This window comes from Neopelma chrysocephalum, unplaced genomic scaffold, assembly GCF_003984885.1.
Source record: "Neopelma chrysocephalum unplaced genomic scaffold, ASM398488v2 Primary Assembly neopelma1_97027, whole genome shotgun sequence".
Taxonomy (NCBI): Eukaryota; Metazoa; Chordata; class Aves; order Passeriformes; family Pipridae; genus Neopelma; species Neopelma chrysocephalum.
The window spans coordinates 2,967,944-3,215,897 of record NW_020925669.1 but is presented as its reverse complement, the minus strand read 5'-3'; the positions used below and the strand labels follow the sequence as shown (position 1 = coordinate 3,215,897).

General features: G+C 41.3%; 4 protein-coding genes across 10 annotated transcripts; 3 read left to right on the top strand and 1 right to left on the bottom strand.

Moving 5' to 3' along the window:
* Nucleotides 1-4,865: 4,865 nt before the first annotated feature.
* PINLYP (phospholipase A2 inhibitor and LY6/PLAUR domain containing) lies at nt 4,866-12,960 on the top strand. The gene is made up of 6 exons (XM_027671078.1): nt 4,866-5,151; nt 7,695-7,792; nt 8,885-9,001; nt 10,241-10,390; nt 10,530-10,670; nt 12,586-12,960. Exons 2-6 carry the CDS (start codon nt 7,744-7,746, stop codon nt 12,807-12,809), a joined length of 681 nt encoding a protein of 226 aa, XP_027526879.1. The 5' UTR covers nt 4,866-5,151; nt 7,695-7,743; the 3' UTR covers nt 12,810-12,960.
* Nucleotides 12,961-34,093: 21,133 nt separating this feature from the next.
* LOC113961049 (aquaporin-7-like) lies at nt 34,094-47,451 on the top strand. 3 transcript variants are annotated; one of them, XM_027671055.1, is made up of 7 exons: nt 34,094-34,330; nt 38,104-38,226; nt 41,387-41,513; nt 43,933-44,070; nt 44,764-44,882; nt 46,145-46,362; nt 47,191-47,451. In XM_027671055.1, the coding sequence occupies exons 1-7, from the start codon at nt 34,313-34,315 to the stop codon at nt 47,348-47,350; spliced, it is 903 nt and encodes a 300-aa protein (XP_027526856.1). In that variant the 5' UTR covers nt 34,094-34,312; the 3' UTR covers nt 47,351-47,451. The 3 variants fall into 3 exon arrangements, with proteins under 3 accessions (XP_027526856.1, XP_027526855.1, XP_027526857.1); XM_027671054.1 differs by having other exon boundaries at nt 38,101-38,226; XM_027671056.1 differs by lacking the exon at nt 34,094-34,330 and adding an exon at nt 37,176-37,296 and having other exon boundaries at nt 38,101-38,226.
* Nucleotides 47,452-50,444: 2,993 nt separating this feature from the next.
* Nucleotides 50,445-75,882, bottom strand: TPGS2 (tubulin polyglutamylase complex subunit 2). Of its 2 annotated transcripts, XR_003532178.1 has the most exons (8): nt 75,755-75,882; nt 70,917-70,996; nt 62,378-62,465; nt 61,207-61,338; nt 59,068-59,181; nt 57,268-57,428; nt 54,139-55,291; nt 50,445-50,493 (listed from the first exon to the last, which is right to left on the bottom strand). XR_003532178.1 is itself a non-coding variant. In XM_027671058.1 (7 exons), the coding sequence occupies exons 1-7, from the start codon at nt 75,825-75,827 to the stop codon at nt 55,064-55,066; spliced, it is 876 nt and encodes a 291-aa protein (XP_027526859.1). In that variant the 5' UTR covers nt 75,828-75,882; the 3' UTR covers nt 53,768-55,063. The 2 variants fall into 2 exon arrangements, 1 of the variants encoding a protein (XP_027526859.1); XM_027671058.1 differs by lacking the exon at nt 50,445-50,493 and having other exon boundaries at nt 53,768-55,291.
* A 150-nt stretch (nt 75,883-76,032) lies between these two features.
* KIAA1328 (KIAA1328 ortholog) lies at nt 76,033-247,176 on the top strand. 4 transcript variants are annotated; one of them, XM_027671050.1, is made up of 11 exons: nt 76,033-76,119; nt 80,639-80,674; nt 82,312-82,451; nt 86,238-86,332; nt 95,098-95,213; nt 146,209-146,336; nt 191,156-191,844; nt 194,628-194,723; nt 212,086-212,270; nt 217,904-218,012; nt 243,843-247,176. In XM_027671050.1, the coding sequence occupies exons 1-11, from the start codon at nt 76,062-76,064 to the stop codon at nt 244,057-244,059; spliced, it is 1,869 nt and encodes a 622-aa protein (XP_027526851.1). In that variant the 5' UTR covers nt 76,033-76,061; the 3' UTR covers nt 244,060-247,176. The 4 variants fall into 4 exon arrangements, with proteins under 4 accessions (XP_027526851.1, XP_027526852.1, XP_027526853.1 ...); XM_027671051.1 differs by lacking the exons at nt 76,033-76,119; nt 80,639-80,674 and adding an exon at nt 76,199-76,261; XM_027671052.1 differs by lacking the exons at nt 76,033-76,119; nt 80,639-80,674; nt 82,312-82,451 and adding an exon at nt 85,682-85,743.
* Nucleotides 247,177-247,954: the final 778 nt, after the last annotated feature.

Genomic DNA, 247,954 nt, shown 5'->3' with positions numbered 1-247,954 from the left:
GTGGCAGTGCTCCTCCACCAGGCACTGCCCTGGGGGCTGCCCGCAGCCGCAGGAAGCGCCCAGCCCCATTCCCACCAGTGCAGGACACGCAGCATGGCCCCACCAGCTCAGCCAACCCCTCAGGGACGCCCCTGGGCAGTGGCAGTCCTCCAGACACCAGCGTCCCCATGGATTTGGACACCACGCCAGCTCTTGACATCAGTCTGGCCAGTGATGTCCCCATGGACGAGGACAGCCCGTCAGGCTGCGACCTCTCGCTGGCCAGTGACGTGATCATGGATGAGGACAGCCCATCAGGCTGTGACCTCTCGCTGGCCAGCGACGTCACCATGGATGAGGACAGCCCGTCAGGCTGTGACCTCTCGCTGGCCAGCGACGTCACCATGGAGTGAGGACACCTTCCGGAGGGGTGACACCACTGCCAGCCACTCGGGCCCACTCCGCGTCCAAGCCATTGGGGCCCCTGAGGTGACTCCAGCCAGCGACATTGTGCTGCGTGGGAAGATCCTGCTGAAAGGGACTGGGAGCCACTTGGATTGCTCCCAGGGAGCCGTGGGCACCAGGCGGGATGGTCACAGCAGCGTCCCCATGCCCACGGACCATTGTGGCACCAGTGGCACCAGCCCCCAGCCCAAGAACACCTGGCTCTGCCCGGCCAAGAAGATGCCGCCAACTGACTGCGGTGTCCCCAAGCCTTGCCAAGCCATCCTGAGCACGGGACACTGCAACGCAGGCGGCACCAAGCCTCAAGACCCTGAGCAGGGTGCGGGCACAGAGCTGCCACCGCCTCAGAGCAGCGTGTCAGCAAGCAACATCGCTCTGGAAAGGCGGGGCATGAAGAGGAAGAGGGGCTCTGGGCCAAGCACTGGGAGCAAGAGCAAGGCTTCCGCAGCCAGGGCTGGGGCAGGAAGCCATTGAGGGACAGATAGTTTGGGGATCTGTCCCAGTGGGAGGGAGGGATAGATCGTTTGGGGATCTATCCCAGCGGGAGGGAGGGACAGATCGTTTGGGGATCTGTCCCAGTGGGAGGGAGGGACAGATCGTTTGGGGATCTGTCCCAGTGGGAGGGATAGATCGTTTGGGCATCTCTCCCAATCTGAGGGAGGGAGGGAGGGTGTTTGTGTAGATAGGGGTGTAGATAGAGATGGAAATAGAGATGTAATGTAGATGTAGATATTGATGACCATTTTCTTCTGGTTATCAATTAAAAGATTTTATTCCATAACCTGTCTGTGTGTGTGTGGAATGGGGAGGGAGTGCAGGGCAGCAGCGGGAAATGATACCAAGGAGATCCACCAAGGCTCCAAGGGCAGCCAAAGGGCACTCCAGGCCTGAGTCGGTGCCGGAGGTGCAGGCACTCATGGAGGGCCCCCTTCCCCCGGGGAAGCAGCCCTTTGGCATGGGAGCCAGGCCAGAGAGGTCCATGCAGGACTCACGCACACGGCCCCACGGCGAAAGCAGCCCTCAGCACAGCCTGGGCGCTGTCCTCCCGCTCTGGGGCTTTAGAAGGCTGTTCCCACTGCTCCCAGTGAGCCCACCATGTCCCCAGTCATGTCACTGCAGCCCCAGACAGAGCTCCTCCAGGCTGCCTTGCCTAAACCAAGCCTTTCAATGACCCTCTGTACAGGGGTTCATTCTGATTTCCAGTTTATCTGCCATTGCTTTGCTGGCTCTCCAGATGCTGGGAGGGGAGCCCTGGTCACAATGCTGCCATCCCTTGGAGCCCACTGACTGTGAGGGAAGAGGGCTGGCACCTGCACTGCTCCTGTCTGGTTCCAGTGCTCTGCTGGATTCATCCTCAACCCAGGCATGCCCTGTTCTCCTGGTTCCTTCTCAAGGGTTTCATCACAGGAACAGGGTGCTCCTCTCAGCCTCAGCTGATCCCACCATCAAGGGGTGTATCCTTAGCTCCAACCTCACATCTTCTTCCTTAAAGCCACCATTGTCATTCTCCATTAGGAACCTTCCATTTCAACCCCAGCAGGGCCTGCACAAGGCTTCTCCCCAATGTCTCCTACACAAGCTGTGCACACCCAATCCTTTCTACCTTTTACTGTCTTTGCCACAACTTCACCACTTTCTCTTTCAGAGCTTTCTGACCTGGGTTTTTCAGCTCTGTTGTAAATCTGATATATTAATTTTGTGCTTCGAGAACGTATCTCTATGTTTGGGCTCTTAGGATGAGAGGAAACAGCTTTAAGTTGTGCCATGGGAGATTTATACTGGATATTAAGAAAATATCTTCACAAAAAGGGTTGTCAAGCACTAGAAGAGGCTGCCCAGGGAATTTGTGGTGTCAGCATCCCTGGAAGAAGTTGTGGTGTCACAATCCTTGGAAGTATCTAAAAGACGTGTAGATGTTCCAGTTGGGGACGTGGTTTAGTGGTGGGCTCGGCAGTGCTGGGTTAATGGCTGGACTCAATAATCTTAAGGATCTTTTACAACCCAAAAAATTCTCTGATTTTATGAAATCCACTGGGATTTTCTGCTACAACCCTGCAGGGCAAATTCGTATATATTTTTTTACATGCTCTGGCCTAGATGGGCATCTTTCTTCTGCTGAACATAGAATAATCTTCATTTTGAACTTACCCCCTTCTTCTCTTCCTACTAGTGCTATTTTCAGGATTGGATTTCTAACTTTTCTTGTCTGACATATTCCTCCGACCTCTCCAGCCTCTGCCTCACCTCCCTGTAGAGTGTGACTTGTATTATCATTCTCCTCTGCTTCTGGAAACATGGACATGCTGCAGAAACATGGACATGCACACCATGAAATTAAAATATAAGAACGAATTTAGAAAGAATCCTGAGAGACAACAACTAATCCATCTCTCAGCCCTGGAGCAGGATCCTATCAACTTAAATAATTCCCTAATAGTTATTGTCTCGCCTGTTTTTCCAAGCCACCCAGGATGGAGGATCCACACCTTCCCACATTTCAGTATTGTCACTGTTTGAAAATTCCCCAGTGCCTAATGTAAGCCCTCTGTGATATTTTTTCCTATCCAGCCCTTGTTTTTGTAGACATATGTGATATGACTGGGTGTCCACTGAGCACCTTAATAGTTTTCACCTTCTCTCATAGATCTTATTTTCCAGGTCTCTTATTGCTGCAGATTGTGTCTTCTCCTTGCTATGCTTGGTTTCCTCTCTGAAAAGGCATATGAAAAGGCTGCAGCTTCACACCCTCCCTCCATGAGAGGTGGAAAACAGGTGAGTTCTTTGTAATTCAGTGAGACTAGTGTAGTCATGTTGTTCAGGGAAAATCCCCCAGGGACTTCAGTAATCATCTTAAATGAAAGGGCATGAAATTAAAATCACCAGAGACAGTCACAGCCTCCCATCTTCATAACTGTATATGCAGTCCCACATGTAGTTAAGTAGCAGGATCACCCCAATCTGAGTACCCCAGCCTGCCTGGGGACAGGGTTTTATTCAGTTTGAGTTTTAAGACCACTGAGGAGTGAATTTTAGTCCTGAACAGGGTGCAGTCAGAAGTCTGATTTCATTTCAATGTGTCTATGACCATTTCTGAGCTGAAAAAGAATTTCAAGGTGAAGATATAATTTTCCCTTGTCTCCTTGAGATATCAGCTTAATGGACAATGGAGGTCCAAGGCTCTTGTACAGTGTGGTTGCACTGATTTCCATTATCACGGCACTGTGGACTTATCTAAGAAGAGGTCCTGCTGGACTACTCAGTGTATAGCAAAATGTAACAAGGCCACTGTCCTTTGAAGAGGTTAGTCTGAAATGGGAAAAGCATATAGTAAGGTGGGAGAGAGAGAGGCAGAGAAGAGCTCTGCTGCTGGCAGAAAATCAAAGCAAAAGAATGAGTGGAAACATCAGTGAGATCTGTGATTTTTCTCTATGGATTTACAGGAAGACTTTGGCAGATCTGGGAACAACACTTAGCTCATTTACACATCAGTAGAAATCTTCAGTAGCGAAGCTCTCTCTGCTTTTCACCAAACACCTATCCCTGCCATGTTCAGGGTGAGACTCCCTTCCTATCAGTCTGGATTTCCCTGTTACCTCCCCAGAGGCAACCCTTGTGCTGGCCTACAGCTGTCCTGGGCAGCCGGATGGACTGGGTAGCCTTGGAATGTCCTTGCACCTTGTATTTGTGATTCCTCTCTGTATGTCTGTGTGCCCCTGCTGTGCAGGACTTGTTGTTTGGTTTGCCCTTGTGTCTGGAGCCCAGATGAGACCAGCATCCTCCTGTGCAACACAGCAAAAAGTCCCTCTGGAGCAACATCTCACCCAAAGACTGACACTGCAGTTGCGAACGGGCGCACAGACACTTCAGTTTTTCTGCGATGTCAATGCAAAAAGTCCTGGAGGACCATAAACTGGTTCAGCCTGCTGCAGGACAAGAGGATATCTTCAAGGTGGGAAATGGTTTCAGTGAGGCAGAACATAAAACCTGTGCATGTGAGCCAATCACAAGTTGGTCACTGCTGCTTGTCATGAGATGTCAGGGCATGGAAAACCTGCTATAACATCACCTAAGTTGCGACCAGGTTGTCTCACAGACAACCTGTGCTTTCTCCCTGCTGACTTGGTTTAATTCAAAGCCCTGAAATACAACAGAAGACTTTCTTATCAACTTCTAAGTGTTTTATATCAAACCCCAAATGCTGGAGGACCAGCTTTCAACACCAGAAACCCTTCCCTGAGCCTGCTCCAAGGTGTGCATGGGCAGTCAGTTTGCAAACTGAAGCTGTACACTGCCTCAGAGAGGAAGCTTACTGCTTTGACACTGCCTGCTTTGCCTCTGTAATCATCTGGCTGGTCCTTGCTATACTTTGCCTCTTTGGGCCTAACAGGGCTGTCCAAGTGATTTCTTCTCCATCATTCATATGGATGGCAGAGACTGAATGGTGTTCAAAGCCTGTACCAGAGACTGCACCTGATATCACCAAGAAAGCCAGTCTTTCCTCATAGGCTGCATACTCTAAACAGAGGAAAGGCAAACAGCATTACTCATCTGAAGAAGGAGGCAAAACTTGTGCTTTAAAAGAAAAAGAAACAAATGCTGATGTTAGCGCTCAGAAATATCTATATTCTTCAGAACACTTCCCCAGTCTCCACTTCCCCAAAAACACACCCTTTCCCTGCAGTTTATAAAGCCCTTGTGGCACACGGTGCTGTGATAGTCAATAAAAGCAAAGATAAATAATTTGCTGATCAAATAAAGTTTGTAATGTTGTAGTAAATGGTTTACTTAAGTTGCAGAGTATTAAACCACGATGTTATGTTATTGTGGCGAACTATATCCTATTGTATTGGGCGGGCTTCATCCTGTTATGCTGATTGTAAACTTTAAATGTACTTGTAAGGAGGAAATGCATAAAGCTATATAAGAAGGATGAGGATGCGCAGGCGCAAGTGAATGGGTTAGCCGGAGGAGCCTGGGGGAGGACCTGCTGCCTTCATCCTAGGATCACCTGAATGGAAGAAATTGCAGCATGTATAAGAGGCAGACTGGGACTTTCTTAACTTGCAGACTGTCAGCTAACCCCCTACCAACAAGATAGAGTCCGTGCAGTAGGAGCCAATGACGTGGCGAGAAGAAGCTGGGAGGGGAGGAGATTGCACCGTGTATAAAAAGGTGGGCTCTGGTTTCTTGAACTTGCAGACCATTGGTAGAGCAGGAGACTCCTCGGCCACCCAGCGCTGTTTTGCTCATTTGACTTTAATAAATTTTGGTATTTTAAATTTTAAAATTATTTGTGATCTCTTTGACTATAACAATTTGGTGCTGTGATTTGGATCCAGACCTTCTGTGCTGTCCTCGTTTGGATGGTCCTGGGGAGGGTCTTCTGCGGTACAGATTCTGGATATCTGACCGAAATCTAAGACAAATGAGCAAAAGAATATACTGCAGTTCCCCGTAATTTTTGTGCACGAAGATCCGAACGAAGAGTCAGGAGTGAGTATTTGCGATTCCGTTCGGGATCCGAACGAAGACTCAGGAGTGAGTAAGTATTTGCGGTTCTGTTCGGTCGGGGATAAGGGTTCCTGGAGTGTAAACGATTGAGACGTCCTTTAGGATGAATGGAGTGCAAACCTCCAAGTAGTGTGGTTCTTATAGCCCACGAGGGCGTAAGCCACGAAAGGAAGGAAGCGAGTGTGAGTGTGTGAGAAGGCACTTTTGGAAGATGGGACAGAAGAAAAGTAAATCTTCTGCTCCCATGGGTGACTTTGAGGTAAAGTTACCAGAGGTACCTCAAGATAGTCCTCTGGGGATGATGATAAAATATTGGAATGATTACCCCTCTAGAGAAGGGAAGACAAGAGAAAAGATGGTACACTATTGTATGGAAGTTTGGGGAGGAAAACAGATAAGGCAGGACCATCTGTATTGGCCAGTTTATGGCTCATTTGAGGATTGGATTTGTCAAGCTTTAAACATTTATGTGCATATTAAGGAACCATTTTGTTTAGAAGAAAGTGAATACGCTAGTTTATGGATAAGATCAGATACCAGAACCTATTTGTTCCCCTTAAAGGAGAAGAAAGGGCAAGGGAATAATTGGGATTTGGGAGATTCCCAGAAGTCACCTCCACCGTACATCCCACCTCTGCCCATGCCTGCTCCATGACCTCCGTGCTGCGCTTCAGCCCAAAATGGCCACTGGAGTGTACCTGTCCCCACTGCTCCTGCAGAACCGGCCCCCACTCCCCCTGCCACAGCGCGGGAACCCTCTTCCTCAGAGGCCACTTCCCCTTCCACAGCGCGGGAACCCTCGTCCCCGGAGACCACTCCCCCATCTTCACCCCCGTTTACCGAAAACGGGAGAATGACAAGAAGTGGGACCAAAGGAAAAGGAAGGAGGGAAAATCAGTTATACCCTTTGAGAGAAATTGCAGTGGGAGGACAACAACCGGGGATAGGATTTGTGTCGGTTCCCTTAAGTTCAGGGGATGTGAGAAAGTTTAAAAAGGAAATGGGAAACCTATTGGAAGACCCTCTCGGTGTAGCTGAGAGGTTTGACCAGTTTTTGGGTCCTAATACATATACTTGGGAGGAAACGCAAGCAATTTTGGGAATATTATTTACTGCCGAAGAGCGGGAAATTATTAGAAGAGCAGGGATGAGAAATTGGGACCAAAGGCATCAGCAAGGTCCAGCCGCTGATGTTAAGTGGCCCCCTCAGAGGCCCAATTGGAACAATCAAGATGAGGCTCATCGAAATCATATGTCTGACTTACGAGACATCATAATTCAGGGCATTAGAGAAGCTGTCCCTAGAGGACAGAAATAAAGCATTTAAGGAACACCAGAAAAAAGAGGAAACCCCCACAGAATGACTGGAAAGATTGAGAAAAAGTTTACAGCTTTATTCCAGCCTTGATCCAGATACTGAAGTGGGGCAAGTTTTGCTTAAAACACAGTTTGTAGTAAAATCATGGGAAGACATTAGGAAAAAGCTAGAAAAGATTGAAGATTGGCAAGGAAAGGTTTTGGATGAGCTACTGAGAGAAGTTCAGAAAGTGTATGTATGGAGGGATGAAGAAAGTCAGAGAAGGCAGGCAAGGATCTTAGTGGTGGGTGTAAGGGAAGGACAAAGGGGAAATAGGGATCAGAGACGAAGGACTCCTCGTGGATCTGGCAGACGTTTGCCTTTAATAAATTTCGGTATTTTAAATTTTAAAATTATTTGTGATCTCTTTGACTATAACAGCGCTGTGTTCACAAAGATTTGGCAGCTCCTTGTGCTTACATCCCATCAGCATGAAAGTATCCCTTGGACTCAGCTTCCTCCTGGCTTTCATGGACCCAGGTGAGTTTTTTGCTAGGACCTGCTGAGTTGTGGGACACAGAAGAGATCTGAGAATGGGTGCTTCGTGTGGGAGGCTGTTCCTGCCATCTGAGCCATAGAAACACCTCATATGGGGGGATTTGTGCTGCAGAGGGGCGACCAGTCTCAGGGGATCTTTGGGTGCTATGAGCCAAAGTGCAGATGAGGGTGTTGGCATTTACAACATGACACTGCAGTCTGAGTTCACGTGGTGCTCACTGCTGGTCTGGCCAGGAAAGCTGTTGGAGTGACCCAGGTTACTCTGAGGCAGACAGACCTTTGGTCAGCTGAGTGGGTCTCTGGACAAGTTTACCACAAGCTTAGTGGCCCATTTATTTTACTTGTGTCCAGAGTTGTGTGACATTTTAGACATTATATGTCATCTCGGCTGTCCTTCAGCTCTGCTACAGAGAAGCACACATGTCTTGGGCCATACCTGACACTCCATGAAGATGTTACAGTCACTGCAAGGTGCCTCAGTTGGCACCTGGGTTTCAGGAGCTGATACATGCCTGGGACCTATTAATCTATGCTCTGGACCCTTGCAGGTGTGTGCCATGGAAGACATCGTATTTGTCCTCTGTTGATAAACACTTTATTCCTTTCTAAGTGTTTCCTGCTGACAGTCTGATATTCTGGTCTGCTTAAGGTGTTCCAGCAGGTAGTTGGTAAAGTGGTTTCCCCTAATGCCTACAAAGAGATACACAAAGAGATAATGCCTACAAAGAGATAATGTCTACAAAGGAATTCTCCAATTTTTACAGAGCACAGTCAATACCCACTGGCAGCTCTTGTTCTCCAGCCACTCAGGTGCCCCTGCTTACTGCAAAGAGAGAATTTGGGAGTTGTGGATCAAGGGACACTTGAATGCCTGCCAGGACTGAGGGGTTTGTAGGATTGCTTTCATCAGCAGCTCCAGGAAAACCCCACCACAAATTGCACAATGCAACAGGAAAAATAAGAGAAGAGGAATGTGAAAAGTGCTGATCAAACACTGAAGTCAAATGGTAATGAAAGGGGAAGTGAGATCCCTTATGACTCTTACACAGGAATATGTCCTCCTTCTTTCCCCAGGGACATGCCTTCAGTGTGAGGTTTGTCACAGCATAGGAAGAAGCTGCTCTGGCCCCATGAAAACCTGCACTGGTGGTGAAGATACCTGTGGCATCATTCTGCACGAGGTCCTAATAGGTAGGTGAGACATCTGCTATATCTGTGTGCCATTGTAGCTTTCGGAGTAGGGCTGGGGCAGGTGTCTCTCTCCCCACTTCTGTCACTGGTATTATGGTCCACCCTTGGTTAAACTGTTCATTTTCCTTTTACTGGCAGAGGAGCCAGAGATCAGGATAGTCCAGGATTGAGAAAGCTCTCTATTCCTCTGTCTTGAGAAGCAGCTTCTTACTAGAAGGTTTTGGTTCTTAGTTGCGGAGGGGAGAACCATGAGCTACACTAGGCTGCTGACATCTGGCTCTGAGGGTGCAGTGGTGACGTGTGGAGAGGGAAGGTGGCCTGCATCTGACCCCCTTCCTTGAGCAGGGAAGGGGACACCAGACAACCAGGCAGTACCACCAGGGCTGACCTATCACTGTATCACTGTAATCGACATCACAGAATAGTTTGGGTAGGAAGAGACCTTGAAGATCATCTCATTCCAATGCCCTGCCCTGGCCAGGGACACCTTTCACTAGAACAGGTTGCTCAGAGGCAACGTCCAGCTTGGCCTTGAACACTTCCAGGGATGGGCCATCCACAGCTTCTCTGCAACCTGTACAGTGCCTAATGACCCTCAGAGCAAAGAATTTCTTCTTAATACCTAATCTAAATCTACCCTCTTTCAGTCTGAAGCCATTCCCTCTTGTCCTGTCATTCCATGCGCTTGTCAAAAGTCCCTCTCCAGCTCTCTTTTAGCCCCTTTAGGTACTGGAATGTTGCTATAAGGTCACCCAGGAGATTTCTCTTCTCCAGGCTGAACAACTTCAAGTGTCTGAGCCTGTCCTCACTGGAGAAGTGAGTCTAGTGTAGCTCATGGTTCTCCCCTCTGCAATTAAGAACCAAAACCTCCCAGTAAGAAACTGCTTCTCAAGATAGAGGAATAGAGAGCTTTTCCCATCCTGCACTATCCTCTAACCTGCAGGCCTCTAATGCCCAGCTCATGCTTCTTTATGCACATTCTGCTGAGCACATGGTCCATCGCAGCCACAAGCATCCTGACATGGGCAAGTCTGGTCTACACCATCAACCAAGCCCAAAAGGTGTAACGGGGAGCAGAACAGTTAAATTGAGCCTTGAGGTGCTTCAAGGATGAAAGGTGACTTTGTTCAAGCAGAAGGAAGATGTGCAGCTACTTAGGAGTTGGTGCAGGAGCTATTGGAATGGGAAGGGAGTTACCTTGTGTTTAACAACTTGGCACTGCCTTCTGCTTTGTTACAGGGGGAATGGCAATCCCTACATCCATCAAGTCCTGCATGCAATCCAACATGTGCAACCATGGCCCTGTCACCATGAACTATGGGAAGGTAAAAGCAAAGAGCCACATAGCTTGCTGCACGGGTGATGACTGTCGAACCATCTCTGTCTCATGTAAGCTCCTTTTTTATCCTTATAGCCCATCCCCTCTCTGGCCCATCCCAAGGTGAGGCCTTCCAGGCTAAACCATGACCTTGGTCATTCCTCTCATACCCTCATTAACACCAGTTACAGCCCATCTCTTTCATTCCAGTGCCACCAGATGACAACGTGCCCAACGGGTACCAGTGTCCTGCCTGCTACAGCATGGACTCCTTTCAGTGCAGTCACGAAATCGTAAACTGCACTGGATCTGAAACCCAATGTGTTGACCTTGCTGGGTTAATGAATTCTGGTAACTGCCTTTTATTTGGGCTGTCTTTCATGTTTTTGGTAAAATGGGTGAAACTAGTCTAAGAGGAAGCATCACTGAGAAATAAAAACAGGTAAAAAGTGTGGGGAAAAAAAAAGAGGAAGAGCAAGAAACTGAAAGGGGAAAGCTGAAAGTTTAAAGCTGATCAAAGGGCAGGGGTGTTTTTTTCTTCTTTCTTCCCCATTATGCATGAATAACTGCTGGACTTCCTCATAGCGCAGCATAACTGAGGTCAAGAGGAGAACTGGCTTCCTGAGGCAGTCTGATACATGGGCATGTAACAAATCTGACCAAGGCCCTGGACCTGCTGGCCCTAGCTAAGATGTATGAGGATGAATCTGGATCTAAGCTAGTTGCCAGCTCAGTGGAGGTTTAGGCGGAACTACACAGAGCCATTGGCTTTTCCATGAGGTGATGCTGGGAACAAGATACTGTTATAGTGGTGCTTCTGTGTGTACAGAGCCAGGGACATAAACACTGCAGCTGAGCCTTTGGGGTACCCAAAGATCTTCCTTGAGAAGGAACTCCAGTCTTATAATGACTCCTTCAGGACTCTTTTTTCCACCCTTAATTACACCTGTGATTAGAGAGAGGAATGCCTGTTTCCTGGTCACTCTCCTTTCCTCCCATGCTGCAGGTAAAGGACTTCCACCTTTCGTGGCAATCCCACCTGTGCTCCAGTAGACAGGAAAACTAAGATGGAAATTAAAGGCAGCAACACCTGCTGTAGAAACAGACTGAAAAAAGTTATCTTGTGTATGATTATAGATGAAGTTCCTCTGAGTTGATAATATCGCTGGGAGATGATGTGATGCCTGAAGGTCTTTGCTATAGACTTTTGAAAATGTGTTGTCCAAACCCTGAATTAGATCATGTTTCACAGAGACAACATGAAGGAAAACGAGAATTTTCTGAGTCACAGCAATGGAAATAGAGTGGTGGAATTATTTCAGTGTATCACTGAAATAAAAATGCTCCTAATTTGTCTTAACTTGATTGATCAGCCACTGTAGATAGAGAAGACCTGTGTGGTGTGATTAGCTATGCAGAGGAAGCAGAGGTGTAGGGGAACACAGGAAGGTGAGGAACTAGTGAGGCGCCTTTACAGGTTATTTGTATCTAAGATAAAAATGCCCAACAGAGTATTCCAGCCCTCCATAACCTGCACAGCAGAGAAATGTGAGCAGTGTTAGCAAAAGCAAGCAACAGGAACAAAAGTATCTGTTTGGAGAGTTAGGCACCCAGCACCTGCTCAGCTCTCCTTCTCAGGTAGGTGCTCCAGCGGTGATAAAGGACAGGTTCAGGTTTCAGTGGGCATGGCACCATGTTTCGCTCTTGGTTTGGCTAAAATCTTGTAAAGCCTTCAAGGATGGATTAATCTTAATAAATGGCTCAGGCTATATTGTCTTTGAGACTTCTCAACCCCATGTAAAATATGGCTGAGAGATTGTCATACAGTTTGAATGCCATGAGAGGTCGCGAGAGAGAAGGAGGCAATGAATTCCTGGAATAGTGTCACACAGCCCTGGTTTCTTTAGGAAGCCAGACAAAGTTTGAACAGAAGAATCTTTAAATGTAAGAAAGATAACTATTTAAGACCTTTTCAATTTTTAAATTTAAATTACTAGAAGTTTTAAAAATCATCTTTATTCAGCAGAAAGAAAGAAGACAAACCCTAAACCCTTTGTATTTCAAGTCAACCAAGGTGACCTTGCTGTTTCTTCAAATTTGTTCAGAGGATGAGAACAGACAGGAATGGGTTGGTGGGTTTAGAGCCAACTGGATGTAAGGAATGGGTAGTTCTTGGGTTGAAAATGGGGACTGCAGTGGCCAGGGAGGGAATGACTGTGGGGTCTGGGTCCACTGACACATGGCATGTACTTCTCCTCCTGTGTAGCTGGACTGACTGTGAAAGCTGCCATGAAGGGTTGTACCACCGTTTCCGAATGCACTATGGCAGGAGATGGAAAAAACAGTGTGGGGATGATGGACATAAAGCTGAAGCGGCTCCAATGCAGACCAGCTACTTCTATGGACAGAGTGGTTTTTGCTCTTGCCCCTCAACACACCGTCTTCCTCCCTCTCCTATCAGGATTCATCCTGGAGAAGGTACTTTTCTGACTCTCGCTAGTGCTGTGTTGAGCAAAACCCATGACAAACTCCATCAGTGGTTTCTATCTCAGTCCTGTTCGCTGTAGCTTCTCCGTGTGGCGAGTTTGTTTTCAGATTAGCTCTGCTTTCATGTTTTCACAGAATAAAGACAGTACTTGCACTTCTTCTGTTTCCTCATTGATTTAATCTAATTTAAAGCTTCTTCATAGGTTCAATTGTGGTCAGTTTTGTGTTGCATTCTCTCAGTGCTTTGTCTACCCTTGGGACTGTGGGAGACTGCATGAGGTGCTCAAACACTGCACAAGCAATGGGAACTCTCAAGGCAGCCCCAGAGTTTACACCCACTATCTCAGGATAAGTGGCAACTTTCAAAGCCACTTTTCCAGGCTCTGTAAAGGACTGGAGGTGAGTTCCTGAGAGGTTCACTCTGGTTAGAGAGGTCACTTGCACCTTTTTCCTTCCCTTGTACCCTGTTTGTCTGTGGTAGGAGGAGTCCCTCAGCACAGAGGGCTGTTTGTGGCCCTGGGCAGCCCTGGAATGGTCTTTGCTTCAGACATGAGTCAGTGACCCTTTGCTACAAGCAAACTGCTCCTGGCAAGAGTTTTCTCCTCATGGTTTTTCTTGCCTTACCAGACACTCTCCCATTCAATCTTAAGTTCCATGATTATCTGGAATAAATGCTTACCTCGGGAACATTTAGTTTCATAAAATCTATGTAAGTACATTATCCCTGAACATATCTCCTGTACATTCATGCAGAACATTACATTACTGTCCATGGCACCCCCACAGCAGATCTTGATCCGCTTCAATGGCTCAACCCTTTGCTTTCTGTTCATTCCACTCCAACCTGTGATGTTATCGGGATGGAAAAACTGAGTGGGGCTGTTCAGCCTGCTCAAGACTTGGGTGAGACACGTTCAGGGAGCCGTGGTGCTGGTGGGGTGTTTAGGGGAGGACAAGGAGGAGAGCAGACATCAATATTTGTGACAAGGGTTTGTGGTGCAGAGAGGAGAACCAGCTCAGTTTTGACCTCTGACTCAATGTTGTGGCAAACAAAGCTGTTGCCATCTGTGGCTGCATAAATGATGGAATGACAAGTGGAAACAACCCTGCATCTTTGTGATGGATACACTAGTGCTTGGTCCTGTTCCAGTATCCACATTTTTAAATGCTGTTACAAATGGAAAACATGAAATAAAATGCTTTACAGTGAAAGGAGCATAAGCCTGTGATTTTACTGAAGACAGAGATGTGACTTGTTTACAGGCTATAAACACACTTGTATAGAAATGATAAAATCTTAAAAGGTTCTTTTATACATGGGAGTACAGCAGTAACCTGACAAAACTAAAGGAAAAAAACCACACCATCAATGTGCACAGACCGCAACCATTAGAGCAAAGGAGTGACCAGTTTTTGATGTCTGAAATCCAGCATGAAGCCCTTTCTGAAATGCTTTAGTTGCAGGCAGGTTAAAGGCAGCTCAGGCAGAGCTGGTAGAAATGTGATAGACTTGAGTATGGAGGAAGGTGATGAAATGGTGAGGCCTTCTAATCTCAAATCTGGCGTCTGAGGAAGGAGATGATGCTGAAGTGTGTTCTGATAAAAGCAACACAAAAGGCAGAAAAAACCCCTGGTGGCACCAATTTACAAAACCAAATCAAACAGTGGGATCTCTTTATCTTGAGCAAGGACTGATGAACAAGCAACACTTGCCTCTGAGTATCTGCAGGGTGTGACACCAGAGGAGGGAGCATGTCCATAGATTCCCTGCAAACAGCCATTCTGGGGAACAGAGTTTAATTGAGGATATGCAGCAAGGAGCAGCCCCTGAAGTCATAGGCATGTTGGGCAGGGCCAAGGAGAGATGAGGCCAAAACTCATCACAGTAAGTGGAATGACTCCTGCTGATTTGAATGGGCTTTGAACCAGGCCCTAGACACCAAACTGGGTTGTTTCCATCTGCAGTTTCTCCTTGTAATATATACAAACCCTACTCCCACACAGAGGCACACATGGCAGACATGTAAATACCAGATCCTCCCTTAGATCTTGCAGATACTTCAGCTACCAGGCATGTGAGACACAGACACTTGCAGCTCTGAATGGCTGGATGCTGCCCTCCCCACCCACAACACCCACCGTGGCAACAACAGCCTTGATCTCCCCCTTTGTAACGTGAAGAGGGCTCAGACCTCTTCCCAGCCAGTGGAAAACTGACCCTGTCCTGCCATTTCCCTCTCTCTCCTCTGAGGTTTTGGTTCTGTCCCAAAATGCTGAGCTGGCCAGAAAGCCTGGTGGCAGAGAGAAAACCTGTTGGTGATCTGAAACAGGGAGATGGACGTGCAGGAATTTTGCTCAGCAGGCTGGTGATTTTGAAGGGTGGAGGGAAGGTGAGGATTTGATCTGTCATTTGGTGGACACAGCTCTGAGCTCTGTGGGTGTACTGGGGAGCAGCGGGGCAGGAGAGGTTAGGGAGAAGGGGTTGTGTGCAGCCATGTGTCGTGCAAGGCAGTTCTTAACAGATACTAAAACCCCTCAGCTCCTTCTTTCCAGCACATGTGGCTGGAATGGTTTTTCTTCCACTTCTTGAGAAGCATTCCTGTCCCTAGCAGTTTCATACCAGGAGCTCAGGACACCAGGACACAGTTTATCTGACCAGAGCTTGGCCTGGGGTTGTATTTGCAGAGGAATGTGAAGTTGTTTCTTTTATGTCATGACTATGTTTCCTATGAGGAAGCTTTTCCAGCACCCTGGGCTAGCAGGTTCAGTGGGTATTTTGGGGATTACACTTCTTCAAAGGCAAAGTGAAGATAATCAGTGAGTGAACAAGCAGTCTTTATTGCAGACAGTGTGTTCTGCTTCATACCAGAAAGATAACAATTTTTCCCGCATCTTTCAGAAGAGGACAGTGGGTCTTGGCCCATCTGACCAAATCAGGGCTACTGCAAAGGGTAGGTGTCTCCACCCAGCATGTCTTCAAATGCCTGGAGTGGCCGAGTCAATACTGTTCTTGGAGACCAGGTTTGTACTGACGGACCCACCACTGACAGAGACACCTCCGCTCTAGAACATAAAATGTTGGGTGGGAAGGATCCCAACCCCAGGGTGCTGTCCTTTCCTCAGAGAACATGTTTTACCTTATAGCTGTGCTCCACGGGTCACTGCACTCAGGAATAGGCTGATGTTGTGTCAAAACCTGCATGGTCTCGTCTCCTAACTCCTTGGACACTCCTACTGGATGAAAACCTGCTGTTCCCAAATTTTCACACATATATTCCCTTCTCTGGATTGCATTTGTGAAGAACAGCATTTGGTACCCATCTCTCTTGCTGACAACATGGAAGAAGTACATCTCTCTTCCTATACATATCCGAATTATGGCAGAACATCTCAGGATCATAGAATCATTTAGGTTGGAAAAGACCTTTGGGATCATGGAGTCCTCTCATGTACATGAGTGAATAAAAATAAAATTCACCACTGCACCTAACTTGGAACTACCTAATAAATCACTCCAAATGACCATACTTCTAAGACTTACCAGTTATTAGAACAGGAGCTTACGTGCAGGTCAGTATACAAGGGCTGGATACTTGGTTGCTGCCACTGCAGACACACTTGTTTGGTTTTTGGATGTCACAGATCACAGGAAGGGAAAGTTTCTTTCTGCAGTTCACTGCCTCCCATGGTCACACCCCATGTCTAATTTCATGTCCAGGGAATAAACTCCTGAGCCTCCTGCTCAGAAAACTCTGTTGTGCAATGACAGATTCAGGCTTTATGCTCCAGAAGAATCTCGTAGGGAATATCAAATCCTAGTAAAAGCTTTCCAAGCACGTTTCTGCTGGAAACCTCCTGGGATGGTGTGCCCTGCTAGAGAAAACATGAAAACTATTGGCAGATGATATCCAAAGGAAAAGCTGGTTGTGGGCAATGGGCCCTGTGCAGGCTAAAGGGCCCTGTGAGGTTACTGCTCTAGGAAACTGCAAAGCCCCTTGTGGACCTCAGATGGGGGCCCATCTCATAGGGCTTGTTGGATTCAAAGAAGTTGGTGCAATTTGGGAAGTAGCTTGTCGCAGCCTAGGCAAAAAGTCTGGTTGGAAGGTTAGATTCAGTGGATGAGCTTGTTCAAGTTGATTCCCTTCTGGAGAACTGTGTTGAGAACTATTGCAGGATGATGATCTATCACTGCAAGGCTCAGGGTATGCTCAGGGTATGCCTTAAGAAGTCAGGCTTTTAATATGTGATTAAGTTCCCATACAATGTATCTGTAAAAGGATGAGTTAAAATGTTTTAATTGGTTAAATTCCCCCCTCCTTTTTTCTTTATTGTGTTGCTGAGTCCATGACTGAGTACCCATGTACAGTGACAGCAGGCTGAAACACAGTTTTGCTGGCCAGAAGTTTTTGAGAAATATGACTCAGTCTCCTTGGTCTAAGACTGTAGCTGTAACTTTATTTATCTGCGTCATGGTCTCAAACCTCTGCTGTTCACTCAAGAAATTTGCAGACACAAGCATGGGAAAGTCTTTTTCCCTAGAAAGGGGACTGAAATCATCAATATCTGCATGGTGGAAAGAGGGATGCTGTAAGAAATTCATTATGATGTTACGAGATTCATCAGATTACAGGAACTGATGATCATAATGCTGTAAGCTGCCAAAGCTGCTAACAAGTACCATCAGCCACGAATGTCCCCAGACAGAGTGTACGTGGTGCTTAGGACACTAACGACCTGTGGGAAACAGAAAAGCCATAGAATCACAGAATCACAGATTTGTTAAGGTTGGAAATGACCTTCAGGACCATAAGGTTCAACCTTTGACTGAGTACCTCCATGCCCACTAAACCATATCACAGGGTGCCACATCTACTTCTACTGTACGTGGCAAGTAGACCTGGTCATCAACCAACATCATTCAGGTGTTAGTAAGTAATTAACCAATAACATTAGCCATTTCCAGCTTCTCTTCCCTCCAGTTCTGAGTAGAAATTCCTGCCTGTGGGCTCTGTTCCCATTGGCTGTTGGGGAAGGTTAGGGGGTGAGCAGTGACAGACAGATGTGGAAATTCCTGTTTTGCATCTAGATGGCTGAAACTCAGTCCCTGTAGAAAACCCAAACAGCTCGGACCAGACCCGAACTGTGCATCTTCCATATGTCTTTCTCACTCATTTTTCATGAAGAATTATTTTGGTGTTTCATGGCTGGTTAAACAACAAATATTTTGACTCAGACTGTGCCAGAGGGAGACTCTCATCCTGTTTAGGATAGTCCTGAGCAGGAGAAGGGGACGAACTGATGGGGGATCAGAAGTTACTGGACTCTGTGAGGTTCATTCCCAACACATATCCGCCCCCTCCCATGCCTCCACCCATGCTGGCACCCTGGTTGTGGCAGTTCCTCTCTCTGCAGCCCATCTGCAGCACGTGAAGAACTGCTTGACCCTCCCCTTTCTAAGACTTACAGGAAAGTGGTGTTTGCCTTGGTGGTCTGTGGGACTTACTGGAGCCCTGCAGCTATTTCTGGCACAGGCTCTTCCTTCCCCTGCATCTAGAGATCCTGCTGCCACAGTCCCAGCTCGGGAGCAAACCCTCCCTGGCTGAGCTGTGCTTCCACAAAACCAGCAAACCCGCACCAGCTCAGCTTTTCAGCTCTCTGATGCCTTAAAACAACCCACAGGAAGGAGCCAGAGCAAGGAGGGCTGGTTTAAAATACAGGCAGTTATGCTGGCTTAGGGTTTCTGACTGAAATGAGAGCTGGCTGGCAGCTCAACATGGGGACATACTGGGCAGGATTCCTCTGAAACTGGGAAGAGAAAAACAGAATTTTATTCTCTTTCCTGAAAAGATGCTTTTCTTTTGTTATTGTTGGCAACTGTATGGGGAAGTTCATGTCTCTGTTTTCCATCCTGTAACAAAAAGTATGTCTTTCTCAAGGAGAATTCTCTAGGAAGACATAAGCTGGCATCAGATTCACCTTTTTCCTCTGAATTTTTGGCTTTTTGGTTTCAATAATGGCTAGATTTCTTCATCAAGGCAGAAAGTCCATAACAAAATTCAAAGAAATAAATTGAGATTTGATGCCCCAAGCTCGACTATTCATCTCTTAGTTATTGTGTATGCAGGCTTCAATGACAGAAATGAAAAAGAGTAAAATAACTGGAAAAAAATCACTGGTAGGGGCCAATGAATGACAAAAAGCTGAAAAAAAAATCAAAATTTCACACAAAAAATCAGCCTGGCAGGGAGAATATTTTCTGATGTGGACTTGGCAGTTTGCAGACCTTGATACCACGTGCTAAGGGTGTAAGGTCCCTTCCCTATTCTTATTCTGCTTTTTCTGATTGTGCCCTGGATCAGCACAACAAAAGACATAGTAAAAACTCATAGCTGCAGCAGATGCAGAGGGTGGATCTTTCTAACATAATTTTTGCTCACTCCTCTTCCAGCATTTTCAGATTTGCTTGTCGAAGACAAGATGTTCAACAGTTTCAGGAAAAAACATAATATTCCAGAAAAACAGAGATGGAGAAACATCAGGAATCATCAGAAATTGTACCCTTTTGCAGCGCTGAAAGAAGTTGCAACGCCTTTGGTTTCACTGTTTTTCTGTGGAGCTTCTCCAGAAAATCATCAACCAGGGAAACCAGAATTCCTAGAGAACCATGTGGGCTCTTGGTGGGGTCACACAACAAGGTGTGAGGATGCAATCTCTTGGTCCTTCATGCAGATAAATTCCCCAACCCAATTTCCGCTCAGTCACTGAGTGGGGATGTCAGTCAATGAGGAAAGGGATTCCATTTCTCTTGACCATGTCCTTTTCCTGCTTAGGAGCAACACACAATTTAATAGCCAGTTAGAGGCTGTCTTTCATCCCAGGTTTTATTACTGCATTTCTACTTTCTTTCTCCCTTTCCCTCTTTGATCTTTCTCATAATTACTCACACTTTCTCAAAATTAGCTTGAAAGTGACTTTAATGAGCTCAGAAGAATCTTTTACACATTGCAGCAAGCATGACCTCACACGTCCACTGTATTCCTAATTGATATTGCAGGTTATCCCATAATAAATTGGTGTGTAAAGTTCACAGTAGTGTCATTTGTCAGTATTTTTAAACCTACTTGCCTAGGGAAATGAGGCATTGCATTTACTTTTCCCCCTCTCTTTGTTTCCTCTTTCCCCACTATGTCCCCAAAAGTATGATTTCTACCATACTTTTCATCTAGTAAAATATGTCCAAGATTTGAATTTGCTCACAGTTTTGTGAAAACTGGCAACTGGATAGAGCAGAGAGATCCACATTATTGCTGCTCCCTGCTCCTTCCCCACTTGCCAAAGGCAGAGTTCTGCACCATATACACCTTATTGGCCAAGGAGCACTTATATCCTGGGTAATGAAGCAATTCAGATACAGCTCTAAGCCACCCACAGCACAGGACCTAAATCTCCAGCCAAACTAGTAGCAGACCCTGTAAGGAGCTATGAGTATCAGTGTGGAGGCGGTTGGAAGGGGAACTTAGGAAAGAACACCTCCTCAGTGCCATTGGTCAGAGAACAACTTATTTTTAATAGTGGCTTTTCCCCACAAAAATAGTTTTCTTGTCTTCATCCTGTCTCGACATAATTCTCGTGCCTTTGGCATCTACAACAGCACTGGGTTCTTGGACGCTGCATTTGGTGCAGGCAGCATGGTGTCAAAAGGGATCACAGGCCACAGAGAAAAGCCATGAAAGTGGGGAAGCTGCTGCTTGGCAGGAGCTGTAATGAATTTGTAAGGGGAGTGAAGGCAGGGGAGGAAGCTGGCTTCCACAGAGGTGCTGTAAATGTCCCCTCCACCACTGGAGCTGATCCCCCACTTCTTTTTGCTGTTGTTTCTGACTCCCACTGGAATCACTACTTACTCACATGCTCTGCAAACTGGGAGATAAGCAGAAAACCAGAGCACTAGCAAGAGGACCGTGGACATGTTTTGTAAGACACTTCTTGGCATTGAATACTGAGCTACTTTGAATATCTGACTGCTTCTTTTGTGCCTGAAAGGTACTTGATGAATTTGAGAAATGTACTCCAACTCTGAAAACTGGGCAGCTGCAAAACTGTTTTCCTTTATTTGCTTCATCTGGGTCTGCCCAGACATTGCTGTACACCCTTGGGGGACCCCACTTACTTCCTACAGAGGTGCAGAGTGCCAGCATAAGGCATGTGGCTGCACTCCCTGCACAGCAGGTGAATTTTCTTCATAATCCTCAGGTCTGTTGGTCGCTGTGGATCAGACTGGGGGGACTCAAGAGCAGGATGTAAAGAGGACAATACTAGGAGTACATCCAGTGTGTGGGGGGGTCATACAGTTCTCTCTCTTGTAGCCAGTAGAGCATGAGGTCAGTCATCTCTTCCTGTAGAAAGTCTTGCTGTGCTGCTTGATGCTTTGCACAACCATCAGCTTAAGCAAATAACATGAGTTTGGATGCAGCTGCTAACCAAAAGAATCTCTTCCTTTGGGACTGCTTGCTGGGATATGTGGTAAGAATGAGGGGATATTTCCAGAAAACCTGCACAGGGTTTCTGGAAATGCTCAGACATCTGAAGTCTCAATGTTACTACTGTGACTGGGAGAGACCTTGAAACTGTCAAAGCCAGACTCATCTGTTGAGGGCAGGGTATTTTTTGACTAAATCTTACAATTTTATTACAACTTCAGTTTTTAAAAATCTTACGTTTTACATCTGCTGTGTGGAATGGGTCTTTACATCTTTCTTGATTGAAAATGGTGGCTACATGGAAAATGAATCTGACACCAGCAGGATGCCTCCATTTCCTTCCAGACTGTCAGTGGTTGGCCTCCTGTTAGAAGGTGACTCTCCCACTTTTCCTTCCCCATATTTCCATTCCTCCCAGCCCATTTTAGAAAGGAAAGGCTGGAATTGTTTTCTCTTTGTCCCTGGGAAATCAGTACTAGTCTTTGAAAGTTGTTACACATGGTAAAGATGACTGTAAGTCATGGAAGGAAAAGCCCCCCAAAATCTGAAATAATAAACTACAACGCAAACTCCAACCCAAATGACACTTTCCATTCTAGAATAATGTCTTATGAATAAACACTCCTTTGGTTGCTGTGAGCTCATCTCAGTGAAGAACACTGTGCTCTGCAGTGAGGAACCACCTCCTGAAAAGTGGAGGAGAAGGCTGACAATTCTGTTTTTAGAGCCAGAGAGCTTGAAAAGCTTTGAATTCCCACACTACACTTTGCTATCGGAAAGTGAAATGCTCTCAGAAGGAACATTTTTCTTGGGTAAAAAATTATTTCAGCTGAAGTTTGGCATAGGAAAATTTAAACAAAGTAACTTTGCTGGGTCAACTTGATAGTGAGATCCACATCCATTCAATCCTCCACAGCTGCTAACAAACATCATTTCAGGCTATTCTTGTCCCTGTTGCTACATATTAGCTGGGCCTCTTGCACAGGTGATATGTCACTGTGGTGTTTGCCTCTGCCTGCATCATGGCAGTGACTTTTGGGAGGTGAAGTGGCTTCTGTGACAGTTTTTGAGCTTTTCATCTGCTTTCAATGATGTTCACTCTGTCCCTTGCACAGGCAGGGAGGTTGCAGAGTTAGAGCAGAGACTGGTCAGGAAACATCTGAGGATAGTATGATGAGCATAGCAGTGAGAAGCATGTTTGTCTCTTTCTTTCCATGCTGTGGCTCTTGTTGGAAAGATGTTTCCAGCTGCAGCTGGAGTTCTTTGGTCGGAGTTAACCTTCTCAGAGAAGGACTCTAAACCTGAATCAGTTATAGGTGGGTCAAAGACAGCGAGTCTGTGCACTGCCCTGGGTGTAAGTGATCCCTCCCTCACTGGTTATTTCAGCTCACAGCAATTTGAGAGGTATAAGAGTTTGTGAGAAAGATCAATTTGGATAAATGAAGGGCTGAACTGACAGTCAAAAAGTGGTGGTGGTAGGATAATGTATGGGCACAAACTGGGCGTAGGTGAAATATTTGTTTAAGGTGATGCCTGGAAAAGTCCCAGCAGGAGCACCTTGAATAGCTGCAACTATTGTGAGAGTAACAGCTGTCCTGTGTATCCTAAAACAGTTAAACCAGGCAGGACAAATTTTTGTGGGATTCACTCATGACTTTGAAGTCTTTGTCTGGATAGGCTTTCTCAGCTGTGCTAGTGCCTGGCAATGACTCTTGAGTTTCTGACAGCTTCCCTCGTGTTATACTTAAAATGCTGTTAGATGCCAAGATGAACACATTGTATTCACACAGAGCCAAAATTTTTATTAAAATCTTAACCTAATCAAGATCCTCCTATCCAATGATATCCTCACCTTCTGATGTCCCTGAGTCTTGTGGTTGGTGGCACCAGCCTCCTCTAGCAGAGAGGTGACAGGCTGTCTCTGTGAGTCATCAGTGCCCTGAGTTGTCACTGGGAGGAGTTCTCCCAAACAAAGTTCCTCCTCAGGCCTGCGGTTTTTTGGGGCTGTTTTTGTGGTTTTTTTTTTCCTTGTCACATTGTCTTTCCCTCTCAGCAGTTTCCAGGTAAAGTTGCACAACATCTTTCCCCAATCTCAGTTGAGGTCAAGGGCTATTTCTTGTTATGCAGTGACGACCTGTGCTTGTCATTTTACCATATATACAGAGATAAAGCTGGAACAGGTTATACAGAAGTTATTTGACCACTAGCAATTGTTAAGGTAAACTAACACCAGTGCAGGTCAAGATAAGCCTGGAGACATACTGAGATGCCAAAGCTTGTGTCTTTCACCTACAGTTTCAAGAATTACACTTACTGGACTACATCAGTGCTTTGACAGATACAGACCTCCAAACATTTTTGTATCCTGTGGCTGCAAGAGGAGGGCCTTAAACTACAAGAAGCCATCATGTGCAGGGACCACAGGACCCTGTTTTGTGAATCTGCGAGATCTATGCTCATAAATGGTCGTGTTAGTATTGCTCCTGCTCACCCACCCCAGCAGCGTAATGGAACCATCAGCGATGTCACTCATGACGTGCACATCATTGCTGATGTGCTCAGATGAAAGTCTCACCACTGCAGGGCCATACTGAGAGCTGGTGGGATACTTTTTTGTCCCAGGATGCAAGGAGCTTCTGGCTATTCCTAGCTCTCTTCATTCTTTTTCCCATTGCATGTTTGTTCTGTTGAGGTTGTACTGTCTCTGAGACAAGGACCATATTTGTTTCTCTTTTCTTTCTTCTTTCTCTGATATTTGTCTTCAACCTTTAGTCTCTGAGGTGGCTGGAAAGAATCAGTGCAGCTGATATTCCTGCAAAGGGTTTTGTAGTGAGCAATGCTGTCAAGTTTCCCTTGGGAATGATGAGCAGACACTCAGGGTTCTTTTCAATCCCAGAAAGACCTTTTCCCTACTCCATTGACGTGAAAAAATAAGCCAGATGCAAATATTTTATTTTTTTAAATATACTTTCCTGTGCCTTGTATTATGCTTGTGAACAATGCTAGGCCTATTGCAACTGCTGGTCAGCTTAGAGATGCTGAGGGTGTCTAAATGTGTGGGTGTGCACTTGCTTTTCCCAAGGGCGTCAGTCCTTCTCCTGTCCCAAGGGCGGGGTAGGATGTCAGTCCCACACAGGGGTGGCTTCTCAAAGGCAAGAGTGCTGCTGCCACCTCTTGGAACTGGGAATAAGGGACGAGCCCAGCATGGGAGGCACTGTCATGGTGCACTGGAAGAGGTTGGCATGTGGGAAGCAAGGGGTGGTCACCTCTTCATTTCATGCCATTCACATGGTAAGCTGTGCCCTGGTGAAGGCCAAAGATCTGAAACAGGTGTGAATTTTAGTCTCATCCAGATCCTCAAACAGCACAGGATCCATACCAACATTTGATTTCCAGAGGTTGTTTTTTCAATTCAGGACTTAAAAGGCATATGATGTGGCCCTCTGCAGTTTCCAGGGGCAGCCTTGCAATGTACAGCCTCGCAATGAATGTCACCTTTCTGAAGCTTTTACTGTCTCTAAAGTGCTATTAAAATGTTTCACTGCTATATGCATTGTGGTAAATGTGATAAATGGAGGGATGGAAACCAGGCTGTTCTGAAGTCACGCTAAGATCTGACCTGCTCTCTGTGTAAATACAATCATTACTTCTGTTCTTCTCCTTTGCTATCTTGGTTCTTAAGTAGTGTTTATCAGCATAGTATCTGTGTGCTATCTAGGAATGCATTAAGCAACAGATGTTACATGTTTAGGTCCCATCCTGCTCATGGGAGAAAAATATGTGTAATTATATTGTTTTGTTTGAAATCCTCATTGCACTGAGTCAGTCCGTCCCTTGGTTTTTCACAGAAGTGCACATGCAGACACACACGTAGAGCTCTCCTTTTAAGCTGGTGGAGATACACCAGGAGGTGAGGAGGTTTATTGTGGGTTTTAGCTCTGGGGAAGTTCTGCTCCACAGCATGTGGCTGCCCCCACACAGATTCTTCCTCCTATAGAGGAGGATAGAGTTCATTACTGCTCAAAGGAGCCTCTCAAAGAAGAGACACCAAGGGCAACCTTGATCCTGAAGCCACAGGCTTTTTAAGATAGTTTGGTCTCCTGCTACCAAGACCTTTGAAAACAGGGAGTGATTTGCTGCTCTCCGGGAATGCGATGGCAGCTTGTAGCAGCCCAGCATTCAGAGGGAGCCTACTGTGATCTAACCTGCCCAGGCCTATCCAAGCATTGAGGTATTTTAGGAGTGATGGCTCAGAGCGGGAAAAGGAAAACTCCCCTCGCTACACATTGCCTGCTCCGGAGTGAATGGTAGTGGCATTTTCTAAATTGGGAAGAGCAAAAGTCAGATTTGGAGGTCCTGGGCTCAGACTCTACAAGGAGTGTGGGTTGACCTCACTGCTTGAATTAACCCTTGATTCTCTGTGATTTGTTCAGCAACAGGTGGTGACGATTCCTTACAATATGTATCAGTTGGCAACAGTCTGTCAACATCAGGACTGATGAAACCAGCAAGCCCTCCTGGAGAGCTCCTGAAGGCAGCTTGAGGATGCACGAGACTGTGTCCGATAGGAAAGAAGAATTCTCCAAAATTACTTGCTCTCCTGATCATGAAGAAATTTGTCTGAATTCAGACAAATTCAGGAATGGGTGTCCAAACCTCTCTCCAGTACCCTCTGTACTGTGGTTCCTCCCTGTCCGGCCAGGGGAGGCTGCTGATCTCTCCTGTTCAGGTCACCCCCATCTGTGAAAGTCAGGGGTCATGAGTCTTCTGGTCCATCTTCTAATGAGTTATTTCACCCCATCCCCAGCAGATTAATCTGATGAACTCAGGAACATCTCATGATACTCAGAATGGCCTGAAAATATGCATGGCTGTGATGTTCATTTAGGGGAAATGCTGGGGAACAGGGAGTAGAGGACCTGTCTTTCACTGTGGCAAAACAGGACTGAAGCTGGGCAACACGGGGTCTGCTTCAGCTTGTGAGTCATATCTCTATGTCACTCAACTGGGCTGGACAGATAGAGAAGGTCCTGGCACATCCAAGTCTCTGAGTACTCCAAGGTTTAAAGCATGGGGACTTGGTAGCAAGGCAGAGAGTGCTGCAGGACCCTAGCATGGAATAATTTCCTGGACAATCCCACATGACAGGATCTGCCTTTCCTAATCACAAGCAGAAGCTAGTGCAAATTTAAAGCAAGGTGAAAGGCACTGCTCACCCTCTCTGCAAGGCTGGGAGCTGGAAATGGACATGGCATCCTTGCACTCACAAATGACAGAACCACTGAATATTCTGGGTTGAAAGGGACCCACAAGGATCATTGAGTCCAGCTCTTCAGTGAATGGCCCATATAGGATATTGAATCTGTGACCTTGGCATTATCAGCACCAACTTTTAACCAGCTGAGCTGCCCAAAGCTGACCTGAGCAGGGGTCACTGAGCGCTGAGCTGGCACTTACCCGGACCCTGGAGATCACTTTTGGTGGGAATCACCCTATGGAATCACACAACAGCACTTTGAGGGGACATAACATGCCAGTAGGGTGAGACACACAGGGGGTCTTCCTCCAGCATCCAAAGCCAGAGCAGTAAAACATGTTTGCTGTGGTATGTGTATGTCTCTTCCAGAGTGCTAACACACAGAACTCATGGGATGTATGCTCATCCATTTGTAACAGATGCAAAAATCTCTTCACACACCTTCCTTGCTGCAGTTCAGGATGGCACAGGTGGTTATTGCAGCCATATTTCTATGCTCTGCCTGACTGTGCCAGACCTACATAAGTGTGTCAGGACAGTCAGACTTTGTTCCAGGGAGCTTATTACAGCTGATTTGAAAATGGTGATATGGAGATAGAGGACAAATCTTCTGTCCAGATACGGATTCTTCATCGACTACCTTTATAGTCTGCTGGGGTAAAGACAGTGAGTGGGGTAGAGACACCTTAACTAGCACAAGCAGTACCACAGGGAATCTGGGCACAGGGCCCCCCTGCTTCACAGTCTTTCCTCAGACAGTCCTTTGTTTCCCCCTTTTTCTTCTCCCAGATTCCTCTGATTTTACCCCTGCCCATTTGGGGGGGTTGAAATGGGAGCTAAGCCAAAAGCTGCCCTATTGTGAAGGTCCTTGCCTGTTTGAGGCCAGCCTAGGGCAGAGCTCAGGGTAGGGACCCATCCTGCAGCACAGACCCAGCCAAGACCTCTGAGCTGAGCTGTTGCACCTGTAGTGGATGACACCAGTGCTGTGGGATCTCTGCAGTCTGGCTGTTGGCTTCTAGCTGGGGCTGAAGGCATCACCTCTGATTTACAAGCCCTCTGTGCCCCAGGACATGTTGCTGGCAGCAGGACTCCGGTCTTGATTTGCAGATCTCCAGCTTTTGAGTTTTTCAAGTGCTAAATGATGGGGAGCCAAGGTACTCCACAGCAGGTCTTGGAGGAATGAAGCATATATAAATCTGCTGGATTAGTCACATTTGGTGTCCCTCCTTGGCATCAAGCTACAACACAACCATGCTGGCAGGTTGGTTGGAGAGCAGCTGTGGTAGGAATATGCAAAACATTTTTTCAAAGGGCGTTTGTTTGCTCTCCAATCTGGAAAAGATATTTCCTTAAAATACGTTTTCCTGAAAGGTAGGAGGGTTTGGACTGGAGCAGGGTAGTGGGGCAGATAACTATAATGCAACAGTGGCCCATGGCACATTTTAGTCAATCATTTATGGAAACTACGAAATGAAACTCTATGAATGCTGCCGAGGGAATACAACAGCCAATTTTGTGGCATTTTCTGCACACAACCATTGACTGATGCTCCAGTGACTCATTCACATGGCATTTTTCCAGATCTGATAATATCCTGGACTGTGAGCAACTCTCCTATCTATGCAGATTTTTTTTTCTCTTGAACATATTTCACGCACCTTTGTGCATAACATAACATCGTTATATGTGTAATTGCCTATTCTAGATCTCTATCCACTGTTTCTATCCTTTGCTTACGTTTGCCTTGGCTTATGATCCTATCATGTGCTGAAAGCTGAGCAGGACTGATCCGGCAGGACAGGACAGTGCTTGAAAGGGAAACCTCTGATTAAAGTTGAGTGCTACAGCACCTGGTGACAGCACCCACGAGGGATGCACTCTTTTCAGACAGGCAGCTAGCTGGGTGGGACACTGGGCATGGGAGCACCATTTTCCTTACATATTTGTGGTCATCAGAGTGAATCATCAGCTGATACTGTAAGGACTATTCCACAGGATTTGCAGTTTTCTTCCCGGTTGTGGGTCGTCAGCAGGCAGGAAGAAATCCACAGGCATCAGGACTGCTTTTAATAAAGGATCTGCCTTTGTTCCAAGAAGTAGATGGTATTGAGTTAGCTAATATAAAAGTGTAAACAGAATAATTAAGACTTTGACCTTGGCTTACAAATTAGGGTCAGTCTGTTGAGAACTTAAAGGTGATCATGATTTACTAATCTCAGTTTCTCTGTGTTGATCAATCTTTTTATCCCGTTAGCAAGCGTGAATCAACAAATGCAAATTATGAACATGTTTTTTTCCTCAGCGCTGACAACCTAGGACATAACATGTTTATGTCACTGCTGGATCATATCTTGCTCTTTGCAGATGCTGATCAGGGCATGATGTCTTCCATCAAGATATTGCCTCTGGGTATAAGGCATTTGTGATGGATGATTTTGGCAGTGCTTCCAAACAAGTCAGAGTCCAAAAAACATGGGGCAATTGTATGACAGAAATAACAACTAATGAGAACTTATTCCAAAGATCCTGAAGAAACACGTGCTTTGAGAGTCCAGCTGCAGCCCAAGCAGATTGTTATGAAGTGAGGCATCTCTGTTCTGCCATACCACCCTGTGACTACAAAAAATTTGCTGTGTCCCACACCATTTCTGGCTGTGAGATTTCCCCTTTGCTGCTACTAAGGTGGTTGCCAAGGTATGCTTAAAAGAGGTCTTATGCGTTCAGAGGATTTTGTCCCCATTCTAGACTTCCAGGATGGCACATGACAAACCCCATGGCACTTGCAGTGAAGGGAGACCCCACTCTGAGACTCCTTTTCCCTACTATGCTACAGGTCCCACATGGCTCCCAAACTGACCAGGAGGGAGGAAGGTGCAAGCCTCACACCAGGCACAGAGGAGGGAGTGTGGCAGGGGGGCCTCGCAATGCTCCCGTGGCTCTGGCAGTGTTTTCCTCACCCAAGCCCTTGCTGACAGTGTTGTGTGACTGCACTGTAGTGGTGTGGCATCCACAGGTGCCATCTCATGGAGCTGTGCAGGAGAGAAAGCACAGAGGGAAGATGGGTTTGCACAGGGGAGGCGAGCAGTGAGCAGCTCTGCTCCGTTAGCTCGCTTTCTCCTGTGAAGCACTGTACAAACAGCAGAGGCAATAAAACACGAGATGAACAAGACAAAGTCAGCTATTTACTGCCCTAAGCAAGGCACAATTGTTCCCCATGGTGAGTTTTCAAGTGCCTTTTGCTTCAAGTCTGCTTTTAAATGACGTATATGATGTGGCTTCCTCCAGCTCGTGGGGGAAAGGAGAAGGGAGCCTCTACCGCAGTGCAATAGATACCCCTCATCTAAAGCTTTTACTGTATCTAAAATGCCATTGAATTGCTGCTCTGCTGTAGGCATTATAGTAAGTGCTCTGGTGAGCTGAGCAGCTGAGCAGCTGTTCTGCTGGCTTTACCTGTTGTGTGTATGAAGGATGCTCCTACTTGATCCTCTGACCACTGGCCTCACCAGTAGTGAAGGGGAAGCTGAGACGTGTGTCCTTGGCTGTCCTGGGACGGGGAGAGGTCACTCTCTGTACTGCACAGAGCAATGATGAGGGGGCTGACTCAGGATGACCCAGGAGCTGATGGCACTTCCAGCACTCAGCCTGGGCAGGTATTTTAGCAAAGATCACACAACATGCTGTGTGCAGTTACAAATGTCTCCTCTGCCCACTGCAAACTGTTTCTGAACAAGGTGTCTTGGTCACCCCTGGAAATGGGGAACTGGGCAGGGAGGAGGAATGGGTGCTCAGGACTCACTCTGGTGAAGAATAGAGCTGGAATATATTTTTAGTATTCTCATCTCAGAACTGAGCAACTCAAGAAGAGCAGCTAGAAAAGGCTGTTAGCCTTCTGTTCCTGTGACTTAAGTACTAAAGTGGTGGACATCCTATTCCACTGGACAGCACAGTCAGCCAGGCAGTGGTCACTGAGACAGGTTGGACTCACAAAGGAGATTCATGAGTGTGTGATATGAGAAGAGTGGGGGAACAGAACAAATTTATTTCCCCAGAATCATTTAACAACCCCCAACGATTCACAGCTCAGGTTCCCCTTGTAATAGAGGTGTGTTGATGTTTAACAGCTGTTGGTGGATTTTTACCTTCATGAATTTGTCTAATCTTGTTTAGATGCCTTTTTAGCACCCCCAGCATCCTGTGTCAAGGACTTCTGGAGGTGCAATACACACAGTGGTACATGAAAAGCAGTTTGAGCTTATTCTGAGCAAAGTTATTGCAGCAAAGCCAAGTATTTCTCAGTAGATTCTATGCTGAGTAAGTGAGAGGTCCATCCAGGTACTTGCTGTGCCTAATGTCGCAGTTTGGAACATGCATGAAGATCTGAGGTGCAAAAATCACTCTCCATATGTTCACAGACCTGTTGTGATTTATGTCTCGTGGCAGAACCTGGGGGCTGTGTTGTGGTCAGAGGCCCATTGCATCAGGTCCTGAGCAAATACACCCTGAAGTGCTTCCAAAGAGCTCTAACTGGTTCATGCTGGAAGTGAGGGACAGACCCTCTGCCATTCTTATAAGATTATAAATTGATAATTTGACCCCAAGGGGGATCATACGAAGTCAAAATTCAGAATGTGGTGTGCTATGGTTACTTCTTCACTAGGAAGTGGCTGATATGGATGCATAATTTGAGTGTCTGCGTAAAAAGAAACATACAGACAATAAAGACAGTGACAATGTTTAATAATTGCTATGGGTTAGGGACACCTGCACTGTCAGTAATGACTGATATGTGGTGCCCTGTGCTTAGGGAAATAGACTGCATGTCAGTGCTCTGCTTAATTTGGAACAATTTGTGAAGCTGCCACTTGTGCCATGCAGGACTTGTGCTAGAAAACTACAGGGGCTAGGAAAACTGACTCTTGCTCAGGATACATCAATGCTTGGATTTTCAGCTTCTGTGAGTTCCTCTGGGTCAATGGCTTTACACACAAGAACTGATAGGATGAGAATGACCATGGAGCCACCTAGATCCACCCTTGGTCCCTCTTTCCTGTGTCTCTAAAGAGCACAAGAGGCAAAAATGGCTGGGGGATCATGAGGGTGACAGGGTCTGGCTGATGCTGGAGGAAACCTCCACCCCCACTGAAATGCCTGTGGGGCTCCTTGGAGCTCCAGGAGATGCTGGGCAGTGTCCAAGGGGATTTGTGTGCACGCCTGCAAGGAATCTGTGGCATCTCCTCCGAGCTGCGATAGTGGGAGCTTATTGGGGGTTTCCTTTGGATGCCTTCACGTCCAGACCAGGAGCAGTCCTCTGGGCTGGGGTGGGCTGGTGCTGAGAAAACCAACCCAGCTGCCTCCATCCTGGCCTTTCCCTTCCCTGTGGAGAGGCAAATCCCATGGCAGGCACTGGTGGTGCAAGTCATGCCAGCAGCTGTACTGTCTTTGGACACCCCATGGCAGGTGTGATACGTGAGAACACGGCTGTGTGGCTGAGACCTGGGGGGTGGGTAATTCACTGATTATACATATGGGCAACAATTAGTGTCACCAGCTGGTTCCTCACCCCACAAAACATCTGCATCACAGGTGGGCTTTTTACAAGGGCCTATAGGGCCTGATAGGACAAGAGGAATGGCTTTAAACTGAAGGAAGGTAGGTTTAGATTAGATAATAGAAGAAATTCTGTGAGGATGGTGAGCACTGGCACAGGTTGCCCAGAGAAGCTGTGGATACCCCATCTCTGGAAGTGTTCAAGGCCAGGTTGGATGGGGCCTTGAGCAACCTGGTCTAGTGGAAGGTGTCCCTGCCCATGGCAGAGGGGTTGAAACGGGATGATCATTAAGGTCTCTTCAACCCCCAAAATTCTACGATTCTGTGATTCTATGGTGTCCCTATGGGTTTGACATCATCTCTTGAAGGGTTTACAAGTGTAGCTTATATGAGTGGAATGTATGGATGCAGTATAGCTTTAAACACCTGGTGGCTGTGAAGGACTGTGTGAAGTACGACTGGTTCAGCCTTGCTCTGCTTGCTCAGCAGCAGAGGGAGCAGGCAGGGCTGTGAGCCTGCTGTGAGCCTGTCATCAGGCCCTGCTCTGGTTTTACTCTTTGTGACTGTCAACACGAGCTCGTGCCTTTCTGGTGCTGCAGACCATCCTGGACTGGAGTGCCTGGGAAGGGATGAGGCAGAGGAGACTGTGTGAGATGAAGTACAAGGGGTTTGTCTGTAAGGCTGAAGTCCTTGCATCCTGAGGGTGGGACACAGCCATGCTGTGCTGTCTCTGTTGTACAGTCAGAGGCAGGGAAATGTTCAGATCAGTGTGCTGGCTCCACCAGCTTCAAGATCTCATTCACCTGATCTGGTGTCTCCTCCCCCAGCCTGCAGCCTTTTCCCTTTAATCTCTCCTTTCAGAGTGTGTTTGTGCTCCTTTAGGAGAAAGCCTGGCTCCTCTTATCTCCTGGGTGGTGATGTCCTGTGAGCCCTGTGGTTTCCCCAGCTTTCACTTTATCTGTGGATTGAAAGCAGGCCTGAGCAGGCGGCTCACAGCTGGGTGAGAGCATTTGCACCCACAGGGCCTGCTGCTCTCTATCGGGGTCTGGAGACCCCCATGTTGGGGTCCCAGGACAGGAAGGAAGACGTTTCCACACACAGGAGTATGGTGGGAGCATGGCCCTGAGCAGGCCAGGAGAACAAGATGCTCATGGAAATGAGGGGTGATAGCAAATGAGGAGCTGGCAGGACCCCGTTGGAAATCCCATGGGTACCTTGTTGGAAATCTCATGGGTACCTTCTTGGACCTTTACTGCATACAGTTCTGGTGCACTAAACATAAAAAGGACATGGAACTGTTGGAGCAAGTCCAGAGGAGGGCCAAGAAGTTGATAAGAGGAGTGGAGCACCTCCCCTATGAAGAAAGGCTGAGAAAGTTGGGGCTGTTCAGCCTGGAGAAGGTTCTATGTGGAGACCTCATAGAAACCTTCCAGTATCTGAAGGGGCCTACAGGGAAGCTGGTGGGGGAGTCTTTTGTCAGGAACTGTAGTGATAGGACAAGGAGTAATGGGCACAAACTAAAAGAGGGGAAATTTAGTTTAGAAGAAATACTTTACTATAATGGTGGTAATATACTGGAATAGGTTGCCCAGCGAGGTTCTGGATGCCCCAACCCTGGCAGTGTTCAAGGCCAGGTTGGATAAGGCCTTGAGGAACCTGGTCTAGTGGGGGGTGTCTCTGCCTGTAGCTGGGGGTATTGGGACTAGATGATCTTTAAGGTCCCTTCCAATCCTTGACATTTTATGATTCTATGACATGAACTACCCCTGCGCCTCCATTTCAGTCCCTGTTAAATATTTGTGGGCAGGTGACATTTTTCAGAGCTTTTCACAGATCAAAGCTGGTGGGGTGCCTCAAAAACCATCATGCTTTGCTGCCTACAAAAATGACCTGATTCTGTCTGATAAGTCAAACAAGGGCAGAAGGAGAGTGTGGCCCAACGTGGGGTGAGTGGGTCCCTGGTGGCCAGGAGGGTTCCGCTCTTGTTGCTCAACAATGGAGCCAGCGCCACCCCTGGCAACCCCTTCGTGTAGAGCCCTGCTCTCCCTGGCTAACTCTGCTCCTGCTGACACTATCCCCTTGGGGATTACCTCGGCTTGAGTAAGCTGTAGCAGCCTGGGGAAGGGCAGCACTGTGCTTGAAGCAGGATCTCACCGGTGAACCTCCTTCTGTTTGTGCCTCCACCTCCCACTTCTGCCCAGCACGATAAGAGCCAGCCTGGTATCATGGACGAGTATGTGCAGGTGACGAACCTTTGGTCAGCTTCAGGGCAAGGGACAATGGTGTGTGGGGTGAGCTGAAACACTGTGGAGGGTGGTATCCTGGGAATGGAGAGCGGGGTAACAGTACAGAGAGCAAAGCCATCTGCTGGGAGACAAACATCAGGGGTGTCTGCAACTTGCTCGGTGCCTGCCACCTGTAAAAAATGACCATGAGTATTAAATATGAGACCATAGGGAGCAGGTGTTCCAGGGTATGTCAGCTGGGGTCTGTACTGGACAGCTAAGGTCATACCAGTGCTGTAATGATCTCTCTGACTGGGCCTTGCTTCCTAAAGGGCACTGGAGATATCTTGGTGCAATGTTCATTTGGTCTGATTGAGGAGCAAGTTGTTCTCGTCCTCTGTTGTGCTCCCTGCTCATGCTCCTCTAGGCCTCTGGGGAAAAAAAGTTCCACCAGCAGGGCTGCAGCAACTGGAGTGGCAATGTTCCACCTGCTGATTAGCCCAATTAAGAGATAAATGAGCTCCTAGGTGCAGAGGAGCATGTGCACTGTCAAACTGAGTCAGAGAAGTTATTCCTTGAAGAATGCCCTGGAGTTCCTGGGTTGTCATCCTTCCTGGGCCTGCTCTAGCAGGATCCAGGGGTGTTGTTCCTCCTGTTCTTCAGGACCATGGGTATCAACACCAGCACACTTAGTGGGCCTTGACTGTGCCAAAACCTTCCTCTCCAAACTGAGACCTTTATTACTACTGCTGAAAGCACACCTGCCTTATGGAAGAAAACGGGTTTGGTTTAGCAGGTGGCTGCTTAATGTGCAGGGGAAAGTGTGGTAAAATCATTATAAGGTCAATGCTGAGTGAAGTTTCAACCTGTGAGGAAATCAAGGTAAACATCAGGAGGCACTGTGGAGCTAAGCACAAACAGCTAATGCTCTTCTAACAAACCTTATAGGAACACTCTAAGGGATAGCACCTGTAATAAACAAATTAACTCATGACTGTGATGGGGCAATGCTGGCACATGGACAAACAGCTTTGAGAATTTGGCTGAAAATTAGAGGAAAGCGTCTAATCTCCAGAGCAGCTAGTTCTGGTAACAGGGTCCAACAGGAGGAGTTGGGCAAAAAGCACCTACCCCTAAAATGGAGACTGGCCTGGTCACCAAAGGGTCAATGTGATGTGGCTGCCTATGTCAGGAGGGATGTATTTAGTGACCCCAGAGATCCCCATCAGCCCTGCGGGTAAGTGAAACTGAGCAAGTATGGGCAGGTACCGTTGGGCAACCAGCAGATATTCGCAATTCAGCCCTTGTCTGACTCACGTGGTTTGCACTTGCTCAAGATCACCACATCTGGATGCAGGGAGAGGGGCAGTCCAGCTCACCTGGGGGTAGGTATCTCCACGTGGGTGTGCGCATTGGAGCCCATCACTCCTTGTCCCTGTGCAGACACTGGAGGGAAAGTGCCAGTATCTAGTGTGACTCATAGGCCTGGCCTCAGAAGCTTATTTTAGGTGGGGAATAACTGCCCATAGGAGCTGCCTGTTTTTCTCTGCTGATTGTAAAGTGGAAGGTGTCAGGTGCAGGCTCACACGCTTTGGGTTTGTGTGCTGTCAGAACAGAGGTGCTCTGACCTACCTACATGACCTATGGAAAGGTGTTGGGTTTGTTATTGTTACTCTCCTTGAACATGTCTATCACTTCAATGTCTAAAAATACCTAGAGAAACCCTAAAATTAAACAGTTCTCACATTTTCAGTAGCCAACAGAGGAACCCTTCTGAACACTTTTAAGGGAGAAATTAATGTCTCGGTGCCATCTTGTGGAATGACTTGAACAAAAGGACAAGCAGTGGCAAGAGACATATCTAGTGATTCATGATGCTATCCTAGAAGCATGCTGAAATTTTAGGGAATTCAGTGGTAATGTTGGGAATTACGCTGCAAATATTATCACCAAACCAAAGATTTTTATTGCGAACTGAGATTGCCTTTTTCCCTGAGAAGACTGCAAGTCCATGGGAACCTGGTGTTCCCAGGAAGTACCTGTCCATTTTTCAGCCCAAATCAGAATATGGAGATGCCTATAGTTAAAGCCTAAATGCAGGAGACAAAGCCTATTAGCGACACAGTAGATTCCTAGCCCACAGGGAAAGAATCCACTTGGAAGGCTCCCTGAGATCTAGGAGTGAAAAACAAAGTTGTAGGTCCAGTTGTGGGTGATACTGACCCACTCGCACCTTGTCCATCCAAGAAAGGCTGTGAGGTCTCCAATACATGCAGATCTCAGGTGACATGTAAAGTCAGCTGGAAACCACCATGTGCAAAACAAACTTGACACTCTTGTCACTACCCCAACCTGGTGCTCCAGGGCCCACGTTTGTGCTCCACCAATAAACAGTTGCATGGCAGAGAATGAAGTGACCTAGAAAGATTTATCTGGTGCTTGTTCTGTGCCACAGCATAGCTCACAGACTCTTAGGAGAAAACTTTCCCACCTAGAAATATGCAGTAGGAACACCCTTGCAAGCAGCATGATCACCATCTGTCATAATTAGATTATCCTTAGTGTCAGAGACAGACTAGTAATTTACTGCATATTTATCCCGACATTCGCTGGGGTCAATAGCTAATCTGTTCCTGGAGGAGGGATTACCCCATTGCATAAAACTCTCCCTGCCAGAAGATAGACAATCATCTATGGAGCAGAAAAGAATCAGCTTCACAGGTTCTTCCATACAGCTGCTGAGGGTCCTGTGGGTGAAAGAAAGCTCATGAACTTTTGCCCATGCAGTAGAGCAGAGGGAAGCAACACCATGGGCAGCACGAGCAGAGCACCATGTCCCCATTGGGGCAGCTGCTGGTAACCTCTGCAGAGCTGTCCTCTGCAGAGCCACGCGGAGAAGCTGCAGCAGGCTGAGAGGAAGGTGAAGAAAACCAGCAAAGAACCAGAAAAGGCTCACATGGAAAGGTCTTGAGTGTTCAGTGAATGTAAGTTTTTCCATGATTAAACAAAGGTTTTCACCGTGGAGAGGTAAGAGCACCTGGTGAGGAGGGAGATGAGCAGAGGGAATCGGTAGATGGAGGAGGAATCAGGACAGCAATGATTCTGCTCTGGCAGCTAGATGAGATTGAAGGTCTCTGGAGACCATTTCTGAGCTGGGTTTCTCCTTGCCCCACACGAGAGGACAGACAGGGTGACTGGTGGCACAGCTCTCCGCTAGTGTGATGGCAGCTGCAGACACAGGTGCATTCAACAAGAGCAACTATTCAGCCTGAAGCAGTGCATTGTGCTCTTCCCAGCTGAGGACAGCAGTGCACACTGGCTCCAGGCAGAGCACCCTCGCTGCAGAATGGGCATCCAAATAGTCCTGCACAGGCAAATGGCCCTAATCCCATCTGTTTTAAAACAATGACACCAAACCACCAGTGAGTGGGTTACAATGCAGAGCGGAGCCAAAATTCCTGTTCAGTCCCAGTGGAAAAGTTTACTGAGAAAGACAGCCTTAAGAGCACAACAAGGCTACTTACAGCTCCACTGTTCTGAGGATAGGCTGCTCCTGGGCAGACACACAGGGTCTGTAATGCCCCAGTAATAGAAATATTGCATCTGTATGATATAGCTTTTAAAGGATGGTATCTGTGTTTGTGTGGGGGCAGACTTTAAAGCTGGCTGCTGCTTTATTGGCTTGTTCATCGTTAACCAAATGAATGAAGGTGTCTGGGGCTGAAGAGGGGGTGCCAAGTTTCAAAGGGTAACTTGGCTCAGTGCAATGAAGTGTGTTTTCACAACAGCAGCACCGTGTCTACCTTCCGAGGTCGGAGAGGACAATGTCTGAGAAGATCAAGAAGGCGCTCACAACTCACTGCAGCACCGTGAGGCAGCTGCTGGCAGAAGCACTGGGAACGTACATCCTCATGGTAAGGAGGAGATGGGTCCAGACATGCGTGTGTGTGTGCGTGCAACCATTTAAAACAGCAATTTGTAAGGTCAGCGGTTTCCTACCACATCCACAGGGTTGCTTGATGGCTGGTTGTTATTGCTCACCCCTCTGCTGTGGTAGGGTGGCAGTTTCCCATCAGGAAGACTGTCTGCCAAAAACCTTCTGGAGCTAAAAATTAATGCAGGGAGTGGGAGGTGGGTGCTGGGAGACAGTGAAGCAGGTGGGATAGAATGATAATATCACAGAACCATTTAGGTTGGGAAAGACCTTTAAGTGTTCAACCATTAACCCAGCACTGCCAATCCCACCACTAAACCATGTCCCTAAGTGCCACATCTACATGCCTTTTAAATACGTCCAGGGTATTATATATATTATAATATCCATATATAATACTGATATATTATAATATGTATTTAATATCTATATCTCCACCACTTCCCTGGCCAGCCTGTTACAATGTTTAGCAACCCAGCTGGTGAAGAAATTTTTCCTAATATCCAATCTAAATCTCCCCTGGTGCAATTTGAGGCTGTTTCCTCTTCTGTCACTTATTATCTGGGAGAAAGAGACTGACCCCCACCTGGCTACACCATCCTTTCAGGTAGTTGTAAAGAGTAATAAGGTCATCATTGAGCCTCCTTTTCTCCCAGCTGAACACTCCCACCTCCCTCAGCCATCCCTCATCAGACTTGTGCTCCAGACTCTTCCCCAGCTCCACTGCCCTTCTCCGGACATGTCATTGTTTCAGTTCTCTTCTAGGAGAAAACTGAGGAAGAGTTTGGGAATGAAATCAAAGAGCAATGTCTAGTCAGACAGAGTAACACAACACTCGTGGCAAACACCCTGAAAGATCCCATACAGTGAATTGAGACTTTTCTTCCTGCTATGAGAGGCAATGGTGTGGTTGGTGGGGCCTGAACAGGTCTGGGGGGCAGACCCTGACTCCCCTATCACAGACAGCTGCTGTGAAATGAAAACAGCGTTCATCCATCTTCCTCTCTCGGTGTTGCCAGGGTAATGAACCTTCCAGAGAAACTCTCCTGAGCCACAGCCCACCATTAGGAACTGTAATTACCGGGTGTGAAGCACGACAGGATTTCACTTTTGTTTTTCTTGCTGCCAATTGAATAGTGCTTATGCAAATCATGCATAAACTGCCCCCTTGCCTAAGGGATCTGTTTCACAAAGAAAAAGCTAAGTGGGCTTGAGCTCCTGGGCTGCTTCCGAATGTTTGGGGAGAGAGTAAGGAAGGTTTTACAATCAGAACTGATCCCTGGTGGGGATGAAGTACCCAGAGGGATCAGAGACTGTGAGTTTTGAACCAACACAGCATAATGAGATCCTCCCTCTGAAAAGTCCAGTGTCTGTCTGTGCCAACTTACTACACGTGGACTTAGCCTGGGCTGAGATGCTTTGGACTGGACAGAGGCTGGCATGCAAAGGCTGAGCATAACCCCAACAACTTGCACTTGGAGATTTGCACAGGAGGAAGATAAGATTTGTGTAAGCAAATGTGTAAGCAAATTTGTGACAGAGCTGACTGTACAAACAAAGGTGCTCATTTTCAGGGGCAACAACTGCCTTTGCAGAGGATGGTTGCTTCTTATCACATCATATTGCACGTCCACCTCCTTGAAGTTCACTCCTAGGCAGTTTTGTACCCATAGTAAGTCAGAGTACAGGCATCTGTGAAGCCTCAGAAACAGCTTAGTAAACCATTTTACAAAAGCAAATTGCTTACCATTCCCTTCGTTATTTGGTAGTTGAAGTTCCCAGGTGACAAAGAACAATTCAGGGTTGTCCTGCCATGGCTGTCTCCGGGAAGCAGCATGGAGTAGAGACTTTTCTCTGCACTCTGACAGTCCAAGGCACATTTTGTGGCCTGCACCTCACATTGGCTCTTCTCTCGCTGATGCATGTGAGGGAATAGAATAAAAGAAGGGCAGTGCAGGTGGACTCCCATGAAGGGCTGATGACAAGCACCATCCAGCACCCAACTCTTCAGCAGCACCTTGGCCCTCAGTGCAAACGGGAAGGTGCTGGATGCATCTCCAGGATGCCTGGATGGCTGTTATTTGGACAACAGCGCTCACCTCCAGGGCCTCTCACTTTAATAGACAGGCAATATTGATAAAGGAGGAACCAGGCAGCAGGACTAAACAGCACAAGGACTAGGGAAGAAGGAAAGAGAAAAAAGAAAGTATTTTGGGACTGTGACTATACAGGAAGAGAAGGGAGGTTTGGAACTGTGCTGAAAAATAGATTCTGTGGCCTGTCTTATGTTTTTTTTCAGGATAATGCTGTTCATGCACAGTTATATCTCTTGCTTTGTACCCTTCTCTCTGCACCTGTGTGCTCTGCTGCAAAACCTGTGCCTTATGCATTTGCCTTCTCTTGGATCTGGCTTTGGAAAATTCAGAGATGAATATGCAGATGCTTTGCAGATGCTGGGGGACATCATAAACTACTTTTGGGGGCTTTTGCTAAGGCAATCTGAGAAGAGCTTACACTGTGCAGGCTGCAGCTCTGTGCAGAGCACAGAGCGCGGTCTGTGTATATGAGAGAGATAAAACAGCATCCCTGGGGAACAGGGGATTTGACTGATGTGTGAAAGCATCGGGGGGAAGCAGACGCATGAGATAAAATTTGGATCCAGGCAGAGTAGCCAGAAAAGATCACAGTTAAAACAGTACAGGCCAGAGCAGAAGTTTAGATGCTGGAGAACATATTGACTTTCTTGTTTTTGAAAGACATGTCATCCTGCTTAAACATCAGTGCAGTCCTCGGAACAGGATATACCTTCCAAACCGTAAGTGGTTTGTGAGGCCGAAACCTCACAAGAAGCCTCGTCCTTCTCCAGATTTCAGTGTAAGAGTGTTCAAAGAACTATCTCTCCACACCCAACCATAATGAGAGTGCCTGGTTTGGTTTGATGGGCACCAATGAGAAATTTCCCAGGCATCACTTCAATTTTTGCAGGGGAGGCTTGTTATTTGTCTTCTGACCATAGGCACCTTAGAGACTTCCTGTCTTTGGGAGTTTATTAGTATTGCAGAAAAAGTAGCAAAGAAGCTCAGTCCACCACAGCAACAACAACACTTTTAACACTCCTTTCTCTCTTTCTTTTTACACAGGTTTTTGGCTTGTCCTCTGTGGCACAAGTGGTATTAGGAAAAGGAAACACTGGTCAGTATCTGAGCATCAATATGGCATTTGGCATTGGTGTTACTCTGGGAATCCATGCAGCTGGAGGAGTATCTGGTGAGCAGGACACTTGAGCACGAGACATATCCATGTCCCCTAAAGGCCACATGCATTGGGAACAGCACCAGTGGGCTGTGGAGGGGCTCATGACAGCATGGCAAGGTGGAGCAGCGCCCTCACCCCAAAAAGGGCAGTCCTAGGGTACCCAAGCAAGAAGAATAGCGCAGGTCTGGTTGGTGACCATGACCAGGGCCAGCTTTGTGACCTGGAGAACACAGCCAAATCTGGGAGGAGGGGCAGGTCAGAGGTCAAGCCAAGGCATTGCGGTGGCGTGGCATTGTCAGGGGAAGCAAGGGACAAAGCAGGCACAGCACTTATACAGCATGCTGTCCCCAAACTTGTGCTCTGAGCTGTGATGGGGCAAGTGGGACAGGGAGGGTGGCAGAGGTTCTACCTTCCCCTCCTGCTGCAAAGCCAGGTTTCAGCAGTTCCCCCGTTAGGCAGTTGGGATATGCCGTCATGGCCTAAGGAGACAGGGAGCTCCCAAAACAAGCTGCTGATATGACCCATGGGGAAGTAAATAATTCATTGCAAAGGAGAGCTTACTGCTGATGTCGCAACAAGGAATGGTATGCAAATTTCCTCCTTACCATCCACATCCATGCGCACATAACCCGCACGAGGTGGTGGTTCAGGGCCTTGCGGTGCCATCCCTCACATGGCAGAGCATTACCTGTGCCTTGTGCTATTTCTGCATTCATTTGCACCAAGAGATGAGATTAATGGCTCTAATGGGCAGAAAATTAAAGCAACTCTTTGCTCTTGAACTGTTGGAGCAGAGAGAGAGGTCCAAGCTTGGGGCTGGCTTGGAAAAATTTTCCATGCGAGCAGTCAGCGCTTGGTTTCCTTGACTTCTGGAGCTGGTGGAAAAATCCTGGGAAAAGTGGGCTGAGGAAAGTAGGTCCCGGCAGTCCCAAGTGACTTTTGAGAAGGAGCTGCTCTGCTGAGGGCAGAGGGCAGAGGGAAGGGATCTCAGCTCAGTCTGGTTAAGCCAGCAACGGTCTGGTTATGGAGCAAACTTCAGGGCTTCCTGTCATAGTAATTTGGTTTCAATGTGTCACAAGATGCTTCTTGTGATCTCTGAAATGGCTGGTCATACCCGCAAAGGAGCAGAGGATCAAAGAAAAAGGGATCTACCCCCATTCCATTTGTGATTGTTGGACTGTAGCAAGGCGATACATGCACTTTTACTTCACTCTGCCCTACCCTTTGATGAGACAATGGGTGTCTGCATCTTACCCCTTCTAGAGTCTGGAGTAGGAGATGGCCATGAAGGTTGGAACATTTATTGGCCCCTAAAGTTTATACCTACCGGTCAGGAAAAACAAATATTTCCTTTAAACTCATGGGGACATGGGGCCTGGAGAACACACCAAGGTCACCAAACCTGGATTCATGTAGTCCTTCTCCAAAAGTACCATTGTGATACCAAGCTCCTCCACAGAAAGTGTCCCATCAAAACAGGGAAAATGGTCTTGCACTGTATGGAAGCCACATACTAAAAGATATCAGGAAATGCAGTCCAAGATTACAAACTCTGCAAGGGAAGGACAGGGTCTGCTTCAAACTAGTAGAAGCAACCATGGTCTGGGTATGGTTGAACATCTTGGCAAGCCCTTCTCAATGCAGTGATGTCCATGAGCTCACCTGAGTCCCTGCTGACAGCCCTGTGTAGGATTTGCTATGCAGTCACAGAGATGTGGGTCATCAGTGGCTGATTCTGCAGTTTCCCTAGCACTTCATGCCTTGCCTGCCAGGTACGCTAAGGGCCCACAGCTCCCATCAGCTGGGGTACTCAGCTTTGCCTGGATGTGGCCCTTCTTGTCTATCTGATGTTTCCAGAAGGCCTTGTGATTGTTTGGGCTAAGATTTGCCTCGTCTACCTGCAGCCGTTTAAAAAGTGGCTAAGTCCGGGCTCTTTTTAAGCTCAATAAAGAGCAGCCCACTGAGAAACTCACAGAGAAACTCATGCCATGCCAAGAAAGGTATCTCTGACTGGCAAAATGATCCACTCTCTGGAGGCAGCCTGTGGTCTACAGAAGTTTTAGAAGACTAAAGCTAGTAGCTCTTTGACCTGTATGATTCAGCTGAGCAGGGAGAATGGGTCAGTTTTGTGTCTGTGCAGGAGTAAGACCCTGCCCTGAGAGAGTCTTGGTGTTCTGGAACAAGGTCTGTGTAACCACTGCGTGGCACGGGGCATAGAACCATGGAAGGGTTTAGGTTGGAAGAGACCTTTAAAGGTTGTGTTGTCCAACCGCCCAGCAGTGAGCAGGGACATCTTCAACCAGAGCAGGTTGCTCCAGGCCCTATCCAACCTGGCCTTGAATGTTTCCAGGAATGGGGCATCTGCCCAGTCACATGCTCTAAACCACCTACATCAGGGCTGAGGCCACTTTCTTTTTCTTTGATTTTGCAGGAGGTCATCTGAATGCTGCTATCACCATTATGGAGTTCATTTTAGGAAACCTCAACTGGAAGAAGCTCATAGCTTATCTGATCGGCCAGTTCCTGGGCTCCTTTATGGCAGCAGCCACCGTCTTTGGCATCTACTATGGTATTGTTGTGTCTTTTATCACAGAGGTTGCTGTAGGCATCATTTCATTCAACTCACATTATTAAAAATATGTCCTTTTAGAGTTCACAGCATGATTTCCGGGTGAGGAGGGCAAGGCTTGTGAGACATACTTCATATCTCATGGCCAGAGCAGGTCCCAGATACCTCTGGGAAGAATACACAGTTCCTGGATAACATAGCTCCTTTCGCTCAGGGCATTCCCACTTTCAAAACCTGTCCTCAACTGAAGTGCAGTAGCTGCATTTTGTCAGCATTGTTTCCAGGTCTGCAGGGGCTCGAGTTACATGAACTACTGTGTATTAGGTACAGCTGGAGCTCTGGGGGACTCTGCTGGTCTGTGAAAAACAGGATCACAGACACCAGGGGTTTTGAATTGTGAGCAGAGGACCTGCCAGCTGTTGTTTCCAGCATGTCTCAGTCTCAGGGTGGAGGCCTCCAGCACATCCAGGCTGCTGGAGCAGGAATAGGGGGCATAAGGAAGAAATTGCAGACCAAAGTCTGTGGGCAACAGGTATCGGTGAGATCACGCCCTGCGAGGAGTGTGTCACCTCCATCATATCTTCCATTGCCTCTCTCCTCCTTTGTGTCTGTCCTGGCTGCAATGGGTGAACATGTGTATGTGACTTGTGGGGTGAACTCTGTGCTAAGTTCTGTATCTCCCACTCCTCCTAGATGCTCTGTACGACTACACCAAAGGGAACTTCACAGTGACAGGACCAATTGCCACTGCAGGGATCTTCGCCACGTACCCTGCTCCCAATGTATCCTTGCTGGGAGCCTTCTTTACAGAGGTCAGTAGGAATGGCTGTTGTGTGCCAGTAGAAGGTGGGAGGTAACAGGTCTGCTACAAGGTATCCTCAGGGTAATGCCTGCAGGAAGCTCCGCAGCTTGGTCCAAGTGCCCTCCAGTCACTTTCCCTTCATCCAGCACAAGCAATGGGAAATGAGAAGGTGACCTGTATCAGCAACCATCTCCTTTGGGTTCTGGGCAGTTCCCTGAACTGTTCTTGCCCTTTTTGGATTCTACACCCACTCCATGACCATAGTCAGCTGTGCTGGCTGCTCCTGCCCAGCGAAGAGAGCCTGGGACTGTCTTCACATGAGCACAGCCTGGACTGAAACTCTACAGTTTGAATAGTCCAACTGAGGCTGTGTACAGTTGATTCTCAGCACATAGCACAATGTCCAGATGCCCAGAAATAGGAAAGGGATGTGTGAAGCACTGAGATACCGGAGAGTGAAGATTCACTTCCAGTGAATATCTTAGGAAGCCAATGATTTTTTTCTGAGCTGACAAAACTCCTGACTAGGCATGATGAGGAAGGTAGTGAGGAAGAGCCTACAGGTGGGGAGCTGATCACTCAGCCTCCTGTGCATCAGGCCGTGTCTTTGCTGCACAAGAAAGCAAATGACACTGACAGTACATTGCTAAGAGCTGCAGAGTTTCTGCTTTTGTTGGCATCTCCGCAAGCAGACCAAGGCTCTCCAGCTGCATTTGCTGAAGCAGAAAGAAACAGGAGTCATCACCTCTATACAAACTGTGGTTCTTGATGTCCTTGGCACTGCAGATCTACAAATGCCAGCTGTGTACTGTCATTGATGGGACATTCAACTTCTCAGATGAGAATCTGGTATCCGCATTTAGTTCCAGGAAGGGCTAAAGCAACAGGCCGTAGTAAAAACATCACTAGAGAGGATCAGATTTGTCTTGTTAGCTGTTTGCTAGGGCTCTGCTTCTGTTAGACAAAATGTACTTAAAATAACCCATTTCCCTGACTTAAGAGGTGGAGGGGGAGAGTTTGTTGCTGAGAAGTTTGTATCAGTCTTAGAGCACTTTTGGCAGAGGTGAACACATTTTTGTTGAGAAATGAGTCTAGAATTTTCTTCAGTCCACCTGTGAGGCAGGAGTAACATTTGGGTCCTCCCTGTCTTGATCAGACCGTGAATCTTATCTCTTCTTTGATTCTGGGAAGCCTCTTCCCCTCTGCTGAGCAGAATTCTTCCACCTTTTCCATTCTCTCCTGTGACCTGTTCTCCCTCTTCTGCTCCTGCAGTTCACAGCGACAGTTATGCTGGTCCTGGGCGTTCAGGTCATCCACGATGAGAAAAACAATGCAGCCCTGAAAGGCACTCAGGCCCTGATCACCGGTATCCTGGTCCTGGGCATCGGCCTGGGAATGGGGATGAACACAGGATATGCCATAAACCCTTCCCGGGACCTGCCCCCCAGGATCTTCACAGCAATTGCTGGCTGGGGAACAGAGGTCTTCACGTGAGTAACCTGTTCTGCTTTTACACTGCCCAGCTTGCAAGAAGAGGAGATAAGCCCAAGACAAAATGGTCCCAAGGCCTTTTTCTTTGGGCCAAGTGATGGTGTCACTGCAGAGTGTGTTCTCCATTCTCAGAGAGCAAGTGTTGTGCCTAGAGGAGCCCTGGGCACTCTACTCTGCACACCAAATTCGGGGTACACTAATTCTCCTGCATGGGATTCACCTTGACACTCTGATACCTCAGTTTGGGCACCAAACTGCTGACCTGTTCACTGGAGATCTAGCTGGTTATTGCAGTGACCAGAGAGCCATAATGCATTCAGCTCACCTGAAAGCACGTACTTACAGCTGGATTGCTGAATAGCTCTCCTACATTTAGATGTCTGAATCTGGAGATGAAATCCTACCTTCCTCTATCTAGAAGGATGGTGCCATGCTATGGCTTTTCCTATGGTTCAGTCATTACTGCAGTCTCCTGTCCCAGATGTTACTGGAAAAGGGGAGGGAAAACGTGGGTGCCTGTGTCTGAGAGTCACACTCATCAAGATCACGTGGACTATTTCTTTTGGATAACAAGAAATCTGCAGACAGTGTGGAGCCATGTTTTCATGCTGATGGGGAAAATGACCTTCCCTCCAGCAATCGGGTGGTGGAGAGCGAATTTGTCTAAGATAGTTGTAGAGCCCAGTACACAAAGTGGGACAGGCACCTCTGCTCACACAGCTCACCCCTGCCCCAGCAGACTCAGCTCACTCCTGCTGCACAATGACATGGCAGGGTAGGATGTTCCAGCCTGGCTCACCAGCTGCCTTTTCTGTGTTTCTTTTTAGGGCTGGACGTAACTGGTGGTGGGTCCCAGTCACAGCTCCAGTTCTGGGAAGTCTTATTGGTGTTTTAATCTACAAACTCTTCATTGACTTTCACAACCAACCTGATGAGGATATTGAAAATAAGAAAGAACAGAGAGGTGTGGAGACTTCCAAGCTGTGACGGCCACGTGCTTCGATGACACATAGGAGGAGCGCACGGTTTGTCCAACATGCAGATGAGGGACTAGTCTTCAGTAAACTCACTCTGCTTAACAAGACAAACTTGGTCTCTGAGATATTGGGCAGACCTGGGTAGGGTTAGACCTGACTGTGACCTGAAGAAATTATTCAATCTCCCTGTTTAAAAATCTACCAAAAAACCCCAAACACAATCATCACATTCTGAAGAAAAGCAAAGTAGAGCTGCAAGACTCCAGATACCTATATATTCATATAGATCAAAATACAGGAATCAACAATGCCAGAAAAAATGTGATTAAGTTTATTAACATAGAACTTTGGTCTGGAATATTCTTTGGTAAGAGGTAGATCCCACCCTACCAAAGGATAGTTTGGCAGAGCACAGAAAAGAGAAGAGCAAGGACAGTCTAAAATAGAAACATGAACTTCCCCCCCCCCCGCTTGGTTTTTTGGTTTTTTTTGATCTGAACATTCAGGAAGCATCAAAAAATTAGTAAACTAAACTACAGGGTCTCCTGAATCCTGCCACAGCTCTGCTGGAACATGCTGGCATCACAGAACCATGTGTGTTACTGACAGGCTAGACTTGAACTATCACCAACTACCACCATATGAAAGAATTCAGATATCTTCTGTGACAGCACCACCAAAACCTCAACACCCCCTCCCCCCAACACATTCTTTTTCCACTCTGAATTCATGAGAAATATGAGGAGAGGTTGCCCTGCTGTTGCAGGAATTCAGCCTTACACATTTGAGATATCACTGGATTAAAAGTAAAACACCACCAGGAGCTCTTTGTTCCTGGGGGGCGGTGACAACAGTCTTAACTTTTCTAGAAAGTGCTTAAGCACGTATGGTATATATGTCAAACACATAACTGTAGTCCCAGGGCTGAGTGCCATGAATAAACAACACAGAAATCTCCAATAGTAGGATGTGATAGAACATCACTACTGCATAGAATTCCAGAAAATGACATTTACTGGCTTTAATGATTATTCCCATCTCCCTACTAAAAGGATAACTAATGGATAACCAACCCAGTGGCATGGGGTGGGTTTGGGTGGTAGGTGCTTCCTCATTAGAGCTGACTTCATAGTAATACAGCAGCTACAGCAGATCTTCACCTGTCTCAAGACACACATCAGCTTGAAAGGATGCATCAGAGGGTTTTTTTGTCATTTGGGGGTGGCAGAGGGTGGCTGGCAGGCAATGCAGCAACTGCATTTGAGAGTGGGCCCCAGGCAGCGCTGGAAGCCAGCAAAATGTGCTTGAGCTGGGGCAGAGACTTTGTACAGTGACCACGGGACAGAAGTAGAACAGCTGTCAAAAAGCTCAGTCTTTTGGTCTACGGGAACTAAACTGGGAACTTCGGAGTAGCTCAAGATGGATTAGCTAAAAGCACTGCAACCCATCACTTCCCAGAGAGAGATTCCCCACTGCATTAAAAAACCCCAAATAATCCAGCCTGCGCCTTGCTCTTGCCATACATCCTTGTGCACATGCTCCCCAAAGCATCTTCAAATATCGAATCACTCTGGAAAAAAATATTTAGGTATTTATTAAAATATTATTAAGCACTTACAGGGTGGCTTCATTTTTCTGAAGGCCATACAAACACTCATGAAAGCCTCACAACATCCCTGTGAGGTAGGTTTGACTTGTGTAATTATGTAATGGTTTCATAAATTAAAGATGATGCTCTTTAAATAATCAATGCTCATTTGAAGACAGTGACTTTGATTTCCCTGTTTAGGCACAAAATGTGTTGGGTGCTACCATGCATTTCCAGCACATCTAGGAAGACAGAATAGCATAGAAAAGTAGTGGAAACATCAGGTGTAACTGAAAACCAGCAGTAAATGGATTAAAGTGCAGTTCTAACCTGAAAACTTACAGTACAGAAGACAGCATCAGGGGCTTCTAAGGCTATAGAATCTCTTACCAGTGGCCCCTGGTAAGATCCTGCCCAACTGAAAAGGCAAAGGCTGTTTCAATGGTCAGCTTTGCAAATCAGTGTGTGACAAAACATGGGGTCCTCCTTGCTGATGGGACTCAACGCCATTGACTCACCCTTGCTCAGGGGTTCCCACAACAGGGAGGCAATGAGGGATCTTGTAGCTTCTGGCTGCCTTCAGGCTTATTTGGAATCATGCATCCGGTTGGTGGCCGGTCACTAGTGGTGTCCCCCAGGGATCAGTGTTGGGCCCAGTTCTGTTTAATATCCTTACTGATGATCTGGATGAGGGGATTGAGTGTATTATTAGCAAATTTGCAGATGACACCAAGTTGGGGGGAGTGTTGATTTGCTGGAAGGCAGAAGGGCTCTTCAGAGGGACCTGGACAAGCTGGAGAGTTGGGCTGATTCCAGTGGGATGAGGTTCAACAAGGCCAAGTGCCGGGTCCTGCACTTTGGCCACAACAACCCCTGTAGCACTACAGGCTGGGGACAGAGTGGCTGGAGAGCAGCCAGGCAGGAAGGGACCTGGGAGTTTGGATTGACAGGAAGCTGATTGTGAGCCAGAATGTGCCCAGGTGGTCAAGAAGGCCAATGGCATCCAGGCCTGGATCAGGAACAGTGGGGCCAGCAGGTCCAGGGAAGTGATTCTTCCCCTGGACTCAGCACTGGTGAGGCCACCCCTGGAGTGCTGTGTCCAGTTCTGGGCCCCTCAGTTCAGGAAGGATATTGAGGTGCTGGAGCAGGTCCAGGGAAGAGCAACAAGGCTGATGAAGGGACTGGAGCACAAGTCCTATGAGAGGTTGAGGGAGCTGGGGTTGTTTAGCCTGGAGAAGAGGAGGCTCAGGGGAGACCTCATCACTCTCTGCAACTCCCTGAAAGGATGTTGTAGCCAGGTAGACGTTGGTCTCTTTTCCCAGGCAGCTATCAGTAAGACAAGAGGGCATGGTCTTAAGCTGTGCCAGGGGAGGTTTAGGTTGGATATTAGGAAGACATTTTTTAAAGAGAGAGTAATCAGACATTGGAATGGGCTACCCAGGGAAGTGGTGGATTCTCCATTCTGGAGGTTTTTAAGATGAGACTGGATGTGGCATCAGTGCCATGGTCTCGTAACCACGGCAGTAGTGGATCAAGGGTTGGACTTTGTGGGAAAGGGCTAACACCTTACAGGAAGATTATTGCAAGGAAGGATGGGAAATGTAGTCTCCGCAGCAGGCTCCCCGAAGAGAGTGCTCAACTGCACATGCCCACTGGAAGGATTCGAGAATGATCCTTGGGGAAATAGCACATGCCCTATGGTTATGTAACCTCTTATGTAATCGAGGAGTATAAAAACGTGTTAATAAACTGTTAATAAATGATTTGCCAGCTTGCACTCAATCTGGTGGGTCCGTGCCTAACTGCCACAAATGGCACCCAAACAAAGAATTTTAAGAGAGACATCAGAAACCAGAGCATTAGGCTGCTGGGATGTCTACCAGTGGCAGCCCCTGGCTGAACTCAAAGGAAAGGAGGAGCTCCTTGAGGACCCTGCACACGCCAATCACCTCTGAAGTTATAGGACTATAGGAAAAAAGAAGAAAATTCAGCATTCGATCCAGAGGTGAGCAGCCAGGGAAGGGGGGAGGTAATTCCTGAGAGATGAAACAGAATGCTGAAGCCTTACGCCAGTTTAAAAAAAAAAAAAAGACAGAAAAAAAGAAATTACGAAAGCTAAATTGCTGGCACTTTTAATATGGATTGCCGTGACTGTACTCCTGATTCCTTTCTGATTCTGGCAAACTACTTTCTTTTTCATCCTTTTGTAACTTCTGCAGGGTGCTCTCTTTCTCTTCCCTTCCTGATTCCAGCAGGCTGCTTTCTTTACTTTGTTGGCCTCCCATTATTATCATAGGGGTTTAATTATGCAGTTATCTGGGATTTCTCAATTTGTCTCACCGTGTCATGCACAGGATATCTATCTATAAAGTACTGGTCACCGCTGACAGGTATTAATCTAGTAACCAGTACTTGACAGACCAACATCCACCAGTTGATCCAGGGGTTGGATTCTTAAACCAGTTTCCAGTTGCAAACATTTAAATCACTAGGGGGTTGTACTCTAGTTCGTCTTCTCCTTAAACCAACTATCCCACAAAAAAACTTTCATAACACGCTCCTACCTTTCTTAACCTATTTCACCACCTTAAAATACCCTCTACTCCGTCCCAACACCCCACACGTGCTGGACGCTGGACGCATGAAGTGCCGTGACTATGTGGAAGACAGCACTGCAGAAGAAAGGAATTGATCTTGAAGGAGAAATTATACATATAAGTGATTTGCAAAGACAGTTAATAAGTGCTTGTCACACTCATGGTTGCTCATGTCGCCCTTGGATTTGTGTAAAGTGTCAAAATTGTAACAAGAAAACTTGGAGAGTAGTTAGAGAAAGAGAAGGGACTTTTAACATACTATGTTTAGCTTGTAACTCTCAAGCTCATCAATCATGGTCAGGAGAGCATTGGGCCTCTGACTTTCTGGACACCCCTATTCTCAATGGGCAAGTACATCAAGTTGTACAACGTATTGAAAACTTAGAAATCAGAGCCGAAGTATTCTTTCTTTATGTAATTATAAGCCGAGCCATAAGAGCTCAATTGTGCCAACAAAACATTATCATTGCATCCGAATGTGGACAACATATTGCAATCCCACATTCCTACACTGTTGCTGAGGAACAATGGGAACAAACCAAGTCGTATTGGGCATGACGCTGGCAAGTGTCAAAAAGACACAGACAATATAAATAATGATACATACCTATCAAGATCTTTCGTATTGAGAAATAACTCTACCAGTCAGTTTGAAAAAGATCACCAAGCTTGTTGGCAATTATTGAATTTCACTAACAATCCACAACACGAACCTATTGAAGCTTATGTTCTCACTATTAGTGCTGCAGAGGAAAAAGTTATCTTCCCTGTCTTGACCAATGTTTGGGATAGTTATGACAATACTAAGAATAAATAGCAATGAGTTAACACAAAAGCATGCATCCCTAGAGGACAATTAGGCTATATCTGCAAAAATACTATAGTAGAAGCAGAAGACTTATGCTTAGATGCTGAGAACAGTGTATGTATCTTTAAAATGCTTCCTCACAGTAAAGCTCAATCACAAGTATTTTATGTAGGTAATGGATGTGGATGTGTAAGAACTGTCTGCAGTGACATTACCATAGGTAACTGTCACGAAATAACTAATAGTACTAACCTTTTGCATATGTAACTTTACTAAGATTGTAGACTGTGACTTTAACTACATTACTCCTGTAACTACTTAACAACTAATTGAAGACATACCAAGACTACAGATAGGTATGGATACTAACCTTCTCAAAACCATACTCACACATCCTGACACAGATAAACTAGTGCAAGAAGTAAACAAAACCACACAATGCATGCTGTGGCAAGTAGAACATGACGCAGCAGGAATAAATAAAAAAAAAAATATCTTAACCAAAATTGAACAAGTAGGGAAACACCACTGGTGGGATATCTTTACAAGGTATTCCCCAACAGCAACCCAAGTTTTTAATTACTTGATACACCCAATCTTGATCATATCAATAGCAATACTCTTACTAACTCTTTTGAACGTGTGTCTGTGGTATCAGCTAAAGTCTATAAATACGAAGCCACAAGTAATCTGGGCAATGATACAAGCCTATCAATACCCTCAAAACTAAAACTTGACGAAAGAATTCGTAAGTTTTAGAAAAGGGGGAATGAAGCCGGACAAGGCCCAGAAAGCAAATATTACTATATGAAAAGTAGAGAGTTAAATTCAGAATATAGGTATAAGCAAGAACAGAAAAGCTTAGTCTTAGAAACAGTAGAGGCAATAATTCATTAAGGTATGCAGAACATACTGACACAGGAGAACAAGAACTCATGTACTCAGGAGAACAACCTGATAAAGAAGGAAGATGAGCCAAAATCTAGGTATCCTTGCAAAATCATCAGAAACCTCTGCCAGATGCACCAAGATGTCAGCCAAAGTAGGAAAGTTCACAAAGTTCATGATGAGTATGAAAAGTGGGCAGGGGGATTCCTGAAGTTGAAGGCCAGAACTACCCTCCCAGATTCTCCCCAAATTGAAGACTGCACCTCTAACTCCGCCTAAACTCCACCTGTTATGAATATTGAAAATGTATGTTGCAATTCTATGAATATACATGTAGAAATGTTGTAATCACTTGTAGAAATTGTATAAAATCCTGTTATTTCACCGAGAAGGGGGAGCAGTTTTTCCAGGATGACCTGACTGTTCCCGGGCGCTCCGGAGGCCCGTGAAATAAAGTTCCTCCTGCTTAAAGGCTACAAACTTTGTCTCTAAGCAGTTTCTTTTTGTTTGTGCCTTTTTGGGGGCAAAATCTTGGCATCATAGGAAATGTGGGTAGAGCCCTTCCCAAATCTTCGTTCATGAAGCATGCCCATGATGATGATGACAATATCCATACCCTAACACATTTCCCCTTAAAATAAAGTTGATGCTTTTCACCCAGTTACATGCATACCCTCAGATAAAAGTCACCTGTCAAAAACCCTTAAAACCCCCCGGATTAATGAAGGTTACATGATTAAAGAAGTTACTTAGTGTATAGAGTAATTAGTTCTAATAAAGGCCTTTTAGATTTAGGCCCTGAGTTATATAGCTAGTTAAGATAAGGTTGTTTTATGTTAAGAAAGGTTTTAGAGTTATAGTGTTCTGTAACTTGTTATTATAACAAAGAAGGGGGATTTGTGGGAAGGGGTTAACACCTTACAGGAAGATTATTGCAAGGAAGGATGGGAAATGTAGTCTCTGCAGCAGGCCCCCGAAGAGAGTGCTCGACTGCACATGCCCGCTGGAAGGACTCGAGAATGATCCTTGGGGAAATAGCAGGTGCTCTATGGTTATGTAACCTCTTATGCAATCGAGGAGTATAAAAACATGTGCTTGACTGTTAATAAACGATTTTCCAACTTGCACTCAATCTGGTGGGTCCGTGCCTACTTGCCACAGGAGTTGATGATCTCAGAGGTGTTTTCCAATCTGGCTGATTCTATGATTCTATGTCACTATGTGAAAAGATACAGCGTGAAGGCAAAAAGGTGGTCTGGGCTGTAGAGCAAGCAGCTAGGACAGTGCAGAGACACCAACGTCCCAGGTCCCCTTGTACCATGAATCTCAGAGCAGAAGTTGGAAGGAGTACAGGGAAGTGCAGAGTTTGATTCTATCTGAAGTGGAAGTTATTTCTTTGTTCAGCAGGTTCCAGCCTGCTCCCACAGCATGCAAGGTCAGGACAGGTTTCTTTCAGAGGAGATGGCAGAAACATCTTCACACCCTCTATTTCAGCATGGTCTGTTAAAGTAATGGTGACATATCTGCCTTCATTTCACTGCTGTAGTTGCACAGGAACAAAAGCTTCCCTACAGAGCAGTGACATCAAGGGTTTCTTCATGCCCTCTGAAAAATACATGCTGCAAGTAGCACAAGGGAATAAAATCAACGTCTCAAGTTTTTTTCTTAAGAGTCTCCAGGAACTACATCCACATCGTGGCTATATTTCATGCAAATGCTGCAATGTGTTTTCCGTGGGCACATCTATTCATGCACAAGGAACTTGGTCTGAACCTCTGAGACTCTGCAGCAGAGAACACCAGAGCTTATTGCAAACGTTGTCCAGAGTCAGATCTGGGGGTCTCACTTCCTTGAAGAATTCCCAGCTACTGAGGATGTCTTCGCAGAGGTCATGCTCGTGTGACTCTTTTGGGAGCCTGCTGGCTGAGAAGGTGGTTTCTTTTTGAGCACTGGAGTTTTGTTCTTGCTTTTAAATACCTTGTTGGGGTCCAGCTTGTTCACAAAGGAATCAGCTTCTTCAGACAGGAGCGCTGTGTTGATGGTTATGGGTTTGTACATGTTAAACCATTGCTGAAAGGCAGGATTGTGTGGAAGGAAGAGGTTAAATTCAAACTGCAAATAGACAATTTCACCTTGTTCCCCCTCTTCCCTGGGACATGATTTTAATCCCACACCACTTATCAGTTTGCAGTTTACAGGACTTCGAAGAGTGTTTGTGATAAAGACACACAAGGCATGGCTACAGCTACAGTCCTGAAACTGCATTCCAGACAGGGAAGAAGAGAACCAGACACAAACCTAACACTACCTTTCCTGCAGTGTAACTCCTATAGGGAGCAACTCCTGATTTAAATCACAGGAGGAAAACCAAAGGGAGGAGATAAAACTAAACCACATTTATCTAGATTCAGATAAGCAGAAAAGATTAAAAAACCTTGGAATTTAAATGGGCTTATAAATTGGAAACCAACTAGTTGAACTTCTCAAAATGTAGCTTTCCCCCCTCTCTTCACATATAAAATAACACAGTTTTTTTAACTGTTTACACCAAGGATTTTGTGTTGGTTTCTCTTATTGTCTTTCTACTTCTGATTTTCTGTCTAGAAATAACTACAATGATTTAGTTTCTTGGTTCCCAGAGGTCACCACAATGTTACGACCTACAGTTCTCAACTCTTAAATGTTTTTCCCATTGCTTTTTCATTGACAAAGTCAGGAAATAAAACTGTAAGAGCTATAGTATTACAAATCACACTGAAATCATCAAGACAGTGTTGAACAAGATAAACAGAAGATCAATACCAAAATGTAGATAGCAGCCTATTCATGTACTGCTTAGTGGAAATCAGCTTTAAATATTCCCTTGAAAACTTTGAAAATTATAATGGTTAATGCACCAGGAGGATTTTAACTAACAGGGGCTGGAAATGATTAGGGAATATACGAATGATTTCACTTAAGGTTTGCGAATATACTGAACATAATAAAATATTTATAGCAGGAAAGCTACAGAAAGGCAGATCACAGGCATACACTACAGTACCACGTACACAGCCTGGGCTGACGAAGTACAGCACAGTGTAACAGGGAAGACACCAGAAAAAAAAAGAACAAGTTTCTATAGCCACTGATTGATGGGAAGTTGGCAGTGATTTACATGAGTAATTCCGATGTGCACACAGGACCAAGGAGTGCCATGCTGGCAGGACAGCTGTCACGTCTGGGGGAAGTGCAGGACACTCACTGAGACTTTGACAATGTGCACAGACACTGCACTGGCTTGTGTTCAGTAGGATTGTCAGCTCCATTCCCTGACCTCTCACACGATGGAAGCAGGGTTAGGGCTGAAGGCCCAGTCAAACACAGAGGAATAGCAGAAGCCTCTAATAGCAGGATTTTAGCATAGCAGAACAGCAATTTTAATAATAATAAGGGGCTGGAATGGTCACAAGGCTTTACCTAGAGCTCTTCTATAACTACTTCTAGGACTGCTGGCTTTTAAATTGCACCTTTTTGAGCATAATTTTTATGAAGGCATCCCTTCATAAAAGGATGAAAAGGAATTAATATTATTGGCAAGGCTCAAGGTCACAGTCTTCATCTGTCTAATGGGTACCTGGACTTCCCTCTCCACCCAGAGAGCATTAGGCTCTTGTTCAGTGGTATGCCCAGAAAACTGATCTAGACAAATCTTACATAGCCATAGGGATGAACAGCTCCCCTCAGTTGCCAGCAGCCATGGAAGTGGAGGTTTGCTTCAGGATCAAGAAGGCAAAGAAATAATCAGGGTTCTACCACATGCTATTAGAGGTCGAGGGTAGGGCCTGACTTAGGTGAGAAAAGCAGGGTTAACACAATATTAGTGAATTCAAATTACTGTGAAACAAGTGACCATTAACAAGCTATTGGGAAAAGACTTGTGGTCCCTTCCATGGCTCACCAGGGAGGGCCCTGTTGGGGCTACAGACTGCTTGTCAAAAGGTGGGAAGATGTTTCTCCACTCTGTGCTTAGCAAAAAACTGAGATGCTGGACCCTGCTGTCATACCTTAGCCTGGGGGCTGACCCCGTAGCTGGTGAAGGCGTACTGCCACTGTGGGAGACCCAGGTGGGTGATGAGCAGGCGGTAGTAGGCTGTGAAGGTTTTGGTGAGGAAATGCCAATACAGAGCTCTGTCCAGGAACCATATCTCTGTGTCTGGGGAGACAACTAGAATAAAACAAGCACAAGTTACACTGTTGCTTTGCAGCCATAAGCTTAACATCTGGCCACTGTCAGGTGGGAGACACAACAAACTCATCAGAAAGGTGGTCTTATGTACATCCAGGCACAGAATTCAGCACTTGCCCTTGTTAAACTTCATATGGTTGGCGATTGACCAGTCCTCTACTTTGTCAAGGTCTCTCTGCAAAGCCTCCCTGCCTTCGGGGGAGACACCAGCTCCTCCCAATTTAGCATCATGGGCAAACTTACTTCATGTACCTTCCAGTCCTGTGTCCAAGCTGTTTATGAAAACAGTGAAGAGAACTGGGCCTAAGATGGAGCCCTGCAGAACCCCACTAATGACCAGTCACCAGCTTGAGTGACCCCATTCACTACAACCTTTTGTGCCCCACCCGTGAGCCAGTTGCTCACCCGCTGCATGATGTATTTGTCTGGCTGCATCCTGGACAATGAATGCAATGCTACCCCTTCCCAGCCTGGGACTGATACGCTACATGGAACATCAGCAGCTTTTGTAGTATATGTTCAAAGTACAATTATGGCAAACATTTATCTGCCCCACAAAGTAAAAAGCAGCTAACTCAATTGTCAGTCATCTGGATTACTGAATAGAGTCCAGAGTCTGGAAGTCATGGGAGTGTGTGCTGCCAACAAAAACACATTTTGCAAAATCCTTCCACAGTGATCAAGTATTTCTCTAGCGGCAACATCCCTTGTAGCATAAAAAGAAGTTATTTTCTTTCTTGGGAAACTGAGATGCTGAACACTGCCAGTTAACCAGACTGTCCCCTGCGCTGCCATCGACCCCTGTAACCAATGCTCCCTCCCCTTGCACAGGTCATCCACTGCATGTGCTGAAATCACTGACACTGGAAGGCAAGGGGATAAGTAAGAACTTACTGCCTTGGGAGCTGTAGTCACACCCAATGAAAGACACAAGATAATAACTGAGGATTTTTCTTAAGAAGATATATATTGCAATTGCACAGCCCCACACTGTAAACACACATACACCAAGTGACCTGTGCACTGTCTTATGCCACCTACTTCACAAGTGCCTTGGGCGTTTCTCTACTCACTCACTGATAACAGTTATCTGTGTATCTGTCAGAAGAAACAGCTCAGCTCCCATCTCTTACCCTCCTGTTCCACCCTTCCTGCCCCATTTTGACCTAGTTAGCACCTGGAGGCTCTGCATCCATGCACAAGGTGGAAGAACCAGTCTAAGCCTGTCTCAGTCAGCTAAGGCCTTTTTTTACCATCTACTCCTTGTTTCTAAGCGGAGTTATACCCGTTCTCATCAAAATGTAAGGGTTTTGTTCTAAGACATGCAGGTAACCAGAGACAGATTAGTGGAGCTCTGTATTAGTTCAACACTGTATGTAGGCCACATGTACATGCAGAAATTATAACTCAGACTCCAACATTAAAAGGAGCGAAAACGTTAGCTCTAGTTAAGTCTCTGTAAGGTTTAGTCCCTGACTTCAGTGGACACAGGACACCCCAGTAAAAGTTTCATCTATGAATTGTAAAGAAGATCAGATATCTAACATAATTCTTTAAGTGTGGCCTCCAGATACAATCCACGACCAGAGACAGATAACTTTTCTCTCTTCAGTCTTACCTGGTTCAGCATGCTTATAAACAAGACAGACTTTCCCATTCCCATTGCATGGGTCTAATTCAAAGATAAGACTACGAGAATCAAAGTGTGGCTTCTCTGGTTTGTCTCCATTACCTGAAACAAACAAAAAAAATTTCATGAAACATGTTTGGGAAACTGACTGTGACTCAGTTGCAAAGAGTCAAACTATTTGATACTTGTGAATAAATCAGCTGAGGAAGAACTAAAGCAAACTATTATATTTATGTTTCTTGGAAATGATTAAGTTCCCTATGTTTAAAATAAAACTAAAAAAAAAAAAGTGAGAAAAATTTTAATCTGGTAGGAAAACAAACCAGAGTCAAATTCAGATGGCTGAAAACAGACAACAACCTGACTTCTAGTCCTTCCCTGGCATAAAGCAAGACCAGCTTTACAGATGTCACTCCTGAGGTTTATCTAATCTTTTCTTAAAGTTCTCCAGTGTTGGAGATGGCACAGTCTCCAGGCAGTCAATCCAAATCCATCAGTTATCACTTAGAAGTTTTCCTAATGGATCCGGAGTCTTCCTTGTTGCACTTGAAGTCCATTACCTCTGTTACCTCTACTATTCCTTTGTTGCCCTAATTACTTTTTTTTCTAAGGAGGACAGGGAGAACAACTTATTCTTTTCTCTTGACAGAAGACTTTAATGAACTTGTAGACACATATTTCTCCATACATTCCAGTGTGACATCAGTAGCCCTTTCAACAACCAAGTTTGACTCATATTCAACTTGGGACCCCCAACCACCACAGAGCATTTCTACAGCACCATTTTGGGACTGTGAAGCTGCAAGTTCTTGTGGAATGCAATTTTGAAATCTAAAGCTGATGGGGAAGAAGTGGGACATAAGAGCTGTACTCTCCAGAAGAATTTTCCACTAAAGTCAGGATGAGAACTTCTGTGGGGATGTAACTTTCTCTCAGTGTACCTTATAAGTGCATCACTGGAGGTTTGAGTCACTGAGTGGAAGTAGAAATTGGTGCATTTCATTACAATGGTTAGAAGATCAGGACTGCAGCCAAGCTGGAATGTGACAAGAAGAAATTTTCAGCCACATTTAGAAGCTAGAAGAACTATATAGATGCAGAGATAAGACTGAAATCAAATAGCACTTTTTAAAAGAAACTGGCATGACACCTGGCTCTGTTCCTATCCTCTTAATTTTTCCAGTCTTGTTAGACTGTAAGAACTCTTAAAAAAGTGAGTGGGCCTTTTTCTTCTTTCTTCTTCTCTCCAAATAGCAGTATTCCCCGCATTTTAGGCAGTCTGGAAACATACACTTTCCACTGCAACCTCACAGTTACATGTATTTACCAGTTACTTTTCCCATTCCAGCTGCACTTTCATTACCAAGACAAAACCTGTTATCTTTTGTTCATGTAACACCATAAGCACACAAAGACTTTGGAAGCTAAATCACTGGAGGAAGACTCAGATAAAAGTTTAAACAGGGAAAAGGCAGAACAAGAGGGCTGACAGGTTGCTAAAAGAGGATACAAGTAACACTAACGACTGGCAGCATCAGCAATCCCCATGATATTCACAGCATACAGATCTGCCTGTTGAGGCTGTAGGGGACTAATAAGATATATAATAGATCCAGCCCAGGAGACAAAAAATCACAGAATCACAGAATGGTTTTGGGTTGGAAGGAACCTTAAAGATCACCTCCTTCCAATTCCACTGCCACGGGGCTTAGCTGAGTTGCTAAGAGAATTGGGATTGTTCATCCTGGAAAAGAGAAGGCTTTGAGGTGACCTAATAGGAGCCTTCCAGTACCTGGAGGGAGCCTACAAGGAAGATGAAGAGAGACTTTTTACAAGAGCATGTAGAGAAAGGACAAGAGGGAATAGCTTCAAACTGATAGAGAGTAGGTTTAGATTGGATATTAGGAAAAAATTCTTTACTATGATGGCGGTAAGGCACTGCAACAGATTTCCCATGGACGCCCCATCCCTGGAAGTGCTTAAGGCTAGGTTGGATGGGGCTCTGAGCAACCTGGTCTAGTGCAAGGGGTCACTGCTCACCTATCTATGCCCTATATCCTAACATTACTCTAACAGAGGAAAAGGGATGACACAGAGCACATTTTCCAGCCTGTTAACAGGCCTTACCTTCCTCGTCCGTGTCATCTTCCAGGTCGGCGAGGGTTGGAGCATTGGGCAGGGTGTACATGGAGGAGCCCCCAAGCCGACACAGCTGTGAGATGCTGTTAATCACCATGGAGCCCAGGGGCATGGGAGTATCTGCAATGAGACTCACTGTTAACCACATCCAGGGTCAGGAAAGCATAGGAGGTATTTCTGTTCCTCCACACATCAACCCAAACCTTTCTAACAGCATCAACTCAACAAGTCACCCTGCTCAGCCATGTGTGATGGGTCTCAGAAGGCACTGTTGGATGCTTGCTCAAACAAGACAGTTATGTGAGCTGCCTTGGACTCTGTACACTTGTGAGCCCTGAAAACAAGACTCTTCAGAGGTCACAACACAGCAAATCCCATTTGAAACACGATGGAAGTCACCGCAGGTGCTAAAGCCCTGATGTGAGCTGTCTCTGAAATAAAATTTCACTTCCTGAGGAAGACCATGTCCTTTTCCACACTTCCACCTGAAGTCTCTTAATTTCTACGTTGTAATATTGTTAAACTAAGACACCCTGTATTTGATACCTCCAGAAGTAAGGAAGTGTCCACAGCCCAATCTGACAGCCTTGCTTGAGGGCAATGAGAACCTGGATAATAACTGCAGAATGAACAATAGGCCTGATTCTTGCCCAACAAGGATGGATAATGAAGCTCTAACTTTAGCATTGGAAACTGGAACCAGGCTCCAGCATATACATTTTAATGAGAAAGAGACATTATCAGAGGTGCCTCCTCCTACTGCTTTATGATGGGATAATGAGCTATAGCTGCTTCTCTCTCCATGAACTACAGAGGGAGTTAAGGTATGAGATTTAAATCACATACCTACATGTGAGTGTCAACAGATGGCCAGTGTATTACAGAACAGTATTTATGTCATGAGTAGTTGTTTGGATTCTTGCCATTTTCAGTGTCTGCACCTCTTCTGTGAGAGTCCAGAACGCTTAAGCAATAGAATTTGTCCTGTTGCATCAAGAAGGGACCTCTGATCGGCAGTTATATTTTTTTCCTTACCAGGACATCTCTAAAATAGCCTACAATCCCATGCAGAACTGCCTTTTATAACTCTTAATTCAGGGGTCAGATTTCTGGCTGCAATGAAATGAGGGTATCAGTGGAGAGGAACATGTTGACTCACCATCAGTCTTCACACTCCAGGTCATCTGGAAGCCATCGGTCATCAGATAGAAGTTCTTTAAATCCTCTGGCAATATGCAGGAGTTTTTCTGCAAATCACAATCAAAGTGTTATGGGAAAACACAGATCATGCCTCATACTGAAACATGGTACAGAAATATTTGCCACCAAATTTTTTAACTTCAAGATGACTCAAATATCTCATTCTAAAGCCTTGGAGAAAACTGTGTATTTCTTGGGTCTGTGCTATTGTATTTACAAAGGTGACTTGGGAAAATTTCACAATGAGCAGTCAGTCATCAGAAGAATATTACACCATTGTTCCCCAACTGAGACAACATATAATCTTTTGACACTAGCAGCCATTCCAAGCTCACGTACATAAGAACAACTGGCTTTTTCATATAAATGGCTTAAAATAGTAGGGTTCTGCTTTGAGTGAAATCAGACTAAACTTATCTGTTCCACTAAAGCACACACAATATTAGCATAAGGACTCTCTTCTCCTGAGGGATTTCAGTTCCAAGTTGGTGAGAGAAGTGTAGATTCAAAAGTTGCACATAATCAAGTGGATTCTACGTTTCACTTAACAAAAAGTATGTGTGCAAACACATGCAGAGCCAGACTCACAAACCTGCTGGTCTGGCTTCACCCCTCCAAACTTCAGCACTTGGCTGGGGCTCCTAAGCCTGCTTCCTTTTGAGTCAACAATGAAAGAAGCAACTCCAGAGAGCTGGAGTTCTAGGAACTACAACCCATTTCCTGTACCTGTCTCGATTATGGAAGAAGTCTTTCTTAACTTAGACTCTTTAGTTAAGCAGCAAATATGAGGAAGGAAGGATAAAGGCTTAATCCTTGGAACAAAAAGAATCCCAAAGAGCTATAGGCGATTGCAGGCCCTGCTCCTGGTGACAGGACTGGTTGCAGACCAGTGACCCTCTGCTGAAGTGTCGAGAACACAAAATGAAACAGGACAGAAGCCTGTCAGTTTTAAGAAGACAAGCAACATGTATAACTACAAGAGTTACCTGTTGTTTTATCTGTAATTGTTTTAGAGAAAAAACTGATTGAGAAAGATTCAAGAGAGTTCACATTTAAAATATTGTCACACTCAAGACTCCAAAAGAATCAGACCCCAAAACTCAAAATAGTCTCCAATGATGCAATTCCACAATCTCTGCATTGACTTGTCCAAGGGCTGCATTATTCTCCTTGTGGAAAAGTTGCATTAAATAAAGATAGAATATTCTGGTAACCAGTAGCTAAGGAAAAGAAAGATGCACATGCAGTTCATGTAGCTCTGCTTTACTTGGTAAAGAGAGAAGCTGATCAGATTCTCCCCCACATCTCCAACTTGTACATATCCAATTATCTTTCCTGATGTTGCCCCAAAGCATCTCTCCAGTAGGAGCTACCTGTCAGCTGTGCATCCAGCTGCAATGCTGGCCTCTGGTCATCAGTGACTGGCATGAACAAGGGTGTTGGTCTCCTCCTGTTCATTTCCCCTCCCTCCCCTGGGAAGAGGGCAGCCCTTCTGCCTGTTAAAGCCTTATTCACAGCCACTTTCTTCAGGTTGTTACAGTCTCTGTCCCCTAAACTGGGGGTGTACACACTGTGCAGGACCCCCTAACCTGCACACAACCTTCACTCTTGCCTGTTAACTTACTTTCTAAGCATATCCATTTATGTTGGCTGACTACTACTGACGAGTCCCAGATACTAATGGTTTTGCAGCTTGAAATAGGACAGGTCACTTTACCTGCCTCGTCAAGCAGCCTGGTCAGTAGCACAGTGCTTTCCTATCCCAGGTAGGGAAAATATTCAGGGTCTACAGGTATTAAAGCAGACAAACTGATACTGTAGAGACTTTGTTTTGAGAACAGTTTATCATCCTTTGATAAGAGCCTTCTGATGGTTGAGGCCCTGGTGGTAAGTTTAAGGAGATTACTAAACCACATGGACATATCTGAAGTTCTTCAAATGCCTTTCACAAACACACCTTCTTCTGTGGGTTCTCCTCAGTCCTAAATATTTATAATTTCACGCTGCCCTTTCATCACTTTTAATTTCAAGCTGTAGCTGTAAGCACAGTGACTAGGGCTAAAACTATGAAGAAACAGAGAGACAGACCTGCTACAAGGCCTCAGAAGTGCACAAAAGTTTACATGGCACTTTCAATCCGTTTCAAATCCCCCAATTTTAACTAATCTATCCCAGCAGTAAAAACACATATGCAAACAGCCCATCTGACTTCAGTGGGTGTTATTCTCCAAGCAGAAGAACCAGATCCATTGCGATAACAAAATCTAAGATTTTAAAACTTCCATAGTAGTATCCAGGTAAATACAACTACAGCTCAGGCACAGACCAATTTAGCAAATATAGCTGATTAAGGCAAGGTAAAAATTACATCTGAACAGGCCTTCTGCTCTGAATCCTCTTTTTCTGAATGGAAAGGTCAACATGTGCATGTTTCTCCAGGTGGTTACCCTCCCAATTTATTTCAGGATTCTCCCAACCATGTCCCTTTGCATGAGTTTCCAAACAATGGTGCAAAATATATGGGTGGGAAACGCTGTACCAGAGCAGATATGGGGTCTATAGGAAAATACCAGTAAATAGAAAGCTTCACTAATACCCATCTCTCTCATCTGATAGAAAGGACGGATTGTTCTGTCATATTATACTTAGTCACATGACCCCATGACATCAGAACAGCGATGATCTGACAGCAGAGTCAGACAAACAAGCCACTATATATTAAAAGTGGCTTATCAAACTCTATATTCCTCCTGCTCAACTGGTAGTTTTAAGGATTGTGCTCTCCAGCCCCATAAAATACACTATTCCCAATAACGTGCCAGAAGTGGCTTAACCACAGCCCTGGCAAGCAGCTGTTTTCACTCCACTCATTTGGTTACACTCATCAGCTCATAAAACAAAATATCCCAAGTGCCCAGTACAGTGTGTGAGGTCTATTCCTTTTGTTTGTTCTCCATAATGCCCCAAGTAGTCTCCCAAGAAAACACAGTCCACAGAGGACAGAGAAAAATATTAGAATCAGGCTTGTTTTGCTTCCAAGACCTGAACAGCACTGGCTCCAAAGCTAGAACCCTGACATATGGCAACTCACTTAAGGCACTGTTGAAACAATACCTCTCAAGCAAATATAGTAAAGAAATGGAAAGCAATCAAAACATAGAGCTCTGGAGAGACTTTTCTAAAAAAAAATGAATGACTGATTTTTATCCAACTTCTAGGGTGAGAAGGAAAGCATTTATGTCACTTTTTACCCAGCTTCTGGGGAGAGAAGGAAGGCATTTATGTCCCTTCTCAGGGCTTGCAAGCAGCAGAGCTCATCAGCAGCCACCCTTCTCTCTTCCTGACGTGCTGCAGTTTCATGACTGGTCTGTCTTAGCTGCTAGTGAATGTGAATGTTAACTTGTGTAACATGCTGAGACGTTCTGGTTGCACCTTTTATAAATTTGACCTAGAGGGCTCCCAGGAGATCACGATGCTTTAATTTTCTGAGGCTGGGGTAGACCTGATTCCCTGCTGCACAGAAGAGGATTTAACAATTCTCTTGAGGATGTTGTTGTGCAGCCAGGTTTTTAATTAGAATACTATAAAGCCCAACAGGAGAAGAAATACTGTGCAAGAAGCACTGTTTACCTCCCCAAACTCCTTGAACCTCTTCCCTATTACGCAGCTTGAAGAAGCACAGGTTTCCTCAGGCTGGATGCTGCTGGAACCACTTCCCTGTCTCTCCTATACTCAGGGCCACAAGACAGGCTCAAGGTGGTAGATCCTGTGCTCCTGGGGATAAAGGATGGCAGGCTTGCCTAATGCTAAGGGAGGACATTACAAGAAGGATGCCAAGAAGGACCCTTGAACATGCACATGCCTGCATGCATACTTTTGAGTCAAAAAGTATGGTAGAAGCAGTGAGGGTGTGTGGTGGTTTGGAGCTGTCTCCCTACCAACTCTCCAACAACACAGCAAAAGCTTCCCCTCCAAAAACCAAGAGAAAAGCAAAAAAAAACCAAGAGACCCAAAATAAGAGAGCTAAAGCAATATATATTTACACTTATATTACATTTATATACAATTACAAAGACTATATACACATGAGAACGAAACCCCCAACACCCCCAAAGGGAAAGGGAAAAACCAAAAAAACCCTAAAAACAGGTATACACACTCAATAAAGAACTAGCCAAAGAAAATTTTAATACTTTCCTTGGGATAGCACAATCGCGCCAAAAGCCGCCGCCACGCTACCGGACCCCGGATTGGCAGAAACAACAGGCCCCATAGAGAGCAGCCTAGGAGGTTCCTGGATTGTGTGTAAGAAGGCTTCAAATGAGGACCCAGGGAAGTACAGGTCTGACAGTCTGACCTCGGTGCTGGGGAAGGTCATGGAGAGATCATCCTGAGTGCCATCACACAGCATGTACAGGAGAACCAGGTGATCAGGCCCAGCCAGCAGGGGTTTAGGAGAGGCAAGTCCTGCTTGACTGACCTGATCTCCTTCTATGACAAGGTGATCTGCTCAGTGGATGAGGGAAAGGCTGTGGATGTTGACTTCTTGGACTTCAGTAAAGCCTTGGACACCGTTTCGCATAGAACTCTCCTGGAGAAACTGGCTGCTCCTGGCTCGGATGGATGCTCTGTTCCCTGGCTAAAAAACTGGCTGATGGTCATACCCAGAGAGTGCTGGTGCATGGAATTACATCCAGCTGGGGCCAGTCACTAGTGGAGTTCCCCAGGGCTCACTGCTGGGTCCATCCCTGTTTATTGCTTTTATTGATAATCTGGACAAGGAGATCAAGAGCACCCTCCGTTGATTTGAAGACAACACCAAGTTGGGTGAGAGAGTTGATTTGCTGGAGGGTAGGAAGGTTCTGCAGAGGGATCTGGACAGGTTGGATCAGTGGGCTGAGGCCAATCGTGTGAGGCTCAACAAGGCCAAGTGCCAGGTCCTGCCCTTGGGTCACAACAACCCCCTGCAGTGCTGCAGGCTGGGGGCAGAGGGGCTGAGAAGCTGCTTGGTGGGAAAGGACCTGAGAGTGCTGGTCGACCGTGGCTGAACATGAGCCAGAGAGAGTCCAGGTGGGCAAGAAGGCCAATGACCCCTGTCCTGTGTCAGCAATAATGGGGGCAGCAGGACCAGGCAATGACTGTCCCTCTGTACTGGGCACTGGTGAAGCTGCACCTTGAATCGTGTGTTCAGTTTTGGCCCCCTATGATAAGAAAGACATTGAGGTGCTGGAGTGTGTCCAGAGAAGGGAACAGAACTGGGGAAGGTCTGGAGAAGTCTGATGATGAGCAGCTGAGGGAGCCAGGGGCGTTTAGCCTGGAGAAAAGAAAGCTCAGGGGAGGCCTTATCCCTCTCTACTACTCCCTGAAAGGTACTGAAAGTACCAGGTGGGGGTCAGGGTCTTCTCCTAGATAACAAGTGAGAAAGACAAGAGAATATGGCCTCAGGCTGTGCCAGGAAAGGCTGGTCAGGCATTGAAAAAGGCTGCCCAGGAACTGTGGAATCACCATTCCTGGAAGTGGTCAGAGGGTGTGTAGATGTGGCACATGTGGGGATATAGTTCAGTTTTGAACACGATGGTACTACATTAATGGTTGGACCTGATGATCTTAGAGGTCTTTTCCAACTTTAATGATTCTATGAATTCTAGGATAGCGAGAAACCACCAGGGCAGTTCTCTCTGAGATTTACATGCAGAGAGAGTTTCTAAATTGTCTGACAGCCTAACATAGTCTATAATAGGAAAGCACCAGACTGCTTTTTATGGTTTTATTACAGAAAATTAAATCTTTTTAGACAAAATACATAAGGAGAAACAACAAATTTCCTAGGCAGATTTGCAGAATATCAAAACTACAGCAATGTGATGGGTGGGGATCGATTACAGCCAGCCAGGGGCAGCTCAGACACTGCTAAGAAGTCAAACAGAAGAAAAGCCAAAACTACTCTGTTCAATTTGCTTGGCCTGTTGTGGTGCTGAGCTCTGGTACCTCCGTGTACCCTATGAAAACCAGAACAATTACGTGGGTGATGCATTTTAATTCTGGTTGAGGCAAAAAAGAAATTGTGATTCAGACACTGCGCCAGAGTGCCTCCTAGCAATATTTCAGTATAATACTTACTTTTAAAAACTGCATGTGGAGGGGAGCAGAGCCATTGCCAGCCTAATTTTAGGAGTGGGAAAGGGTTCATAGGACGACAAACACTGGAGTTATTACCACTGGAGTTCTGTTAACCAGGTAACTCTGTCTCTACTCCCTCTTCTATTGCTTGTCTCCCTTTCCTGGGGAAAAGGTAACATCTTGGTAGGTCTAAGTATCAAGAAAGGTTGAAAAATTATCTGTTTTTATTAAAATACATTGAACTACTTAAAAGTTTTGGGGAAATGATGCTACCCATGTAAACACTTGACAACCATATACTTTAAGTATTTTTGTGAGTGTGCTGACTTCCAATAAATTATTCAGGATCGGTCTCAGGATTGGTTTCCTGAAGTGTAAGACTTAACAGCTCTTTCTGCTTGGGAACAGTTTGACCAGTTTTCCCTATATCACAGAAAAAAATCTGCAAATACTTTCATAAGCAAAGACATAGAGGGGAACTAAAAGATCTTGTTAAAAATCAACTACGAAGAAATTATTATGTGCATAAGTATTGCCACCTGGTGGCTCAAAAAAACTCCACAGCTATAAAAGTAAACACTGTATTCAAAATCAAGAAGGGTAAGTTTGAGGGAAAGTAAATAAAAGTTCACCCTGAAAGGGCCTCGTGAGGCGCTGAGTGCATTGCACTTAATCATCACTGAAGGACTTTTTGTCCTGCAATTGTGTGGACTAGGGTAGATATCAGACTTCATCCCCAAAGCTCAAGGAAAAAAAAAGTAAAAAAAAAAAAAAAGTTACCTTTTAATTTGAGAAGGGAAATTTTATTTATCAATGCAACTGGAACCAACACCAAAGAAATAGGCAGCCAACCCCCCACTATTAGCAGTTCAGCTCAACTGTATCCACTTAATTTTCAACATTCACTTTCACAATTGACTTAGTCCATCAGTGGGCGGGGGGGTGTTGGAAATTGAAATTTTGTTTTTACATCTCGGGAATGAAGTGCTTTGGCTACAGCATTTCAAAGTCTGGTTTTACAAGAACAGCTCAGTTTTCAAAGAAACTCGTTTTAGTTTGGAGGAGAAGCAGCACCTGAAAATGAGAGCAACACTGTGTCTGGGAGAAGCATCCTCTCTACTCAAAAGTGAGCAAATGTCACTCTGCTGCTCCCAGACCTGAGCTGGCTCAGTCATAGTGTCTAGACCTTCCCAGCCCAGGTAATCCAACACCTGAACAACAGCCACAGTAAATCAGGAATCAGTTTACACAAACCTGAAAAACCGGACATTTCTGCCTGACCAGTTGGCTACTGGACAAATTTCAGTAAGTAACACACATTTGCATCACACATATTCTGACCTGGGTATATAAATTCTTGATAAATGTCACTAATTGGGATAGGGCATTAACAAAAGTAGGGCCAGGCCTTTCCTTACTGTTTAGGAAAACCCTGTAAATGGTAAGGTGCCCAAGCAAAAGTTATTTTATGCAGTGGTAACAAAAGCAGTGGTAATAAGAGCAGATTCTCTGGGAGAATGGACTATAGGTGGGGTTGGAGTAGATGGAGGCTGATTCACTGAACTCCATCCTCTGCCATGCCGCTTTCCAAAGGCAGACAGCTTCTGCTGTCCCTTTCCTACATGTGAGTGACACCTACAAAGCAGTTATTCCACCAGGGCCGTGAGACTGAGGTTTGAATATATATACGTATATTCAAAAAGGGGGCAAAAATGCCATCTCTGCCCACAAGAGTCACACAACAGTTTTCAGAACCCTCAGATCACACAGAGTGATGCAGTGAGGTCAGATAATGCGGAGTGTCCTTCACAGCTTTCTAGAACAGGCAGTGGGACATCCCTTAGCCAAAAGACTGGGTTGGTTAGCCAAAGAGGGGGTAGAAGGAGGGGCTGTGAGAAACTGAAGCGAATGGCTGAGACTAAAAAGAGAAACAGATAACTGGAAGAAACTGGATGGCTCAGTGGTATTTGCCAGCTTGAGGCCTTTACCTTTAATGTCCATGAATAATAAAGAGCTGCTTCATTTTGTTTGAAAGGGAGTTGGAAAATGTTTTCAGATCTGAGTCAGAAAAATATTTGTTCCCCACTGAGTCACCACTGTTGCTGCCTACTACAGTTATGTGATTTCTTTTTCAAGCCATCATTCTGAATGTACACTGATGATGTTTCTCTAACAGATCAGGTGCACGTGACAGCCTAAAAGACAGAGTGAAACAGGATTAAGAAAAACTCAACAACTGTGTATGCTCCTCTGTGCATCAAACCTGGTAACAAGCTCCCTCATGACCAAACACAAGGTAGTCATTGCATTTGAGATTCTCTGTGGGCTGCTGCACATGTGGACTGACCTCACTGCAGTTGTATCACAAAAATACTCACTTGCTCCCAAGAAATGATGGTGTGGCGTTCAGCTGGCTCCTTCTCCACAAATGTCACCTCAGCAACTCCTGGAGAAGTCTCTAAAAGGAAAAGAGGAGCATGTTTGCAGCTGGCATGGGTGACATCAACACTGTGAGACAGACAATTTTGCAAGTTAATTTGAGTGACAGCCAGGGAAAAGGCATTAATGACTATAAGCACTGTGCTGGTGACTGAGCAGTCACTTTTTTTTGTCTGTAACTGTACTCAGCATGTCTTGGCATGAAGATATCTAAAGATGCACAAAATGTCATCCTTTGAACTTTTTTTATAGATACATATGCATATATAATGATATATCTGATGGGTCTAGACGTACACTAGTCTAGTGAGTGGCATCCCTACCAATGGCTGGAGGGTTGGAAACAGATGACCTTTAAGGACCCTTCCAATCCAAACTACTCTGTGTTTCTGTGACATAAACACATTTTGTATACAAGGTGTGATTTTTTGCAGAGGATTCATGGAAAAAAAAATCAATGATGGGTTCCCAGGCAAACTATAAAAGAGAGGAATCTCTCTTTGCAAGCATTCCCCGTGGTTTCTGTTGGGTAAGATATCCTCAGCTTGGGACAATATGTTGTGCAGTGCTGCTGTGAATTGCTAACAACCATATTCCACAAAGACAGGCACATTTAAATGCTGGATCCAGTGGGTTTGGACAGACACAGAATCTGATCATGAAGGGAGCTGTGTGAGCAAACATCAGCCCTCTGGAATCCCAGCTGGATAAATGCAAAGCTGTTATGAGCACTGAGCTTGTAACTTATAAAAATCATCTTAGTATTTTATGGGAAAGAACACTATAGAAATGCAAGATACTAATCTACACAGTGCTACCCCTGCAGGTGTGTGATGGCAGAACAGTCTCTCTTGCGCTTACTGTTTTATAATGTTTTACTTCACCCACAGCCAACTGAAACAATTCCCACTGAGTTAATTCACCTTGGATTAGGTCCAGAAAGACTACCAACTTGTTGTGGGAACTGCAAGCCCAGCACATGGGGCCATGGAATAGAAGTGAACACTATGCAGGGCTTTCAAGAACTGGCTCTGCTGTGAAAGTATTGGCTCCCAAAGCAGTCACAATTGCTTTCTGGTAAAACATACACAGTGCACTAGACAGGAAAGGCAGGCACTAGAGAGCTTTGGTGTGTTTTTTACCTTCAATGCCAGGCTTCTAATTCCAGCAGTAGCCTTGCCCTTGTCTGTTCTGCTGGTGGACAAGTGGCACTTGGTTTCAGGAAGTCTATACTCCAATGGGAAATACTGACTGGTAACATCCTTAGATAATTTAGAGGACAACACATGGTACCACAAAACCAAGACTCAGGTTAAAGGCAGAAAAAAAACAGCAAAAGAGTAAAATCATAGTAGGTCACCTAGGAGATTTGTCTGGCCAAGGGGAAGACCCCAAGATACAGAAGACTGATGTTTCACTTCTGGTAGGTGGGTCGAAGGTGGGGTGATCTGTCTCTTGCTGCAATACAAGCTGCCCAGCTGTATTCTTCTTCTAAAGAAGTGTGTGGAATCAATGATCTAAACAGTCCTTTCCATCTAAGCTATGCAAGCCTTATGACAAGTTAAAGAGATTATAATAACAGAGCAATTGTTATTTCTGTGATCAAAGAAAACATCAGGGATGTTTAATTCATCATGCACAACAGCTTGGCTGGGATGACAGAAGATTAAATATCATATCAGTCAAAGATGATGTCTAGGAAAGAGAGAAGTACAACTTCTAAAGAGGTCTGAACCAAATCCAACATCAAAAGAAAGAGAAATTCCATCTTAAAAGCTGGAATATTACATTTAAAATATCCTCTGGGTAATCTGAAGACCCCGTTTAACAGCTGTAAGTAGGTATGGACAGGAGCTCCTTTAAACATTAGCTGACTTTGCCATGAGTTGCTTTTTCTTCCAAACGGAAGAAACGAAGAAGCCACCTAGATTAAAGATACAAGGCTTAACTAGTTCAGGTGACTCCACCCTGCTCATTACTCTGAATCAAGATCACAGTAAACTCTATCCTACTTTTAGGACATTTCATCTGGAAGCTTCCAAAAATGCTTTGCACTGTAAATCAGAAAGAGTCAATGTAATGGAGTGACACAAAGCTGAGGCAGGAAATCATAGGATTTTTAGTCAAGAAATCATAAGATTAGCAGTCTTTACAGTACTGCTGATAGTGCCTATAAGTTGGATAAACTTTCAGCGTAATTTTAAAATGTCTGAATAGTTATGTTCTTATCTAGCAAAAACACTCAATAGTGAAGTACAGTCCTGCTCTGGAAAGTTCAGAATAGCTAACACCTCCTATTCTGATTTAGTTATGAAAAATCAACCTTTCTGGAACTTGCTATTGCTCATAGAACTTCAGCAAAGTGAATCATATGGGCAGTGGGAAAGATCTTCCTCTTTTTTCCCTTACATTATATCCTCCATAAGGCTTGTGAGAAATATTCCCTCTTGTAGGGACTTCCACAGAGACAAGTTAAAAAAAACAAAAACCAAAACCAAACAACAAAGCAATGCCCACCCCCACAACCTAATCTACACAATTTGTTCAAAGGAGGGTTTTTGAAATGGTATCATAAACAATTGTTCATAAAGGTATTGGAAAATCAGGTGCCAAGCTCCCATATACTATATGTGCACCTTGGTTAAAAGGAGTATGTTGAGCTTCATTACATGATTATTTCTACCTCCTGAAAAAAATGTTTCACAAACTCAACAGAGTTAAAAGTCTATTACTGATTTTATGTTACAGTAGGCAGAAAGTGTCTACTGGCTTCATGAGACCTTCCAAAAGATTTAAAGTAAGATAGTTTCTATCTTACTAACTACTGAGAAAGGCATCTTTCTGAATGAGATACCCTTTGCTATTTGAACAATGAACAGATTAATAAAGTTTCCCAATTAGCTCAGCAATTCTAATTAATTTGGTGGCACAGCTGACATGCTTTGGACTACTTCACTGGAAAAAATGCGAAAAATTCCCAGAAGGAGTGGAGAGACAGAGAAAAGAAGCAGAGTAAAACATCACTGTGATGGACTGGCATGCACATTGCTGTATTGCACAGTGGAAGCTGTCAGAGAGACAGGCAGAAAAACAAAAAAACACAAACCAGGAAACACCCTTCATGCCAAAGGGATGTTACAGGACTTTCAAGGGCCAAACCTGCATTGCCATGTCTTGCTGGTGTAGATAACACACCTACCCAAAACAGTTTATATGGCAACATTACTTTTGGACACAGTTAACATCTCACAGATCTCACACATCTGAGGGTGGCAAAAGTGAGGGCAGGGCCAGTAATTTTTTTAAAAAGAACTACTTCAAAGAAGCATTTGCCACGATGGATGATCACCAGCAGTTTCAGTCACAGAGCAGAATGACAGTGTTATCCTGACCTCACAACTGAGAACAAACCAAACAAATAAACAAACCAACCAAACAAATTCCAACCCCCCTGCAAATTCAATAAAAAGTCTGTATGAGAATGCTGATCAGAGACTGAGGATGAAATACTGTCCTCACTGAAGCCCAGAGCAAGTATTAAGCCCTGATCTTTTAATCTCATCTGTCTGAGCAGCTATCTAAACCCATGTGCAACCAGAGATATGCTAGGGTTACCAGATGAAACTCACTGTCCTGCAATACAGTGGCTGGGTGAGGCAACTGCAGTGCTCACGTCTGGCTTTAAAATTCACAGGAAGAAGTCTTTGGACTGCAATGTGTAATCTTGACGCACACAGGGCTTGGGATAGAAACAGGACAGTCCTGTGCCCAGGTTTCTGAGGGATGAAAGGTCTAATGCTGAAATCCTTTACACAAGCAAACATTTGCACAAATCCTTGTGATTCTACTGCCATGAGTAAAGTTTTGTCTGAGAAGCCTTCCTCTGAACGCCTTGCAGTCCTGCTGAACTTCAAAGAATGCTGAGGGGATGCAAGAAGGCTTGAGACCTGAGCAAAACTCAGAGATGGGAATCAGGGCATGTTGTGGAACAAATCCCACGGTGTGGGAATGAGCTGTAGGGTGACTATGTTTGGGGAGCTGATCCTGAGCAGATTCCCAGATCAGCCTTGTGCCAGAGCCCTGCCCCACACTGAACCCCCTCCATCGGACACAGTCCCTGCTGATCCCACATGCAACAGAGCCAGGTTTACTACAACAGACGGGTTTATGCACAATTTACGCATTAAGGTTGTGTGGCAACCTCAGAGCAACCTTCCAGTCTCTGAAGGGGTCCACAGGGAATCCAGAGAGGGACTCTGCCAGGAACTGTAGTGACAGGGCAAGGAGTAATGGGTACAAACTGAAAGAGGGGAAATTTAGGTTGGCTGTGAGGAAGAAATTCTTTACTGCGTGGGCGGTGAGACACTGGCAGAGGTTGTCCAGGAAGGCTGTGGATGCCTCAGCCCTGTTAGTGTTCAAGGCCAGGCTGGATAAGGCCTTGAACAGCCTGGTCTCGTGGGAGGAGTCCCTGCCTACAGCAGGGGGGGTTGGGACTGGATCATCTTCAAGGTCCCTTGCAATTCCTTAACATTCCATGACTCTACAATTTTGAATAAAACACTACCTTCTCCTTCTTTGATGCTTTTGAAACTCCTAAGTCGAGAGATTCGGGAATCCTGCCGCTGATTCCAGAAACAAGGATCTCTGTGTGTGTGCAGGAGCTGCTTCAGCTGCGCGATTCACAAGAGGGGCCGTGACAACCTGGTGGTCCTCCCCCCCCCAGCTCACCCCCGGCCTGCCCCCGGCCCCGGGGGGGCTGTATCTCACCGCCACTCACCCAGTATCCTTGTGACGCCCAGGGTGAGCTTGTCCAGGTAGGGCTTGATGCCGGCAGGGGGTTTGTCCTCCATCCTCCGCGGGACCCTCCTGCCTCCGCCCAGCCCGGCAGCGAACAAATCCTTTTTATCCTTCCTGCCGCCCCGTAGCCGCGGGGTGCGCTGGGAGCGGTAGTTCCGGCGGGCCGCTTCGCTGTCGGCCTGTTGCGCCGGAAGGACTACGACTCCCAGCACACCCCGCGGGCAGCCAATGGGCGGTGAGCGGCGGGGGGGCGGTGGAGGCGCGCGGGGAGTGGCGGCTGTTTCAAGATGGCGGCGGCGGCCGCCGGTGAGGGTGGAGGTGCTCGCTGGAGCCGCGGCTGTGGCCGTATCCTTCCCTGCGGCTCGGGGCGAGGAGACCGCGGCGGGGAGGGCCCTCGGGCGTGTGCGGGGAGACCTGTCGGGGGTTTTGGCGTGGAGCCGGCGTGGGGCTGTGGGACGAGTGGGGTTCTGTGGCCGCGGCACCGGAGGTGTAGGGGCACCGAGTGTTGTGGGGGCTCGGCCTGGGGAGAGGGGGTGGGCGTGTATCTGTGTTCGGGGGGTGCGCGAGATTGATAGGCAGAAGTGGCCTGCCAGAGGAGGGAGGGTTGTGTGACTTGGCTGTGGAGTCCTGGAGGAAGTAAATATATAGAAATGGGGAAACTGCGTTTAGCTCCTGGAAACTTGTAAAAGAATCAATAGAGAGAATGGGGTGGTTTAGCCTGGAGAAGGGGAGGCTCAGGGGTGGATTTACCCCTGACAGGAGGGTGGACCCAGGTCGGGGTCGGGACCAGAGGACACGGCCTTAACCTGTGCCAGGGGAGGTTTAGGCTGGACATTAGGAGGAATTTCTTCACAGAAAAGGGTAATTGGACATTGGAATGGGCTGCCCAGGGAGGTGGTGGAGTCACCGTCCCTAGAGGTGTTTAAGGAAAGACTGGACGTGGCACTCAGGCTGTGGTCTGGTTGACACGGTGGGTGATTGTTCACAGGTTGGAGTTGCTGATCTCCGAGGTCTTTTCCAACCTAATGGTTTCTGAGATTCTTTGAAACTGGGGCTGAACAGGCAGCAAGGAACAGATGTGTCTTTTGTGACTGGCACCTAAGCTTGATGACAAGCATAAAATTTAGGGTGACCCTGTGTGTGACACAGAGGGCTCTGTCTGTGAGGGACAAGTGTGAAGCTGTGGTGGGTTCGTCTGGAGAGGACTGGCAGGCTCCTGTTGTGGGAGACTATGTGGAGCTAGACTTGTAGATGGAGTGGGTGGTGGTTGTGGTGTTGGGGAGTCAGCCTGTAAAAGCCTGGCTAGAGAGAGATGCGCTTGTGTGGTTTGGAGAATCAGGAGCTGGTGTTGGTGTTTGGGCTCCTGGGGCTGAGGTAGAGGCTCAGCAACATGAAGACATTGGGGTGGAACTGACAGCCTGGCCTGGTGGAAATTTAGAACCTGACAATTTAGCTCCAGGTATGAGGGATTTGAGGGATTGCTATTACTCATACTGAAAGTAGGATTTCAGCATCAGCTGGAAGACTGGAAAGAAAAGTACGTGTGTGTGTGCTCTTGTATTTATGTTTCACTGCACACCCGCTAGACAGCACTGTTTAGGTGAAATGGGCCAACCATCCCAGGGACTGTTTGGGGAGCACATCGTTATGATTTCCCATCTGTGTAAAGTAAAATAGATGGCCTACAAATTTCTCTGTGCCGTGATGGTGTGAAGGTTGTTGGTCACATATCAGATTTGTTGCCACACTGTCACTGCTGTGCTCATTTGATGCAGTTACACTGACAGTGTATTTTTATCAACTAACTACTGATGTGACAGGTTGTTTCCTGTGACCAAATACAGTTTCTTGAGCCCATCATCAGACTCATGTGTCGTGATATTCCAGGGAATGAATTTTTTCCTGACAGTCATTTCCATTTTGTGTTTTTTGGCGAATAGGTAGTGTTGCCTCTGATCCTGGAAAAGTTGAAATACTTAGAAATGCACATGGTACAATTTAAAATAATAACAGTGGATGCTTTCAAAAAAATAGGAGGGGGTGGGGGATTCGGTACATTGGGTAGCGTTGGTTTAATAGGTTTGTAAAATTGAACTTCTGCCCATACCTGCTGAATAGATTCAGCATAGCAAGGCAGATGCACTGTTGCTTGTGTAGGTGAGCTCTGCAGCATCATAGTGTGTAGTTCCTCCAGTGCCTGTGCTGTTCCTCCAGTGTCTGTGCTGTTGCATTGAACTTTAGCTGTGGTGGTACAAGGTTTGTAGTAGTATACTTGCCTTGTCAGTCTTGAGGGGCACGTGGCAGTGGATTAATGCTAAAAGGTTGATGCTGGTACTGCCCCCAGTCTTGCACGCCGAGGCAAGGATGTTGGACCTGTTTACGAATTGGCTCCTGAGTCACCGCGATTTTTGGTCCAACTGATTGAGGTAACCTGCTCCAACTTGGGGTTATTCTAATGCACTGGGCTGCGAACCTTCACAGGAGAGTGGCCCTGGTAGCTGGGGGGAGTAACAGCAACATCTTTGACTAATTTTTGCTTCCTGCTACGAGGCATCTATCCACAACAGCTGCCAATACCAGCTCTAAAAGCGTAATGTTGTTTAGGCAAATCTTTTTATTTCCTATAGCCGTGTGTTTACACACAGATTAACCATATGTCAGTTGAGTAAGCAATTGCCTGTGCTGAAGTTTGTTGTTTCCTGTAGCAGTGTGAGCTGAAGACACGCTCCTCAGTGCCCTGCAGTTTGCTGTCCTGGGGGACACAGCTGTTTGGGCTGGGCTTTGATCCAGGCTCGGACTTTTGATCTTACCTTGGTGCGTTTTGAAAAGAGGGCACACACAGTGCTTTTCTCTCAGGGTTTGTTCAGGTTCCGCACCTGGTTTGTGCTGTGAGCTCTCAGTGTGTTCTGAGAGAGCAGGCTGCAGCTCACAGGTGAGAACAGAAGTGCTCTCAGTGTTTGTAGAGAGAGGTGGCTTTGACAGCAGTACTCAGTGAATGTATTTTCAAACTGGTGTGAAACTGATGAGTGATAATTGTTTATGAATGATAAAGGGCATCAACAAGATCATAAGGGAGCGTGTGATCAAGCCCTTCCAGTGTGTCGAGTACCAGTTCTGTGATGGACACTGAGTGTTGATTGAAGTTGCTGTCCACAGGGGGAAGCTCCTACACTGTTCCTAGTTTTCTCCACTGTGTGGTAATCTACTAAATTAAGCACCATCTCAAAATCAAATTTTAGTGAAGTCAAGAGTTAGTATATGTTGATTGAAATATTTTCATAACTTGACTTTATTGTACAAAGGCAACTGCAAAGCCTTTATCTGCATTTATCTGTAAACAGTACAGAAATTAGGTAATTGAGTTAATTGCCCAGCCACAGAAGGTTGAGGAAAGTAAAGGGGTGTAGACAAAAGATAGTGGGGCAGAACTTTGTGCCCCCTGCTTTTGTTTTTTGCTTTCGTATTGCCCATGTTTCATCTGGGATACAGTTCATTTTCTGTCTTGTACCTGGTACAGTGCTGTGTTTTGTATTTAGTACAAGAATAATGCTGACAACACACCGATGTTTTGGAGCACTTACCCTAAAACATGGACTTCAGTGTCCCGTGCTCTGCCAATGACCAGCTGCACAAGAAGCTGGGAGGGAGCGTGGCCAGGAGAGCTGACCTGAACTGGCCAAAGGGATATTCCATACCATGGAGCATCATGCTGAGTACATAAACTGGGGGAGTTGGCTGGGAGGGGCTGATCACTGCTGGGGAGCAGGCTGGGCATTGGTCAGTAGGTGGTGAGCAACTGTACTGTGCATCCCTTGTTTCTTTTGGATTTTATTCCTCTATCCTTTACATTACAAATAGTATTATTTGTATTAATATCCTATTCTGTTTTATTTTGTTTCAGTTAAACTTTTCTTATCTCCACCCACGAGCTTTACCTTTTATCTCTGCTTTTCCTCCCCTTTGGGGGGGGCAGGGAAGTGGACAGGGATTGAGGGAGCAGCTATGTGGTACTGAGTTGCTGGCTGGGGTTAAGCCCCACCAAATGTGTTAGTTACTTACATGAAAATAACAATCATTATGTTCAGCTAAATGAAACTGCTCCTTTAAAGAAGGCAGTATGGTTTACATCCTGAGTTGTATTTTTAGGGGCTTCTGGGAGGCGAGAGATTCAAGTTCAGTGACTGCTGATATAACACAAATAATATGGTGCCCTGTTTTTTCTGATTTCTAAGTGTTTTCTGCAGTCAAGTAATTTAATAGTTAAAGCTCTGGGATATTTGAAAGTTCTTAAAACTTCTTAAAGAAAATTAGTCCTCAGGCTTTATCTATTTTTTTTATCTGTTCCTGATCATGTGAAGATCTGATGAGAATGACCCACTTCCTTTGAAACCTTTTGCATTTATCCTCCTTTATGTTTCTTAGAATATCCAATGTATAAGAATGTACAAAATGTATTTCCTTGCAATATTAATATATACACTCTTCCAGAATTTGTCTCTCCTACACATAAAGAGGTTCCTTATATAACAATAACCTGTTTAAATTTAAATAAATATTATTACTTCATTATCTTAGTAATTACACTTGTGAGGCTGGCCCCTGGGATCTTTTGGAAGGTGACCTCTAAGATAATCTTTAAGGCTGAAAGTTAATGCACAGTGAAGAAGGAGTAATGACTTTTGTTCTAGCAATCTCTGTGATGGTGGTTCTTTTCTAATCAAGTTTTCCTTGCTTTTCTTGCACCCAGTGTTTGTTACCAGTTTGTTGTCTTTTAAAATTAAGAGCCCAAATACTTATTTTTACAGTTGTGTTTAAAGAGCCAAACTTGCTCTCTTTTTATTACCTTTAACAAAGCCACATGCAGTTTCTGATGAAGAAGAGCCAATGATACCTGTTTCAGGTATGACCTTCTAATAGATGTAAACAAAGTTTTTTTTCCCTGATAAAATTTGCAATGTCTTTTCAGGTACGTGGTTTGTGTATTTAAGTGTGTAAGGTAGAGAGTCATCACAGGTTGTAATGGGACATATAGGATTACAACAGAGGATTTATGCTCTGCTGCTTAGATAAGCATACTGTATAAAATGAATAGTTTCAGGGGAGCTGTTTCTGTTGCAGGTACAGCATAGTTTTATCCAATTTATAAGCTAAGCTGAATTTTTAATGTGGTCTCCAAAGAATATTGAAGCATTAGAGGTATTGAGATCTTTTGTAAATTTTGAAGATATCACTTGAAATGAAGATTCATTACGTAAAGCAAAAGTAATTTTTTGTTTTTTTATTAGTTCTTTTGACCTTGATTTACTGAGTGCAAGCGTGCATACATCGCTGGGGAAAAGATGAGTGTTCTTAGTTCCCCTTCAGAATTCTCTAATTGTTTTCAAACACAGCTCTTACAGTGACACCAGGTCCTGAAAACATATCTGGGCATGATTAACTCTGGTAAAATTGTGTATGTGTCATCCAGCAGTTATAAATTTTGAGGAATCCTGCTTTCTAGTTTGGAGTAGCATGGTTACCCTTGAAAACTACTAGCCAAATAGCTCTGTTAAAAAACTGTGTGTGTTTTGTAACTAGCATAGTTCAAGCCAGGCGATGTCAGATGGTTACACTCTGTGCCCTGGAAAGAAGGCAGTGTTCCTAAATGATGTAAATCGACTCACTCTGGGAAATACTCTTCCACTTCTGTGAAAGAGAATTACAGGAACATTGTTTTCCTTTGTGTATGAGCATGGAGATGTTAAAGCTTATAATTTAGTTCTTTCACTGGGGTTTCTGGTACACTTCTGAAATTCATTACCCAAATAAATGTATTCTATCTGCTAGTATAAAATTAATATTTTTTGTTCAAAACCTTTCTGCACTTCTGAACAGTCAAAACTCAAACCAGTACCAAGAAGCTACAGGCTTTAATCTGGCCCTGGGCAGTTTTAGTGTTAGTATCAGTGTGGGCATCAGGATTTTCAGTGCTTTCATATTCTCACCGTTGGTAGTGGTGAACTAATTCTAATTATTTACAGATGATCTGTGGAGTGTGCACTGAAGTGTTGCCTTACTCATATTCCTGGTCTTGAAAGGAACAATTAGCCTGGGCAGTCAGTAGGTTGGTTGTATAACAGAAAAGTGGTATTTTATCATATGAGTGGTACTTTTAGCAGCAGTACTGCTTGGTTCCTTTTTGTCTTTGAGTGTCAAAGGAGAAGCTCGATTTTATGCCTTTGCATCTTAAACAAACAGGGTTTTTTGCATTGAACCTCCATCAGAAGATGTGCCTTTCAGAATTTACTTTGTTGCTCTTTGTGGCTGCGTGCAATTCAGTGCCATGGACCTCTTTTTCTGCTGATACATTAATCTTAATGAAATTTTGTGCGGGGTGAGAGGCTGGGGGGAACTGCAAACACATACCCGATGTGCTCATTCTTTTCAGAAAGAGCTGCTAAGGCAAAGATGCCTTTGTGGAAGTCCTGTTGTATGAGGCAAGAGAAGGGTCTCTTCTCACTTTGTAATCTGTGTGTTCTGCTTGTCTTTCATTTACAGGAGTGTCTACAAAAGGAAATTTAAAAACAAGCTGTTTGCCAAAATATCAGACAAGTCAAACTGAACTCAAGGTGCCTGTAGCTGTTGCTTCTGTTTCCATGGATCCGGATAGAAGTGTGGGAGATCTGACAGGGCAGCAGGTCAGTAAAGGCAAATTTTTATTGCTCTTAAGACTTAGTAGAAAAATGTCAGATTTTATATTTAGATTGAAAACTCTTACACAGCGTTAGAATACTTTTATTTTTACAATCTCTTATACTTTTTGCCCACTTACATGGTGGCTTGCTGACAGAATTTGTCACCTAAAGAAAACAAAGGCTGAATGTGCTAATTTATGTAATTTGTGTGTAACTGGAGCTATGTAAAAGAGATTATATATATTTCTATGTGTGTCTTTGTAGAGAGACAGTGAATGTAGTCTTGGATAGCATCTAACCTGTATTTTACTGAGCAAACATGCCAGAAGTTGTGTTTAATCTACTCAGTTTCATTGCTGTAGTCATATCATTTAGAAACAAGACCTATAAAACTCTTTCTAGAGACCTTTTCACTGTGGCTGCTCATGTTAGTAGGGTAAAATCACCTTCTGTTTTTGATGTAGAAGTTCAAAATGCATGTGAGTAGCAGAAGTAGCTTTGTCCATTGACACTGTGTTTGGTTCTGCTTCAAATTGTGTGGTCTCCTCCTGTGAGAATAGGTGACACTTTTCCTACAGTTGCATTAGAAATTACAAAGCTATGGGGTTTTTTTGGAAGGTTATTCTGTGTTGTGGTAGATACTGTGATATTCAGAAACCTGTTGAGAGATGCCATTTTTCTAACATGGTTTGTATAGTGCAATGACTGTTTAAGTTATTTGAGTACTGTTAAGTCTTTCCTAGTATTCATCTGTAAATCACTAGGGTTTGGCGTCCTTCCACTTACAGGCAGGATCTGAAACCTTGGACTGCTCTGCATCATTGTTGTATTATCATGCAGTTAGATCTTGTTCTCCATCTGGACTAAGATGTCCTTCCCAGTCTTCTGTGCACTGAGTGGATGCTGTGCCTCACATGTATGTTCAAAACTCTGATGTGAAGACAGATCACTCAGTTCTCGTTGCTTTGACAGTGTCATTGCTTTTTGAATCCTTCAGTGTGACACCGGTATTAATTTTTAAGGCCTTCCTGGACTTATCCCTTTCCGTTTCTCTGTTTATCAGTACTTGCTTTTAGGAGGCTGGCATGTACCTCTGCTTTGCAAATGATGCTGTTAAGTGACATGCAGATAAATTCCACAAATAGCCCCCATTATGCAGAGTCTTTATGTAGAAGCATCTCTTCATAAGTATCTACAAGCCTGCTGCCTCATAGATGCCTTCAATATGTCACATTAAAATCTGTTTTGTTGAATGGTGTGTTGATTGCATTACTTGTTGTTTAGAGAGTTTTTACTCCTTTTTCTTTTTGAAAGCCGTTGCAGTATGAATGGATTTTTGTGTATTTTTTTATATAATGCCTGATACATGAAATCTTAATTGGTGACTCGTGCTTTTATGATATTGACAATTAAATGCGTTCAAAACTCTGTTTCTTTTCTGTCTTTTTTAACCTTCTTTTTTTCTCTTACCTTGCCAAATCCTCATGGAAACTTTGTACTCTAAAGATAAGCTCTAAATTACTTGAAACAAATGGAACAAATGTGTCTCACTTGTTATGGAAGAAAAAACTCCTTTTGCGTGGAGTTTTCATCACCACCACAACTCATTTTCTGCCAGATGTTGTGTGCATGTCTAGGGAGAGCTGATGGCTTTACTTTAACAAAGAATCATAAAATGGTTTTAAGTTGGAAGGGACCCTAAAGATCATCTAGTGCAACCCCTTCTGCCATGGACAGGGACACCTTCTGCTAGTCCAGGCTGCTCAGAGCCCTATCCAGCCTGGCCTGGACATAATCCTGGGCAATGTGGAGTAGGCTGGAGTAGATGAGCTGCTGTGGTCCCTTACAACCTTAAACATCCTGTGATTCCATGTGATTTTGTCAGGCAGATTGTCACCTTCCAAGGTGTGGACAGTATCTTACAAATACTGAGTTACAAAACTACCTTCTGTCCTGAACTGTGAAGAAAGGACAGAAATCTGGGTAGAGGAGACAATACAGTCTTGGCTTCTATTTCCTTTTTCGTCTTGTTTTGATGGTTGAGCTGTTGCTGTGCATGATGCCACAGCTTCTTTTTGACGTGTTATGGTACAAGTCTGCCTCTGAGAATTTGTATTGTGCTACCTCTGCATACCTGTGGGTGATATAAAAAAGTGATTTTCCTCTATATCCCACAAATGTTAGTCTGGCAGTATGCACATTGGTTTGGGTAATAGTTTGAGGTACCTTCTGTTAAAATCTCCTTCGCTAATGTGATCAAGCTCCTGTCTCTCTTTTTGAGTGAAAATTGTCCCGTAACTTTTTGTTTTTCTTAAAGAAGTTCCATCATCTGGCTGCTGAAATAAAAAAGTCAGACATTTTTTGTGTGGAAAGTGAAATTCCTTCAAAGGTACTGTAGTTGAATTCAGTTAAGTTAAAGACATTGTCTCTTCATTTGTATGACTGTAAGCAGCATATGTTTAGGAAGGAAACGGAAATTAAATGTCCCCCTGAAAGGTGTTAAAATTTGCCTTGTGAGACTCCTTCCCCTGACCTGGGGAAAGTACATTGAAGTCAAAATAAGAGTGTACTGAAGGGTCAGGTGGGTAACCATGAGTCTGTATAAAAAACATCACCTCTTTTAGTAGTGGACATTGTTCTTTAATTGTTTTAAGCTACTGTTTAAGAAGCAATTAGCTGAGAGTGAAAGGGGTCACTTCCTCTGTGGTGTGCCTAGATCAGCTGCTGTTACTGCTAATGAGAGGGGAGAAGCCCAGCGTTGGCTGTGCATGCTTTTTGTGCTCTGTTGTGTTAACTTGGCCAAACCGCGGGGCATTCGGTAGCATTCTTTTATCTCAAGTTGAGCTGGGGAGGTTTGTAATATTTGTAGATTTGTAAAAGTCTAAACCGAAATAAATCAGATTGAGCAGAGACACTGAAACTTGTCAAAATCTTGGGCAGAATAGCATAGCTCTTATTGCTGCGTTTATCCTGGGATTCGCATCTCGTGCCTTCCACGAGGACTGCAGGACCGCCTCCCCCGATCACAGAAATTTTTGATAAATAAAACCAATTTAGAACCTTTCCTGCTCGGAAGCACCCCGAGGTAGGGAATGCGGTGCCCTCAGCGGTGCGCGGGCAGCAGTGCGGGCCCTCTGGTGGGCACTGGTAGCAAGAGCAGCGGTTCTCTGCGTGTTACAGGAATGCATTAAAGGCCTGAAGTGCTGGGGTCTCTTACAGCCCTGTAACAGGCAGGTATTAACTACGGTGGTAGCAAAAAAGCCATTAGGACCAAACAGTAGCGATGTGTGAAAGGGTCTGGACTTTCCTGTTGTATTAGCAAAATGAAATAAGGACTTACTGTCTACAGCAATACTTTGCTGTTTTGTATGCTTTGGTCATAAACTCTGAGGCAGGATATATTTTTCTCATTCTCTACTCTCTATGGTAATAAAGTTTGAACTTGGATTTGGATATCACTGCACTAGATTCCCAAGTATTAGAACCTACTTCCCTTTATCTACTGTGAATCAATGAATAGTGCACGTCTTACAACTTTACCCAGCATGTTTAGTATTGAAGCTAGCAGCTTGCGTTTGAATTAAAAGACTCTTAAAATAATTCTTCACAATTTGGCAATTTGTTTTACTGAAATGTACTTACGTTTTTAAAAAATACAAATTTTATTTCTAGTTGGAATTGATCTACTTTCAGCTTGTAATTATTAGGTCTTGAAATGCTTTTAATATCTTATGAAATATTTGTTTTCTTTTAAACGGTACTTTCTAAAGTGTTATTTCAAATTTTCAGGTCACTAATGAAGGAGGAATGAAGAGTGCTTCTTTAAAGGATTTGTGTCCTGAGGACAAGAGACGCATTGCAAACTTAATTAAAGAACTTGCCAGGTAAGAAGAAGCATCACCTGAAAATGCATTATGTTTAAAAAGAGTCATTCCTCTAATTAACATCAAGCAATGTAAAACTGCATTATGATACTGAATATTTGCATAAGGTAATTTTTCTTGCTGCAAGAGATGTGAACAATGAAACAGACTGATTGGTTTTTTCTTGCTTTGTGACCCCTAAATATATATTTAAAACAAAAGCCAAAGTTTAATGACCAGCAATAGTTCATCCATATAAACCTAATCACAAGCCTAGGATTTTGTTTGTTGCATGTATCACGTGCTTTAAATAAAAACATGCTGCTTTTGGAAATGGCAAACTGTTGCTATGAAACTTTGTAGTGCTTGATATTTGTCGGGGGAAAGCTTTTATATGGGATGCCATGTTAAAGGTGGATTGCTGATCTTAATGGCTGAAACATGTTGATCAGTATTTACCTGTGTAACTTCTACTTATCTAGCCAAACTTTTCCTTTGATTAATTTCTTCAGGTTCTACCTATTCTTTGAAAGGAGAGGCTCAAGTAGTGCAAATTTCTCAGCTTTAGCAAAAGCCTTTTTTGGTTTCGTTCTAGTGCTGGTTACATTCACAAAGATAAAAGATGGGTTGAATTTGAGTGAGGACATTTTAGTCCTGCTCTCTGTCCCTAACAACTCGGAATATCTGGAAATCCACTTCTTACATGGTGGCTGTAAGAATGAGGAGGACCACGTGGGCCTTTGTCAGTCTTTGGCACGACATCAGTGGGGGAAGTATCGTTGGATGCTCTCAGGTCCTTTGGGCTAAAAGTTAGTGTCCATATGTAGAATTTTTAAAGGCAAATTTTTTTTTAACAGAATGCAGGTTCTCTGATATTAATGAAATGCTTTTTGCCATAGATTTCATATGCCTGTGCAGTAATTGGCAAGCATTACTGTCCCTTTTCTTTTTATATAGGAAAATTTGGACAGAGAAATTAAGTTACTTGCTCAAGGTCATGCAATAACTCTCTGGTGCAGCTAGGAATATTTTGTCTCTGATTATCCTCATCCAGTGGACCATTTTACCTGCTAATAATTTGTACTAATATAGGATTTCTTGCCATACAGTATTTCAGTAATTTCTGAAGTTCTTCATGCTTGCAACTCTATTTTATCATATCTCGTGTTAGAAAATGTATAGTTAAGACTGTCATAAAGAGTAGATTGCTGAGAAGCCTGGTTCCAAATTGTCAGATGTTGGAGCTATTTGGACACTGTTGCCACTGTTGATATATAGAGGTATATTCTAATATTAAAAAAAGCCTTTTATTACATTGTTCCTCATAATACAGTGCTCTCTAGTGAATAGTAGTACACTAATTCATTTGAGCATGGGATTCTTCTTAAATCTCAGATGCTGTGATTTTTCCCTTAGGACAGCTTGATATTTCTGCCTGACATTTCTTTGAAGAAAAATAGAAGGTGCAGCAACATTAATTTTGAAAAGTAAAATTAGTGGAACACTATTATTTTATACTTAGTTCTCTTTTATTTTTAAACCTAATCATATTTTTATTGGATGTAATTAAAAGTCCTTTGCAGAGTAATAGGGAAGTTGAACTTTAATTCAGCTCACCTCGTCACTTTTTTAAAACTCTCCATAATTTTCATCCTTAGTTGTACCATGATGGAGTGCTCTTACATGCATTAGAACATTCTCTGCTATTTCAGAGAAGAAAAAGGACCAGCAGAAAGCTGAAAGTTTTCCAGGAAGACTGACCTGCAGTAAATACTTGGAATAATAAAGGTCTCACTTGACCAGGGCTATACCTCACTGTTCCTTATTTTGCTACAATTTATGAATGAAAAAGAGGGTAGTTGAGACTAATTTGTGCAGGTTTGACGCAGGGAGGTGGACAGAAATAGATTGGTCAGTAAGTGGCTGCATGAAGGCTGTTGTAAAGTGGTAAAATTCTGTCTGTGTGGAAACCAGTTGCAAAATACGATGAACTCTTGGGCTCGAATTTCAACCTGGTCTTGCTTGAGCAGTTCAGGCTTAGTGGCCTTTTCCTGGCTTGTGTGACTGCTCAAGGAGAGCTCATGTACTTTTCTTTCTCTTCCCAATTTTTACTTCTCTTCCTCCAACTCTTACTCCCATTGCACTTTTGAACAGTGAGCGATGTGTGCCATTCGCTGCAGTGTCACACTTTGTCTTGGTATGAGTAAATTCTAATGCCAGATACATTAATATATCCTTTTCTTTGAAAAAAAAGTCAGTTACTGGGCTGTAATGCTCTGCTGCTGGGGATTCCAGTGTCTGACATTACGTTAGCTGTTAGGAACTTTATGAAATTGGATTTTGAGACAGGGTCAAAGGAAACGACTCAGCTGTATCCTTTCTAATCCTCCTTTCTAGGCTAAATAGTCGTAGTTTTTGATCTGTGCTGCCACCTGTAAATCTAACAATTACCTCGCCTTTCTTTGAATGTATACAGTCTGTCTTCCCTTTTAAGGTGAAATGAGAGAGACAAACTGCTTCCAAAGTTTAAAATGCTCAAATGTTGCAAATTTGAACTTTTTTATTTATTGTGTCAGCAGATTCTTTTCAAACTGTGTTTATAGAGGAGCTTCTGAGTAGAATGAGTCATGCCCATGAATGCCAAAACGCTTTGTGAGTAAATTCTTGAGTGTGATCAGCCTTTATTTTCAAAAGCAATCAGCATGGCACCTTCGTGTTTTCAGTGAGGTGTTGCTGTCATGGTGGTGAAGGTGGCACAGTGAGAACAAATTTTTATCTCTGCCTATAAGCCAAGTCCTTTTAAAAAGGAGGAAGGAAGACTTTCTCTGAGCTTTTATTACAGCAGGCTACTCCTGAAGCAGTCATCAGCTTATGTAATGAAATGAGCAGTGACGTGGTGAAGACACTGAAAGTTCCTTACACTCTTTCTCTGTGCCAGTGTCAGGACACATCAGCCTCTCTGAGAAGGAGCAGTGCAGGGTCTGCTGGGACATGGCCAGTTGACTGCTGAGCGTTAAGGATTTGCTAAACACCACACTGAGAATGATTATGAAGTATTCTAGAGCGAAATACTTCAAGTGTTATGCAGATTTTGAGAGCTCTCTCTGTTGCAGCGTTTGGCTGAATGGAGAGGATCTCAAATTTCTTTGCAGAGAGTGAATGTGTGTGTGCTTGCAAGCATTCCCTTCACTCCTAACTGATACAGGCCATACCCATAGCCATAGTTCTGTGACTTTGGGGCTCCTAGTATGACAGGTGTATCACAAATGCTTCTTCCCTGCCTGCACAGTTCACATACCTGTACAGCTCACATATGCAATTTGCTTTAGAGTGAGCAGAGGCCTGGACTTAAGTGACAGAGAATGGTTCGTGAAAGTTTAATTTTTGTCTTTAGTGGTGAAAATTGGTATTTAGCTACTTTATATTCTTTCTTTCTTCAGATAAGATAAACATGGAGAAAGCTGGCTCCCTGTTGTCTTTGCAAATAAATCTTCTAAAGCAATTTAGGTAGAAAGGAATCGTAATGCCCTTATTCACCCGTGGGAGGGAGTGATTGCCCTTTCCAAATGAGATACAAGACAGTTCTTGCTATCCTGTTAGTGTCTTTCTGGCTGAGATCACTGGGCATACCCAGGATGACCTGTAACTGGCAGCTACCAAACAGCCTTCAGACATGCATTTGACCCTTACTGAGAAGATGCTTCCTCCTTCCCAAGACCTTGGATTCCTAAACCCTTTTGTAGGATGCTAGCAGTCTGGGATGCCAGTCTTTTCCACTGCCATTGCTTTTATCAGGACTTTTTATCCTGATAAGATGAAATCGACCAACTAAAATTGAAATTTTCCAACAAAAGGTGAAAATGGGAATCAAAACAGAAGGTTAATTTGGTTACAGAACTGGAAACCATTACAAAGGAGGACAGTAAAACTATTGTAGCATATATCTGCTGTTTAAGTGTTTTTCTTCCAGGATCTTTGAAGGACAACTTGCCTGTGGAAACCCATATTACAAATCTCTAGTGTTTGGCCTCTTGGGTTGCCTTCTCTCCTCGGTTACACTACTTCATATTTAACCAAATTGTTACCTGGCTTTAACCTCAAGATCTTTTCTTTTTTGTTTTTTGTATGTTACTTTAGGAGCAATATTGTGCTTCAGTTCTCTTAATTGGTCAGGCAGTGAGACTGCAAATGAGATATCCCTAAGCTTGTCTGGCAAATGGCTTTGTGTTGATAGGAAAAGCATGCCCAGGATTATTGTATCACCAATCACACTTACCTTTTGTGCTTAAAAAGTCATTTGTAGCTATAAATTCATGCTGTGAGATCTAGTTTTGTATTTTGCAAGATGCATATCATAAAATTTATCCATTGTGCAGCAATTTCAATTAGGTTTTGGGACCATTTTTTTTTTGTTAATTTTTTTTTTTAATTTGTACAAACTGCCCATGATAGTGGAGTAAAATGTATGAGATTTGTGAACATTGTCCTTGGACAAAAAATACTGCCATTCTCTCTTCCTGGAGTGCTTGTATTAAAAGTCACTTTATTGCTCAGTTGTGCCAGAGGCACAATTCTGGCATGGGAAATTCTGTTTTTGCCTTTCTGGAGTGCGTCTTTCAGTCAGGATAGCTGGTTTCATTCCATGGTATCCATGTGCGCTGGACTTTGCATGATGCCCTTATCTTGGTCCTTGCTTGATTTTTGACTCCTGTGATGGACTTGTCTGTTTCAGATGCCACTCTTTGCTTGAAATTTAAAAACTTGTAGTTTTCAAAAATGGTCATCAAAATGTTTTCATCTTTGCTAGCTAGTTGGCAGATGAATACCAGGTTAGTGTTTCCTAAAAGATAAGTGTTCCCAAAGAGTATAGGACTGATCAGTGAAGTTTCCAGTGTTTGTATCTCTGCTTTTTGTTTGTTTTGTCTTCTGTCTTAATTTGCTGAGCCACAGTTCTTAATGCATTTCATATTTCTCTTGGTAAAAGCTCTTTTTTTTTTTTTAACATTTTTAAAACTCTTCATTTTTAAAGATTGTAAGTGCCTTCAGTCAGGAAGAGTTCTTTTGAGTTCTGTCCCTAGTGTAGTGTTGATGTGAGTATTATCGCGGCTCTTTCTTGTGCGTGTCAGTTTTTCATTAAACAAATAAAACTTGAAGTGCTGTTGACTTGTGCAGTGCTTCAGAAATTCCACCTGGAGAGCATCAATCCTGCTTACTCAGTGGAATGAGTCAGTGTCACCAGTAAACTTGTTGATCAATTCCTTCTTTAGATCAGACAGAAACACTGGTATCAGCAGTGGACTTGGTAGCACAGCACAGTAATTGGAACTGGTGAACTAGGAATTAATTTTAACCCTCAGGCTGATGTCCTAGGAGGTTTTTTTGTCAATATATCTGTGTTATGAGTTTTTCTTTTTCTACAGAGGCTCCTGTAAAATGAAATTAAAATATTGATTTAAGTGCATCTAGAATTATGTAAGCTTTGAATTTTACTATGAATTTATTATATTGAATTCATGTAAGCTGTCAAATTTAAAACAAATCTTGAAACAAGATGGTGCATATCCTATGACACAAGGTGGGTCAGTGTGAATTGTGTGCAACAAAATGCTTCAGACACTAAATGGGAAGATGAGTTCTGCTGATTTGTCATCTTTGTCATCAGGCCTCTACTTGATCCTGGAAACAAAAACAATGGAGCTGAACACCTGCATGTTGCCCAGTGGAGCAGTTGTACCCTTTGTAGTTGTGGTGCCTTCATTCTTTCATGGTTCTTTTCTGACCCAAGGGGATGAATAGTGGGTGAAAATCCTTTTGAGGAGCATATGAGCCTTGTAATGTTTTTGTATGGCATCAGTGGAGTCCTTCCTCCTTCTGCTAAAAATCATCTGTTCTTTACTGCCAGAAGGCAAAGAAATAAGTATATAAAAACATCTCACTGAGCTATTTATAGGAAGTGACATAAATCCAGCATAATCTGATGACATTCTTGTATTCCTTTTCTCTACTCCTTTTGCCACCTCCTGTGAGTGACTGTCTTCTGTATCTTGCCTGCCCTTTATGGGCTGTCTCCTGCTTTGTGATACATAAACACGTACTGCCACATTTCTTCTAAGATCACTTACTGTTCTCAGTCATTTACTGCATAAGATATGTGGCACAATATATTCATGTGTCTGGGAGTGTGACAACTTGCTGTGATCTGTGTTAAATACAAACACAGCACGTGAATGTGATGCACACTGATACAAGCAGCAAATCACAGAATCCAGAGATGAGTAAAACCTGCTAGGTTTAGTCTGATTTCTCTAGTGCTCTGTTCTTTCTCACCTTATTTTCTTATGTTTGAGTTTAGTGTTATTGGATGCTAGCATAACCCAGTGTTTCAGTTGTCCCAAACCTTTTTCTCATGTAGCATCACTCCTGCAGTTAGTAAGCAAGCTTCCTTCCTTACAGAGTGTCCTGGAGATGATACATGTCCTCTCTTTCCTTTCCAATTCCCTTCCCTGCTCCTTTACTTCTTGTCTTTCATTCACATGGTCACAGCTGTCTTCATTGTGTCTGTCTAAATGATTTTCTTTTTTTTAATTTTTGCATCTTTCACTGATAATGTGAAGGAAGGTCATATATTCTGTAGTCATCTAATGGCTCGAGAACTTGTGGTTAGTTGCTAAAGCCTGGGTCTGCAGCCTGTGGCATGTGTGCTGTAGCTGTTACTGCATCAGGGGGCAAAGAAAGATGTGTGGTAGATATTTTTCAAAAGCTTGTTGCCTGCTTAGCTAAGGATCGTGTAGGTGTTGGTATTTATCCAGAGCTAATAAAGCTGGTTCCCTTTGCTGTTTTTTTAATGCTGTGCACAACCCTCACAAGAGTGGAGGGCCAGGGGCTTAGGAATGGGTTGAACTCATCACACCTTCCCAGGCCAGGGCCAGCGTTGTAAATGAGACCATGGGCATATGAATAGTGGAATGTTTTTACACTTAATCCATGTACTTTTTTCCTGTAATTTAGAAACTTTCCCATTAATAGTTTGATCCAAGCTTTATAACCAACCCAATTTAAAGAATTTGATTGTATGTTATCTGTTGTTTGTCTTCATCTAGGTTTGTAGAGAAGAAGTGTGAGTTTCAGTACTATTGTTTCCAACTTCATGCAGTCCTCTCAAGCTGATATGGGAAGGGCTGTGGGTTAATCTTAGAGTTGGGGAATACTAGAGTTCACCCCTGGGGAGTGACCCAGTTGTGGTATTTATGGCTTTTCTTCTGGAAGATCAAAACAAATCTGTGTCCTCTTAAGGGAAACACCATAATGTCAAATGGATGTGTCCTCCTTTGTTGGAGCTCTCTATCAAGAATGGCAGTGAGTCTGATGGGATGAGTGAAAGGCTTAGTCCAGGCATAGATATAAATATATATATAATATATAATAATAATAATGGCCAGTCTTCGCGAACGAAGATTTGGGGAAAGGTCTTTTACCTTTCCAGCCTGCGCAATGGATTTTTTAGGTGAGACACAGCCTGCGCTGAACTGAGCCCACCCTTTAATCCTAAGGTTCATCTGCCGGGGCCAAGCAAGCTTGGACAATGGCAGTGAGGTCCTCAGGACGTAGGTTTGTTTAGAGTGACCTTCTCATAGATGGATGGCCTCACAGGGCTAACGAGCTACCATCTGCCCGGGGGACTTGGGATTCGAACCCGTGGTCGCAGCAGTGAGAGTCCTGCATGCTAACCACTAGGCCACCAGGGGTCCCCATATATAATATGTATATTTCATATATTTTTTTTTTTTTTTTTTTTTTTCTCCTCTTTCCTCTTCCTATGTGATTGTTCCACTTAAAGGAAGTTGAAGTTTTTTAAAAGTTATACTGCTTTGGTCTCCTGTCACCTGTGCTGTGGCAGCTGTTTCATCATCATAAAAGACTGAACTTTAAGAGCCTTCAGCAACAGAAATTGCCTAAGTGCAGAGCAATAATATTTATTAGTCTAAGCTCATTACTTAATATTTTTGTGGAGCTTTTATAGAACCGTGATTTCTAAGCCATGTTTTTTAGCATAGGATGATCTGTGCATAATGATCTTCTTGCCTACGTGATACCAGAATAATTGTTTTTACAGCCTGCTCTTGAGGTGCAGAATAAATGATCATTGTAAACCTTTCTCACATTGTCATCTTTTAATCTTGATCCAGTTATTTACACTGAGCAGCAAGATACAGGGTGCCATGCCCCAGACAGAAAGGAAAATTTACTCCTGCAGCTCGATATTTTAAAATCCCCAGAACAGGACAAACTGTTTTGTTTGGAGAAAACTAACAAGAAAAATGATTCTTTCCTGGACTTATATTTGACCAGTAAATGTGAAAGAAGGATTACTTTATAGATTAAGAAATAGAAAAGTTTTCCAATTTCCTTCCTGTCTTGTCAGTTAAGGTCTCCCATTTGAGTTTTCTGTCTTCATGCCCTGGGCTTGCAAGGATCCCAGTGAGTCTTCATTATGGCTGCAGGGAATCAGGCTGCAAAAGCTAATAGTGGGTTCAGGTCCTTACTTTGTTCTTCCGTGCTACCCATTAATGTGCATGTACTCTACTGAGATTGGTGTCTTTGAAGAAATGATGTATTGCATAAAGTCATATGCATCCTCCCTTGTAATATAATAAAATAAACATTGTGAGGAGCGAACCTGTTTAAGGGTGGAGAGGGTGTTATGCATTTACCTGCAAAGTGGTGAGGAATTGGAAGGCAGACACTGGTTATGGGCATATATTTTATTTTTCTCAAATTCTTTTCAGGGTGAGTGAAGAAAAAGAGGTGACAGAAGAACGGCTGAAAGCTGAACAGGAATCATTTGAGAAGAAGATCAGACAGCTAGAGGAACAGAATGAACTTATCGTCAAGGAAAGGGAAGATATCCTTTAAAAATATGTGCAATGGCTCACTGAAATAAAAAGTGAACTACAGAGAAATAATTGTTCTAATTTATGGCATAGAATAAATCTGCATGTGCTGCCATTCAAAAGCAATCAGAGAGATGACTTGTCAGCATGTGACACTGGTTCATTTGAGCTTAAAACTGCCATCCAGCTGTTCCTATGATGTTGTTTTGCTATGAAATAGATATTTGTCAACTAAAAATGACAATAAGGAATTTATGCATTAAAATATGATTATAGATTTATTTTTTTTACTTAATTCTGTTAGGTGGCTTTAATTTAGGTCTAAAACTTGCATGGTGTTCCATTTCTCTCTGTGTCCAGAGAAAGAAAATCTACACTGAAGGCATATAAACTACATATATGTAGTAGGGGGTTTAGCCAATTTTGACTTGTTTTGATGTAGGGTTTGTTTGTTTGTTTATGAACAGCTGATTCTTTTTTTCTTGCAGACTGTCACTTGCATTTTTTTAAGCTCCATATGCTTAGTCCCGATCTTGGAATATCACATATCACATGCAGAGTCAGTATCATTGCAGGAACTGCAGTTTTCCTTCGGTGTGGTGTTACAGACCTTTACCAAAAATCTCTTCTTTGTTTCTCTTCCAAATCTTTGCTGTCGATGCTTTGTTGTTTAATTTCTCAGAGATCTGATGGTTGACTGTAGTAGGGTGTGGAAGAGACGATGCTGCAACTACAGCAACAGCAATTAGTGTGTGGTTCATCAGGAGCTGTATTTCCAATAGGCAGGATAATAATGCTTGCTGTTTTTAGGCAGCATGATACAGCCTGTATACAGTACTGTTTTCAGTCCTGAGTCATCCCTTGTTCAAGATAAAAATGGCAGAAGTTGAGGAGAAGGGCTGCTTGAGATGATGGGGGGCCTGGAGAAGCTGTTTCCTGAGCAGAAACTGAAGTGTGTCTGTGTATGCTTTTGAATAATGACTGGAATGGTGGTGGGGTGAATAGGGGAGAGACAACGCTGAGGCAAAAAGGGGCTATTCAAGGTATGAGCCAGTGTTGAAGCAGAAATAAACGGACATAAACAATCCACAAACTTAAAGTTCGAGGAAGGTTCTGGAAAGTTCAAGCAATCCTATTTCACTGTTTATCCCTGGGAGGCTTAACAAAAAAAGCAGTTTCTTTTTGATGGAACTTGCTTGGCTTACAATAGGCACTCAGTGATGTGTGGTCTCTGCCAGCAGGGGATTGCCCTTGGTGACCCAGAAGATCCCTTGTGTCACAGTGGCACTTAAATTGTTAGAAAGAGTTTTGCCTGTTTGTACTAAATAATATACGCATCAACAAACTTAGCTGGCCATGAACAGTTACTGGAAAATATTAAATCTGATGTATTCAAGAGCCATTAGTTGTGGCTGCAACTCTTCTACATTAATTTCACTAAATCAGTATTTTGTTGTGTATTACATCTTGTGTATTCAGTCAGCTCATGAATGTGGGTGGGATGCATATTCCTGATTAATTTTTTTAAAAATTTATCCACATAAAGCTTTTACTAATTTATGTAAGGTTTATTTGGCTACTGGGAAGTAGACATTCTTACTTGTTTTTTTGTTTTGTGGGCTTTATTTCTTTCTTGTTTTTTTTTCCCTCTGCTAGAAATAGATTGCGCAGGCATGAATATTTTTCCAGAAGTCTGGTAGACATGGCAGAAGGTTAATGCATGCAATTTTACACTTCATAAAACTTTGTAAAACCTAGAAATATAAAACAAGGTTATAATTTAAAACAATATAATTTTAACTACCGCAATACTTGCCTATCATACATGAATGATTCAAGATTTTCAACGTAACTCTGATCAGTTAATTTTTTAAAGCTTGTTGCAGGGACAAGAAATAGTAGAAATGACTTGCTGAGTTTGAACACAGATTATGGCCATTTCAAGTACAGCAACTTGAAATTCTTCAAGTTCTTCTGGATTGTGGAGTTCACTTGCAAATAAGATATCAGGGATATAATACCATAAGAAAACATCTTCAAGCTATCCCAGTATTTAAAAATTATCCTGTGGTAATAAATTGGTGCTTCTGATATAACTGCAGATATCCAGTGAAGTGTAATTTCAACTTGGTAAAGGTTTAATTCATTTAGCATGGGCAATTTGTTTTTTTTTTGGCAACATGTATTTTGTTGATTTTCTTTTTTTTTTTTTTCTTATTGAGATTCTTGCAGATATTGTTTGGTGCTTGAAATTCCTACTTTGAAGCAAGTCTGTCTTTATTTTGCTGTGGTTGATTATTTTTTTCCCCCAAGAAGCTGTGAGGACCCCTCTGTTAGAACTCATTGCTGATGAACTATTACAGAAGCTTTGGGGGGTGGGGAAACGGGTGATATGCAGTGAACTCACTGCAAAACTTTGAGTAACTTAGCAGTGTTTGAAATCCAGTATCTGTCTGCAGCCTAAGCTCACATTTGCTTTGGAATTGGTCAGTATCATCTGGGTAGGGAACAGCAGCTAAAATTTCATGCAAATTTAATATTCTATCCTTCCATTGCAGTTGACACTTCGAAAATTGAGTAGTTATTACCAGGGCATTCCACTAGTGGAGGACAACCCTGATGAGCACACTATGAACCACAAATAGGCCAGCCTACTCTTAGCATTGCCAAGTACTTACTATTACAGAATTAAGGAAAATTAGGGATTTCAAGTAGTTGCCTGGTCTACAACTTTTTCCTAAAGCAGTATTGTTAGACCTGTCATATTATAATTTGGACAAAAGTAGGTGTTTTGGCTTGGTTTTTCTTAAGGCATTTAACACTTGAAACTGTCTTCTTTCAGAAGAAGCTTGATCTAAAGTGTTTCAAACAATTCCAAAACCAAAACAGGATCAAAACTTTATTTTGCTTGTAAGAAACTCCTGTAAGCCTTTTTTTCTGGAAAGTTCTAGTACTGTTGTTCTTAGGAGATGTGATGCTTAGTGATTTTAAGGTGCGCGTGCTGTGATGACATCTCTTGCTGTTATTAAAATTTGCCCAGTTAAGCTGAACTGGAAAATCCAATAACAGATGCCCCTGTTCTTTTGATGCCCTCCATAATGAAAGCATCTTACAACTGTGAAGACGAGAAAGTGGTGGGAAAAAATCATTTTCTGAAAGCAAAGATTTAAGTAAGAGGTAGAGGGAAAAATGTGAGAGTGTGTATTGAGAAAGTGAGATCTAGAACTTGGCTGGAAAGAAAGACTTCGGAAAGGAGGTTAGGCTGGACATGGCTGATGTGAAAGCAGTAAAAGCCTGTGAGTGATGAGTTCAGAAGTGTTTGGGATAAGCAGTCAGGGTTAAGGAGGAGCCAGGATGGCAGCAGTTGGCCTAGGATGAGGCAGATGATTGTGAGACAGCTGGTGGAGGCAGGGATGTGTCTGTTCTGTGTATTCCAGCACTCTCCAAACTTTGAAGCAGAATTTGAGGCAAAGCTCGTGAGAAGGGTGTTACGTCCCTCCGTGTCTTCCTCGACATCCACTCTTGATATTTGTCTTCTGGATACACACTGGGTGACTAAACTGCTTCTAGTGGCCATCTAAATTCTGGCATTGACTTTGGAGTGTGTGACTTGCAACTTCATTTTTCTAATTTGTTTCATTTGCATTTTCACAATAAGGGATGAGCAGTGTGCAGCACATTATGCACTTAGACAACTTGTGCTGCCTGTTTTTCCAGCTCTGCTAGGAGCTGTTAATAGAAAAGCTGCTGGCTTTCCTTCCCCCCCCCAGCATATTTTCATGCACCTATTATTAATTTAGGTCCTAAATATGATTTAATTTAACAATCAGGAAAATATCTTTTGTAAGATGCCCCAGTACTGTCATGATAGATGTCTTAGGAAAAAAAGTATAATAATGAGATTATTAAGAAACAAATACTACTATTATTTCAGAGCCCAAAGAAATAAGGTTGTGGTCTTTAGCTTTTCTTATTATCACTATTGGGGATTTTTTTCATGTAAATTTGGTGATGTTGCATAAATGAAGAAGAAGAAACAATCTTAACATGTCTGTAAAGATTTATTCATTGAGTAGAGGAAACTTTGAAAAAAATTTGAAAAATTGGTTGTTGACTTCTAAGCTCTGCTTAAATTATCATTATGTAGACAAAGGATAGGCAAGTAAAGAGAAGAAGAGATTGTTTATTACTAACTTCTTTCTGTAAATTTAAATTTATCAGTCCTACTAAACTGCTGTTTTTGTGTATATTTAGAACGTACCTGGGTTAGTTAAGCTTTTTGTTGGAATTATTTCTGATTGAACATAGACTTACAGAATGGTTTGGGCTGGAAGGGCCTTTAAAGACCATCTAGATCCAACGCCCCTGGCCAGGGACACCTCCCAGTAGACTAGGTTGCTGAAGACCAAGCCAAGTTCATATGGCAAATCCCATGTGATTTACTTGGTTAGTCTTAAAATTGATCACAGACTCTGTTTACATATGTCCTTAATATTATAGAACTACTTAATTAGTTGATTTTGCATGCAGTTAACGTGAATATTAATTTAACTAAAACAGTTCATTTGCTGATATTGTTAGTGAGACATAGAATATTAATTTGCTGGAAGAATAATGAGCTTTATAAGCATTATCTAGAGACTTTAAAATGCTTTTAGTTTTGCCATAGTACTGTTCATTACATTAGTCTTGCATACATAAATTAGAGTACTTACATATTTTCTCCTTTTCCTATCTTACTGTGTTAATGGGGAATTAGTAGTATTTTTCAGAAGAAAAATAGTTGCTGGCTTTACTTAATGCAAAGAACAAAGTGATAGAAAAGCAGGTATCAGAGTACAGAATTTACTTGCTTTTTCTGTCATACTTTTTCTCTGTAATGTTTAATTTGCTTTTCTGAAAATGTGGAGAGAAACATGCGCTTCTGTTTCCTTTCCTTTTTTTAATCTGACCCATCAGGTTGTCATCACAAGTGAAGAAACAAAAAGAGTCTTGCACAAGGAGGCTTTGGCAATGTATTTTGTGCGATGTGTGGTCCCTGCCTGGCAGATACCTGTGTGTGTGTCCCTCCCCATGGCAGCTGTTTGCAAGAGGACAGTTAGTCTGAACTCAAAATGACAACACAGTGTCAGAGAGAACTGGGGTATGGAAATTAACAGTATAGTTAAGCATGTATATATATAAAACTGGGTCCCTGCCTTGTTTCTCACCCTCCCCACCCCTAACAGAAAATAAAGGGCAAGAAGAAAATTTCAATGTGAAGACAAATTTTCTGTTTGCAGGAAACTTGTACATAGTGCCTTTGAAAGTCAAGCTATTTGTTTAAGACTCAGTAACAGTTTGGGAGTTCAACTTTGGCTAAGTCTGTTCCTGATGGTTTAGTTTCTGACAAGTTATGAATGGAGGGTTTGAAATGACCATCATTATTTTTCTTTTATTTCTTAACTTGGCTCCCTTGACTTATCAGTTTTAGGTTTTTTCCTTTCTATTTTTCATATGTGAATGCATACTATATATCTTCTTGTGCATCATAATTTCTTTGAAGGTGTGTGAGGAGAATGAAAAAGGTAGTATTTTGTCCCTTTCTCCCATTTTATCCAACTGCTTCACTCTTTGAAGGTGTTTTCCTTACTGTTATTTCAGGTATCTTACTAGTAAATGTTTCTAAGCAACCCTTGAGGAATATTGAAAAAAAGCTGCACTTATTAAAAAGCCCCTGAATATTTATATACTATTCTATAACTGCAGTGTTGGCTAAATAATGTATGTATTTACGAACTTAAATGTAGAAAAATCCGTCAAGGACTGTTGGGTAAATAAGATATTTTGAATTTTTCATGAACTTTTAAACTAAAACAAGGTGAAACGTTGTAATGTTGAGTGTTCAAATGGATCAATGGCTGCAGATGCATTTGAGGCTGAGCTTTCTATGTTTAATCCTAGCTTGTGCCTTAGAGCACAAGCTGGCTACCTTGTCCATGTTGTGAAAATACCCAGAATCAACAGGCAGCATTTAAACAGTCAGCAACAGCCTCTGTAGAATGTGAGCTAGACAGGCTTTTTGCCCTAAACCTTTGCACTCAAGTGGTGCAGGACTGTCTGTGAGATGGCACTGTCAATACAGAAATACAGCTGTGGGGTGAGAGAAGCAGACTTGGTCTGTGTTTTGTACCAGGTGTGGAATGGTTCAGTGTGTGGCTGACGCAGGGGAAGATGTTCCCACCCGGCAGCTCTGCTACAGAATTTTGGAGGCCTCCTGAGGTGACCTGTTGAGGGCTAGTAGCATTCTTGCATCTCCTCAGTTTCATGACATTTTTATATTGTGGTGATCTGTTCCTGGTCCTAAAGACTTGGTGTTTCTGAGCTGTCTGACTGAATAAGAGTTAGAGTTCTGCTCTGCCCGGTTGTTGATAACGACTGGTCGCTACATGCTTCACAGACAGCCTCTCTCCTAGCTCTGGGTTTCTTAAGCACAGACATGATATTATCTGTATTAACTGTCTGGTGTGGGTCTCAGAACTGGATATGATGATGGGCTGCCCTTGTCTAAACTGAACAGGAGAAACCTGTCATTAGAAATGCACCCTCAGCCGTGGTGATCTCATGTATCAACATCAGGTACCATAAGAAAAAAATGCTGAAGTAATTCAGATCAAAAAAACGTTTCTCTGTAGAAGTCAGGCTGGGCAGTTTAAGTGTCTCAGGTGAAAGACAGATCTTTTTTTTTTTTTTTCCAGACACTGACCAGGCTACTTACCTGACTGAATTTGACCTTTGGTTTTGTGGCTACTGCTGAAGCATTTGGCTTTAGGCATGTGAGTTTAAAGTGATGTTTGAGTTAAGTTTTCCTTTATGACATTTAGCTCATTTGGAAACAAAGACTGAGATCTTTTAAAAGGAGGCACAAATGCGAAAATGAGATCATTAATTGTTGAAGCTGGTACTGTAACAAATTGACTAGAAATGTGGATTCAGAGAAATTGATGTACTTTATCCTTCCAAACTAAATGAATTCTCCATCTGCTTCAGCTTCTCAACTATAATGAGGACGTTGGACTGACTCTGCTATTGGTTTCTCTGTCTTCCTGAACTATTTTGGAAAGTTTAAACATTTCTTGCATGATTAAATACACTTTCAATAAATCAATCTCATAGTAATTGTTGTTCAGGAGAGTTCATTATTCAGTTCAGTCTTTTAAATTACTGTTCTTCTTTAAAGGATTCTTCTTACGTAATGGCTTCTGCTAAATCCATTTGCCATGCTCTGGCTTGTAATTACTTTAGATTTGAAGAATAAAATGAATGGCTTTATTATTAATCAGTAGCAAATTTGTCTTACTGTTTTTAGAGTGGCCTTCGCTCATGAAATAGTTTTAATGGTCTAGATAGCAAAACACTTCATACCTCTCTTTCAACAGAGATTTAGTGAAAGCAATCAGATAGTTTTGTGGGTTTTTTTCCTTCCACCACTCCCCCATCAAGCATTTTGTCACAATGACTGTCATCATGTGTTTGCTGTTGTAAGCTGCTGGCCCTCTGAAAGCCTAGTTTTGCTACCTGGTTTTAGATTGGAAATTTTTCAGGCTGGGGTAGCCTTTATTTTTGCCTTGTGCTGTGGAGAGTACATTGCACTTAAATACAGCATTAATTTAACATTTATTTAACATTGGCTCTTACAGTGGACATTGACCTATGTGAACTTTGTCACTGTTCAAGCATGATGAAAACTTAAGCTATTTCTTACCTCCTTTCTACTGTTGTGGGATTTCATAGTTCTTGTTGGCAGTGCCTTTGTAGTCAGAGTTGCAAGTCTGTGCTGTGCCTCCCCAAAGCAAAATTCCATCTTGTTTTACAGCAGCTGAGGCTGGGCAGATAACTGTCCTATGTGAATCTTCTCCGTTTGGCATCAGTTCTTTGTCCATAGTCTCTTGCAGAGTTGTTCAAACCCATCCTTAATTTTAAGCTCCCAGTCACTGCAAAGTAATATAAATACATTTTCAGCCTTGCTAAACTTCTTAGGATCTAGTGGATGTTACATTAATATCTCAATTTCAGAGATTACTTAGAAAGTGAAAGTGGGTTAGTTGTAGAGTTATAGGCATTCAGTAAATCTCAGCTTTTAATTTCTTTAGGAATTCATTGCTATAACAGCACTCTTGGTTTTGTTTCCTCTGTCAATTGTGATGTTTAACCAGGGCTAAGAATTTTGAGTAATGCTGAGGAATTGGAGAAAACAGCCAAAGAGAAATGAATAGCATCCTTGAAGTCCTAATTCCATGGCTCTCTAGGAGGTTATTAAAAGTATAAGTGTAAAACTGGATGGAATTTATCCAAATACAGGAACTTTATTGAAGACTTCGATATATACCTTTTATCTTTAGTTGCATTGGCATCACACTCCTTGCTCTAGTTTCAGGAGTTGTAGTTTTTTCGTTCCACATTTACATTTTTCACTTCAGATCCTAGTATGTATATGTTTATTTAAGTACCTTTTTTAATTGTGGAAGTGGAAGCTTTTCCTGATGGCAGCATGGTCACTTTCATTGCTTAAGTGTCAAGAGATTTACGTAAAGGTCAGCCCCTTCTTGGGACAAAAAATACCCCAGGGTTTATAGCACAGGGAGTACAGTTGTAGTAATAAGGATTATGTTGCTGATAAGTTCCCCTCAAGGCCCCATGATGGTAATACCCCTATATTTTGTCTTTAAAGAAAACTGCTGAGAGGCAATAATTTTTTTTGTATGTGTCCCATTTTCATTAATGCATGGTAATTGATGGAGTTGCAGTGACTTGTAACAGTAATGAGTTCTAAACATAAGAATGCACTCCTTTCTAATAAGTGAGCACTGCTGGGGTTTAAAAGCGTACTAAATCAGTTGCTTTAGTATGAATTTATTAGTTTTTTTCAGCATTAGCTTTAATAGTAGTTATTTACATAAGCGTACATCCCATTAACCGCCATCAGGGCTGGAAAACATGCTGAACTGTTCATATTTTCATATAATTATTGAACATAATGGTTTCATTTGCATTTCTAAACAGTGATGTTTCTGTCAGGCTTGGAAATAGTGTCTTTACGCAGTCCCTATTTCACATCCACTTATTTGACATCGTTAAATTTTATGCTAATGTGCTTCCCTAGAATGTCATCAGTAGGACAGATGCTTGCACTTTAATATACAAATCAGTGATGCTTTTCCCTCCCCCCTCCCCTGAACTGCAAAAGAAATAAAAAAGCATATCTGCACTTTTTAGATATAGTTTGTTTCATTCTAAAGAATCTGTGAGAACTGAAACTTAGGTTTCAGCCCTACCAGTCACTTCCAAATGCTGTAGTAACAGAGACCTTTGTTATGAGCAGTGGGGGAGGAAAAGTCTTCTAAAGTTCAAGGCAATGATGTGTTAAAATAAAGATTGTAGCTTTGAGCTTGCCTCCTGTGTAAGACCTGGAGCCTCATAGAGCAAGTTGCCTGTTCAGGCAGTGGATTGGCTTTGCTGGCAGCAGAGCATCGCTGTGGAGAAGGTTCATCGAGGGAGCAGTTTCAGCTGCTACACGTTGTGCTTGTCAGAAGAAATGCATGTGGAATTTTACGTTGTCAGGTTTTTAGTTTTGCATTTAAGATTTTTTTTTTCATTTTTTAATTTTGCAGAGGTGTACAAGACCTCACTAACTAAACGGTGATGGTGGTTGTTGTATGAACGGTGTTGTCCTGTTTCTTTCTAGAGATGTCAGAGCTTTGATACTTGTACTGAAGTTAACACTGAAAGTTAACGCAAAAACTAAGCAGCATTGCCAGTAATTGTACTTCTGAACATGGAAGTGGTGGAATGAAAGTAAACAAGTATAGTCAGCACCACCACCAAAACCACACTTCTTTTCTTCCATTTAAAAATGAGATTAGTGTGTTGCATCTTGTTCCATATCAACTTTATCTTAGGACAGCTTGCTTACCATTGCAAGTTGAGTGCTCAGGGTGGAGCAGGTGAGTTGCAACCTGCAGTATGCAGTTGTGGTCACAGGAAGAAGTAACTATAGAGATGGATAATTGGTGTGTTGCTTACCAGCCAGACGTGACACATGTGAATGAGCGTGGAAAGACAGAGAATGTCCAGCTCAGTTCTTTGCTTTTCCTGACTTACCATATGTGTCATCGAGCAACTCTGCTGTCTTCTCTCCTAGTTGCCTATTTAAAAATTTGTGATGCTGCTTGCTGGCCTTTATGTGACGTGGAAGGTTAAATGTGTGCATGTTGCTCAGTTACGGCATTTCATGGACACGCTCTGAAAATCTTAAATAAAACCAAAAATGTCAGGGTCAAGCAGGAGACTGAGAGAAGTATGTCACACAGATTTGTCATTTTCATTGTTTTAAACATAAAAATAGATGTTAAAAAGCATCTCTTTTGGTTGTGTCATAGAAAAAGGTTTGAAGGAGGCACCCAAATGGAAAAGGGTACTTAGACTAAAATGAAAAGACATATTTTATGCATAAAGGGACATGTGAGCAAACTGGAGATATACTCTGATGGGTTCTGGGCTTGTGGTGTCTTTAATTATAGATGATTAACAATTTGCTGGTTGCTTTGCAGACAAGTATAGAGACAAAAATCCCTGCTGGGAAATGCTTACAGTCTAAGACCTCATTCTGGTGGTGAGTGTAGAGCTGTATTTTAAGTAACGAGAAGCAACAATATTAAAACAACAACAAAAAATTTGCTTTCATTATCTAGAAGAGAACCATTGAATTTTTGAAGGATTCAGTTCTGAGCTTGCAGTAGTGCATGTAACCACTTTATAGCAAACAATCTGGAGCAAGGTGCCTTTTGGTACACCTTTTACTCAGGATTAAAATAGGACACACCGATGTGGAGTAGCAGTTGGTGAGATGTGCTAATTTCATCTGTGAAGTACTGGGAAATTTAAAGAGAGCACCTCTGTCATGCAGAGCAGACCGTTGTACTGCAGAGATTCTGAGCTGACCTCTTGTCAATGTCTCATTTAAATCCTGAAAAGAAGACTCTAGGCAATTGGCAAGTATCCTCATTTTAATATGTGGCCATAAAAAGGTAACGTATGATGATTTTCAACATCAGAGGATTAACATTTTACCTTTAAATAAAATATGATTAACTGGTACAGAATTAAAAGTAATAGAACTGAAATATTCAAACTATGACTCTGTGGTGTCAGATTATGTGTCAAATGTGACAGTTTAAGTACTGAAGAGATTTAAAAAATGAGTCAGCTGAAGGATGTATACCCCAAGCATTGAGAATAAAATGGAATAAAACAATTGTAGCTATCAAAACTTTCTTAAACTATCCTGGCTGAAGGAACCAGGAGACCAAAATATAGTGTTGTTTACAGTGACTAGGTCTTGCCCAGGTGCCAGTGCAGGTGCAGTGAGGAGGTAGTTGGCATGATGTGATGGCATCCTAAACTATGATTTTAAGCCACCATGTGATGATTATGCTTAAATTTAATTGCCAGGCCAAGACTGTTGCTTCTGGATCCATCAGCCTGCAGAAAGGTTCAAATATGATTGATCTAGCAATGCATCTTTTTTTTCAACAGTTTGCAGTCAGCCAGGCTTTTTCTTGTCCCTGTACAATTTCGTTTCTGTTAGATTGGCACATGTTTTGATACATGGAGCCACATATTTGCCATCTGAATTACTTAGTGTTACTGTTTGGAAATGTGAAAATGCCCTTGTGAAGGTTTGTCATTTGACTTCTGTGTATTTTAAGCCTTTGTTAGGGCTTTTTTTCTCCACCTAGTAGTTCTGTAAACTCAGCTTGGAATTTGACAGTAAAGTGGCACATTGCTGTCTTCTGAAGTCCTGTAAATGAATTTTTAGAGTTCAGTTTGGGCATTTAATGATATTCTTGTAGATGTTGTTTTCAGCACGTTTGCGCACATTAAGCTGTGACACCTTGAAATTTTGTAGGAAGTGCCAAGAGGAGGAGTGGAATATGGCTCACGTTCCACAATGCAAAAATAAAAGAAATGGTAAATAAAATGTGCTGTGGTCACAAAAATTGGCACGTCTAATTTTGTTTACATCCAGAGAGTGGAACACTCAAGTAGGTGTGTTGATTTCGTGCAGTTTTTTCATAGAGTAGAATTTTAGTAATTATGTAAAAATGCAAGCAAAACATTTAACAGCCTTCATAATACATGAACTCTTCCAGTGTGGATTTCTTCATATTTCATTGTCTTCAGAGAGAACTTTTTGGTTCCTATAAATATTTTTAGGCACATTGATGAAAGATCCTTAGGTGCTTTTAAAGATGTTACTCATTGTCTCATAATGGTACAGAATAAGACTCAAGTGAGCACAGCTCTTAACATCCAGCTGTCACTTCAGGTAACTGGACAAGTCCTGTGAGGCCTTACTGCTCTGTTTCAGTGCAGATAACCATATTTAACTTGTCACTGCTCTCTGCTTTAACCTGCCAATTAATCTCCTGCATAAATTTATCCTATGAAAAGACGGAAATTAAAAATAAGAAATATGTTTCTAATTATCTGTAGAGAGAAGTTATGGGAGCAAGTGACTTACCTTCAGAAGAGAATTTCACTGTGGGAAGGATTGCATGGCATTGTCTCTGCTAGTGTGGGCCTAGATTTGGTTACCCTGAAAGGCTCTTGATTGCCTCAGAAAGCCATCTGGGCATACTGCCTTAGGTACATCTGCTGTGATGCCTGGGGATCTGTGCACACACAACCTGTGAATCCTAGTTGATTTTAATGAACTGTTTATATTGAACTTCTCTCATGTTGGCAAATTTCATGTTGTATATTACACTCCTATTTCTGGAAACAGCCACAAGACAGTCCAAAGAATTCAACAACAATATAATTGCATTGTTCTGACTGAACAGTGAAGGCATCAGAGATTCTTCTGACTCATCTTCAGGGGCCAGATGGCTATCAGGAACATTCTGGCTCTTTCAAACAATTCTCTTAAATATTTCTGTTCCTAAAGCTGTAAATATCTGCCTTGGTTCATTTGTTACTTCACTCCACTGTGCCATTTTTTAAGGATCAGCGTTTAAAAAGATCTTCCAATGTTTTTTTGACATCTTTTAATTTCCAAGCTAGACACAGTCACAGCTAGCTTAAACATGCTTGTTCTTGTGCCAGTGTTTTGCTTAATTAGATCTTCCTTCTATTTAATGTTTATGGAGAAGGAATTAGAGCTATAGACATGCCCTGTCTTAAAGGGAAAAGAGAGGACAAGGTGAGAGAAGTTTCTCTTTCACTTGGATGCATGTTGTATGAATGATGGGAACTGCTTGACTTTTGGATTAGAAAAGGTGAGAAATCTTGGTGAAATGGAACAAGGTTGAGAAGGATTTTATGACTGAAAGGTCGGGGACCTTAGCAAAGTCAGAACAGCAATGTGTACTAATTGGGGTTTGTTTGCTTTTCCTTCCATGTGAAAGTTGCCTTGATGAAGTTCATCTTTGCAAAGCTATGTAGCAAAATTTCTGGTGGGTGTTACAGAAAGTCCCCAAAGGTCAAACTTTTAAGTGCACATATATGGTACAATTAAGGGTTGGTCCTCTTAAGTAGCTGCAATGACTGAGCCAAGGAATGATGGTGAGACTTTAAATAGGCCTGTTGACTTCCACCGTGGCAAAGGTGTCTTGTCCTCCTTGTTAGGGATTCTGTTCAGTCTTGCTTTGCCAGAGAGTTTGTGGGACACCACTGTAATTGTTCTTTTGTTAGTTGTTCAAGGACATTGAGCTGTTGTGAATGGTTTAAATTGGCAGAGAAAAGGCTGGATCTGCGCATTAGCTGTGTAGCTGTTGGTGTCTCAAAACTGTGAATGGTGCTGCCCACAGTCAGGATTTACTCCCCAGCATTGTGATTTTTGCATTTTAAATACCAGTAATAAAGCAGTCAGAGGTTTGGGGTCTTCATCTGCAACAGATTTGTATTTCATTTGGTTTTCATGTTGTGAATTTTCACTGTGCGTGAGGAAATAAAAGTGGCTGAAATAATTCTGAAAAAAAATTAGAGAACAGTTGACTATTAATTAAAAGTTACTAAATCCTGTCCTTGGGTGTTTATTTGGGCTTTGTCTTTGTCTGCATCTGTCCCTCTTGGGGATGATTTGCAGCCCTTTGCTGTTGGCATGTCTGTTGCTCTTTGTAGACACTAGAATAGATTCTTATCTCATATTTCATAGAAAAGATATGAAAGTTCTGCAGTTAATATCTACTGAAGGAGCCATTATTTTCTGCTGCTCCTTGAGATTAAATAAAGTGTGGGTAACTTGCATTGCAGGAGCTTTGCACTGCAGTTCGTAGTTTTGACATAAAATTACTGTGGGCTTGCTGAATCAGTGGTATTTTGTCTCCAGTATATCTTCTGCCCCAAGAGCAACCCAGAATGTGTTTGTGAGCTGTAATAAAGACTGGTTTGTTCTCTTCTCTTTTTATAATACTGCGTTGCTTTAGGTGTTGTTCTACTTTCTTTTTCTCAATGTCAAGAATTTTATTTTAACAGGACTTGTGAAATCTGGAGACTTATGGAAGATTACTAAATCTGCCAGAAGTTTATAAGGCTCTTGAAGAGTATATGAGATTATACATAAACTCTTCTTCACTCTCTGAATCTGGTTGTTAGATGATGTGAAGCTTCATTTCTAGGAAAGAGGTTTTCTGCTCAGGAAACCGGTATGGTAGGCATATTCTTCCAATTTTCCTGGAAGATGATTAGTCTAACTGTCTTCAAAGTGTGTTGCCCAGTGGGGATCTATTCTTCAATGCTGTGTGTTTTGAAAGTATTGGGTTGTGTATTTGCTGTAGGTCGATTCAGTAAGGCAGTTGTGTAAATCCCTACATCTTGTCTCTTTGTATCATATTTTGCATATGTTTTAATTTAACATTATTTATTGAAGCCTGCTTGTCTTTGGAATGAAGAATGTTTTTGGTCAGGAAATGTATGGATGTAGGAGGGGTCAGGAAGCTTCAAGAGAATTTTTGAAAGCACATAATGGCTTTTCCTTTAACCTTTGTTAGTGAAGGCTACAGCACAAGGCTTTGCAGAGTTTCTTTGGGCAGCTGCATGGAGGACAAGCATTACTCCCCCGTGTGGACTGCAATTATGCTGTTACATCATGTGAAGAGAAAAAGAGAGTTCCTACTGCAGACATTCTGACAACATCATGCTTCTGGATATGAATTTTTGGGACTTCCTCGTATTCTTCCTAGAGAGTAAAGATAAGTCCATGACCCAGTGTGTTGTTCATCCAGTCTAAGCTGTGCTGAACTCCTTGGAGAGGTGTGCTGAAGGCCAGTTTGCTCAATCCTCCCTTTCAGCCTTGGTGCTGTTTGCTTGCCCACCTTGATTTGAGTGACATCTGTGATCTGCTGCTGTGGATGGGTCTGCAGTCAGTGTGTTCAGGTAATGCCTCCTGTGCCTGTACTGCAGACATGTCCAGAAATTAGTGCAGTAGCCAGTCACAACACAAATTGTCAGTGCAGTATGTGGAATCATTCTCTATCCAGAAGACTCACCTGTAAATTAATGTGAATACGCACAGTGTTTCTTTTTTTCCTGCTCATCTCCCATTTTTTGTCAATCATGTAGTATTGAGTATGTAAAGAATGGAGAGACTCTGAGTTAGTACTAGTTTGTTTATTAGTATTAGATATATTTCCCCTAGAATTTGTACTTTGCTTCTGGGATTTGGGTACTCTCATCTCAATTTTATCTCAAGCAGAGTGAGTCTTCTAGAGTTGTCTAGATTTATGGGTAATGGACAGTAGTTCTTCCATGATTGCAAACTTTCATACCAGAACAATCATCAAAGCAGTTTTGGTTTTTTTTTAAACATAACAGTTTCATGTTTGGAAACCCAGTTTGAGAATCAGGTGTAATATCAAGCCTAGTGCCAAGATTAAATCTATGATAACAGGAGAATAATTCACTGTAACATATTCATACATAAAGCTGCACTGAATGCACATTAATAAAACAGATACGTGGAGGGATGGTGTCACACTGCAAGATGTTTGTCAGGTTGTTTTCACTGGCCTGACAGAGCTCCAGTATGAAAGGTACAGAGTGTGGACAGACTCTGTAATGAACTTGCATACCAAATCATCTGCCAGAACTCTGGTCAGCTGGGAACAGACTTGCTGACAGACATGAGACTCCTGGTATAGCCATGTGGTGCTTTATCTTTTATTTAAAACTCAGTTGGCTCTTTGTTCTGTAAGTTTAATAGAGATGTAGTCTCTATTGCCACGATGTCAATTTTGCTGTAGTTTATCGTGCAGAATGTTGAATGCTATATGCCTTGCTCTGTGAAAAGGATGCATTAGGAGTCTTGGAAAAATGCAGCAATGCTCAAAACAGATTTTGATTGAGATTCATTTACAGAAGGAGTCTCCCACAGTTTTTATGGTCTCGAACAGACAATGGTTTGGTGAAATAAACTGTTATATGTGAAAATTACAACAGAATTTATAGTGGTTAGAGACCCTCGGTGCAGTGCTAGGAAATTGTTGTTAATTGATCCTAACATTTTGTTATGATGGATCTTGTGTAGAAAAGAAAACAACTTCTAGCATCTTACATATTTTATTCTTTCTTTTTCAGTTATTTCTTACGTTAGGAATAGAAATCTGTTCTGTCAGCCTCTTGGCTTACATAGTATTTGTTCTTAAACAGGCATTGAAAAGTAAGTGAATTAAAGACAAGCTGGAATTTTTTTCATTCAGAGTTGATCAAAATTTTAAATTTCTATTTTGCAGAGATTGTTAATACTTTGAAAAGCAATTTTGTTTCACTAAAATGTATTTCAAACGAATTCAAAGATGCCATGTTTTGGTTTTATGTTGTTTCATGACATGGTGAGAGAAGCATGTTGTGATCCTGCTATCCTGATGATTGTGCTCAGACATAATGGAAGTGATCTATTTGTTTTTTAAAAGTGTGTCAGTCTGTCATTGCAAGACACAATATATATCAATACTGAATGTCAGTCATTTTGTTAGGCTTTCAGCTACTGCCGTATCATTATGACTTTTTTTTATAATGAGCAAAACATGACAATTTGTGATAAAAGAAAATCTCAGCAAGCAACCCAACACCTGATGCAAAATGAAAATATTGTCATCTTTGAAAAAAAAGAGAGGATTTTCTTAGATTTCAGCAAGTTAGTTTTCTTCTTCTGTTTGAAAAGTGGTTTTGACAAAATGTTGATGTTGTGTTAGCAGCATGTATTAGAATTAGACCTGAAAGAGATCCTTAGGCATCCTTTTCTTTCCCAGCAGAGGATGGATCACTGTCTGGCTTTCTCTGGCTTTTAGTTCTTTGTCCACATAACCTGAATTTAAGTTCAGATTTTAATTCCAGTTTGGAAGTGTTGCCATAACTGTAGGGCTTTCTCTATAAATCTGAATTGTTTCTCATTCAACAAAGCAAGCTCTGCAGTGTCCACGGCTGATTAAGCTTTCCAAGCTGTCACAGGTTTGCTCTGTCCTCAGCTGTGCTTAGTGAAATGTGCTGCAGGTTGGGTACCCATCCCACAGATTTCTGGTAGGGTTCTCAGAAATGGTGAAGTTGGGCAGATTTCAAGGGGCTGTGATATATTATGAGGAAAGTGATGGGTAGGCTGTTTGATCAGCATTAACTACAATGCCGGTAGACCTTTAACTTAGCTGCCATTAATTCAGCCTGACTAAAATAGCATTTAGAGTTAATGAAACTAGTTTTAACAGTATCTGCAATGCTTTCTGTGTGTGAACGTGTGGCATTTTACAAGTACATTGCAAAGACTAAATTGATTCTTAGAAGAATACATTTCTCTAGTCCAGACAAGACCTAATAGATCTTTTTCCTAGATAGCAGACTTAACTTTTTCTTAATTTTCTCTCTTGATTAAAATCCTGAATGGGGTGAGGTTTCTACTAAATGTCTGCTCAAAACAAGCTTAGAGAAAATGGAATGTCAGCCTTAAAAATGTCACTTTAATATGGTTTGACATGATAAGGTCCTAGAAGTCTCCTAAGGATATATATGCAAGTATGGAGTACGTATGCTTGCTGTATTTGGAATCAGTGTGTGCAGGAATGTATATTCAAAAAATATTGATGACACTGTGCTGTGGAGAGTGCTTGGAATAAGGAGCACTGGCAAAAAAAAAAAAGGAAAACTAACTGGCAAACTCAAGATACAGAGGTGGATGAAAGGCAACTGAATATTCAATATGGAGGGTTAAAAAGAGATATCAGGCTGCTGGGGCAAAGAAGCAGATCCCCTGTTATAGGGGAAAAAACAGAGTTCTCAAAAAAAATTTGCTTATTAATACTTAGATTTAATAAGGGAAATAGTGCAATTCTATTTATGCTTCTGGTGTGAAATGGAAACAATTTCTTTTGTGTCTCTGTGCATGTGCACAAGCATTTATATTATTCTCACTTTTTTATAGTGCTGCCTATGTTTTTAGCACAGAAGGTATTCTAGTTTTGGTAAGTTGATTTTTGTCTATCCATAAAATTCTGCTGACTTCTCTTTTGTGTCTAAGTACTTGACTGATTATTGAATTCCATGCATTTATGAGTACTTCAGAAGTCTTATTTAACAATTAGTGCCTGGAAAATCGAGGAAAGGCACATGTCATGCATGTGCCACATATTTAAATCACACTTTAAAAAAGCCATCTGTTCAACACTTTGTTTTTAGGGCTGTTCTACAGAGAAGTGTACCATTAATAAGGAGAGTTCAAAACCAGCTTAGGTACCTATTAGGCATAGTGTTAATGTTAGTTTTTTATATATATATATATATGTGTATATATATATATGTTTGTGTGTATTACCAGATGCCTAAATTTCTGAAACAGTAACAATTTAACCTGAGCTCTTGAGGGTGACATTTTGCTGCTTGTAAGCAAGGTAGAGTCTGGACAAAGACAATAAAGTTTCACATCAAGCTGTTGGCAGTAGCCTCTCATAAAACTTAAAATTTTTATTTGTGATTGTTTTTCTGCTCTTATATAATTTGAAATTGGGTAACAATTCTCTGGAATAAGCTATAACCACTTATGTGTTTTAATAATACAAGGTTTTGCAATATTGTCCAACAGCTGTTGAATTTATTTTTTATTTTCTTGGTTCAGAGCAGGCACATTACAGTTATACTTTATCTGAAACTGTTATCTAAAACAAGATTATGGCAACCAATTATTCTGTGTTTAATGTTGGTGGGCAAATTCCCCAGACCATCTAAGCTTGTTTAATATCCCCTTGCAGTGTTTGGACAATGGACTGTTGTTATTAGAAACTATGAATCAAAGTTAAATTGAGGGTATGAATCATGTTTAAACTGCAGAACAAAATCATGATGATGTGAAAGTGCAAGTAAGTAAAGTAAACCATAGGATAAAATAATTGCAGATTCTTGCTTGAAGTAGGTGCAGACTAGTTAAATCCTCTCTGATGAGTGTGAGACTTGCAGAGATGATCCCTGACATGTTTCATTTGCACTGCATTGATGTGGTGAAGTGTGGGCTTGGTGACTTCATGTTCTGGATGCACCTGGTCTGCAGCTTAGCTGTTACTGAACCATCCTGTGGGTCCTCTGGCTTTGCTTCACATCTGAAAGAGAGGTAGAGGTGTTCCAAAATGTCCTTTCTAGCACAAGGTGCTGCCCTTCCTACCAGAAGACACTTGAGAGGATGATAGGGAGAGGTTGTAGGGGTTTGCAGGAGAAGCAGTCACTTCTGTTTGTTAGATCAAGGGGCAAAAAGGATTTAATGAAATTAAATTTATGCTACTAAGACTTCTGTGAATTTGGTAAGTGGAGCTTGAGTTAGAAGAACAGAAATAATGCTTCCTTGAGGCTTACAAATTTCCATGTTTGCCTTACTTCCAAGGTAGGGTAAGTGATGTGGAAGCCTTTATGTATGAGCCCAAAGTTTGCTTTTCCTGAAACATGATTTTTATGTTTTCTGCAGCTGTGCAATATTTTTCTTTTCTGTTGTCTACTAATAAGCGATGTCTTTGTTCCTGCTCCTAACTGGACTGAATATTTTGTGTCCCAGTCTCTTCTTTGAGAAAGTGTTTAGTAAGAGTTGGTTTGCATATTTGAAAATGCACAGGGACAAGTTCAAGTATGTAGCTAGCAGTCCCAGACCAGCAGGATATGTGTATCTCTGCATCTTACTGGATATGTCTATCTCTGCATCCAGTTATGGATGCACAAAGTAGATGCATATTGGTGTAATGAGGTTTTTCTGAAAAGCACAGGCCAGGTCCAAACTGAACAATTTGTTTTATCTGACTGCCTCTAAATGATTTGGGAAATGTTTACTGCAAAAGCATGTGAGTCTGTCTTGTAAAATACTAAATCCAAGAAGCGCAAGGAAGAGCAACAAGAAATTTAAAATAAGGATGTTAGTGTAATTCAAAACCACATCTCTTAAAACAATAAAACTTCCCTCACACAATCTGTGTGTTGTCGGATTTTGTGAGTTTCAGTTGAACTCTTGATTCATGTGTGCTGACTTCTGTGCAGAATCTTTTCAGTAATCCATGTTGTTATCACTGAGCTGATTTTAAAATCTTAACTCTCTACACACTCTGACCAACTGCACGGTAAACAAACCTTGTTACTTATCCTTACCTTAGTCTTTATGTGCAGACTTTAATACCTTATTCATATAAGGTCTGACCTTTTCTACAGTTGCAAACAAGCCTCTAAATAAACCTTGAATTATTAAACCAACCTTTATGTGAATGTAATGCGGTTCTCATGCTATTTTATATTTCTCTGGCTTCCATGCTGGCGTTACAGGAATGCATTCAAATGGCAAATCTGTCCTTCATAAGCAAAATAGGTTTACCTTTTCCTAGTTAGGCAAAAAATTCAGTCTAAAGCTTTTGTTTGAGCAGAACTGAGATCCTGTAATAAACATTATGGGCACAGAAGAAACTTCCATTCTCTTGTTAATTGGCATATAGGGGTCTGTTTCAAGTCAGAAGATTACCACTATGATAAATATTGGAGATTGTCTCCTAAAATAATAACATCATGTCATGTCATGTAGTAACCGTGTTGTTTCTGTTTATTGTGTTTATGCGTGAACTAAGTATTGTCAGGTTGCAGTGGTGTGTATATTTTTGTTTACATTGTATTAGCAATTCATGATAGGAAGGTGAAACCAACAGTCGTGGGCCGAGGAGCTGTTATGCCAAGAATGACTTTATCTTTCTTTAAAGACATCCATTTTCTGGGCTGGTAGTCAGCCTCATGAATTCCCAGGCTTGAATTGCTGTGTATCACAGATGGGACTTGGGGTTTTGCAGGGGGAAGGAAAGAAGCTGTAGAGATCAGTAAGTGGGAGTGAAAGCATGAGGATGGACGTGCATATTCTGTCTTAAAAAGTAAACTTGCTGGAGTTTTTTGTTGGGGAAAAAGAAAAGTCATGTTCCAACTTAGCATTTTAAGTTTCCCTTAAATGCCGGTCTGAGGCGTATTTGCAGCTGTTCCCGTTGAATAGTGCAAAGGCTTGACTTGTGTGGTTTTCAATGGCATTCAAGATTTCTGTGCCCTCTCAAAAAGTGTTACATTCATTTATGGCTGTGGCACATGCACAAGAATGGAGATATCTGGCCTTGATTTATGCTGCTTCACTGCATGCATCTCCTTGCTTAAGTCAAGGCTCCCAATTTAAGGAGTCAGCCAATCTCCTGAATATAAAGGTGCAAAGGGCAGGAGAAAACTTATGGTTAGTATTTCCCATGTTGCCATGACTACTGTTAGAGGCCCGAAGAGTTGAGATATTGGGTTCCTTTTAAGAGAACATTGGAAAGTTTGGGTCAGGATACATGAAATATGGAGATATTAACTACAGCTAATGAGAGATGTGAGAAGGAGCACGAGTAGTTGCTTGTTTACCTTATGCAGTAACATGAACCAAAATACCTTAAGTGTGGGGGAGTTGTTAGTGAAACCATTCTAGGAATTTTACAGATATTTTTAGTGAGCTTTTTTAATCTGTGGTGTTAATAAGTATTGTAGATTTTTGATGTGTTTTCTTTTTCGATTTTACATGGATTTATTTGACTGATTTTAGTGAACTGTTTTGTAAGTTATACAGAATATATGGTATGATCGGAGTAGTGTTTGTACCGAAATCTAAATTTTTGCATGGCTCACTGCTTGTTACTTTCTTGTTGTGAACCTTAATGGTGGATTAAAATATTTGCATTTATTTTACCTTGGACTTCAATGTATTTCAGTGAAGTTAAGAACCCATATACTATTGACATAGGAGCCAGAGAAAAGGTATTCAATGTATTGAAAGAGACCACTTCGGTGTTTCTCACAGAAATGCTTGAGAATATACAAGAATTTCTGTTTTAAAACTAAACTGTAATTCTAGGCTTGTCATTATTGCTTATCTAGGCAATAATTCTGGGCTTGTCATCGTAGAAAGGCACCTTCACACATCTTTAATTTCTGTAACTAGTTTTAATAATTTCCCTGGGACCATCCAGAAAATAGACCTTTTCTCAGTTACGTCCTGGTTATGCAGGTCAAATTGATTTATTTTTTGCTATCACTTTTTTTTTTTTTTTTTGTGATCTGGATAAGCATACATAAACATGAAATTATGGGTATTGAGCTATACCTAGCATTTTGTATTCTTTGCAATGCAATTTCTTCCTTTTTCAGAGGACAGACCACAAAAACAACCTGATGCATACTTTACTTTCTGGACATAGCACTGTACAATTTAGCTTGAGACCACAAAAACTTTTGCAATTCTAAGACTTGTTCAGCTTGTAATAACATTGTGTAGAACTCTACATGAACTGGGAAATTACTGTGTGTCTTCTTAATTGCAAAATTACACCTACATTTTTGAGGAAGAGGGATAGTGTTGTTGAGGAGATGGGAAATTTCAGGTGGGTTTTTTTATGCTTTGCAGTCAATTATAAAAACAGTATGAAACTGCGATTTGTATGCATCATGGTTTTTCCCTTTAGTGATTATGAAATTAGAATGGTGCTGTGTATATGTGTCTCTATATGCATGTTTCATGCTTTATGAGAACATGCAGGGCTACTGAATTAAAATAATGTAGTTGAAACTTCATGGAATCATCATCCTCTTTTGAAAAATAATTAGGAGGTGCAGTAACTTCCATTTTGTGTGTGCAAACAGAAAATGAGCATATGGAGCCAATGGGTGTGTGTCTGTACTAAACTTTGTGTACTGTCTTTACTCAAACCTTTTGACTGTATTTGAATCATCTTCTTCTAATTTCTACTTTTTTGTAACTAATTTACATAATGCTGCTGCTCACTTAAAATCAGCTCATTCTAAGGACTGATATAATGTGTTGTGCTAATCTAGGTTCTTTCATTCAAGGAGATCAGAGTGGTTTGCAAATGCTTATAATTCTGTCCTCATCCTGTGAGTTAGAATGTATTGCTGCATCTCATCTTCATAAAAATGAAAAAAATGAAATAGAAATTTGAGAATTTGTTCAACATATTAAAGGAAGGTTGTACCAGAACTATGTTTAAAACTTGGATGTCTTGTCCTGGCACTTGCATTTTCCTTTGGGTTTTTTGTCTTAATTTCTGAGCTTGCACAATAAAAACTCTGGGTGAAAACTTTTGCCTTTACTGAAGGCAAAAGAACTAAGACTTCATTTAAAAACGTGGGAACTTGGGTTCTGTTGACAATTAGGGCAACTTGCAGTAGCCTGTTAAAAAAAAAATACCCTTTTGCTCACAAGGAGTGAACTTCAGATTTCCTGTTCCATACTTTTTTTGAAGTCCCTAAGTCCTAAAAATGCTTCAATTGTATTAAACCCGCTTATGTCAGACTGTATCTTTTTGCTACTTGCAAGAATTTACCTGACAATGGTTCTTGCAAGTTACTGCTGTTTTTTGTCTTCCTATATTTTTGTTTCAGACTCAGCCTTAATTACCTTCTGGAACATCTAGGCATTTTCCATTTGTCTGCTCATGGACATTAATTCCTTAGACAGCTTTAGGGTTTCTGCAAAATCAAGTGGTGTAAATGGAAGCAGTGTCTTTTGCTATTTCCATGTTAAGTATCTGTTTGGATGTGTGGCTGCCGATATTTTATCTTGTTCTTGAACAACTTTATATTGCAAACTTAATTTATTGTCTAGCTGAGATACAGTGAGTGCAGTGTGGTATCTGTCACCTTTGGCAACATGGACTTTGAGTAGGTGAAGGGATTTACATCAGAGAAATTGTCTTTATATGTTGAAACTTTCTTTTCCTAGGAGGAGTCATTTTAAAGCAGAGGGGAAGCTGAGGGATGTCTTTCCTGGTTTCTGTCTAGACATCCTTGATAACTTTCCTTAAATTAAGTTACTTCAGAGCGTCCAAGAACATGTCTGTGAGAGTCACCCTTCTTTTTGCTTTAATCATTACATTCTTGTTTCCTCTGTAAAGAGGTGGTTTTTTTTGTTGATTGGTTGCAGACTGTATTAGGAAGGTGCATACAGGCCATGTCCAAAGAGTTTTGTTGAAAAATATACCCATCTTTGAAATATTTTGAGTATACTTTTCTGATTTTTCCTTTGTATATGCAATTTTTGTATCCTTTCAATGGCTAAGAAGCATTGCTTCCTTCCCTCCTGCCCAGGGAAGGAAAGAAAAGACTTGTGTACCTGCAGAGAGGTTTGTGACCCAGCCTGCGTGGTTGGTGGGAGGTGCACAGATTTCTGTTTGAGCTGTAATTATGTAGTGGGAGAATTGATCAAGTGGATAATGCTAGGGCACTTTTCCTTATTTACCTCTCAGAGGGGGGAACTGCCATTGACAGACAGATTTGGGTGAGATCCAGGCCTAATAGAAGACCTAAATTGTAGGGATCTGATGGAACACTTCTCAAATGTAGAAGTCCCAGTTTGGCAGATGGAGAGATGTAGTGGTTTTGGGGCATGTAGACAGTGAAAGGTATGAAAAATGGGAATTCTCTTCTAAAATTGGGAGCAAATTGTCAGCAGGATTTCTTCACAATATCAAAACTTCAGAATGGTCAAGTTGGTGTGGCCCTCACATGAGCAGGCAGCCAGTTGTGGATAAAGAGTGATCTGAGCAATAGTCCTCTTTCCTTGACATCAGGGGAAGGCTGCCTTCTGGTTGTTGACAGTTGTTTGTGTGGAGCTTGCAAATGAATTCCTCTTTGTTTTTGCTTAAACCCATTAGGATGAAATTTCTGGCAGAGAATTGGAGCTCTTGGGGATGTTTTAGAGTTCAAATGAAAATATGCCTGAATTCCTTTGTTAGTAGCTCATCAGTGCAAATACCGGGGACAATGACATCCAACAGATTCCTTTCAAGTAATGGCATCCCTCTGGTTTTTGATGCCAAAACTGTATCTTCCTGCTTAAGAGTTTAAAGTTGCTGAAGGTACAACCAATCTTGTTTTGGAAAAGGGAGTGACACCTGAATATGCATAGGATGAAAGATTGTTCTCTGAGCAGTGAGAGGTGCAGGAAGGTGGACAGTTACTGTGCCCTCATCCTTTCTGTGTAGGTTCTTCTTATACAGGTGGTAAAGCACCAGTGGTGAGGGATTACTTTGGGGGAAAAATGCTTCTGTTGCCCTGGTTAAAAATGTAATTCTTTTGGTGTCATCTACAGTGATTGAACAAGAACATTGTGTTGTGTACTGGAAGCAGGATGTTCTGTTCAAAGGAGCTGTTTTTTTTGCTTTTGTTTAAAGTAGTCAGTTATGCTGAAATATTAGTTTTGAGGTTAATAGGGGGAGATGTATACTCTCAAGTGGTAAATACTGGGAAGAAACACCATCTGAATGGTGTCTTATCCCTCTTCAAAAGGACTTTCCATACTTTCCAACCTTAACTTCCCTTTGCAGATGACTGTTAAGAAAGTAAGTAAAGGTATGACATTTAAAACTTGTTCCTCCAGTAGTTTTCAAGACAGTTCTTTAGTAAAGAATGATCTTTATTATTCTTTGTCTAATCATTAAAGATGAAGGTCATAGTTCAGGACTAGTAAACTCCAGACTGTCATACTTTAATTTGCATCCATCCTTACTTTGAGCCAAATCTCAGTTATCTACTTAAGCATAATTTCCCATATTGTGTGTCCTGGTCTCTGAATGTGGCAGATTCTTTTCGGAATCAACAGCTTCAACGTTATTGCTTTGGATGATGATACCTTTTAGAAAATCAAAAAGGAAACTGCTGTTCAACAACTGGGGTTGGGACCTGTGTGTGCCTCACTCGGTGATTCTGTCCTCAGACAGAGTTGAGCTTTGTATTGCAGTAATCTCAACAAAGATGTGTAAGGCTTTCTTTCATGGGTGTCTTGTCAGACACAGTTAAGATTATCCATGTCTTTCTACATCAGATAATACAAACATTACCCCCATGAGACACTACCTTTATGAAACAGAGTTCCTCTCTTAAGAACCGAGAGAGTAGAAGTAAATAATAATATGTTAGTATTAAATTTGGCAAAAACACAGACTAATACAGTTGGGAACAATAGTCCGAGTTGTATAGTAGGTATGTGTTATTGGTGGCAAAAGTGTTAAGCATTTCAAACTTGTAAATTCTAAGCCCTTCAGAGTTATTAAACATACTGAAGGTGAAATCTGTGGGCTGAAATGTGACAAAATATCCCAAATGATGGTCAATGATGTTAGATCTTCTTAGTCTGAGTTTGAATTCCGTTTCATGGCTCTGATGTTTGTGACATCCATCCTTAAGGGAAAGGGAGCAGCTAAGATTTGTAGATGCTCGTGGTCGAAAGGAGGGCCCATAAGTCACAGGGTCCACAAACAGTGACAAAGTTCTATCAGTAAATTACACAGCATGGATATTGGTATGTTAGTCCCTGATCTCTGCATAAGCACATAGCAGTGGGTTTTGAATAAATGGCTTGGATGAAAGGGAAGAAAGAAAGGAAGAGATTAATTAAAGAGGAGGAGAGAAAAAAGAAAGAGAGAAAAAGAGATCTCCAGTCCTGGCTCCGGTGCTGATGGGGTGTCCAGGGGCACACACACACGGGCTTGGTGGTGGTACCGTTTTATACCTAAGTTTTCTCTGCCCTGGAGGCTTTTTGTTTTCTATGTAATTTAGTTATCATGCCCAATGCATTCTTCCACACCTTTCAGGAAACGGATGGGAGGATTCAGGGGTCTTTGGGGGTCTTAATCCCCCTCCCTACAGTCCATGCCCCCTTCTTGACCTCATTCCTGTGCTTGTGCTGTGCTGTGTTGAGCTTATCTCCAGGAGCTAGAACAAGGGTCCTGGAAAAGTGCTGCCCTATGTGTCTGTATGGCTCCTTATGCAGCCTCATCTTGTTCTTTCTCATGGCATGTTAATAACTACAGTCCTTGGTTATTACCAACAATTCTTATTTGTTATTACCAGCAATCCTTGGTTGGCTCCACAGCCGTCAGTATTTGAGACATAACACATTAGCCTCTTATCTTCTGGGATTTTATAGAGTTTCTGGTTAGTTAAGAGTTGCAGAACTCTTGGGTGAAATCTGTATTTTAGGAGTAACTTGAAATGGGATAACTATGCTTTAAAAAAACCCCCCAAAAAACCAATAGAGGGATGCACTTAACAGAATGCCTGAAGATATTCAGTTGAAATGGACTGCAACTTATAAAGAAGTGATACTGGAATATGTGGGATACATTAGTCATTAATCATGTTTATTGAGTGGGAACTTACAGGAAAGATGGGACAAGACTACTTAAAAGAGCATGTAGTGACAGGACAAGGGGGAATGAGCTCAAATTGAACTGACAGGAGATTGGAGCTAGATAGTTTTAGGGTCTTCTCCTAAATCAAACCAATCTATGAATCTATGACTGAGCTGAGAATGTGCAATCTGTTACTGCAAGAAAGAGCAGATTTTTGGGGCATCCGAGGAAGGATCATGTTTGTGGAGGAGGGTGGAGGAGAGTTCATCATCTTTGTTGCTCTGTGGAAATATCTGGAAAAGGCTCTTCATTTTTATATCCCCAAAGTTCACATTTGTGGTGAACAAACAGATACAATGAAAGGCAGAGGAAAAGGGTAGAGAGGAGATGGACTCACAAAAATAATAGGATGAGTAGGCGTTTTTATCCTGTCAGGATAGCAATTACAGCTCTGTGGGCTGTTGTTGGTTTGCAATTTACTGTATGCATTCAGGGAGAAGAGAATTTCTGATCTTTATAATTTAGAATCATGATGGTGATTAGCCACAGAAGAAATCAATACGTTTCATGTTCAAATTGAGTTTACCAACTTGATTATTACACCCCCTACTTGAGATTTATTTTGAAAGCCGATTGGAATATTCTGCTGGAGCACTGCTTGCTGCTTATTGTAGTCACGTGAGCTATACTGAACATGGTGCACTGGAGATCTGAGCTACTGCTTTGTTTCATCCAAACCTTAATTCAAAGTGCTCTTGTTTTACTTCTTCAGCCTTATACTGTTTGGTTCAAATGTGACTTGCTTGGAACTGTCTTTATGCTTTTGTGTTAGTCCATGTGTATTTACAGTGCTTTATAAGTATGTTTGCCATCTGAATGTCTTGCAAATCAAGATCATTAAAAAGGGCAACTTAATAGATGAGCTTGTAGGGTAAGCATTAATGAGGAGGGTAAGCTGATGTTAATGCCTGTGCAGAAAATCTTTGAAAGCAGGTACAGGTTCTCTTTGAAGTCCAAAGAACAATGGGAGTAAAGGCTGAAAACACTGTGGGTAGCAAGGTGGAGAAGTAAAGCACTGAAGTGATAGGAAGAGGTGGAGAAGCCACGAAATGACAGCTGAGTCAGAGACATGATCAAGGCTGAGCGTTAGCTTAAACTAAAATAATGGGTTCCTATAAATGACTGAATTCAGGACAGGTTTGGGGAATCTCATTCAGAGAAGATACAAACTTCAGCAGTTGTTTTATGATCATGATGAGGAAAGAGATAAGGTGGAGAGTTTACTGCAAAGATCACATTCAAGTGTAAATTATTTGGAGCAAGTACGATCATTCCACTCTGTGTCTGAATTTCTAAGGCAGTAGGTACTTAGGCAGAGTGATACAGGCAATGAACAGTGATAAAAGTTTACTTGAGTCTGACTTTCTAGTAAAAGTGTGGATGGGATGGTAGAAATCTGAGTTTAGTGATTGTGACAAAAAAAAAAAAATGGTGAAAACAGTTGCATCAAACAGGCAAACCCTGTGGAGTAAAATGCTCAATAACAAGACCATAGTGGTACGAGGTCCCCAAGAGTTACAGAAATGGGAGAACAATTGCATGTCTTATGGTTCCAATTAAAAATTTACAAATTGAAGAGAACATTACAGATTTAAAACAATGGAAAACACAGCAAGCAGAATGTGTTACGGAGACCTGCTGAGGGAGAAGTGATTTGATTTTGATTGTCCTCCTGACTTGTGACATTTTTGGAAACAAAGAGGCACCAGAATGAGGATACAGGGATTGTGTGCTGTATTTAAGGATGCAGCAAGTTCATAAGGAAAAGTGTTCTGTTTCACCTAACCAAAGGAAGGGTTTTAGTGACCAAGGTCAGCCTGTTGGAAGAATTAGAAGAAGAAATATCTAAGTCAGCTCGATGATACTTGCTAGTTACAGGAAATATAAATCTGAATTAGAAAAGCCTGTATTGCAGCAGTGTGGCCTTTCATAGCTGCAGTATTTAAATTACTTAGAAAAATCTGCATGTGCTTGACAAAGTCATTCTCTATACAGTTAAAGAAATAAGCCTGACACAAGTCACCTTATTTGTATTTTTTGAAGCTGAAGCAAAATCACAGTCTCAATTTTATTTATTTGTTTGTTTATTTATTTATTTAAAGTACTTGATGCCTGCCAGGCCCTTTCACTTAAAATTGCAGTGCAGAATGGATGGAATTTAAAAATGGATAGTTGCTTGGAGCTGAGCTTCGAAGAGGATTTTGTGGCTTCAAAGCTTTGTCATTCCTGACGATCTTTGTGCCTGTAGAACTGACTGCATTAGTAATTTTTTTTATTTCATACTTCAGCTATCGTATAGTTCTTACCACTTCTTTGTTTTAAAATGTTATATTCTTTGTTGGCCAACAGAATTTTGAAGCAATTATCCTATAACTCTGTTGTATTTGACATGAAAAGGTGGTGTGCAGAAAGTGGGAAGTTGGAGCTATGCATCATCTGGACAATAAGCCTGGCATGCTGCTTTGCTGTCTGTCAACAAAGCCCTTGTTTCTTATCGAGCCTGTAGTACATTTTCCTAAAATGTTAACATGCTGTGGATTTTGTGGACTTTTGTTTCTCATTTCCATGGCAGTAAGCGTATGGATGCTGTGAATCCGGGAGGGCTGCGTGCCTGGGTTGTGGAATCAAGAGGAATGCTCCAACTTTCAGAAATGCCTTTGAGTGGGGTGGGGGATCCTACTGGTGCCTGAGGAGATGTGGTGAGGAGCAAGTACATTATTCAGGTTAGGAGCACGAGGGCATGTGGTGGGAAAGGACACTGATGTGGCTGTTAAATGCCTTTGGGAGGCTGGTGAAATAATGTCCAGTTGAGCATGGTGTGGCTGAATAATGTCTCTGAACCTGCTCTAAAGCTACGACTCTTCCAAAGAGGATCTGGGCTATGGGGCTTACTGGGAGATAGAATGGCAATGTCTAACCTTCCTTACAGGTAGGTTGAGAGTTGCTGTTCTTACATTTACGGATTAAAGGCTGGAATCTGGGTCCTCACTTCTCTTCAGTGTGATTTTGAAGTGGTGTTCTGATGTACACAATTCTCTGTCCTTACCGTATAATTCTTCTTGGGTTCTCTCTGTCCTGTCCCCAAAGCAGTGTCTATTTCCCCTGATTACTTTACTCAGAAGAATTTGTTTAAGATAAGAAGCTTCTGTTAATTCATAGGTCTTATCTCGTTAAGTTCCATGTGACTCTGTTGTGTGCTTGTCTATGTTCCCTTTAAATAGGTAGAAATTATACATAAATTCCTTGGTATGTATTCGGATAAGTTTCTCTTCGTCCAGCAGAATTGCCGGTGACTTTGAGCCATTTTTATTAATTGATCTTGAAGCAGCCTCAGTGGATTTAGCTTGAATTAATTTTAAAATTGCCCTTTACTCCCTAGAAATCAAATGCACAATGTTCAATTCTGTTGAATATGTCTAGGCTTGGGTTTGTGTGTGGTTTTTGTTTTAGTGTTTTGGTTTGGTTTTGTTTGTTTGTTTTTTTGTTTGGGTGGGTGTTTTGTTGTTTTTTTTTTTTTTTCTCAGTAGAAACGGTTTATTTAAAACATTCTATTTGTAAGGATTTTGTAAAGCCATAAATACGAATTGAAGAGGAACCAGAGCATTTTTTTTCTACTTTTTTGTTTTCTTTTTTTTTTCTTCTTTTTTTTTTTTTCCTTCCCCCAAAATGATGATGCACGAGATGGTAGCTGTGGAAGGAAACAGTCTGGGTGACGTTCCTGAATCCCGTTTTCCAGAGCTGGAGCTGCGTCGCCTCCCTGTGTGGCCACCAGGTGGCAGCATTGGCCAGCGAGTGCAGTGTCCAGGTACCCAGAGACCAAACGATGGCTTTGGGGTTTCTTTTGTTCTCCTCCTTCCTCTCTTTTTCTTTCATTTCTTCATTATACGCAGTAACCAGGAGCTCCGCATTTTGACAAACTGCAGGTTTCATCCGTGTCCTGTAACGTTAATTTGTGAAAGGGGCTGTGTTTGGTCGCGGTGCAACGTACTGAGAAATCTTTCTGTGGAGGGAAAACAAAATTTCCTTGCAGGAGGGTGCGTGGTGAGGGGAGACACTGCTTTTTCACTTGACTCAGGAAGGTTCGTTCTTATCCCAAACCACATATATCTCTCCTTCCTCTACCTACTTACAATACAAAATGTCATGTGGAAAAAAAAATTAGTTATAATGTAGCGGCAAAACTGTTGCCTGGAGAGTGTGCCTGCTGAGAGCCAGGCGCAATTTGGAAACAGTAATAAGTTTCCCTTGATAGGATTATTTTCACTCTGCTTTAAGGGGGAGAGAGGATGGAGAAGTGTTTGTTCCTAATGGGAATGCCCTTGAAAGAACAAGTAGACGCAATCAAGGGAAAAATATACATATTGTGCAGTTAAGATTGCAGTTCTTCTACAGACTAGAATAGATTCTAGTTAAATTAGAAAAGAGGTGGATTATGTGCCTAAGTTCAGTGCAGCAGTACCAGCCCTGCAGCAAATGTCAGCATCTCAGCTCTGATGAGCGGTGTGTGGTTTTTGTGGCATGAGATTATTTTAGGGTGATTACTCAATGGCTTTATTTATGTAGCAGGAAATGTAAGACACTTGTACCAAATGCATGCTATCCTTAATGTCCTCAATACCAAGAAGGTGTTAAGCACCCCCCTTTTTTTTTATTCTTAAGTTTTTCTGTTTTTTTCTCCAGTCTTGCCTCTTGTACGTAAGAACCCATCAGTTTTTTGGGGGATGAAAATAAAGAATCATTACCCACACTGGATATTCTGCTCTGGGTGTTAAAAGTCATCCTTTGTTTTTCCTGCCTCCTTTGACAATATCCCAACCCTCCTGCCTTAAGGAAGCAGAATAAAAAAACTATTGTCTTTGTAGTAGTCTGTAACTAAGTTGGCTGCAAAGTATGAGAAATTCTTTTGATTTCCTAAGTTGTACAGTTATAATTATGGGTGGGCGTTTTTTTGCATGTATAGGGTAGTTGGTGTAGTTGTTTTTGTCCTTTGGAAATATATCGGGACCAAAGTGATAGGCTTGGAAAATGGTTTAAAAGCACTGAAATATCAACTTTGCCCTTCAAAAAGGGCCCATGTAGACTTGAAGAGGGATAAAAAGGGCCCATGTAGACTTGAAGAGTGATAACTGCAGGTGGGAATGGTCCTTCTCAAAGCCACTGAAAAAAAACAAAAAAAGCAGAGATAAACAAAGTGATCCTTATGTGTATGTTACTTGTTCGTTTGTTCACTTGTTCAGAGTAAAGTCCCAACCCTGTAGCTTTGGCACTGTCAGCATTGCACTGGGCCTTGTGGTAATGACTGCTATAACATTTATCTTTGCTTTTTTTGTGGCTTAGTTTATACCTTCTTTACTTTAAATAATTCCTGATGAGAGAATCCTTGGTAAATCAGGACTGTGTATTCCAAGTTGCCTATTGCATTAGTGCGAGTCTGATGTATAATTCAAGAAAATCAGTAATAAAAGATTTAAGCCTTTGTCAGTGAGCTGTAACGACTTTAGCCAAATTTCTAACTAGTTCACCCAATGATGTGCTGATCTGTCTTGTACCTTCCTACAATATGTGAAAGGTTTTTCCCATGAAAAATAAAGTAAGAGGGATCTCTTCCCTGAGCTTTGAGGAAGGTGGCAGCAGTACAAGTGGAATCTGAAGGAGGTTGTACAGGTTATAGTCCAAAAGAAAGGCTAGATGTGGTTGTCAGACTACTCTGAATTTCTGACATGAGGCACTAGGTGGCCATATACGATCCATTTTAGTCTTGATTAGGTTGATGTACATAAATCTGCTTCTGCTTTGGATACTGTTACAGAAGCGCCAGCCTCTATACATTTCCTCTGCTGTGGTAGTGTGGAGTTTCCTGTACCATTCCTGCCACACACCAGACTGGGATGTGCTGTAAACACCTAATTCTGATCACTCCTCCTTTGGGAGTGGGGTTCAGCGATTTGCCCTGAAGAGCATTTATTCTGTTTCTGCAATGCATTTTCTTTTAATTGTAGTTTGCCCAACTCTTACTTGTTAGATGTGACTGTTTTTAGGGTTCTGTGACTGCCTGTCTATATTTCTGAAGGATTTTTAGCTTTTGTGCATTAAAAACAGTGTGAGAGCATATTATCTAATATCAGAGTAAGGCTGACCAACTTAGTGCGGGCTAAATTGAATATTGCTGGCATATAATGGACTTGAAGAATGGGACTTTTTTTTTTTTCCTTGGCATTTTCTTTCAATTTCAATACAAGCTACAAGAAACAAAGAATAATTTGTAAAAGCTTTTTTCAGCTAGGGTCAATTTTTGGTCAGTCAGGATGTTATTTTATGGGTTTTGTTCCGTATTTATGGGTCTGTTGTTTGTGAATCTGTTATCTTGACTCTTGCTAGGAAAGAAAATATTATTACTAGTTCTAGACTCTTGCTAGGAGAGAAAAGATTTCTAGTTTTGTGTTTGGGCTCAGAGTCTTCAACAAACATGTTCATCTTTTTTCAAGGGTGGGGGATTTATGAAGAACTGTGAGGATAATGACATAGTTTAGCTTAAAAAATGTTTGTCGTTTAAATGAGAACATATAAATCCGTTGGATTTGAATGTAATTTGATGAATTTGGCATCTGGGTTGCATGTTACATGAGAAAAGCTGCAAGGACAGACATACCATTGACATCAGACAAGCTGGGTGAACATATTAAAAAAAGCCTAAAACCCCAAATACTAACACTTTCCCAGTGCAGCAGTATACAGACTCACCAGTGTCAATGAATATTGTTCTGCTAGTATATTTCTTATTTCATGCTTCATTTTCTCTTCTCCCAGAGCTAGAAGTGTCATAAAGTGTTTTGCATTATAAGTACTAGGGATATTGTGTAGAGACAGTATTTGCCATGTTCTAAGAAACAGAAGGTGCACAGTGAAATCTAAGAAATTGAATAGACAGTTCCACCTCTACCATTTTCCAAAAGAAATTGGTAAGAAGTAAACATGTGGGCACTGGGAAGAAACTCTGTTTGTATGTTGATGACTTTTTTTTTTTGTTTCTTTTTTCCCCACAGACCAGAACTGATAGATGCATTTGCTATAGCCAGGTCTATCCATAGGCTTTGCATATTATTGTTCACAGCAGTTAATGATATTTAGGCCCAGCATAGCTATCAAGAGGCAGGGAAAGGAGAAAATGCAGTGAAATAGTGGCTCAGCTTCTCTCAAATGGGCTTTAATTGAGCTTTTTGTGATGAGAAGCTAATGCTATCTGTTTCCTAGAGATGACTAATTCTGTGTTCCAGTTGTTAACTGAAGAGATAGGACTGTAGTTAGAGACAGCTTGTACCAAAATACGGTAGCAGGCATTTGGTTGTTGATTAAAGGTTTTAAATACATGAGGTTATGCTGGAGGGGGAGGAAGAAAAACACCTATTTTTGTTACAGGTTGTACACTTAGGAGTAACAAATAGGAACACTATGGCTGGAGCTAGACAAATATTTTTAACAGGGCTGTTTCCTGCTTTAGTTCTTGGAACAGGAAGTAAACATCTGTATCAGAGAGGATTTGCTATTACCACTGATAATTGCAATGATTCTCTTCTATGAAAGCTACTTAACTCCAACAGCATATTTAACTACATATTTTAACATATTTGTATGGCGTGCATACAAATAAGGTCTATTTTCAGTAGTATTCTATACCTCATTTCTGCATTGATCAGCTGTAATATATTCCAAGTACTTCTGTATATCATTGAAATGAAAGATTTTACTGCATCTTAAGAATGAACATTTATGCTTCCAGCTTCTTACATTTTTTTGCCAAGGTTTCTTCGATCTGGATATGGTGAAGTGGAGAAAAAGGATAGTCCCAGAGACCAATGGTGGTCAAAATACCAGCATCTGAAAATGTTGTCTCAGGTTGGTAAGCTTATTCAAGCAGAACAAATGAGAACCAAAAATGCAGCTCCCATCGATAAGTCTACACTTCATGTCTCGCTGAAGCAGGGAACATAAATAGATCTCCTTTGTCTGATTAGTTTTATCTGGAAAAAGTGAGCCTTTCCTGCTGCTGAGTTAGAGGTATGTGCCTTAGCAGTGACAAAGGAAATGTGAAGAAGTTGGACATTTAAAAAGGGTCGTGATGTTTTTTTGTGAATACCTTGTGCTTAGAGCTGGAGAATTTCTCTTCTCTCAAGAGTAGGAAGTGGCATATTGTGGCAATAGTGCTCAATTTCTTCTTGAACTACAAGCTGAAAAATATTTAGCTCCTAGAACAGCATTTAAACTTTAGTGTGGGTTTCTTTACCCCTCCATTTTACAACCTTGGCAACTCTGGCAGACTGATAGGCTCAGAACAGTCACACAAGAGTGAATCTCTCTCAGTGTAGTGTAAATGGAAGTGACTCTGTTAGTGAAAAAGCAAAACACAAGAAAATCTTTGTATCACTTCCTGCATGGTTGAGTCTGTAGTGAGCTTCAAAGGTCTTGCGTTGAGGAAAGTGATGACATGAAGAAAGTGCTCTGTGTGGAAGATCACACAGAGATCAAGAGAATTGGAAACGAAGTCAGCAAAGTAATATTTCTAAAGAAAGCCTTGTATAAGAGATAAAACAGAAGATAAGTTGGAAACTATGTCTAGTATTAAAGGTCTTAGGAACAGAAGGCATGAAGGTGAGAGCTCAAGGAGGAACCAAAAAGGAATGGTTAAGACCATAAATATGTGATCATGACTGTAGCAGGATATGAAGTGGAAGAGAAGCTGGATTTCGTAGGACTGAGTGAGGAGTGTATCGTGCATTTCTGTGTAAGGTACTGGGCAGAGAAGCGTTACATCACTGACGAGATGAGACTACATCCAGCACTTACGAAATCCCAGGGCACATACTTACACTGGGGGCAGTTCTGCTATTACATTTGTCATTTCCCTTGGGAGTGTGTACACAGCCCCTTTGATTTGGTGCTGATTTCAGTAGAGGCTGCCTTTCTAAGTGGAACTTGGCATCATCAGGCCTGCTATAAGCATCAAGCCTCACTAATAGATCTATTTCCAGCTCTTCTAGTTGTGAAGAAGGTAGCTCTTCCTCTCTCAATCAGTATGCTGCTGAGTTGCATGGCCTATGGCTATGAAGACTGAAAAAATATTGAAGTCTGAACTTCAGCATTCATCTTTGAGAGGTGACTAAAACTCCTTGCCTCTGTCTGTCCATTTCAACCCCAGAACTTCCACTGAAAATAAAAACTTGTCCTAAACATAATTCAGTCTTATAATAAAACATGTCATGTGGTTAACCTTTAATACAATGTAGCATTTAAAGAATAGTTTGCATCTTTTGCTGGTAAATTACTACATAAATATTTAGATTAGGTGTGAATAGGAATGTGGCATTATTTATGGATCCATATTTCTCTGGCATTTCAGATGCATGGCTGTTTTGCTCCTTAATAAATGCAGACATTAAAAGAACAAGCACACGCACAAAGTGCTAATTTTAAAGCTTTGCAGCTCAGGGGAGAAAAATCTCCCCATGTTTTGTTAGAACTGCTTGTCGTCTTCTGTTGCACAGTAGAGAGAAGTCATTTAAAACACTTGAAGTTGCATTAAGCTCCTTTATTTCTGATACTTGTCATGGAATGACATGTCTCACCTGCTAGTGCAGATTGGTAGCAGAGCAACCTGTCAGATCTGAAGATGTTTTGGTGCTGTCTGTTCCTTCTCACTTCAGAGGCAGATGTGTTATGGTACAGTTACTGCTTTAATTTTTGTTCCTATCTTGCTTCAGTTCTTTCTCACCTTAATCCTTGGAAGAGGAAAGCAAGAATATATGAAATGTCTTACTCATGAAAACTGTCAAAGAGGAAAGTGCAGGTTCCTTTTCTTTCTGGTTTAGCTGCAGATCAGACTGTTAGGGAGGCAGACCACAAAGCTACATCACCAATACACAGAGTACAACAGTTCAGAAAATGGTCCTGACATAACAGCATTGCAGGCTGTTGTGGAAGCACTCTGAGGTCTCATACACATAGCTTTCCTCATTTCTGCTGCACAGATTCCTGTGAAGTCCTGTAAATCACTTACCTTGTCTGTATCTCACCTTCTCCTATATTAGATATGACCTTCCTTGTAGAGTGAACATACAAGGATGATGAGAGTAAGTCTGTTGATACCTGTAAGCTCTTGAGATACTGCAGTGATGAAGCTTTCTGGCTATTAGCACAGGAGTAAGTTTTCATTTGAGATAGAAAAGGTATGGGTGTTTCCTTATCTGTTTAAATTAAGGAGAGGTACTGAGCAGCTCTGTCACACTTTTGGCTTCTAAATTAATCCTACACTTCAGAAATTAATTCTTTGGGGACTGTCACTCCTCCATAGTCTCCATGATGTTTATCAATGAGAATATCTGATTGAATTTTCAGTGCTTTTCTGTCTTGGACTTGGCAGAAGTCCAGAAGAAGACTTAGGACCTGTAGGATCTTGTCATTCTGGTTCACTGAACCATTCACTTAACAGTTTCTCGCCTTTTGTTTTGTACTTCTGTGAGGAAAGTAGCTCTCTAGATTTATTTATTTATTTTTATTATTGTTCTTTTTCTGAAAGTCAGTCACTTCTAGTGGAGGGTCCTTGCAAGGTGTTCACATACACTGATTTTCTTTTCCTACTTGTCAGCAGGACATAGGCATTCCAACGTAGCTTGGTGTGCAGGATGCTGATCACCTGTTCATCTGGAAAATACCCCTGATTTCTCCGATTTTTCTAGGCCCCCATTGTCTGAAAGCTTCTAATGTTCTGTATTTCCCCCCCATTTCCTTGTATTGTCTTTGGTTTGATGGCTCAGAAATTTGTGGTGACCACGGGAATGTATTTTACAAGAAGGCCTGTTCAGTTCCTGAGTTGACTGAGCTCCTCTAAGCACCCGTGGCGATCCCTGCATTATTGGCAGTGGCTGTATGCATGGAGTCATCTCACTGTGATTCTGACTGCATTGCAATAAGTAAAGAATTTGCCAAAGAACTATTTGCTTACTCAAATATTAATCCTGTGAGAGGAGGATATCTGAAAGTATCATTTTCTTGCTGCCAGTAACTGTCTCTATGCAAACTCTTTTCAGCTATTTTTTCTTCTGATGAGCAGTTTTGAGTTTGGATTTAGGAATTCCTGTCTTCAGGAGTAACAGCCCTCCAGCACTGATATCCTCAAGGCTAACACTTAGCAGTGTTTCTCAAAGATGAATGGAGAACTATAATGGGGGAAAAAAATTCATGGCTATACAGAAGAGATTCTCTCTCCTCCCTACCAATACATTAGACCTACTTGGTTCATACACATCCAGCTGGATATCTGGGTATGCTCCATGTAGGAAGCCAAGAAGACCTCCAGAATGTCATCTATTCTTTGGTGGTAATAAATGTGAGGATGTAGGAATGAGTGTTTTGTCTTGCAGGAAGTAGCAACTTCCAGAGCCTCATGATTGTTTTTACCTGAAGGCATGTAAAATTCCAAACAGGCAAAATTAAATGAGAATGGGTCAGTGTCACTCTGACCTGCCCTGGCAAGACGCATTTTCTGATACAAAATTAATCAGCCAGAGTAAACACCTTTATTTCCAAGAACAGTAGAAAAAAATCTGAGGAGCTGTACATTTGGCTCCTAGAAATTAAGTCTTTGCTATCAGTACTTCTTCCCAGTAGAATCACCAGGTCATTAATTTTCTTTCTCTTTGATAAATATTAACCATTTGATTTGAAAACAGTTTTGTTACCATGAGGTAGCTTTAGAAAGTAAAGTGTGAGGGAAAGGAAATTTTATAAAATTGCTTTCTAACAATGTACAAGTGGTAGGAATTCTCTTCAGATGGTTGGGGAAGAGGTGTCTTCATTATACTTAGCATGTTTTAATATATTTTACTTTAATTAGGTGTAGTGTGATGAGAACATAAAACATCTGTACTGTGTCAAAGGCCAGGATTATAATACTGGCAGTGGTCACAAGAATGTGGCGAAGCTTAAGGGCAGGATGAGCAAATAGTAATATTTGCCCCACAAAGTCTCACAATGTCTAGAAACCTGTAATTAAACACTGCAGTCAGAATGTTTCTCTGTGTTTGATAACACTGGGTGGATTTTGTTGTTGTCTTTTTAGGACTTTGTTTAGGTGTGTCTGTATAAACTTTAAACATTTGCAGCCTCTGGTGGGGAGCAGTTCCTCCACTTAGGGGAGTTCAGAAGAGCTCGTAAATACCTGAATCTGTTCAGTTCCTGAATAAATGCATATTCTCTGTCCTGAAATGCTTGCAAGCTCATAACAGTTCTCCTGTGCAAGAATAATGGCCAACCTGGAGTCTACTATATGTAAATATATATTGTTTTTCTTCCCCTTCATACAGTACTAAGGTGCATTGTTCCGGTCTGTCCTGGTATACCCATGGACACAAGTGTATGTAATCTGGGAAAGTGTTGTACTGTTCATACCATACAGCTTCCTTTTCTTCACCAGTGATCCGGATCTGAAGATTTTGAAAATGCCTCAGAATTTGAGGAGCTGTGGGTCACTTGTCACTTCACCTAATTCTGTGTCTCAAATTTCCAGGGGGAAAGGATATCATTATTAATTAGGTTGGAAAGGTAGAAGTTTCCTGTCTTATAATATGTGAATGCTCTGGTTGTGAGGGAACTGAAGTCAAGAAACGATATCCAGAGTGTTGGCAAAACAGTTCCTTTTTTTTTTTTTAATTTCTCTCAGTTTTACGCTGCCCTGTTTACCTACCCGTGTCTTTAATTTTGAGCTGTGAGGTTTATTTTTGAGTACTGTTATTGCAAAAAGAGCCTACCACAGGAAGAGCAGCAGAACACACCCTGTTTCAGGCAATACTGTTTGAGACCTGAGTGCTGTAAATGATGTAGAAATGTGCATGTATTAATGAGGGGTATAATAGGTTTCAGTGAAAGTGGGAGATAAGATGTGTTAATCTTGTATATTAAATAGTCCTACAACAATGAACGTTATAATGAGGCTGTTATTAAATCTTTTCTTCACTGGCGTCAGTTCAGTGAAACCAGTGCTGCTCAGTTTGGCGTGTTTAAGATTTCACAAGAAAGGACCAACTTTCTGAGGCCTCTGTCGTTTTGAAATACTTAATTAGGCACGTGTACAGCATGTGCTGGAAAAGAAGATCTTTTCAACACCCATCATGGGATACTTTCCTTTTTTGGGGGTTTGGGAACACCTCCTTTAAAATTAATATTGATGTGCAGGTATGGAGTCTGATTTGACCTCAACTGCCTCTTAGAAAATGGAGCACTGCATTTCTCTCATCTACATTGTGCAAACAGATTGTGTTCTAACAAGGTTAGAAAGACTGTCAAAATAGCAATAGTTTTAAATGAAAAAAATAAAATTATCTAGAACAATCTGTGATTTTTACGTTCTGTGCTGTTCTAGCTATAGCTCTGAAGGAAGTTCTGTAAGAAGGGCAAGATTTCTTGGCTCAGTGGTATTCATTTTTTACTATTTTCATCCAGCAGCATTTACAGATTTTCATCTTGCCACTTGCACTCTTTGCCAGTAGTCAGATTAAGATCTGCATGCTCCTCTCTGATTATGTTCTAGTTTAAAAGGAGGAAATAAGGAAGTTTAATACTGAAGCCTGATTCTGCCTGTGGAAGATACAGAGAGGTAACCATGTTAGAAAGCAGCAGGGAAAAATTTCCCTTAGCAGCCAGGTTTCCTTTCCAGTAAGGATCCAAATGAGGATTTACTCATTCTGAGGGTGGTGGGAGCTTGGCTAAAGGAGAGACTGCTTTTTTCCATCAGCATTATTGCTGTTTGAGGGTGGTAAGGAAAAGGTTCAGAGAGACACATTGAATATATAAAATTAGGAGTGATGATTGATTGTTTCCTGCAAGGAAGCAGCAAGACAGACACCACTGTGTATTCTCAGGTGATCCCTATTCTGATAGTAACCAAGACCAGTTATAAAACAAGTTGATGTTTTGTGATCTTACATTCTCATTCCCTGCAAAGCAGACACCTTTTTGATTTACTATGCATGCTCTTTAATTGAGATGGAGATGCTGTAGCTCTGCTCTCAGTAAGTTCAGCTTTTACATTCCATTTCTCTTTTACGTCTTCGTCCCCTTTTCTCCACGCATTTGATTCCAAGTTCACATTTATCCTGTTAAATAACTTCTCTTACAGTGTCTAAACGTGAGAGGCTGAGCCTCCTTTCTCAGATACCTCAATTCCCACCTTATCTCTCCTCGGGCTTCTGCCAGGAGCTCCATTGTCAAATTAGATTAAAGAACATTTCTGTTTCAAAATGGAGTAGTTCTGAGACGACACGTGGCTTTGTGTAAAAGGTAAAAGTGTGAAAGTTGTGTTGTTTTTTTTTTTTTTTATTTCTCACAAAGGCCTGCAACTAAAACAAGCGTTTCCAGCGATGGGCATTTTAACGTAAAGCCTGTGCGGGTGGAGGGGAGTGCAATTTGAGGAAGAACAGGAACAGGGGGATTGCATGGCGGGTTTTCACGTTTCAAAGTGGTGGGTTATATCCCTTTTCTGTGACAAAATCAGCCTGGGGATGTGGCGGAGGGGCGGCAATACCCGGAGCGGGCACTGGGTGTCGGCACAGCCCCGCGTTTGCCGCCGCCGGGGACGGTCAGCGCCGCCGCCGGCTCTGCAGATGCACATATGGCACAGTATTATCGTTTTATGGTTACAATTATGAGCAATTTGATAGAAAATGAAAGCTAAATTATGCAGTGTTCCTTTTATTTGTTTAATTTTTGTGCTTCAAATATGTAAAAGGAAAAAATAGCGCTGTTTTTGTTTTTGTGTGTGTGTGTGTGTGCTAGGATGGTGAGAGGTGCAGTACCTTCCTTTTGGCTCAGTCTTCTCACGCAGCGCAGGTTGAGATTATTTTCTGTCGTACATGATGAAATGTGTGGAGTTGTTCTCAGGTACTGGGACCGTTTTGCACAGAAACTCTGTGTGGCTGAATCTCCAGGCTCCTTTCTTCCATGGAAAAAAAGCATCCTACGTTTACTGGCGGGTAGACAAATACATAAGTAACAAGTTCCTTAACAGTTTCCAGTGGAAGAGGTTGGGTAGCTGAGCCGTCTAAACAAATGCCAAGGAAGTCTTTAAATCCTGAAAGTCACTATAGTCGTTGGCAGAGCTCCCCTAAAAGGAGCATGTATATTCTGAACAAACTCTTTCTTGCCAGTGAGGAAAATCTCCTGCCATCACAGTTCTTAAGCCAAAAGTAAAAATTTTTATGGCCCATGCCAGGACCAGGATCTTGTTAAAATTGTCTGTGGGGTCTGTATTTTGTGTATTCAGGTTCCTAGCTTTTCTGTCATCAGATTTTTTGTGTTCATTATAATGAAAATGCGTGTTTTTGCCAGTATTTGTAGTGGCAAAACTTGTCTTTTGTGTGTTATGTTCTTTCTTCCTTTTCAGTAAGAGATAGTTGTTATTGCTGCCAGGCTGCAAAATAAACCTTAGTTTTATTTTTTTTTTCTTTGCTGGTAAGTATCCCTTTGTTTGTATTAATGAAGATAAGGCTGGAGATGTGCTTTCCACTTGGAATAGAAAATGCGAGCTCTGAGATGGTATTTGCATTTATTGATCTAGGCACATCGGCTGGCATATGATGGCGTGTGATATTTTTGTCCTTACCCACCTTTGAACCAGAGAACATGGCAGATAAGCTGTCCAGTTTGATTGGCATATCCTGTGGAAAGGATTTTCAATACATCAGATCAAATCTTGTACCCTAAACTGCTTTTGCATTTTGAAACTGTGATAGAGACTTCTCTTGAGTTCATATGCTACGCTGGGAATTAGTTTTAGGTTTAAAGGCTTTCCTTGCTCTCATCGAATCATACTGGCTATCTTTTTCTTAGGCCAATTTTAGATGCACTATATTTGTGCTGTGCATCTCAATATTTTTGAGAATGTTTAAAGCAAACTTGGGAATTTCATCATCTGGGTGGAACAGAGCATCTTGGTAGGTGGTGTAAAACTCAGGTCGTCTATAAAAGAAATTAAAAAATTACAAGTACTAGGAATAAATCATGCTGGTGAAGTTAACCAGTGCTGGAAATCTCGTGTCTTCTATTGCTGTTTTTCCATTTTAACAGTTGGCCTACAGGTGGTATGGGTGGAGATAGAAAGATGTTTTTTGGAAAACAACTAATTCAGCTGTTTAGGAAACAGCATTTTTGTTTCTGTTCACACTTGACATCAGTGAGTCCAGAGAATAGATTTGAATTTGATGTTTTACATGTGCTTCCTGAAACCTCCAAAGGATGGCCCTGGCTTTGTCCCTAACTTTTTCAACTCGTTAGCTTTTCTTTAGGTAGGTAACCATAACTTAACTAATTTGTATGCACCATATACAGTCTCGGCTCACTTCAAAGTGTAATCAAGTCATGAACTAATTACAATACCATATTCCCAAAGAATGTAAATTTAATTTCCCTTCAAACAGAATGGGAATGTATTAAGCAATTCTTTTATATGAGAGCTGTGGCATTCAACAACATAATGCTGATGCTTCAAACAGAAGTGAAGTTCTTAACTTTTGTGGACCTTGTGACCTTTTTCCCTATGCATCTTCCCTTTTTATTCTTGCATCTTGAGTTAATTTACTGACTGGATAACAACATTAAAATATTCAAGTGTAAATTAAAATGTAACTGTTGGGCTTCAGGTTGGAGATCACTCTGCCTTATTGTATGTGACTTGCTTCTTTATAGTGTTTTCAGAAATGTGCTTCCTAAGGCATTTGGATCAGAAGGAAATTGTGTTTTGAATTGAAGGCTCATAAGGTTCAGACCCTCATCAGATGATTTCTTTAATACATCGAAAAGTGGATGTGCAGAAAGTTCCCTACAGGTTCTTGCCATCACACTGTGCCAGAGAGTCCACATAAACTCAGTTATATAAGAATGAGCGAAGTGAAGTTGTTCATAAAACATTTTATTACCTTCAGTCTTTGCTGCAACTTCAGAGTTTAGATAATAAACCTTCATAGAAGTTACTAGTCTCTACCCTTTCACAGAACAATGATTCACACACAGAGAGTCAAACTACTTATTTTATTTCTCTTAATTTTAAAGGTAGAAGAAACATGTTAGGGTTGACTTTGATCTGTGCCTGGATAGTCTGATTTCCGAAATGCAGTCCTGTTGTTGTTCTTCTCAGATGAGATGAGATTGTCAAAGTGCAGGACTTTGTATATTAAGCAGAAGTTGTATTTTAAAATTAAATGTGGGTCAGCTTCCAGTGAAGTATGTAATTGTTAAATGCTAAAGGAAAGAGCTTAGAATATCTTAGTTTATATTTTAAAGTGTTCCTTTTAGATGTTAATTCATTAATACCAGCAGTTTATTTTTATTCATATGACTTTTCATATGTAAGTAGTTGAAGCTGCATTATTTTAATCCTTTCTTTGGTTAGGAAGAAGAAAGCCTGCAGGTGGAAATCAGAATGACATACATATTGCTTCTTTCCCAAAAGGCATGGTATCTTTCTCCTATTGATATGCAAAATATCAAGGCAGAAAATAAACCCTATTGCCTTATGTGTCAAAATACTGTGAAAAATATATGCTTGGGTGATGCGTGGAAAAAATGTGGGTCCACTTCAAACTGAGAACACTTGTAATGGAATTTGCCACGAGTCTGTCTGGGCCTTTGGGAGTCTGCAGACTCTACAAATTCTGTTCCCTTGTTCTATGAGTGTTTAGATGTAGCTTGATCCTTAGTTGTAGGTACAGGGTTGTGGGTACGCTGTTTGGAGACCCAGCTACGGGGGTCTTAGCCTTTACCTGAGTTTGGTGAAATGCTTCCTGACTCTTGCAGCATCCTTTAAAGGCATTTTTGAGCTACTGAGCAGCTGTATAGTGGAATGTTGTAATGGTACATGGTGTCAAGTTGTGGATGCAGTGGTGTGTCTGTTAAACAGATGTGAGCTTGCTGTGATGTTGTTGAAGTTGCCAGGCACGGTCCAGCTGCATTCTGGAAGCGGCGTAGTGTTGGTCTTGATGCCAAAAAGAAAAGAAAGAAAAAACAATGCCAAAACCCCACAAAAACATCAAAGCAAGGTCAGTTAGATTAGGGATGAGGTGCCTGATGCTGTGCTGCTGTGACTGTGCACAGCAGCTTGAACAGGTCTGGCTTATACCCACCTGGTTGGAGGGTAGGCAGGCAAGCTCAGGTCTGCCTGCAACTTATTCTGAGAAGAATTTTCTTTGGAGAGCAAAGACCTCTCTTTCAGTGGTCAGCCCAGCTTCACAGTCAACCCTCTGTCAGTGGCACTTCCTCAGCATCTCCTTCCCTGTCTAGTTTTTTCACAGTATTTATCTCGAAGGGACCACCTGAGGCAGTGAAGGGAGTTTGGTCTTTGCTGAAACTGCCAACATGATGATAACCAGTCTGTTTTCTGGATGCATGTTCTTAAGCAGGAATTTAAAAAAACCTGTATTTTGTGGCTACCGGGGTCGTGATTGCAGATGCAGATTCCACATGCTGAAATCATACCACTGAAAGTTTCTTGTCTCTCTACCACAAAGTCTAAGTTATTGCTGTCTTATTTAAGTTTAAATCTAACTTGTGTTTGACTTTTTCCTTTCTTTGCTTGCTTTATTCATCTTTGCATATCTCTGTAAGAGCTCTGAGTTTCTAGAGAATCTTCCTTTGGATATGGGGGCTGATGGGGCTGCAGCATCTTGTGGCTGAAGATGGAGATTCAGCTTTTGTGTTCTATTCTGACCATGGATCAGAGTATGCAGCCCTGAGTGAAAGGACAGTCCAAGCTGGAGCTAAAGTCAGGGACTACAGGAATGAGTCATCCCTGGGCATCTTCCTTGATGCGTGGGAAATCTATTAGGGCTTGTCTGCCTGGGTGAACGCAGGCAAACTTGTGCTCTAAGCTAATCAGGTGCAGGATGAATCTGGTCTGTTAGTGCTGTGCCTGAGCTGTGCTAACTTACCCTACAGCTGCAAGACACGTGTCCTGGAGCTGGCTTATGGAGTGTGGGCTGCTGGGCTGCACCCGTGTGCTCAGACGTGCCCAAAGACACCTTGTACCACACTTTGCCTATGTGTGATTAGAGCTTCTGCTTGTCCCAAAAATGCTTGTGACAAGCCACTGAGGAAAGAGTCACTAGGTGAGGAGTTCTCACGAACACTCTGATGATACAGAAGGACCTTTGTTATTAGATTGATTGCTAAAAAATCTCATTAGTTGTGTTCTTTTCCCTTGCTAATAGCTTCTAGAAAACCTTTTTCCAGCCTTAGATTCCTATGATTGGAGGATGCTTCAAATTTAATTTTATTTTTTTTAAGTAAAGGGAGATAAAACTAAACATTTCTTTGTAATGATACAGGGTAAAAAAAAAAATCTTTTTCCTAAAGAGAAGGTTCTCTACATTCTGTTTTGTTGTTTTTTTTTTCCTCTTACAAGAAGTGATTTAAGAAAAACAGACCTTCAGCAAATAGCTCTCATGAAGTAGACTGGTGTTGGCTTAATTTGGAAACCTTGACTGTAGCTGAAGAAACCACTTGTTGTTTAAAGTGCTGTAGTGTGAACACATGCTCTAAACCAAAACACTTCAGATTTTAAGCTGGCCTTCACTTGTAGTCAAAATGGCAGTGGAAACAGTGTACCAGGAACAGTGCAGGAGGTCAGTGGGCACAGTAGAGGTTGGTCCTTCCACTCCCAGTTTCTGGGAACAAGGAACTGCAGCTGCTTGCCTTACTTCAGCTTGTGAGAGGCTAAAAGTATTTCAGCAAGGAGTAAGCTGTGAGTAGTTGATGTAGCCATAGATTAGACTTAAAAGCCTTAGGCTTGAGAGGGGAACCGAAGGAAGGGTAGGGTTGAGACTTTGCAAGGTGGATAAACACTACCAGACAGGTGGCTGCTGCTGGGAGAGGTGTCCTTTGCTCCCCGCTGCCTGTTCCCCCTGCTCGCCTTGTGCAGGCTCTTGTGCCTGGTGTCCCCTTTGCCTCAGTGGGTCAGTCTGCTGAGTGCTGGAGTGAGGGGTGTGGGGGCTGCAGAGCTGGTGTGGACGGAGGGAGTGAGCAGGAGAGTGTCTTTGGCAGCAGTTGAGCATTAGGCTGGCTGTGCCTTCTTGTGAAGCTTTGCCCCTAAGAGAAAGTTCTTTGTTCCCTGCTGAACCCCCTGGACACCCATTCCTGGCATGACATCATCAGCGTGTCACTGCTGCATGCTGGCAGTCCCCCTTCTCAAAGCCAGTTCTGTCTCCACTGAGGTTATTATCTCTTAAGAGCCATAAATGAACTCTGAATTCTTTGACTTACGTTCGGTGATGAAATTAACTAATTTATTATTTAAAATGTATAGTACTTGCAGGATGATACACAAATTTGGCTGTTGAAATCTTAACCTCAGCACTTCTGATTTTTTTTTTTTTTTGTTTCTTCCCTTCCAAGTACAACCTTAATACTGTACTAACAAACTGCATAAAATGTATTACTCTGATACAATCCAATGCATATTTCTTGGACATAAAACTACCGTTCAGTGAAATGCCAAGTACCACTTCTCTCAGGTAACTAACATCTTGCAAATCCAATATTTGTGCTCCTGAACACATGAAGAAATACCTAATGTGTGCATTTAGGCATATTACTTTTTCTGTGGAATGCAAATCTGTAGGACTTGTCCTATGCAATTTTTTTAACCCTGCAACTTTTTATTTTTAAAAGCAGGTTATGAAATTATTTATCATTACGTATATGTTTGTCCAGAGACTGTATTGCCTGAGTAGATGTGTGCCCTTGTTGTATCTGAATGACTTAAATATTTTTGTGGCAGTATTGTATATTGCTTGGCTAATTTGCAGGAGAAGAAAAAGAGATCATCTTGCTGCTTTTAGCAAAAATTCAATAGAATGGAAGAGTAAGATCTAATATTAAGGCTTTTTTTTTCTTCTTCTTAAGAACATATTCTGCAGTAAATGTACCAGCACATTTTTGAGAATTACCATATTTTCAGCTATTCTGCATGTATCTTAAACAAATGAACTTCTTTTTTTCATATTTGAAGCTTCATGTTTACTTACTTAGTAAGCAAAGCAGGGCTTTAAACTCTTAGACTATGGTGGCTGTAACAATACTTTGCTTAATGTAGAGTGATTGTGTGAATGAACAAAGTTTTAATCTTCTAATACAGAGAGTTTTAACTGTTACTGTTGCTGACCGAATCTTACAAGAATTTTAGGGCCATCTTGGCTGCCATTCAAGCTTGTGTGAGCTGTTGCCCTTCCCACTCATAATCATGTAACAGACCCTTGGACAGTCAGGATTTGCTTGCATGCTTTCCTAATGTCAATTTTGCGTGTCACGTTTGAAAGTATTTTAAATAAATTTGGTTGCTGCACGCAAGAGGTGGTGGCATCATGTGCACAGTGAGTGCTCTGCAGTCTGTAAAACACAATTTGGGCATCTTTTTGATGGTGCACTTGCCTAGGAGTGGGGGGAAGCTTGCCTGGCTTTCCAGCAAGACCGATATTGACACTGTGGCAAGAGTGAAGGTAGGTGTATGGCCATCAGTTGTGTGCCCCAAGGCTGTTTAGGTGCTCGTTCCTTGTGCCAGCAGTGTGCTAGCTGGAGGGAGGAGAGGGTAAAATCTGTTTTGTGGGGAAGGGGTTGCTGGAAGCAAAGTGAATTAAGAGGGCTGTAAAAAATTGATAAAGATAGGACTGTCTGTTTTTATATTCTGCCACATAACATGGGTTTAAATGAATTTCCCTATAATTTGTCTTCAAATACCGACATTTAACTCTTAGGCTGTATAAATGAACTGGCTTTTTCTAGAGTAAAATTCATGCCCTGCGTCCAGGCTAATATGTTCACCTACTATAAACATTACTGCCTATGGTTACAACTGGAATAAAAAATTCCTTTTATATACATCATAGCTGGCAGAGACTCCTGAGACCACCACAAATCACTTCAGCCTTTTGGTGCTCTCTGACGAAATGAACTGAAATGTAAAACAGCTCAGGCTTCAGGCAGGCTGGCTCTGGGAAGCAATTAGCTTGTTAAGACCGTTGTTTGTACCCTCCCATATTTCCAGGTGCTGAGCAAAGGTGTTAGAAGAGCTCTCCTGATTGATTTCAACATTGGGGTTTATTAACCTTCCATTTCTTCCTAAAATGTTTTGCCTATTCTCTGAGTAGCCTTTTATTCAAAGGAAAGAAAACCAAATAAACAACAACAAAAAAAAAGCCCTGGCAAGGCCACCCTTCCTGCGAAAGAACAAGAAGAAGGGAAAAAACCCCCCACAAAACCAAACAAAAAAAAAGAAACCCTCGGGGTCATAACAGGGAATAACAAAGCAGTGAGTTATTTATGCAGCCATGATTGGCAAAAATGATTGCAACATGAATTTGCCCAGAAGCAATGATTAGATCATAAAAATGTTAAGGAAATCTGTAACTCAACACCGTTTTATAGATTGAAGAAGTTTTTGTTCCCTACCTTAATTGCAGTGACTTGTTATTAAAGTATTTATTCAGAGTAATCTCTTTGGACAGCGAGCCCTTATCCCATCTGCATGCATAATTAAAAGCAAGGGGGGAGAGAGGGGAGCATAAATGGTTTACCATGCTACATGAGCAAGGGAGGGAATTACACAATGACAGGTGAAGAGCAGATTTATCTCCTGTTGGAATTTCAATGCTGCAAGCAAGGCAGGACACTGTTGCTAATATCCTTGCAAACACCACAGTTGCTGCTTCTCCAGATTACTGTCCAAAAATTATTACTGGTCTCTGAAAGGCCTGTAGCGCTGCATCTGTGGCTGTGGGGTTTTGAGCCATTGGTGCTCAAGCAAAGAGATTGGATTTGGATATGTGGGCTTCTGAATCCATGTCTGTGCTTAAAAACGGACTATTTACTTACTTGGCTGGGTATTTATTTATTTATAAATAAACATTGGTAATGGCTGGCTCTGCTGAATAAGAATCAGTATTGTAGTTGTTCCAACTGAAACAATGTCATCACCTGCCTCCTGCTGCTGGTGCAATTCTTCTTTTTCCACCCTCTGAGTAGAAAGAAGGGTGTACTTGAACATTCATCTCTAGGCAGATTTATCATCATTAGGCAGTACTCAAACACACAGTATCTGTTTTTAAATTGAACTGTTATGGATCTAAATCAGATTTACACAAAGTAAGTTGGTATATATTTGACTCTAACTATTCACTAAAGAGTGTTTTTCCCTTAACTTCTGATGTCTCACCTCTGCAGCAGCAATACAGAGAATGCCAAGAACTTCTGAGCCTTTATCAGAAGTACCTAGCTGAGCAGCAGGAAAAACTATCACACTCCCTTTCTGAACTCAGTGCTGCCAAGGAAAAGGAGCAGAAGGTAAGCTCTTTTTTCCCATCTCCTTTTTTTTCAAATGACATGTTCAAAACATCTTTTCTCTTTTATTAGAACCGTAACTTTAAGTGTATTGTCTTGCATCATAAAGTGTTGAATACTATTTTGTGATTGGTTTCCCGTGAGTCCTTCCCTTAATAAAAGGATTGCAGGAAAGCAAACAAAAACCCCCCACAAGTTTTGGGTCAATAAAATGGGCGAAGTTAATTGACCATGTTGTACTGGAGTAGGAATCATAGGAACACATACCTTTGCCAAGGAAAAAGTTAAAATGCTCTTCTCTTTTCTGTTCTGTTTCTTAAACAGGAAAATAATTGCAGTCGCTCTAGATATAGCCTTTCACATTTTCACTGTGGCTTTTCATGATTGAAAAGGGCATTACAGATGATGTATTTGGTCAATAAGAGCTTTCTCAAGTCTGTAAAGCAGCTCATCTGATTTGAGCTGTTTATAGAAGACCTATAGTTACATATCCAGTTAAAACCAGAAAACGTTGACTGCAGGTACGTGTTAAATTAAGTGGTAAAGTGTTTCTCAGATGTATGTGCCCAAAGCCTTGAAAACATGGTTGCTTGAGATTTTTTTCTGATAGCTAGGTACTTGATTTGCATCCCTGCTGATAGCAGATTATACCTTGGAATTGAAGACTGCTTGTGTGAAAGTGCTGTACCTGATGTTCTTTCCTGCTGTTCCCTTTCAGTAGCTTCCATCTGCAGATCTCCAGAATCTGTCCTACCTAAGACCATGCCTTTTTGTATAGGTTATGCCCCTGATCTTTTCTTTTGCTGGAACAGTCTTAAAGGCTTATTTTTAATAGGGCTAGAAGTAAAGTCATCAGTGCAGCGTATCCAGAAGGAAGCCTGATTCTGGTGTCTTGGTGGCTCCCTGCTATGAGAATTACACAGACACATCCTGCTTCTGAGGAGCCTGTGCAGGAAGGAGTCTTCTGATTCTGTTCAGGAAGCAGGTAGCAATACTCTGACTTCATCAACATCAGGAATTGTTTTTTGTCTTGATGATGGGTTTTTATTTGTAAAATACATTGTTGGACAATGCCCGTTTGTCAGGCTTTTAACCTTTATAAACATTTCACTTCCATTCTTTTGTATTTTTGTCTGCCATCCATTTTGTGATGGCATTGAGTTCAAAACAAGAATCTTTTTCTCTGAGAAGGGGTGATGTCTGTGTTGTGGCTTGTGGTATGCAGCTTGCTGTGGATCTCCATGGAAAACAGTCCAGAGGAGCCCATGTAGTCCAACAGCACTGTGGCAGCTGTGTTAGGGGTGATACCAATAATTCTCTCAGGTTTTGTCCTGCGTAACAGTTCATCTCTGTCCTTTCACTTCAAACACACTTATCCTGTACTAGGTTAGCCCCTAGAATAGAGATGTCTGGTGTCACCACATCTACATCACTAAAGCATGGAAGCAAATAATAGGAAACATTCATCTCAGGGACTGTCAAATCAGTGCCTGGTGGTTCAGCAGTCCACGTTCATCTCCTCTTGTTTGGCTGTCTTCCTAATCACTCAATCCATGTATATACAGAGACTTCTTTAAAGTTGTTTTTTGGTTTCATGTGCAAAGTTCTATCAAGCTTATCTTTGATCCAATTATTTCTTTTCTCTATATTTACAGGTGCTTTTGTCCACAAATGCAAATTCAGATATTATATCGAGGTTGACATTTCATTTATTGTTACATACTCTACAGCTCCAGCCTAATAGGTCTGAAATTACCCTAGTCCTCTTGCCCTGTGCAAAGCTTTGTAGGCATAGATAAAAACCTGTCAAAGCATGCTTCAACTGTTTTTTTTTCTTATAGCTTGCAAAATATTTCTGATGTTCCTAGCCTTCCTCTTCAGTTTTCTCTTTCTTTGCATTTGGCTTTATAAATTGTTACCATTTTTTTTCCTCAAACAAGCCCTTTGTTGCTGTGTTTCTCCTCACAGCTCAGAAACAGTGGAGAGATTTGCAGGGCTGCCTCACCCTAACACACTTCTTCATGTGATACCTTTCCAAACCCAGGAAAGGTCATTGGGCTACTTCTTGTTGGACTTTTGTGTCATTGTCACATACCTCTTGTCTTAATACCTAAACTGTGAGTGTCGTGATAGATCTCTCTTAGTTCTGTTTGAGTATTGTCTTAACACAGTAGTTTAGTCAGGCGTTCTGCTGTCTACCTCAATGGGGACTCCACATGGGAACACAACAGAGAGGGATTTTTGAGAGGAAAGAATTAGAAGAGGACAGACCCAGAATACTTTCCTCCTGCTTCAAGTGCTGCCCACTCCAGCTCTTTCTGCCCCATAGAAGCTTTTATGCTCTTGCTTTCTCTTTTAAGCTGGACTTTGACAAAAGCCATCTTGTTTAAATATTGGGCTAAAGAAAGTGTTCCTCAGTTTTGTTTGACTCCAGATCAATTTGGAATCTTTTGCCTATTGCTTGTTTTTGGGTGACCTAAGGAAGTCCTGGATATGTCTGAATTTAAATCAGGATATACTATCTTGCCACATAGTTTTCTCTTCGTAGGACTGTCTAGGAGAGATAATCAGTGTTTCCTGTTTCAAGACACTGCTGATCTTACCAGGGTATCTGTGTTTTGATGTACAATGTTCCGATTTTCCTGTGTCTTGCAGAAGCATGGGACTGCACAGTTGTACTCTGCACTGATGCCTTTTTTTGTTCTGTCTGTTCTCAGCTGTTCTTTCTTGCTTCTGTTCGTTTTCCCTTCTTTTTCCTACTTGTTTATTTGGAGTAATTTCTCGTGCTACACGTAAATCTTAACATCTGCTTCTGCTTTTTGCCTGTCTGTCTACGTCATTCTTAAGCACCATAATGCTGACCATGAGCTGTCACTTTCCTCTGGGTATAGATTTGAAAGCATCTCCTCTCAGTGCTTACATGCAGGGCTTTCTGTTAGAGTAGGGCAATTAACAGGTCAAGAGAACCGCAGCATTACCAAACATCGATGGCATTGTTGCAAAAAGTGGTGGACTTGTATGGGAGGCAAAGGACTGCAGTAGCTGTGTGCATGTGGCTGCATGTAGCTATATTGAACTAATGCAGATACTTTGGTGTTAACTTTTATTTTTGTCTCTTTTAGTATTACCTAATGATAGCAGTAATTCTGAAGCCATGTTTTCCTCTTACCAAATACTACTTCTTTATAACGAAAGTCAGCCCTGAAAATGTAAAGAAGCATCCTGGTAGTAGTGAAATAAAATTGCTGGGAAGATGGTGGTAAGATGATTTAAGTCAGAACTCTTGTGGAGTCAATAATCAGTAACTGGAACATAGAGCTTCCTTTTTTTGTGAGATAAAGTTAATTCCATTTGAAAAGATACTTAAGGTGACATGAATTGAATTATTCAAACTGGCCTTCTCAGCATTAACTCTAGGTTAATATCTCATGATGCCTCTGGTTTCATTATAGGAGTTTTAAGTACATAACTTTTTATAATAAATTCAATACCTAGAAGCCGAACTGAAATTGGTTTACCTTCTACCAACCCATAAAAAGAAGCATTAATTGTAAAGTGAATATTAAAGTGGTCACTAAAGTTGACTCAGACAGATTCAGAGAGATAGCACTTGTATAAAGGAAGAGCTCTACTGAAAAATAGGCTTCTGCCTTGATGTTAATAGAAAATACCACTCATATTAAAATGTAGTTAAACGTTTTCTATCAAAAATTATTTTTGGATGTTCTCTCTGCAGCTCCCAAATGTTCAGTCTTTACCATTTTCAGAAGCTTTACACAGACATGTAAAGAAAATTGCCCTTGTTCTAGGTAATCAGATCTGACCTACTTTATACTTGCTGCTTCACTGCCATCTCAAACAGTGGCAAGAATCCAGTTTGCTTTGGCATATCTCTGGCAGATGAATCTGTAGATGTTTAGCAGTGTAGGGTAGGACTTGAGGCACAGAAGTTGGACAGGCAGCTGAGTTTCTGCAGAACTGGGGTTCTTGAGCTGTATCACCTTAAAGAAAGATAATACCTGTAATCTCAGCACTGCTTATTAATGTTAATCTTGGAATTACAAGTACAGCTGGCAGCTTTTGTTTCTTTTTTTGTGAAAGATTACCAACACATCTGCTAATTTCCTTGGTGCACAAAGATTCTTGTGTGTGAGTGTGAAGCTTCTGTTCTTCTTCCCCATGTAGAAAAAGTGGATGGGTATAGGGTGGGATTATGGACAGAAAGGAATATCAAGAATTTATTTTCCATGGTGTATCATCTCCCCTCTTCTTGTGTATTATGTCGTTTGCCTCCTGTTTGGGGTCTGCCAGTGGCCCTCATCAGGAAAAAGGTACTGTTCTGTGCTAAGCACCAGTGTGAACATCCTGAAGGACCTGGTCTGCTTTGGGCGTATCATAAAATCTTAAAAAAATTGACTTTTTGGGAGGCTAGGTTTTTTCACTTTTTTCCTAATTTTACTATTTCTCTTGAATCACTTCTTCATCTTAAAAATTGTTGAATGCAGTTGTGTCATTTCACAATAAAGTCCAAAGGAAGCCTTTTTTTTGCAAGAACTAGAAAGCCTTTCTTCCTTTTGTGTCAGTGACTAAGATTCTTTTCTGTATCATCTTTTTTTTTTTTTTTGCTTAATAAGGCTGATTACATATTAAATCTTCAAACATTGATTATTTGAGTATTTTTTTTTTTTTGCTTTGGAAAAGATACTGAAACATGTCAATCGTTGGAAGCCTTTCCTTTGTGTTTGTGTGATGGTTTCAGTCTAGGCCTTCCTGGAGACCAGCTAGTAACCAGGAAGGAACTAGGAAAGTGACCAAGGAAGTATTCCATGCTATTCCTTTACGTAACCTAGGGTATAAATAAGGCATTGATAAGAGAGCTCGCTCTCTTCTCTTCCGGCGAGGTTGGAGAATGGTGGTCCCTGTCTGGGTCTGGCTTATCTGAAGCTGAGGCCTACAGTAACTGCTGTTGTCGGCCACGTGTGAGGGGGAAGTGCTGGGCCGCGTCCAGACGTCCTGCTTTCTTTTCAAGGGAAGTGGTGAGCTCTTGCCAATTCTGGTTACCGGGTTTTTAGATTGTGTGGATCTGTTTTATTTTTTGTCCCTTTTCACCCTATTTTATTCTTTTCCCTTCTCCCTTCCCCCTCTTCCCTCCGGGAAGCTATTTGGGGTCATAGATTCATATATATATAATTCTCATTGTATATCTCTGTTTTATATGTAAAATATATATATATTTTTGCTAGAATTTTGGCTGCCTGTTTTTTTTTCGTTTTTTTTTCCTTCCCTCTCTGGGAAGGAGACCCTGTTGTCGAGTTTCGGAGACTTGGCAGGAAGCCAGCTCCAAACTTGCACAGTTTGTCACCAAACTTTTCAATTTTTTTTTTTTTTTCGGCACAGGTCACCTTTAAACACGTTCTTAGCTTGCTTAAAGAAAACAAAATCCCACATATGCAAAAGGTTTTGAATGCTGTAAGGTAAACCTGCATGATAGAATTGACTTTGTCTGTTTACCCAGCTGTACGGGAACAATGGATGAGCCCATCTGAAAGATACTTGAGAACTGGGATAATAAATAAAGAACTAATTTGACTAGGGACCCAAGGGTATTGGAATAATTTTGCTAGGCCAGACAGAGACAGTTTTAGCATGAGTAACTGTCGGGAATAGCCTTGCCTTACCTGTGTTACATTCTGCAAATCCTCTGATCTCTCTCTGTGCCTCTCTTATCTGTAAAAATGAGATAATGTTTTTGTCCTCATTCTTTCTGTTTTTTACTCAAAATGTCACGTTTTGGGTGCTTCTTCAAGTGTGTTCAAAGTGATTAGCAGTGATATTTCAAATACAGGGTGGTCTGGAATAGACTACCTTGTAATAGCATAAAGAAAAATAATGGTTTTTTCCTTTTACCTCTAAGTTACTAGGTTAATTTACCTGTTACATAGTTAATTTACCTGTCTTCTCTAAAAAAATGCTAACACCGAAGAGCAATGCAAATGGATAAAAAATATCTAAGTGAAAAGGAAACATCAGTAGTGAAATATCAGTGTATTGCTAGCATTCCCAATAGAGTTTCACCTGCACTCAGTCCCCTGGAATGTGTGCCACAACAGAACCATTTTTTCCCAGTCTGCTTGCTGGGTGTGAATGACACTGTATTCCTGGAGATAAGCACTTCACTCCTGAGCTCACTCACCACTTAACTGAGATCTGTGCCACTTCACCGTCTCTTTGTTCTACAGTCTTTAATCAGCCCTTGTTTCTAGTCTTTTTAAGATATTTTGATTTTCCTTTTCTTTTCTTTGAAGATGCCTCTTTCCGTTTCATGCACTTTGCTTTAGAAACTGTCCCTCCTGTGGAAATCTTTTCCTTGGGTGAACAGTCATCTGTGATGTTTGTTTTGCTGTTGGACAATAAATCTGGAAAGAAGACAGTACCTTCCCTTCCATTCTCCAAGAGCAAAACATCCTCTTGGCTTTGTAGGCTTCTGATGATACTGTTACTCCTGTGAAATGATATTTCTGGACTTATATGAGAATTTAAGAAATTTGTAGCAGGAGTGCCTGCTATAAGAGAAGCACTTTGCACACTCTTAGATCTGATGTTGCAGTTTCTCCCCTATAAACACTGGGACAGTGCATTGTGGCCATACCGACCAGCATCCACTCCCTTTGAAGTGGGAGCGAGGCTTTCTTCAGTGGAATCAGGGCTGCATAAGAATGCACTTGCTCTAAAAGGTTTTGTATTATGCTCCAGGCCTTGAGGAAGAAAACTTCTGATCTATCCTTCACTGTTTACTCCTAGTAATTAGGAGTGTAAGCGTCCCAGCTGCCTATCTATATACTGGCACTTTTGTTGTACATTTGACCTGTGCACATGCCCTTTGGTTCTGCAGTATTTGGCCTTTTCAAAAGTTGAGACACTTGAAAAGCAGTTTCTCGTGTACTTATAACCTCCTTGACTCACCAGTTCCTGGTTCCTGGAATTCTCTGGTTCCTCTAAATGTGGCATGTCCTGTATGTTACGATTAATGTTACATTCCTGAAGTTCCTGACTTGTTGAAAACCAGTGCCAGCGACTTTCAAAGCCGAATTTAACAAGGACCTTAAGTAATTTTAGAGGTGGCCTTGTTTTGGTGAGGTTTAGGCCAGACAACTAGCAGACTTCCCTTCCAACCTGAACTTTTCTGTGATTCTCCTCTGTATTTTCTCTTCACTAGCCCTTCAAAAGGGCAGTCATCCTGTGAGAACTTGTAAAATAAAAGTGAAAATACTTCTGGGCCAGTAGCAATAGTTCGTCAACTGGACTCTTATTTCTTTAAGTGGAAATGATTAGACTTGCTGTTTCTTGCTGTTGAAATGAATAAAGTCTGCAGGCTGATCTAGTACTTCATAATGTAAATACCTTTATTCATCACTAGATTACAGATAGCGTGATATAAGTGATTACTATATTGAAAGATAAATTGCTTGCCATCTCTTGCCAGCAAAGCACACATTTCTATGTGTTGATCAGGTTGTTTAATTAGGAGTGTCTTTATTTAATGAAAGCCAGGTGATTATCAGTTCAGGGGACTATAGGTTGGTCTTTGTATGGCAGAAAGATTTTTCATGAGAGCCAAGGGTGTAATTTTCTTTCAGCTAAGAAGGTGGGAATTTGTTATCTGTCTGTACCAGGATGATTGCCTGCAGAAATATCTCTTTGAGTTAGTCCTGAATACCCTAAGATTTAGCTTGAGTTTTTCATTTTGAGCTGCAGAAACTTAAAGTTCAAACTTAAAGTTTTTCTGGTGCACAGTTTGCCATTTGAAGTATGTAAGGACTCTCGTCCTGGGATTTTATCCGCCATAGGACAAATTTATTAAGTTCTTGAGACAGCTGGACTAATCTCTCTGTACAAGCAGAATATAACTGGTAGGGTGGCATCAGAAAAGACTGCATACGTGTTGCATGTGATTATGGTTTATAGCAGTCTGATAACCTGTCTCTGATCCAGTGAATGCATTCAATGTCATCGTATAAGAGTTTTTGGTTGCCATCTATTCATGGCATATGCCAGAAAATGTCTGACATGTCTGGCTTTGATTTATAGTAATATGCATTTCTCTTCATTTTGGAAATTTGCTTTTATAATTCCAGAGTTTGGAACCGGGGTAGAAACAGACCATGTAGACATTCAGGGCTGTCATGTGCCAATAATGATTCATAGTACCATCAACAGAAACAGGGATACATGAGTTTCTCTTGTTTATGCAAGAAAATGGCCAATCTGAAACCAGAATAGTCAAAGCTGACCACACAGATACATGGGTTCTCAGGCTGGCTGAGCTATTACTAAGATGTAGAGGAGGGAAAGGCAAATGATGTACTCTGACCACTCTTGAAAGTCTGGATTACCTTGAAGTTGGTCTCTGCCTTGAAATAAAGTAATATCTCGTCAGTCTTTATAGATGCATTTAGTTCCATCTTTCCCCACCCCTTCTCTTCTCTGTAAGTGACAAGAATTCTGTTGACTGGAGGTAACCAAACAAATGCTAAGGATGTCTTCTGTTTTCTGGTATGTAATTTCAAAAACTCCTTTTACTCTCTAGAGTTGATTCATGAACAACAGCACCTTGTTTGAAGAATGCAAATTTACAGTGCATCTGATGAATGTCTCTGCTCTAAAACTTCAGACAGCAGAATTTTCTCAAAGAAGATCTGCTTGGTGGATGAGGCTGGAGATGTTGTCTACCTGGAATTTAGTAAAGCCTTTGACACTTCTGGAGATTCTGGCAGCTAATGGCTTGGACAGGTGCACTGTTCACTGGGAAAAGAAACGGCTGGATGGCCAGGCCCAGAGAGTGCTGGTGAATGGAGTTACATCCATCTGGGGCTGGTCACTAATGGTGTTCTCTGGGGATCAGTACTGGGGCCATCCCTGTTTGATACCTTTATTGATGATCTGGACAAGGGAATTGAGAGCATTGTCAGTTGCTTTGACAGTGCAGATGACACCAAGCTAGGTGAGAGTGTTGATCTGCTGGAGAGTAGGAAGGTTCTCCAGAGGGATCTGGACAGGCTGGATCAATGGGCTGAGGCCAATCATGTGAGGCTCAACAAGGCTAAGTGCCAGGTCCTGCCCTTGGGTCACAACAACCCCCTGCAGTGCTGCAGGCTGGGGCAGAGGGGCTGAGAAGCTGCTTGGCGGGAAAGGACCTGCGAGTGCTGGTCAACAGTGGCTGAAAATGAGCCAGAGTGAGTCTAGGTGGGCAAGAAGGCCAATGACCCCTGTCCTGTGTCAGCAATAATGGGGGCAGCAGGACCAGGCAGTGACTGTCCCTCTGTACTGGGCACTGGTGACTGTGTTTAGTTTTGGGCCCCTCATGACAAGAAAGACATTGAGGTGCTGGAGTGTGTCCAGAGAAGGGAACAGAGCTGGGGAAGGGTCTGGAGCACAAGTCTGATGAGGAATGGCTGAGGGAGCTGGGAGAGTTTAACCTGGAGAAAAAAAAAAAAAGAGAGAATAAGAAGGGACATTCTCACTCTCTACAATGCTCTGACAGGAGGCTGTAGTGAGGTGGGGGTTAATCTCTTCTCCCAGATAACAAGTGAGAAGGACAAAAGGAAATGGCCTCAAATTGTGCCAGGACAGGTTTAGGTCATATATGAGGAAAAACTTCTTCACCGAAAAGGGGGTTGTTCATTGTAACAGGCTGCCCAGGGAGGTGGTGGAGTCACCATCCCTGGAAGCATTTAGAAGGTGTGTAGATATGGCACTTGAGGACATGGTTTAGTGGTGAGCATGGCAATTTTGGGTGGACTTTGTGATCTTAGAGGTCTTTTTCAACCTAAATTGTTCTGTGATTTTAAGTAAGAAAGAACTTTGTTCCCTTCTATGCCAAGGTGAAGGACCTGCTGTTGCAGGCTGTTGCTTTTAGATGTCAGCAGTAATGATTTTACTCACAATCATGTTGAGAACATCATTTGAGTCAGGAACCATTTTAGTTCTGGTTACAGAAAATGAGATTGAAAATTTTAATGGAGAACTTGTCTCATTAAGTGAGCTCATGAGACGCCAAAGGTAGTACAGCCTTGTGAGCAACTGAAGTCACTCATCTGGATTTCAAGTGACAGCTGTGGAGACCACTTTTTTCCTGAGATCCATACGTTCATCATATAAAGCACAACACTCTACTGTTAATGCATCTTCTTACCTGAACTCTTCATTTTGAATACTTATGCTTCAGTGCTCATTCAGTTGGGCACTCTGGGACTCCTTGTCATTTGTGGTTTTGGAGTGTTTGATAGTGTCCCTTGTAATGAGGTGTGCACAGTTAGGCATGGGGTTGAAGGAGACAGTTATTTTTATCACTTTTGCATTAAGTGTGGGTACACTTCTTTGGAGTCCCTGGAGATTTTGAGGTTGAGAGGAGTAGGGAAGCCGGTATGCACAATGTTGTTCTGGTATCAGCACACCTGTGGGAAGGACTTGCTTCTGACCAGCGCTGCCAATGCAGTAATCCTCCTGTTCTGTGTTCCTGGGTGCATGTGCAAACATCACGTGAATGTATGGACAGACTGACTTGTAAGTAACCTCTTTTTTTGCAAACTCGAGTGAAGCACATGTTGAAGATACAAACCTATGGCTGAAACACCTGCAAAAGTTCATCATTCACACTTGAATTATATGTGTAAGCAAGCTTTGAATATAATACTGTCTCTAGTTGTGAAACTACATTATTTTCTCCTTTTTGTAAATCTTGACACAGAAAAGTCCCAGTTTTATCTATCTGTCTTTATGTATTTAACTATCTATTTTTAACTTGAACCTTCTGGTTAATCAACTGATGTCAGGCTTTTGAAACATTATCTTAGGTCCTTACTATAGACTCTGAAGCTTCAGGTAAAATCAGAGCGAGGAGTATGTCTAGAGACAGTCCTTTCTTACTTGCAGAAATGAGAGTTCAGACACACATTCAAAAAGGTCTTTAAATATTTAGGCCCTTGTTTTTCATTTTTTCCATGGGAATGTCATTAAAGGGACGTGACAAGTTTTGATTAATATTTTTCATTACTTGTGCTGACTATAAGAATTCTCCCTGCAAGTGTGCTACTGGGACTGCTGCTGTGATCTACCAGGTAGGTGAGGGCTGGCAAGCAGAGGAATTGGGATCTGATTCCGTTCTGTTACTGTATTGACATCAAGTTACTTAATTTCTTTCAGGATTAGTTTGTTGCTCTTTAAATAGGAGATGATGCCAGCACGTAAGCTCAGTAAATTTGAAATGCTGTGTAAATGCAAAGTTGAATTGTAAGATACTGTAAAGAGAGCTCAGTTGGTCTGAGACTTCTCCATGTGTAACTTAATTCTTACGGAAAGCACATGGCAAGAGTGAAAGTGTGAGACACCTGCAGAAAGTTACTAAAATCCAGCACATGATTCAGTTTAGATGAATCTGGGCATCTTCTTTCTGAAGTCCTCATTTTTTTTTTTAAATATCAAGATATTCTTTTTACTTTTTCATTAATTATTAGATGGCATCATCCCTAATATGACCAACACTGAACAAGAAGTGTACAACCCTAAGTAATAAGTAGGACCATGTTTTTTTCTGCTCTGGTTCATTGTTTTTCAGAAATATCATTAAGGCTTCTTACATGTTGAACTAATCCCTTCTGTTAAAACTAGTAAATATTTTAAGTATTCCTTTTAATTTGTCTTCAACCTTCTGGACCCATAAGTCTGTGCTGTTGTGTGGGAACAAATTCCAGGTAGAAGACTGACGAACAGACCTGGCAAACAAGGGATGTTCATTATACTCTGTCAACCTTTTTTTCCCTAGTAGAAGAAAGTTAAAAGATTGAAATAAGAGATTAATACTTCTGTTATAATAAAGTAGAAGTAAAGAGCTTAAGGACATTATGGAAATAGTTTAAATGTCAGAAACACTGTAAAATGGGGGGCTAGTAATTTTTTAGGTGATCAAAAGCCCAGGAAAAATCTCTCCTTACCTTTGGTGAAATCACCACTTTTTTTCCCCTTATGTCAGTGACGGAATTTTTCCGTACCATGGTTTGATGGACAGGATGACTTGAATGAGAGCTAAAGTGGGACTTGCCAGCCATCATAGTAGAGCTCTTTCACAGTGGTAGGGGGAAGGAAGAAGAGAGTGCATCCTACATCGCCTGGGAGCAAATAAGGCACAGTTATTTGGGTGGCAGATGCTGCCCGACATAGGAAACATCTCCACTATCTGTGCTAGCAAATGTGAACCAGTGTAAGTCCAGGAAGTTGTGGGTACATGTTACAGCCCTTCTGGGGCAGGAGACCACTGTCCTCTTGGTGCCTGCATGAAACCAGGCACAGAACCGGGAGCTACTGCCACCAGCACAACCATCACCACTGTGGGTCAGGAGAATTTCTTATCTGTAATGATCATATTCAAGTAATGAAGATTTAGACACCCCTAACAGAAAGATGTTCCTCCCAGAAGCTGGTCCTCACAGTTACAGTTTTCACATGTATTTATCTCTTTTCACAAAGGGGCAATTAAACTCCCATAAGTCTGCCAAATTTATTACATTCTGTCTACCTAAATATTTCCTGTCATTTCAGTTGAATGTGGCATTTTCCAGTTCTTTTTATCTTGCAACTGCTTAACTGTCACACGTTCTCTCTGAGCTGGCTAAATGTCGAGGGTGGAATAAATTATTAGTCACATACTGTTATTTGTACAACTGTACTATTTGGATTGGGGACCAGTATCCTCTTGTATTAGGTAGGCATCTGAATTTGAATCTGAATGATGGTCACTGTTCCAAAGAAGTCACAATGTCGATGTGTTGAAGCTCTTTTTTTAAAATCAGTTGGAGATGAAAGCTGCTTTGAAGATAAATGCAGGATGATTAAATTAAGTATTACTTACTGATATATATTTCTTGCATAAATTTGATTTTCTATTTACATTGCTTCCTGAAAATGCCATTGTTAATAGAGTTCTGACATCTTATTTCCCTTATTGCTGTCTCAGTAGCATTTTATTTCTGATGCTTTAATAACTCAATGTAGACTGAAAGGATAAAACTGAGGGAATTGACTGAACTAATTAGACCCTGATTTGTCTGGCTGTCCAGCGCCTGACAAACGTGTCTTTGACATAAACAGAATAAAACATTTTTGCCATTAGCCACTTACAAATAGCTATTTTGGCAAATCTTTGAAACTATTTAATTCTTGGGGTTTATTGTGCTGGGTAAGGAACCAATTCAGGATTTTTCTTTTGCCATTGTGACTCCTCCTTCCTGTCTGTGTTGAAGTAGAGTTGTATTTAGTAGCTTCACAAAAACTCAAAAGCAGTTAGTGCAGTTATCACCCTAACAAACTGAGTATTTCTGAGAAAGTGGAAATGTTCCCATTTCAATTTCTGGTTAATGACACACTTGAGTATGGGATCTGAAATGTCAGTCTTTGTATTTTCAAACCTGTAGAAACTTGAATAAAGCTTATACATAAGAGCAATCAACTCTGATAGCAGTAGGCTAAATATCAGTTTCTGAAAATAAATTTTATATGAATCTATTCTCCAGACAATTTGACTTTTAAATGTTTAAAAAATGTGACATCTTTATATAAGTGAATATAGATTGAGGCAGGAGCTATAAAAACTTGAAGTTTCCATGCATCACCTACTTTTCACTATCACCTGTTAAACAGCACAACTAGATACAATGCGGCTTTACTACTTTCCATTGCAATAATTTACTGCCCTTCTGACCTATAAACAGATAACCATTAGCATGACTTGATACTGTTAGATGTTTGGATACATTCTCAGAGGTAATTCATGGTTTTAAATATTGTATGTGTGAAGGGTTTTATAACCCAGCATTTGGAGGACGGCAGCATTACATTTCCTTGAGCAGTGTTCTGGGAGTAATGGTTTGTCACTGCAGCCCTCTTACAGGGCTTCCTGAGCAAGTGTCTTCTCCTCTCACCTCCTCCTGGAATGCTGTGTCCTTATGTGAGGACCACTGAAAAATTCATTAAGCACCTTCCCTTTTGTCAGTGCTTTTTTAGAGGGTGACTTCACTGCAATCTGCATGCAGAAAGTTTTTGGTGACCTCAGTTATTGATTTATACTTATAACTTCATTGCAGTAAGGGGGGCTTGCTCCATTAGAGAATTTGGGAGTAAATGTAAGTAGGTTCTTGTCTTGCATCTGCTGCTGACTCATGCTGTGACCTTTGGGTAATTACTTCAGCTTTCTGTGCCTAAGTTCACTATTTGTACAGTGAGGTCAACAAGGCTTCCCACCAGCTCTTGTAAAGCTTTTCAAGTTCTGTGCTTGAAAACCACAAGAACAAAGCACTGTCATGATTCATAATGGCATTACCCCTTTGCACCAAAGCCCTCTATTGAAATAAGAACAGTTGGGCTGAGGTAGGAGTGGTGAATCAAGTCTGCTACCTTTTTTCTATTTTTTGAGCTAAAAAGCAGCCATAAGAAGCATTCATGCAAAATGGCAAGCCGTTTAAATGCCAGCGGGGTTGTTAGTCTCCTCAGATTGCTGCTTTTGAACATTGCTTTTCCTTTTGGTCAGAAATAAGCCTTAGAACCTCAGGTGAAACACAGGTTTTCACATCTCATTAAACTGAGTTCGCAGCAATGTGCCTGAACTGTGCCTGTTCATGGAAACCAAAGGATTAGCACCAGGTACTGGTACTGGCTGGGTAGTGAGCTAATGACCAGTGGCACTTGGTAAGGTCCACTTCATCATTGTTCCAGTTTTTTAGAGAGGTTAGGGGCAGGGGAAGTAATCCTGAAGATGTCCCGCTTAAAGAAGAATGCATGGAAGAATCTTGAATGACTTGCAAAAGACTGTATGTTAGTGAGACCTGAGGTGCTTAATCCTCATTTCTCTTATTAACTTAAATTTTAAAGCTTGTTTTAGGATGAAAGTGAGAAGAGGGCTCACAGCAGGACAAATAATTTACTTGGTAAGCCAATATAGATGGAGAATGATTGAAGATAAGCAGAAGACCTCTGACATTTACATGATGTTTACCTAAAGCACTCATTGTTACTTGTTTGTTACAGAAGTCATTGCCTGGAGATTAACAGTAAATGGGTGAAATTGGAATATAAGAGTAGAATGAGAATAAGACAAAGGGTAGAAACAGGGAGATGTGTTCAAGTGGAGGAACAGGCAGATGACGTAGCCATGCTCTGTTGATGATATTTGTGGACTGTGATAATGTTATCTCAGTAGATACTCTCAGAGGAAGAATTATTCATCCAGGTTATTGTTTCTTGAGAGGGCAGTCTTCTCTGATAAGCATTGTGAAGATTATCTATAAGTGTATGTAGTGTTGGTAAGAGGACTTTGTGGATATCCAGGGTTTATATTTCTTTCAAACTTGGAAGAAACTTTGTCATTTACTCTGTAAGGGTAAGCATGTGCCTTTTCTTCACAGTGGGTGTCTTGAGGTTGCCAAGTTCAGCTGCCCATCAAAGATGAGATCATTTAATTAAAAAAAGGCTTTTATGCTTTTGTGGGAAGCTGTAGAGAGAATGTGGGTAGGGAATAAAATGATTGGAGGAACGGTAGAAAGTATGCAGCACAGGTCAATGAGAGGTCCTCTGTAATGACAGTAATTGTTGGGAACATTTTAAAATACACCTAATCAGTATTGGGATTATAAAGATTTAATATCTGACAGGCAGAGATTTCCACATAGCCATAATTAGAGAGCTTGTTTAGGCAGTGGAAGATCTCTGCTGAAGTAGTGAAGGTTGGGTTAGGGTCTGACCATGGCCCAATTTTATGTCTTTAAGATTTTGGAGGCATGCTGGGATTTGAGGTTGCAGTTATGCTGGATTACTGAATTGAAATGAGTTTTTCATACATCAGACGCGAGTACTACACACTCATAGTTTTACTGAAATATTAGTAAAAAGAAGTCCTTTCATTCCTCAAATGCTCTTAAAATGTTCTTTCTAACAAGATAATAACTGTAACCTAGCAATTTTATATGCATAACCTTTTGTAGGCTGTACAGCGTGTGGAAGCAGAAATGGCAGGTTGTAAAAAATTATTGTAGTTGTTTGTATTGTGTTAGTGTTTAGAAGCTCAGCCTCCATTCTTGGAGGTATAGCATGAATATTAAAGGAAGATAGAGATTTCTGGCCCACGCTGCAATTTTGCAGAAGCACAGCTTGCTGCTTGCACCCGTGTATGAGCTCCTTACTGGGCAGTCAGGCACTTCAGCAAAGGAGCTGGTGGTGGTCTGGGCAGCAGAGTCCTGAGCCTGGAAATACATACTAACGGCTAAAGAAGCTGTTAGGGTTTGTGAAATGCTGTAATAAACTAGAAACAAAATTCAGATTTTCTAGTTTATTTGTGTCACTGCAGAGGTGCTGGAAAATGGAGGGACCACAGTCATCAATCTTGGAGTCATTTAGACAGATTGTGCACATGTAAATAAAACATAGTTCCTATCTTGTCCAGCTTACAGTTTGGGGTACAAACAGCAGAGAAATGAAAGAAAATATGTAGTGGTGATAGCAGAGATGGAAAGACAAGGGTGTCCATGGAGCATATTGCCATATGAGCTTGCTGAGTGCACAGCGGTGCTCTGTGCCTGCCTCGCTGTTATCTTCTGGTAGTAGTAACCAGCAGTTGTTCTTAGTCCTAGCAGGGCTTGCTATTCTGATTACAATCTTGCTTTTTTTCCCCCTCAGCTTGGATTCCCATGTAATTTTAGCAGTATTCTTATGGAGAACTGTTAGAGCAAGATAGGAAGCGAATGTTTTATGGCAGCTCAAATCTGTGCTGGAAAATGGCTTAAAGCGTTCTCTTTTAACCTGAGCGCTTAGTATGATATTTGTGGCAATCAAGAATGCAGGAAATGAGGATGCTTTGTTGCAGAGTTAATGAAGAAGATTTCGGTGTGTGCAAACCCTTGGTTGCAGTTATGCTAGCGATCAGAAGGTGCTTATTTTCCTGTCTTTCAAGGCACTCTTGCGAGAGCATTTTCCGTATGTGGCAGAGGAGACACGGAGGAGGGTGCCTGTGGGAGATCACATGCCGGGTCATCGGTGAAGAAAAAGGATCTTTATTTGTTGTTTGTTATCAGAAATGAATTATTTAAGGGCATGGTTGTGCCCTGCTTTGGTCAGGTAGCTGAGCCTGCTCCAAGCAGGCTGATATGTTGTACGGCATAGTGGTATTAGCTCAGCTCCCAGAAGCGGTAGAGCTGCATCAGTAATTAGTTCTTCTCAGCAAGCTTAATTAGCAGGCTCAAGCAGATACTGCACTGACATGGATACTTAACTTCTGGTTCGTGAGCCAGCTTAAGTATGTGTGCAAGAGCCAAGCGCTGTGCAATGTGGACTTAAAGTTTTGCCATCTTTGCTTTATTTCATTTACAAAACAGAACTTCAATCTCTTTTTAAACTTCTTTCCTCGAACTTTTGCTACAGCCAGTGCATTTGGAGGTGCTTTGTATCTGTCAGAATAAGTACTGCTTTAAACAAGGCCCACACATGTCTGATTAGAGAATATTCTTTTTGATTAAAATCCATTGGTTAATTATTCAAACAATTTTTTGTTGCTTTTATTACTTTTTTTAAAAAATCAAATCCCATTTCAGTCATCTTTTTAGGCAGGAGATGATTTATAGAAAATGATCTTAGTGTTTATTTGAACATCCAAATGCAATAAATCTGCTCAGTATTTCAATAGCATGCTTATTAATAGAACACATTATTCTGTTCAATATTGCGTTGTCTTTAAAATTTAGCAGAGCATTAGTAGTAATGAAACTAGCTTAAATCAATATATCCCTGTTATGAAACCATCTGTGTGAGGAAGAAAATTCAAAAATTTGCCTGTAGCACAATAGCTAGGTGATAGTTGCATAAAAAGATCTAAAAGAAAGAGTTTCATGGAACTTTTAGTTTCTAATTTAGGATGTGTGCAGATCACAATGTATTAACATTAGTTTTAATAGAAATCTTTTCAGAACTAAAAAAATTTGCCATAAAATACTTCGATTGCTGAGAATGGAATGTTGATCTCACTGTCAATAATGAAAAAGCTCCAACTCATTGGAGTAGGCTTTATAACTACACCACATGCAACAACTAAATTGAGTATTGTGAATACAGTCCAGAAAATATCACAGATATTTTTCTATTCAGTTGCAGAAATTGTGTGAAAAAAAAACAAGTGCGCAAAGAAAAACTAAAATTAGATTTAACATTCTCAGCTTGGCAATCGCACGCTTCCATTAAATGTATGGGCCAGAATTTTTATACTTAGATGTCTAAAATTAAACCCCCGAATAAAAGACCTGATTGTAGAAAGTGCTTAAGCACAGTGTTTGTGGAGAGATGCGTGCCCTAGTTCTGATAGTTTAATTTTAGTTTTCTTGGTGGTTACTGTCAGTTCGTTTAACTCAGCGTTGCCGCAGAGCGTCTCATTCTCTTGACTTGAGCTCGTAGAGTTGTCCAGCAGTGAATACAGGGATGTGCCCTGCCCAGGGTGCCCTCACAGCACAGCAGCTCAGGTGGGCGGAACTCCGTGGTACTACGAGTGTTTACAGTTTACAGGAAGCAGAGAGAAGACCAGTTAAAGCCAGACCACCAGTTCCTTCTAAAAACCTCTTAGCTTGGTATTGCTGTGAACGACTGTGGGGAAAGCTGCCTTGGTTTCCATTTTTGAGAACCAGGCTATGATTCTGCACGAGATGATTTTCCAATTTCTGGAAGGCAATTCGGGCTTGTATCTCAGTGGAGTGTTTTGCTAAGAATGCTCCCATACTGAAGACTTAATGACTTTTAATGTGTTTTTTATTGTGCATTGACCACAATTTTCTGCATCTATTTCAGCTTGGTTAAATCCTCCAAAAATACCCACTGCCCTTCCAAAATTCAAATCAAAAGCAAAATAGCCCTCATCAATAACCCCAACCAAAACCTTTGCCCAAAACTTCAGAGATACTGTGGAGGAAGCAGTTTGCTCCTCTGTTCTCTATCAGCCTCCACCCATGAAGCTGGAGGTCTTCAGCAAACATTGTCTCACAGCACTTTCATGAGGTGGGTAAGTAGTAAAGTGTTGCAGATGGGTGCCTTGCATCTTGGACACGTTGAGTGATTTACTGTTGAGATATCAGTGGAAGAGACAGATGAGTGACAGCATTCCTGCTCATGAACTTGCTAGCTCTTTCCCCTTCTTAAGATGTTGAAATGTAATGGAACTTAAACATTTTTAAACAACTTCCAGATTAAATTTTAATAGGAATGAAAAATGAACAATAATCTTACAAGTAAGAAATGGTCTTCATTATTTTTTAAAGTCCGTATCATAAGGAACAGCACCATTAATAAGAGCCCTGAGTTTTTTTTATATTATGTACACTGTTCAGATAGAAATTTAACAGGGAATTTTAATGAATTGATGGCAGAAATCACATTTTTATTACATCCCTTTGCAGAATATTTCCTGTGAGACCAAGATAGAGAGAGGCCAAAATTAATGGCTTTTCATAGGAACTGAGTGATAAGTTATGGAAAGCTTATAGAGATAATAATTTTAGGCTGCTGTTTGGATAGCTAAACAGCCTTATGGAGAATTGCTGCTTAATAGACATATCATGGGAATTAAAGACATTTGGATGTTAATTTGTATACTTATTTTTGGTATAGGACCACAAAGAGAAATTCATTCTACAGATACTTTGCTTGCTGCTCTGTAGAGAGAGGGAAAGAATTCACTTATCGGATAGTTCCTGTCACTCGACCACTTAAGAGAACATGGAGAGTTGTCTGGGGGCTGCCTCTCTTTTCCTTTTTCTCCCCTCTTGTGGTTTTTAATCTGCACCATAAGAGAGCATGATAAGATCTTGCCATGGTTTTGTTCTCATTAAAAATTAAAGAAATTGTTATTTTGGGAAATGAGAGTTATGTTTAGGGAAAATAAGCACCAAAAATATTTATGAAAATCTAAGCAATCTAGCATATTATGTTGACTTAGAGTCGAGCTTGTATTGCCCACTTGGCAAATATATTTTACCATATTGCCGTACAACTATGATAATAAATGAACATATACTAAAGCCCCCTATCTTCTATGGCAACTGGCGTTTTAAAAGCACTTCACGTGCTCAGTTTCCTGTATTTTAAATGCAGATGTTCATCCAAGTTTTAATACCAATGGGAGGCCCTGTTCAAAACCTGCATTAGAGTGAAGCACAAGGTGGCAATAAACTTAATTCGGGCTTTTATCTTTCTTGGTTCCACCTCAAAGCTTTTAAATATTGCAGTTCTGAAGTGCGAATTTCTTTTGTGTTAGTCATTTCTGCGAACACCTGCGAGCGGCTGGGTTTAATTGGCCTACAGCTGGCACTGGCTGCGTGTGCAGGGGCTGGGGGAGGCACTCCTGATCGGCTGCCTTCGCGGGGGGCATCATTATCTCCTCTCCTTCCTTTTCAGCTCCCCTTTTTTTTTCGGTCTTACATGCAGGTTAGAAAGGTTTAGGGATTAGGCACTGAAAATAGAAGGGGCTCCAGCGAGATTTGACGCCTCCTGGATGAGGTAATTTCGGCAAATATATCTGCATGCATCAACACCTTACTGAACAAGTCAAGCGTGGGTTTGCTAATCTTGTTAGCCAATTTGCAATACTTCTGTAGCTTTCGTGGAGGTGACTGTGCCAAGGGCCAGGGAGGCTGAAGTGCACAGCAGTGACAGCAGTGTAGAAGGGAGTAAGGATTTTAAAAGTCCCTTCTCCATGTCAGCTGTAAGCAGTGTAATGGACGGTGTCACCCTACGTATGGTCAAAACAAAGCAAGTACAGCTTAGTGTATGGATATTTTTGGTGGGATGGCTTTGCTTTAGTTGTCAGTGGTCCCATTTGCATCGAGACTCATTCGATCTCAGTAGCTCAGTTTAAATTAGCAGTCTTTTTGTTTCCCTGAGTGTCTTCTGCTTGTTCTACAGCTTTGAAATAACTGTTGCTCTGCTTTTATTTTTTAAGTTGATTTTCAGAATTAGGAATTGGCATAACAAACATTCTGATCTCATGCAAGAAAATACTGCAGAGTGCTTTAGAAAGAATGCATTTAAGAGGAAATAAATAGTTCTTTACCAGTTGCTGCTTTGTAATAGATTAGTACATTGTTCTGCAAAGCTTCCCTGGGCTTTGCCGATGAAGTTGAATTATATAACCTTCAATTGAAAAGGAACGAGGGAAGGGAGAAATGCAGCCAAATCACTTGAACTAAGCCAGAATGTCCTAAAGGTCGTATTTCCCAGTGCTAAGAAGGAGAAAATAGTCTCTGTATGGAATATTTTATTCACAACAGGAGCAAAACTGAAGCCTTCTAAATCTAAATTGAAAGCTGTGAACAGCCGCAAGCCTATAAATACACCTTTTGGATATAATAGGCCATGTAGTCTTTGTGTCTCCCTTACAAATGGATTGTAATTTGGAGAATTGTGTAGTTTGTGAATCCAGTGAGTTTGCTGCATCCTCTGTTGCCAGGTGTACTTCCATTAGGCATTCATTGTACGTGGCCTCTAAGGGCCTTTCGTGCCACTGTGTTGTGAATCCTCTGTGCTTTGTAGCTTAATGGTCTTCTACCAGGTGAGACTTACTCTAGAACAAAAAGTCTGTTTAAGTGGCCATGAAAACTAAGGAAATGCCCCTTCACTTCCCTATCAAAGGAGCACATATTTTAGTCTAGTTAAATTTCTCCTTTTACGTGGCCCACAATCTTGCTGGTGATGGACTTTGTTCCAACAAAAGCAGTGCAAGTCTTTATTTCTGAACAAGCGGAATTTCAAAAAATAAGTGCATACTAGGTGCAAAGTGAGTACTGGAGAAATAAGGTCAATTAATTACCTCTCCCAACTTTAATACTTGGGTATTTTTTTTTTCTTTCCTGCAGTTTTTCTGGGACCTCACTCCTTAGTGTTTATGTCAAGCTTGTTGCTTCCCTTTAAAACGTTTTTCTGTGCAGAGGGGTACTTCAGTGAAATATCATGCCCAGAGAAGTGTAGCAGCACCCTCCTAACTTCAATGCAACTTGTTCCAAGTTTTCTATTTGTGTTACCCAATTGTGTTTAATTGGAATACCTTAATGCAGCAGACACTTTGCCTTCGTCTAACCAGATTTAGGGCTGAGAATGAGTGGAAAGGTCTTATCTTAATGAAAATGAATTTTCTTCTGTCTGAACAATAATGCAATAAAATGATCAACCTTCTTTTTTTAAGCTGTTAATTGCCTGCATGTGTAATGCTACCTAGTGACATTTCTAGCAGTGCTGTGTGAGCCCTGCTGTTGGTCAGAGATTTTCGGAGAGTGCTGAAAGATAACATTATTAGTAACAATTAAGACAAATGTTTCTTTTGTGGCACGAAGAAGGCTCATTTAGCAAAATCCCTCAAAGGCAAGGCATTGAGCGTTTACAGGGTTTTATTTATTTTGCAGGAAAGTAAACTGTTTGAAGGAGGGGAGGGACTGGAGATTACATTAGACCCGGTGTAGCAACAGTCAGAGGCATTCCAGTAATGGTACCAATGCAGGCCTGAGTGTGGATTTCATATACAGTAAAGGGTGAGAAACAGCTACCTTGAATATTCTTACAGTAACCGAATTCTTTAGTTCCTGAATTAATTAATCAAAGGCTCTAGACTGCAATGTCATTATGAATAGTCAGAACATTTTCAGCTTGGTGTTTGGCTCATCAGTCTGGCAGGCACTGAACTCTGTCAATCCCTATTGAAGTTGTGCCAATCTTCTTAGATGAAGCTGATTGATGTGAGCCCTTTCCTCACCATTTATTTGGACAGCCAGACTGTGTGTGACTAAATTCTTGGCCATCACAGACATTCAGATGAATTCATTTTGATTACTTCTAGTTGAGACTTTGGGGAAACATGAAGACTGAATTGCTGTTCTTTTCCTCCCTTGCCCTGTGTCCTCCTCAATCTCTTCCCTGGTCCATCCGCAAGCACTATGCTCATGCACGCGTGCATGTGAATATACATGCACACATTTCTGTTGCTAGGCATTAATCCATGGGTCCAGGCAGAGTTCAAGAGCTTTTTTTATACTAATTGTCTTTTACCAAACTATTTCTCTTCTCTGTACAGCACGATATTGGAAAATCGTGCTGTTTTCTCAGTTGCAGCAGTTTAATGCTTGCTCTGTCTTCAGTGAGTTGCTTTGCTTTTTTTCTGCTATCTGGGACAAATTTAGTGTAAATTAAATGACCAGTTCATTTTTTGCGCTCCATAGGCTGCAGCAAGTAATAAACAGCTTATGTAATCTCCTAATCATCAACTCAGCCAAAAAATGTCATAAAACTCTGCAGTGTACAGCACCTCGCAATGATTTTTGTAGCCTGCAGAAACCGTATATTATGAATATTGTTTGCTATGGTTTTTTTTATTTGAATCGTCATCATCCTCCATTTGCAGAAAAGAGAAAGACTTTCTTTTTTTATTAGATGTTCCACTTTCAATCCATATTTATTGCCTCTGTGTGTGGTTTTTAATTCTACTTGGAGATTGTTGCTTGCTTTCATTGAATTGGAAAAATGATGTAAAAATCAAAAACATTAGGGACAAAGAGCTTCTCTATCTTTTCCTTCTCTGCCCCCCCTCCCTCACCCTCTCCCACTCTCTCTCAAAATTTCCACTTCACTTTTGGTGATTCATCTCATCTTTGCATTCTCCATCTATGAGTGTAACCAAACTTTTCATCTTCCCCTCCTTGCTCCCACTGTAGGATTTTTCTCCTTCCATATCTTCTTTTAAACATTTTTGTCCGGCCTAAATACCATGACAGTTGGCTTCCATAGCCTCCCACGGGAGGCTTCTTTTGTGGTTTGCTATCAGAAAGCATTTTTATAGCCCTTATTTCCCATTTCATCATTTCACACCCATTTTTAGTGTCCTGTATAACTATTACCTATTACTTGGTGTTAACCTGTTAGTGCATACTATGATGTTTTGCTTAAGTGTTTGTCTTTTAATCGGCTCACTGGTGTTGTAAATTGCTGTCTGTCGTTAATACATCTTAATTTTTTTTTAATGGTATGACTTTGAGAAAGCATTATAGAACAACATGCTCTGTTTCAGGCTCAGTGATATGAAATACAGTGTTGAGCGTTTTCTTCTCAAACGCTTTTAGAGGTAATTTTTCAGTTTTCATGGTGCTGTCATTGATGCCAGCCATATCTCAGTCAGTCTTCCTCAGTGCAATGCATTGAAGAGAATTGATTTGAACAGAATGATAGATGTGGTCTAAAAGTTACTTAGGGGAAACTTCTTAGGGTGATCTTACAGTATCAGAAAGATTTGAAACAGGTTCGTGTGGCTTCAATTGTAAGGGAATACTGCCTTGGGATTTTTGTGAAGGACTCTGTGTTAGCCCTTGGAAGGGTGAATTGCTACTCCCTTGCAGGTAATCCTCTGCCTTGTGAAACTGGCCCTCTTAAATCTGTTCTATGCGGTTTTATTTGTAGCTTGCTTTACATGTTTAAATATATATTCAAATAAAGTTGTTTGACATGGGCTTGAACTAATCCTGCTGATGCTGAGTGTTCTTGACTCTGAAATTGTTGAAAGGTGAGAGCACTCAGCCCCTCAGCACCTTTCAAAACTGCTACATTGTTGCTTTAATGTCAGGTGTGTATTTTGTGTGGGCAGCGGAAACTGTCTTTTGGTGAACCTTCTTCTTTCTTTATAATTTGAGCTAAACAATTGCTCAGTGCCATTTGATGAAACTGTAGTGAATTATGTATTTTCAGGCACAACAGTTTCATGAAGGAAAGCAAGCTTTTACAGAGCTTATAAGAGTCTGAGATGGAGTACAACATGGTTGGGATTCATCCAAGAGAAGTAATGTAACATGCATTGAGGAGGAAGTGTAATGGGGATAGTTTCTGAAAAGGAATTGCAAATTCCAGCCTAATGCAAGGAGGGAAGAGAAAATCCTGGCCCTTTGTTGTGGTCCTGTAGATACTAACAGAGAAATCCACATACTGGTTTATGGGTCATCATTGCCTATGGTGCTCTTGCTAAGTACGTTAATAGAACAGTGTTTGTAAAAGGATACAAGTTTAAATGTTTTAATAAACTACAGAAAAAGATTTGAAAGGGGGAAGACGTGGGTGTTCTAACTACCTACAGCTTTGGCACCCTGTCTGCTTTTTTAATTACTGTGACACATTTGACACAGTTGAAAACTTTTGAGTTAAAATCTTTGTGTGTATTTTATATAGAATGATGTCTTTTATATTTTCTCCTCTGGATTGATCAGTCATTTTTATTTAGGCTTTATTGCTGTAATGCAGCTGTTGGTTATTTTTCTTTTTAATGCTTAGCCCTTGCCCAAGGTGCTTTAAGGGGAGGAGGAATAGATCAAAATAATAATTTTTCTTCTAACATTAAGATAGGAGTTTTTAAATTACTCAAGCCAATTTATTGCAGAGTGGATTCATTGCGGATACACTCAAAATCTATCGGATTGATTGACGATGCTGTTCTATCGACATGTCTGTTCCAAAAGAGAATGTGGGATAATAGGCTGAAGATTTGATGAATACCATTTTGTTTAGAGAAAATTATATTTTGGTGCATTTAGTATATTTGTAATGTGGAAAAGACTTTGAAAGTTACCTTCAAAAGGTGACTGTAGAAAGGCTCTTCCATTGCTGATATCAAGCCTTGTGAGAATGGAGGGTTTCGGCATTGCTCCAATTCCGGGGAGATTCCACTGCTGGAAAAACACAAGCAAAATACATCACTATGGGTTTTGTAGTCTGAAGGTTTAAAAAAAAAAACCAGCAAGCAAATCACAGAACTTTAGTTTGGACTTGACTTGTATACAAGTTGTATATGCTCCTTTCAAATAATAGTGAGTTAAAGTTACCTTAATGAAAATGTTTGTAATTTTTTAGGTCTCTCTTTTTAAGCAGGAAGCCTGGCTCACCATTGCCCTTATGAAGTGGAAGATGATAGTTCTTTTCAAATTTAGGCAATTACTTTTGTAGGTTTTATGAAATAATAAATTTTAAAATTAGTGGAATTTGTGAAATCGCATGGTGTAATTCCTAATAATGCGTGTGAATTCCTAAAATTCACAAGAAAATAAGCTAATAGATTCTCTCACGATTATTTTTTTGAATTGATTCATCTTTGGAGGCAAAAAGTGTTGGATGTTCTCTTTGATTTTTCCACATTAGATTTACTTTCTGAACCATGATGTCCCCAAGTTTGAATCTGAGTTTAGAGCAGAGGCGTATTCTGAGTGCAGCAGGTAAGACACAGAGGAAGAAAAAGGTTAATTTCCAATTCTGTCTTCTTTATGTTTTATGTGTGGCAAAAATGAAAGCCATCTCACAGATTAGGTGTCTTTGAGATGTTTATTTAAAGTGTTTTTTGACACAGCTTGCTGATTCATGTTGAAGCCTTTCTGTCCCACAACTCTGTGGCCTGGCCTGTGTCCCAGCCAGACATGTGAAATTGGCTCCAGGCTCTCCCTCCTTTGTTGGGGGGGGCTGTATGTGATGCCTGAGGGGATGCGAAAGGAGTAAGGACCAATGGTTTTTGGCCTTTCCTTGGTCACTTCCACTGTAGCCTCAATTTTAAGAGTCCCTAAGCTGTGGCTTACTTCAGCATTCAGACCTTGGTAAAGGGTAAGGCTGGGGTGGGAAACAGAAAGCTGCAGGAGCTGTGAGGCTGTGTTAGCAAGCACAGAGCAGGGCTATTGCCCTGTTTCTCATGCATCTTCAATATGCATCAGTAATAGCCGCAGCTTTGTCTCTGCTCCATGTACAGGGAGAATGGAGATTTCAGGATGAAATAGAGCTCTCCAGGAGAGAACAGCTTCAAAGCATTATTTAGCCCTCCTTGTGCCCCCCTTCCAGCAATTATCTTAACCTCATTTATTTTTCTCCCAACTCTGATATGGGGACTGCAGTTTTCTGTGCGGAAAGGAATTATGACTATTACTTTGATTATTCTAGTTGGGAACTGCCATGAGTACACTACATGCAGGTGCCAATTTTTTTCGGTTGTAGAATTGAATTCAGAGGTTGATATTGATGCAGTTGAACACATACAAATTTCAGTACAAAATACGAGACTCCTAGAGTTCTAGTTACTTGCTTTTGATGAATTGAAATAATTCATATGCTCTTATTAAAAGCCCAGAGAAGAAACTGAAATGCATCTCTGTATGCATGATTCTTTTTTAAAATGAAGGCTAAGAAAATCCCAATTGATACATATAAGACATAGCTTTTTTAATTTATTGCTCAAGCATATGCAAAAAAGGCATTAATTTTCAGTAATATAAAATTCTCGATGTGTAGTGCCTGGAGCTATGGTTTTGAACCTAAATTGCATGTATTTACTTAGCCATATAGCTCTGCAATGTGGAAAATGGAAGTGCATTTCAAATGTGTGCAGGGATTGCTATTACTAAAACCAGTTGTAATTTATAAGTGAGAAAAATAAAGCTTTAGATGGCAGATGAAGAGACACCTTTATTGACTCCATATGCTTGACTGCATGAGGTGCCTTCCTGAAAATGGGAAGCAAGTGCCATATTTTAAGGAATTTCAGAAGCCAAGCATCAAGGGGTAATAGAGTTGACCCCTAATTTCAGAAATCACAGGCTAACGTTTGAGAACATTTGACTTCCAAACTTTATTGAATGATCTGCTTAGCACTCAGTTTTATGATAGTAAGGATTTTTGGCTGGGAGGCACATCAGTTATACTGTTACCTGGCAGACTTTTTCACTTTAACAGCAGACACCAATGGTCTCGAGGAATGAAATGCTGCTACTTCAGACTGTGCAGAGGTGTGGCTGGACTGGCCTTCAGTCCTTGGTTTCACAAGTATGGTTTTGCATCCTCTGTTCTATTTTACCTTGAACAAAGTGCAGTGTAGTTGGTCGCTCCGTTTCTAAGTGGAGATTTTTTTCATTCCTGAAGGTTTGCTGTCTCCTTGGTGTTGTAATATTTTAACTGGCATTTTTCTATCTGCCGCTTCCTAGAGTGTCCATTATCCATTGCTGCAGTATGTTATCTACAGGCTGTGTCTTGGAATTCTCAGTAGGCAGTTCTCAGCATGGGTGCTGCTCACCTTACAGAGGTGTTAAGGAAATACATGGTTTGGATGTATATTTAGTGCAGACTTGATTCCACCCTGTGGTCCCTCCACCTAGAAGTAAAGGTTCAATATGAACACGATGTAGCTCTTTCCAAAATGATTGAACTTTTGCTTTCAGTACAGGTGTGTAAATTTTTAGAAAAGGGAAAGTTTTCCCATTAAATAAGAAGTTTCAGCACAGGTGAGGTAAAACTGTGACTTCCACCTGCTCTTAGCTTGATCATATTCTTATATGTCTGTTGCTTTTGGTATGAATAAAAAAAAGTTTTGTGAGCAATTTTTGTGAGCATTGGTAAATCCCACCAATAAGACACAGGAGCACAGTTAATCATCCCTTTGCGAGTTCCAAGTGTTTATTAAGTAACAAACTGCCCATCATCATATAAAAAATGAAGGGAAGAATTTAAATGTATTTTCTGTAAAGCGGTTTTCTTTAGGTTATTCCTAAATAACCATATCTGCTTTCTGAATATAGAATTTGAGCCTTATTAATAAATAATACATAAATTTGTACAAGAGCAAAAGATTCTTTTAGCATCTGGACTCTTAAAGCGACAGGTTTAAAGATGCTCAGAAACATTATGGATGAATAAAGCTTCTATTTCAAAAAATACGGCATAGGTATAAAAGCAAATGAGGGACAAGATTTCTAGGTAGGCATACTATTTTTTGTTAAAGAAGACTGGCATGCCTGGGAAAATTAACAAGGTTTTGGGCAGCCAAACTTTTTTGAGGTCTGAAAAGGAAACAGCAGATTTCAAAGCTAAATGCAACAACTTGAGAGCAATTAGCAGTTTGTTTAAAATCTGGTTAGGATACTTAAAGGTTTGTCCATCAAATATAAAATCCTAGATGAGCCTCGAGATTTTCAACAACTTCTTTACTTGAAGTCATGAATAGATGTCATATATACTGGTTAGTTGTTTTTTTCAAGTGTAATTGTCTTGTACAGATATCGAGACTATTTTGTGTTGTTAGCAGTCTGCTCTCATGCCTGATAGTGCTTAAAAGCTGGAATGCTGTTTGTAGCCCTGCTGGTATTCGTTTCAGATTTGGAGGAAAGAGGGGGCTAGGTCTGCAATACAAAATGATTAGGGGCAAAGTAAAAAAGTTCTTTCTGCTGAATTAACTCTTTTGTCAAATGGCACATTTGTTTACAGGCAGGCTCTTTGGACAATTCAAATGAACTTGAAACAGTCCTGATACTTCAGCACTGCAAATTGGAGACTGGAAAATAAGAGGACAGAAGGCACAGTTTTCATGCTAAGGTTCCTACCTTGCTCTACTGCTGAGGAAATGAGCTGCCACATCTGCTGTGCTGTGACAAGATCTGGACAGGATATGTCCAGGAGACTGTGTGGGAACAGAATCCAGGCAGATGATGGAATTGTTTGAGCTGTAGGCTATCTGTGCTGTCACATTTAATGGCATACGTTCAGCATCATCACAGACAATAGTGAGGCAGAACACAAGCATGTGAAGCACTGCTGTTTTTTGCCTTTTCAAAAATGAATTTCTTGTATTTATTAATTAGACTAGTGCAGAAACACCGAATTTTGCCAATATGGATATAGCAGCAGTGCCAAGAACATGGCAATTTAACCAATTTCCAGTTTAGTGCTGGTTACCTAAAGCTAAATAAAAGAAGAAACTAGAAATGAAACCAGAAATCCTGGTAGAAGTTTTTGCAGCAACCTTACAGTGTGAGCAATATCAGTGTAGCTGATTAGATTTCTCTTTACACATAAAGATTCTGTTGTTTTGGATGTGGATTGCAGTTTTGATTTAATCTTTTTTTTTCCCCCCAGTGACTTCATATTGTCATTCGGATTGATTCTAGCTATCAATTTCAGACAAATTAATTTATGAATGATTTTTTAAATAAAAAAATTGTTCATAAGGCTCTTAACTCTTTGGAACTCGTAACCCAGAGTAACCCTTGTGTAACAGCCTCCTGTTGGACTGTAACTGGACCTATAGGTTTTCTGTTCCTCCAAAATTTGTGCCACTTCAGATTTGAATTTTTTAATATCTATCTCTTGAACAATCTCTTTGTGACTGAGATTCAGAGAGGTCCTGTGTATTCTTTGACCCTGGTGTCTTCATCTATAGAACAAGGAGAAGAGTGCTTAGTTACTGCCAGGAATATTCAGGCATAATGTATATAAATACCTCTAAAGGTTACAAGTTCTCTCAAAGTGCCTCGTATTTTTGCTGATTTAATGTTAAGTAGAAAACTGTGTGTATGTGTGGTGGTGGCAGTGGGGGGAGTTCAATCATCAGATGTCAAGTTTTGTTTTATTTTTATAATGATTTATGCAGTTGTTAATCGGCAGCTGACTCCTCAGAGGGAACTTCAGGGAGATCATGTATTTAGAAACAATCTGGCTTCTAGTATTTTCTCTCCATTGTAGTTTTCTCCCTTTGTTCTTTTGTTCTCTATTATGAAGGACATTTGCATGAAAACAAGATTTTTGTTTCTTAAGAGTTCAACTGCTCCTGCTGCTTATTCCCCACCTGGTCATAATCCTCCGTTTGTGACATCTCAATTGGTGGCTGTGCAAATGATTATGATGTCAAAGACAGGATTATGACTTCAGGTGAGAAACAAACAGCAGGAACTGGTGAACTCCGGAGAAATACACATCTAGATTTTTCTCTAACCATTTTTATGCTAAAAGCACAAGAGAAATGCAGACAATAGATTATGTATGCATATTAAAATAACTGATGTATAAGCAGATTGTATCATACCAGAGAGTAACATGACAAATCTATTCTTTAAATTGCTTCCACTACTGTTATTCTCTAGTTTCATCTACAGAAAATTACAGTAGTAGAATAATATCCAAAGACAGTGTTATCAGGACATAGTTACTTCATTTTACCATGTTATAACTCTTGTGAGAAACTTGTTCTGTTGTAGCACAAAGTCCTTATTTTGATTATAAAAAGGTTTGATGAAAAACATAGAATCAGACCCAAATTGTGGACTATCAGTGAGTTAACAAGGGTCCCTGGTGACAATGCGGTTTTGGACCAGATCAAGCTGCTTTATGATACAACGGGAGGTTCTTGAATTTGTCTGAGTTCTTCTGCTTGGGTTCTTTTTCTCTTGTGTAATATCGCACTTCCTTTTTGTTCCTGAGGAACCCCACTGCCCCCAGAAACTAATTCCCTAAAGGGTTTTTGCACAATATCTACTTTTGAGCATTCTTGTCTGTGGGTGGGAGTCCTATGACAGTAAATGGCTTGTATGGCTCTGCAATACAATAATTTGCCACTGTGCGTTGGGCAAGGGGAGGAAGGTATTTGCTATAGAAGCTTTACAGGTTTGAGAATTACAACATGAGGAAGGTGTGTGTGTATGTGTTACAACACCAGCTGATGTAACTAACACCTGAGATTATGTCTTTGGTAAATTTGTGGTGGGTTCTGAAGAGGTTGCTCCACAGAAATCCTATCCAGGGAATCAGCTTGCACACTTCTGCTGTTCAAGTTGTTACAGTCACGGCTGGTACTTTTAGTAGCTAGTGCTAAGGTCATCACAATGACAATTTTTGGTTAGGAAAAAATTTTTCCCCTTCTGCATGATTTCAAGAATGCCTACTTATAGATGCGTTATGGAGGGATTTTTTTGAGGTATTTAGCTTTTTTTTGTGTGTGTGTAGTTTGTGAAATGACATGGAAAAAACTATGTTATCTTTTAAGCATTTACTGTCCTGTGTCAGGATGACTGGGTGAAAATAAAAAGGGAAGAGAGGAGTTAATGTAACTGAAATAAAGATGTGGAAAATCATCCAATCCACAGTTTTGATATTTGAAGTACTCCCAGCTTCAGAGAAACCATGGGGAGTGTTGTTTTTTTTTTTTGTTTGTGGTTTGTTTTTTTTCAAGCAGAATTGAAGTAGTTATCTTCAGGAACCCAGTAATTAAAATTAGAAAGTTGGTAACATTTTTATTGCAGGCAATTCTAGTGGTGAGATTAACATTAGATAATCTTATCATTAAATAACCAGGCACCCTGTGATGATCTGACACATGAGAGGCTGCACAGAGCTTCTGGTCCCCCAAGGGCTGTGATTGTTTTATGGTTTTATCTTATGATAACTGTGCTTTGGTTTTGCCCTTTTCTAAGGGTTTCATACGGTACACATTCCCTCCCACCTCCCTGTAAATTTGTAATTTAACACTACTCTAGGAAATGGCAAATCAGCATGAAACTATTAATCTTATCTCGTATCATGAAACAGACACTGATCCAAGAGATCTGATTATTTTGCTTCTGGTCATTATCCAGACTGAACACTCGGCTTGGGCATTTGTATCATCAAGAGTTCTGTCATCAGAAAGGAAAAGATTTCAAAAACAAGAGCAAAATCTATGATCAATCCAGTTTAACATTTCATGCCAAAAATACAGTGTGGCACCAGAGTCCTTTTACTGGTCACTTAGCGATCCGTTGCGGTATTAAAGCCCTAATTTCTGCCCTGTGTCTACAGCTTCTTCTTCTGGGCGTTTAAAGCAGAATAAAGGACTTGAATGTCAGGCACGAAGACTTTAAATAATCTGTAGTGATTTTAACGAGTTCAGTCACAATTGCCACAGGTTTGCTGTGCTTCCTAAGTATTTCTGAGATGGAGCTTGCAGTCAGGCTCTCTGCTGCCAAGTTGCTTTTCGGTCTTTTGAGAAGGATGGAAACTGGCTCCTGTTCAGTCCTGCAGAACTGAGTCTGTTTTAGCTTGAACTGCTCTGGAAATAGCCATCTGCATCCCCTCCCCTCCAATGAGTATATTGTGAACAAGAAATTCAGTTTTAATTTGTATTACAGTTTAGCTAATTAAAGAAAACTCATTTTAAATACCCGACTGAACCAATGTGATTTGGGTTTCTTCTGTTCTTTACTCTTAGCTTTTCTTCCTTTTTTTCCCCCCACTCAGTTCTTCCAAATACTTGCAAGTTCATATCTTCTCTCCCATCAAGTTTGTGGCACTTCAGAAGATGCACTTATTTAATATGTAACTGTGAGGAAAACTCGATCTCTTTTTTTGCTTTTCCAGTAGGTTAGAACTTTATGCTCTACAACAGTATTTGGAAAATATTTTTTTTTCTTTTTTTACTATTTACAAATCCCAAGGGACTTTGTAGATATGGAAACATGTGGTGAGAATTTCTTCTCTGCTCAACTGGGTGGTTGAAACTCTGTTCCTGGAGGGAGTGAATTTTACTGTTGACCTAATTCTGCTCCCATTAAAGTTGGCACTGAGTGGTTTTAGAGATTTTCAGCCTCAAAGCGTTACTATTCTTTGTTGAATCCAAAGTTTAAGGAGGAGAGCTGAAGTGCAGCTCTTTCAGATGGAATAAGAAAGGCTTAAGCCTGGTAATCAGAATACATTTATTAACTAACTCTATCCAAAGAAGTGGCCTGGGAACCCAGATAGAGGGTTCAACTTTGCATTAGAATTTTGTCAGAACTTCAAAAATTCATACCTTTTGGCATCATGGGCTGTTTCTGCTCTCTGCATTTGTGCAGACTTACCGTACAGATTGAGTTCACAAAGTGGGGAAGGATAAACCAGAGCAAAGGTAAAATATAAAACCACAAACTTCCACAGTTTTCCCTGGGGAAAAAAAAATCCCTTAAAATTGGTTCCCTTTTTGAGAATAATTAATGTCACATTTTGGATGTCATATATCTGCTACATTAATTGCTATCAAGTGGTGAACAGACTTTTTTTTTAAATGCACAGCTGTTAGGGTACTGGTTGGAAAGGGCACAAAAGAGGTATGTAACACCTCATCACAGTACAGCTCTGGCACAACACAAGAAAATAATGGTTCTCTATTAAAAGGAAGGTCCTCATCTCCAGCTTGGAAAGACTGTACTGTAGGGGCTCATAGTTGGAAACTGTCCTTCCATGTCCCTGTCCTTCAGCATGTAAGCAGGGGACGGTGTTTTGCTAACTATTAATGTAAGACTATAAACACATATTTAGTACTTTTGCATATATTTGTGTGCTTATGATTAGGGCCCAGCTTTGTGCAAGGCTTTCCTTTCCTCAGACTCTTGTAATTGCTGAGACTTTACTAAGCTGAGCTCAATTTAATAAGCCTGTTGAGTGGGTTTTATTTGGTTTGTCTGTCCAGACTGCAGTGTCTTAGAGTGAAGGCAATTCCCTCACAAGGTCACTGCTGCCCTGGAGTAGGGAAGGGCCTTCCAATTTATGCTTGGTCATACCCTTTTAACTTAATGTTCTCCTTCACACAAGCCAGTAGTGATGGATGTCCATTCAGACAACCTAATGGCCTATGGTAGCTATAGAAGAGCCTTTACATCAATATTCTGCAGCTGAGACCCATCAGGTTGGACTGTCAAACTGCTATACAACACATCTAGGACTATTTTATGCAAATAATAGCTGTGACAACATTGCTATACTTTATGGTGTCAAGTGGGACTGTAAATGATCGTTTCCATAGGTCAAGAGTAAGTTGATCTCTGTGGCTTGATATATCAGAGGTCATTTCCTTCTGTCAGTGGTCGCTGCCTTCACCAGTACTAAACCCACTGCAGAATGCCCTCAGCTCTTTAGGAGCCTCAGCCATACATGGGATATCTGCTGGGACATCTGTTGTGGCATTTCAGGTGTGGTGAGAGTGTTGTGGAGTCAGCATCTTCATGGTGAGCTTCAGAAGGCAACAGCTGGCTTACTCTGGGAATGGGGGATTCCTATTTGCTCCATGCCTGTTCTTATCCTTTGATTCAACTCTTCCTGCAGTCTTTCATTAGTTAATTTATGTACCTATTTGGGATACTGCAAGCCTGCCAAAGAGAAAACATTTAATTTCTCACTGAAATCACAGCCTATGTGCCAAGAGGACCTTGAATTTTTTTTATGTTCAGAGGGCTGAGCCTTCCAGGCTCCAGTGAGATTGTTTGCCTGTGTTTCTCAGAGGTCTCAGGGACACCTGTCCAATGCAGAGACTGTCAGATTAGGTTACAGATTATGAGATATCATGCTGTGAGTGTGCTTAGGTAGAACTTCTTCAGGGGTTGTTGTGTTTTGCACAAAACTTCCGGTTACATGTGTTCTTATTTTAAAAAGTTCACATCCTTTGCATTTGTGGAGTGCCACTTGCATGTTCAGCTCTTCCTATGTAACTGTAAACTAAGATGTTGACTTCTTGCTAAGGCGAGAGAACCTGTCAAGAGCAGGGATATGAACTAACTATGGAAAGCAGGAACTGGAAGCATAATATGCAATATCTGCCCATGGTGGAGTTGTGCCACCATTCAGAGAAGACTCAGCATTTCTGGCACCTTGGTAGCAACTCCAGCATTACCCACGTACTGGTTCATTCATCTCTACATTGCGTTGTACCCTTACATGTATTTGGAGTATGTATGTTTTTGCACTATTACTGTGATATATAGAAATAGTCTGTGCTCCCATTTCTTTGGACTCCAGCAGGTTAATTTGTATTTTCTTCACTCCCTTATCTAAATAAGTTGTTCCTGGTAATTTAGTCACCTTGGCATGATAGCAAGTTTTGGCATGACAACAAGTTTCTGCATGTCAGCAGCTCCAGACTGGTTGTTTTCTCTCTTAGCTTCGTACCCAGTGAGAGAGACATAAGGACCCCTCTTGTGTTTACCAGGGGTTAGCATGGGGTAAAAACACACAAGCTGTGATCTCAAAGCTGATGAGGCTTTGAGCAGTCAGTTAGACAGCTGCTGTCTTATAAATGGTATACATACTTTTCTGAGATGCGTGGAAGTCAAGTACCAGGGCTCTGACTTGATTCTTGTAGAAGACATTCGTAATTTTCTGCTACCAAGGCTATTTAACACATAATTCTGTCTTGCACCAGCATTTGGCCAGTTAATGTAAAGCTCTGTATCGGTCGTGTGCTGGTGTGTTAGTCTTGTTCCAGTCTTTGTTCTGAAGAACAGCATCATTACAAAATAAAAGAGTCCTTCTAAAAAGCTTTTATTTCTTGCGTGAAACTTCTTCTTTGGCAAGATGAAGTGAGTCAGCCTGTCTTTAATGGGATTGCACTGAAATGTCTGCAACTCTTGTTGTCATTCCTTGGCATGATCGTTACTTGAGGGGCAGATTAGAGGTCAATCAGCCAGAGCCACAGGGGCGCCCACAGCTAGCCTCAGGATACTCCCTACAAATGTAAGATCAAAAGGGCAGGCATATGAAAATTACTGTTTACTTTTTATGAATTATTTCCCAGAGATGGGATCATTAGCAGAATCTAAATGCTGTCTAGCTCTTAGTGCAAGGACACTCCTGACAGAATGTGCTTGCTTGGGCACACCTTTCCACTCTTAAAATAAAAAGATTTTCTGGTTTTGCTTTTGTGGGATTTCTTTATTAGTTAACTAACTTTCTGATTGTTGTTGTTTGGGTTTTTTTTTTTGCCCCCAGTACACTGTCCCTGCTTCTGAACTGTCCTTTTAATTCCTAGATGTCATCCATTTCTTTGTGCAGCAAAGGTATTTCAAAGTCTTCATCTGGGGGCTCTGCAGGAGTCTTCTGAAGGAAGTAAAACTTTCTGGTAATCTTCCTGAGTGAAGAGTGGCTGTTACAATTCATTGCTGACCAATGGGTACCAGAATTTTCCCTACTGTAAATACAGGGGAAAGGTGATATTGGCTGTCACGGTGAGGTGCATGTTGGCAAATGCTGATGCAATGTCTACTTCTGCAGTAATCTTCACACATCAAAGTCTGCACCTTCTTATCCACATAAGTATCTGGCTTCTGTTTGATCACAGTAATCAGGGCTATTTAGAAGGGTCACAGTATATTTGCCCTTTTGTCTTGTGTCTGGAGCTATGAAAGCATGACTTTGGAGCAAATGTTGATTGAATTCTAAGGAGACTGGCAGGAGCTGGGAACATGTGTAGCCCCTGATATGCTAAACTTGTGATTCCAAGTAGAAAACTGTTTGCTTTTTAAAATAACTTTGAAAAAGTTACCTTGAAGAACCAAATACATGGTGGATATTACTCTTTAATGAAAACCAATATGAACTTTCCTCTTATTGTCCAACATGTTACTACCCTTAATGTGCAAAAATCAAATGCTGCCCAGTGTAGGAACAAAGCTAAATCTGGCTGGCAACCAAAATAAAATCCCTTACAGCTATTTTTGTATGTTCTTCAAATGTGTACTGAGAGATTAGGCAGTTGCCTTTTTTCCCCCTTCTCTGCTATTCTTCTTAAAAAGTTTAACCCCCCTTAGAATTCTCTTGCACCACCCTCCTATGATAAGGTCAGGAAGCAGAAAATCCGATGTTATGTTCTTTATCTAAATCCTTATCCTTCCTAATCTGGCTAGACATTTTGGATAGGTGCGTTTTTACTTATTTGGCGTGCTGTTTTCTCAACATTATTTTTTTGGCATTTATCTTGACAGCAGTAGCTAGAGAACTTCTTGCTAGTGTTTAAAAGCATAAACTGAGCATCTCCCTTTCCATCTTTTCCTCTTGCTGTTGGATAGAGCCCAGGAAACTTTTTAATCTTTGCAAAGCTGTGAGCATGCAAAGGAAACGTGTGTGCAGATGAGTGGGGTTGCTGGGTCCTCCAAGATAGGGCTCTGCACGTGTTCATCTACAGGAGTGCGTCCGGGACTTAGCACAACAGCCTTCCAAGAACTGAGGCACAGGTACTATGAATCTGTGGGTGCTAGGCACAGTTTATGTTTGTACTGAGCACACCCAATCTCAAAAGTTTTCCACCATATGACTTGGACTTCTTAGGCTAGGGGATAGGGGGTCTGAACACCGCTCTTCAGCTGCAAGGTCGTGCTCACAGGTTCACGAGATTCGGAGCCTGGACATCGCAGGCTTGCCCTACAATTTATTGCAGGCTTTACACTGAGGCAGAATCAAATATGTAATGGTTCTGTTCATCTTAGCTACCTTTGTTGCTGATATCTTCTTGTTCTTCTAGTCATCATGTAAAACAGTGGTTTTAAGATATCTTTTACTGCATCAATGCTTCGGAGGCTGTTACGTACGCTTTTTTTGGATTATATTGTACTGCAAGGTTTCTTAAACCTCTCTGAAGTGGTGTGTCTTGAAGCCAATACACGAATCCTGATGGGTTTCTAGAGCACTGGTCTCTCCAGTGCTGTTAGAACAGGAGAATGGTGGAGGTCTCTACCCAAATGGTGAGGCATGTGAGGTGCACCTGTCAACTGATAGCTGTTAAATTAATATTTCCATTTCCCTGTGTGTAGCCTTATCTTTACAGGCAGGTGTATATGCGTTGGGAGAGGGGCTATTTTTGGCTCTACTGTAGGAGAGCCTGAAGGTAATGAGTTGTGCATAGTAAATCTTGCTTACTCCATAATTTCCACTACATTTCAAATTAAGGGCCTAAATTAGGGTTAGTGTCAGACTTGCTCTTTTGCTATGTCCTAATTTTGTTTTAAAAGCACATAGCTAAGGACTTTAATATGTTTTAGATTCAGGGCTTGTAAGTTATACTAAAATCCCTAAGGGAGGCAAAATAACTTATTAAAACCTTGCAAATGTTTTTGACTGCTGCATTCTATTATTTTCTATTCCAGTGGTAGCATGCAGCCTCTGCTGCTGATGGGTGGAGGAACGCAAACCTCCAGGGCCCATTAGACTTAACTTGTTTACTGCATTGATATCTATATGTTAAATGACAAGAGAGTTCAGGTTATTGAATAATTTAAAATTCAGCTCTAATTGGTGTCATATGACCTGGAAAAGGCCATGGATGACGCCAGGAGCATGCTGTGAAATTCTTATAAATAATTCATAAATTAGATCATTCATTTGCCTGGATGTCTTGTTAAATGCAGAAGTTTGTAAGTAATAACTGATGATATAACACCTGTAAGTATTTAGTTCATATGCTGGAAGGTAATCTACCTTGATGATCTTCTAGCAAAACCTGCCAGAGTACGAGAGTTAATTGCACTAGGGAGAATGCACTACATTTATTTGGGATGGGCTTTGGCAAGGCGTACCGTGCAGATGTTGCATTACACATTCTCTATCAGCTAGACAACTATTCTGTGTATGCCCATGTTAAAAATGCAGCTCATCACTCTTCTGCCCTTATTTCACATGAACTCCAAATGCACTGGGAAATGGTAGTGACCTGCTCTGCTCACAAATAGTATAGTTTTTGAAATATTTATCTAGGTCTTGAACTACTGATTCTTCAGTAAAATAAAGGGCAAAAGTAAAAAATTGAAGTCAGAAGATTCTGATTTTTTTTTTTATTATTTCTATAATGCTGGCAGCACATTGAATCTTAATAGTTAGACCTGGTGCTGTCAAGATTAGTGCAGTGGCATTTTTCTATAGTGCAAACAGGAATGACACAGTTTTTTCTCGGAAAGCAAACATATTTGCTTAATTTTAGTGGTCAGGTATTGCATTGCCATATGTGGGTACTGGTTGAGTTTAATGGGCATTCTGTTCACAGTGACTTCCAGGACTCAAGGTACACGCACCTCACTTTAGTTTTCTTGGAGCACTATATTATTAACAACTGCCTCATCAGCCAGCATAAAACCAGTTTGCTGATCTGAAATGGTTGCAGTTGTTAGAGATTATCTACAATATTTGGGTAGCAGGAGAAGAAGGGTGGCATGTTTATGAATGCAAAATATACACTTAAAGCTGAGTGCCAGCAAATGCTCACATACTACTTTGAATGCAGGTTTTTGTGCACCTGGCATCCCAGCTCAAACCCTCTTAACAAAGAGGAGAAAAAATACTGAAGGCAGCACAAATATAGGAGGTGTTCCTCTGCTGTCAGCCAGCAGCTACAGATTCACTTTTTTGTGATGTGATCATATTACTTTTACTTTTTCTTTTTTTTTGCTATGCCTGTTCAGTATGTTGAGTTCAGTAGATTTTTACAGGAAAAATACAGGTTGGTGACTGTCATTCACAGTTTCTTTCATTTTGAGACCACTTGTTTTATTCAGTGGAATATGGCAATCATAGCTATACATAATTTCTACAGAAAATGGTGCTTTATTTCTTGCTTGAAAAATGGTCGGCTTACCTTAGAGTTATCTACTGTATTTATCTTAGGCAGTGACAGAGACAGTTGCTTTACTATTACATGGCCCTTTGTAATGGCTGATACTGGGTTATTTATGGTAGAGATTTTAATAAAGGATTACACGATTTAAAGAAAAAAATTTATAGACTTCAGTAGATCCTACTAATATACTTTAAAATCTTTGCCCTTTTGTGTTCTTTCTGATAAATTCTTACAGATTCTTGGAAAGAATAGCTCTTTAATCACTAGTAATGCACTTCAAATAGTCCTATCATTTGAAATAATTGTTCTTAAAAACATCATTTCTGTTGCCCCAATATCCTACCTGAGCTTACTTATAATTCATTCTCCTCATTCCACTGACAAAAGCTTATACTGTTGATAGACCTGAAACCCAAAGCCAGGCTTTGTTCAGATGAGAGCCATACATCAACAGTGCAGAGTGGTGACTGAGTTCCAGGTTTAGAATGTGTACCTTAGTGAGTGTGTCAGCTGGATCACTTGGTAGAATCGCTGAATTGTTCAGGTTGGAAAATGCCTTTGAGCCCAACCATTAACCCAGCACTACCAAGCCTACCATTAAACCTCGTCGCTAAGCACCACATCCACGTCTCTAAAATACCTCCAGGGTTGCTGACTCCACCACTGGCCTGATCTTCCTGTTCCAGTGCCTGACAACACTTCCAGTGGACAAATTTTTCCTAATAAATTTTACTGACTGTGTCCAAAGAACAGCTACGCTGGTGAAGAGTCTTTAAGTATGTGCACTTGGTGCTCTGTAAGGTGGTTCTGTGTATGGTAGCCTCTCATTTGCCCATTTAGACATTTTTCCTTCATCTTTGAAAATCTTTAAATCTCTATATTTCTCCTCTCTTCATTCTTCTTGGTCTCCTCCAGGGTTCTCACCTCAGATCATCACAATGGACTAGTTCTAAATCAATGTGTGCCTCCCACTGTTTCTACCCCACCAAAAGATACCCCTGAGCTGAAAATCCAGAGTAGAGAAATGTTCTTAAGATAAAACTGAGAATAATTTTACTTTGTTGTCCCTCTTTCTGCATTCAAACATGTTTCAGCTAAAAGCTACAAACCCAGGTGCTATGAATTAAACTCTTAACACTGTTAACATCTCTAGCAATTTTGCTCTTCACCCCAAAAGCACTGTATTTTGCTGGGAACCCAGCTTTTGCCCCTCAGAGTGAAAGACTTCTCAAGGTAATGATTTTGGGCTGTTTCTTAAGCATGTTTTGTACATGCAGTAAAATCTGTCGGGACCTTGCCTGTGTTGAGATTGTAAGTTACGAATTCATCCCTTGCAATACAAAGCCCTGTGTGCTGGAGTCAGTCTGTAAATGTGCCTCCTCTGCCAGCGCTGTGAATTAGAACTGCAAAGCACACAAGTTGCATTTAAGAACAATTTGGAGAGATCATAATGCTGCGTGCATAAAACTGGTGCACTGTTTGTCTGTTCGTAGGAAGTTTTTAAGGGCTGGATGTTTGTTTAAGCTCTGCGCTGAATCCCTGAGCAAAAATTACTGGGGTTGCAGTTAAGATTTTGTAGACCTTCACGCGTGTCTTCCTCTTTAAACCCTTCTAAAGATTATTTAAACCATTTTTAATATCTCCTTGTTTCACATCTGATCAAGTCTTCTTAACTCCTTGTGCTGCAAGGAGCATTGTGACTTTGTTTGTTTAAGCCCCAGTTAAAGGAACTTGTATCTTTAAATACTGTACAGCAAGCCTGGAAGAGCTCCATGGAGGGGAAAGCACAGCTGTTCCATCATGGTCCGTCATGGTTTCTATGTTTCCCATAGGCAATATCTTTCTTAAACTCATCTTGTAAAATTACCCAATTCCTTATGCCTGTGTGTCTTTAGACTCACAGTAGAAGGTGGGTCTTTGGATTATTTTTTTTTCCTACTTTTCCCCTTCACCTGGCCCGCATCCTACAGATCTTGACGTGCACTAGTCTCTTCTTATCCTTCGTAAGTATAAATGTCAGTCCCGTTTCCCTGCAACCTCTACCATCCAGCTGTACTTTCAATCACAGCTTTAACAGTAAAACACAAATTACTAAAGAAGTTGTTGACTAGCTTCTGACTCCCAATAGCTAATTTTTTGGGGGGGTTAGACCCTTCAAAGTACTGAGTAGCCATCAAAGGCATGTTGGAACTCACTCTTCTGCCTAACATGACCTCCTTCTCATAAAGGAATAAAAAACCCCACTAACATTCTATGACATTAATGAGAATTTTCCCCCCTGCAAACATATTGTAACTGTGAAATAACATTAAAGTTTCTCTGCCTTGTTATGAAGTCTTTAAATGTCAATGCCATTTCTGAGACCATCAGGGCAGACTTAATGGCGACCAGGGTCAACAAATGCTAACTGGTACCTCTCTTTTAGGGCCTTCAGGGACTCTTAATAGAGTCTCAACCATGAAGTTAATTTGCGATGTGGACCTTTATTCTTAGACCCGATGATTATTTTGTAACATCTTCATTCATGTGCTTAGATTTCTTAACATTCTCTTGTCTATTCAGTCAATAAACTGCTAAAATAAAGACATTCTCAGGCATTCCATCTCTGGAGTTTCCTTTTTTTTGATGTTCCTTTTAACTTCTGGTTATGGACTGCAAAAGGGTAGTGTGTGCTTTCAGTAGACCACCCCTACACTACCAGCCCTGATAGGATCCTCTGATACCGTCAGGTCTGAGATCTTCTGCTGTCCTAGGGGACTGGGAAACTGTCCACCGTGAAAGCCTCTTCCTGTAGGTGTCCTAAATTCTTTTTTGCCAGAAATAGGTGAGGTGGGAAATGAGAGACTGTGTAACTACAGGATTCTTTTACTTTCTCTTTTCAGTAATATTTCTTCCTGTTGCTGGTCATCCCTTTCTCTATTGTCTAATTTAGATTAAAAGGGCTCTTTAGCCTTTATTTGCCCAGAAAGTATTGGAGACAGTGATGGCACGCCACAAATAATAAATAACAAAACTCCATCTTTTTGGTGGCATGTTGCGTTTCTGCTCAGTTGCCCTGCCAGACCCTCTGACTTTAAAATATTTTAGTGTCCTGCACTTTTCACCCAGTCCAAGCACCAGACTCTCCTCAGACATTTAGCACTGACATTAATGCAAATGCCTCCAACTCGCTGGGCCCTTTGGGGCAAAACATGACATCCTTGGCTTTCAATCACATGGCAGAGAGGATATATTTGTATGCACAAAACTGGAAATAATAAAATATCAGTATTCAGGTGCTAATCCGCATTAATTTGCATTCTGTGAAGTCTACAAGAAACTTGTAATTGGTTGTCTTGAAGGGCAGCTGAGTATATTTGGTATTTTGTTTATTTATTAAAAAAGAATTTTAATTATACATACAAATGCTGCACAGATTTGTATTATATCTCTCTTCTAATCATTGTTGGACCCTTGCTTGCATTCCTAAATTCTAATGTTTTGGGTCTGATTGATTGTCTTGCACTCTGTGTGCACAATACATATCTATTGTAAGCATTGCCAGAGTGCAAATTATACCTTTCTTTCCATCAGTGGATTCCAAATTGCCCTGCTAAACCACTTATACTGCAGTGCTTTTGCTATCCTTAACAAACCTGGCTTCTGTAATTAAAAAAAAAAAAGCACAACAAGATCTTTGTGAGAGGTCCCAAAGGCTGGAGGAGTTTAAATTCAGTTTGTTATTGAAATTAATGCACAGGTCTAGCAAAAGAAATGTGGGTGCCTGATACACTGCTGTTCTGATGTGCATAAAACCTCAAATGCTTAGCTGCCTAGATGAACCTCAGTGCAAAGATACTCCAGGATGTAAGTAGGATTGTGATGTCTGTTACATAATATCCACGAGTATAACAAAACCACTAGAATTTGCTTGCACTGGGTTGACAAATGTGAATTACAGTTGCTTTCTTTCTTCAGAGTTTTATCAGACTATAATCACTTGCCCAGCTTAATTGAAAAATCACTTACGTTTATAGCTGTATTTAAACATGTTTTGTATTTAAATGACAGCTTTTGATGTACAACCATTTTTTACAGAAAGTAGTTGGTTTTTATCTGTGTTTCTGTAAAGATATTTCAAAAACTCTCATCAAATTTCCACTGGTAAGTAATATCCCATTCAGTGCAAGGTGAAATGTTTTACATCAAATCTCCTGCTGTGTAATGGCCAATCAAAGACTATTTATAGTGGCTGAATGGATTTTTTGGCTCGGTATTCAAAATTAAACATTTTCAAACCTTAACATTTAATGTTTTTTGCCACTCTTCAAGTTGATTTTATGTAACCCTAGATGCTCACAACTACTTGATACTCTGAAGTGACTCATTTTATGCTGAGGATCCTGCAGGCAGTAGTTTTACATTTATTACACTTGTGTAGATGGAATGAAATGTAGATTTGATAGCAGATCCGTGTCTGTCTTCTGGTAAACATTTTGTTGGGTTTGGCTCTATGTCCATCAGCGTGGAGTCTGTTTCTGAGAGAACACATTTATCAAGGGAAATTGTTGAGCAAAGATAAATTTGGGTAATTTACAGGAAATTGTTTCTCTTATTGCAGGTATCCAGTAAGAAGATCTCATGCCAGCAGCCATCTCTTGAGCTAGATGGCTCCTACCTGGGTGTTGGGGGACCTTGGACTCTTCATAAGAACTGCAGAGCACCAAAGGCTGGAAGCCCAGCCTGTGTTGCATTGTCTCAGCCTTGCAGGAATAACCCCCATTACAGGACTGAAATCCATTGCAACCATCAGGAGTGTCTGAAAGAATATCTGATGGAAAATGACTTGCACAGAAAGTGTAACAACACTGTGATTTCCCCAGCCAAGCAGAGGAGCCCGCACCGTGTAAAACAAGCTCAGGAGATGGACCAGAAAGCAAATGAATTTCAGAGCACGTGCCCTCAGCAAGTGAGTCATGGTTGTGCCTGCAGGCATGTAGGGAGCTCAGGGAGCGTGGAAGAGAGTCGCTGTGTCAGCCAGGTACTTAGAAAACACTCTGGGCCAGTACACAAAACCTGTGATCATTCCAGGCACTCTCGAGGTTTTGGGCAGAATCACAGCGTGGACTCGGGGCCTAAGGAAACGGAGCTGGCTAAAAGCTTGCATGAAGAAAGAAGGCAGAGGCTGCTTCTGCAAAAAATGGAGCTGGAAATCGAAAAGGAACGACTCCAACATTTATTGACTCAACAAGAAGCAAAACTGCTCCTAAAACAACAGCAACTACACCAATCCCGTATGGATTATAACAGGTGATTTTGAGACTTATAATTAAACTTAAAGAAAAATTCTAAAATTTCTAGTGAACGCATGGACAATAGTTGATTAAAGTGGGAGAATGGAACTGATAAAACAAGACAGGCAAGACTTGTGGCACAAATTCTAACAGTGATTTAGAGGAGAGAAGACTTTTTAGTATGTTGGTATATAGTGTTGGGAAACAGCATGACAGCTGTGGAAAGCAGCAGAGGAAAACAGTAGGTGGTAGAAAGAAAGGCACAAGACAAGAACTGCTAAAAGACTAGGTAAGAAAAGAGAAGCAGTAGAAGAAAATGAGACGTTGATCTTAGTGCAGACACTTGAAGGAATACAGACATTTGCCAAGAGAGCAGTGTGAGTGTGGATGGCATAGATTCATTCCCTCTTCTTTCCGTGGAGAGGTCAGTTTTGAAGTGTTGCACCCTCCTAGGTAGGGACTGTAAGGAATATGTTTTACAGAAAAGACAGAGATCATTATGTGCATATATATATATATTTTTCCCCCATGTATGTACAGAAAAGGAAGGGTGCTCTGTGTAGCAAGGACATTTTCTTTCCAGTGGTGGTTGTGAAAAGGAAAATGCTGAGAACAAGCCACTATACATGCTTAAAACTAGAAGAAGAAAAAGGCAGCAACCATAGAAATACATGATGTGGCTCGAAAGGCCCCTAAGCTTGTTGCAGAAGGTTAAGTAACATGTTTCTGATAGTGTAAATAGAGTCTCTGAGAAAGGAGACAATGGGAACAGGTTAAAGCAAGTTAAATTAGCCAATGTAACTGAGTTGAGTACTAGCATTTCAGCATTAGAAAGGGAAAACAACAGGGAGGAATGTAGCAGTCTTTTAGGAGAGGCAGTAGGAGTGTTTCACAAGGATGCATATACATATGGTTCTAATATGGCAACTGCTGACAGCATCCCATGAGAGTCTGCATTACATGACCCACTTCCTACATTCATATATTATAGCCACCATGGAGGAATATATCACTTTCTCTTCTTGATTCCAGCCCCTGGTTACTTTTCAAACTGTAAAAGAGAATACTGTAATCTAGATGGTCTTTTGTTTGCCTTATTGGATTGTTGTTTACATTGAAAATATTGTGTTTATATGGCTTTAGAAGTCCCTGTCTTTAAGGCAATCACAGTTGTATGTGTTGAAAATGACTGAGGTCACTAACAAAGGATTATGACTTTAGGTGAGAATTAAGTAGGAACAGATGGATTCTTAATCATCAAATACCTTAATTCTATGCATGCATCCTTCTAATGAAAAACAAGTAGATATGAAGGACACACAAACTTTTGGAGTTGGTTGTGAGCTTTTTGGTGGTTTTTTTTTTTCCCAGTGGGAATTTTTCAGCATTCAAGGCATCATAAGTCCAGAAAAAAATAGACCTTAAATATCTACAGTGATGTGCTCATTATATCTATTTTAGCTATTTTTTTCTGAAAAAAAAACCCTCATGGTTTACAGAGCTCTAGTTACGAAAAAGAATTCTATGAATTAAAACCATATATGATCAATCTGAGGACTCAGTATTTTTGTGATCTCTTTTCAGAGGTGCACTTGAAGACAGATATGCCATATTCTCTCTAAGAAAACAACTAGAATATAGTGTGCTTTCTCTTAAAAATGTTTCAGTATCTTTAGAATTAAATAGTTGATATTTACAGGTAAATCTCTTACACATCACAGTTCTGTTTCAGTTCCAGGTATATAATTCACTTTTGCACTTAGTAACAGGGCAGTTTTCTATACTACTAACAATAAAAATGAGTTTAGCTAAGCTTCATACCCTTTCCTTCATTGTCAGGAGGTTCTAACCTAGTTAGGACGTCATGACAGTTTAAAAAAAACAATACAACAAAAATCCTATTCCAAACAGTGTTTATTTTTGTCTGTCCTTCTGCCTGGGTGGAGTGCTGGTTAAAGTCCATTCCAAGCTACTGGAAGTATTGTCATTGAATGACAAATAAAAGGTCTGACCCTTTGCAATTATTGGCTATTAACTTTTCTGATCTTTTAGCTAAAGTATGAGTTGATCCTTTTTTTTTCTGCCGTGCTACATCATAACTGCAATCTAATTGTCCACGTTTCCCTATTTAACCTCAAGTGAACACAGTACTTTCAGTTTGCGGTTTCTGTCTGTGAAATAGTTGCTCAGCTGTCAAAAATGGTGTGTGTGCAGGCAAAGGGGTAGTTCAGTGACTCCTGATGCCAACCTCACTGGAGTAGACTAGTAAGGGCAAAGCCCAGAAATAGGAATTTTATTCAAGTTAAAAAGTAGTACCACTGTCTTGTCTTTTCTGTCTTCATTAGAGAGAAAGAAAAATGTGGAGTGATCTATTAAAATTGGAGCACCATCTGAGGGCCCATAGTTTGAGGACACACAACCATCTGAAACAAATTCTACATTTTATGCAGCTTAGGCATGATGCCTTTGAGCTCTGATACTGAAACTGTAATCTGAGCCCAACAGGGATGTTTGTTATTTGATGCTGTGACCCTTTCCTTAAGGGAGCTAGTCCTTGGAAATCAGTAAATGAAACTTTTTTATCTTTTTCCCAGTGGTAACCCTTGGAAGCAAAGGCACTGGACGTAAGTCAGCCTTTCGATACAAAAGTATATTTGAAAGTGTGAAAACAATTGCAAAAGCATCTGCATTTAATGTGTTTAAGCACCCTGTTTATGGACACGTAGGTCACCTTTCTGTGGCAAATTCCTGGCATGGTGATTTGACCAGCTGCAGAACCAACTCACTCATCTTTTTCAGGATTAGAGGCCACGTCCCTGGCTCAGAGGATGTGCCCATTGTTGAAGCACCCGGAGAACTTGCTCTGATGATGAACGGCAGCAGCATGGGGCTGAGGTAATTTCTCTCTTCACTTCTAAGTGCTTCACAGGGTCGGTATATCTTCTTGACAGTGTGCTGTTGCCTGCCAAGTGTATTTGTTCATGTGTTTGTTTCAGATTAAGAGCTTTTTTCTGCAGGAAAGGTAAAATTCATTGACTGCTGTGTTTTATGAGTCAACTCAATAGTTATGATGACCGGTTATTACTCAAGGTTTAGGGTCTGACTTCCTGAAGAGGTCTCAGGTTTTGTGTGTCACCTCTTAGCCCAGTGCAAAATGGAAATGTTCTCAAAATCTTAGCTTTTTTTCTTTGTTCTAGGTGCTGCTTGTAATTTTTTTAATTAAAATCGAAACATCTCTTTAGCCTGGATTTGGACCTGATATAAATAATACACTGTTCTTTAACTCTCAGATCTTTTACAGTTGGTGACAGATACTTATTTTTTAAATATTGCTGCTTTGCACCTCTGCTTTGGTGAGATCAGAGCAAACTACTACTGAAATAACTGGAGGTAGAGTTAAGCCAATATTTAGCTCATAATCTCCATCTTGCTATTTAAAACTTCAATCAATACAGTATTGTACTTTCTTTCTGTCCTACCCTGTCACATTTCCTGTTAACACTGGAAGAATATTCAGGCTTATTAGAAAAGCAACAAATAAAAGCTGTGGGTTTGGCAGGGTTTTTCTCTTTTTCTCAGAAAGTAACAGCTTCTTGTTCTATGCTATAAGTATCCTTTTGACCAAAGAATTACCTCTTTGGTGGACAAGGTGAGCTGTGGTTTGAATAGCCCCTTTTTTAAGTGAGGAGAGAATACCTTAAAATAATAAACTTCCTTTTCTGTTATGAGAATACTGGAAGAACAGATAATTTATTTATGAACTAAGGGTCCAATACTGTTTTTCTTCTTCTTTTTTTTTAACTTTGTTATACTAATTTTATTTTATGAGATCTTCTTCACTGAAAAGGGATAAGGCTTTTTTCTCCAGAACAACAGGAGTTTGTAGTTTCCTTGGAATACTTCACTGCTTACCCAGGTGTTTGGTTGCTGTGAGTTACTGTCATATCCTCCTTGTAGTCTGATGCTTTTTTCTTTCACTTTTTAGAGTATTATCACTGTAACAAAAAATCTGGAGAATCAGGACATGTTTAAGATGCAGTAGCATTAAGCCCCTTGGAGGAAAAAATGTAACCTAGAACATCTGTAGGGCTTCTGGCAACAGTTTACCAAAAATCTGCAAATATCTACATAGCCTAACAGGGAAAATTTGTGCTGTTAACAAAATGAGAGTTCCAGATTTCAAAAGGTTCCCTACCCTCTCTTCATTCCCCTGGTTTAATTTACTGTAATTTTTCAAAGTTAATGTCTGTTCGAGCAGTCTCAAGTTGCCTTGCCAGCTGGTTGCAAAGTTTGGCAGCAAAACACTTGGAAGTTTTTCTTCCTATATGCCATCCTCACTTGCGCAAAGGTTACCAGATGAATGGTCCCTAAATAATTTACTCTAATGTAAGGCTTAAAGAGGCTGCAGAAGACAAGTCCATTTGTCTCTTTTATGCATTTGAATATGTAAGTGATGTTTTCTTCAGTATAGAATCTGCAAGTGTGTGGCTAGAGCTTAGAAAGGAGGAAGAGCTGGTAGGCATAAATCTTTTTTTTAACTGTCTCTTTTTTTTTTTTTTCATTTTCTTGGTGCTGTTATTTGTTTTTTAATTGACCTGTCAAACAGTTCTTGTTACGGCAAATGCTAGCAGAACGCTAATGGAAAATCAGCCCTCTCTGACTTCCAGTTCATACATGAGAGCTCCTCTAGCAAATCTCACAGCATGAAACTTGATTTCAGTCTTCAAATAAGCAAAAAAACTTAGCTTAAAAATACCCTGGTATTTTAAAGGAAATGGTGAAATTCCTTTAAAATACTAAACTTGATGAAGTGAGATATTGGAGTTTAGAAGTAAAATAAATAATATAATCAAGAACTGAAAAACATTGGGTTTTTTTTATAATTAACAACTCATTTTGAGTTAATTATCTACAATTACAAAAATCTAATTGCAATTTATCCTGTACTATCTGTGGGAAGAATTGTAGGCAAGGGAATGTGCATCACTGCCAGGCATAAATGCTATAGGATGGGTACAAATAATAGACGAACTCTTAATGAAAAAAAAAAGCAAATAGGAGCGTGCAGCTGTGCCAGGCTATTGAAAGGTAATTGTAGCCAGAAATGAGGTATGTAGTTTAAAAGGCATCTTGTCATCTCCTGTAGGGATTAATTTTTTCCCTCATTGAAGAAAGGAAAAAAGAGTTCACCAGCAAACACAGTAGAGTTTGATTTCTGATACAGGCTTTCCTTATAGTCTGTCAGTGAAAATGAAAACTTTTGTCTCGGGGGCTACTACAGACAAATTTTCAAATGAATGCCTGTTGTCTCTTCTACTACTAAGGTCTTTTTGTTGTTGTAGTCAGGAGGCACTGTCCATCTCAGCCTATTTGGACATCTGTTCTGGTATGAATTTGCATTGTTGAATTTGTCACTTCCCTGATGGGTATGTTGAGAAGAAATGTGACTGTACCTTTGCCTGCTTGCAGCTGGACCAGCATGTGGGACCTGAAACATCTTCAGAAGCAAGATCTCCAGTTCTCTAAGGTGCAGCAGTCAGAGCAGGTTTTATTGAGGATGGTTTTCAGTAGCTCGGAGTGCTCCTGTGTGAGCCCACAGCCAATTTTCAGCTATGGAGATAGTAGCTTGTGCAATTAATGGCAAGTTGTCTGTATAATTTCTTTTCAAGTCTGCCCCAGTGTGCAAGATGCTTTAAAATATTCAAAATAAAAACATAACCTGATGCATTTGTTCAGCATAAAACAGCCTTTTACAAAGCGCTTTCAATCTCCCAGATGCAGATGCTTGGTACATGCTCAAGTACCCACTCCATGCTTATTCAGTAGGATCAATACACCCAGCACCTGCTTTTGTGTGTGCTCCTGACATCTGCATCTGGGAAAGGAATTCTAAAACTCTTCTCCCCTTTGTTTAATCTTAACTTTGGATCTGAATGGCGTGGAAATAAGACCTGTTTAATGGCACCAACTAAAGAAGACACGGTTTTCTACTTTGCAAGCACTCCTCCCCAGAGCTCTGCTGTGTGCCTGAATCTTAGCGTACAAGATACCCTGGTTTTCTGAGTCTTGGGTTCCCTATACAGCTCTGCCAGTATGGCTTTTTACTACCTTCTCTCTAACGCACATCTCTGCCTCAGATTTCACAAGATTCTGCCACTGAGCCTCTACACAGACCTGTGCAAAGTGTTATAAATAGGAATTGTTGGATACAGCAGCTATTGAATGTGTTTACAGCTATCTGCAGGCATTCTTTCAATGTGTGCTACCTGGTGAAAGGATTTCTTTCTGGTGCATTAAAGATTTGCAGGTGGAATTTGCCACCTTTAATTTCATTGAAGGCTCTTTATGTTTAAGTGCTTCATTCTATATCACCCGTGTGTATTTTTTTCCAGTTTGTATTTTTAGTTAGTTGAAAATATCAAAGACAGAATTCAGCAGTACTTCCCCTCTACTTGGATGCTCATTGCTATGGTGATAGTTCCAGGAGGGAATGCTGTCAGGGGTCTTTCAAAAGATTTTTATGTTTATGGTGTAACTATTTTTGTTATCTAGTAAGAGAAGGTGACAATTATCTGTTGCTCCTTGTTTAATGCTTTGTTACAAACTCTCTTTTTTCTGAGGCTTGTTAGACATGCAGGCATCTTTCTGTGGTGATGTGCAAGCACACTTACATGCTTTTGTTCAAATATTCAATGCAATTAAACAGACCTGCAGAGGAACACAGACTTGCAGCTCCCCCTACTGTCCCAGGCATATCCAAGTTTGTTCACACAATCCTCCCCTCCAACTAATTTAAAGATAAAATGAAAATCACATGAAATCTCATGGCACTGCCGCCTCTGACCTGACTTGTGCTGGCCCCATTACTCCCGTTTTTGAGAACAGATTTTTGAAAACAATAGTAGCACCCATTTTGTTTCCTGTTTGCAGCTTTCTTGTCAGTTCCTCATTCTGGTGTGTGTCACCTCCTGTTACTCTTGTCCTGAGCCTCTGGAGGAGGACCCATCATCAGAGCTGCATCGGGATTGTTGGCCAAGACCTCCCAGGCTCCAGGTCATCTATGAGTTGTCCTTGGTCTCTTGAGGTGCGTCTATATAGGACTTGGCCAACTTTTAGGAACGTACTGTATGCAGTTTGTTGGAATTTTTTTTCATCTATTTGCTGTTTTGGCAGACTGGCACATTAAATTGGGATGAAATCAACTGTGCTTGCAAATGGCCCATAAAATCTGTGTATCTGGAAGCTGCTTACCCACTTGTTAGTGCTCCTTTTAACACCCAAGTTACTTTCTTGTTCCAGATAATTTTACATTGAAGTTTGCATCATTTTTAGATTGGATATTTGTGGAGCGAACGCTTGTTTGGCCGGTGAAAAAAAAGTGCTTGCAGATCTGCCAATAGTGCGCATGCTGAATTAGGTGCAGATATGAGTTTTTCTTTGTCTCGTGGTGTTGTCTGGCTATATATAGGCACAGCATCCTTCCAACAGATGGCTGCCGGAGTCTGCTGTGACGTATGGGAGAGTACAGTCAGAGTCAGACACACATTTTTGCTTCATTAGTGCCACGTGCAGACTCTGAAGGTAGTACCTTTTCTTGCCCAGGGTGAAGGCTTTTGTTCTGATGTGGTTACTAAAAGCTTACTGCTGAATGGGGGGTGTGTGTGGCAATTTTTTACTTATATCTATGCATGCATTTAATTGTTTTTTTGTTAAGGTAGGCAGTGATCCTTATCAGACCAGGGAGAAAGGAGTTCATTTCTGCTGACCTGGTTCCTTCACTAATCTAATTTTCAGGTTTACTTTCAACTGCGACAGTGATTTCAAGCTGCCTGTCTAACATTTACCTGAATTATGCTGATTCTGTTCTCATGATCACGTCTGCTGCACACAGCAGTATTACATCATTTCCATTGCAGTCCAGAGTAACCTTGAGCAGGAAGCCTACTGACAGACCAGAGGTATAAGATCTAAGCAGGAGACACCATAGGTAGTTTCTGTAGCCAGATGCAGCCAACCTGTACGTGAGATCTTCCAAAAGCACAGAAGCTCAGGTGTTAGAAACACTGCTAAGCATAGGAGGGCAGTCAGTGAAAACAGGCTTGTTAACACTCAAGCGCTTTGCTGTTTTCACAAAACTTGCATTTCCTGCCAGTCGTCTGCATGGGTATAGTTCTGCAATAGCACACATCAAAACTGGAAATGCTCAGAGTTTTTTTTTTCCTTTGGGTTGAAATATTTAAAATGCATGCATCTCCTGAAGGAGTTTGTTCCTTGCCAACGCTTGCAGACAGTGAGAGACATTTTTGCAAGTCATTTGCAGATGCCTCCTTTACAGGAAAATGTAGACACTGTTAGTTTACTGCCTGAATTGAATTTTGAAAACCTGAATTCTATTTTTATAAATTGGAGTGGATTACTTTTTCAGACATATCATTTTGTTACTTTTTATTTTTATATGTAATCTTGGGTGAAGAGAAAATTATGTTTAATTTAGATATTCATATGTCTCAGAAATTTATGACTTGGAAAAGTTAGGAAAAATCTTATAAAACAAAATGTTCTGGAAGATAGTTTTAGATCAGGAAATTCTAAACCCACCCGCACAACTTTCATGCCATTTAAAAGCTTATATCAGAACTGATGGGGCAGGACTAAGAACAAAAGCTATTGGTATTGCAAAGTTAAGCGAGAAATCCTCTGTACCCTGCTGTTCTGGCCATGATCACAGCTGCACTAAGCTAAAACCCACTCCCCCGCCCCTCTTGTGACCTTGGCTGCACTTCAGCACACAGAGAATTGAAGCAAAAGGCGAACTTCAGTAAATGTTAGGTTCTGCCACTTGCAGATGTGCAGACTACATGTAAAGATAACGGCACACGTGCTCTCGCTCGCGCTCCAGCTCTCGCTGTCTCTGAAGTAGACTTGGTGTATTTGCCACTGAATTATTCTGACATAAAACTTCCCAGACCGTACTGTGTATTGAGTTGAACTCTGTGCCTTGGCATGGGTGCTGAGGCTTTGCAGAACTACCCATTATATTTATAACAGTGCTAATTTTTGAGAGCCACACAGAGAAAATTTTAGATTCAGCCCAGCTGATTTGTTCTTCACACTGCTCCTGCGGTGAAGAGGATTGATTTTTGTGTTTCTTTTGATATTTGGCTTCATTTCCTCTGGTACTCAGTGCTTCAGGCCTTAATCCTTTAACCTTGAATGCGAGCATCAAGGCTTCAGGAGGGATCAGGCCTTTTGATGGAGAGAGAACGTCTTTTGTTGTACCAAATGGTTGGGAGTGGTATAAGGCGAGACAGATCTCCAGACAGTATGTATTTCTCTATAGTGTTTGAAGACTATAAACAGAGGGTGGGTTTAGTGGGGATTATGAATAATCTGGCGGAAGGTGGGGTATTAGAAGCAGTGGAAAAGAGTTAATGACTTTTTCTTTAACATTTGACCAATAACCAGTCTATCATGACAGATGTGTACTGGGTTGCCAAATGCTATAGTCTGATTTGGGTAATGGTTCAAAGCTCAGCGTGTCATGGAAATGGCAGTGTGGTCCCTGATGGAGCAGGGGAAAAAAACCTTTTCAGCTTCTCAAAGGGCAGTATTTGTGGAAGCAGATGCTTGCTTGCCCTACCCAGCATAAAGAACAGTTCTGCGGGCAGCCGGGAGAGTTCGTACTGCTGGATTTTTATAGGATCATTAATTATATGTTATAAGGCAGCTAAGCATGGCATTCCTAACTCGATGAATTCCATTATGAATGGCCTTTTCATATTCCTCATCTCATTATATTAAATGCATGTGACCTGAAGTTTAGCTAAAGTTATTGTTCGGGTTAACTTTCATTTAGTGGTTGCCCTAGTTTTAGAAACAGTATGATCTTTAGATTTTATGGAGAGACAGGTTTTTTTATGCATGTTTTTGCAGCACTATTTTAGATAATTTCATTTGAAACTAGGTAGGAAACTCTGTGAGGTGTCAGGGAAGGGATTTAGTCACTCCTTGATTTGCCTGGAGATTTCTGTACCCACTGGATGACAACATCCTGTTACACGGATTTGGCTATCATCTCTCTGCCAATAACTCTTAAACCCTCTGCTCTAGTCTAGTCGTGCATATCTGACTGCCTCCCTGACATATAATCCCAGTTGTTTTGCCTTCAGATCATTCCTAATCTGGCCAAAACAGAACTCCTTACTTTTTCTTCCGAATCTCTCTTCACTTCTGATTTTGATAACGCCACATCCTCCCTGCCAATCAGACTCCTCACCTCGGGGTCACTCCTCTTCTCTGTATGCATCTGGGCTGCTGACAGCTATTGCAGCTTCCTTCTTCTGTGCAGCTAAAACATCGTTTCAGTGTGTCAACAGTTAACCCCTTGCTCTAGTCCTTCCTTCATCTTGCACCTTGACTGCTCTAAAGTCATCTTTCACTGCTCAATAGTCATTCACTTCCTTCAAAATAAGTTTTCCAAGTGGGTATCTTGGCTGTTTATTCAGATCTTGTCACTCTTACTTCTCTGAAACCTCTCTGACCAGTTGTCCACAGTATCAGTCTGTTAAAAGTCATAAAGGTGTTTCTTATTTTATTTTCTCTGCCACCATCTCTTCTTTAGTTCTTCAGTCATGTGTCAAAGTTTTGTTGGATGTTGGATGAACTTTCAACCATGCACTCTTACCACATTCCCTAATTCTGTCTTTTGGAACCACTGAGTCATGTCATGGCTACTTCTGCCTCCATCTGTCTGTTCTGACAATATCTTTTGTGTTTTACATTTTAACTCTTTGAGCCTTTTTCTTCCCCCCTGAACTTTTTCAGAGTTTGAGTCCTTTTTTCCCCTCCTTTCCCTCAATCCTAATTTGGTGAGTTTCAGACTAATGTGTCTCTTTGCACTGACCACAAGGATGATCTTTGCCTGGTAAATCCACCTAAAATCTAAATCGTATTGAAAAGATATCACTAGTGACCTAAAGATAAAAGTATTACAATTCAACTGCAGTGACAAATCATCAGGTCTTCTTTGTAGAAGAGTTTTCGTATGGCTTCTAGCACACACAAGAGTTTGGAATAAAACAATGTCCAAATGTCCTCAGTCTTCTGTCAATAGTACCAGGCTTCACCTCTTAGTGTAACCACATGCCCTTCAGTTTGATCAATGCGTAGTTAATCCTTTTTTTCCTTTTAACTCTGTGTTCCCTTAATCTCTGTTTACCTCTTGCATCCTTTTTGAGTAAATCATGTCTCTGAGAGATGGGCTAAATTTATATATCAGCTGTGGACTCAACAGTGCTGAGATGGTTTGACAACACAAATAATGCAAACCTCTGGACCCACGTCAGTGTCAGAGTGGCACTGGTGGCATCTGCTTTGGACAAACTTATAACAAACTTATGCAAAGGTAGACTTCCAAGTCCAAAAATCAGTAGTGGTAGCTCTAAGAATCACTTATATCTGGACCAAAAGGGTTTCCAGAGGCTGGGAACTGTCAGCCCAGAGCTCACAGTTTTCACTGCACACAGCCTCGTGCCGGGATGTCTTCCCTTTGTTCTTTCTTTTGATACTGGACATCAGAGCATGCCAATACATATCTCAGTGATATGGGCCTCTTAGTGAGGCAATACTTTCTGTCTGGTTTCAATTCTATTATATCTGAATATATTCTGAATTTGAGTGCAAAAACATGTTCAATCTGCTCTGTAAACATCCTGGTTGAGTCAATATTTGGTGGTGCTGTCAAATTCACATAAAATACATGCATTGAAAGGAAATCTTTAGTGTGTTGAGCTTTTTTTGTGGGGCCCAGGCCATGGCTTTTATAGCTATATGCCACCATTTAGGCATCCAAGTCTGTATTGGACTTGCAATAAATACCTGATTTTTCAATCACTAGCCATCAAACATGCTCTGTGAAATATGTACCTTCAGTGGATTTAAGGCAACTGAACTGGCCAGAATTGATATCTTAAATCTTTACCAAGAGCTACCCTGTCAAATCTGCATCTGTTGGGCATGGTAATCCACTAATCTGAGTTAAGTCCAAAGTCTAACTTCTCTATTTATTTCTTTTCAGGCTATAGGATTTTTTTTTTTTAAGCAGATCAATAAACAATCTCAGTGTTTTCATTTTACTAAGCAATATAATATAGATGAGTACTAGTGTAGTGGTAAATCATTAATATACTCTTTAATCATAGAGTGACCATGTCCCACAGATGTGATTTAATCATGGAAAAAAGTCTGAAGTGTGGAAGTGCATCAGGAGGGGTGTTACCAAGAGATCTATAATAGTGTATGACACCATTTTAAAAGATGGTGTAGTATGAGAGTATTTGGGATCTCATGTACATTTGTAGTTACAGACCTGGCAAAATTCTAACATTGCTATAAAAGAAAAATCAAACCTATGTCAGGTTTGTCTTTGGCTGAGGAACATGTGTGATTAATGGCTTTTTGGAATAAGAAAAGCATTGCAGCCTCCAGATTCACTAGCCCCAAGATTTGTAAGACTTTGACACTAACAGACCTATAACCCTAAAAACCTGTAGTAACCTGTGCTTAGCATGCTTGATTCAATCATCATGGGATACAGATAAAGGTGATTAGAATAAGAGGACAGAAATTTCATAGTAGAAGATGGGTCCTGTAAGGGTGCTCCCACGTTGGTTTCAGTGGTAATGGTTCCTGTTTAGAGAAATCAGATTCAAGGACAGCAGCCTCAGAAGAACAGACAATACAAAAACTCTGTTTATGTGTATTATGCACTTCAATGCATTTATGGAACACTTTCCCTGCAACATTCAGGGCCCAGAAAGTCCCCTCAGGATCCTTAGGGGTATGTGTGTTTGCCCACGTTAGTGGCTATTAATTTTCACTGCTATTAGTGAAAAAAGTTTGAAACTTTACATTTCTTCATTTGCTCACTTAGAAGCCAGGAGTGATAATTTACCCTTGCTGGTATCCTGAGTATTGAAAGTTAGCACCTATCAAGTGTTACTCTGTCCATGAACAGAAGCAACTGTCTTTAACTGTTCTGATCCTCCAAAACTGCAAATTTTACTGTGCATATATATTCTCTTCATAATACCTGCACACAAGAGTGTAATCTTAAATATCTGTTGCTCTAATTAGGAATTTCTTCAAAGTATCTTATTAGTAGGGCATACTGGAAACCCTGTGAGTATCTACTTTTCAATTCTTATTGTGTCCCTCCTGTGCTGTATTGTCACTTATCCTTAGCAAATGATTGCTCCATGATGTGTCCATGATCAGAAAAAGGGCTTTTGCAATTGCTGCTCATTTACTGAAAGCTCCTGTTATCAACACCTATCAGCCTGTCTGGAAATTTCTGCAGAGGAGAGAATGCTTCTGTACTGATAGTGTGAGCAAAGGAAAACATGAGGTGGTTAACACCTGCACATCAGACTGATCTTGGCCACAACCTGTTTTGCAGTGCAGCCCATCTCCTGTGAAGCCTTTTGTTCTGGATGAGCCAAGTGGAGAAGAGATTGTTCTTCTTCTTCTGTGCTTTTATCACAACCAAATTGCAATCCAGTCTGGTGCATGATGGGTATCTTGTGAATGGGGCTGGCTTTCATCCAAACACTAGTGACGCTGGATAAGGCACTAAGGCATTCACTTTCCTGAAGAGCATGTGATTCTCCTTCTGAAGGAGAGAGTGATGCGGCTTGATGTACTGAAGAAGTTTAGATTTAGTTCAAAAACTTTGTCCTAAACAGGCTTTTGCATCATTCCTTGTGGTCCTTTCACTGGTGACAGCCAGGAAAGCTTTTCAGATATACAGACACTGTTTGGAAGGATTGTTTTTATACCTATGACTTGACATTTACATGACTTCCTTTTGTGAAGGCTGACAGCAGCGCTTGCTGGAACGACAGCTGCTCTGCTCTGCTCTATAAGAAAGGCCAAACACACAATCACAGCATTTTGCCCAACTAAAGCTTGGCCAGTCTGTTTCCTGTGGCCATTTCTCTGTGACTGTCTGAAAACCTTTCTGCCGGAATTTTCTTTGAATTCAGAAGAGAGAAAAGCAATCACAGCTCATTTCACTGTTTATTAGGACAACTCATACATGTGGGAAATGTGCTGGTAGCAAGTTGAAATGTAGTGAACTTAAAGCCAGAGGAAGGACAGGGCTTCAAAGGGAAGGCATGAATATAATTCTAGGTTAAATTTAGCTTAGTACTTGCTGCAAATGGACCTCTAACTGTGTATATTAAGTGAAGCCCTGACTTCATTGAAGATAAAGACAGTATTCTGATTGATTCAATGGGGCCAGGGTTTCACCTATGGCTGGTATGATCTAATAGGTCATTGCTAATTAAGAGCATATGTGGCCTCAATTCTTTCTGGTGGAATTAAATATCTGAGCACTAGTCACTGAGGGAGTGGGAAAGGAACTGGTCTCTGAAAGAGTGGTCTAGAGAAGCCATGCTATGGATTGCTGTACCCTGCTACAGCTTGAGTGAAATATGGAAAAGTTTTTACCATAGTTAGCACTATAACTCCTCCAAGATGAGAGAAAAATAAACCAAATGCAGTAAGTCTAAGAGAGACTGTTCAACAGGGAAAAAAAACCCAAAACAACAGAGAAACCTGACACAGCCATGGGCATTACTGGATTCGAGGGCATTGAGCCTGAAGGGTGCTGTAAGAGATGAAATCTGCATCACTCCCCAGCAATATATTGTCTGCATAATAACATGTAGATTGTAGGCAATCACTGTCTGTTTTCTGTGATGAAAAATCCTTTTATTATAAGCAGATTTGATAATATTTATGTTTCAGTTCCAGTACTCTCTTTCACTATTGTAGTGTTTCCCTACCTGTCCCTGCCCTTTTGCCTTTAGGAGATGGATGTGGTCCTGAAGACAGTTGATGTTCTTTAGCCTGGAGGAGAGAAGGCCCTGGGGAGACCTGATTGTGGCTTTTTATGCTTAAAGGGGTCTTTTAAGAAACTTTTTAACAGGGCCTATAATTTCTCAACTAAAAGGAAATATATAAATTAGATAAGATGAAGCAATTTTTCACCGTGAGAGTGGTGAAACACCGGTACAGGTTGTCCAGAGAGGTGGTGGATGCCCCAACCATGGAAACATTGAAGGTCTCTCTGAATGGGCTCTGAGCAACCTGTTCTAGTTAAAGATGTCCCTGCTCATTGCAGGGGAGTTGGACCAGGTGACTTTTAAAAGGTCCCTTCTAACCAAAACTGTTCTATGATTCTGTGATCTCAAAGCTTTAAATGAATATGCTCTCTAGAAAGGAAAGCAGCTGTTTCTTATTAACATGCACTGGATCCCAGCAGTGCCATTAACATGCTGATGCATCTAACTTAAGCCTCAAAATGCCAGGTTTCATAATTGGCCCATGAAATCTCACTCTAGGCTTGAATATGGTCTTCAAGGTCCGTATTAGAAAAGGATTTTTTTCCTGCTTCTTAAAGGGAGGAAGAAAGTGTTAATCTTAGATTTTTTTTTTCCCTATCACTGTTTCAATTAGATAGGCTTTAGATTTTTAAGAATGTGTTTTTAAGGTTGTTGATCATCTGACGAGAGCAGATTGGTTTTGTGGCGAGGAACGGAAGGGTGATGACATTCAGAGATGAGAGATTGTCCTGAAGGTCACACTGTGCTTCTCCTCCTCACCTGCACCCCTCTTACTTCCCTTCCAGCTCTACCAAGCCATCCTGTTGATTTGTACCCCCTACATGAAGCAGTAGTGAGTAGACCAATCTCCCTCCTCTTTCCCATGGGCTGCTCTGCTGGCTCAGCCACTCTGACTGGTTTCTCCTCAGCTCAAGTTCAGAGAACTGAAAGAGTTGTGGTTGCTCAGTAGACCACTACCATTTGTTTTCCAATGCACTCATCCAAAGGCTAGAGTGCTTCTTTTCTCCCTGCAGATATTTTTCTGTTTGCCATGCAGACAACTGACTTCCCAAAGAGCCCCACTTTGGAGTGGGTGGTTTGCAAAAGTGTGGTTTGATAACTTGATGTGAACTGATCTAAATTTGGACACCTGCAGAAATTGCAGTGATACATTGACACCTTATCCTTTGTCCCACTGCTTGTAATGCTGCTGCTTTGTACCGAGCTGACTCTGGAAGCTGATCTGGCTGAAAACACTCCCAGCCAAAGTGGCAGGGGAGGAAGCAATTTTCAGCCTGTTTGTCAAACTGCATCTGAAATGGCAATTCAGGTTCCAGCTACAAAAACGTATTGCTTGGGTTGTCTACTTATCACCAGTTTTGCATCATTAAGTGTTATGCATTCTTGGCCCGATATAATTGCAGCAGATTGCACACATGAACTGTTAATTATTTTATTTTTAAAACAGAAATTACGGAACAGGAAAATAACATTCCAACATGTTTGCTTTTGGAGCTAACCTACCACGGCAATCTGTTAGTTTGATGATGGTTAAACTCGCAAGCCCTTGCCTCAGCAGAGTGCAGTAGGGTACCATTAAGGCAGCCATCTGTTGAACATACAGTACTGGAGGCATGAATTGCCTCGCATTTTGGGTTTCCGAGTAGGTAGTCTTGTTTCTCTGAATGCCACTGATCTGCACTGAAAAACGCGTGGAAAGATGAGAGTTCAGTGAGAGGTGAGCACCCAAAACTGGGATCGAAGACTGGGAACCAGTCAGAGGAGCGCTGGGCGTGGAGCACTGAAGAGACGGAATCTCGTGGGCGTGCACATGCTGATAGTAAATGGGACTCTGGCAAGAGCCTGAGCTGCTGGGGTTGCTTAGCAATTCAACAGATCTGCAAAACTCCATTTGCAGACCAAGGCTGCCATTATGTTGGATTGATTCATCAGGATCAGCAGCTAAAACAAGTTATATTCTATCAGAGTTTTCTTGCATTAGTTTAAAAATGAATTTAGTTGGCTCTAAGTGGACATTTATTTTAGTATCTTGAAGAACTGACTTTCCTCTATTAAAGTAGAATAATGTATCTATATGGTGCCCTAACTTGAGCAGTACATAAAGATTAGTAAATAAGACCCCATTAAAAATACTTATAATGTAAGTAACATGGGTCCCAATAGCCTTTCTAATGTCCATTAATGCTTATTCTGAGGATCAGAGCTCATTTTACTGAGCCATTTAGTCAAACCGTGTGATTATTTAGAAAGTTAATTCATGCATACTAAAATCTAGCTTAAGTAATGCAGAGGGTAGGAGGTAAAACTCTATGGAGACGATAGTCCTTTTTGTTATTTAATGATCAGCCATAATTAACTTGCAAATTTGAAATAATTAGAACAAATTAAAGGTATTTAACTTTGCCTCCCTAAAGAAAAATTCAAATTGCACCAAATGCAGCTTTAAATTATTCAAGTCTCAGAGGTCTGTGCTGGGTTTTTTTACAATGCCTTTTCTATGATGAGAATACCAATCTGCTTTTTGTCAGAAAGCATCCTATCAAGTAATTGTTCTTTGTGTCTAATAAATGACAGCTATTCTTCTTTGTAAAAGTATTTCAGTCTCTGAAGACTACATCAGCATTTCCATGGCATTTTAATTCAATAAAACAAAAGGTTAATGTTTTTCTACTTTTTAAGGAATGCAAATACTAGCAGTATTCAATGGGTCCTGAATGACATTTAAAATTTGCCATTCACACTCAGCAGGGATATCGCGATATGAGGTTTAGGCAAAGAGGAAAGAACGTTCCAAGGTGTGTTTCCCTTTGTTGGTGGTGTACTTCAACATTCATAATGAGGCAGCAATGCTGAGACTTGCTTCTTTTCTGGCGACACTACAACTCCTGCCTTGGTGTGTAGGTTAGGTAGGTTAATAAGGTCTTTACTTAAGACAGTCTTCTCTGTTGTGTAGTTTCAGGGAATAGCATGAAAATTTATTGGGTATTGTGGTGCCCTGCAGGAAGTCCTTCTGACCATGGAAGTGCTTTTGAGTGATACAAAGGATTGTTGGATTTGAAAATAGACAAGAACTTCTTTTTGTCTCTAAATCTCTCTAGATATAAATAACTGATTCCTTTGGACCATATGTTAAGTTTCAATTTCCAGGTTGCAATAGTCACATCATTCATTTTACTAATTATTCCACAGGTGAATGAGTAAATATGTTCTGAAACAGATTTTTCTCCCTTATGTTTTCTTTGTTTAATTGTGGTACGTAGTTGATTATTGCACTATCCCTTTCCCTTCTTGGTCTGCACACCTTTCAGATTAAGTGTCATTTTAAGACTTGACACTCTATCCTTACTTGAGCAAAACTTCAGTGTGAGCTATCTTATATTAAATACTAAACAATGAGGCTCTAACTAGTTGCTTATTGAGCTTATAAATGCAAATACATTTGCTTATGGTATTTACCATAAATTAGCTTCTCTAACTTCTTCATGGGGTCTGTTTCTGTTTGAATTCCCTCTGTCATTGCATTATTTAAAGCAGAACTCAGTATTCTAGAGGTAACTGCACCATGTAAAAGGTATTGCGGTATCATCTCCCTTATCTGCAAGCCAAAGGTCACTGTCTTCACATGAGGACTGTAGGTTGTAATTAAATGTGCTTTAAAAACTCGGGAAGCATCCAAATAATGACAACCTCACTGTTTTTAAGTGCTGTTAATCATCCAAGTCCAGGGAAATGGAATTTCAGGTCCTGTATTATCAGAGAAATCTGGTCAAGTATTAGACCTTTAAGCCTCTTTAAGCAGCTACCAGGATCTAAAACCACCTCTTGCTTTACTTGGGGTTGCAGGTATTAGTAGGTTAATAATTTCATATAATTCAAATAAGATACTAATTTAGTTCACTGTAAATTTAAAAAACACTTTGCAGTATTATTAGTGATCACATGGTTTGAAGCCCTAACGTAAACGGAGGTTATTCAGAGAAGTTATATCCAACACTTCAGCCAGTTATTATAGGTCATAAGCTATTATATACTGTTCTGCATTAATAATACAGGAGTAATACTAATTGTCCAACAGGCTCAGTGGGCCCTATTAAACAATGTCTTATACAGCACATTGATTTGAAACTTTTAATTTAGCTATCATTTTCTGATTTTCCCTCAGATCTACAATAACTTCAGTCCTGTAAGCTTTTAGGTAGAAGATTCATGTGATTCAACTCCACAAAGCTGTATCCCCAACTCAGTGACAGTCTTTGGATTGCCAGTGCAAAAGACACTTTTTTATGGTTTTAATTTCTTTTTATAATGGGGCTTTTTATGATGGGGACTGATGATGTGTACGTGTTGGGAATCCTCATTTAAACCAGTAGTTTAAACCAGAGAACAGAATTTGAAAGCAGTAGGTTGTCTTTACTGAGAGAAAGATGGGTCTCCATAGCCTCTTGTCTGCCCAGATTGTCTTGAGATTGCTGTGTCTGCAGAGACTGAAGTCATGCTTCCTCCCTGTCGCCAGATTTGCCTCCTGGCTCTATCCATGCAGTGCTTACAGTCTTGTGCTGAAGTTCATATAGAACTTTCTCTTTTCTTACTTCACTCAAAGTGCTGCACTTGCTGCACCAGATGCTCTCCCAACAGTTTGCTTGCATATTCTCTATCCTCCTTAAAAGTACCTCTGTTCATTCATCTCACCTCTTTGTCTCCCCTCCTCTCATCCATTTTCTTCTTGAATCAACTTGTCACCATCCCTGGAGGATTTTTAAAAATGTGTAGATGTGGCATTTAGGGACATGGTTTAATGGTGGCCTTGGCAGTGCTGCTTTATAGTTGAACTCGATGATCTCAAAGGTCTTTTCCAACACAAATGATTCCATGATTCTGTGATCTTCTTTCCTTTTGCAAACTACACTTTCAGATTTCTCTTCACGTAGTCTTCTCTGTTTCCCCTTGATTCTAGCAGAGTGAGCATTTTTTAAACTACTCTTTCTTGCATTTGTGGTCCATCGTGCTGGAGAAAGTACTTTGCATGTCTTCATCCCACTTGTTCTGTCCTAACCACTTGAGAAATCCGGGACCTAACATTTTAGGGAATGTGCCCAGTGCTACAAAACTGCAAATACAATTGTCAGAGTGCTGCTGGCTGCTGCTAACCAAAAACTTCTGATAAAGTGGGTTGGCTACTCTTCAAGCCTTAGGCATCCTGCTTTCAGAAATGATAAATGGATTCAGGAAGAGCTCAACCAGCAGCATGGTGTTTATGCTTCTGGAGAGTGAAAGTAGGGTAGAGGGCCGGGTGCACCGTTAGTGGGCTGAATGCATCATGCAATAGCTTGATCTTTCTTTCCTCCCAGTGTCCCGATGTTGAAACATGAAGATTATTTGCTGAGGACACCTCCAGTGAGCAAGAACTCCAGAACACCAGGGAGCAGTCGTGGGAGCACTTTGGGAAAGAAAATGGTTGGTTTTGGTGCAAACGTGGAAGATGGGCAAACCCTTCTGATGCAGACCAAGAAGGAAGGCACCAAGTCCAGGAAAGGTAAGGAGAAGCAATACTGCATTGCAGGGCCATGAGTGTGCTGGTGGCATTTAGAAGTTATGCATATGTGTGTTCAAGAGTATTATCAGTAAAATGCACAATTAAAGGGAGAGGATTGCAGGTTGTTCAAAACAACCTAAGAGAAGGTAACTACATTTAAAGCAATAAAAAACATTTTCAATAACAAGTGGTGATCTTGGCTGCTGTTCCTGGAGAAAAGATAAAAATAGCCCTTTAGTCTCAAAAAGCTGCTTCAACGATTTATTATTTTATTTCCCAAAAGTGCAGTGGGGTTTGCTCTTTAAATGTAATCCTCTTTGCGTTCTTTTCCTGCTCAAGTGATGACTTCTCCATCACAACCTGCTATTTTGCCACACAAGCGATATCTGTATTGCTAGAACCTATCCTGCCCTTAGCTTAGTACCTCCACTTAAGGAGCAGAGGAGCAAAGTCTTTCTTAGGAAGAGAAAAGGTTGGGAACAAAAGCTGCTTGGGTGTTTCACTGCTGAGCCTTGAACATAATCCTTGGTTCAATTATGAACCAGCTTTTTTTTTTATTTTAACTTGTCAGCCAATTTGCTGTATGTGTCAGCATAAAAATAAAGAAAATGGCAAAATGAGAAGAAATGTGGTGCAGTTCTCAAAGGAACAAATAACTTATGTTATTGGTTAAGACCGTACCAACATTAGAAAGCAGTCCCTGTGAAGAAACTTTCAAAAGGGTATCATCAGCCAGGACCCAAACAGTGGCTGAGGTTAATCTCTTCCAAGACACAGCTACAAAAGTTGGAAGCCTGTAAAGGGCTTGTGTCCAAAAAAATCAATTTCTAATTTGAAACAAAATCATTTTTGACTAACAGGGGTTCAGGACCCATTACTTTTGCTGTATAGTCTGCTGACATTTCACACTTTCTGTTGTGCACAATGAATCCTAATAGTCATTTTATAACATTGCTACACCAATCAATTTAAGCCAGAGAAAGCCGTTACAATTCTGCAAAGTTTCAGGGGCAATTTTCACTGATGGTTTTCTTTTATGTTTTTTTTTTTAGCTATCTTTTTTTTTCCTTCTCTTTTCCCCTTCCTTCTGCCCCCCTCCTTCTCAGTACTGCAGTGATGAAATTGAGATTTTTCACAGCTGGATGATGGGTTTTGTTCCTTGGATGGGGATAGTCCCAAAAACGTAATTTATTTGCCACAGATTCAGGGGGAAAAAAAAAAATCAACCTGGCCTCTTCTTCATTTATTCATTTCATTTTGTAGTACTTAAGGGAAGTTACAAGCTACATCTGGCTATTGCACATAGCAACTGAGCTGCACCTATGCTGATTTAGTGATTGTAGCGGTCAGCATGATCTCTGAGGATGGCGGGTATCTTTTGCATACACTTACTGGGTTTGCTAGCTTTGAAGATCTAGAGCTGTGTGGCAAAATTTGACTTATAAATATTGGCACTTGCTGTGATACGAGATAAAGTTCAGAGGAATGCTTTCAAGCTGTGGAACAACCTCAGGTCTATTACTGATTTGAATGGTTGTTTATCACAAGGCAAATTACCTGGCACTAATCACTGAAGTTGAAATGTTCTGTATTTTAGTACCTTTTTAACTGGCTTCCTTCTGTTATATGATTTGGACTCCTTTAGCAAGCATACACACACACACACTTGTAAATTGTTTTTTTCCGTATTTGGGGATCATCATGACCCAGTGTCAAGATTTTTAATTCTAGCTAGCCTGGACTCTGTCCTTGCTTTTGCTGGATATTCCCATCTGCTGCTGACCTGGGATTTCTGCTTCAATGCACTGTGGGAAAGGGGAATGAAGTAAACAAGGTGACATCTTGAGGCATGAAAGTTAGTGTTATTTAGTCACATACCTTAAGGTGGCCTTTTAGTCAGAACACAGCAGTGCTGGATACTGTATACAGAAACACGTTCAATTGAAAATTTCGTGATAGTTGTTAGATGTTGACCTGTTGACCTATTTTTCTCATGCCTTGATCGGTCTGGTCTGTTTGAATTACATGTTCTTCAAGATGATGACTCTCTCCAAGAACACCTTAGTGCAGTGCCAGTGCTGATGTGGGACTTTGGGCTCACTATATTATCTTGCTATACCACTGGGAATGGTGACTGTATCAAGGGAATGGTGCAACTCATGGTAATGTCCCTCCAGAGCAACATAGGCACTTGCATCAGGTGTAAAATTATTAATTGTGAAACTGTTCCCATCCTGGAATGGTGGAAGGCTTTTCTGCCCACAAGACTGCTCACTTACTGTGAGTATACTGAGTTTGGAAAGGGTGATTTCCTAACAAACCCACTTTTCCTTTCTCCCTGAAGATGTTTAGTATGGGGAGAGGAGCATTGTTAACCTGGCCCCATCACCTCATGGAGTGGAAAGGGTCACTTCCGCTCTTTTTTTAGGGTAGAAACTTACTGGATCAACTTAAGCAATCAGTTTTTATTCCCTCACTGTTGCTTTTTGTCTCCTATTTCAGTTTGGTCCTTAATTTTTATTCCCGTGCTTTAGCAGGTGTTTGTGTCTTGCAGTCAAACTTTTTTAGTTTTACCAGCAAAACTTTAAGCAGTCGAAGCAATCCTGAAGTCTTAGATCCTTTAAGCAGTAAATTGTTTTTATTGGTGTCACCACTAGCTATGTCAAAGTGTACTAAAATCTAACAACTTGTCTGGTTAAAAAGCACTGGAGTACAGAAATGTGTGCTTCCCTTCCTTTCTGCTTTGGAAAATTTTTCTTTGGGGCTGGGAAACTTAAACTAGATTCTACCCATTACACTCTGCAATATTGGGCACTTTTCTATGTTTCTGCTTGAAGTATTCCTCTTTACCCCTTTCCTGAAATACCTCTGAATTGAAACAAAAGAAAGAACTATTTTTCCCTTTGTGTCTATGTTGGATGTAATGTATGCTTGGTGTTGTATAGCATGCACAGCTTTCCTTTCCATATGTAAAAGAAAGAGCCAGAGAAGGAAAATTATTTTAGCTCATTTTAGCCCTGTACTTTTCCAGGGGCTGATTTTTCTGTATAATGTTTATTTTTTCAGTAGTTTTTCTAATGTAGCTTCTTAGGGATTCAGGATCTGGCACTTCTTCCCTTGAGGGAAGACTCTTCCCTACAATCGAATAGAGCAATTAGTTAATATTAGCGAAGTGCTTTGAAGATGTGAAGTACTATATAAATGTTAAGTCTTATGAATATTACTATTATTCAAGTCATAAAGATTTCTTTTATGATTATCAACCTAGATTTCCCTTTGCTTACTTTCATCCCATTGCTGCTTGAACCAACCTCAGCCATATTTCTTCATTCTTAGTGTTTACACTTCCAAAATATAGACTGCTATATTTCCCCAGTTTAGTGATGTTTTAGTTGTCTGTTTCTCAAGCAGAAATATACAACTATTTGAGTTGTCTCAAATGATTTTTTAATCTGCTTTAAATCAGTCTTGTACGAAGTTAGCCAAATTGAAAATAGTATTCTTAACATTACCATTTAGAAGACATCTATAATTGCTTTGGGGGTAGCTTGCCTTGCAAGCTTATATCTAGTTTGTTTTTTACTATTATTTGCTACTCCAGGTTCTTTCCATTGGTGTCAGATTATCACACCATGTAAGAGCTTTTTCTTTTTTCCAAGGGTAAATGTGTCTATTCTTTTTCCCTGGTTCTTGCTCCTTTAGATCATCTGCAATGTCTCCAGTCTCATACCGTCTTCCAACACCTGCAAATCTAATTAATTTGCTGTCATTTGTATCACCCCAGTTCTCTATGACTTTTCATAAATAATTACCAGTCACTTCATAAATTCATTAACTAATTCCCTTTAGCCCTGAAATATATATCCTTCAGACTAAAGACTTTGTATCTTTTTTTTTTTCCCCTGATAGTTTTTTTTCATCAGCTTTATATAGGCAGGTATTATACATCAACAGGGTCTTCATTATCTTCTACTTGCCAATTTTCTTTTCCTTTATTTTTTCTCATAGTATATTTTAAAATTATTAGTAGCTTGGACATTTTTGGGATCATTATTGATTTAATCATCTTTGTATATTCACTTGTTTTTTGGCGTTTCTTTTCACTCAATCGACTTGCATGCTTTTATCAAGATGTATTTTTAAACTTTTTTTGTTTAGATATGCACTTATTTGGGATTTCTTGCTACCCTTGTTTTTTCTCTGTGCAGCTTAACAGCCTCAGTATATTCCTGCTTAGTTTCTTTTCTTGTTTTCTGTTTCTAGCCCTGGTAATATTTTCAAACTCGGGTCTTTGAACAGTCCCCCTGAGTCTGTGTTGGCCACTTCTGAGTCCATATATTTTCTTTTTTGCAGAAATACATCTAGTTTGCTATGAATGTAGTATGTTGACAGTGTGCCAGCCTTTTCTTATATTAGGAATTGAATATATTCTCCCATGTTCACCAGGTTTTTATTACTTTAGTATTAGTTTCTTAAAATCCAGCTGCCTCATTCTGCTGTCATGTGAAATGATTTCTAAATATCTCTTATTCGATCATAAAACCAAAAGTCTAAGCAAGAGCCTTCCAGTCTTTACATGCATACCCACTCTTCTCATCATGGATTGGCACACTATCAAGTTACCAGGGACACACAATCAGCATATATCCCCATGATATTTCCAGGAGTTCCTTCGCTGATAATTAACTCTTTGTTAGGCGAGATTTTTTTCACTGCATGGTACTGAAGCACAATGCATTATAGCAGAGTGATAAGAACCCATTTTTATTAGCCTCCCTAAAGGGCACCTTAAAACATAGGGGTTTACTAAATTTTGTATATTTGTATAAATCTTAAATCAGTGTAGTATTTTAAATAAACTTAATCCCTTGGACATCTGTAAATTTTGCGCTGACGCTGGAATTACAGCCTTGTTGCTTCATGTTTCAGCATGGATGATAGATAATGTTGCTGTTCGCAGAGCTGAGAAATATTTAGTCATGACAGAATTACATAAAGAGCTAAACACTGGTTTGACTTTAATTTTTGCTGATGCTTGCGGTTTTTCCTATACTAACTGTTTAGTTAAATGATGTTGGTTGCACAGAACTAATTAGGCTAGATAAAAAAGCCCAAACCCACAGGCTTTTGTGTAGTAGATCATATTACTCCTAATTTTCATATTGCCTTTACCTCTATGCTATTTGTGTAACTAAATCCTATCTATTTGGAGAGGAGAAGAAAGAATGGAGTATCAGTTCTATTTTATTGAAAGCAAAATACTGTTATATTTACACTTGGAGAAATAATATCTTATAGCACGTTTTGGGAGCTGCATCTGTGAAACAAGCCGAATCCTGTGGATGACTGTAAGAAATGATAATAATGCAAGTCTGTCAAACTTTGGGCAGTAAGATGGAGGCTGTAGTGTGTGTTTTACTGTACAGATTTGATGCTAGCTGGTCCTGAAATGGATGCTGTGCACAGTAGTGTCCACTGATGAGTTTTCTGATTGCCATTTCTCTATATATGTCTGGCACTCCAAAAGGTTTCAACTTTTAGTCCCAGTGTTCTGTAATAATGCAGAATCGTGAGACATCTGTCCCAAAATTAATAGCCTCTGATGTCTGGCTTGTCTTCCCTTCATTCCACAGGGACAACTTCAGGACCTAGGAAGGATGCAGGCACATCTCCTGGGTTGATGGGCAGCAGCAAAGCGCTTTCAACCACAGCCATATCACCGATCCAGCATGACACTTCACGGTAAGCTGTAGGGTAATCTCTGGTTTAAGATTCTGCAAACACAACCATCAAATTCTCCTAGATGCAGGGAAGTGGCTGAATTTCTATGATGTTTCATGTTCGCGCTAGCTGGATGATATAAACTAAAACCTGCCATATCCTTTTGACATTTATAGTAAGCCTTAAGTTGCTTTTTAGAATAAGAAAAGCAGGAATATGCCAAGTTCTAACATTTTAATTTTACTTAGATTTTGAACAGAAAGTATTTTATGTTGCAAGTCCTGACACATTAAATGCCTTTGTAAATAATTTGTATGGACACTGTTAACCCTGTTAGGTTTTACATCCACGTGAAGATTTTAATCCCTCTGTATTTGCCTGCCTCTTCCCCCAACCCCATATTTTATCAAATGGCATTTCTTTTAAAACGTTTTGTATGAGAGTTATTTTATGTTTAATGACAAGCAACAAAATCACATTAAGTCAGCAATTCCTGATTATATTATATATCTGCACTAAATGCACTGGAAAAGCAGCATTATAGCTTCTGCTCCAATGAAAAAACTGAAAGCAGCATTGTTGTTACGCTTACGAGTCTGAAAACAACTTGCCTTCTTTAGGCAGGATTACATCTCTAGTGGTAAATGCCTAGAAGAACAGCACACAATCCCTGCTTTTCTTTGTCATATCCCATGTTTTCTCATAATAAAATCTTCAGTTAATCAACAAAATAAATGCAGATTGAAATATGGATTTGCAGTATTTTACACCACTACTAGTTAGGTAACTGTGAGGTGGCATAACAAGAATGTGCAGCCGTTCATAAGAAGAGTTAAATATTTCTTGGAGGATGAGAGGGCTAGAGTCAGATTTAATCTTCTCTTGGCCCAGTGGACTAGGAAAATGTATGCTTGATATCATCCCTGTATTCTTGGCAGCAGCTGGCAGTTTATTTCTATCTTCCAAGGGAACTTGCGATATATAATAGGTGAAAAACCACTATCAATATTGACAAAATTGTACTTCCTTGCTATGGAAACACTTTTTTTTTTCTTCTGATGGGAGAGTTGATAATTCTGGGAGGACTTAAAAACTGAGCTAGATTAGGCTCTGTTTCCCACAAGTAGCTGTATGTTTAAACTAACAGAAACCACAAGATTGCCTAAGCATTTCTCTTAAAAGGAAGGGTTACCTTTGCAAGCCAGTCATAGCATATAAAGTGTGTGTAAAGATAGTGCTTGATGCTGTCTAATAGTCCTAAGTTGAGATTCCATTCAAGCACTGAGAAGTAGATATAATTATTCACATCATATGACAACTGCTCAGAAAAAGGAATTTTATTCAAGAGGATTGATGATCTATTCTTTTCCACAGAGGGGAGTAAAATATTTGTTGAAATATGCTGTTAGAAATCATACCAGGTAAAGTGATCAGTAAAAGGAGTCTGATTAGCTGTCATCCTTGAAGGATTATTTTACCAGTTGATGACAAATTTTGAAAAATCCTGTATTTCTGGAGTGCTTTCTCACTTGCTTTCCCTCCATTGGTGCTGTAGCTATAATTGACCATAAGCAGCCATGTTGTGCTTTCCCTTACTCATGGCCTTCTCTAATTGAAAGTGGTAAATGGACAAGTATTTCTGGGGAAACCTAAAGCTGATTCTGTCCTTCATCAAAAAACCTGCTTGGGCAGCAGGTCAGTCTCAATTTATCACGGAATGGTTATAAGCTTAGACTGCAGGTTTAACTAACTAAATTAATCAATATTGAGAGTTATTGCTGCTATTGTGCCACTAAAGTTAGGGTTTGTCAGCATGTTCATTATGATCTGTGATTTGGGGGAGTTAACAGCTTAACCACAACAGTTGGCATGGATCTGAAACTTGAAACACAAAGCTCTAGCCTAAGAGCAAATTTATTTATTCAGCAGTACATGTAAACCTAATTACTTTTGACTATTTAAATTTATAGGACTAGATTCAACTCGTGTTTGTGCCAGCTTTAACTAGCTCAAACCCTGGCACCAGGCAGCAGCAGCAATGGAAAGCCTGCCAGGGAGAAGGTGTTGGAAAGCGACATAAGCTCCCTGGCAGTGTGAGGCATCAGGGTGCTAGCACAGCTTCTGGGAAGGGCTGGCTGGATAAGCAGGCATGGCAGGTAGAAGATGTGTTGGCGTGATAGCCATGTGTTGGCAGTGCTCAACTGGAGGCTTCAGTGTGTTACAGCTACCTCCTGCTTGAGGAAGAACTGCTGCAGTCCTACATTCTTCTCTGTCTCGGGATGAATCATGTCTGGAGCAAGAAATAAGCGTCCCTAGAAGGTAAATGTGAACCTTGAGAGCCCTAGTGCTAGACCTGTAGAAGGACCAGACTTGAAAAATTAATGTGCACAAGGTGATTTCAGTGATATCTCTGGAAGAAAAAAGAAACCCAACCTTTCTTTATGTGGCATCCAGAAATAGGCTAATAGTGAATTTGCTTGCCCATCACGCTTCTATGCCTGCCTGTCACTGCCTTCCCTAATAGAGCCAAGCTGAAAGTTTGGCTACCCAGTGTTCTTAAACCAAGTGTCTACACCTGCATGAAACCCTTAGAATTATGTTCACAGCAGGTCTGGAAAGCTTTTCTACTCCATGTGCTTATTTATCTAGACCAAAAAAATCACCGGCGAGGTTAGGGCTGGGCAAATTTGGAAGAGTAAGTTTGTTCCTTACCCCTAAAGCATAATTATTCTGATTGTCTTAAACATTTCCTTTTTGGTGACCAGGGGCATCTTTCTCATAACTGGTGTTTGCCTGAAGAAAGACTCTGTATTTTTGCTTTTGAGCTGGAGGGACAGTGGAAAGGGGAAGCAGTGGCATATCGATGCTTTCATTTACTCATTAAGAAGTTTTTACATAAACTAGATCTTACCTTAGCCATAATCAGGTACTGATTTCAGCAAAACAAGTGTTGTGTTGCACACAGAAGAGAAACCGCTCTAAATTAAAGTATTCAGCTATTTTTGAAAAAAAAAAAAAAAAAAGAAAATTACAAATGGTACATTCTGAAAGACCATTTAATTTGATTACAGCCCTGTTGCAATTGTCAGGCTCTCCCCACGCAGAAACCATTGTAGTGTTGAGTTTGGCACAATAAGTCCTATAATACTGCGGATAATCAAGCACTTAAAAAGACACAGGCAAAGGTTGTTCTGCTCACCATGGAAACAGATAATTCTCCTGTAGCATTTTTCACTTTGGACATCAAAGAAGTGAGTTTAAGAACAGTTAGGTAAATTAAGGGATTGAGTGATAGTCTGGGATTTCAGCATTAAGCATGTGTTTTCTTGTTGCAGTTTCAAATCAAAGCTTTAATGCTTGCTGAATGCATTGTCTTTGAGTGAAGTTTCTTTTAGCCATTAAAATAAGTGATTTAGAAGTTCTTGCAATACAAATGGTATATTTGAGCTGTATTATTATCTGTTAGACTACAGTGGCCTGTTGGAGTTTTTATAAACAGATTGTATTGTGTAAATTTGTGTTTAGGGACATTTTAAAAACAAAACTATTTACCCAGTTGCCCAGCACATCTCAGGTGAATGTGTATTCAGGGACTTTTAAGCAAATTAATATCTGATGTAAAATATAATGTGCAGAGTTGTATACTTAATAATGCACACTGGAATAGTCTAGAGTAGATCTGTTATGCTGAGTGTTAGGAAATATGACAGTGATGAGATTTAAGCTTTTGCCTTACTTAGGTGGTAGTTGCTTTTCAGATCTGTGCATATTGGATGCTTAAATATGGATATCGACTTAAGACGATCTATGAGGTTCCTTCTGCTGTAGACTCCAAGCAAGCACTGACAAAGAAATAGAATTATTTTTTCCCCCTTAGGATCAGACGCCGTACAAGATTCAAAGGGAGCAGGAAAATTTAATTCCAGATTTAACTTAGGAACATTTAAAGAGATTAAAAGTGTGTTTGGAGTGGGGTGGTGAGTTAGTTTCTGAACCTGGTAGGAGACACAAGTTTTGCCTACTCCCCGAGAAAGCCAGCAGCACAAAAAGTCCAATGTAGTTCCATATGCAAGTGATAAAACCAGACATTGGCAAATTAATCTCTCTTATTCACCATGTAGGTTGTTAATTGTTCTCTCTGCTGGCTGTCGATATAATGTGAAATTTTCATTCCCCATTCAAGATGGAAAAAGTTGTGGCTGAAAATGTTAACATTTGCATTTTTATTTGTTGATTTATTTAAAGGACAGCCTCTCTTACAGCAATCCATCACTCAGTGACACCCCAAATATGAATAATGTATTGTAGACTTGCGGTTACAATGTGTAATAAGTGCCAGAGACAGTAGAAGAATGTTAACTATGTTGCAAATGTAATATTTATCGACTCATAGTTTATTGCTTTCGAGGTTCAATAATACTGACCATAGGACATTAATATCACTTATCTTGATTTTAGTTGGGCACCTCTGTATGTAGAAATAACCCATCTATCTCATACTTACAAAATAAATGTGAATTTTACAGCGCTTTGTAAGAAGTACATTGTAGGTTTCTTGGCTTAATGCTCATAGTTCTCCTTTCCTGCCTTCTCATTTAGTTATGTCTTGACACTGATCCCACTCCAATTGCCTGACCTAGCTGGTGAACACCTCAGCACTCTCCTAGAGGCTGCATTTTGATCTTGTGCCTTAGATAGGATTTGGACCAGGTCTCTCTTCCTGTTAAAGACCAGTATGACAAGAGGCTGGTTAGGTAGTTTTCCAGTGCTTTTGTCTGAAAAGACAATGGCTGAGAGGCTAAAACAGACAGAACTCTTTTTTAAGAAAGACACACATAGCAAATCTAAATCATCTCTCTTTGAGGATCACGGATATCAGAAATAGAAGTGTTTAATTAGGCCAACATTTGTTATAGACATGGCATTTATTTACAGAGAAATTTTTGCTCAATGAATAGAAATATGTTAGAGCAACTTGGGAAGATTGGTATTTAAAATTCAGTGGTTTTGAGAACTAAAATTTTATTGATAACCTGCATAAGGAAAGAATTTGCAATAAGGCTATGCTAACGTAGCAAATCCTTCAGTAGTAATTATTCTTGTCTTCAGTAGTTGCTCCAGAGTTCTGCTTTGGAAACTGATACCGACTGGGCAAACACTACTCCTTATCTACCCTGTTCGGTTACAACCACTAAAAGCTTTGAAGTCTCAGGGGTGAAATGCAGATGTGAACCCAGGGCTGGGATCTAAACCAAATTTAACAATGGGAGCTTTCAAGCCTGTGTTGAAATCAGATTTCACCTGTGAAGCCTGGCTCTTGGGAAACTTGGAATTGGGTTCAGCCATGAAAATGATAAGCCTTGATTATATTTTGTGTTGTAGACATCAAGTAAATTTTGAAGTGACATTCTGTATTTACATCTGAGGTTATCAAATTTAACACATCATTGGCTTCTTTCCTTACTGTGTGTAACAGGAACACCTATTTGTGTCAAAGCAGCCTACCTAATAAATAGCTGCTTTGCAGTAACAGTTTTGGTGTGTCCATTGCTGACAAAGAAAATCATATTGGGAAATTCTGATTTGCAGTGCAAAAGGATTAATGTTAATTGCCAACTGTTGGCTGTAATTGTCACCCTCATTAAAATGCAGAATTATGTATTTCTTAGTTATAAATAACCCTTCTAATTGTACTTGATGTATGCCAGTTTAATCAAAAAGTACACTTGCAAACAAGCAGATATTTGCATTAATCTAGCACTGGATCTTTGAGTTTTTTTGATCGTCTTTTATTCCAAACTTTGACTAGTTGGGGGAGGTCTATTACAGCTACATATCCTTTACACATTTTTTTTTTCAGCTCTGTGGATCTGACAGGGTTTTGTATTAAAATGAGGGAAAATGTCTTCTGGGAATGTTCAGTGAAACAGAAAACGTGTCAGTTTTGAAGTAGTTGGCAAGGTTTCCATCATTCAGTGGTATGACAATAACTTGATTGTAGTTTGAAAGTAATAGTAAGCAAAAGAAAATAGAGTACAAATCATATTATGAAACAGACTTTACATAATTTTCATTGTTATCTTAATTACCTTTTTTTACAATTTTTTCTCCATGTGCATTTGTATGTTCTTAAATACTATGTTAAATCTTAAGTGAATGGATGTGATTTCTGTTTGCATTTGTAATCACAGCTATGAAAACTTAGCCTCAAACTTAGCCTCAAAATATTTTCAGGTTCCTTCTGCTCCTTGCTCTACTCCTGTGTCAAAAAAAATGATTTGACTGTGGTTTTTTTTTACTCCACTGATACCTTGAGTGCTCTGCATTTTACTTTTAAACATTTTCTTAGAATTACTGTGATGGCAATTTCTACAAAGCTTGGCAAGTCTTGGTTTCTGTCTTCATGGTTCTCTAAGCAGCTCTTCTGTTCCTAGGATGGTGGTAATTTCTGTTCTTCTCTTTCAGAGGCATTTCCTCTTGGTTTTTTGGAGAGGTTTTTTTTTGAGGTGGGAGGAATTGGTGAATAATACATGCAGGACAATTGCATCGTACTTTAAGAAGGCTTTATCCCTAAAGATGCTTTGCTATATTTCCACCACATTGCTTATGTGTTAATAAACTGCCCTTTTCTTCTCTCCTTCACCTGCCTGGGCTTTTCAGGCTCTTTAGGGCAGGATCTTGCCATGGTACATCTCCGTGGTCGGTTGGTCCCTGTAATAAAGATGATTAACTGTGATGATGGTATAGTTAGGGTGGAATTCATCTTGCTTATCTTGAGACAACTGAGCTAGTTACCCTTAGCTCCTTTTATGGTCAATGAATTATTTTAGAATCGGCTAACTATCCTTTTGGTGATACCTGTCATCCTGTGACCTGTAAAATAATCCTGGAGGAATGTGCACTGATACCTTATCCCTCTTGTAGCTGAATATGTGGAACTTAAAATAAATATTTTGCCATTTGTATTTTCATTATGGATTGGAGGCAAATGCAGGGTTAACCTATGTGCTGCATGGTCAGTGCTCTGATTATTAATATACCTTTATTGCTCACATTATAAATCAAAGGGCTTAGATATCAAAGATATAAAGCCCCCACTCTGGGAGAGGGAGTGTATATGCATGATTGTGAACATACAGCATCTTCCTCAGTAGCATGTGAGCTTGTGATGTGATAAAGTGTTTAATAAAAATCGTGGTGATGGAAGTTTGACTGCTTGGGGGAGTCCTTTTTAGAAGTGTCACGGCCTGGTGGTGCCCTGTAACTCGAATACAGGTGACCATGGTACTGCAGTGTTTCTGAGGTTTGAGCAGGGCCTCAATCCAGTCGTGTCCCATTTCTGCCAGATAAACATACTGTGCACCAGGAGATGGTCTCAGCAGGCAGACATAGCTCTATATTCTCAGTTATTTCCAGCTGATGAGTTGCCTACTTAAAAAATAAATTTGTGCCTCTCTTGTCACTTAAGGACAGTAACCAGTACTTTATACTGCCCTATTTGCCCTGTTTCCAGTTTTTAATGCACTTTTTTAACCCTTTGTGATTTTCCAGTTCTCTGCTTCAATAAGGACACCCAGCTTTTGTTCGTGCTACCATGAATAGCATGGTATCAGCAGCAAATGTCTCTTCCTTATTTGTCCTTTCTCTAGGCCACTTATGAATGCATTAAAGAGTTGAGACCCTAACAGATTTCTGTGATGCTCCACTGGTGACCTCTCTGGCCATTTTATAGCAGACTAATTTTAATGTTTTCTCTTAATTTCCTGAGTTTTAACCAGTTATCTATCCATTAATGGATTTTTCTCTTTATTATGACAACTTTTAAATCTTTGGTAATAGATTTGCTGGAGGCATTTTGGAACTCCAGATAGACTACTCAAACTGTGTTTTCTTTTTCAGATGCAAAATAATCTTATGAATCTTGTAAAGGTCCCTAGTGATTGAAGACTTAATATGAAGTCTCTGCTAATATGTCAAGTTTGTTGTTTCTTTATTATAATTTCTGTCAATCTGCTTGTTCTAAACATTAGACATCTTCATTTGTAGGTTTCTGCGTCTTTCCAGATTGCTTAAAAAGAACCCTGCTTTTGCCCCAGAACTGAAGCAGTTTTAGGCAATTAGTTACACGCTACAGTTAATAGTTCAGCTATTTCATACCTGAGCTCCTTCAGAAGTTTGAGCGAGTACCAGCTGATCCCAGCAATTTATTATTGTTCATTCATCTGGATTTGTTCTGTAATTTGTTTGCACGACATTTCAACTTCGAAAGGTCTTCCACCATGTCTTCTGTAGCTTCAGAAACTTCGTAAGTTCCTGCTTCGTGAATATATGTTCAGCTCACTGAGCTTTTCCGCTGTGGCCTTATCATGCTTACCTGCTCCTTTATAACTTTATTTCCTCTTGGCTTTAACAGATACTTAGACTTCCTATTTTTTGATCTACTTAAAAGTGGGATTTGTTATTAGACCTTATGCTTTCAGCAGGATAACCCTTATCTTTGACTGGAACGTTTTGTTGGCTTTGATTTTGGGGGATTTTTTTTAGTTGTGGGTTTGCTTTTTTGTGTTTTTATGTGTTTGGGTTTTTTGTTTGGTTTTTCCTCCCTTGTTGATCTGTCAGTTTGTTCTTTCCATTTTCTTTATTTTTACCTGACTGGGCAAAACAGTTTACTGTTCCACTTAAACTGGTATGACTCCATTTCATCCTTCTGAAATGTTTCTCCATAGGTTGAATCTTCATTTTCAGAGCCCTAGTATGATAGTTATTTTTAACAAGCTTTCTTATTTTTATATTGTTTCCACTTGTGAAGTGAAAGGTTGCTGTAGCAAATTTTTGGTCAACAGTAACGTACTGTATTGGTTGTCACATCTGGGCAGTGCAGTGGACTACTCCTGATGTGTGAGAGATTTTGTGGAAGGAACAGCACAACAGACAAGGACTCTTCAGCTTGGAAAAGAGGTGGCTAAGTTTAGGATACTATTAGAAGTTCATGAAATCAAACGTGACTTGCAGAAAATAAGTATGGGACAATTCTTTATTGTCTTGTCTACTGGAGAAACTGGTGGCCATCAAACAGAATTGTGGGGTGGCACATTCAGAGCATGTAGCATGGAGATAAGAGACCAGAAGTCCAGTGAGCTCATATCCTGACCTGTTATCATTATTGTGTTCTTAATTCCACATACTCTGAGACTGACATTGTAGTTTTCTCTAACTTCCACAGCTCTTTAGTTGAAGTCTTCCTTAATATATGGATTACAATGATGACTTTTAAATAACAGTCTATTTTTAAATAACTATCATCTCTTAACATCCTTGTTGAGACATATCTGATTGGGAAAAACCCAGCATCTGGGTTTGCATCTCATTCTTACAGTGTTACATATCTGTCATTAGTCAGATAGGACATAATAACAGAAGATTTGGGCCCTGATTTTTTCGTGGGTAAGGTAATGAAAGAACCAAGGTAGCTTCCACATTTGGGTAGGGAAAGTCATGGTAGTGTTTCAGTGTAAAGAATATTGAACTTTGAACTATTTGAACTAAATGTGCTTTTATTTTTTAGGCTTCTCAGCATTACTTTGGGAAACCCTGAATGGTGTAACATACCTTCTAGCTTTCTAATGCAGACTTGAAGGAAACAGAGTTGGTGGTGTAGTCTCTGGTTACAGATCTTTGTTCAAGCTGGGTGCACTCATTTTTACTCTAGGTGTGACTTTTTTCTCTTCCTAGGCCACTTTTCCTTTTCAAAAACACATACTATTGATCATTGTTAGGTTTGGCTTTGTGATGGGCCGTGGCTAGAGCACTAAAGATAGCTCTTCAACATTTAGATAACCTTAAAGGAAAACAGTATTTTGGTGAGTTTTTTCACCATTTATTTAATTGTAGATACTGCTTATATTTAAAATTTAAATTTCTCAATGCAATGTTCTTCTAGCTCCCAGGTAATTTGGGGCCATGTATGTTAATTTTGTTCTGTTCTGTGTTGTTTATGGGATGGTGCTTAGTTTATGGCCCTCTAGGGGGGTGGGGGAATGTTATTTCTTATAGTCTGAATGTGTTGGGAGGGAAGTAATTTTGAAACATGATGGAAAACTAAACCTTTTACTGAAAATAATATTGTATCTTTTTTCTGCCCTGTACTAACTTAGCTCTGTCGGTTTAATAGCGGTGCCTTAAGTGTTGTTTTTCACCTTTGGTTCTTTCCACTCCTGAGTTTCAAAGTATTTTGCTTTGTTACATACTGCTGGAGAACATAGTGAAATGATCTAGTTGAAGATGTCCCTGCTTATTGCAAAGAGTTGTACTGGATGACCTTTAAAGGCCCTTCTGACCCAAACTATTCTGTGATTCTGTGAAAAAAATTGCTGTTACAGTTCTTTTTTTTGTCCCTCTAAAAAACAACCAAAGACATTCTAGAGTACTAATATATAATTTATGTATTTAACAGCTTTTAAAAGATATTCTCAAAGCCTCTAATGCCATTGTACTTTTAACTTTCGTTTTTGCTTCATCTGCGTTGAATCATCTTTAACTACTTAAAACAGAAATTGGGTTTATTGAAACATTTCAGTTCTGATTATTTTTTAATAAAGATGAAGAAGGCTAACCTAATGAAATCACTGGAATGAAATGAGAAAAATTTAAAAAAAATTAATAAGCTAAAAACTTGAAGTTTTTATTAAGTCACATTTGGCTGTATGTTTCTCTGTGTGTACTGTCTTGGATCAGTAGGATGAGAAACATGTCTTGTAAAGAATGACCTTTGCACTGTTAGGCTGACTTTTTCTGTTACATTTCCAGAAGGGTTACTGGAAACGCATTACCAGTAGTTCTTACATGAGATAACTTCTGTGCCTGTGATCACGAAATTGTGGTTTGAGATGAGCAGTAGGACTGAATTCTGATTTTTGAATTTTTTTTCCCCCCATAGTTCAAACCTGTAAATATATTTTGTAGAGTACGTGTATGTCCTTCAGTCTGTTGGGTATCTGTGAGACATCATAATATACGAGCAGCTTTATGATTTATGAGTTTGCAGACTTTTTCATAGTCTTAGAAATAAAATGCCTCGTGCTTCATGCAGATTATCTGTTAATTCCCTGTGGCACTGTGTTGGTGTATCTGTAGTATGAAGGGTGCTGTCTGTAACTGGCTTTGCAAGACTCCAAGTCTGATGTGGCACAGTCTTGTAAGTGTTTGTGCCCCTGTCCCAAGTTCTGCGTAGAATTTTTCAAGCTCCTCTCTTGTTCCAATGACCTTGTCTTTGCTGAGGAGCCTATGTTCTTCCAGCACTGCCTTTTCTTTTTACTGTAACAGGTGAAGCAATTCCTAGAAGGACTTTAACAGGGCTCCAGCTGCTGCTCATCCCAGCTTCTGCTTGACTCTGTTAATTGCTCTGTGCATCCCTGTTCTTATCCATATGCTTGGAATTTTGAACGTGTATATCTGCCTCGTTTGTAGGCAACAAACCGACCTCATAAGAGAGTTGTCCTCTCCCTCTCCCTCCCCTTTCCTTGCCAAGTTCAAATCTCTTTCAATCTTTTTCATATCTCCTAATGGCCTCTCAGCATCTAGATTTCCAGGCATGAAAGAAAAGTGTGTTTTCTTAACTCAGCTTGCACTGACAGCTAAGTACGACTGTGAAGAGCATCTTAAGGGACGTCCAGATCACTGGAATGTACAGGCCTATTGTAATTATCTGTACATTTTTTTTGCTTTCTCTCCTTCTGTTTTGTTATGAACTTTTTAGCAGCAGACCGTTTCTAGCAGTGCACAAACCGTAACATCACATGACATTGACTTTACTCAAACCAGAAGATTTTTGTGCCAAGGTTGTAACATTGTATCATTACTTCATTGTATCTGTGTGAAAATTTTAATTTCACGCCCTGTGGACTTCACTGTCTCTGTGCACTCTGATCGTGTTGTTGCATAGAAGGGTAAGTCCCTGGGTCACATTCATTTTGTAGTGTATTTTTTTGGGGTGTTTTTTTGTTGGTGGTTTTTTTGGTTATTTTTCGTTGGTGTTTTTTTTTTTTTTTTAAGTTCTGTTTCTTTTGAGAGATCTTGCTGAAAAGTTAGCTCAGGATTTCTGCCAGGAAAATATTTGCAAGCTGAAATACTAAAACTATTTTTACTAAGATTTTTACAGCATGGCTATGACCATTTTATTAAAAAGGAAAAGCTTGTATGGGGTTTTGGGCTACACTATGATAAATTTGTATATGAATAGATGCAAGTGATTTGGTGAAGTATGTGGGAAAGGGAGGGAAAACCCTTGTTTAAATATATCAATAATCCAATTATCCAATAATCCTGGTTTTAATGAGTTGCAAACCTTTCTGGCCAGAAGTCCTTGCTCTATGTTTGGATTGGTTTATGGAGATTCCTGGTTTGCAGGCATTGGTATTTTAAGCTTCCCTGCTTGTACCATGCTTGTATTGCGGGGGAGGTCAGTGTCCAGTCCTTGATAGTCTGTCCTTGCTCTTTTGCCTGTGTTGATGAAGAACACTACTTCACTACAAAGTCACAGAGTAGCTGAGGTTGGAAGGCACCCTGCAAGTCCCTGTTTGGAGCAGTCAAATCTGGCATGTGCTGGTGCCTGCACTTGTTTCTCCCCAAGTTCAGGACCTGAAGTTTCCTGTTGTTGCATGTTGTGAGATTCTTGTGGGCCCATTTCTCCTGCCTGCTGAGGTCCCTCTCTGCACACTTTCTGGCCTCTCTCAGTCTAAGATATATTCTGAAGAATATGGGACTGGGAGACTTTCTTGAGCTGTTCAATGCCCTGCCTTATTTTGTAGCCTATTAATGACCTTATGTAGTTTCTAACAGAATCATGACTGTCTGCAGGTGTGTGGTTATCGAAAAGTAATCCTGCAGCGGCCGAGATCATCTTTGCTAGTTACTGCTGGGAATGAACAAACTAAAATTTCACTTCCCTGCCCATCTGTTCAGCAGCTGAAAGTAGGTAATTTATCTCAGTGGGACACCTACCACCTGTGTAAAGTTTTTGAAAGAGGTTGTTAGCGTGCAATGACTGCAGCCAAGGGACACCAGGCCTGAGCGCCTCACAGTCCGAGCCCTACTGCTGTTTTTTTCTGTAGGGTGCCTTACAACCCGGTACTTGCACAGCGTCAGACCTGTTCTGTGCCTGTGTTCCTGTGAAGCTTACGAGGACTCTACCTCTCTACCTGCTTTGCCACACAACCTGCTCTGGTGCTGGCTGTGTGCAGCCCCTCTTTGACATGCGAAACCAGGCACCACCAACATGTCGTAATTTTTACAGCTACTGTTTTATCTCAGTGGCTCCTCTTGAATTATGTATCCTCATCTTTGATGTATGAAATCTCAGCTGATTTAAAGATTACCCCAGAGAGTTCAGCACACCTGGAAATGAACGGAGTGACAGATAGTCCCAACCTTTCCATATTGGAGCGCCGAGTAGGAAGTTTTACAGCAGTTGGGTAATGCAATACAATTTTTATTAGAGCATTGTTTTTTCACATATGGTCTGCACCCAAGCAGTCAATATGTTGGGATGCCAATGAGCTCAGTTGCAGTGTTTGTTCTCAAGCAAATGGGAGGGAGTGAGTTCAGGTAAAGAGCTGGTGCATAGGGAGATTATGGGCTGTTCTGTTAGGAGCTGGGCACAAAAGGTTTCTCTAGATAAGGTACCCGAAACTGTGTGTGCCTGTCACTGGGAGGTGAGTAGAACAGAGCAAGCAAATGCAAATCTGGCTGAGAAGCAGTTGCTATCTGATGTCAGGCTTCTGAGCACAGTATGAAGAAAACAGAAGCAACTGAGCATAAGCTACATATATAATGTCAGCAAGATACAGAATCACAGTGCGTATAAACCTTAAGCACTCTAGCCTATGAAGCATACTTCAGTTTCTTCAGTGGGTGTTGTGGTCACTCTGCTCCATACAGGAATTAGACTTTAGATGAGATGCAAGATCCTATTTGCCTCTCTTATGTTAGCATAGCTGGCATAAAGATGATGCCAGTTACTATATCATTAACAAACTGATACCAATAAAAAGCTGAGAACAACAAGCAGAGCTCAAGTTTGTAGTGCAGTCTGGCCAGAAAAATGGGCTTTTAGCAAGGCAAAGTATGTCCAGTATCTGTATTTTGACTGTTGCTATACCTTAAATTCCTCTGGATTTCTACGCAATTTCAACATTACTTAGTTACTTCTACCCTTTCTCTTTTTCTCCCTGTTCCCTACTAAGGAACTGCTAGCACAAGCACAGAGTCTATCACCATGGCCTTGCTTCCAGGGATCAGGAGCTGGGAGATGTTTGCATTTACCTCTGGAGTGTAATTCTGACTGATGGGTTCTTATCAGGTTTGCTAAGTCCATCCATCCAATTGTCTATTTTTGTTTTGAAGACCAAGCAACCATAAAGTTGAAAACTGTGTTGTATTTTTGGAATCTGAAATTTCAGACAATGCACTTATGAATTATTTATGGGGAATGTGTTTTCAGTAATGTGCGGCATAAAATGGAATGAATGCGTATCCATACTTGCCCTGAACTCTCCAAAGTGCATGCTAATAAACAGAATGATAACCTACCATCACTTTTGCCCTGTAAGATTTACAGTGCAAGCACTTTTTTATGTGGTTTAATTCAAGTCAGTTTGTCAACTTCAAGCTCTAGTGTTTTGTTTTAAAGTACAACTTGGTGAGTGATTTTCTATTACTTAAAGAAATCCGCTTTTCCCTCCCTATTTCAACCAGAGTTAGTGTCTAAATTTTTCTAGTCATGTTGGCATAGAGCCACCCTAAATTATGCTTTAATTCACAATTAGAAGGAAGTGGCAACTGTGCAGAGCAGCAAACGTTTCATTTAAAGTGGCCATTATACAAGATCATGATTCTACGGAATGATTAAGATATTGAAGAATAATTCAGATATCTTTAGGGTTTTGGCCATTTAGTAGTGCTTGGCTTATTTAATTTTTTAAGCCTCCCTGAAACAGCTTTTTCCATAATGACAATAATACAGGACTCTATATTATCACAACTTGATGTTTACTTGTATCTGAATTGTCAAATGGCAACTTGTTTTCAGTGATATAGCTGACAGGGCAGAAATAATTAAGAAACAGAAGAATTTGAGTGCTAGATTTGCTATTACACACTCCATGCCACAGTAGAAGAAATTAAGCTGACAAGCAGGATAGGAAGAACCATGCAGATCCACAAGAAGAGTTGCTGTTTAGGTACAGCAATTGACTGTAAAATATTTTACCAGGATAGAGAGAAAAAAAAAAGGTAAAATAAACTATTTCCAAGCATTCACTGAGGCATCTTATTTCCAGGGTGTGGAATAGAGAGCTCGCACCCCAATACATCCCAATAAAACAAATGGCAGCAGGCAAGGAAGAGAGCCAACTCCAGTGAAGTGGTGGCAGAACTTCCATTGGCTTCCATAGGGTCATGATTCCACCCCAATATATACTTAAACCTACTGCAGCCTGATTTTGCTCCTCTGCTCAATGAGGTTTTAAATCTTGCACAGCGAGTTGCAGTTCTTGCCACAATGGTTAGAAAGTCAATGAAAGCTCACAGTTCAGTAACTAAATGACAAGGTAAGAAACTTTGGAATCATAAAATGGTTATAAGTGCTTGACCTAAAACTATGCAGATCTCCCAGTGACTGTACAACTGAAGCAAAAAGTTGATTTATTAGCTGGCAGGCTGGGACTTTGGACTGAGCTTGTGAAAAAGACAGGTTGCTAATCCATGTAAATGGTTATAGACTTTGCAAGCTGTATGTAGTGGGGTTCTTTTCCCCCTAAGCCATGCCCCTTAAAATTGTTTTGTACTTATTTAATACCCACAGAGTTCTAGGGTGTAAGGTAGTCCCAACTTTGCTGAAAGCATGCTGGGACAAGAGATGAAACATGGAAAAGAAATCAAAACTTAGGAGCAACACCAAGACCGACAGAGACGAAATGCAGAGTTGCACTGTGACTTACATATGCAACCCTTTGTCAGAGGCTTTAGTACATTATAAAAGAAAAAGCACAATTTTTAAGATGATTCATTGAATTAGAGTTTGCTTTGAGGGGAAAGGTGCTTGGGGACAAACTTGTAAGAGCAAAAAATTGAGAAGAAAGGCTGTTAAGGCAGGAGATGTAGGGGGATGAGGTATGGCAGAAAAGATGATGACAGCTTAGTTTTGGCCCAGAACAATAAAGGGTGAAGATCTTACTGAAGATATGCTGTGATGACAGAGTGCTTAAAGGGAATAAAAGCTAAGCGTGCTCTGAAGTGCAAAGTTATTATGTAATATCACAGCAGAATCAGGGCCCCAGGTGCTGTACATATACCGAGGTTCATTTTCTGATCTGAAGAGCTTTCAGACTTGATGAGAGAGAAACGGGTGTGTGGGAGGGGAGAGAAGGACAATACAAACAGAGTGATTGCAGAAGGTGGTTGTTAAACTCCATGGTAGTTCCGTGGTTCTGTAATTTCTCTCTTTTATACAAAAACTTCATTCTAAATTATTCTTCTGTCAGTGGCAGATCTGATTTAAAAGGTTTCTTTACTTCCCAGCACTCATGTCTTTGTTCACCCTCCCCTTTCCAGAATTATTACAAGCTCAGTTATGCCAATTCAGCTGCAGCCTGCAGCCATACCTTAAAAGAAATGATCTGTGGTGTTTCTTGTTCTTGGAGTTCATTTATTTATTTATAATTTAGCTACTAAAAACACACAGAGACAAAAACAATAAAGAAGCCCTTTGAATTGTGTTTGACAGGTTGGTAACAGGCTAGCAGGGTATGAGTCAAGGGCCGATGAGGAAATAATAGAAAAGGCTGAAGTACCAGGAGCAAAGAGGTAGGATAACTGAAGACTGGGAGCATTGAGATGGGAGTGTGGAAAGATGAGGAAAGCAGGTGTTGGTCTCTGACCAGCGGATGAGTGAGAATGGCCTGCCTGTTTGTGTAGCAAGGAGGAATGAGAGCAGCAGTAACTCTTATTTCGGTAATGACAGCTGGTTGGATGCGATCGCAGGTGAAGCGAGGATGAAAGCTGGGGAAGAAAAATCTGTTTATCAGGCCTGCCTTAGGGCTCAAGTTTTCTGAGATGCTGTTCCTAGACATGGTGTCCTTTAGTGCACTGGCTCTGCTTGGTATGCAAAGGGCCAGGGGCAAACCAGCAGTGCTCAGCCCCTTTCAAGACTTAAGTCTCTTTAACTCTTTACTACTGTTGATCACGCTGGGGAGGGAGGCTTGTCCCTTAACACTGCCAAGCACAGCACATATTGGTTAGCAAAGGTGTGATGCTGTTACTCAATTCTGCTGCCTCTCTCCAAATTCTCCTGTGCAAAGGCTGTAATCTCCGATGCCATTTTCCACAAGATTTAGTGATAATTGTGAGTAACCCTGGAAAACAAGGCATTGAATTCATCAGTGTTGTAGGTATTGCAGCACATGGTGATGTGTTGATACACTGCTCTGCATCACATACACATAAGAGAGGGACCTGTGGAGCAAGGAAGCGGCAGCAGAAAGGCTGAGTGTGTACAGGGAAGCATTGCGTGAGTGCTGGAGGGAGCTGATCTCCTCTCTGTTTCACTGTAACCCCTCCAGGGGATATGGTGCTTATTTCTGGGTGATTGCTTACTGGAAAAAAATTGTCAAAGATGGAAGGAGAGTGGCAAAATCTGTTGCTATGCTAGAGGTATTGATTTATGAGAGAAGATTAAAATACGTGTGGCTCAGATAAATGTTGACTGAGACTGGAGCAGAACAGAGAAGTGTAATATTGTTCAAATACTTACGGTGTATTTGCACCAAAAAAGAAGACTAATTTCTTAGTACCATGCCAGATCTTTAGCCACAACTAATAGGGTGAAGCTGGGAGGAAGAAAATCCACTTTATTTATCTCTCGCTGACTATCAGAAACATGTTCTTATTCGTGACACATACCTTTTCCTCCTACCAAACTCTGAAGCAAAAATTCATGGAGCATTTGTGGCACTTCCCATACTACTCTGTTCTCTTTAATGGTATGTTACATATTTCCCATTGGGCTTTGGCTTATCTATTTTGACCGTGTGCTCTTTTGGAGAGAGGACTGCTCTTACAAGTGGTAGTAGAGTTGGTCCCCTTGATCCTGATCGAGGCCCTTTAGGTTATACCGTGGCCCATAAATAAGTAATAATGGTAATGATAGCATGAGATATATTTAGCTGTGCAATGGCTTCCCAAGGAGAGCAGAGAGAGGCTGATTGTTAGCAGCAAATGTGAGGAAGCACACTGTAGGGAACAGTTCTGTCAGCAGGGAGAGGGCTGGATGATCTAATAAGTCTTTTCCTTCTCTAGGTTATGATTCTGTGAATTCTGCCTCGGAGAGCTCTCTAAAAGTCTCTGATACTGTAAGCTCTCTGTTACTGGGTGTGGGTTTTGCAGCACTCCGGGAGGCTCTTGCTGAGGACACTGTATAAATATATTCTGTTTTACGTTGTGTGATATATTTTAAATAAAAGGCTCAGATCTTTTTTTAATTGCTTTGAAATATTCTGCAGTCTGATCTTTTTCTTTAAGAATTAAGAAACTTTGAGATGCTCTTGGAAAATAGAGACCCGTTACAGGTGAGAAATAACGTCCCCACCTGGAGTTGGTTTAAATACAATGAAGCACTGTTGAATTTGCCTCCTCCTGTATCCCACAGTGAAGTATCTACTAAGTCCCAGCCTGCCTGAAAGTAAAATGAGAATCTCAGGCTGTCACAATCCCTTTGTTTCTGATTCTCGACTTAAATCTTATTCATTCTTGTGATGTTTCAGCCTCAAGAATTGCCCTTCTTTGTGCTCCTTTTTTCTGTTTTGGTGTCTTGACACTCAATACATGGGAATATCCCCCCAGGATGTGTTTTGGTCACTGAAGATGGAGTTCACATGTGAAAGGCAGGGTCCCCTATCCTGGCTTGTGGCCTTTCAGGAAATGACTGCAAAGTCAGCTTTTCTTTCTCAGCTTTCATTTCCTACCCAATCAGCCTCTCATGTTCATTGACATATTCATCTCAAGTTTGCTGGGCCAAATAGCATGCTGGTTAAAACCTGGATTATATTTATAGAGCAGGGAGGGGAAAAGAAAGAATAGGAGGTACCAGCTCAGACCTATGGATCCTGATCCACTGGACATTATGTGTTTGGATTTTCAAAAGGACTTTGCCAAAGTTCCACACCAAAAGTTGTCAAAGAAATCAAGTTTCTGCAGGATTGGACAACAAGTCCTTCCATGGATTTACTGGTGATTAAATGATAGCAGGCAAAGTGACGTAATGTTCATTTTTCTTGATGAAGTAAAGTCAGCATTAGGGTCCCACAGGAACCCACTGAGCTGGTTCTTCACTGTGGAGCTGGAGTAAGAAGTGAACAGGAAAATCTCCTGGGTGACCTAATAAATTTGTGGGCTCTTTCACGTGGTCCAATGAACATGTCAATAGCAAGAAAATAAAAAAAAAAAAGCAGTGAATGAAACTGTAATTTACCTAGGGAAGAGTCATCAACACCATGCCTACATGATACTGAACTCAGAGCAGGAGGTTAGGATTTGTGGAGGTCAAAGCTTCCTAGAACTTCAGAGATCTTGAGGATACACAAGTCTTGTTGTACCTGCATTTTGATTCTGGTTGGTTCTTTGCTTCTCAAGAAAGATGTAGTGGAGGCTAGGAAGTGTGCACAGGACAATTAATTTGATCAGCAGGATGAAGCAGCTGCCATTTAAGGAGAGATCAAGAAGCTATGATTTTGGATAGGAAAAGACTGAATGAGAAATGATCGGGGTTTGCAGAATTGTAAAGGTGATGGGTAAGTTGAATGTGAATGGTTTTTTGCCAGATTCCACCATGTAAGACAGACTAACTGCAGTCAATCCTTAAAAAAGCACTTAGAACACTAGTAAGATATGAGGTTAAAACAGAAAACAAAAGTTCATCTTTCGATAACAATGAACTTCCTGAGCAGGCTGTCACAGGACATTTTGGAAGCTGCAGGCTGAAAAAGGAATTAGTCAAATTTATGAACAATGGGTTGGTATATGGATGTTGGAAGGACAAGCCACAGAGATACATCTAGCATCCCTTATGCGGTAATTGTGGATGCAAGAATAAAGATGGCAGAGAGTGGTTAGGACTCTTTAATTTGGGTGAAGTTCTTCCCTTTGCCTGTGGAGCTTGGGTTAACTTGGGCATGGGTGATCGATCGATCATCACAGGTGTTTCTTCCAGATAACCTGAGGTTGTATCTCTATTGTGGTGTCTTCAGGTTTCAGGTAGTTTTGGCTGCTGAGGCCACTTCTTATCTGCATCTGTTATTTCTCTGCTTTTATTTGCCCTGTTTGTTCCAGTCAAACAGGGGATTTGATATTTGCTCTATCATAACAATAAACTGTTTAATTTTCTGTAAAATGGGTCTGTTCCCTACCCCTTGAATGTGTTTTTAGCTGTATTTAGCATTTGTAAAGTGCTCAGGGGCAGGCTGTGTTTTATGAATACAAAATAGTGTTAGGCTTTGTACTTAGGCACAATACTGTACCGTAATTCAGAGGCAATTCATGTAACATTAGTAAATCACTTTGAACTTTATGTTGAAAATATAAGCAGTAGTATAAAAATAAACCTTTTTATTTCCTCTGGTATATACAGTTAAATAAAGTAAGCCTACACAGCTACTAATCTCCAAAGCCGTATTGCCAGTATGCTTTGTTGAAATGCCATCACCTTGCAAAGAGACATTCCATGTGTTTTGTACACATTTATGGTTGAAGAATAAATTTTCAGAGACTGTAAATGAAAAGATATCTCTGAATATAGTGATCAAGTAATATCTGACACTGCTTGTTTAAAGAAATATACATATATCTTACTGCCAGAGTATTTATGACTCTAATAAGTTTAGTTATTTTGCCTCATGGGGAAATTCCTGCTCCTCCAAATATCAAACTTGTTGAGGTTGTGCTGTTTTTTTCAGGAAGGAACAAATAATATTATTAGTTAAATGGGACTGCACAATATGAAAATACATTAGTGTAGTTTAAAAATTGGACATTGTGTAAGAATTATAATATATTTTACTAGCAATGGGAAATAGAAAAACATTAAAAATTCAATGGTGTATCCCAAATGTCTAAATAAATACACAAGCATCATTGTTCAGCCAATTGAGGCAAGGATGCTCAGTGGTTCCCTTCAAGAGCACTGTTCTTTCTAATATCCTGCACAGTTACGAGTTCTGTGCATCACTCTTGCATAATTTGACCATTTTTTAGGTACTGTACACTGTGGGACTCTCTGAGCTCTAATTGCCCCATAGGTTTTATTAGAAAGAATACCAAGTGGTTTCAGGTGATTTCTCAGCAACCATCCTGGGAAATAATATGGTTCCCAGAGCATCAGCCACATTTGTGTGTTTGTCACAGAAATGTGAGAGTCCTTCTTCCCTTTTGATTTTAAAACACAGGACAAAGCAAGATGCACATGTAGATGTTCAGAGAGCTGTACTCTGCTGCACAGGCAGTGAAACACAAATACTGTGAAATGAAGGATTTGGCTTTGTGCCATCTTGTGTTTATTTTTGTACTGTTTTCCTTTTTAAAATGTGAATGTTTAATGATCTGTTCTGAATCATAATGGTTGATGATGTTTCCTGTTACCTTAGTGATAGACTACAAAACTCCTTTACATTAAGAATTTGCAAACTCCACTAGATACTTATTTAATTAAGAGCTGGCGCTGAAAGTTTCTAATAAAATTTCCACAAGGGCTTTAGGGGCTGAGGAGACAAATTTCCAACAGCCTGTGTTAGTAGTGCAGAGGAGATTAAGGGAATCCTGTCTCAGCACTATGCAATGCCTGACCAGGGTAGATTTAGCCACCCAGGTCACGGTTCTGCACCTGCTATACCAGCTTGATCCCAGTGGTTCAAACCTCTCAGATAGTTTGGTCATCTCTGTGCTGATTTCTAAGCTGTATTTGGAGGTTTATGTTCTACAATAAAAGCAAAGGTGAAATGTCTTCATTGGAAGAGAGCTTCAAATCTTAGCTTGATTTGTTCTCTCTGCTCTCCTCTCTGTCCTCTTGCATGTGGCCCTGCCTTCCTCCTGCTTCGTACACTAATTCTTTGTGTTCCATCTCCTGATGGCATTTTTGGAGACTTCATGATCATTACTTTCACCAGACTTTGTCTGTCTAAGTAGTTAGAGTTCTAATCCAAACTTGTAGACCTTACAAATTTTCCTCTCCTGTGATGAAACATGCAGACTTTCAAGCTCATGAAAGTTAGATGAAAAAGTATACATGGGGGAAGTGTCAAAACCAGACTTAGAAAAAAGATTATTTTCCAGTCTGTTGCGGAGATGCTCTTTCTAGCACACTAGCAAATGTACCAAAAAGGTGAGGACAGACTGAATTATTGCCATCCTTAAAGGGACAGTTGCCCATGTTGTTTTCCTTCTGTTGAGAGGGCAAAACCCATCAAAGCAAATGAGTGTAAGCATCTAGCACTGATGGGACATTTCTTGGTTGAACATCTAGACATGAGGAATTTCTGTATGTGGCTTAACGTACAGCGCTGGTACTTCCACAGAACTTTTGGGAATTTTTTCTCCTTGGGAAGCATGAACAGTACAAGGGGACCCTTGGCTGTTCGTTTGCATTAAAAGAGCATTCACTATTCATAAGCCAAGTCTGCCAGATCAGTTTTCCTGTCTGAAGTGTTCTGACTCCTGAGTGCCTCATTCTGCAGCTTTGACTTCACTGAAGCCATTAAGTGTTGTATTAATAATAATAATAACAAAGCCTGTTTTTACTTATGCATTTATTCAAGTCATGCAAAGAATACATATCCCGCTTTTAGAGAAAGTTTCATTACAGGATTTGAGCATTCTGACTCTGTCTTTTAAATATTAGGATACAAAAAAAAGGTAAGAAAATTGTCTTTGCAAGTTTCAAACCATTCTAGGTCTACTCTGTTGCCTCCAGCCAGATGCTGTCTGATGTTGCCTAGACAAACCAGGGCAAACCATTATCCTGGGATTAAACACTAAATACCTGCAAGGAGCATTCTCTTTATCAGATAGCGCTCTGTTAGCAGAGTTCATTCACTTTATTGCATATATAACTGTGGTGTCAAATAGACTGATTTACAACACCTGGTCTTTTAAATAATCTTTGCTATTTGCTGCGCTTGTAATCTGCCAAATCATTTAGCCTTCCTGATAGCAGAAATGCTGTAAAACTTAGATAAACCTGCGGAAGAAATGAACTCGAAGGTACTGCTGAAATCTAGGGCCTGCACGTTTGCTATAAATGTGCTGGCTGGTTTGGTTTCCCCCTGCCTAATCTGTGATTGAATGTGGCTGCTGGAGAAATTGAAATTTTATGATAGCACTACCGTCAGAGGAGATAAGCATTTGTATGCTAGACTAGATTAATCTAAAAGGAAGTTTTAGGTGTGGCTAATGAAACCAGCGTATGTGTTAACTGGGTTTCTTTGGGGGTTCAAAGCATATGTCTGTATCTATACAGAGTCTAGTCCAAAACTTTGTGTAAAAAGTCTCGTATATCTATGTGCTAGTTCTCACTATCAGTGCAGCTTATTCCATTTTACGTTGGAGATATCTTTAAGGAGCTTGGGTTTTTAAAGGGTATTTCTGAATGCTAATACAAACTTACGGACCCCTCTAAAATGGTCTTGTTTGACTACCCAAAACTCCACGTCCTTCTGAACTTTTTTGGCTGGGGTAACTGAAGGACATCATGTTTGCTTAGGGCTAGCCACTTATAAGGTCCATTTTAAACAAAAGCTGGTGGTTTTTTTGGTTTGAGTTACTATTTTTTTGCTATTAGGGGTGATTTAAACAGAGAGATAATAGAAAGATACATAGCTTTAAATGTGAAAAGAAATTTGCAAATCGGGTTTTTGATTGAGTGACATGCAAGCTAGTACATTTGAAGGAAAATAAAACAATCTGTAATCAAACAGAGGAGAGAGCCCTGTGAGGCAGTAATGTCAAGCTGGTCTGTGCTAGAAATGATGGTGACGATCAGACTAGAAGAAACAATAAAAATTGAAGGAAATAAAAGCATTTGTAGAATAACTTCAGTGTTCACCATTAACACTGGCATAAAGCCATGAATACCACTGTTAACTCCTTTGAGCCAAGAAAGTAGTTCTGTGTCTCAGACATAACAGCAAGTTACCTGGTCATGGACAAGCATCTGTCATGTCAGGAATTGGAACAGGCTACTTAGGGAAGTGGTGGAGTCACCATCCCTGCTGGCATTCAGGAAACTGCTGCACATGGCACGGAGTGCCGTGGTCTGGTTGACAGGGCAGTGATCGGTCACAGACTGGACTCGATGATCTTAGAGGTCTTTTCCAGCCTAAATGATTCTGTGATTCTGTGACAGTTTTCTCATGATGGATGGGACATAGCACCCACTGCTGGAGATAATGAGGAGTGTTTTGCATGGCATGCCTAGTTCAGGGAAGGAAAAACCTTTTACCTGCTGCTGCTGCATGAGACTGCTGGACAGCACAAGTGGGGGTCTGCCTTTGGGATATACTTTGGCCACTGCTAATCTTTCACACCAATAAACTGTTGTGAATGTTCTTAAGAATTTTTCTTCCCATCTGAGTTGACAGACCTACCCCAGCTGCATTATTTGCTTAGTCTTTCTACATTCCTACTGTCATGAAAGGAGAAACAGGGGATTTTCTCAAAGCAGGGAACAGCTTGAGGTGTTTTCTCATGCTATGAATTAACGCTTTTGCTTCCAAGAGAAGGACCCTATGGATCCAATCCACAGCAACAACTTTCAGTTGGGTGCTGTGAATAATGTTCTGTGCGTGATAGTCTTTGAATGTGTGAGTTACTTCAGGGTTGGGAACATCAGGCAGATTAGTGCTAACAACAGGATGGAACAAAGGGGACTTTGGGTAAAACTCTGGAGTGCTATCTCTGGGATATCACTCTTAGTTATCACTTAGATAGCACCAGAGAACAACCTCCCTGGGGAAGCAGTGGAAATGGTATTGTTTAAGACATTTAAAATTGGACAGGAGGAAATATATTGTAATGATCAATCCTGTGCTGGTATTTAGATCAGGTCTTGTCTCGTGTGAATATTAATAGGAAGTCTCTGTCTGAAGTAACTGCCATTATTCAGTGTGCGTTAGCAGATAACACTGGCTTGCAACCTTCCCCCACATCTGTACTCCCACTTAAAGGACAGCCTGAGTAATGCTTACCCCTTTGCCTTTTCTCTGGGTGTCTTTGTATTACCTTGCTTAGATCCTATTCCTTCAGTGCTTCCACCAGACAGACTCCATATAGTACATAGAGATTTACAGGAAGCACATGCAGTTTGTGGCAATAGTAATAAAGTCTCCTGCTGTTTTCAAATCCCTGGGAAACTAAATCAAATGTAGAGGTCTATTCAAAAAAAAGGTGCAGCATGTTGCTTTACCATTACTGGTGTGGGTCTGCCTTTTACCCATTCTGTGTGTTTGGCTGTCATATCTCTGAGGTCTGTGTTCAGTCTCCAGCGTGCGACTAAGACATTGCACGCCTCAAATGGAAAAGATGATGAAACAGCTTAAAATAACCTGAGCACCCATGGTTTGCTCACCTCTTTTCCACTACCTCTGTGCTGTCATTACTGACAGGAGCTCATACAGCAAAATTCGTTCTGTGCTGGTGGCCCCCATCAGACAAATGCAGGTCTAGTCTGATTTATGGAGGCAGGAAGACTGGATTCAATTCCTGCGTGGTGCTGTGATCTTAATGGAGCTCTGTTTTCTTGGTGTGTCTCTGTAGGTACGAAGCCTGTCTTCTGGACCTGGTTGAAGCGATGAGTCCGATATCTGCCCCAGGACACCTCTGCAGAGAATCTGACGACAGGAACAAGATGCACACGCCTCGTCGTGCGAGCCACAGGCTGTCATCATCGTGGTACCAGAGCCCTGGCAGCTCCAGGAGCAGAGCAGAGGAGATGGAGGAGAGCCGGCTCCTCGAGGAGATTTTCTTCATTTGACACAACTCATTGGTCTACAGCCAATTTTTAAATTATTTGACTGACAACTGCTTGTTTTCCCTCTTCTAAAACATAGCTAATTATCATCCAGTTTCATTTTGGATTTAGTAATCATGATGCAAGTATATTGTTGGGGTAGGCCAATCCGAAAGCGTTAGCTCTTTTCTCTAAACCTTTCATGTGCCAAGTAATCAATTTAAAATAGAATTTTTTTTTAATCTACAACGTTTTCTAATAGATTGAAGTCACAGTTTTGCCAGCCTCATATCGGAAGTATATTTCATTATCGATTTTTTGGCTCTAAAGCAGTTTGCAAGAACTGCCTAACATTCAAGAACGAGCATGTTCGAAGTAGATTATTTTCTAATTAAACAAGTCTGTTTAAAACCTGGCATATTATAAAGGTACAAGCACTTTATTACTTTTTCACTGATTTTTATGATCTACTTTTTTCTTCAACATTCTGATATTTAACACACTGAGTTTTTAGGGGATATATCGTAAGCTCAACTCTACAGTGTCTGATAATGTTAATAGATGATGTTGCAGGTTGATGTACTAGGCACCCGTTTGAATTATATTCCTCTTTAAATCAGTGCTATTTGACAGAGTTTATGTGCTTGGTAACCTAACCCTGAAATAGCAGAACAGAGTCAGACATTGTAGAGGTCCAAAACCTATTTGATGTACTTTTCAAGATGAAATACATAGTAGTTATAGTATAAGAGCAGTCTTAAGACATTTTCACTAACTTGCACTATTTTGATCCTGTATCCAGGCTCCATTGTAAATAAGACAAATCAGTAATTATTTCCACTAGCGGCTCGCAAAGCACATTTTCCTGCCGGCTTTAATTATTCATGCTGTATCTATTTCAGTTTATTTAAATGCACTTCCATCTACTGCATGTACTTGGTTATTTAAAGAAATGTGCCGAATTGGTAAAAATGACTGCAGATTACAGGATTAATGGTCATTTTCTCCACAATGCAGTGTTCATATTTTATTGTAACAGTAGCCACCGGCATGTGTTCCTAGAAATATGAGGCTAAAATACTCATTTTGCACAGTAAAATTGCAGCGAGGGAAAGGTAGAATTGAGCCAGTGCGGGCAAGTTCTAGGCCATTTGCTCCCAAACTCCACTTTGTGGGCCAGTACCGCTTTTCAGATGGTCTCTTTAGGCAACCCTGCTTATCTTAATGGCAGGGAGTTGCTGTGCTGATCCTTGGGGTATGGCTGCTGCCTGCCTCCCTCACGCTGACTCCTGTGCAATGTTTGGTGCTCTGCAAGGAGCTCAGAAGGCTCAGGAGCACGATGAGAGCGTTGGTGCACCTGCCTCTGGCAGCACTGTGCTCTCATGGCAATGAAACAAAAGGAGGATGAAGGGGAAGAAGAACCTCAGGTTACTTTGGGCTGCTTCGCTCAGTCCCAGTTCTTAATCACAAATTAGGTGATACCGTTTTTGTGCATCCCAGCTGAATCTTAAAAGCTGCTTGGAGGAGTTTAAAGGAGGGAAGCAGCATTGCTGGACCAGAAAATTACTACTGTGGAAAGCCCCTGTGTGGTCTGTCCTGCTTTTAGTTACATATTACAGTTCTTTGGAATATGTCCATCTGCTGTTGAGTGTCCTGCTCGTTCTACTCCCTGAGCCTGTGAAGGCACAGGTTTGTGCTAAGAGCCCCAAAGATGTATTCAGTGCCCTGACCTGAGTATAGCGAGTGGGGAAATAAGTTTTCTCATTCTGCTGGCTGAGTAGTCTGCTGCTTGAAAAGCGCAGGAAAAAGGAGGAGAAAGAAGAGAAAAATGTTACAAAGACCAGCAGGAAAACTGGGGATAACCATGAAGAAATGACTGTCACATAGATCTTAGAGGTTTCTGGGGTTTCTTTATGGAGTTTTTTAGTTTTGTTAGTGGTTTTTTTTGTTAAGGTTTGGCATTTATAAAGAAACAGTTCTCTGATCTCAGTCCAATTGCTTCTCTTCTCTTTTCCAGTTTGACTGAAACTTTAATTGCCTTTTCTAATAAGTGCTAACTGACCTTTCGAAACAGCAAAAAATACATGTCTATTTCTTGAAAGGTGCCTTTGTGTACCCAGTCGAGAACACTACGTGGGAGCATTCTCTTCTTTGGTTCTTTTGTGGGTGCCAATATTTAACTGCTTTAGGATTCCTTATGATCCATTTTGTCCATAAGAATTTGTAGTTCTGAAGGTGATTTTTGACTTGAATCTGTATTTTGGTTGTAGCTCTTTTTGAAAGGACATTGTCAGGTTTGTGGGCTCTATGCTCAAGGTGCTGTCCCTCAGTCAGAGCTACACTGGAGGCATACCTTCATGAAGCAAAGGTTTCTAGAATAAAGATGGTTAAAATGTCTGATGGCTGACGACCTGTATGCTTTAATTCTCTGTGAGATGTGAACAAAGAAACAAAACCTATTAATTTCATAGACCCTGTGGAAAATCATTTTTTATAATGCTGGCTCTTGCTCTAGTTATCAGCAGTACATTAGGAATAGTGTTTAGCAGTCAGTGCAAGCAAAGATATTTTGCCATGAGGCACTACAAAGTTGAAGTTATTAAAACATTTATAGCCTTAGAAAAAAAAAATCAATGATTGTCAAATAGGAAAGGACAAAATCAGTAGTTGGGACTGGGAGGGGAATTGTTTTCCATCTGCTAAAACAGTAGAGGAAATGCAAAAATTAAGCTAGCAAAAGCAATCACTTGACAGTGTCCTTCTAAGTTTAAGCTCCTATAATTGGGAGCTGCCGTTGGGAAGTTAGTCCAGCCATGGACTGTTTGTCCAGAGTGTCCCCAGTGAATATTTTCCAGCTACACATCTGGATGTGTTTTACGTGAGGCTTTGTGGAGTGACGTGACTTTTCTAAGGCTCCCACCCAGGCCTTCAGTTTTTGTCCTTCCCGAGAGGTTCGTACACACACTTGATGTCTGTTTGTGTAGTTACTGCTTTTGTGCACCTTGCACACCGTGGACCTGTAGTAATCACACCTTTTTCATGTCTAGCCTCTCCAGTCTTGCTGTTGAATCCCATCCTGAGTACATATTTATATATGTATGTGAGGTCTTAATCTAATAAATTATCTGGGAGTTTCATTTATCCTTCCAGACTTTTATTTGGCTTATCTTCTTGTTTTTGTCCAGCTCAGACATCAATACTGCCGTTGACAATTTGTTCCACTTCCCACATCATCACATCATGTGTGTTGTGAGTCTCCAGTTTGCTAAGATACATGAGGAGCTCATTTTGAGCCTCCTCTTCCTCTCCGGGACACGAGTCTTGTTATGAGAAGGAGTAAGACCTCCTTTGGAGCAAGAAGCAGGGGAAACGTCTCAAAATACAAAAGGGAAGAGAATGGGAGAGCCAGCACCATGCTTTAGGACAAAAAGGTGGAATTAAAGAGTAAGGAAGAAAGGATGGAGGTGAAGGCAAACAAGGATAAAGATGCAAGGCAGAGAACTGTACTAAAGGGTGACTAAAGGTGTAGGTGAAGTGGAGGTGGGCCAGAGGGTAGGGCCACGTTGTTAAACTATAGTAAGCAGATGAAGGAGAATTGTGTGTTTATGTCTTGGAGTGAGAAATGTCTTCAAGCACAGGTTCCCTTAGAGGTTTATGACTCCACACACCTTTTCCAGATCATGTTCCTGCATTGGGGAGCTACTGTCCAAGGGATACTTGGCAAATGAGGGAAAGAAGGAAATGACCTTGACCTAACTTAGTTGCTCCCCTTTTGAGTAGCTGGACATGGAGGCCAGAGCACAAGGAGGGCAACAGTGCAGAACCCGTGTATAACCCAGGGCATGGACTGAACTTTGCCAGCAAGGTATGGTGACTTAGAAGAATGTGAGACTGGATGTCGCAAGAATCTGAATAAGGG

Excerpts from the sequence above, each read along its gene's own strand:
- PINLYP (XM_027671078.1), top strand. The coding sequence starts at position 7,744 with ATGAAAGTATCCCTTGGACTCAGCTTCCTCCTGGCTTTCATGGACCCA. Across the intron at positions 9,002-10,240 it reads TCTGCACGAGGTCCTAATAG|GGGGAATGGCAATCCCTACA; the intron begins GTAGGTGAGACA and ends GCTTTGTTACAG. Across the intron at positions 10,391-10,529 it reads TCGAACCATCTCTGTCTCAT|TGCCACCAGATGACAACGTG; the intron begins GTAAGCTCCTTT and ends CTTTCATTCCAG.
- LOC113961049 (XM_027671054.1), top strand. Across the intron at positions 41,514-43,932 it reads TGCAGCTGGAGGAGTATCTG|GAGGTCATCTGAATGCTGCT; the intron begins GTGAGCAGGACA and ends TTGATTTTGCAG. Across the intron at positions 46,363-47,190 it reads TGGGGAACAGAGGTCTTCAC|GGCTGGACGTAACTGGTGGT; the intron begins GTGAGTAACCTG and ends GTTTCTTTTTAG.
- TPGS2 (XM_027671058.1), bottom strand. The coding sequence starts at position 75,827 with ATGGAGGACAAACCCCCTGCCGGCATCAAGCCCTACCTGGACAAGCTC. Across the intron at positions 70,997-75,754 it reads GGGCGTCACAAGGATACTGG|AGACTTCTCCAGGAGTTGCT; the intron begins GTGAGTGGCGGT and ends TTTTCCTTTTAG. Across the intron at positions 61,339-62,377 it reads CTGGAGTGTGAAGACTGATG|ATACTCCCATGCCCCTGGGC; the intron begins GTGAGTCAACAT and ends GTCTCATTGCAG.
- KIAA1328 (XM_027671050.1), top strand. The coding sequence starts at position 76,062 with ATGGCGGCGGCGGCCGCCGGTGAGGGTGGAGGTGCTCGCTGGAGCCGC. Across the intron at positions 86,333-95,097 it reads TTAATTAAAGAACTTGCCAG|GGTGAGTGAAGAAAAAGAGG; the intron begins GTAAGAAGAAGC and ends AATTCTTTTCAG. Across the intron at positions 218,013-243,842 it reads ATCCAGCATGACACTTCACG|GTACGAAGCCTGTCTTCTGG; the intron begins GTAAGCTGTAGG and ends GTGTCTCTGTAG.